Source organism: Budorcas taxicolor, chromosome 7 (genome assembly GCF_023091745.1).
Source record: "Budorcas taxicolor isolate Tak-1 chromosome 7, Takin1.1, whole genome shotgun sequence".
NCBI lineage: Eukaryota > Metazoa > Chordata > Mammalia > Artiodactyla > Bovidae > Budorcas > Budorcas taxicolor.
Window position 1 is genome coordinate 6,769,561 of NC_068916.1, and position 266,615 is coordinate 7,036,175.

Sequence of the window (266,615 nt, forward strand, 5' to 3'; positions counted from 1 at the left end):
AGGAGTTTCGTCTGGTTTATTCACTTTGTGTTTCCCAGAGCAGGCCCACAGTAGGTGCTCAATAAATATTGCACATCTGAATATATCAAGCAGACACTGTTCTGTGTGCTTTCCCATGGCTTACCTCATTTCCTCCTCACTGCAACCTTCTACAGCACTCATGCCCATTTTAAAGGGAGGTGAACTAAGGCTCCGAGGGACAAAGCCAGGATTCCAACCTACCAAAAAGATGGTGACTGTAGTCATGAAATTAAAAGGCACTTGCTCCTTGGAAGAAAAGCTATGACGAACCCAGAGAGCGTATTAAAAAACAGAGACTTCACTTTGCCGACATAAGCCCGTATAATCTAAGCTATGGTTTTTCCAGTAGTTATGTACAGATATGAGGATTAAACCATAAAGAAGGCTGAGCGCCAGAAGAATTGATGCTTTTGAACTGTGGTGCTGGAGAAGACTATTTAGAGCCCCTTGGACAGCAAAACGGAGAAGGCAATGGCACCCCACTCCAGTACTCTTGCCTGGAAAATTCCATGGATGGAGGAGCCTGGTGGGCTGTAGTCCATGGGATCGCTGAGGGTCGGACACGACTGAGCGACTTCACTTTCACGCATTGGAGAAGGAAATGGCAACCCACTCCAGTGTTCTTGCCTGGAGAATCCCAGAGACGGGGGAGCCTGGTGGGCTGCCGTCTATGGGGTCGCACAGAGTCGGACACGACTGAAGTGACTTAGCAGCAGCAGGACAGCAAAGAGATCAAAGCAGTCAATCCTCAACCCTGAGTATTCGTTTGAAGCACTGATACTGAAGCTTCAACTTCAATACATTGGGCACCTGATGCGAGGAGCCGACTCAGTGGAAAAAACCCTGATGCTGGGAAAGACTGAAGGCAGGAGAAGAGGACGACAGAGGATGAGATCGTTGAATGGCATCACCGACTCGATGGCCAGGAGTCTGATCAAACTCCAAGAGACAATGAAGGGCAGGGACGCCTGGTGTGCTGCAGTCCATGGGGGTCACAAAGCGTCCGACTCACTGAGCGACTGAACAACAATAATGAGAACCAGAAAAGGGGCGGGAAGGTAGACATTAAGCACATTCCAATAATAACCGATAATAACCGAAGAGCCTCCATGTCTCAAGGAAATTGGAAGTAATAACCGACTTTCCCCACAGCGTGGAGCCGATGAGATCCTCGAGCGTTTGACCTGCGCAAGCGCCTTTACCCACAAAGCCTCCTGCTCGGGCAATATTGTTCCGCCCCCTTTTGCAGCACTCAACTACGGCACTTTACGACTCTGGTCCTTATTTCACTGGTGAGAACACGGCCCGGCCCGCCCCTCGAGCTTAGTAGGCCCCGCCTTGCTCTGAGTGGATTGGTTATCCTTCCCACGAGCCCCGCTCTGACTGGCTCGCGTCGCTGCCACTCTATTTCAGCCTAGTGGCGCGCAGCGGCGGCTCCCGGCGGGAACGTGAGCGGCGGCGGCGGTGGCGGAAGTGGCCGGGGAGGCCGGTCCCTACCGACACCATGGTGAGGCGACGGGGGAGCCGGCCGCCAAGGGCCCTCGGGGCGGGTGCTGGGGCAGGGGCGATGCAGAGCGAGTGTGTCATCCGGGCCTCGAGTCCTGCCACCCGGTCGGAGCTGGGGAAACAGACCGGAGAATGCAGGGGGTTCTCTCAAGACACCTGGCACGTCGGTCTCAGGGGAATAGAGGATTGGACGAACGTGTAATAGTGTAGCAATCTAGCCGCAGTCTTCTCATTTTTTGTATGGAAGAAATGAGGTCGGAGAGGAAGGGAAACCCCACCCCCACCCCTCCCAGAATCCCAGTGAATGAAATAGAATGACTTCTCAGTTAGACAAGTGACTCCGAGTGATCAGACCCAGTCTGACCTCGTAGAATGTAAAGTTAGAGCGCCAGGAAGTAGAGACCCGTTGTGCGTTCTCAGATTAAGCCAACTTGGGGAGTTTCAGAGCTTGTAAGGTCCTTAGAGGGCTTCCCTCGTGGCTCCGTGGTAGAGAACCCGCGTGTCAGTGTAGGAGACGCGAGTTCCATCCCGGGGTCAGGAAGATCCCCTGGAGAAGGAAATGGCAATATCTTGCCAGAGAAATCTCGTGAGCAGGTGGGTCTGGCGGGATACAGTCCATGGGATCGCAAGAGTCGGACCGACTTAGTTACTGAACAACAACAAGGCCCTTAGGATGCTAGCTGCACAATCTCCTGTGCCTCTGTTTTTCAGGCTGAAAAACACCCAGAGATGGGTTTGCTTTTCTCAGGGTCACACAGGATGCGGTTCAGAGGGAGAGGGGTCATTTTGAGCCAAAATGGGCTAACTGTCCTCCCAGTTCACAGAAGGAAAAACTGAGACCCTGACAGGAAACCTCTCCAAAGGCATGCTATTCACAAGTTGTGGACAAGTTATAGATCTAAACCAGAGAGTGCATGTCCCCCCGCCCCGCCCAGTGTATGACAGAGAAAACTGTGGCCCCACAATGGAATTGAGAGCCGAGGGCTTCCTGAGAGAGTACTTGGCCTATCAGCACCCAGGTTGCTCTGAGGTGGTCGCTGCCCGTTTCTCTGAGCCAACCGTGAGGGCTCATTAAATTTCTCCTGGTCAGTGTAAAGCTGGAGAGAAGGGAGCAGGTTCCTCTCTGCTCAAGGGTACAGTTGGTCTCAGGGAATGAGCAAAACTGGAAAAATCCATGTGTTAAGCTCTGTGGAGACAGGATTTTTGCTTTTTATTCTCATAGGAGTCCCAGAGCCTAGAGTAGTGCCTGCGTGAAGGACAGGCTCGTTCAGCCTGTTCCTTCCTTCTGGGGAGTGTTGAGGCCGTTGACAAGGCTTTTTCCCTGTGGTCCCTGCAGGGCCGGAAGCAGAGGTCTGGGTGAAGGAGTGGGTGGTCTGCAACAAATTCCTGAATTAGGAGCCTCAGGATACTGTTAGATCTAGGCCTGAGGACCAGGGCCCAGGCATTCTGAGAAAGGCCTTTCCTCAACCTTTTTTCCCTGACTCCAGAGGACCTTATCTCCCCCAGAACTGAGTGTTCAGCCCTCTCCTGTCTCCCTGGCACCTTCAAGCATCTTCCATCCCCCACCTGTGCTGCTATCCCTTCCCCTTGGCTTTCAGGTTCCTCAGGATCCTCCCCTTCCCCTCACCCCTGTCTTCAGCACAGTTTGGGGTTGTAGAAGATGGTGAGATGTGACCGTGGCTCCAGGCCCTGGGCTGTCCCAGCTCCACCTCTCCCTACCTAAGCTCTCCTTTCTTTGTAGGGTGGAGCAGGAATCCCCCCGCCCCACGTGCCTCCAGGGGGTGGTGTGTGCTGTATTTGTTCAGCAAATATTTACTGAGACCTTCTTGTGTGCCTGACCGGGTGTTCAGTGCTGGACAAAGTCCACACCCTCCGAATTTTCCAGTCTAGCAGGAGGTTTGGCGTTTCCAGTCTAGCCAGGGAGACATCATAAATAAACAAGTTAATTAGAGACTGGCTGTGTCCTGTAATAGCAGCAGCAGAGGGTGACCCAGGTGGAAACCTCCTTTCTTCCCTCGACAGGGTTATAACGAGGACCTGGCTGAGGGCACAGTCACCAGCTGGGGGCAGGGCACCCCAGGCAGAGGGAGCCTCAGAACAAAGGCTGCCAGCAGCACCAGGCGCGGTGTGTGAGGCGCAGAGTGGGCCAGTTTGCTGGAGCTGGATCAGGTCTGGCTCTGTGGGCTGCCTAAGGAGCGGGTGCTGGTCCCATCTGTGTCGCAGCCATCCTCCGAGGGCACACTGCCAGCAACAGCTGTGGAGGCTGTGGGTCCTGCAGGTCTGTGCTACTGGTAGCTGGTACTGGTGCCAGCCTGAGAGGGACCAGCTTAGAGGCTGTGTGCCATAAAGGGACATCTGTGGGTTCCCTGCTGACAGGCATCAGCCCCCTCTCCCCAGCTTTACCAGGACCTTGCTCTGTGGCCCTGGGCAGGTTCTTTCTGCTCTGGCCGCTGGTGTCTCATGTAGAGGCTCCTTGATTGGACTGTTCCGACCCCCTCCAACCTCTCAGAGTCCATCTTCATTCTCACCTTCCAGGGCTAACCTGGTGATCTGGGAGGAGGATCTCGGTGTGCCCTGGTCCAGATTGCCATTGTGGACACAAGAGAACAGGCTTGCCCAGGAAGAGTGTGAGGCTTTGCCGCTGTAAATACCCTGGGTGTGTGGCTGCTGCATGCGTGTCTGAGCCTCCAGCTCACCGCACTCGGGCAGCCTCGCACAGATTCATTCCAGAGCAGAGGGCAGGTTGGCCACCTACGCGCCCTTCTGGGAACAACCACCCTTTCCACGTGGCCCCTTCTTCCTCCTTATCTTGCCCTTCCAGGAAGCCTGTGCAGGAAGTGGGCCTGGGCCTAGCTTCCTGCTGCCACTGGACCTCCCCTGGGTGGCTTGTAGGGAAGGCCCGTGGGATGTGGAATTCCCCTCCCTCCAAGCCCTTCCACAGGGAGCCTTCCTCTGGAGATTGAGGGCCATTTGTGGCCTCCTGACAGAGAGGCTCACAGTTCCCACCACCTGGAGAAATAGCTACCCCCTATTAGATAGAGCCTGAGGGTAGGCTGGGACTCCCCAGCAAAGAGCTCCTGGGGATCAGGCCAACTTAGAGTTCCCCAGTTACTGGGGCATGCTACGGTTTTCCCTGAGGTAATTTCCTGTCTGGTGGGGCCCTTGCTCTAGAACTTTCACCTACCTATACTGGATAGGTTGCCATTGGACCCTGAACCCAAGCACTGCCCCTTGAGTCACCCTTCTGGAGGCCCAGAGACAGGCCCCAGGGTAAGGCTCAAGATTTGTGTTACAAAAATGAAAACTGATTCCCACCCCCACCCCAGTTAACACTATATGGGTTTTTTTTTTTATGAAAAAGAAATTCAGTAATGAAGGAAACAGAACTATCTTGAAAGTTTACCTTACCTGGGTGAGTTTTTAAATCCCATCGTTTATCTGCTGTCCCTTCCAGTAACCACAGACTTGTTCTGAAATGTTTCTTCCTCTCACCTGGTAAATTCCTCTTGAATACCCAGCTCAGATGTCACCTCTTTAGATCAAGAGGCTAGTTGAGCCTGATGGATCACTCTGCCAGGGGACAGTCAGGGCTGCCCCCCAAGGTGTGGGCCCAGCATGAGCTGGCTTCTGACAGGGTCGAGCCACGCTCCATCTCTCACTAGGTCTCTGGTGCTGGGCAGGTTCCTCAGTCTCTAAGCTCATCCTCACCTGTAAAGTGGGTGTGAGGATAACCATCTACCATACTGAAAATGAAAGGCTTAGCTAGAACTGCATGTGTTAACCTGGACGTATCTCTGAAACATCATCAGAGCAAAACACGTAAGCAGGAGCAGGACTCATGTGCCATGATGCTGTTGATAAACCTGGAGGGCTATGCCTGGTCCTGTCAGGCATGAGCTACAGAGAAATACCCAGAATGATCAGCCCCAACACCAGAGGGCAGCTGCTGCTGAGATTATCAGGGGAGAGATCAAACCATTTTATTGAAGGACTTCAGGGGAGGGTCAAAAGGCTGGGAGGACAAAGATCTAACGTCCTTCTCCAGGCTGGGGTCTCCCCAGCTGCAGAATTGCTGAAATGAGATTTTTTCTAGACTTCAGTGCTAACCTGGGAGGCGGATATGTGGCCTGGGGTTGGGCAGAGTTCAGAGGCTGTGTTTCTGTTGAGGGATATGCTAGCCCTGCCTAGAGGCCAAGTCCACGGTGCTGATGAGCCAGACAAGTCATGCGCTTTTGTTTGCCTTTCAGCTTCCCTTGTCGCTGCTGAAAACGGCTCAGAATCACCCAATGGTGAGTATGTGCCGCTCTGGAGTGGTGCCTTTCAGCAGGGCCCAGCCTCAGCACAGGAATGGACACTGGGCAAAGGGCAAGGTGCTTCCAGACAAGCCCGCCTCCTGCCTGTCCGCGAAGCAGCAGCTTGTCCTCTCCTCCCTCCCGCACACCAGGGCCTGTGTCATTTCCGCTCCTGCTCCAAGTCATACGTACTTATTAAAAGTGTCAAATACTAGAGATTCGGAGGAAGTGGAATGCCCTCTTTGTTAATCTTCCCAACAATTTATTCTTCGGTATTTACACGTTTTGACTTTTAACGTGTGTGTAAGCATGAATGAATTTTTAAAATGTGGGTGGGTTCATGCAATACACATTTCCTAATCTGCTTTTGTTCCTTTGTGATAGAGTGTGATATCTGTCAATATGTTCTGTTGTCTTTCCTTTTTTAAATTGGGATGTTATTCACACGACCATGCAGTTCAGCCTTTTCAAAGCGGACAGTTTAGGGACGCGCAGCACGTTTGCAGTGTTGTGCAGCCGCCACCTCTGTGTCATTGCAGAGTAATCCTGTCACCCTAAAAGGTGGCCCAGTCCCCTTTAGCAGCCACCCCACAGCCCCCTCCCCCAGCACCTGGCAGCCACTGCTCTGCCTTCTGTCTCTGTGGATTTGCCTGTTGTGGACATTTCCCATACATGGGATCACGCAACATGTGGACTTTCATGTCTGGCTTCTCTCCCTCAGCATGACGTTCTCAGGGTTTGTCCACCTTATAGTGTGTGTCAGCCCTCTGTTCCTTACGGCCAGGTGCTATTCCATTGTGTAGGTATATCACACTTAATCCATTTGTCCTGGTGGCTTCCCTGATAGTTCAGATGGTAAAGAATCTGCCTGCAGTGTAGGAGACCAGAGTTTGATCCCTGGGTCAGGAAGATCCTCTGGAGAAGGGAATGGCAGCCCACTCCAGTATTCTTGCCTGGAGACTTCGGTGGACAGAGGAGCCTTGCAGGCTACAGTTCATGGGGTCACAGAGTCAGACACGACTGAGCAACTAGCACACATCCATTTGTTCCTGATAACGGACATTTGGGTTGTTTCTGCTTTTTGGCTACTGAAAATTTGAGCTGCCGGGAACATTCGTGTCCACATTTTTCCATGGATGTATGCCTTCATTTCTCTTGGGCAGATAGCTGAGTTGATTCCTTTTCTTTTTTTTTTTTTTTCAATTTTTTCAAACTGGAAAGTGATGACTTTCTAAATCATGTTTAAACCTTAAAGTGGTTGCTAAGGGAAACAGGGAGAGTAGCTGTAAAATGTCGACAGCACCATGGAAGGCAGGGGAGAGCACGTGATGACTGCCGGTGGCCATCCGGGGACTCAGCTGAGCTGTCCTACAGGCCTACCAGGGTCTCACCCTTGCCCCTGTCACTGGTCACCCACCAGCAGGAACTTGAGCAGGAAGTCACGGGCATGGGCTGGGCTGCCACTGGCGCTCATCATGCCAGCACCCGGCATCGTGCCAGTGCTCAGGCTCAGCCCACAGAATGGTGCAGAGGTGGTGTCTGGGCAGCCCAGTGCCTCTCCAGCCCCAAGAGTTGATTGTTTTTAAAAATTTTTATTTTATATTGAAATATGATTGATCCACAGCACTTTGTTAGTTTCAGGTGTCCAGCAAAGTGATTCAGTTATGTATACACAGGTATCTGTTATTTTTAAAATTCTTTTCCCATTTAGGTGGTTATATAATATCGAGCAAAGAATTCCCTGTACTCTAGAGTAGATCCTTGCTCAGTTTTTGTTTGCTTTTGGAGTAGAATTGGTTTACAGTGCTCTGTTAGTTTCTGCTGTGCAATGGAGTGAATCAGCAGTATGTGTATATATCCCCTCCCTCTTGGACCTCATCCCACCCCACCCCCTTCCCATCCGTCTCGGTCATCACACAGCATTGAGCTGAGCTCCCAGCGCTACCCTGCAGGTTCCTGGTTATTCATTTTAAATATAGTTGTGTCTACATGTCAATTCCAAACTCCTTAACTATCCCTCCTCGCCCCCATCGCCTCTGGTAACCATAAGTGTGTTCTCTCAGTTGATATTTTTTTTAAGACAGGCTTTTCCTAGCAAAAGCATGTCTTCTGAATGAGGTGCTTTTCCCGAAACACATCAAGACAGGCAAGTAATTCCTGCAGTGAAAGACTATCTCCAGACCACCATAGATCACGCATGTGGCATCACTGGGCACCTGGCCGCCCTCTCACCCTAACTTTACTCGTTCTTTTAAAGATGTGTGGGTGTTGTTCATTTCTTCCACACACAGGAAAACGGTTTCATCATAGAAAGTGTACAATGCCCAGCAAAGTGTACTGAAAAAGCAGAGCACATCTCCTGCAAGATGGGCCCCTGGGGGCCTGGGCACCGTGCACTGTGCCCACTGGGTCCCAAGAGGAGCCAAGGCCGTGTCTGACCAGGCCCAATGGTGGCAACCTGCTCCTCGGGGTAGGTCTGCCCTTCTCAGGGCCTGTGCCTGATGTGGGGCCTGTTTCTCTCCAGCTGGTGGAGCTCAAAAATGGGGAGACATACAACGGGCACCTGGTGAGCTGTGACAACTGGATGAACATCAACCTGCGTGAGGTGATCTGCACGTCCAGGGTGAGTACCCTGTGCCCTCAGCCTGTACCCCCATCTGGGGGCCTTCAGGTGGTACTGGTCTGGTGGGTGTCTTGAGTGGAGGCTCTGTGGCCAGGGTCATGCACTGGGACCTGGGATGACCTTCCAGAGCCTCAGCCTTCCCACTTCCAAGTCCGGTACAAGCCCTCTGCCTGGACTTTTGGGAAGAGTGGGACAGCCCACACCTCAGCCTCTACTGCAGGTCATCCTGCCAGGGGCAGGGCTTTGTGGAGGGCCGGGGCCCGAGGCACCGGGCTGGATGTGGAGCTGGGCAGAGGCACAAGGCTCCAAGTCTCTGGTGCCCTGGACTTTGCACCTGTGGTTGCTGCCCGGCAGGTACTGAGCTGCTCCTCCACCCCCCGACCCCAGCCCCACTCCTGACCAGGAAGGACTTGTGCCGTTCTCTACAGGAAGGGGGCAAACTCCCTCCCCCTGCCTGCACTGGGTTCTGCTAGTTAGCGCTTTCCTTTCCCCTTGATTGCCGTCTCCATCACCTGCCCAGGGTAGCCCCCCATGTTACGGGGAAGAACCTGCTGGGAGGCCTGGGCTGTCTTGAGCCAAGGACAGGGTACCCTCAGGGCTCGCCCTGCCAGCATTCAGCAGAGCACGAAGCAGCCACTCTTGTCCTCAAAGACACACAGGGGCGGGGGGACCACCCCCCCCCCCCCCCCCCCGCCCCTCAGCTGCTCAGCTCTGTGGCTTATTTCCTGGGACCAAACTCCAGGTGGCAGGTGGCTGGGGATTTCCATTGTGGCTGTAGCACATGGCGCCATGGTGCACAGCTGGGCACGTGTCCTTCTGCACATGGCCAACAGGCTTCTGTCCACTTTGAGGACATCGAGCCAATCACTGGGTCTTGGGGCCAAGGTCAGTCCTGCCTCCATGGCCAAGCCTGGACACGTGGCTCCCCCTGGAGGGTTCCCCTCAGGACCCAGCAGTTGGGAGGAGAAGCTGAGTGTGAGGAACCAATCTGTGCAGCCATCAGGCCTCCTCACCTGTAAACAGGTGACAGCAGCCCCTTCTCCCCTCGGGCAGCTGGACCCAGAGGCTGAGAGTGCGCAGGAGAGCAAGCGCCTGGAGGCCTGAGCTGCCCCCATGGGGAGCGTGTAAGCCTGGCTCCCCCAGGGAGCGCGCTGGGCTGGGCTGCCCTTGGCTGGGGAAATGCCTCCTGCTGAATGGCCGCCCTGGTCCCAGCCCTGAGCTTCCACAGAATCATCGTCCTGCCTGGCTGTACTCTGCATCCCCATGGACTTGGCTGCTCGCCTACCCTTTCTGGGAAAAGAATGCTCTGAGGCCTCTTGGGGCTCCTGTATGGGTCGGGGGCTCTTATGTATGTTCCTGGGAAGAGCTGGCCCTCAGACATTCCACTTGTCCCCGCCGAGCGCCTGCACTGGGCTGGGCCAAGTGGTCCAGGCACTGCTGATGTCATGCAGGAGGACTGGGGGCTTCAAGGAGGCTGCAAGCGAGGGCTGCAGTTAGCCAGACATGAAAAGGAGGAAACAGCGTGTGCAAAATGCTGGAGGCCAGAAGCCCACTGCGTGTGTTCCAGAATGTTCCATCTGGAAGGCACATCGAATGCTGAGAGAGGGCAGCCAGAGTGGGGTGGATCTCAGGCCCTCTGGAGCCACACTGAGAGAGTTGGACCTCGTCCTCGGCCAACGGGGCCCTGATTGGGATCTAAGCAGGGAGATGTCTTGGTCTGATTTCTAGGGGTGTGGGGGAGGGGTTGGCTTGGGGCAGCAGGGGTGGGGCAGGAGAAGCAATCTGATGGATGAGGTCCCGGGCTCCTGCCCAAGGGCAGCAGGAGGGTGGGGTGAGGCCTTGTGCTGGTCACAGGGTGTTTGAGAGTCGGGGGGAGACAGCATCCTGAAAACTTCAAGGTCAGCGTTGCTCAAGAGTCTACAGCTGTACGAGCCCCCTTGTCTCTCTAGCTTCCATTAGCGCCCCTGTAAACTGGCATCACTGGATGCTGCCCCGGCTGGCCCCAAACCTGCCTCCCCGCCCTCTTCACCCACCACCCAGGGTCTGTGTCCTGCTCACCTGTGTCCCATGGCCAGCTCAGACCCTGCCACGAGACACTTGTGTGAATGACTGAGTCACGGTGCGTGGAGTGGACTCCAGGAGAGTTTGGGAAGACTGGGAGCAGAAGGGGGAGGAGCTGAGTTGTGGCAGCACCTGGCCTGTGAGGCAGCCTCACCCCTCTCCAGGCTTTGGATGGCATCCCCCACCAGAGGACAGGCTGAGGGCACAGGCTGCTCACGAGGCCCTGCCCCGCCCGCCCTCGTGCGTGAAGGGCTGCCAAGGGTCTGGAGAGAGCCTGCTGGAGGGCTGCCCTCCCGTGTCCTGTGCAGAAGGAGGAGCCTCATACCCTGCCGGGGTGACGCCGGGCGCAGGGAGCCTGAGCGGGTGGATGCTGCCCGGCTGCCTACACGTTCCTCCCCACGGCTCTGACACGTACCCCCTGTTGCAGGACGGGGACAAATTCTGGCGGATGCCTGAGTGCTACATCCGCGGCAGCACCATCAAGTACCTGCGCATCCCCGACGAGATCATCGACATGGTCAAGGAGGAGGTGGTGGCCAAGGGCCGTGGCCGCGGTGGCCTGCAGCAGCAGAAGCAGCAGAAGGGCCGCGGGATGGGGGGCGCCGGGCGAGGTAGGCCCTTCTCTCCGCCTTCTCCCCTGGCAGGCAGCCGGGGCCTCTCCGCTGGAGGGTGACTGCCGCACGCGGCATCTGGCCTGGCCCAGTGCTGACATTCTCCACTAGTGGCGTCATGTTGCCGAGGGCCTGGCTCTGCGCCCCTCCTCCATGGCACTGGGGGGCTGTGACTCACGGGGCTCTTCTGTAGAACAGCTGATGCTGCTGGTTGCCACCTGCATGCCCCGTGTCCCCCACCCCAGGAGCCCAGCTAAGCCCTAGTGGTCAGTGCTAGCTGCGCCCATCCTCACAACATGGGCCCTCCTCCCTGCAGTGGCTCTTGGTGCTCCCTCAGCTCCAGATGCCGCCCGGCAGACTAACCCAGTACCCACACAGACCTGGGACTTGAGCCCCACCTGTGTTTCCTGGCAGGTGCTCTGGGCACCTCGGGGAGGCTCAGATTCCCCCCTGCGGAGAAGATCCCTGTGGTGCCCAGCCTAGGACCCTTCCCTGCTGCGACTCCTTTAGACAAAACCAAGGTCACGCCTTTTGGGTAGATCACCCCACACCACCCTGAAATCATAAATCTTGCATAAAACTAAACGTGCAGTCAGCTAGAGCCGCAGCCCAGAGGCCAGCTGTGGGCCCCACCCTTCCCCACCTCCCCCACCCGACTTCTGTCTCACCCACCTGGAGGGCCTTGTATGCCAGGTTCCAGGAACCCACCTTGGGGGCTTATATGCAGAGCCAGGAAAGACATAGGAGCCCCCCCTGAGCTGAGGCTTGAGTGACAGAAAGGAGCCAGAGAGAAGAGGGCACCGCAGGTGGAGAAGAACCTAGGATGGGGGTGAGCAGGGCCCCAGAGGTCCCAGGACCTGCCCCCAGGGCTAGGCTGTCCACCCAGGGTGTCATTGCTGTCGAGTAAACTGCCTGAAGGAGCAGGGAGGACAGGGAGAGCCGCTTGCTTGCATAGGGGACCCTGCATGACCAGGCTCCCCTTGGCCAAGCTGGGTCTTGCTCCATTAGAGATGAGGCTGGGCAGACCCTGTCAGCACTGGCTCTGTCCCCTGTATGCGTGTGGAGGAAGGGGGCCCTGGAAGGCCAGGCTGCTGCTTCTGCGACTTCCTGGGCAGGGGCTGCACCCACCCTTGGGCCATTCACCTTCCCCAGCAGCAGTGCTGCGTGCTCCACGTAAAATGCCTTTCGGAAACAGCCCCACCTCTGGCTGCAGAGGTCAGAGCTCAGGAGGCTCCCCCTCCCCTTCTGTGGGCTGGACACACAGAGACCCCACCCCACCCCATTGTTTCTCTCGGGGCCAGCAAGGCAGGGTGGGGTCCCCCGGTGCAGCCCCAATCACAGAGCTGAGCATCGTTGCTCCACCCCTGGGCTGAGTCCAGGCCTCATCCTAGCTTGTACTCCCAGCTCCTCCTGGAAACCCTTCTGATTTTGTCCTGCTGATGACTACCCACCCCCTCACCTTGGCCCTCAGCCCTCTCTTCCAGGAAGCATCCCCCCCCCCCCCGACCCCCGCAAGCCCCAGTGTGACTTGATGCCAACCTCTGTCCTTCTTGGCATCCTTCGCACCCCTGGGGCGCCTGGTCTGATATCCCTTGTCACACTGAGAATGTTGTGGAGCAATACCCCTGCCCAGCCCTGGTCAGACACTCCATCTCAGGTTTTCAGCCTGCTCTTCCCACTGATGGTACGGTCACTGCCCCCACTTTACAGAGGTGAAAGCTGAGGCTCAGAGGGGTTCAACGACTTGGCTATAGTCTAAGGGTTCCAGTTCCTGGTCCCTGCCCACAGTGACCCTCCCAGCGTGGCTCTACTGAAGCCCCCGTCCTGTCTCACAGGTGTGTTCGGTGGCCGAGGCCGAGGTGGGATCCCTGGGACTGGCAGAGGTCAACCAGAAAAGAAGCCAGGCAGACAGGCGGGCAAGCAGTGAGCCGCCCCTCCATTCCCGAGACTGAGCTGCCGCGCCGAGCACCTGCTCCCACCCTGAGGCTGCATTCCTGGTCTCCAGTTTATGACTGTTCAGAACAAAAAGAAGAGGCAGGGGTCGGGGAGGACCCCCTGCCTGTGATCTTGTGGTCCTCCTCTTTTTTTGTTAGCCAGCAGTTCTATGGTTGGAAATGTTAATTCTGTGCTTCTGGTTTTGTGAAGCCGCAGCCAACTGGATTCCTGGAAGATTCTGTGTTTAATGCATCGTTAAAGCCCTCACTCTTGTTTTAAGGGCAGGCATTTTCCAAACAGGTTTGTTTTGCATTCTGTGTGGTAAACAGACGGGAGGTTTTTATTTTCAGCTGTTTGCACTGAGATTGACAGCCTGGAGGGTCTCCTGAAACATGGACCCTGAAACTGCCTTTTCGAAATGGATCCAGGCAAACGTATGCCTCAGAAGCTGTTCTGGGGGATGATGCTGGGCCCTATTCCGTCCCTTCTTCTCTCCCTCTTTGTCTTAGAAAAATAAAGACAAATACAACTACAAACTGCGAAATCTGTAATTCCTTTGAACCACTGGGTGAATCTAGTTGTAGTGTCCTCAGGAAATCACAGACCCCACGCAAGAAGTTTCCTTTTGCCCCCTGTGGCCTCTAACCAAGGGGAAGCATTTCAATGGGACACGGGTTCCCATGACCCTCAGCAGCCTCTTACAAAAGGTGGAAGGCAAAATGGGGGTCTGGGCAGTAGGGGAGCCCCTTCCCCTCTCTGTGGGGTGGTGGGGGAGGGAAGTTGTGGGTGGGAGCCAGTGGGACACCCACACTGCCTGTCCTCAGCCTCCGTCTCTGTTGTGCAAGCACTGTTCACAGCAGAGCTCCCTGAGAAGCTGTGACAGGGAGCTGCCTCCAGGAACACATGAAGAAGGCTTTTCACGAACCGTTTACCTCCTCTTAGAGTCGGGGCACTTGCCTGTCTGCGACTCAGCGATTTGCCTGAGACGCTGAGCCGGCACTTGTGCGGAACACTTCCGGCGATGTGGTCCTTTGACCGATATTCCTGGACAGCCTGGTGTTAAGAGGCTGGTTCCTATGGATGTGAGGTCTACCTGGCCTGAGGTCTACTTGTCACTGATACCATGTTGAGACCGGTTCTGAAGGGTGATTGGAAGAAAAGATGGTGGTGCCTGTAGAGCTCCACTTAGGTCTGCCAAGTACTGGCCTAGCTATCGCAAAGCCTCTCTAAGATTTCTCAGTCTCATCCTATCTGGAGAGTGCTGTTCCCTGCCACTTCCTCATCATTGCTTCTCTCCATTTGCACCCCGCCCAGGACCTGCTGCTGCCTGAGTCCTTGTTTTGGCATAGGTTGGGGACAGGGGTGCGGGGTCTGAGTGTGACCTGGGCCCTGGGAACCCACCTCCCTCAGAGACGTGGGTGGTGCCAGGCCAGGCTGGTAGGAAGACAAAAAAAGAATGGCGGGGAGGGAGGGCCTGTGTTCACAACTCCCCTCCCCATAGCCCTGGACACAGAATCCCATAATGGCCTTTGGGGGCCTTGGTCTGAAGTCTGGGTTTCCCACTTGCCAACGGCGTGATGTCTGGTGAGGCTTTGATGAAAGCCGGGGGCTCTGCCTCCGGTGTCCTGCATGGCTGTGAACCAGAAACCCTTTAGAAGCCCCTCCCCTTCCTGCTGTTCGCGGTTTGGTTTTTCTTCCTTAGCTCTGGACCAAGAACATGTTCAGACGTTCCCAAGGGCCTCTCAAGGTCTTGGGTCTCCGACGCGCCCCGTCTCCACACAGGGGCGCATCCCCGGCGGCGTGCGTAATCGCGGCTTCCTGCCCGCGCCGCCAGCCGCCCCTGACCTTTCCAGCCGGGCAGCCCCGGCTCCCGGCCCAGTTCTCTCCGAGCCCGCTGGTGACGTGAGCCGCCTCCCCAGCACTGGCCGCTTAGGTGCCAAGGGGCTTCCGGAAGCCTCCGTCCTCCTGAGCTGGGTGTCAGGACAGCCCGGTTTTCCAGTTCTTCTTCCTGGTTGGTTTCAAGAAACCAGCCTCAACGCCCTGAACAAGAAGAGAAACCCAAAGTGCCGGGCTGGCTCCCACAAGTCGGCCTCCTGCTTTCTGCCCTCCTGATGGTCTGTCTCTGGGGGCTAGCGCCCCCGCCATCTGACTGCTGCATGACCCGCAGCCTGCGGGCTACCGTAAGTGTAGGTGGTGAAGTGTAGGTGTTTCCGCCGGCCGTCCTCCCTTTGGAGTTTGTTCCAGCTGTCAAGCCAGGGAGGCCCACACACCCAGGTGTGACTCAGCCTGGGGCCTGCCTGGATTGCCCTGTTGCTTCAACCTGGGGCCATGAGTCCATTTCAGGGAGCTGGACCCAGTGGGAAGCCGTAAGCAGCAGCCCCCAGGTAGTGGTGGGCAGGAGGGCGACTCTTGCCGTCCTGTCCTGCACACCCCTCAGCACTGACTCCTCCACTGGCCTCACCCGCTGCTCCACCAGCACCTCCCCTGGAAGCCCTGCCCCAGCCTGCTGCCTCCCACTTCCTCAGGCAGGCTTGATGGCAGGTGCCCGCCCCAGCCATCCAGCTGGGCCCTGGGGTCTGCGTGTCCCGGCCTGTGTGTCCCTACCTGCCATCACTGTCTCAGTGTTCTCTGAGAGCCCTCCGTGGACAAGGCTGCTTGGTCTGTGGGAGGTACGGGAGGTGGTCTGATGTCCACTCAGACAGTCTCAATGGGGGCAGCTGTTCGCCATAACGGGAACAGAGGCCTGGCTGGGGGTGGAGGAACTGGGGCCACAACCGCATCCCAGGCACTGGAGACTAAGCTGTGAATTAAACAGAGTCCCCCAGCCCAGTGACCCTTAACCTCCCAGGAGGGTGAGCTGGCAACGAACAGGCCAAATGCACAAATGCCAGGAAGAAAATGAGGGTGGGGAGAGGCGGTCAGGGCAGGCCACCCACGGGTGACATTTGAGAACAGGGCTGGAGGGAGGCAGAGGAGCCATGCCCCCGGCGGAAGAGTGTTCCTGACAGGGAGACAGCCTGTGCAAAGGTCCTGTGCCAGGTGGTGGCAGGAGCAACGTGAGAGGACAGGAAATGGGGCAGGTGCAGGCCCTGAGTGAGACAGGAAGCCACAGAAGGTTCTAGAACAGACGGAGGCAAGCCTGGAAGCCAAGAGACCAGAGGAAGCAGTGCTGGGGTGGGGGGTGGGGTCAGCCCAAGGGAGAGGCCGCAGAGGCGGCGGGGGAAGGGGACAGGGTTGTTCTGCAAGCTCAGGACGCTGGGCTGGGAGCTTTCTGAAGAAGGGGCACATGGTCAAATCAGTTTCTGAAGGACATGAAGCCTCTGGGCAGGACTTTCCTGGAAGCCTAGTGGTTAAGACTGCCTTCCAATGCATGGGGTGCAGGTTTGATCCCTGGTCAGGGAGCTAAGATTCCACATGCCTCTGGGCCACAAAACCAAAACAGAAAACAGTAATAAGACTGTCCAAATTCAATAAAGACTTAAAAAATGGTCCACATCAAAAAAGTCTTAAAAAAAAAGCCTCTGGTCTCGGGAAGAGAGCAGGGAATAACAGGTAAACAAACCCCCTGAGGCTCTGGGGCCTGCTTGGGGAGGGAAGTGAGGATGAGCAGGCCCAGGGGCTCGATCCCAGTAACAGCCGAGTGGGGCACAGGCAGTGCCCGTGTGCAAGCACAGAGAGGGCGAGCCGTCTGCCCCAGGACACACGCTGGGGCGTGTACCCACTGTGCCTCAGACACACAGCCAGTGCGCCATACTTGCTTTTCTAAAAAATAAAATTTTTTTCATGCTAGGGATTGAACTCGTGCCCCTTGCAGTGGAAGCGCGGAGTTTGAACCGCTGGACCTCTGGGGAAGTCCCTCATTCCTGCTTGGAAACAGGAGAAGTGCCTCACTGGGCACCTGGGGAGTGTCTGAAACCTCACCTGGGACCCTCTTTCTCTCCATTAGCTGTGGGGGCAGCGTGACTGACTGGCCGGGGGGACCTGGGCTGTGGTGCCACGCCACAGGGAGGGGCCAGGCCACCGTCCTCTGTGCCCCGGAGGCCAACACCAGATGCCTGGCCCCAGGTCCGTAAGCTGTCACCTTACAGGCCCTGGGTCCTGCCCTGAGACCCCCCCCCCCCCCTGGTCTGGGCCCAGCCACCCAGGGATGACTCACCCCCACTCCACCCCCGCTGGAACCAGGCACCAAAATAGTCACCCAGCTCACTCTTGGGAGTGGCCGTGGAATATTTCAGGGCCACGTTCAGTGCCTAAAAATACTTGGGGAATACAGGCATGCATCTCCCCTCCCTCATTCCCTTCTCTGTTCCTTGGAAAACCATCCCTATAAGCACCCCGGGCCCGTCCCTCCACGCTACACCCCTCCAGCAGGTTATGCCTCCCCGGCCAGCAGGGCTGTGGGAGGTCCGCAAGTGCCCACATCCCTGTCAAGTGTGGTGAGGTGGCCTTGCTTCCTCCCTGTTGCCATGGAGAGACTCCACAGGTTCCCCAGAACTCTCTGGAAGGACGAAGCCTTTTCCATGACCCTTAGAAGTCTTGATTCCTGGAGAGGGAGGCCAGGACGCAGCAACATGGATCAGGGAGATCTTCATTACTCAGCACTTTTCCTTCAAAATTAGAAAATGGATCTTGCTGTTTGTGTTCACGAGGCTGCTGGAAGCAGGCTCCTAGGACAGGCCCCCCAGCTGGATCCAATCCTGTTGCCTCCCCCGGCCACCTGTTTTGGGACCCCACGTAGGTTACTGGTCCGTCTCCCTCCCCCAGGGAGCAGGCTGTCCCCCTCCAACGCACCCAAATATCTTTGACATCATCCTAACCACTCAGTGTCCTGGGCACACTCCATCCTAACCACCAAGCTCCTTGACCTTTCTTGTGGCCCCAGGAAGGAGAGGGGAATGATTCGAGTTGGAGAGTGGCTTGGCCCACTGGGGTCTGATTCATTTCTCTACCCCCTGAAGCCTCCAGCTGGAGGGAATAGCAGGTGCAAAGGCCCTGGGGAAGGCACATGCTGGGTGTCTTGAAGACACAGCAAAGTGAGCATTATTGCTTAAAGTCCACAGCTGATGACTCAGAAGGTGAAGAATCTGCCTGCAATGCAGGAGACCCGGGTTCCATCCCTGGAATTGGGAAGATCCCCTGGAGAGGGAAATGGCAACCCACTCCAGTATTCTCGCCTGAGACATCCCATGGAGAGAGGAGCCTGGCGGGCTACAGTCCACGAGGCTGCAAAGAGTCGGACACAACCAAGCAACTAACACAGACAGTTTTTACCTAAAGTGCTTTAAAAACAATTGAAGTAACATTCAGTAACATAAAGTCAACCTTTTTAAAGTGAGCAATTCAGGGACCTCAGTGACTAAGACTTTGCTTCCAGTGCAGGGGGCCAGGCTTCCATCCCTGGTCAGGAGGGACTAGATCCCACTTGCCTCAACCAAAGATCCTGCATGCCACATCTAAGACCTGGCACAGGCAAATTAGAAACCACCGAAAGAGAGCAGTTCAGCAGTATTTAGTGCATTCACGATGTTGTGTAACCACCACCTGTACCTAGTTCCAGAACATTGTCATCACCCCAGGAAGAAGCCTCACGCCCACTCCCTCCTCCTCAGCCCCTGACTATCACTAATCTGCCTGCTGTGTTTACGAACTGACCTGTTCTGGACATTTCACATAAACGGAATCACATCCTATGCGGCCCTTGGCATCTGGCTTCTTTCACTCAGCATGGGATTTTTAAGGTTCATACGTGTTGCAGTGTGTATCGGTGCTTCATTCCTCTTTGGCTGAATATGCCATATGACTGGATACATTGTGTTTATCCTTCATCAGCTCCTGGACTGTCCGTTGAGTGTTTACTCTGTGTTTACACCTAAGGAACAACAGGCCATCTCTTAGGGCTATATACTCTGAAGATGGGGGGTAGAGAGATAACCAGGAAACCAAGAATTAAACAAGACAGATACCGGGTGAAGACCCTAAGGGTCTTCCAGGCAGAGAGAGCAGCATGTGCAAAGGCCCCAAGGTAGGAATGAGCTCGTGTACTGGAGGAAAGGCACAAGGGCTGATGTGGCTAGCGCAGGATAAGTGAAGAGTGAGGTGGTCACAGCTGTGAGGCCTGAGGGGTGTGGGGAAGTGTCTGGGCTGTACTTTGAGATGGAGAGACAGAGAGACTGAAAGAGACACAGGAAGAGGGGGAGAGACTGACAGCAGAAGGGAGAAAAGAGGGCCTCAGCATCTTGAGGCCTGGGCCCAAGTGGCCAAGGGTCTTTGCCAGCATCCTCTCAGCCCAAACCCTTCTCAGATACTCTGATTGCATGGGCAAGTTAACTACCCTGTGCTGGGAACAGTGTGGCCACACAGGAAGTGGTCCATAAACGTTAAGTGGATTAATGAACAGAGGGGTGGATGGATAGGTGGGTGGATGGATGGGTGGACAGACAGATGGGCAGGATGACAGGTGGATGGAGGGAGGAAGAGCTGGTACCCAGTCACTGCAGTGAGAACAGGATCTCCCACCTGCTAGTAGGTGATTGGATGAGGGTTGTGGAGGAACTTAACCAGCTGCCACAGGGCCTCACCCACCCCTCTCTGGTCTCAGAAGATGAGTGGAGTGGAGGCTGCTGGGTGGGGGCTGGGCAGGGTGCCTTGCGTGCAGAGGCGGCCGCCGGGTACCAGATGCTGCTACCTGCCTCTGCCTCTGAGTCAACATCACCATGGCAACGCGGGCCCTGCCGGATGCTCCTCCGGGCACATCCCCCATCACTGTAGCCACCGTCACCGCCACCTCCTCACAGGGGGCTGGGGCAGAGGGGCAGCTATTTTTAACCAGGTTGCGGGCAGAGCTCAAGGACCCCGATGCCCACCTTCTCCCATCTGTCAGCCTCTCTGTCTCTTAAGCCACCCCCTCTCTGCAGAGCTTGCAGCCAAACACGGGGTGAGGGGGCTGAGTGAGGGGCCCAGTGGGGTTGGGGAGCCAGCCGAGGGAAAGTCTTCAGGCTCAGCTAGATAGGAGGGCTGCAGAGTGTTTTCTAGGCACTAGTGAGGGAATATCATGGGCAAAGGTTAGGTAGCTTGATGGCAGCAGTGGGCAGAGAGCTAGGGGGTGACAGGGAGATGGGCTGAGCAGGGAGCCACAGGGCATGTAAAGAGGCCAGGGGGGCACTCTCAGAGAGCCAAAGATGGACCCCTGTGACCCTGGGCAGCCTCTATGCCCCGTGTCTCCCCTGCATTCTCTGGAACATGGGCACTGGTGGGGAAACAGAGGCAGGGAGGGTAGTCACAGGCTCTACCTGAGCTGGCAAGGACTCCACCTAGCCCCACCCCAGCTACTGACAACATGGATGCCCCTGTGATTCGCCCCTGCCCTTACCTTCCCCCATGTCCCCTTTCCTCACTCCACTCCAGCCTCTTCCTTGATTGTCTTCCAACACACCCCATCTCTACCTCAGGGCCTTTGCACTTGCTAATCCAGCGTTTAGGAACATCCTTCCCTGGTGCCTTCTTGCAGATATCATGGACCCTCTGTATTCCCCACTCCTCTCTTCCTGGTGAGATTTCTTCACAGCTCTTGCCAGATATTATATTACTTATGTTTTCAGACATTCCCACCCCAAGAATGCGGGCCCCTCTCAGAGTGTCGGTCTATCCAACGATGGCAGTAGCCAGTGTGCCGAGGGAAGGGGAAGCCAGACCATGAAATGCCAGTGTCTGGGTCCTCTCCACCTGACCCAGAGCTGCAGGGCCAGGCTGGAGACTTGGGAGCGAGAGCCTCAGCTCCCTGGGTGGTTCAGGCCACAAAGCACTGTCAGAGGTCACTGAGCAGTGGGTGAGCCAGGCCACGGCCAGAAGCCAGCGTCAGGGGTCTTGCCCTGTGAGCCTCCAGGGTAGCAAGGTGGCCTCCTGAATCCCTTTATCACCACACATACTGAGCATCGCTGGGGCCACCATGTCCTCACTAGCTCCAACTAAGCTGCCCTCAGCCAGCCACTTCAGATAGTACCTTCCTTGTACAGATTTATAATGGCACCTTCTCACCATCCCAACAAGACTGAAGACTGGTTCCAATCCCCAGCCAAGAACCATGCATCCCAGTGAAAACTGGCTTGATTTTATAACAATCAAGTGTCTCTTGCTGTTCTTCTGCCTTCTGTAACTGGTCTCTCTTCCCACCTCCTTTCTCTCTGGTCTCCCTTCCCACCTCCTTTCTCTCTGGTCTCCCTCTGTCTCCCCCAGACTTTGCCTCCCTCCCTTTCCTGCTCTCTTCCTCCATCTCTGCCTTTCTCCCTTTGTTTATGTCACTGCTAACTGCTAAGTCACTTCAGTTGTGCCCGACTCTGTGCGACCCCATAGACGGCAGCCCACCAGGCTCCCCCGTCCCTGGGATTCTCCAGGCAAGAACACTGGAGTGGGTTGCCATTTCCTTCTCCAATGCATGAAAAGTGAAAAGTCAAAGTGAAGTCGCTCAGTCGTGTCTGACCCTCAGCGACCCCATGGACTGCAGCCTACCAGGCTCCTCCATCCATGGGATTTTCCAGGCAAGAGTACTGGAGTGGGGTGTCATTGCCTTCTTTCACTATATTTCACAGTCACTATAATTCCTTTCCCCCTCCCAACTATTTGTAGGCTCCAGCCCTCCTGTTAGGAGGCCATGAAGAGTCTGCCTCGTCCACAATCTTGGGGCCAGCTCCTAAGCCTTGATCGATCTATTCATCAGTTTATCCTGGTGGCTCAGTGGTAAAGAACCCGTCTGCCAATGCAAGAGACTCGGGTTCCATCCCAGGGTGGGAAAGATCCCCTAGAGAAGGAAACGGCAACTCACTCTAGCATTCTTGCCTGGGAAATCCCATGGACAGAGGAGCCTGGTGGGCTCCTTGTCCATGGGGTCGCGAAAGAGTCAGACGTGATTTGGCGACCAAACACAACAACAACCCATTGATCAGATGGGCTTTTCCTGGGGCCTGAAGTTCTGGGCGGAGGGGAGCTTGGCAGCTGACACTCTCCCTCCTTCCCGGGCAGTAACAGCGCTCCAGGGCCCGGCATGGAAGGGGTTAAGGCGTGCGGTCCTCCCTTCCCCAGCCCTGCATTTAATTAGCGGCCCCGCGGGGAGGCCAGCCAGCCCGGGGGTGGCGGGGCGACGGGAAGGAGGAGGGGTGGAGGGGGGGAGAAGTGGAAGGGAGGAAAAGAACGGAGGGAGAGGGACCAGAGAGGGCTGGAGGTAAGGAGGGGGGGCCGGGAGCCAGTGGGGATTCGAATCTTGCCTGGCTAGTGTCCCCAAATCGTACCTCTGGGCTCTCGCTTCCCTTCCCCGCCCCTAGGGGTGGGACTCCCCTCCCTAAGGCCGAGCGGGCACTCGCAGTAAACGCCAGCTCTCTCCCCATTGTCGGGTGGAGAAAACTGAGGCCCACGTTGAAGTGGCGACCAAGTGCGGCAGCGCCTGGGGCCGCCCAGCGAGTATTTAGGCGGCTTTGTCCGCGTGCTGGAGAACAAAACTAACACATCAGTCCGTGCCAGCCAGGCGACCCCGGGTGGGGGGACGAAGGTGGGGAGTCCCGGCTTGGATGAGGGTGACCAGGTGGGACAGGGGCGGGCGGGGGCCTGTAGCCCGGAGACCCGCGGCGATTCCAGGTAGGCCACGCCCCTTCCCGTGCCTCAGTTGCCCCGTCTTTTTGCACCGCGTGGGGGAAACTGCGGGGGTAGGCCTCCCCCCACCAACCACACCCACCGCCTCCCGAGCGGCGGGGGCGCGGGCCGGGAGGCCCGAGCATCCTCGTCTACGCCGCTCCTCCTTGCCGTGACGTCGGTTCTGACGCCACCCACCCCCACGCCAGAGTCCGGCCGCCGCAGGGGTTAACTCTTGCGCTGCCGCCCGCTGCGCCGAACCTCGCCACCCCCGCCACCACCTTTCCCGGATCCCCGCCAGAGGCGGGGCCAGGCTGCGGGGACCGACGTGAGACAGGTTTTGGGTAGCGCAGCCGCGAGGCAAGCCGAGAGGCCCCCTCGGGATCCGGCCTTGGCCTGCGCCGCGGAATGCGCCTCCCTCCTCCCTCCAAGTCCACGTTTACCGCGACGTCGCTCCCTCCGGCCCGGCCCTGACCCTTCCAAGGCTGGGCATGTCCTTGTCCGGCTGGGTTTTCCCGCCCCGGGCCGGGAGTTGGGGTGGGGAATGGATAGGGTCGAGGGGCTCGTCAGGTCCGGGGCGGGGACCTCTCACCCAGCAATTCACTGTTTCAAGGTCGAGCTGCTTACCCTCACATTTAAGATGAGAACCGTCAAAGCCTAGAGAGCTTGTGTTACCGGGGTGGGGTGGGGGTGGCGGGCGTGCAACCCTGGCCCAGCCCCAGCTCGGGCAGCCCCCCCTTGGCCCCAACCCGTGTGTGTGTGCTGGGGTGAGGGCCCTGGATTCCTGCTGCGGGGGAGGGAACCCTGCAGGCCCCGCCCTGCCCCGGGGAAGTGAGAATGGGGGGCCCTCCCCCGCATCCTCACCACTTCCTCCCTGGGAGAGGCGGTGGCGGCGGAGCCTGGGGGGTGGGGGAGGAGGCGACGGGCTAGGGGGTTCGGAAGAATGTCCTCAGGTTCAGAGGAAGGGTCGTCCTGCCCCTTCGCCCATTAAGGGCAGGACTGGCGTTAATACATACCCCACATGTAGGCCCTCGCCCCCAGGCTGCTCCTTCCCTGGGGCCTCTTCCTAAGCGACGCGGACTCCGCCTGCTCCTCCCCACCCTGGGGGCCCCCGCCGCCTCCTCCTGGCTGCCTCACCCCCTCGTTCGATCTACTCCCCTACAGGGCCCAGGATCCTGTAGAGCTGCCGACGTGGTGCCTTCCCCCAAGGGCCCCCGCAGCCCCAGGTCCAGTCTCATCTCCCCGAGATGCCCAGCTCCCTCCCTGAGCCTTGTCTGCCCGTAGAGATTCACCTGGATTCCAGTCTTCCTTCAAAGTCTGGATCTATGCTTTGCTCAGAACCTCAGTTTATTTATGTGAAAAATGGGGACAGGTGTACCTCTTCGTGGTGCTTCTGTGGGGCTTTTAAAGAACAATGTCAAGAGTGAGTTTCCCATCTTGGCCTCCTGGAAGCATCTGCTCATTACTTCACTAAATTATACACTTATTCATTTAATTATTTGTTACTGTATCCATTGATTCCCAACTTCCCTGGTGGCTCAGATGGTAAAGAATCTGCCTGCCATGCAGGAGACCTGGGTTTGATCCCTGGGTCAGGAAGATCCCCAGGAGCAGGGAATGGCTACCCACTCCAGTATTCTTGCCTGGAGAATTCCAAGGACAGGAGCCTGGCGGGCTACAGTCCATGGGGTCACAGAGTCAGACACGACTGACATCCCCCCTCCCCAACCCCAGGTAGTATGGGAAGGATGTCAGGGTCCCACAGTATTGTGGGTGGGGCAGCCCCAAGGTCTTTAGGCAGAAATGAGAGCTTCCACTTAACCAACCTGAAGCCTCCTCAGAGAGACCCCTGGCGATGCACAACCAAGAGGCCTCTGCCTGCCACTGCCATCTGTCCCCCCTGCCCCCCAAACAGCTCAGTACCTCGAAGGACCTTGGGAGGATTCTGGCTGATGCAGGCAAACCCCACACATATTATAGTAGGTGCTTATCACCCAGGCTGGGCACATTATTGAGCTCCTACTGTAGGTGACCCCCCTCTTGGAATGATGTGTGGGTGCCTGCGGCCCTTCCTGCCCTGTGAACACACATGCCTGTCTTCTTGGTTTGGGGCTTCCCAGCCTTTACTGTTTTTTGGATACTGGAACATTTGGGGTCCGGAATCGACCCGGAGTGTCCCCGAGGAGGGAATGCCTGAGTTTTGCTCTCATTTCTTTGTTTTTCAGTTTCCTTCTATTTATGGCAAGAGAAACTGGTTTTCCATTCCTGGTGGTGACTCGAAGCTTCCCTTTTGAAATGCATTTACTGAAGTAAAAGCTGAAAAGGGGTCGACTTAAAGGGGAAAAAAAAATGGTGATACTGACCTAAAGTGGGCATCTGTTACAGTGGTGGTTTCCCATCCCCCGTGAGATTCTAGCCAGCTTAGAGGTGTTAAGGGACGGCCCTAAACCCTCCCCCAGCGCATAGGCCTTGGCATACCACAGTTGTTCAGTAGAGGGTGGTAGATGATGATGCTTCAACTTGGCCAAAAGCAAAAATCAACTTCTGAAGTTGGTCTTGTGACATCTGACTCTTAAATCTGTTTCTCCAATGTCCACCTGTGAATACATTGGGCCTGGCTTGTGTATACAGTAAGTGTACTCACCTAGGCCTGTACTATGTGCTTAGTTGTGTCCGACTCTTTGTGACCGCATGGACTGTAGCCCGCCCGACTCCTCTGTCCATGAAATTTTCCAGGCAAGAATACTGGAGCGGGTTGCCATTTCCTACTCCAGGGGATCTTCCCCACCCAGGGATCTAACTGGAATCTCTGTCTCCTTCATTGGCAGGTGGATTCTTTACAACTGAGCCACCTGGGAACCTGGGCATGGGTATTCAGCAAATGTATCCTGGTGGGGGGGAGCGGTGTCCGAGTGGGCTAAGTTATTTTCTTCTTGTCCCATAGTCCTTCTGGGCTTACTTGGTACAGTCAATCAATCAACATATATTGGACTTAGCGTCTCTTCTGGGAGCCTAGGGACATCACAGTCTCGGGGAACAGTCAACAGGGTCGCCGGTCGTAAAGCAGGCTCTGCCCGCTCTTCTGGTGCTGAAGGGGTCTGGCGGCGCATCAGTTTCCTCGCCTGTAAAATGGTCTTGTGAGACTGGAAGGAGCCAGAGGGCTGGGGCTGGGTGCTCACCCAGCGACCGGACAAACACCTGCACTGGACGAGGAAGATGACTGCCGTTCCCGCTCCAGGCCAGGGCGGAAGCGGGGCAGGAGGGGAGGGGCCGCCGCCTGCGCCAGTAACCCGATCCTCTGGAATGCGCCGGGGCCAGACGCGCCCCCAGCCCGGGCCCGGCGCCCTTCCCCCGGCCGATCCACGGGTCCTGTCACTGGGGACGGTCTCCGCAAGCTCCACCCCCACCAGCCCTTGGGTCCTAAGCGCCGGGGACTCTGTAGGCAGGAGCCCCACCCGCCCCGTGGGGTCCCGAGCCCCCGGGGACCGTCTTTGGCAAGACCCTCTGCCCCAGGACCCCTCCCATTCCTTTCGGCTTCCTCCTTAACTTTCTTTCTTTGGGGCTTTGTGTTTTATTAAGTAGATTTTAGGTCTCGATCTTCAAATAAAGACTAAACATTAAATCGAATTGTAGGTTCCTTTAAACAAGAGAGCAATCTCTTCGCGCTGGGGAGAGGCCAGAGCCTGGAGATTTGAAAGCGGGCGAGGGGGCCGTTAAGATCAGCCAGCCTCCCTTTGGAAAGCTAGGGTGGGGATGGGGCTTCAGCTTCGGCTTTGTGACCCAGGGCAGGTCACACATCCTCTATGGACCCTGCTCTGGGTGGGGGGTGGGGTGGGATAATTCCCAGGACTTGAGACGCTGCAGGGAGAATAAACGGGAAAATGAAGAGTCCCAACCTAGCCCTTTTACCATCTAGTCCCTCAATTCCATCTGCCACTTCTGCCCTTGAGACAGGCGCTCAGCCATGTCTGAATCTTAGCGATCCCATGGACTTCCTATCTTTTACCACTTCCCAAAGTTCAAATAGCACCTGGGTTTCAGTGGAAGCACTTTCACCTTTCACCGCCACCCTTACCTTCTCTCCCTCTGGCTTTCCCTGGCTCAGTGAGTCCAGCCTCACTTCCCTCTCTACCCTGCACAGATGCGGCCAGCAGGTTTCTGCCCCTGGACCTTTGCACTTGCTGCTTTCCCTGGGACACTACCCTCAAATGAATTATCTCATGATTTGCTCCAGCTCCTCCTGAATTCAGCATCATCTCCTGGGGTAACCCGCCCAGAGTACTCAACTCTAAAACCACTTCCCCCTGCATCCTGCAGGAAGGAGGTACCATTTACTCTCCTTGAAGCTGTGCTTGTCAGGTTCCTCCCTCAGACTGTGTGCCTGAGCGGGTGCTCGTGTGTTTGTGTCATTCATGTGCTCCCCCATCACTAGGCTCACAGTAAGTGCTCAGTCAGTGTGTGTGGAATGAATGAATGAATGAATGGGAGAAGCCCATCTTCACTGACTGGGACTGGTTGATGGATTTCAGGCCCCCTTTGACTTGCCAGAGGAGCCCCCAGTCTTGGAAGACTAAGCTGGAAACAGCTGCACCCAGCTCTGGGGGGGGGGTCAACCTCTGGCCCAATTGAGGATCAGGACTGGGGTGTCCCAGAGGGAAAAAGGAGAGGATGAGGAAGGACACTGGGTCACAAGGAATGGCAAGTCACAGCACAGGAGCCTAATGGGGTAGGTATTGGAGAGTAGGGATGGCAGAGGCTGCCAAGGGCAGCCAAGAGAGGTCTTCCCCATCTAGCCCCAAGGACCCTCCTGGGGCAGAGTAAATCAGACATAGACAGTAGGAAGGGCTCACTCAGATGGAAGGGTCTAGGGAAATCCCTGTAGGCATGGTGATGGAAGACTTCTTGGAGGAGGGGAAACTGGAGGTGGGTTTTGAAGGATGAGTAGGAGTTTGCCAGGAGGCTAAGGAAGGGCAGTCCAGGCTGAGGGTACTCCAAAGAACTGCAGTTAAGTTTGGCCAAATGATAATAAAACAATTACAGAAAACATTTATTGAGCTCTTACTATTTGTTCAAATACTTCCAATAGAAGTCACAATACTCTATGAAGTAGGTGGGATTATTTGCTCCATTTTCATAAGCAATAAATATAAACAGAGAGGTAATACTCCTTGGGCTTCCTTTGCCTCCATTTTCCAAAGCCTGTCTGCTGGTCACCCTCTCAGCTCAGGCTAGCCCTGGCCGCAGCTCACCAGACCATTCTTACCTATCAAAGTCAAGGCCCAAGTTCAGGGGGGAGCCTCCTCAGGCTACCCACTCACCCTCCTGCCTTGGGGAGAAGCATGGTCCCATCTCCTTCAGTCTAGCCCCACCGCATAGGCCCAGAGAAGGGTCCTAGGCTGCGGCTGGTTATAGGCTACGGGCTGCATCCCCTTCATTTAGGCATCCCTTTGGCCAGACTGGGGCCCGAGAGGACACAACTGGAGGCTACAGAAACCCACAAGCCTGGAAACACACACACATACACACATACATACATACACATATGCATGGATTCACACAAGCACAGACACCCACTCCTGTGTGTGAACACACCTAGGTTCATACATGAACACATACAGGCACATGTGGGCACAAACAGACATTTGTGGGTCCACAGACACACATACCCCCAACTCTCCACCAGCCAGGCCAGGCCTCTTGCTCATGGTGCAGCCTCCCTCAAGGCCTTCTTGCTCCACAGCCCAGTTAGGGGCAAGGCCACGTGAGGAAGGGAAACAGAAACCAGGTGTTCATGTCCATAGGCCAGTCGGACAAACAGGCCAGAAAGTGCCACAGCAACCCCACCAGCCCTCTCCGTTAACACTGGCTATTGGATGCTAGGCCTCATGCAGGGAGCCGAAGACCCAGCAGCCCCAAGATAGTCTGCCCTGCTGGGACTTATGGTCCGCCCTAGCATTGTGGATGGCTTCAGGTATAATGGAAACAAGGTGAGTGGGAGGGGCCTCTCTGAGAACCAGCTGTTGGCATTGGGGGAAGGGAGCCAGCACCTGTTAAGGCCCTGAGGGCAGCAAGGAGTTGGGAAGACGCCCCTCAGAGAGGGTTAGAGTGAAAGGTTAGAGGGTGTCACCGGAAAGAACAAAGGAATGTATGGGCCCTCCACCAACTGGTGATGGACTGACTGGGGGCCATCCAGTGTGTGATGAGAGCCATGGGGGGGCGGGGGGGTTTGTGCAGGGGTCGTAGGTCAGACCCAGATGTCCCAAGGATCTGGCAGTGTGGTGAAGGGCCCCTCCCACCTCCCTCATATTCCCATTCCCAGCCAGTCTTTATGGAGGCCCATTAAGCCTGACCTGACAATCATAGTAGTAATTAACAGGTAATAATTACCATCTGGGATTCCTGACTTAACAGCCCAGTCCGGGAGCCACCGAGGTACCCACAGGAGGCTCTGGCAGACGCAGAGGTAAAAACGTAAGCCGCTGCCCGGGGCATGGACGCCCGGGTTCTACTGGATGGATAAGAGCTCAGGCTTGGTCACGCTCTGGCCTCGAGGGCAGGTCACTCCACCTCGCAGAGCCTCGATTTCCCGTCTGTAAAGTCAGGAAGTCGGACTCCCGCGATTTAGACCCCACCCTATGAAAAGCAGCAGGATCAAAGCGATTCCAACAACTTCTGGTTGGGACCTCCTCTCCCCTCCTCAGTCTTTCTGGGGCAAATACACTGCGGGGGGGGTGAGCTGGAAACAGACCTGGCCCACACCCCCGGCGAGCCGCCGGACACAGCTCCCTTAGGCCCGCACAATGCCCAGTGTGAGGCGCGACAAGGGAGACAGCATAGTGAAGCGAGAGGCGCCAGGGAGTTATTTATCTATCCGCAGCCCCATCCCCCTCCGGTCCCCGGAGGCCAGCACCGCCCCCGTCCCGCCCGGGGCCCCACGCGCGGACGCGGGGCGGGGCCTCTGGGAGGGCGGGCGCCGGGTGGCCGGGCCCATCACGCCACCCGGGACGTGCCTTGGCGGGAGGCGGCGCTGAGGGCATTGGTCGTACACAGCACTCCTGGGGCGGAGTGACCAGGCCTGGTGCTCGGCCCGCCCCCATGACGTCAACCCACAAGGCAGCGCGCTGTTGTGCCGTTTACCGCGCGTCACCCGGACAACGGCAGGCGGTGGAGGATAAGGGGGGCGTCATTGGCTTGGCCCCACCCCATCATGCAAATGAGAGACGTCACTCGTGCCCAATGGCGAGCGGGGACAGTGAGCTCATCGCGCCGGGCCGAGGCTATAAGGGGGCGCACGGGTTGCGCGGCGCAGGAGCCGCCGCCAGCGGAGGGCCGGGCGCAGCGGCCGCGGCCGGGGAGGGTGCAGGGCCGAGCGGACGGGGGGGGGCGCGGGCCCCCGGGCGGCCGCGGCCACTCCCCCCCCGGGCCGGCGCGGCGGGGGAGGCGGAGGATGGAAACACCCTTCTACGGCGATGAGGCGCTGAGCGGCCTGGGCGGCGGCGGCAGTAGCAGTGGCGGCGGTGGCAGCTTCGCGTCCCCGGGTCGTCTGTTCCCCGGGGCGCCCCCGACGGCGGCGGCCGGCAGCATGATGAAGAAGGACGCGCTGACGCTAAGCTTGAGCGAACAGGTGGCGGCAGCGCTCAAGCCCGCGGCCGCGCCGCCCCCGGGCCCCTTGCGCACCGACGGCGCCCCGGGCACGGCGCCCCCCGACGGTCTGCTTGCCTCGCCCGACCTGGGGCTGCTCAAGCTCGCCTCGCCCGAGCTCGAGCGCCTCATCATCCAGTCCAACGGGCTGGTTACCACCACGCCGACGAGCACGCAGTTCCTCTTTCCCAAAGTGGCGGCCAGCGAGGAGCAGGAGTTCGCCGAGGGCTTCGTCAAGGCCCTAGAGGACTTACACAAGCAAAACCAGCTGGGCGCGGGCGCGGCCTCCGCTGCAGCCGCCGCCGGGGGACCTTCGGGCACGGCTGCGGGCGCCGCGCCTCCCAGTGAGCTGGCCCCAGCGGCGGCCACGCCCGAGGCACCCGTCTACGCGAACCTGAGCAGCTACGCGGGCGGCACCGGGAGTGCTGGGGGTTCTGCGACGGTCGCCTTCGCCGCGGAGCCTGTGCCCTTCCCACCGCCGCCACCCCCAGGCACGTTGGGGCCGCCGCGCCTGGCCGCGCTCAAGGATGAACCGCAGACGGTGCCCGACGTGCCGAGCTTCGGCGAGAGCCCGCCGCTGTCGCCCATCGACATGGACACGCAAGAGCGCATTAAGGCAGAGCGCAAGCGGCTGCGCAACCGCATCGCTGCCTCCAAGTGCCGCAAGCGCAAGCTGGAGCGCATCTCGCGCCTCGAGGAGAAAGTGAAGACGCTCAAGAGCCAGAACACGGAGCTGGCGTCCACGGCGAGCCTGCTGCGCGAGCAGGTGGCGCAGCTCAAGCAGAAGGTCCTCAGCCACGTCAACAGCGGCTGCCAGCTGCTGCCCCAGCACCAGGTGCCCGCGTACTGAGCCCGCGCACGGGGCGCATGCGCGGCCCCCTCCCAGAGAGGCGGGCTCGCGTGGGGGGGGGGCGTGGGCGCCCCGGACTCGGAGAGGGCGCGGCCCCGGGGACCCCCCCCCCATGGTGCCAGGACTCGGAGAGGGCGCCTCAGACTCGACAAGCTGGACCCCCTGCTCCCGGGGGGGTGAGCGCATGACCTCCCCTGCCCCGCTCTTGCGCTGCCTTTATCCCGGGCCGCGGTCACCCCGTGTTGCACAAACCCGCGCGTCCTGGCCGCCCCTTTGTACACACCACCGCCGAAGGAGGCTCCGAGGGGGCGCAGCCTCAAGCCCTGCGCTTCCTTTTTCTTTTACCCTTTTTTTTTTTTTGACTTTGGAAGAGAGAAGAACAGAGTGTTCGATTCTGCCCTATTTATGTTTCTACTCGGGAACAAACGTTGGTTGTGTGTGTGTGTGTTCTCCTGTGTTGGTTTTTTAAGGAAATGGGAAGAAGAAAAAGAAAAAAAAAAATCCTCTCTCCCCCCCTTTCCTCGCTCTCGCTTCCCCCTCCCCTTCCATCCCTCCGACCCCCCCTCCTCCCACCCTTTTTCCTCTGTTTGTTTTTTTGTTTTGTTTTGCTACGAGTCCACATTCCTGTTTGTAATCCTTGGTTCGCCCGGTGTTCTGTTTTCAGTAAAGTCTCGTTAACGCCAGCTCGGCTCTTCGCCTCCTTCTTCTCTCGCAGGGGCCTGACAGGGTGGGCGGGGCCTGGCCGAGTCCCCTCCGCTCCTGCCTCCTTCACCTCCTCCCTCCGCCTCTGCTCGGAGGAGGCCGGACTCGGCGTCCGGGAAGAGCCTGCACATCTGGCGCTCAGCGAGCGCCATCTAGGCGCCCCTGGGCGCCGGGCCGACTCCAGTCGGCTTGGGTGGGGGACATTGGGGTTTGCAACCTGCCTTTTAAATAGCCAGCCCGCGGGTGTCCCCTTTGCGTAGGAGGGACTGCGAGAGGGGAGCGGGGGGCAACTCCAGCCCGAGACGGAGTGAAAGGCAGAAACGTGAATTTTCCGGGCTGTTGTCTGCTTGTCTCTAAGATGGGCAGAGCAATCGTAAACTTGTTCCATAAAGTGAGGATTAAGAGAGTTAGTTTACAGAACAGGTCTTGGCTTACAGGTGGTGCTCCATCTAAGCTTGTGTTATCATTTGTTGGATGGGAAACCTGAATCGCAGGACCAGAAGAAAGGCTGTCTTCCTCCAGGCCTGGGGTGTAGGTAGGTTCTGTGGGACCTCCCTGTTAGAGCACTAACTTGAAATCCAGGATTTTTCAAGTACTTTCTGAAACACCCCTCCCCCAACATCCTATTCTCCCGTTTTGAAGAAACTAAGGTTCAGAGAGTTGAGTGACTGGCTTGAGGTCACATACCCTTTTTAGGAGCCTGTGTGGGGATGTATGGACCTTGGACCTCTCATCTCCAGAGCCTTGACTGCCAGGTTCCCCTCTTCCCCTGTCTGCTCTGGCCTTTCCTATTGGGGCAAAAGACCCCAGACCTTGCGCTTCTGCCTAACTTGGGGTCCCTAGGGCCTTGAGCTTTGGTGGCCAACAACACAGGGCAAGTGAGTTTTGAACTCCAGTTGTGTACCCAACCCTGCTAGGGAAGGTGGGCAAGTATGCCTGTTTTACAGATGAGGAAACATGCAGAGAAGGAAGGTCTCGTGCCCACAGTCCCCCTTGGCCATCAAAAGAGAGGGGCCTCTACCTACAAGTTCATTTTTCCTCCAGGTCACCCTGGCTGCCCACTTTTCAAGGCTTTGAGAGCTGCTCTTTTAACCATGTGACCTCTCCTTGGTACCACCTTCAGGCAGACGTTTCAGGAGAGGGGCCTGGAGTGAGAAGAGGGCTGGTAACTGAGCTTGGGGTGTCCACACAGAGGGGACCAAGAAGAACCATGCCTGGCGGCAGAGCCTCACTCTTCGGAAGACTTGGGTCCCAGCTTGAATGCCAGTGTGCCGCGGTGACCCTCAGCCAAGTTCCCTTCCTGCTCTGGCCTTGGATCTCCTGTGCTATGAAAAAGGATGTTTCCTGTGTCCAGGTAACATGTCTCAGGTCAGAAGCTGGAAGTGCTCAGGAGACAAACAGTAGAGAAAGAGTAGTCAGGCGAGGTGTACCCTGTGCAGCCCCGAATCTATAGAGAAGGGGGGACACCAGGGAGGTTAAAAGATCTGATGCCCCCTGAAATGTTTTTACTCACAGCACTTCTGACATCAAATGCATGTTTGTTTTATTTTTCCCCACACCAACCAGTTCTCCAACTCCAGACACCAACTGGGTATCCTACAATTCTCTACTGGAATTAGAAGAGGCTGCACAGGTGAAGAGTTCAAGACTGCCCCACTTCAGATACCAATCAGTCCTAGATTACTACCTATACTCCTTTATGTTTTAATTAAAAAAAATTTACCTATTTATTTTTGGCCTCGCCAAGCATGCTAACCAGAATTTGAACCTGTGCCCTGTGCAGTGGACAGGCAGCATCCTAACCACTGGAGCGCTAAGAAGTTCTCTGCCCCTTATAGTTCTTAACAACTGATAATAAACCCGAGAGTTTCCATTACCCATTCCTCAGGTTCAGTAATTTGCTAAAACAGCTCACAGACCCCAGCTCACAGACTATTTCCAGTTGATTATAAAGAAAACAACTCAGGGACAAGCGCATGGAAGAGACGCGCAGGGCAAGGTATGGGGGAAGGGCAAGGAGCTTCCCTGCCCTCTCTAGGTACCTCATTTTCTGAGCATCCCATGTGTTCACCAATGGGATGATATCACTGGCATTTGGGGATTAACTCAAAATCCAGCCATCTCCCCTCCCAGGAGTTCTGGGAATTAGGGCTGAAATTGACAACCATCTAATCATGCCTTCCCTGGAGTAGGAAGTGGCAACCCATTCCAGTATTCTTGCCTGAAGAATCCCGTGGACAGAGGAGCCAGTGGGCTAAGGTCCATGAGGTTGCAAAGAGTAGGACAGTAAGTGACTTCACACAGCACAGTCATACCTTGGGTCTTTTTGCAGACCAGGCCCCATTCTGAAGCTATTTAAGTGCCTTGGGCCACTGCTTTTCTTAATAGCATACAAAAGACACATTAGATACCAAAAAAAAACTCCAGAGTTCACCAAAGTTTTAGAAGCTGTGTGCTAAAAACCAAGGACAAACACCAGATATATCTTGGGACTACCTGGTGGTCCAGTGGATAAAGACCCCACGCTCAGAGGGCAGGGAACCCAGGTTGGATTCCTGGTCAGGCAGCTAGATCCCACATGTGAGAACTAAAAGTTTGCATGCTGCAACTAAGACCCTGCACAGCCAAAAAAGGATCAAGTGTGTCTTACACCTTCCTGCTAAATGGCAGCACGGGGGCCTTTCACCTCCCTCGAAGGAGCCTTGGGGCTCGGTGGAAGCCCAGTCTTTTTACTAGCATGTGCCATGAACGGCTTTCTGGAAACCACAGATCTGATGCCTACTTGACACTTTCCTAGATAAAAAGGCTTTGACTGCACTTGGTCCTGGGCAGGTGTCTCTCTCCAGGCTCCACCTCCCCACCCAAACTATTGCCTTTCCTTCTGGCCTTGGTACCTTTGCACAGCTGCATGGCCTGAGATACCTCTTCCCTCGGCCACACAGCTCATCTCCACCTTTCAGCCTCTGCTGCAGGTGCCCTTATGGGGCTCCATCGGTGCTTTGTGCTTCTGCTATTATTGCCCTGATCACCCTGGATTTGTGTTTGGCTTTCTTAGGGCCGGGATAGGACCTATCCTGGTGGCTGCCGAAACAAAAGACCGAAGTTTTGTCCAACTGCCATGTCCCTGGTTTTGCCCAGAACCTCACCCACAGTGTGGAAAAGACAGGGTCTTTGGAGAGGAAGGCTGAGCATCCCTGATGGCCTCTTGCTTGGATGTCCCCCCCATCCACCCTGCAGACTCCCCAGGGAGGCCAGCCAGAGGCCTGTGGGCCAGGCTGTGTGGCTTTGGCAGGACTTTGCTGAGCTGAGGCCAAAGTGTGTGTCAGCCGGGACCCAGCCAGCAGTGATTCACACCAGGCCTTGGCCCAGCCCCAGGAGGTGACTGGGGACGGTGGCCTCAGTTCCCCTTCCAGGACTGTGGCTCAGGGTCAGTGCCCACTTTTGCCAAGCAGTGGTAAGTTCCCAAGGGGCCCTGGATCTGGCACTACCCTAAGGAGCCCCCATCCTCAACAGCGGGAGCCCAGAGCCTGTGCTCCTTTGCTTTAAACCCTCTCATGGCTTCCCTGCACCTTCTCAACAAAACCAAAGCTGCTATCCTCCTCTCTGAAGCCCCACCTATACAGTCACCCTCCCTACCCTCCTTTCCCTCCCTCAACGGCTTTAGCCGCCTCCATGATGTCTATGGTTTTCCCTGGTGACTCAGACAGTAAGGAATTCTTCCTGCAGTGCGGGACACCTGGGTTTGATCCTTGGGTCAGAAAGATCCCCCGGAGTAGGAAATGGCAACCCACTCCAGTATTCTTGCCTGGAGAATTTCATGGACAGAGGAGCCTGGTGGGCTACAGTCCAGGGGTGTGGCAGAGTCTAACAAAACTGAGCAACTAACGCTTTCACCATGTTCCCTAAACGTGACCAGCTTGTTCTCACCTCAGGGCCTTTGCGTGTGCCCTGCCATCCATCTGGGTTGTCCTTCTCACAGCAGGCCCCCCAGTAAACTCTTTTTCTCTCTCTGTGGGGTTCAGCCCATCCCACCCCCTCTTTATTTTGTGAAATGAAATATTTCCTTCTGAATCCAGTGGGCAAGAAATGTCACAGCCATCAGCAATTTCTGGCTTCTAAATGTAAATGAGGGCTCCCAAAAGGGCACAAGATCCCTGCGATCCAGCAGCTTTCCCACATGGTGATTGCTGAGGAGCTGGGTGGTGCAGGGTTAGGGAGGATGCAAGAAGCAGCCGTTCGCCACACCTGCCACCCCTTACAGTGAACAAGGAAACAGGATTTGGCCCCACATGGCTCAGGTGCATGGGAAAGAAATCATTTCAGCGAGCCCAGAGGCTTACATCTTTTACATAGTGCGTTAAATTCCTTAACTTAATACCTGATTTTTCTTACCTCACAGTAATCTTTGATGTTCTGACTACTTGCTTCCTTTGTTGCAAACTTGGATATAGCCTGACTCCCCCTCCCGCATCCTTGGAGCAGTTTTCTCAGCGCAACTGAGAAGCTGGCTCCTGGGCTTGGTGTCCTTAACATTCCTACCAAATAGAACAATTCTCTATTTACAGGTTGTGACTATTTTTCAGTCGACAGGTTCCTTCCTAACAGTTTCACACCCCTAAATTATTTGAGTTGTTTGTGTCCCCAGCACAAAGGTCCCAGCACAGAGTAGGTGTTCAGCAAATGCCCAAGGGATGGGAGAGACTGAAGTAATCTCCAGACACATGAAGGGGGATTATTTGGGGTCCCCTCTGTGCTCAGAGCCCTAAATTTTCTATTTGGGATGGGCAGGCAAGATGTAGCAACCCTTCAGCCCTGACCTGGGTCCTGGCCCCTCCCCTATCCCACTGAGTCAGCCTTCTAGAACCCCCTCCCATCAGGAACTGGTGGGGATTGGCTGGAACCTGGCTGTGAGTCACAAAGCCGCCGTGGTACCAGTGCCCCAAGGCTGGCCATTCGGGCTGGTGGGTTCAGCTTCAAGGGCAGGTGAGTGAGGCTGGTGGTGGGTTTAGTAAGGGTGGGTACGTGGAGACCTGGTCATTCTCCCAGGGCCCCCAGGGCCTTCAGGGTCCTCCTGGGCCTTCCAGGCTGCTCTGAGAGGTGGGACAGCCCCACAGCCCCTCACAGCAAAGGTGCAAGGGGCCCCCAAAGGCCTGATGGTGAGTTTGTCTGCCTCGGGGACCCAGCCTGGAGAGCCTATCACATTTTCTTGGGAACCTGGGGAGGTGGTCTTTGCTCATGTGACATTAAATGGAGACTCAGAGGGGTTTACTCAAAATTGCCCAACTGGCTACTCAGCTCACATGTCTGCGGCTCTTACCCCTTCCTCTCGTTTCTCGACATCCTGTTTCTGTCACCCTGTCCTTCCTCTGTCTCATTCTGATTGAGTTTATGGGACAGGCTGAACCATGTGGTTGAGGAAACCTCAGAACCTGAGATGGACTGATTCAGATCCTGAAGTTGCCATCTCCAAGTTCTGAAGGCTGGGCCACGCTCATCCATCCATCTGTCGGTCCATCCATGTATCCATCCTTCCATTCATTCTTCCACTTATCCATACATTTCTCTGTTTAAAAAAAATATTTATTTGGCTGTGCTGGGTCTCAATTGTGGCACTCGAGATCTTCCATCTTCCTTGTGGCATGCAGGATCTTTAGCTGAGGCATGCACACTCATAGCTGTGGCATGTGGGATCTAGGGTCCCAAACAGGGGTCAATTCCTGGGCCCTCTGCATTGGGAGCACAGAGTCTCAGTCACTTGACCACCAGGGAAGTGTCCCCATCAATATATCTAGAACACCTACTATCTGTACTGTTCTAGACACTGGGACTCAAAAGCAGACGAAGGGTCCTACCTGGTGGTCAGCTCACAGTCTAATGGGGGAGGCAAATAAGAAACGAAATAAAGAAGTAAGACATGGTATGTTGGCTCCTGTGGACCTTAGTTTCCTCCTCTGTGACATGGAGACAGTGACTGTGCAGACCCCCAGGGGAACCAGCCTCAGGCCAGTTTGCTGTTATGAGTCAGTTCCCATTGATGCCCATTGTGCCTGGGCCTGGCCCATCTTGGGGCCAGATATTCAGACCATCACACAAGTGAAGTCAAATGTCTAATGTGAAAGGAGGTGGTGCTTGGGTCTTTGAAAACAAATTGATTGTGATCATCTCTGTCTTAAGGTATTTAGCCCATTACCATATCAGTGATTAATATGATTGAACTTAAATATACCGTCTTTCTGTAGCCTCCGAATTTTATTCCTCCATCCCGCCTTCTGCCTTTATTTTTTTGAATCATTTTTAGAATTCTATTTTAAACTCTACTGCCTTTTTTTTTTTTTTTCCCCTTTTTAGGGGCTGCTCAAGGAATTGTAATCCTTAACAAACATCCTTAAATGATAACTGAATTAGAGTTACTGTTGTTCTACTTCATTTAAAATGTAAAAATCTTCCAACCATATAGGTCCTTTTACCCTCAACATTGTTGTTTATTCTCTATTTTTCATGTGAAATACATCTACATAGATTATAGATGCGATAAGACCATGTGTAACTCTCTGCTTATACTGCCATATGTGTTTTTTTTTAAGATGAAAATAATAGTCTTTCCTTTTTATGTGGGTAGCTATCATCCCTTATGTATTCTTCATTTCTCCCCAGATAAGTCTCCCTCAAGTATAATTCTCCTTCAACTTGAAGAAGTTTCTTAGCATTTCTTATAATGCAGATGTACAGGTGACAAATTCTTTTAGTTTTATTTTGCCTGAAAATGTCTTTACCTTTATTCCCAAAGGACGTTTTTACTAGGTATAGAATTACCAGTTGGCAGTGTTTTGTGGCTGTTCTTTCAGCTCTTTAATTATGTGCATGCCAGTCCTCAATCTATTACCTCTTGCCTCCAAATGTACCTTTCACTATGTACCTTATCTGTAATAAATAAAGGAGTTCCTTTCATTGTCTTAAGTGAGCCTAATATTAATCTTTCTTAGTAGAGGGTGCTGGTGAGACATTGCAGGATGGGTCAGTAGTAGAAGTGTGAAGATTCCTGGTGAATCTGCCTCACTTCTGAGATTTTGCTGGCTTGGCCTGGTGAAAACCTTTCTGTAGCCTTCTTGACGTCAAAGCCCCCATGGTAGCCCACACACTCTGCAGACCTTCTGCCTTCACCAGCAACTGGATTCCTGATATGTGCTCACATCACCAGTTACTGATCACCTGTTCCCTCATTTGCACTTCAGGGGGAGTGTGCCTTTGCTTGCTTGGAAACTCCAGACCTGCTTCAGTCTGGCCAAACCAGCTGGTATCTCTATTGTCTGATGAGTCTTTACCACATCTTCTCCAGGGAAGTCTGAATTTCTTCCCAGTTTGCCCTTCTTTGGAGATATAGCTCAACCCTAGGAAACCACCTCAGAGTTTCTTTTTACCTTATAGTTACCGTTTTATTGTCAGAAACAGTACATTAAACATCCCTCATTTAATCTATGGTTGGTTTTGATCTCCTGATTGGGCCCAGACTTGCTTCAATATTTTTCCACTGTCTCTGGCTTCCATAGTTTTGGATGAGAAGTTGGCTGAATCATGGCTCCACTGTATGTTATCTGTTATTTTTCTGTGACTGATTTCAAGATTTGATCTTGGCTCTTCAGGATGTTGACTGTGTTGAGCCCAGGTGTGTTTCTTTGTGCTTACTTGTTTAGGGTTTCTGAGCTTTTTAAACTTATACATTTTTTATCAATAAATTTTTGGCCACTATTTCTTTACATATTTTTATACCCTCCTCCTTTTTTCTGGGACCCAATTATTTATTTGCTATTGCCCCATAGGTCCCTAAGGCTTGCTCTATGGCCCATTCTTTATCCCTTCTGTGTTCTTCAAATTGCATAATTTCTACTTATTTATATTCAAACTCACTGACTCTTCTATCATCTGCACTCTGCTTTTCAGCCCATCCAGATACTTTTTGAATTCCAGATATTTTATATTTTTAATTTTAGGATTCCCACCTGGTTCTTTTCTAATATCTTCATTTTTCTGTTTACTGAGATCCCCTGCCTCCGTTCCTTATGAGCATGTTTTCCTATTAAGTATAATTATAATAGCTACTCTAAAATCCTTGTCTGATAATTACAAGAACTGGGCCTCTTGGGGTCACACTCCATTGATAAGCTTTTCTCATGAGAATGTTTTGTTTTTTTGAGTTTATTCAAATTTGTCATCATTTTGGATTATATCCTAGACATTGCAAATGTTAAGTTGCAGACACTCTGGATACTGTCATAGTCTTCCAAAAGTATGGGTATTTTTGTTTTAGCAGGAGAGTAACTTGGACTCTTTACCACATGCATTGCAAACTTTTTTCCTAGTCTGTGATACTTTGGCCTTTTTATGGCACCATTAATCATACACTTTTTTGTTTTTGTCTTTATGATGTCAAACATGTTTATCTTTTTCAAAGCTTTTGGGTTTCCTGTTTAGTATCATAAGAGCTCACTGACTTATACACACACATAATAATAAATGTTCTTATAATTTTTCAATCCATCTGAATTTTTTAGTATATGGTATGAGGTAGAGATCCAAGCATATGTTCTTACAGATAGATTGCCTTGTACCCTTTATTTAAACACAGAATTTCCCTCTCCTGAATTGAAATACATTATATCATTGGTATTTTGGTACATTGGCATTAATTTCTGGTTCCACTTTTCTGTCCCGCTGGTCTATTTTTCTAGTCATGGATGTGAATCATACTGTGATTAGGATGGCTTCTAAGTCTATACATCTGGCGAGTCAAAGTTTCCTTGTTACTGTTATTTTTTATGATCTTTTTGGCTACTCTCACTCTTTCATCTGAATACTGAAATTACTTCGGTATTTCCAAAACACTCCACATTGAGATTCTAATCGAACATGAATTATAGTCTGTGAATTGTGACATTGTGTAATAATTGTTATAGGAATTCTTTCTTTCTCCTAAATTGGTGGTACATCAGGTGCTAGGGTGCCTGTAGTTTGTAACTTGCATTTTTCATTTAATGTATGCTCTGATTATTTGCTTACCTCATTACATATTGCTCAAAATCACTTCAGAGTATTTTGGCCTCTATATGAAGGTGATACAGAGAGAAAAGCCTCCAAGAGATCTTTTGTCTCTTTTCCTAGCCTTCACGTAAGTCCTTTGGCTTTTGTGTAATATTTGTTCCTGTGAATTGTATAGTTTTGGACATCACTATGAATTTTTTTTCTCATTTCCATTTGCAGCTCGTTTTTTTGTATGCGGCCATGTGCCTTAAGAACGATGGGATATATATACATACATGTGTTCTGCATGTGTGTACATATATGCTTTTAAAAATTAGAATTTCTTGGATCTTTTAAGTTGACAATTCCTGCTAAGCTCTCTTTTCAAACATTTACACTGATTGTTCAAGTCCCTGTTATCTTGCTTTTGCTGTAATTACCAAAAATAATGAGACCCACAGCAAGGGTGGGCAGCATCTTTCTCCTTCCTTTACCAAAAGTGACTTCAGAATTTTAGTTTTAAAATGGCATTTGTTATGGTTTTGTGGTTAGACTTACCATTTTTAGGTACTATTTTATCTATTTTAAAAAATATTTATTATAAATAGCTATGGATTTGGGAAAATACTTTGGAGTGCTATTTGGAAAACCATATGGCTATCTTTTAAAGTCCTAGATGTAATGAATTACCTTGGGAATTTAAAGATACATCTTTAGAATAAATCCTACTTGGGTATAGTATTATTCTTCTGATAACTGGTCATTTTTTTAGAGTATTTGCATCATATCTGTTAGTGAGAGCTAGATTTTGGTAATGTTTTTCTTTTGTCTTCTTTTTTACAAAGGAAATTACAAAGTTTTTCTTTTCCTTTTTTTATGGTAACTGGTGGCTCAGACCATAAAGCGTCTACCTGCAATGTGGAAGACCCCGGTTCGATCCCTGAGTCAGGAAGATCCCCTGGAGAAGGAAATGGCAACCCACTCCAGTACTCTTGCCTAGAAAATTCCATGGATGGAGGAGCCTGGTGGACTAGAGTCCATGGGGTCACAAAGAGTTGGACACGACTGAGCCACTTCACTTTCTTTCTTTCTTTCCTTTTTTATGAGTTGGTTTATTTTTGAGGTGTAGTTTTCTTTTTAAAGAAAAGTTTCCCCCCAGTTTTATTGGAAAATAATTGACATACAGCACTGTGTAAATGTAAGGTGTATGGCTTAATGCCTTACATACATCATGAAATAATGATCACAAGAAGTTTAGTGAACATTGGGACTTCCCTGGTGGTCCAGCAGTTAAGTCTCTGAGCTCCCAATGCAGCGCATGCTGATTTGATCTCTGGTTATAGCTCAGTTGGTAAAGCATATGCCTGCAATGCAGGAGACCCCGGTTCGATTCATGGGTTGGCAAGATCCGCTGGAGAAGGGAAAGGCTACCCACTCCAGTATCCTGGCCTGGAGAATTCCATGGACTGTATAGAAGATGGGGTTGCAAAGATTTGGACATGACTGAGCGACTCACTTTCACTTGGAGAATTAATCCCACATAATGCAAGTGATGGCCTTAAATAAATAAATAAATATATAAAAGAAAAAAATGTTCAGTGACCATCCATCATCTCATATAGATACAAAATAAAAGAAAAAAAAATTATTTTCCCTTGTGATGATAACTCAGAATTCACTCTCTTAAATCTTTCGTATATGACATACAACAGTATTTTTAAATCATGTTGTACATTACATCCCTAATATGTATTTATCTTATAGCTGGAAGTATGTACCTTTTGACTGTCTTCATCCACTTCCCCCTCTCCCTACCCAAGTCCCTCTGGTAACCACAAATCTGATCTCTCTTCCTATGAGTTTATTTGTTTGTTTGTTTGTTTTTTGGCTGCACCACAAGGCATGTGGAATTTTAGTTTCCTGACCAGGGATTGAACCCGAGATCCCTGCAGTGGAAATGTGAAGTCTTAACCACTGGATCACCAGAGAAATCCCTGTTTGTTTGTTTTTGAAGTGTAATTGACACACAGTGTTAAGTTAGTTACAACTGGTTTACAATTTAGTAATCTGATGTTTCTATGCATTAAACAATGATCACCACGTAACATTGTTTTAAAATATTCCATCATTCTTTCTATGTTTGAGTGAAGGAGTGAAGGAGGCTAGGTTCCCACATCATATCCTTCTGCCACCTTGACTAAAAGGCCAAATTCTAATTTTTTAAGTGAAATTTTGTCTATTAAAGTACCCCTTGAGTCTACTCCTTACACACACACATAAGCACTTGTCAATTTAATGTTTATCTTTCCAGACTTTTTAATGCCCATTCCAGTGTGTGTGTGTTGTGCATGTTTGTATGGGCTATTTTTTTAAAAAGTCAAGTCCTGGGACCTCCCTGGTGGTCCAGTGGTTAAGAATCCACCTTCCAGTGCAGGGGATGTGGGTTTGATCCTGATCGGGGAACTGAGATCCCATATGCCACGGGGGAAGCTAAGGCGGCACACCGCAGCTACTTAGCCCACACGCCGTAGGTCGAGAAGAGCCTGCCCACCACTACTAAGCCCTGATGCAGCCAAACACATGAACAGAAGAAAAAAGGTCAAGGCCTGTGGTGCTTGCTGTTTGTAACTTGCATTTTTCATTTAAGGTATGCTCGGATTATTTGCTTATCTCCTTACATACTCCTCATCATCACTTATGAGTATTTTGGCCTCTATATGAAGGTGATGCAGAGAGAAAAGCCAGGCCATATTTTCACAATCCAAAGAAACCTATGTGACTGGCCTCCCAAGCCCACTCATGTCCCCTGTCAATCACCTCATTTCTGCATTTTATTTTTTGGCTGTGATGGGTCTCCCTTGCTACACACTGGCTTTCTCTGGTTGCCGTGAGCAGGGGCTACTCTTTGTTGTGATGTGAGGGCTTCTCATTGCGGTGGCTCCTCTCGTGGAGCACAGGCTCCAGGTGTGTGGGGCTTGGCAGTTGCGGCACACGGGCTCAGCGGTTGCGGCACACGGGCTCAGCAGTTGCGGCACACGGGCTTAGCTGCTCCTTGGCATGTAGGAGCTTCCTGGACCAGGGATCAAACCCGTGTCCCTTACCTTTCAAGGTGGATTTTTAACCAGGGAAGCCCTTGTCCAGCCTTTTAATAGCAGAGCTTAATTTCTTCTCTTCTCTTTCGTATGTCCTGTAACTGGAGTAGCCAATTTGTCGTCTTTTATGTTCAGTTTCTTTCTCTCAAAACAATGTATGTGAGGTTCCTCTGTACTGGTGACCGCTTTCTCACTGACATCTCAAATAGGATCCATTGATTTATAAATAGGTCAATATTTTAAATTCTATTCATTTATATTAATATATTGATGGATATACAGCTGACTTACTCATTATTCTGTTGATGGACATTTGTATGGTTTCTGGTTTGGGGAGAGTATAAACACTTGAACGTCCTGAGTATATTCATCTGTGTGGAACTGATGAGTTGTCTTCAAGATATGGATCCAAGTGGTTGTAACTTGTTTACCTTTTAAATTTTACCTATTCTTGGATCTGGACACCATTCCTTATTTTAAACCCTTTCTTTTCTTTTTTAAAAATATTATTTGGCTGTGCCATATTTTAGTTGCCGAACGCAGGATCTTCAGTCTTCACTGAGTCGTGAGAAATTTTAGTTGTGGCTTGTGGGATCTAGTTCTCTGACCAGGGATTGAACCTGGGCCTCCTGCATTTAAGCCACCCCTCTGCTGATAAGCATTGTTGTTTTCAGTTTTGACTCTCATAAACAATACAGTGATGAACATCCTGAGTACCCTTCTTTATGCGCTTATTAACTGACCCCCCTAGCAATCACCTTTTTGGTTATTTCCAGTTTTTTGTTTTTGTTTTTAGGTACAAAATAACACTGGATACATATCAAATCTATAACCAAACAGACCTACAAGATAACACAGGGAACTATGCTCAATATCTTGTAATAACCTATAATGAAAGAGAATGTAAAAAAGGAATATATATGTGCCTTTCCTCATGGTCCAGTGGCTCAGACTCCAAGCTCCCAGTGCAAGGGGTCTGGGTTCAATCCCTAGTCAGGGAACTAAATCCCATATGCTGCAGCTAAAGTTCCCACATGCCACAGATAAGACCTGGTGCAGCTAAATAAATAAAATAGCACAAATAAATATTTTAAGAAGGAATATAGATATGTATATATAACCAAATCACTTTGCTATATACCTGAAACTAATACAACATTGTAAATCAACTATATTTCAATAAAAATTTTTTTAAAAAAGGAATAAACTTCCTTGCACATTCATTTTTTGGACTTAAAATGCTTTGTTTTTGATGTTTCATTTTTAATCCAAAGACATGAACATGGAGGATATTCACTGACAGTTATAGCCAAAAATGCCAATTAAAAAAAAAAAGATTTATTTATTTACCTGGATGCACCAAGACTTAGTTGCGGCATTTGGGATCTAGTCCCTGGCCAGGGATTGAACCCAGGTCCCCTCCACTGGACACGAGAATTAGCCACTACATTAGCTACTAAACCGCCAGGGAAGTCACCCAAAATGCCAATTTTCCCCCACGCCTCCCAGGTTCCAAAATAGCAATTTTTGATGGTGGCTTTACCCTACTCTTTGACCTGACTGTTATTTCTCTAGTTTTACCTCTGAATAAGTGAACTTTGCAATTAAAAAAAAAAAGGTTTTGTTTTGTTTTGTTTTTTAAATAGAATTTAGTTTTGTGTGTGTGTGTGTGTGTGTGTGTGTGTGTGTTTTGGTTTTAACATCTCTTCATTTTGGTCTTGGGGACAGAGTCAGCCCAGGGCAGTGTTGCTGCACATTGCGTGGGATGAAGGGCTGAAGGCTGCTGCTTCTTGCAAGCTGGCTTCTGAGATTGCACCTTCTTCTCCTGCTCCTCCTCCAACTCTATGATCTTCCAAGGTATGCAGTCTGTGGTCTCAGCCAGAAGGGGGGACTCCTGTAAAGTAAGTGTCTTATGTTCCAGGGCTGCCTGAGTGTCTGAATACTCTGCACCGGGGTACTTCTGAAATCCAGTCACCTCTTCATTTTTCCCTGTCCCCATCCTCCCATCTGTCATTGATCTATCCATCATCTATGTTATCCCCCATCTGTTCTCTGATCCATCCAGGCATTCATCAACCCACCTCCTTTTCATTGATCTCTTTACCAACGCCTTTACCTTCCTTCACTCACTCACTCATTTATCTACTCATGTTCCATCTATTTGGTCACCCACTCATCTATCCTCCATCCCTCCATCTATCCAATTATCCTGCTACCCAGACCCCCATCCATTTATCTGCTTACCCTCTCATCCATCCATCCATCCATCCATGTATCCATTTCCTTATTTACTGATCTGTTTGCCAATTCATTCATCAACTTCATTTACTCACCCATTTTCAACCCAAACTCTTTTATCTGTTCCTCCAACCCATCCAATATTCATTCGTCCACTAATTTATCCATTCAGGATCTAGTCATCCATCTATCCATCCAACCTTCAATCTGCTCCCCTACTCATTTACAGCCAGGCTAGCCACTCAGAATGTCTACCTTTTCACAACTGGGAGCCCAGGCCCTGTGACTGAGTTGGGGCCACAGAAATGAGCCAGGCTCGGTTCCTACCATCTAAGAATTCAGAATACCATCAGTCAGTGGGAAGAGGCAAATGGTACCATGCACACAGACACAGGCAGGACATTTCCAAGCCAGTATGGTCAGTGCTGTCCTTATAGTATGTCCCAGATACAGAGGGAGGTTGAAGAGCAGGCGGGAGGTCAGGCATTCAGGTGAGAAGGTGCCCTGTGTGCTGATGTCGAAGTAACCCCAGGATGATGTGGCCGCGTGGTAGGAAAGGCCGCCCGGGCATGTGACTGGGAAGGAGTTCCTGCCAAGGAGAGGAGGAAGATTGCAAGATACCAGGGACAAGAACATGTAGGTTCTGGGGGGTGAGTACCTGCCCCAGCCAGGAGGCCTCGTGTCTCGCATGACGCTGCTCCCTGACCACTTCCCTACTGGCCCCCACAGGCAGAGCTGACCCGCCTAGGAGCCAAGACAATGCAGCAAGCAACACAGCTGCAGGCGTCACCTGGTCGGCAGAGCTCCTGTCAGTCCGTCCCCAATTTCCAAGACAGAATGGGGACACTGTGTTCACAGCCACAGGCGTTGCCCAGTGGGCAGAGCTCCTATCAGCCCGATCCCAATCTCCAAGACAATCCGGAACCACTGCATCCACAGCCCCAGAGTGAACCACCTGCCTCCAAGGAGACCCTTCTGGAACAGCGTGACAAGGACAAGACGGTGGCTCGTCGTGTCCCTCGCCTCCGGGCTGTGTTGGAGAGCCAGGCCTTCAGGAATGTCCTGGTGGATGAAATGGACATGATGCTGTCCCGTGCAGCCACCCTCATTCAAGCCAACTGGAGGGGGTACCGCCTCCGGCAGAAGCTCATCTCCCAGATGATGGCGGCCAAGGCCATCCAGGAGGCCTGGCGACGCTTCAGCACCAGGCGCCTCCTCCGGTCTGGCAAGACAATGGAGAAAAAAGCAAAGGTGGAGGAGGGGGACATCCCTTACCACCCGCCCCAGCAGGTGCGGTTCCAGCATCCGGAAGAGGGCAAGTCCCTTCTAGCCCAGCCCACCATGGTGAGCAAGGAGACCCAGTTCCCTTCCTCCGACAGCCTGGCCGCTTATACCCACCAACTGGCCCTGCTCCAGTCCCAGGGCATGTCACCACCTGGGACGTGCTCTGCCGGAGGCCCCAGCATCACCTTCCTGCCACACCAGACAGTCGCCATCAAACTTCCCTGTCCTGTGAGTCTCGATGCAAAGTGCCGCCCATGCCTGATGACAAGAACCGTCAGGAGTACCTGCCTTGTCCAAGTAGAAGGGGACACAACGAAGACCAAGCAAATAGCTGCCAGAGCCGACAAGGCAGGAGCCACGGGGCCACCACCATCTGGAACGTGCGCCCAGGCAGTTCAAGGACAATTCAAGACCCAAACCCAGGCCCCCATGGAAGCAGAGGTCCTCAAAATGCTACCTCGGACAGGCCCAGCACCTGTGATAAACAAGACCCTCTCCCAGCCAGGGCCCACTATGACCACGATCAAGACTCCCTTCCAGATGTACCCAGCAGCTGCAATAGCCAAGACCTCGCCCCAGCCTTGCCCGGTGCCCATGGTAACGATAGCCAAGACCCCACCCCAGATGTACCTGGCAGCTGCGATGACCAAGATTCCACCGCAGACGTACCCAGCAGCCCCCATGACCAAGACTGCGGCCCAGACGTGCCCAGCGGCCACCACGATCAAGACTCCACTCCAGTCGTGCTTGGCAGCCATGATGAACAAGACCCTACCCCAGCCATGCCCAATGCCAACTGTCACAGTAACCAGGGCCCCACCCCAGGTGTACCCCCCAGCCCCAGTGGCCAAGATCCCACCGCAGACGTGTCCACCAGCCACAGCGACCAAGACCCCACTCCAGTCATGCCTGGCAGCCATGATGAGTAAGATCCAACCCCAGCCATGCCCAGGGCCCATGATAACCATCACCAAAGCCTCACCCCAGCCCTGCCCGGCGACCCAAGGGACCAAGACCCCAGCCCCAATGCGACCAACAGCCTCCATGACCAACACTACACCCCAGACACGACCGGCGAAGGCCGCGATGACGAAGGCCCCACCCCAGCTATGCCTGCTGGCCTCGATGATCAGGTCTCCAACTCAGACACGGCCTGCGGCCACAGCGACCAAAGTCCCGCCCCAGCCGTGTGCAGTGCCCTTGCCGACCAAGATCCCACCCCAGACGCGCCCAGCACCCATGGGGACCAAGACCCCACTGCAGACGTGTCAGGTGGCTACAGTGAGCAAGACCGCATCTCATCAGATGCTCCAAGGAGCCACGGCGGCGAAAACTGCTCCTCCCCAGACGCGCCTGGCTGCCATGATCACCAAGACTCCAGCTCAGTTACGCTCAGTGGCCACCATCCTCAGAACCCTGTGCCTGCCCCCTTCAGCAGCTGGAAACCTCAAGCCTCCATTCTCAGCAGCGGCGACAGCTGGAATTTCCGACACCTCATCCCACACGTGTCTAAGTGGACCAAAGGCCAGGGGCGCAGTGAACGCGAGACAGGCGACAGGGGCTGTCAAGGTCTCGTCCCGCTCATACTTGACAGAGAGAAAAGTGGAATGCTTTCCCCCATCGCATCTGGGGGCTGGGGCTCCCAAGCCTCCAGCCGGGCCTCCTTTGGAAGGCGAGAAAATCAAGGCCTTCTCCCAGAAACAAGGCAAAACAGAAACTGCGTCTCACACCAGTATGGCCGTGGAAATGCCCGGGGATCTGACCTGGGCAAAAGTGGCCAACGACAGGACCAAGCGGGCACATCCAAGGACGGATGCCTTGAAGGTTCAATCCCAGATGTACGGGCCTGCGAGAACCGCTGGGGCGCCTCTGAGCACATGTCTGCCTCAAGCGCAACTGGCCTCTTGTTCAACCACAGGCTTGCCTCAGGCCCATCTGCTGGCTGAGCTGACTAAGGCCCTGCCCCAGGAGCACGTGTCTGCCAAGCTGACCAAGGCCCAGGGCCAAGGACATCCACCGGCCCAACCGCCAGCAGCCGTGGCCCAACCACACCTGAGTGTGTGTCTGTCTAAGACGCTGTCCCAGGCACACCTGCCCACCAAGCTCATGAAGGCGCAGTCCCAGGCCCAGCTGACCACGGCAGTGATCAAGGTGCAGTCCCAAGGGCATCTCCCCACCGGACTGACAAAGGCGCAGTCCCAGGCCCAGCTGGTCACAGATACAGCTAAGAGCCTCTATGCGGCCCACCAGGCTGCTGAACTCAGCAGCAAGACGCAGTCGCAGCCACTCCTGGTGGGCTTCAAGGCTTCCACCCAGCCCTGCCAGCACATTGGCGCTCTGCCCCGAGCCAAGCCAGAAGACAGACTACTGAGCCAGCTCCCATCCCACAGCTACGTGCAGGGCAAGGCCACCCTGGGCCTGCGCCAGGGGGCCACTGAGACCCAGAACATGCTGGTGCCTCTGCTGGCCTCTGCTGGCCACACCACATGCAACGCTGAATCCTGGGGGGACAGCAGGGCTGCCCGGGCCCAGCCATCAACCACCAGCGCACCCCCGCCCAGCCAGGAGGAGCTAGCGGCCTCCCAACTCGCCTCCCTGTGTGCTGAGCTGGCCGCTGTGCTGGGATCCCAGGAGGACCTCCGCGCCTTGCTGGCCAAAGCCCTCTCCCAGGGGGAAGTGAGGGCGGCCCTGAACCAGGCCCTGTCCAAAGAAGTCTTGGGAGCCACGATGGCCAAGGCCTTGCCCCAGGGCATCCTGGGCACGGTGCTGGTGAAGGCACTCTCCTGGGGCGAGCTGGGAACCAGCCTGTCCCGCGCACTGTCCCGGGGCGAGCTCACTAAGGCCATTCAGAGCAGACTGGCGGACGTGCTTAGCAAGGCCCTGACGGAGGAGGAGCGCGCCACCTTGAGCCAAGCCCTGTGTCAGGGTGAGCTGGGTGCAGTCCTCAGCCAATCTCTCTCTCAGGCAGCCCTGAGGTCTGGAGTCGGCCTCCCCAAGGCTACCTCAAAAACGGTGGGAAGTGGGATGACTGTGATGCCGGCCCCCGTGGAGGTGGACTGCAGGGGGAGCCTGTCGGCCGCGTGGGGGCCCACCCTGGGCCCCATGAGACTACAGCCCAGCAAGGTTAGGGTTCCCTGGGGTGGGGCCTGGGAGGGTTTTGTCACAGGCTGGCCCTCCGGGCTCTTGGAAGAGAGGGAGGATGGGGCTATGCTCGGGCGGCCACCCTGCTCATCCGTGGTCTCGGTAGGTGCCTCCTTGATTGCTGGGGTGATCACCATTCACCAGTATCCCCCTATTTCTGCCCTGGGTCCCACTCTGTCATGGGAGATGGGACCCAGCAGGAGCCCCTTGAATCTGTACCTGACCCCCAGGGTCTGTGAGGAAAGAGTGTGCCTGCACCCCAGGGCGAGTGAATTGGCATCAGCTCTCGGCCCCATGGTGAGTGACGTGGACCCCAACTTGCCCAACATGCCCCACCAGCAGCCGTCCTCCAGCTTGTGGCAGCCACTCCTTGCTAATGGCGTGGGCCCGAGCACCAGCCGGCCGTCACTGGCCACTGACAGCTCAACCACAAGCGCCCACAATCCACACGAGGTCAGCAGGGTGGCCCCACACACAAGGGCATCCCCAGGGGAGTGCAGGCTAGCACCGGGCAAGCTTCCCAGCACTGCAGCTCGTGGGAGGGGCACCCACTCCCACAGCTGTGCCGCCAACTATGGGGGGTCTGTTTGCTGGTGTCAGCCCTCAGGGATCAGCAGGGTACCCCCCAGTGGGGGACAGCCCCAAGGGGCCAAAGTTCCGCAACAGCTACCTGTGGTCCCCAAGGAGACCATGCAGAGAACTCGGTCCCCGAATCATAAACGAGCCTGCAAGGGCCCTAGGCAGATGACCAAAGAGGCGAGTTCAGCTCCGCCACAGGCTGCCACAGTGAGCAAGGCACAACTGCAGGCCCCCAAGGCCTGCACCATAACCGCAGGTCCGTGGCCCGACTCCGTGGCTCCTGGTCGTTGCTCGGCGCCCAAGCGACGGGATCAGGTGGATCCCGGTCTGTTCCAAGCCTCCCCAGGCAATAAGCTGACACCCACCTTTTCCCGAACAGCCATCCCTGGGAAGGAGAAGAATCAAACACGGGGTAGCCTTTCCAGGGCACATGGCCTACAGGAGCGGATAACTGGCCATATACTTAGCGAACTGGTGGCCAATATGCCACAAGGTCCAGACAATGACCTGTCCAGAAGCGTCTCCCAGGGCTCCACAGACTACGGCCTAAATATGAGCAATTCCCAGAGCTCGCTGCGCAGCTGCAGCTCACTCAGCCTTTCCACCACGTCTATGGCCAGTATGGCCGTTGTCGACGTGGTGGAGGAGGAGCCCTGGGAAGCCAGCTTGGACAGGGACTTTGATCTAAATCCTCTCCTCTCTGCAGAGGCCATAGAGAGGTCCCAGGGACCCAGGAGTGTGGGAGAGACTGAGGGCGCAGGTCACAGGCACCTGGCCCCAAGCCTCCATGACCAGTCTTCTACAGACCCAGAGCTGATCCCCATTCTGCATCATAGCTCACTGGCCAATCGTATGACTCTGAGTGTCCACTGGGACTCAGAGGATGAGGAAGACGTGTTCTCAGATCAGAGCTCCATGAATCTGAAGGAGAGTTTGTCCCAGGCACCCTATGGGAATCTGTTGGCCAGAAGTTTGTCATTGAGTAATGTGGCCTCTACTGTCTATGAGCAGCCGTCTGTGGCTGGTAGGTTGGCCTCATGCCTATCTCAGCCTATAGTAGCCAGTAAGGTGGCCTCAAATCCAGGCCAGCTCTCCATGGCCAGTAGAATGACCAGCAGCCTATCTGAGCCATCGGTGGTCAATAAGCGGACTTCCAGCTTAGGCCAGATGTCCAGGACCAAGAAGGTGTCCCTCAGCCTAGGCCAGCCATTGATGGTTGAGGGGGTGGTTCCCAGCTTTTCACAGCCACTGATGGCCTGCAGACTGGCCCTGACCCTACCCCAGCCATCTATGACCAGTGGGGTGGCCCCCAAGCTCAGCCAGCCACCTGTGACTAGTGGGGCCACCCCCATACTTGCCCAGCCACCTGTGACCACTGGGATGATCCCCAGCCTTGCCCAGCCAGCTATGACTACTAGGGTGGCCCCTAGCCTAGCCCAGCCACCCATGATTAGTGGAGTGGCCCGCAGCTTAACCCAGACATCTGTGACTGGTGGGGTTGTCCCCAGCCTAGGCCAGGCATCTAAGGTTTCTGGGATAGAGCCCAGTCTAGCCCAGTCACCTATGACCACCGGGGTGGCCCCTAGCCTAAGCCAGCCATCTTTGAGCTTTGGAGTATCCCCCTGCCACACCCAGCCATCTTTTACCAGTGGGATGGCCCCTAGCTTAGGCCAGCCTTCTGTGACTTGTGTGGTGGGCCCCCGCCTAGCCCAGCCATTTGTGGCCACTAGGGGCGCCCCCAGCCTGGCCCAGCTACCTGTGATCAGTGGTGCAGGTTGTGCTATGAGTGAGCCGAGTTGGGCCCCCAGGATGAGTCTAAATTTACCATCATCGAGGGTGAATGCAGTGGCTCCCAGTCAGCACTATTCATCATTAGCCATTGAGGTCACCTCGGGTGCACCATACGCATCAGTGGCTAATGGCGCGGGCCAGGGTCTGAGCCAGCCAGCCGTGTCTGCTAGGGTGGACCCACGTCAAGATCCTCTGACGGTTAGAGGGGTGGCCCCGCATCCCCAGACCCCTGAGTTCAGCGAGGTGGCCCTGGGCTTTCATCAGCTGCCTGGTATTGGTGGGAGGCACCCAAGAGTAACTGAACAACCTGCTGTCATCGTCTCAACTCCAAACCTCTACCAGGCACCTGTGGCCAAGGGGGAGGATTCTTGTCTAGGCCAGGAAGCCAGTGTGTCTCTGTTCAGGGGCATGTCTGTGGGCAGATCCCAGGATGCCATAGCCTCCGACATGCTCCCAGATGTGTCTCGGGGGACGCTGGCTACTGGCATGTTCCTAGGTATGTCTCAGGTAGCTGTGTCCCCCGGCAGATCAAGGAGTGTGGCCCCTACTATGGGCCCCAGACAATCTCGGATGAGCAGGGGCGTGGCTCCCAGGACATCCCGAGCCTCCGTGCCTGCTGCCCCTTTGACTCATGAATCGGCCAGGGTGATTCCTGGCTTCTCTCAGGCTTCAGTGTCCGGTAGACTGGGTGCGAGTTCGTCTAGGTTTTCCATGACCACTGTGGGCCCCAGCATATCTCAGGTCAGCGTGGATCTTCCAGTATCTCTGGACCACCGGTGTCCTTCTGTGTCCACAATCTCCAGCAGTTCCCAACAAGCTGCTGTTATCAGCCAGGAGCCTGCAGTGGGCATGCCCAGTGCCATGGCCCCAGGCTCTAGAGCCGGTGGCGTGGCCTCTAGTCTACCCCCAGGGTTCATGATCAGAGGCTTGGGCCAGAGCCTTCCTCCAGGGCCCATATTGAGTTGCGTGGCCCCCAGCCTTCCACCAGGTTATGTGGTCAATGGTGTAGTCCATACTCTTCCCCCAGGGTCCATGATCAGTGGCGTGGGCCTGGGCCTTCCCCCAGGGTCTGTGATCAGTGGCTTGGGCCTGGGCCTCCCCGCAGGGTCTGTGATCGGTGGCGTGGGCCTGGGCCTTCCCCCAGGGTCTGTGATCGGTGGCGTGGGCCTGGGCCTTCCCCCAGGGTCTGTGATCGGTGGCGTGGGCCAGGGCCTTCCTCCAGGGCCTGTGATCGGTGGCGTGGGCCAGGGCCTTCCTCCAGGGCCTGTGATCGGTGGCGTGGGCCAGGGCCTTCCCCCAGGGCCTGTGATCGGTGGCGTGGGCCAGGGCCTTCCCCCAGGGCCTGTGATCGGTGGCGTGGGCCAGGGCCTTCCCCCAGGGCCTGTGATTGGTGGTGTGGGCCAGGGCCTTCCCCCAGGGCCTGTGATTGGTGGTGTGGGCCAGGGCCTTCCTCCAGGGCCTGTGATTGGTGGCGTGGGCCAGGGCCTTCCCGCAGGGTCTGTGACTGGTGGCGTGGGCCAGGGCCTTGCTCTAGATCCCATGACCAGCACTGTAGCCCAGGGCCTTCCTCCAGGGTCTGGGGCAACTGGCATGGCCAGAACCGTGCCTATGAGCTCTGTGGCGACTTCAGTGTCCCCCAGTCTGATTGCAGCATCTGACACTGATGGGAAGAAGCAAGGTCTCTTGGTGAAATCGTCAGCTAGTCTAATTGCTCCGGACCTGCTCTTAGATTCAGTGGCAGGTGCAGTGGACTCCAGAATCCCTCCTTGTCCTGTGAACTCTACTGTGGACACAGCATCTGTGCCTGGGGGACTGAGTCAGAACCTAGTTCTGGAGTCCATGGCTAGTACAGCCAGTCCACCCTCCACAATCGGAGGCGTGGCCCCGAGCCTTCCCCAGGGGTCCCTGCTGATTGGAATCTCTCCTCGTCCATACCATGGGGGCCTGGCAGGTGAAGGGTCCACAACCACCTTGCAGGCATCCCATCCCCCTGGCCTGGCTCAAGCTCCCCTCCAGGAAGCTCCTGGCATGGCCGGTGGAGTATACCAACTACCTTCAGTTCTGCAAAGAGCCTCACAGTTGAACCAGGCTCTTGGGGTGATGACAGAATTTGAGACCACAGATCCCAAGACTGTGATGAGACCAGAGGACTCGGGCAGGGCTCCTCCCCAGGGGTCCATATCCAGGCAGGGGTCCGAAGTCCTTGAGGCAACCCCATGGATATACCATAGTCCCCTGGCAATAGACACTGACCACAGCCAAGAATTCCCTGTAGAGAATGAGGCTCTTCCCAAAGACCAGAGGCCGCTATTGGAGGAGGTAGCTCCCGGCCAAGGTAAGTCAATGCCCAGCAGTGTGGCCTCTGTCCTTCCCCAGTCCCCAAGTCTTGCTAAGCCCTCCACGGTCAGTAGTGGCACCCCAACCCTGCAGCACAGGTCAGAGACCAATTTGGTGGCCCCTGGTTCTCACACTGTGGCTGCTAGCCCCAGTGTGCAGACGGTGCCCAGCAAGGGCACTGAGGCCCCACTGGCTCACCCGCAGACGCCAAGCTTTCACACTACACTCCGGAGCCCCTCGGCTTATCAAAAGGCTTTGATGGCTCATATAATGCCCCAGAGCCCCTCAATGACTCATGAGTCCCATGGGGTCATGGCTTCTACTGGAGTCTCAGGGTCACCCAAGCCGACCCATGACAATACTGCAGCCAGCGGTTTGCACCCAGGGTCTGTGGCTTGGACGAGGACCCAAAGCACTTCCCGGAGGTCACGGCCTCGTGTTTCACCTCATCCATCCCTGATTAAAAAGATGATGTACAGTGGTTTCCAGAAGGAAGCCATTCCCAGCGCACCCCAGAAGACAGCTGGCGGTCTGATTCAGAATGGCCACGGGCCCCTTCGCCCTAGAACATCCTTCAGGTCCATGCATGCTATTTCTGTACCAGAAAAGCCAGATAGTTCTGCAGCCGGGACTGTGCCCTCCGGTCAGGAGCAGCAGGATGCCCCCAAGTCCTTGCAGAAATTTCCTAAACATTCCCTGGGTGCACCGCCAGCCTTAACGCCAATAATCCACACTAATGAGCTGGCACATGGCATGGCCCCCTCTAAGCTGAACCCAGGGATTCGGAGGGTGTCTCTGGGTTATGAGTCTTCACCGAGGGGTTCTCGGCGGCCCCTTTTTAGGCAGGAGTTGCCGCAGGCGTCTCCAGTTTCCCTTAGCTTCATGGCTCCTGCAGAGAGTCTCAGGGCATCCGCGACTCCCGCTGACATTCTTGGAACTTCTGTGACTCCTGCTGAGAGTCTCGGGGCACCCCTGACTCCAGCAGACACTCTTGGGGTGTCTCTGACTCCAGCAGACAGTCTCGGGGCGTCCCTGACTCCGGCTGACAGTCTCGGGGCGTCCCTGACTCCGGCTGACCATCTTGGGGTGCCCCTGACCCTGGCTGACAGCCTCAGGGCGTCCCTGACTCCGGCTGACCGTCTTGGGGAGTCCCTGACCCCGGCTGACCATCTCGGGGTGCCCCTGACCTTGGCTGACCGTCTCGGGGTGTCCCTGACCCCGGCTGACCATCTCGGGGTGCCCCTGACCCCGACTGACAGTCTCGGGGTGCCCCTGACCCCGGCTGACCGTCTCGGGGAGTCCCTGACCCCGGCTGACCGTCTCGGGGCGTCCCTGACCCCGGCTGACCGTCTCGGGGCGCCCCTGACCCCGGTTGACCGCCTCGGGGCGTCCCTGACTCCGGCTGACAGCCTCGGGGCGTCCCTGACCCCGGCTGACCGTCTCGGGGAGTCCCTGACCCCGGCTGACCGTCTCGGGGCGTCCCTGACCCCGGCTGACCGTCTCGGGGCGTCCCTGACCCCGGCTGACCGTCTCGGGGCGTCCCTGACCCCGGCTGACCGTCTCGGGGAGTCCCTGACCCCGGCTGACCGCCTCGGGGCGCCCCTGACCCCGGCTGACCGCCTCGGGACGTCCCTGACCCCGGCTGACCGCCTCGGGGCGCCCCTGACCCCGGCTGACAGTCTCAGGGCGCCCCTGACCCCGGCTGACCGCCTCGGGGCGCCCCTGACCCCGGCTGACCGCCTCGGGGCGCCCCTGACCCCGGCTGACCGTCTCGGGGCCTCCCTGACTCCCGCTGTACTCCAGGGCCCGGAGGACACTGCCATGTCTGGTGGCCAAGCGTGGAATTCTACCATCCCCAGCGTAGCAGTTGGGCCCAGGGGCAGCACCGTGGCCCCTGGCGGCGCTTGGGAGCCAGCCAGGGGCACTGTGCCGTGGGACGTCGTGGGCAGCAAGGCAGCGGTGGACCCCAGACAGCCGAGGGAGCTGGTGGCATCCGTGCAGGCTGTAGAGAAGATAATCATCCATGCGGTGGTTATTATCCAGGCGTGTGCACGTGGGTTCCTGGTACGCCGCACCATCAGGGTGTGGCACCAGTGGGCCATCATCATCCAAGCTGCCTGGCGTGGCTACCGTGTGCGGCGGGACCTGGCCTGCCTCTGCCGAGCTGCTACCATCATCCAGGCTGCGTGGAGAGGCTTCGTCATTCGCCAGAGCCGCACCCAGCAAATGCTGCTGCAGAATGTGTGGGCGAAGACCGGCAGTGGGGCTAGGACGACGTCTGACCACCGCTGCTTCCAGTCCTGCCAGCCACATGTCTGTGCTCTCTGCCAGTCACTGACCTCCGGACTAGGAAGCCCACCCAGCGTGGTGATGCTTGTGGGTTCCAGCCCCCGCACATGCCACACGTGCGGCCACACCCTGCCCACCCGGGTGGTGCATGGCACGGGCCGGGGTGCTGCCAGCCAGGCTGGTGTGCCGCGGGGCTGCCTGAGCCAGTCAACTGCCCAGAGCCTTCGGCAACCCCTTCCTCAGGCCAAGGCGGCCACAGCCATCCAGTCTGCCTGGAGGGGTTTTGTTGTGCGCCGTCGGCTGAAGCAGCAACAGGAAGCAGCCAAGATGCTTCAAGCCACCTGGCGCGGCCACAGCACCCGGGCCTCCCTCACCACGGACGCGCTCCTGGGGCCAGCGGTGTGGGACAACTCACGACACACGCAGTGGCCGGGCGTCTAGGACCTTGGCTTACTGGTGGGGGGATGCTGGGGAGGGGCCACATGGCTCTCTGGGTTTCATGAATAAAGCCCTCCACAGCCTGGGTCTTGGCCTCCTGTGTGTGTGGGCGTCTCGGGCATGGTGTAAGGTGGAAATCTGGGGGACCTAGAACATCCTGGACCAGAGGGGTCCCAAACTTTCAGCCACGCCGCAGGCACCTGGGGTCTGTGCCTGGAATCAGGACCCTAAGCCTTCCGCGGAGGTCAGGGTGGCCAGCCTGGACTTACATGTGCCACCGTATTCATCCAGGGCGAGCAGGGCAGTGTCCAGTCAGTTGTGGACGGAAGCACCCCAGAAGCCATTGTCTGGGGGGCCTGACTTGGAATGGCCACCATGAGGCCCTTGTTCCTAGAAAATCCTAGAGGCTTCCAGCCACATCCTGACTTTGGGGGATGCTGGGCCACCCTCAAGGGGCCCCACTCTAGGTGAGAGAGACCTGGATGCAGGTGGGATCAGAGACACAGCAGAGGGAGGGGCCTGGGGGCACCCAGAGGGGCAGCCTGGCCAAGCGGAGGGGCATGGGGGTGACAGCATGGACTTGGGAAAGGCATAGAGGGGCAGCAGAGTGGCAGGGGCTTCAGTGGAAGCTAGGAGGGGCAAGGATGTCCTGGAGAGACATGTGTGCGTGCTAAGTCACTTGAGTCGTGTCCGACACAGACCACCAGGCTCCTCTGTCCGTGGGATTCTCCAGGCAAGAATACTGGAGTGGGTTGCCATGCCCTCCTCCAGGGGATCTTCCCGACCCAGGGATCGAAGCTGCAGTCTCTTGCGTCTCCTGCGTTGGCAGGCGGATTCTTTACCGCTAGCGCCACTTGGGAAGTCCCCTGAGGGGACAGGCAGAGTGTAAGCCTTTGGGGTCATGAACCAAGAGGGTTTGTTAGGAGAGGTGGAGGAGGAAGTCAGGAATATCAGCCCTGGTGAACAGTAGGGCCCTCAAACGCCCTGCGTCCGGAGGCCCCACCTCCGCCTCGGCCCTGAACAGTGCCGCGCGCCGACAGCAGGGGGCGCGCAGGTGTAAAGAGCGGGCACCTGGCCACACACCTGTGCGGAGCCCATCTTTCCCCCTCTCCTCATGCAAGAATGGCGAGCTCCCAGCCGCCGCCGCCCCTTCTATTGCTGGCTCTACTGCTGGCCCTACTGCCGCTGCTGCTAAAAGCTTCTGATGCGAGTCCCCCTGTTCTCATGGACAGCTCCACAGGTAAGAACAGGTAAGATCCGGCTTCCAGGAAGCTGGAGGGGGGAGCGGCCTAGTCGCACACCTGGTGTCTGGGCACCTCCCTCAGGCCACACTAGTCTGCCACCGCCACCCCCGCGCCCCCAGCCCGGAGCTGTTGCTCCTCCTGGAAGCAAGAACAGCGGGAGCACCAGCTCCTCCACCCCCCACCCCTCACCCCAGTCCTGAGGGTGCCAGGCCTGCCACCCCAGCATTACATGAACAGCAACAGGCTGGTGAATGCCTCCTACCCAATTTGCGGTTCCGTTCCCAATCTCAGTTTCTCATAGGCGCCCCCAAAGGGAGAAGGGTGAGAACCCAGGGGCCACGGGGATGCGGGCGGGAGAAGGGCTTACTTCCTGGTCACTGAACCTCCGGCTCCCAGGGTAGGCTCTTGGCCCCCGACTTAATTTCTTTGTTTCCCTATAAGACAGCTCCTGGGGTGGAGAAGAGTTGGATTTCTCGCATCCATGGCCCCCATCCTTTCCATCCCATCCAGCCGCTGACCAGCGTCCCAGCCCCAAACCTGGACTATCAGAGTGGAGGCCACCACAAAATGAGACTCTCATAGCAGACAAAAGCTTTACTCAGAAGGACCACATAGCTCAGGAAACTGAGGCTCAGACAAGCCAAATTTCCCAGCCTGTGCCAGACCCAGATTAAACCAGCTGACTTGACTCATGCCAGCCTCCTGGTCTAGGAGTCTCTGGGCAAAGCAAAGTCCTGGCACGGCGCATAGACTCAGCCCCATTTCACCTTCTGGTCGGCTCTCCAGCAGTTCATGAGCGCCCTATCTGTGCCAGGCACTCAGCAGAGCTTATGTCCTCCACAACCTCCTCTTTCCAGTTTTCCTTAGTTTGCTTTAGAAGTACAACTCCTCAGAGGTCTCGCTTGGCATGGGGTCCACTGTGGCCCCTGAGTCATCTTCATTTCAGCTGAAACCTCTGTCATCTGGATTCCTTCTCAAAGAATGGTAGGAGACAGTTTGAGGAGGCTGGACTCTTAGTCCTTGACTCCTTGGAGGTTTTGTTTTGTGTTTTACTCTATTTTTAATTGAAGGATAATTGCTTTACAGTAGTGGTCTCATTTCTGCCATACACCAACATGAATCAGCCACAGGTGTACATATGTCCCCTCCTTCTTGAACCTTCCTCCCACCTCCCATCCCTTCCCACCCCTCTAGGTTGTTAGAGCCCCAGTCTGAGTTCCCTGAGTCATACAGGAAATTTCCATGGGCTGTCTATTTTACATGTGGTAGTGCAAATGGTTCCATGCTACTCTCCCCTGGGGATCATTGAAAAGCCTTCTTACTTCCCAGTCACTGTGGGCCAGACACTACCATTGTGAGCCTCAGTTCCCCACCTGTAAAATGACGATAAAGTCAGGCCAGTATACCATGCCTCCTTCTAGACTCATCTGTCATCCCCTCAGGAACTGGGAAACTGGTTAGAGAAACAGGGTTTGCATGTGGACCCAGCCCCCTCCTGGGGCCAGGGCCAGATGTTATTTCCTCATTTGTGCTGCTTAGGGTGAGGCAAGCACAAAGATCCACCCAGGGCAGAGCTGATTGGGTGCGGCAAGATATGGTTGATGAATGGATTTGCAATCAGTTAAGTTTACCAGCAGCCTGGAGCTGGGAAGGAAGTAATTGTGGGAGGTGGCCCATGAAATCTTTACCAACCCTCAGCCTGGCCCCTGGGCCCTAAGCTAGGGAGCAGCTAGAAGAAGGTAGCAGAGGTTCCAGAGTCTTTTTGCTCAGTTGTGTCTGACTCTTTGTGACCCCATGAACGGCAGCACGCCAGCCTTTCCCGTCCTTCACTTTCTCCCAGAGCTTGCTCAAACTCATGTCCATTGAGTCAGTGATGCCATCCAACCATCTCAACTTCTGTCATCCCCTTCTCTTCCCGCCTTCAATCTTTCCCAATATCAGGGTCTTTTCCAATGAGTTGGGTCTTGGCATCAGGCGGCCAAAGTATTGGAGCTTCAGCTACAGCATCAGTCCTTCCAATGAATATCTGCTGACTGTTCTTAGAGCTCAGGCCTCAGTGCCCCCATTAAAACCTTGAGTTTAGCCATGGGGACCTTCCAGGTACCTGGGAAAGCAGATTAGGGTCGATACTCTCTGGGAGCTCAGAGATGGATCTCTGCTGCCCAGAGTCACTGAGTATCAGACCTGCGTGAGCTCTCAGAGACTCTGACTTTCTGTGATGTCCATTTTACAGATAAGGAAACTGAGTCCCAGAAGGGTTCAAAGAGTTGCCCAGCATGCTGCCTGGGTTGGCAGCCATTCCCTATATCCAGAAGAGTTCCAGAGCCCTAAAGAAGAGTAGGGGGCAGGGAGGGTCCACCCCAGACTGAAATGCTGGCTGTGGGAACTCAGATGAGGAGCTTCAGACACCAACACCTCAGTTTCCCAATGAGCACTCCCACTGTGCACTAATCCCTCCAAGTCTCCCTAAGTGGTGGGTGCTGTCTACTGGCATAATAGGGAAAGAGGCATCTGGCTGGTTGGGGCCAGGGTTGCATATCCTTGTTCCTAATTATCTCCTTCCTACACCCCAATGGTGTTTTCTTTCCACATGTTACAGCCTCAGAGATGGACAACTCGACTTCCAAACCTCTGACTTCTCCCTTCAGCTACAGCTCCCCTTCTGTCTGGGCCAGCCAAGAGAGCCCAGAGACAGGCTCCACATTCCATCCCAACAGCCCTAGTTCAGAGGCCACAACCTACCACAGCCCCTCAAATTCAGAGACAACCTCCACCACCCAGCCCACCTCCTCACAACCAGAGCCAGACACCCACCCCAGCTCTGGCTCCCCCAGGTCGGAGCACACCGTCACCTCCCCCTCCAGCGCCCTGAGTTCTGTCTCCTTGGCCACCCTGCCTTGGAGTCCCACTCACCCCAAGCCCAGCACGCTGCCTCCCTCTGTGTCCTTGGCCACCACTGACTGGACATTCGAGACATCTGGTTATGGTGAGTATTGGGGCCTGTAGGGGGATGGAAGGATTGAAGGCAGGAGGAGAAGGGGATGACAGAGGACGAGATGGTTGGATGGCATCACTGCTCCAATGGACATGAGTTTGAGCAAGCGCTGGGAGATGGCGAGGGACAGGGAAGCCTGGAGTGCTGCAGTCTATAGGGTCGCAAAGAGTGGGACGAGGCTGAGCGACTGAACGGCAAGTGGGTACGGTTGGGGGTACCAAGTTGCAGTTCTGGGATTGGCCACCAGGGGGAAACACAGTCCTAAGAATGTGCTGGGACGGGCCTCTTCCCCACCCCACCCCTCACCTCCCATCACCTAAGCCTCTTCAGACCTTCATCCCAAGCACATTTTATTAAGCACCTATTGTGGGTCAAGTCCTGTGGGGAACGGTTATGTTGAAAGATAGGTTATAAGTAAATTTGTTTATAAAAGAACAAAGTAGAGCAGGATAAAGGGTCGAAATGTGAGTGCAAAGGATTTGAAATTTTAAAAGACTACTCGGCAGAGGTCTTAGTTTGAAGGAGGTGAAGGAGGGAACCATGCCGGTACCTAGAGGGAAACAGGACAGGCAGTGAGCACAGCCGGGGCAAAGGCCCTGAGGTAGGACTGTTCCTGGTGCATCTGAGGTGCCACCAAGAAGTGAGGTGGCTGAAATGGGGTGAGTGAGATACTAGTTGGGGTGGTGAGGGTGGGGAATTTGCAGAGTGTGGTTATGCGGAGCCCCTGGGGTCCACAGAGGCCAAGCATTTTTTAGAGGGTCTAGAAAAATCTATCATTCAAAATAATGTTATCTCCAAAACATGCACAGAAGAGTGTAAACATGAAGTATAATAACATTTTGCTATAAATTCAATAACACTTTGCTATAAATAAAAACATTTTGCTTAAAGTCACAGGATATAAAACCATCTTTACAAAGTGTCAAATTTTGTACATATCCTCAGAAAGTCACTGCATTTGGGAACTGAGTTTTAGGTTGAATTTTTTTTTTTTTTCTCACTTTGCAAGAACTCCCAGAAATGGCCAACAATGGAGTGGGAACACAGCAAACAAAACGAATGCCTTGTAGACAAATATATTCAAAAGAAAAGAAAGAGAAAAATGAAAGTGAAAGTAAAAGGGTAAAAAAATGTGCTTGAAAAGATAGTTAGAGCAGCCACTAGAAAGGAAAGTAAGCATCGCGTCCTGAGAAGGGACTTAAAGGCCGTGGACTCTATCCTTCCAGTGCAGGAGATGTGGGTTCCATTCAGGGAACTAAGATCCCACATGCCTCGCGGCACAGTAAAAAAAAAAAAAAAAAGGGCCCTGGGGCCCTGGTGTGTCTCAGTCTCAGAAGAGTTCCGGTGCCGTGGCTGACTCAGGGCTCCTCCCTTCAGCTCCAGGTGACTCTGAGGCTCCCAGGTTGCACAGGAACCCTGGTGTGGTGGTGGCTGTGTGTCTGCTAGTGTCTGCTTTGCTCATCGGAGGTGTGATCATGGCAGTGAGGCGCTATCACAACGGGGTTTCTGAGTTCCAGAAGCTGGATGAGGTATCCATGGTGGGGGGAGGCTGGACTGGGGTGGGGGTGCCCTCTCAAGCAGGGCAGGCCCCTGCTGCAGAGACTGCTGGTCCCTGAACACCCCCTCGTGTGTGTTCCTCCTTCAGGGGCTTGTGAGTCAAAGGTCATCTTCTGCCCATCACAGACTGCCGTGATCTTCCATCTTTGAAGCTGAGGGAGAGGGACTTGGATGAGGCTGGGGCATCTGGCGAGGGGCAATAAAGCCCCTATCACTCCTCCGAGGCATCTTGAGTCATAAATTCATTTGACAAACATTTTAGAGTGTCTACTCTGTGCTGGGGTCACCGTGGGGACCATTTCTCCACCCTTATGGAGCCCACAGTCTCAAGAGGGAAGACCGACAGCAGCCAGGTAATCAAGTGATGTAATTTCAAATGGCTGAGGGCCACACAGTGGGGTTGCAGCTGGAGCCCAGGGTCCTGTGTGCCCAGGTTTGCCGAGAGGGCAGGGAGGTCTCTCTGGAAGGTGATACTGTTTTCCCTGGCCATACCGTGCAGCCTGTGGGATCTTAGTTCCCCAACCAGGGATTGAACCCAGGCACTCAGTAGTGAGAACATGGAGTTCCTACCCATTGGACCACCAGGGAGTTCCCTGGAAGGTGATATTTGTGCTGAGACCTGAAAGAGATAAAGGGGCCGCTGTGGGGACACCAGGGAAGGCGTGCCTGGGGGCAGGCATAGCAAGTGCGAAGGCCCTGTGGTGGGTAGGAAACACTCGGGGTGTTTGGGAAACAAGGAGATGAGTAAGGTCAGAGCGTGAGGGAGGAGCATGTGGAGCACCAGGTGGGTTTGGAAAGAGCCTGAGTTCTAGCCAGAACACCGTGGGGGCATTTTCATGCAGCAAGTGCCAGCATCCAACTTCAGGTCTTTAGGAGGGCAGATCAGCAGGGAGAGAGGCTCTGCGGGAGGCAGGAGCAGCCTGCGCAAAGGCCTGGAGGCAGGACAGGGCCAGAAGCAGGCAGAGAGCAGGGAGTCACAACAATCCCCATCCCGCTACCCCAGTCTTGTGGTCCAGTGGTTAAGAAACTGCCTCCCAATACAGGGGACGTGGGTTCGATTCCTGGCTGGGGAACTAAGATCCCACATTCCAGGGGGCAGCTAAGCCCTCACGTGGCAACTACTGAGCCTGCACATCACAGCTAAGAGCTGACGCAGCAAATATAAATAAACAGCTTAGAAAACAGCCACCACTACCCCCAACCCCTCCATTATCTCAGTCCCGTTTCCCAAGGTCTGAGCCAGGCATCCATTCTCTTCCCTCCCATTGTACAGGAGGGAAAACTGAGTTCAGGGAAACAGCCACCACTACCCCTAACCCCTCCATTATCTCAGTCCCGTTTCCCAAGGTCTGAGCCAGGCATCCATTCTCTTCCCTCCCATTGTACAGGAGGGAAAACTGAGTTCAGGGCAGGGCAGGCCTGGGGCTCAGGCTCCTGGTGGTTATGGGCTTTCCCTTCTAATGGGGACCTTCCAGGATTCTCTTGGGACATGGAGGCTTCAGGCTGGGTCTTACCCTTGTCCCTTGGCCACGATTCAGGTCTGGGTTTACCGTGCAGTGAAAATGGGTGGTCAGAGGGGCTGGGGGTCAAGGTCACCCAGAACATGGAGGTGAAGCCTGCCCCCAGAAGGGTCACGCTCTGGTGATTCTTAGAGGCGGAGGGGACAGCAGGGCCTCCTGGGCAGGCGGCAGGTCTGGTGAAACATTAACTTGTGGCAGCTTGGGAGGTGGCCTTTCCCCTGGCCACAGCACCCCCTCACCCCACAGCCCCTCCTGGAGACCCCCAGTTCCTGCTGCAACTCCAGCCCCCACTGTTCGTGAAGTGAGTGTCAACCAGAGGACCAGAAAAGGTCATCAATCTGCCTGGGGCAGCAGGGCATGACAAGTAACTTTCCCAGAGCCTCCAGGGACCCCCTGGAAGCCATCTGCATGTTCCTGAAGCCATTCCTCATGGACTCTGCTGTGAAGCCTGGGTCCCAGACCCCAGGGACTGGGGTAAATAAAGTCCTCCCATCCTTTTTCTTTTGGAACAGTTGCTTTACAATGTTGTGTTGGTTTCTGCTGTGCAATGAAGCGAGTCAGTTTCATGTATACAGATATTCACTCAGGGCTTCCCTGGTGGCTCGGAAGGGAAAGCGTCTGCCTGCAGTGCGGGAGACCTGGGCTCAGTCCCTGGGTCGGGAAGATCCCCTGAAATGGTATCTGCTTAAGAGGGTGGCAAAGCGGGAATCGGCTGGATAACATCACTGACTCTATGGACTTGAATCTGAGCAACTTCCAGGAGATGGTGAAGGACAGGGCAGCCTGGCATGCTGCGGTCACTGGGCTCGCCAAGAGTCAGACACGAGTTAGGGACTGCACAGCAAATATATATATCCCCTCCCGCGTGGCCCTCCCTCCCACTCTGCCACGCCACCCCTCACAGGGCAGCGAGTTGAGCTTCCTGCGCTATACAGCTCTTCCCACTGATTATCCGTTTAACACACGGTAGTGTATGCATGTCAACCCTAATCTCCTAATTCGTCCCACCTTCCCCAAATCCCCCAATTCTGGCCTCAGAACTGCGCTTCCCTCTGCCTCCCTGCCTGCCTTCTCCCTGTTTCTCTGTCTCCATCTCTTGCCGACTCTCCCTCTGGGTCTGTCCTCTTCTCTCTCTGTGTCTGTCCTCTTCTCTCTCTGTCTCCCTCCCTCTCTCAGCAAACACAGGAACAATTAAACTTAACGCCTGCCCACTCCGGGCTCACCCCACCCCCGTCTCTCCCCGCACAAACACAGATGGTCAACGCTCCTGTCCACTCTGTCTCACACCATCTCAGTGACACTTTCACACCTTCCCAGTCTCTCTGCCTGCCACTTCCAGCTGGGTCCTGAGGGTAGCACATGGGTGTGGGTGTGTCCTGCTCAGGGCTGGCGCTCAGACAGTTAAGGGGCTCCACCAGGGTGGGGATCCTGGGCTGCCTCTTGGGCAGGCTTAGTCCTCCCTGCCCCCCCTTCCTGCTGGGTCACAGGACTCAGTCGTGGCAGTGAGCTCAGACCTACCCAGGCCTCTCAGAACTTGTGTGAGTTTGAGGGGTTCCCAAGTGGTGGGCTGGGGTCCCTGAACTGTCCAGAGCTGGGCTGGGAGCTAAATGGACAGCCAATGGAGCCAGGGGACTTCTTCCTGAGGGTCCTGATGCTCCAAGGCTGCTGACTCTGGGAGGGAGTTGGGAGGGGCTTGGGGAGTACGTGTGGGTGCCAGACCCGCTGCCCCTGGACAGAGGCCCCTGAGGAAGGCTGGACAGTTGTCCTACACTGGCACCAGTGGCCTGGCCCAGGTTACCATGATTGAGTGTCTTCCAGGAGAGGGTGCAGGCTGTGGGAGTAGGCTCTCTGTCTAGGGGAGTCTCGCAGGGGAATAGCTGGGCTCCCAGAGCCCAGAGATCTCATGTTCATCTCCCCAGGTACAAAGACACCTCAGGCTTCCCTGAGGCATAGCAGAACGGTGCTCTCCTTCTTGCTAAGCAAGGTGAGCAGGAGGGGTGGGGCTGTGACTGAAGCCGGATGGTCTTGTGTGTGCTGTGGGGGCAGGGGTCCCAGTACTTAGGAACACCCAGGGCAGCCTGAAGACCCACTTGCAGGTGAGGAGAGTGAAGCCTTGAGAGGCCACGAGGAGGCTGCTTGCTCCAAGGACCCAGCCCCTGGCTGCAGCTTTCGCTGTAAGGGCAGGAGACCAGTGGAGGCGGTTGAGGGGAGGGAAGGCAGTAGGGTCCCCTTGGGTCTGGGTGCAAGGTTTTGCCCAAGGAAAGGGGGTCTGGGTGTCCTCAGTCCAGGGTGAGGAGAGTGTGAAGCCTCTCACACTTCCTTTCTTTACAGGGCAGGGAAACTGAGGCAGGAGTAAAAGATAGTAGTGAGTGAGGAACTGGGAAGGGGCTGGATTTGAATCCCAGGTTACTGCCCCAGCGGCTGGGACACTCTCACTCTGTGAGCATGCGTGCTAAATCGCTTCAGTTGTGTCCAACTCTGTGCGACCCCATGGACAGTAGCTTGCCAGGCCCCTCAGTCCATGCGGTTCTCCGGGCCAGAGTCCTGGAGGGGGCTGCCAGGCCCTCCTCCAGGGGGTCTTCACATTCCAGGGGAATCTTCCTGAGCCAGGAATTGAACCTGCGTCTTTACATCTCCTGCAATGGCAGGTGGGTTCTTTACCACCACCTGGGAAGGCCCTGGGACTCTATATATGCTAGTGTTTAAAAAAAAAAAAAAGCTAAAATTGTGTGGCTGGAGAGAAGTCAGTATGAGGTGGTCCCAGCAGCAGGCAAGGTCCCACACACCTTACCTTGCTCAGCCATGCCCCAGCTGCTAGCAGGTGGAGGAGAAAGATGAAGGTGACTCCAGTTTACAGGAGAAAACTGACAGAGAGGTTCTCTCTCCCGTAAGCTGAGTGGCTGAGTGAGTGTGAACCTGAGTCTTCCGGACCCTTTCCTGAGCTCTGAACCCCTGTCAGCTGAGACGAATCCCCAGCTGCTCCAAGGGCCCAGGACACTCCCTGGCTGCCCTCTTTACTGTGGTGTGTGATCACGCAGCCCTGGCGAACCCCAGCAGCTGTCTCCCTCTCCAGATTGCACCTGCCTTCTCTTTAAAGTGGGCATCTTTGACATTCCCTGAAACACTCTTTCACGGTATCAGGCATTCCACGTGCACGTGGGGTGCCTCCTGCCCTGGGCCTGGGGACATAGGGACTCACAGGCTGGGCAGACAGACCTTAAACCAAGAAAAAGGATATCCTCTGAAGGTGAGCGAATGTGATTGAGGCTTCCCAGATTGGGCAGGGAGGGCTTCTCTGAGGAGGTGACATTTGAGCTGAGGAATGGATGTAAAGAAGGAGCCAGCCACGGGGAGAGCTGGGGGCAGGGCACTTCCTACAGAGGGCACAGCCTGTGCAAAGGCCCTGAGGCAGGTTTAAGGGAGCAGCTATGACAAGGCTGATGGTGCTGGGGCAGGTAGAGCGAGGGGAGATGGAGGAAGGTGAGAGGCAGTGGCGGGCAGGGCACGTGGGGCCTCTGGGGCTGTGGTGAGGGGTGTGGGTTGTGATCTAGGGGTGCTGGGAGCCACAGGAGGGTCAGGAGTAGGCAGGGAACAGATTGGAGGCTAGTCTGAGAGGCAAGACTAGCAGCTAGAGCTAGGGGATATCAGGATTTCCGAGACAAGAGAGAGCACAAATCAAGCCAGCTTCTCAGCCTCTCTGCAATCCGCACCCCCCACCAGGCCTTCTGTCCCCACTCCAGCCTCTCAGTGAGGAAAGCAATTAGTCTGGAATGGCCAGTTGATTAATCTGCAGCTGAGAGGCCCAGAGGACCCTCCCCTCCCCCACCTGCAGCTCTGAGAGTTCCACCCTCCCGCCACCCTTCCCCTACCCTCACTCTGGATGAGGGAGAGGCAGCCGGGCTGGATCCCGGGAGTCGGAGCTTGCTGAAGAACCACCCGCCCCAACCCACTGCAGGGCTACTGACAGCTCCCTATATGCCCTGGCTTGTCTATTTCACCCCCAAACCAGCCATCTCCCCACCCCAAAGAGCCCAGATCCAAGCTTCAAGCTGCCTTCTCTGCTTTCCCCTGGGAGACATGTGATGCTCAAATGGAACCTGGATTCACCAGCTCTTTGGGGCTTCCTCCCAGATCTTCCCCATCTGCGTGGTGGTTGCCCCATCCACCCAGAGAACTTTGTGACTAGTCACCCATCGAAATCACAAGTTACCTCTGAATCCCCTTGAACATCCTATAGCTGTGGCCTGTCTCTCAACCACCAAAACATGTCCCAAATCCACTCATGGGCCTCAGGCTGGCCCATGTCCCCCCCAGATGCTGCCCCAGCCTCTATTCTCCCACAATGGTCCCTGCTCCCTGGCAGGCACAGGAGGCTCCTTAAAAACGTCCCTGGTAGGTCAGTGGATAAGACTCAGTTCTTGATTTGGGGGCCCAGGTTTGATCCAGGGAACTAGATCCCAAATGTCATAGCTGAGACCTGGCTCAGCCTAAATAAATAAATAAAATATGTGTTTTTTAAAAAATCATAAAGCAAGTGGTGTATCTTGAGAGCTCTGAATCCGCACCCAGAAGCAACACCCAGCTCATCACCCCACCCCTGAGGCCCCACATCAATTTCCCCCCAACTCATCTCCCTGCACTCCATTCCCGCCTCCCCTCACTGTCCACCTAACCGGCCAGCTTGGTCCCACCTCAGGGCCTGTGCATGTTCTGTTCCCTCTGCCAGGCACGCTACTTCCCTAGCTCTCCCCTGGCCAGCTCCTTTTTCCTCTTTCCAGTCTCAGCTCAAAGTCCTCTCCTCCAAAGACCCTCAATTACGCCTGAGCAACATTAACGGCCCTCCCCCAGTCACACTCCCAGTCCCTGGCACGGTTTCCTTTTCTTCCTAGCACCATACAAGCTATCTTATTGTATTCAATGAACAAATGAATGAATATAAATGTGGGCAAGTGATTTTCCCATCTGGAAAACAGTTTCCTGAAGAAGAGGCAGCTGACATCTCCATGGGCCTCCCGTTCTGGGAGGAGCCCATTGTTTCCATGTCCCCACCCTCAGCTTTCCCTGCACATCCTCCAGCTGCCAGGGATCCTCCCTGGGGAACCTAGGACGGAACACTTTGATTTCTGCATTAGAATTCAGATGCCCCTGGGAGAGAGGGATGACGTGTGTGGGGGGAACAGTCAGGTGTCCTGCATCCTAGGAGGATAAGATTCACGCAAAGAGCTGAAGGGAGAGTGGGGAGTTGAGCTGCCCCCAGCTGCATGACCCTCAGCAGCTCATTTCCTCTCTGAGTTTTAACATCCTCCTCTGGGACATGGGAATAAGAGGGACCACCTCACAAGGAAGGAAGTGAACCTAGAAGAGGTTCAACTGATGTCCCTTTCTCCTACCTTCTTCCCCATCCCCCCTTGCCCTGGCTCTGGCCCAGATTAGCCTTCTAGTCTTGGCCTTCAAGGCTTCCCCAGTGGCTCAGTGGTAAGTAAAGAACCTTTTAGCAATGCAAAAGTCACAGGAATTGCTGGTTCAGTCCCTGGGTTGGGAAGATCCCCTGGAGAAGGAAATGACTACCCATTCCAGTATTCTTGCCTGGAGAATCCCATGGACAGAGGAGCCTGGCAGGATACAGTCTATAGGGTTGCAAAGAGTTGGACACAAGACTCAAGTGACTTAGTATGCACGCACACTTGGATCTCAGTTTTCCCGTCTGAATATTGAGTCTGGCGGTGGGGACACACTCACTTGCGTGGTGCAGGGTCAGAGGCGCAGAAGGCTGGTTCTGAGCTCTGCCTCTCCCAAGTCCTCATTTTGCCTTTGGCTCTTACCCCATCCCCATGGCCGTGGGTTCCAGTTTTGACGCTATTTCCTGGGGTCAGCACTGCGGATAGTTCCCAGACTATGGCTGGCATATGCCTGCTGGACGATTCTGTAATTAGCAACTCCAAGGAACCCGTGTGGATTTCATTACTGGTTGACAGATGAGGAAACTGAACCATGCTTGGCCTAGACCATATCACATGGATTGAACTCAGATCTGATGACCTGGAGAGTGCATCAGTTCATCCCGATTCTGTTTGATTTATATATACATATATTCTGGCTATGCACAAAGTATGTGGGATCTTAGTTCTCTGACCAAGGATCAAACCCATGCCCCTTGCATTGGAAGCTTGGTGTCTTAGCCACTGGACCACCAGGGAAGTTCCCTGTTTGATTTTTAAATGTCTCAAGTGTTTACCCAGAGCACGTTTGCAAACACTATCTCATTTAATTTTTCCTGTTCAGTCCTTCCAACAAGAAACCTCAGAATCCAGAATCTCATCTCCACCATTTCCTTACCACCTGCAACCTTGGGCAAGTTACTTAACCTCTGAGCCTGTTTTCTTGCTTGTACAGTGAGGAGAATTGTACAAAATGGTCTCATTGTGTTCTTGTGAGCTGATCCACGAGGGATCCTTAGAACACAACCTATGTGGAATGAGTGTGTTAGGAAGAGTAGCTATTGGTCCTGTCACTATTCACTTGTTTATTTACTGCATGTCTTATCCTTATACTTTAATAATAATAAGACATGCTAGAATACCACTACAGTGCATATTATTGTAATAAATGGTGATATATATAATGTTATAAACAATAAACATACTATATATAAATTGATTGATAAAAAATATTTTTTCAGTGCCTACTGTGGGCCAGGCACTATTCATATCCTGCAAGGTTTGAGATCCACATCCCCATTTCATCGGTGAGGTAACTGAGGCTGAGAGAAGGAAATTCACTGAGGGAAAAAGAAGGACGGAGATACAACTTTCTGCATCAGTCCAGGAATCTGGACTGACAGAATGTCAGTTCCTGGAAGTATATTTTCTGGAAGAAACAGAATGTGCAAAGTCTTGGAGTCAAGGGGATCAGGTGCATGAGCTGAGCATAGATCAGTGTGGCTGGAAGGTGGGAGGGGAGCCTGGAGAGATGGGCAGGGGCTTGACCGCACACGACCTGGTGAAGATATCTCAGAGGCTCCTTGTCCCCAGGGGTCCAGAGAGCTCCCACGCCTGCGAACTTGATCATGTTTTGCTGCTGTCTCCCCAGCCAGTCCGGGAGCTGGCTGATTCTGGCTTGGCCCCCATGAGCCCCTTTGGCAATGGTGTCATCCGGACATGCTTCTCAGGGACCCCATTGCTGCCACGACTGTCACACTGCCTCAGGACCACTGCAGACATGGAGCCCAGGGCCTGTGTGCTGTTCAATATCGGGGCTGGAGGGAACTAACAGAGCCACGGCCTCGCCCCAGGCAGGTCAGGAGGCTGGGGATTGAGGGGGCCTGTCCCAGGAGAAAGAAAGTGCCACGTCTAGCTGGACCTTTCTTTAACTTGTTCAACAAGCATTTGTTAAGCACCTACTGTGTGCCAGACCTCCTACTGGGAATATAGCCATGGGCATGTAGGTGTTCACAGGGTGATGGTGGAGATAAACTCATACTAACTGGAGAGATCAGGGTGATAAGGGAGCCCAGAGGAGGCTTCCAACCCAGCACTGTGGAGGGAGGGGGAGGGGAATGGGACGAGGAAGGGCTGCTAGGAAGAAGCGGTATCTAAGCTTAGCCTAAAGGATGAAGAGAGGTCAGCCAGGAGGAAGGCAGGGAGTGGTGGTCTATTTGCTAAATCATATCCCACTCATGCAACCCCATGGACTGTACCCTGCCAGGCTCCTCTGTACATGGGATTTTCCAGGTAAAAATACTGGAGTGGGTTGCCATTTCCTACTTCAGGGGATCTTCCCAACCCAGGTATTAAACCCAGGTCTCCTTCATTGCAGGCAGATTCTTTACCAACTGAGCCAGAAGTGTGTGCCAATTAGAAGAAACAGAATGTCTGGAGTCTTGGACTCGAGAGGATCAGCTGCGTGAGTTGAACATAGACCAGTGTGGCTGGAAGATGGGAGGGGAGCCTGGAGAGGTGGGCAGGGGCTTGACCACCCAAGATCTCATGGGATATAAGGGGAGGCATGGGTGGGTTTTCAAGGGAGTGAGTTGATCAGATTGGCATTAAAAAAAAAATTCCCTGTGGCTATTGTAGGGAGCACTGTCAAGAGCAGAAGTGAAAACAACAGGAGTCCAATTAAGACACCTTGACAGTTCTAGGCAGTAGATAGTGGTGCCTGGGTCGGGGTGGGAGCCATTGGCTGGAGAGAAATAGGCAGATTCAGAAGTTATTTATAAAATAGACACACCAGGCTTTGGTGGGCACCAGCAGTGGGTAAGAGGAGGGGATCTGGTGTGGACAGCTCCTGGCCTTTGATCCTTCACATATGACATTCCTTTTCATCCTTGTAACAAAGCCAAGAGAAGGGAACACCATCATTATCCCCATTTTCTGGAACAGAAACAGGTTTGGGGAGGGAAAGCAAGAGTCAGCCAGTGGCAGAACCCACATCCCCCACCACTGGACCAAGCTGTCTCCACTATCAGCTTTGGAGGGCAGGGGACTGAGCCAGATGTAATGGACAGAGGGAGCAACTTGTTTGGCACCACCCAGCAAGACATGGCAGTATTGTAGCTGGAGCTCAGTCTGTCTGATTCCCTGGTACAAGCATTTTCCATTCTTTCCACTCAGGGACACAACTAGGGTAGAGGATAGACAGTCTTCATGGGAAATATCCTTGAGATGCCCTTGTGAGCTCTCTGAAAAGATCGGAGCTCTTCCTACCCCCAAATCTGTTGCACCAAATGGTCCCAGATACCTCCCTGCCTCGGCCCACACCCACCCTCTTACACCTGCTCTTGCCCCTGTCTACGTCTGCCAACCACGATAGAAAATATGCTCACCCTCCCTTTGCTACTTCCCAGAAAATTACCCCTGAGATTAGAATGCCTGGTGAGCAGGGCCTTGAGTTTCTAGAACTAGGGAAGGGAGGGGCAGGTCTGAGATTTGAGAGCAGGAATTGTGGCTGTAAGGAGGGGCCCAGGGCGTCACGGGGCAAATGAGATCCTGCCGTTTCCGCTGAGGGTCTGGGCGTCAGTGTGGTTATAAAAGAGTGCCCCTCTCTACCCACCCCAACCAGAGGCAGCTTCTTGTGTGCACACCCCAGGCTTTGGAGCACCCTTCCATAGCCCTTCCCCATTTCTCTTTACTTCTCTGATTCCTGCCCAGCATGTATGGGGCTTTTAAGATCCCAAAGAGACCCGATCTGGGGCTGAACTGCTAAGCCTACCTTCCTCAGCAGAGAGACCGCCATCTGTGCCTACCTCTGAAGACTAGAGCCCTTAATTCTGCTTCCAGACACCTCTTTGCTACAGTCACAGGGGAAGGCTGAAGACTCACTACTGCTTTGGGCATTTCCTGGGCCATCGATGCTCTGGTCTGGAGGTCTTCTTGAACCCCTGTCTGTCTTCCTGCCCTGCCTTCAGAACCGACAGGTCGCGGACAGCTCCTCTCTGTCTCTGCCTCTCCTGAATCTACTACACTTTCAGCGTCAGGAGTAGGGTCAGTGCTTTGGTGCTGGGAGTTTCCAGAGACCCTGTTTCCTTCCTCTCTGTTTGGCAGAAAACGGGAGGACAATTTCTGTCTTCACCCCAAGTCCATGTCTTGAACCTATTTCGTTCACCTCTAGAGGGGACAGCAGACCATCCTTGGCGCAGGGGTCCTCCTTTCCCCAACCCCACCCTCAAGTTCTTTTTGCCCTGCTATCTATCCTTCAGCACCACCTCAGTGAGGACAGCTCCTCGGGATCAACCCCACCTTGAGCCCCTGTTGCTACCTTTTCCTGCCTCAGCACCTTCAGCGCGGACAGCTCCTCGCTGTCGTCTCCACTCCCGGCTCTGGCCGGGACTTCGGCTCGGACGCTCTTCCCTCCCGGGGACGGCTCTCGTGCCCTGCTCTCCGCTTGCTCCCCAGTTCTGGCGCATGGAGACCCCGAAGGTCCAAGAAGGGCTAGAGGCATCCCGCGAGCTGAATTCCGCTCGCAGCCGCCAAGGCGTAGCCAGGGCCCCGAAGCACCTGTGGCGGCAGCCCCGGCGCCCCATCCGCATCCAGCAGCGCTTCCACTCAGACCCGGACAAGTCTGTGGGCCTCAGGGAGCGGGACTTGAGCCTGCGGCCGGCTCTCGAGAAGTCGCGGCGCTCCTGGCCCACCTCCTTCCACAGGCGGTAGGTGGGCGGGGGCAGGGCGGCGCGCAGGGCCTGGCGGGAGTAGGGGAGGGTCTTTTCTTTTCCAGGGGCGGGGGTCTCTGCCTTGTGGCTGCGGCCGGCGCTTTAGAGGAAAAGGCTGTCTTACGCGGGGGTGGAGCTGGGGGGGCGGTGGTGTCATGATTGCTTATGGTGTGTGTGACACCGAGAGGCTGCATCCGAGTGTGTGTGGGTCTGAGCAGTTACGACTCAGTGTGTGCTCCGCTGGCTGGGTCTCTGTGCGTGATGGGATGTGTTCGGGTGTGTGTATATCAGTTATGTATGCGCTTGTATACCGGTTATGTGCCTGCTTGAGTGTTTCCCCTTGTGGTGCCCGTGTGTGTTTGTGGCTGGGTGTGTCCTCGCTGTGATCCAGTTGGGTGTCCAAGGGTCCTCCAGATCCTGGATTGTACTCGGGTGTTTGTGGGGTTTGTGGTCACAGAAACCATTTGAGGGGAGCTTGGGCTAGATATACTAGAGGGCCAGGCTCAGCTGTCTGCTGTGCTGGGGGGAGGAGCCTCCTCTGCTGCATATCCTGCCACACACACACACACACACACACACACACACACACACGTCCCCTGCCATCGGAGGGAAGCCTCTTGGGGAGCCTGAGCACAGGATGTTTCTTCCAATGTGAGAATGAGGTGGAGAAGAGGGGAGTAGAGGTGTGCAGGGGGCTGCTCCTGATTCATATAACTTGAGAGAGGGGGGCAGAATAAGACAAAGACAGAAGAGAAACACAGAGAAACAGGGGCCTTGGAGGGGCCAGAGAGGTCTCAGCAGCACCAAGGAGCAGGGTCCTCCTTGGATGGGTGTGTGTGTGTGTGTGTGTGTGTGAGTGTGTGCTCACTCCTGTCAGACTCTGCAACCCCCTGGACTACATGTAGCCACCAGGCTCCTCTGTCCATGGGATTTCACAGGCAAGAATACGGGAGCGAGTTGCCATTTCCTCCTCCAGCGGATCTTCCCCACCCAGGGATTGAACCTGCGTCTCCTGTATCTCATACACTGGCAGGCTGATTCTTTCCCACTGTGCCACTTGGGAAGCCCTTGGATGGGAGAGGGAGCTAAATCAGGCCAGACCTAGAGTTCTGGGTTTGAGGCCAGGCTAGGTGACCGTGAATGAGTAATTTTCTTCTCCAGCATGCGTGTTTAGTCATTCAGTCATATCTGATTCTTTGTGTCCCTGTGGACTGTAGCCTGCCAGGCTCCTCTGTCCATGGAATTTTTCAGGCAAGAATACTGGAATGGGTTACCATTTCCTTCTCCAGGGGATCTTCCCAAACCAGTGATCAAACCCATGTCTCCTGTCTCCTGCATTGCAGGCGGGTTCCTTACCTGCTGAGCTACTGGGGAAGCGTATCCTCTCTGGACTTTTCTCCTATTAATACTCTGGTTCATGGACCTCCCAGGGCTACTGATTTCTTGGTCAACAAGCCTGGCCTAACACACCAGGCTGGCTCTCCAGCAGCCTTGATTGGTGTTTGGGGCAGCGGGGCCCCACGACCCATAGCGTTGGCACTTCCCCAGGTGGCCCAGCAGGCTCCTTGCCCCCCCCCCAACCCTCAGTTCCCCTCCCCACCCTCCCAGTGACTCATGATTTTCCATCTTCCAGAAAGAACAAATGGAAACTAGGTTTGGGCCCATTTCGGGGGAGAACCACGTGGCCCTGGAAGGCAGGAGTGGTGGGTTGTGTTCCTGTGAGTGTGCGTGTGTGTCCTGCCTATATGTGCACATATGGTGGGAGAGGCTCTGCCCTCAGGGAAGCTAGGTTCAAGGCCCATATTCTGTGCACTTCCAAGCAAGTGGTGGTGCTTCCCTGAGTTTCAGTATCATCAGTGAAACGCAAACACAAAAACTCACAGGTTTTGAATTTTGTCAAGAACATTCTGTGCCAGAGCATAGGCCTCAGGGTGGCTTGCCTCCCCACCACCCCAGGTGGATCACAGAAGTCTGGGAGGGTCTGAGTATCTTGTTCAGCAAACATTTATTTAGCAGCTATTGTGTGCCACACCCGGGACTGCGGCCCAGCCCAAGGGCAAGCAGGAGCTCATAGGCTAATTGTAGAGACAGACATACCAGCTGGAGACCATACAGAGTGATCTATATTGTGAAGGAATGAGATCAGGGTGCTGTAGGGCCCAGAGGAGGGTTCTGACCCAGCAGCTGGGGCCAGGAGGTGAGGAAGGACCACTTGGAAGAAGTGACCTCTAAGCTTAGCCTGAAGGATAAAGTGAAATCCGCTGAGGAGTGTAGAGAAGGGTATGCCAAGGAGAAGGAATAGAAAGTGCAAAGCCTCAGACTCAAGAAGATCAGATGTGTGAGGAGCTGAACACAGACCAATGTGGCTGGAGGGCAGGAGGGGAGGTTCTCTAATAATTTCTCAAGCATTTACTGAGTACCTACTCAGTGCTGGCCGCGGAGGTCACAATTGGGAACAAGGCAGACCTGGTCCTTCCCTCAAGGGCATGGTGGGTGAAAGTGAAAGTCACTCAATCGTGTCTGACTCTTTGTGACCCCATGGACTGTGGCCCGCCAGGCTCCTCTGTCCATGGGATTCTCTAGGCAAGAATACTGGAGTGGGTAGCCGTTCCCTTCCCCAGGGGATCTTCCCAACCCAGGGATTGAACCCAGATCTCCTGCATTGCAGGCAGATTCTTTACTGTCTGAACCACCAGGGAAGCCCAAGAAAACTGGAGTGGGTAGCCTATCCCTTCTCAGGGGATCTTCCCGACCCAGGGATTGAACCAGGGTCTTCTGCATTGCAGGTGGATTCTTTACCAGCTGAGCGACCTGGGAAGCTTTGGTAGGTGAGGCAGACACAGATCAAATAATCAGGACATTACATAGGAAATTGTACCGATAAGAGGGTGCTCTGAGGATATTCACTTATTTAGCTGGTCAGGGAGGGCTTCCTGCAGAGGGCACTGCTTCAACTGTGACCTAAAAACCAAAAAAGTCAGCAGGGGAGGAGGCTTCCGGCGAGCGCATGGGATAGGAATGAGCCTGGATGCTTCCCAAAAAACAGCAAGGAGTGGGAGATGATGAGCCTGGAGCAGAGTGAGCCAAGAGGAGGAGGCTGGGGAAACAGGCAGGGGTTAGGCTACACAAGGCCTCCAGGGAGGTGCCGATTCAGAAGTGAGGACAATGGGGAGCCACGAGAGGATCTGGAGCAGAGGAGAGTGAGATCTTACCCTTGTGAGCTCCTGCACGTGGGACTCAGCCTCCACTCTCCTCTCTCTCTAGACTCTTCAGGGAGACTTGGGCAAGTCATCTCTCCTCTCCAGATCCAGGTGTATTTGTTCAGAAAACAGGGTAACAGCATCCACCTCCTGTCTCACTAGGGCCACCTAGCGGCAGAGGAGATAAGTGCTTGCCCAAGGAAGAAAGAAAGAAAGTTAAGTCACTCAGTCCTATCCGACTCTTTGTGACCCCATGGACTGTAGCCCACCAGGCTCCTCTGTCCATGGGATTCTCCAGGCAAGAATACTGGAGTGGGTTGCCACTTCCTTCTTCAGGGGATCTTCCCTACCCAGGGATCAAACCCAGGTCTCCTGCATTGCAGGCAGGCGCTTTAACCTCTGAGCCACCAGGGAAGCCCCTGCCCAGGGAAGAGGCTCACTCAAATAGGGGAAATGGAGACATTGATGTGTTAAGGGCGCTAGAGACTGATGGTCACCTCTCCAGGTCACATAGCATGCAGAGACAAAGTTAGGGTCAGCCAAAGTCATGTCAGCACCTCCTTTGGCCTCTGCCCTCCTGGGCGAAGCTTGGAGTCTCCCAAGGTCAGGCAGGCCAGGCTTTGAATGCCGAGTCTTGGCTTTGCAGCTATTTCTTCATCCAAAAAGCAATTGATAACCGTAAAGGCATTACTGTTAAAACTGGTCATAAAAAAAAAAAACAACTGGTCATAAAATATTTAAAGTTGAATCTATTAATGAAACATTAACATTAAAATTATCGATAAAGCATTAATGTCAGAGTAGCATCTGGGACTGGAGAAGGTGATGGCACCCCACTCCAGTACTCTTGCCTGGAAAATCCCATGGACCGAGGATCCTGGTGGGCTACAGTCCATGGGGTTGCGAAGAGCCGGACACAACTGAGCGACTTCACTTTCACTTTTCACTTTCATGCATTGGAGAAGGAAATGGCAACCCACTCCAGTGTTCTTGCCTGGAGAATCCCAGGGTCGGGGGAGCCTGACGGGCTGCTGTCTATGCGGTCGCACAGAGTCAGACACGACTGAAGCGACTTAGCAGCAGCAGCAGGATCTGGGACTACACAGGCAATGGAGCTCAGTTCAGTTCAGTTGCTCAGTCCAACTCTTTGCGACCCCATGGACTTGCAGCACGTGAGGGTTCCCTGTCCATCACCAACTCCTGGAGCTTACTCAAACTCAGGGGATGGAGCTAGTTAAGCATTAAGTTGGGAGAGGCTGGGGAGCCTGCCAACCCAGCCTTGAGTGACTTCAGGCAATGAGCACCCTTCTCCGTGCCTCAATTTCCCCATCCACAAAATGAGAATACTAGTCCCCACTGTATAGAGCTGCTCTGAAAAGCAAATGACTTTTACATGTACAGCCCTTGGCTCGGCGCCAGAAGAGCAAGAAATGCTCAGTTTGTACCCGTGTGTTTAGTCTTAACCTTCTATTTTGTGTCTGTGAACTCAGGAAAGGGACTGATCTCCCTCTGCCTCGGTGTCTCCTCGGGGCCGCAAGAGCATCCTGAGCCCCTCCCACAGGGCTGGGGGTGGTGTCAAGCCTCCTTGGCCCCAACCCCAGTCTCTCCACTAGACTGAGCCCGGCGGCCTTTATCCCCTGGGGACCAGCTATAATTAGGTCCAGTCACAGCAGCTACAGATGGTATTTTTGTCTTGGGGACAGAGAGTCTGATTCCCACCAGGTGTCCGGTTGCAGGGCCCTGGGGACAGAAGGGGGTTCCTAGCCAGACCCTTGAGACTCTTCTCCTGGGCCCCAGCATGACTCCTCTGTGAGCCTCCAGTTTCTCATCTCAACAGGGACCATAGTATGATTGAGATGTCAGGGGAGGGTCAGGGTCTCCCCACTGAAGCCTGATCTCCTGAAATAATATCTCATATCCCCCCAGGACTGCCAGAAACCTGGGTGGCATTTGTCTTGGCACCCCCAAACTGGTGAAGTCCCCTGGAGCAAGGCTCAGGCAAGGGGGCTGTTATCACACGCAGGATACAGTCAAGCCCAGAGCTCCTGTGGGGCCTCAGCTGGGAGGCCCAGGCTCCTTGCTCCTTGGTGACTTGTCACCAGCAGGGGGGCATTCTGGGTCTCACCTCCAGGCACGACACTCTCTGAGACTTGGTTTCGTTTTCTGAAGAATGAGGCAGGATCACCTGACCCAGCAATCCGGGGTAAGCCAGCTGGTACAGACTCTTGAATGTCCCCCATCCCCGACACTAGGGGCAAAGCTTCCCTTTTGGGGGGTCCTTCTAGGGGTGGGCTGTCAAGCTGAAGCTTCACAGGGCGGAAGGCTTGGCAGGAGTAGAGTGCGGATGTTTGTCCAGGGGAGACAGCAGGAGAGGGGGAAGGATCCAGAGACAGGGACCGGAGAACGTCAGAGCAGGTGGGGGCTTGTGGAGGGGGACAGAAAGAGGGGGAGGAGACTTGCAGTGAAGACTTCAGTCTGTTTCCACCTTTCTCCAAGCCTCAGTTTCTCCACCCGACAAAAGACTCAAGGACTGTAGTTTCTGAGGAGGCTCTTGGCGGCTCTGGCCTCCGTTTCTCCATCTGGAAAATGGGCAGAGGGGGATTGAAAGTACTGTGTGGGATCTGGGCAGCCCCTCCGCATACTCGGAGACTCCCTGATCGTGGAGGGAACTTCCTTTTCTGACTTCCGTATCTCTCTTTTCAGCCCAGCAAGCTACACCTCTGGGGGACATGCTGAGAGGGAAGTGGTGTAAGGTGCAGTTTCTGGGCTGCCCCAAAGCAGGGAAGCAGAGAGCCCCGTCTAGCTCAGTGCCTCAGTTTCCCCCATGTGTCCCCGTGGGGGCGTCCCTGAGCGGGTCCCGCGGCGAAGGCGGGGCGGTTGCGCCTTGGGTTCGCTCCCCACAGGGCCCCGCCCCCGTGGCTGTCCAGAAAAGGTCCCGAGCAGCCAGTGCTGCGTCCAGCCTCCACGCGGTCTTGGCGATGCAGGGTGCCCCTGCTCCCGCCCCGGCCCCTGGGCCGAGCTCCCCTCGGGGCTCCCCGCGCGGCTCCCCCGGGCTCTTCAGGAAGCTCCTGGTGAACCAGAGCATTCGCCTGCAGCGGCGCTTCACCGTGGCCCATCCGCTGTGGTGAGGCGAGACAGGGCCTTGCAGGGGTCATCGGAACCGCCGGGCTGGAGGTGGGAGGGGCAGAATCAAGGACAGTGGGAGCTAGGTTGGAGGGTCAGGGCATAAAAGCTCTGCTCCTCTGCTCTTTTTTCAGGGTTATCTCTCTGCCCCTGCTCTGTCTCTGTCTCTTTTAGTTGATGACTGCCTCTCTCTCCATCTGTTTCTCTCCACCCACCGCCTGGACACATGCCCAGGGGACCAGCCGTCTGTCCCTTTCCAGCTGCGTGCCCCGGAGCAGGACGGGCCGAGGCTCACGTCTCCTTCTGACCCTTGCCAACCCGGGGCGGGCGGGCTGAGCGTCCAGGCCGTGAAGGGATGAGGGTCACTCCCCGCCTTGGTCTGCCCGGGCCATCCACCCCGGTGCCAACAATGGGGTGGCCTGGTGGCCTCACACTAAGCCCTCGGTATCCTCGGAGGAAGACGTGATCTGATGGAGGCCTTTGAGGCAGGGTGTTCGCGATGTAACAGGGCATGTTGCTGTCCCAGGCTGAGAGCTGACAGGCGCGGAGCGCCTCTTCTGCGCAGCCCCACTTAGTTGCCTCCTTCAAAGACTCGTCCCACCGCTTTGGGTTTAAATTCCGGCCCTTCAAGAAGCCACTGTAACATCGTGGGTTGCGGGGCAGAGGCTGGGGTTGGAGGTGGGGCTGGTGGGCGCCGACTGGGTCTGGTACCTTGGGCTTGGTTCGCGCGGCTTTAGCACTCAACTTGGTAACTTGGCACTTGGAGGCTCAGAGACTAAGGTCCCTTCTCCAAGGTCACACGGCCAGTGACAGCTGGTGTGTGTGGGGAGGCAGTCGTGACGGTGGTCCCTGATGGCACCATTTCAGGCCAGAAGGGGGTTCCGGGTTCGGGAGAAACCCCACCCCGACCCCGGTGCACCAGCCGCCTGAGAAGAGGGGTCCCAGCCGAGGGCTTGGGAGTGAGCACAAAGGCGTCGAGGACGTCAAGGGTGTGAGGCTGGAAGAGGGCGGATCTTTCTGAAGCCCCTGTGCCTCAGTTTACCCGTTTAACCGATGGACGGACGCGCCGTTCCCACAGTCCGTGCGACTTTCTCCCCGCCGCCCGCGTCATGGAACCACCGCTTGACCCCGCCGCTCTCGGCTAAGTTTAGAGCAGAAAGAAAAACAGCGTCGTCTGCAGCGAGAAAACCCCGGCTCAGCCCTAACTCTCCGCACTCGCTTTTGGATTTGAACCCAGCACCCTGTGACCTCTCCTGGCCTCAGTTTCCCTATTTATCCACAGTTGCGCCTTTTCCAGAACCTTTGGGGAGAGGGGAGGGAGGGGTAGGTGGTAGCCATTCCCGGGCCTCCCCCTCGGATCGCAGGTTTAGGGTATCCACCGAAAGTACCCCGCCCCAAGAGTCTCCGCCAGTCACTCCGCCAGCTCCAAGGCCGGGAAAGCGCAAGGAAGCCCCGCCCCTCCGGCTGACGTCACGAGGCGGGAATTCAGAAGCTCTGAAGTAGAGACTTCTGCGAGAGCCCAACCTGAACGGACCGAGAGCGATCGGACACAGCCGAACACCCGAATGGGGCCGGACTAAACCGAATGTGCCTGACGTGCCTTGAGCGCCACCTCGACCTGCTCGAAAACTTCGTGCGGCCGGACACAGCCGAACATGCCCGAAAGCTTCCGAACATACCCGAGTGCAGTCGGAGGTAGCCAAATTCGGCCGAACTCACCCGACCAAACTCAGCGGGAAGAGGCCCAATCGAGAGCCCAGATCCTTGGGTTTCCCGGGTGGCTCAGACGGTAAAGAACCCGCCCGCAATGCGGGAGACGTGGGTTCGATCCCTGGGTTGGGAAGACCCGCTAGAGGGTATAGCAACCCATTCCAGTATTCTTGCCTGGAGAATCCCCATGGGCAGAGGAGGCTGGCAGGCCCCAGTCCATGGGGTCGCAAAGAGTCGGACATGACTGACCGGCTAAACAGAGCACCCTGACCGAACGCAGAGCGAAGAGGCCCGATTCTGTATGACCAGGCCCAGCTTAGTTAGTCAAACTCGGCTGTTCATGACTGAGTCCTGCGGAATTCCCGACCCCCAACTCGGTCTGAACCGAATTCCCTGCTCAGAGTCTTCCTTCTGGCAGGCGCCGATCCCAGCCTGTGGACTTGGATGGGATGACCTGGCAGGGGACCAGGTGGACACTGGACCTTGGCTAGAAGTCCTTTGCCTAGGGGCGTCGCCCAGGGTCTTCCTGTCTCTGCCTTTCCTGCCTACTCGCTTCTCTGTGACCCACTTGCAGCCCCTCTCCTCTCACGCTTCTGTTCTAGCCCCACGCCCCCTGCCATTCTTTCTCTGACCTCTGACTCCAAGTGGGAGAGGCCTAGATCCCCCTTACTTCGTCAGAGCGTCAGAGCGTGGCTGGAGGGAGAGATGGGGCTGAGAGATAGGGGGGTGGGGGTGGGGATTGCCTTGAACAGGGGAGGACCGTGCCCTGGGTAAAGGGCACAGCCTGTGCAAAAGCCTGAAGGGAGAGGAGAACAGACAAAGCAATTCAGGCCAAAAATAAAGCTGAGGAACTGGGGAGCTGAGGATGGGACTGAGTGAGCTGGAGGCGAGGTTGATGAGGTGGGGGCAGGGCTATATTATGGTTTAGGGTGAGGCCTGGAGCTGGGGTAAGGGACAGGTGGTCCAGGGCATAGCCAAGGACAGCTGAGGGTGGGGCCTCTCCTGGCTGTGGGGGACCTTCCAGTGTGCCCCATCTAGGCCAAACCCAGGTGCCCTCCTGAGAGGAAAGCCCAGGAAGTCATTTCCAGTCCCCATGCACTTACCCTTAGTAATCTGGGTAAGTTACAGGCGCCCTCAGGCGCTGGGTTGTAACCCCCTAAAAGTGCGCTGGGGATGAAGCCTGCATGCGTGCTAAGTTGCTTGAATTGTGTTCTACTCTTTGCGACCCTATGGACTGTAGCCCGCCAGGCTCTTCTGTCCATGGGATTCTCCATACTGGAGTGGGTTGCCATGTCCTACCCAAAGAGATCTTCTCAACCCAGGGACCAAACCCATGTATATTAAGTCTCCTGCATTGGCAGGCGGGTTCTTTACCACTAGCGCCACTTGGGAAGCCTGGATGTGGTCTACGATACCCATACTAGAAACAGTGGTTGATGTCCACAGAAAAGCTGTGACCCATGGTCACACAGCCACTTAGAGACAAATCCAAAACTCACATGCTGGAGTCCAGATTAGTGCCAGTGGAAGACTCGGGTTCAGAGGCAGAGATGGAGGCGTGAGGGGCACTGTGTCCCTTAGTGTGGGTATGACTGTGACAGATGGACAAGCTGCAGGCTACTCCTACCCTGCCCTGGGGAGGACATGAGAAAATGGATTTAGACTATGATGTGGCATCCGTACGCCAGGACCCTCAGCTCTGACTATGTCTCCTTTGCCTTCAGCTTGGACCTGGAAAATGGGCTTTCGTGTGGGAGAAGCCTCCTGGACCCTCAGGCCGGATCTGGCTTTGGCCGGATCGTCCAAGCGCCTGCCCAGCACAGTCAGAGGCGGGAGTCCTTCCTGTACCGCTCAGACAGTGACTATGAACTCTCATCCAAAACCATGTCTCGGAACTCCTCCGTGGCCAGCGACCTGTGAGTTTGAGGCTGGTGGGATAACATCTCCTCTTACTTTCTTCTTTCTGTTATTCCTCCGTTTCACACACCTCCTTCAGGTGACCATTTGAGCTGGGCTTTGAAGTATAGATAGCAGTTTGCCAGACAACTCACTTACTCAGTTGAGCAGGATGACAATGCTATCCCGTGATCCTTTGTGCCTGACTCCAGGTTGGGGTTGGGTGGTAATCCAGAAACATTGAAGTCAGTTAACAGCAACCCAACAAAGTCCTTGATTTGAGCTTCCTAGTAGCCATCATTTCCTGCCTCTACTAAGACCCCTGTTGTCCCTGGTACTCAGATTCTCCATTTGTGAGATGGGGATAAAGTGAGTGATTGGTCAGAAGGGCTATGGTGGCCTTCAGAGAAGCGTCGGGTGAGGGGAGACCAGGGACTTCCAGGAAGACACTCCAAGGACGCACTCAGCTGAGGGCACAGTGTGGGTAAAAGCTGGAAGATGGGAAGCTTTGGGAGGGCTCCTCCTGACCGCCCTTCCATGTCCCGTCTCCCCGCAGACACGGAGAAGACCTGATTGTGACGCCCTTTGCCCAGGTGAGTGCCCACCTCTTCCTTCCGTCGTGTGCCAAGCAGGCAGAGCCGACCCCTCCTTTCCAATGCTCACCACCCCTCTCCCGGCAGGTCCTGGCCAGTCTGCGGACAGTTCGAAGCAACGTTGCGGCCCTTGCCCACTTGCAAGATCGCGGGGCCGCCAAGTACGCAGGGGGCGGGGCGAGGCCTGGCAAAGAGGGGCGGGTTCAAAAGACGAGGTGGGCCAAGGAGAGTTGGGCGTGGGCGGAAGGGCTGGAGATGGCAACTCGCCGGGCGGGCAGGGGGAGTAGCGTAGGAGGTGGCGGGGCCCGGAGGCCTTGGGGGCGGGCCCTATGGGTGGGGCAGGCCACTCCTGAGCCTACTATACTGCAGGCAGGCGTGCGTCTGTAACACCCCATCTGGCAGCCAGCCCCCTCCACCAACAGGTAATGTGCCTACTCCTATCCCCTCCATCCTCTGTGGAACAGGTGTGAACTCCCTCTCTGTGGTGACCTCTCCAGTCCATGAATCTTTAAGCTGTGCTAATTCTAAGCCCTCTTCCCCCAAACACCTTTGGGGATGGAGAGAGCCGGGAGTCCTGAGTCTCCTCATTGGGAAGAGCTGCAGGGTCCAGATGCAGAGACGGGGGCAGGAGGGGTGCGGGGTTCGCGAGTGGGGGGTGGGGCAGACCCCTGATCAACTTGGCCCCCAGAAGACACTGGGCAGAAGCTGGCTTTGGAGACACTGGATGAGCTGGACTGGTGTCTGGATCAGCTGGAGACATTACAGACGCGGCACTCAGTGGGGGAGATGGCCTCCAACAAGGTGAGGAGGCCGGATAACTGCGACCCCTTGCCTCTGTCCACAGGGCCCCATCCTCACTGTCCTCTTCCTCTGCAGTTCAAGCGGATGCTGAACCGGGAGCTGACTCACCTGTCTGAAACCAGCCGCTCAGGGAACCAAGTGTCCGAGTACATATCCCAAACCTTCCTGGGTGAGCTATGGTGGGTCACTGCCTAGGCCAGATTGCAGAGATAGGAAGAGGAAAGAGAAAGAAAGCCTTCTACTGCAGAGTTCAGCTGAGGAAGATAGAACCAGACACAGACACCTCCAGCCGTATGTGGTAAGGCTGGACCAGATGGAGGAACAGGAGGATCTTCCAGGAGGAGGGGAACATTAAAGTTAGGGTTTTGAAGCACGAGTAGAAGTTTGCCAAGGAGGAGCTAGCAGGAACCACGCAGCTGGGTCTCCAGTTTGGGAGATGGAAAGGACATTTGGCTTTCCAGAAAAAATACTAAGCTCCAGATGCCCAGAGCCATGTCCAGCAGAAGGGGTTACTGAGATCAACCTTGAACAGAGGGGAAGGGTAGCTACAGGCCAGACAGGACTTTACTCTGAGATTACTTAGATTCAGGTAAAAAGGCATTAAACTGATCTCAAGGCTTGGCAAGGTCCAGTACCTGAGGCCAAGCAGACCAGCGCTTAGCAGGCAAACTGACTTCTCCGAGTCCTACCCTGCCCCACCTGCAGAGAAGCAGACTGAGGTGGAGTTACCCAGGGCGACCCCCGCGGAGCCCCCAAGGCCCGTGTCCCAGATCAGCAGCCTGCGTGCACTTCCCCACAGTTCCAGTCTTTCCACAGCCACCGTCCCACGCTTTGGGGTCCAGACGGATCAGGAGGGGCAGCTGGCCAAGGTGGGTTTCCAGCGGGAATGCTGAAACCCAGGTTTGGATGCATGCTCTGTGTGGATACCCTGTTCTGGCCCTCAGTTTGCCCACCTGTATACTGACCAGGTGAGGCTCATGGTAGGACCTGAGGCCGGGGATGGGGGTCGAGGCTCCAGAGTCTATGGAAGTTGGGCTGAGTTAAGCTCCGGTCCTTCACATTTTAGGAACTGGAAGACACCAGCAAGTGGGGGCTTGATGTGTTCAAGGTGGCAGAGCTAAGTGGGAACCGGCCTCTCACAGCTATCATGTTCAGCATCTTTCAGGTACCTCCCCTGCCTGTGGCTTCTGATACCCCGTGTCTCCTTCACTTCTTCCTACCTCAGGACCTCAGGGGATGCATAATCCTCAAATCCTCCCTAACATGTCTGAATAGGGTCATTTGAGTAGGGGCATTGAAGGATGGATAGGAGTTCATTAGGTTTAACAGTTCATTGGTGACTATCAACAAAACTCAGCCTTGGGCCAGGCCTGAAGAGACCCAGTCTGGAGGGAACAACTGTGTGATCAGAGATGAGAAAGAGGGGAAGAACAGAGACTAAGGGAATTCAGAGGGAAAGCAGGGGAAGCATCCTGGAAGAGAGGGCGCTTGAGAGACGGCTAGGGATTCAGGAGAGACGGCACAGGAATAGTGTGTGCTGCCACCCAGAGGCCGAGGCCCTGACTAGGGGCCTGTGGTGGACCAGGAACGGGACCTGCTCAAGACATTTCAGATCCCAGCAGACACGCTTGCCACCTACCTACTGATGCTGGAGAGCCACTACCACAATGATGTGGCCTACCACAACAGCCTACACGCTGCTGACGTGGCCCAGTCCACGCACGTGCTGCTCGCCACACCTGCGCTCGAGGTAGGGCCCAGGGGCTGCGGGCGGCTCTGTGGGTGCCAGGCACAGAGGCCCTGTCCCTCACCTCTTATGCTCCATGCCCACTCAGGCCGTGTTCACAGACCTGGAAGTCCTGGCTGCCATCTTTGCAAGTGCCATCCATGACGTGGACCATCCGGGGGTGTCCAATCAGTTTCTGATTAACACCAGTGAGTTAGGGAGCTGGGCCCTGCCACCGCCTGTCAATCAAGTGATGTTAGGTGGTCCCATCCCTGCTCTGAAACAGCTGCCACAATCTTCTCTCCCTTAGGTGCTCAGAGCAGGCCTAGATATACAGCAGATACCCAATAAATGAGAGAATAATAAACGTGGCAGAGCTGATGTGAGCCCACTGAGATTTTAAAGTTTAGGATCCTTTAGGAGCTGTATGCAATGGTTAGGTACCTCTTATATATTGATACATCCCTGGAGAGGTGGAAATAAAGAGTGGAGCCCTGACTCAGTAGTTCATTCAAGCAGCACTCAGCACTCTCTCCTGCCATGCCGAGTCTCCAAGGAGTCACCAGTCTCAAGGGGGCAGAGCTGAACGCAGATGCCCCCGGCCCTGAAGAACCAGGTCAGGGCCATGGGGAGAGACAGGGTCCTAGAAGGCTTCCTAGAGGAAGGGGGCATTAAAGTTGGGGCTGCAATGCATGAGTAGGAGTTTGCCAAGACTTTACAGAACCAGCCTTTGGGTGGAGTGGGTTAGGTGTGCGGGTCTTGAGACTCTCCACTTCCCCCACAGACTCAGAGCTTGCACTTATGTACAATGATGCCTCCGTGCTGGAGAACCACCACCTGGCTGTGGGCTTCAAGCTGCTGCAAGCAGAGAACTGTGACATCTTTCAGAACCTCAGCACCAAGCAGCGGCTGAGTCTGCGCAGGATGGTCATTGACATAGTGAGATCACAGTGATGGATGGGAGGGTGATTTTGGCATGGCTGGGGGTCCAGTAGGATGAGAGCATCTCCCCATTCTGAGCCTGAGCTTCCTGGTTTTGTAAAATGAGACGATGACTGTCCAAGCCTTAGGTGGGACTGACTGGCCCTTGGTTGGGCTACTCAAGTCTTCGATCCAATTCACGTGCAACCTATGTGGAAACTCTTTCTTTCTGGGAAACTCTTTCTTTCCCAGGAACTTTTCTTTCTGGGATGTCAGATGCAACTTTATCTGCATTTGATATTTTTCGAGTTGGGAGACACCAGTACGTTTTGTGATCTTATGTCTCAAGTCATTTATTTAACTAGCATTTATTGAGCATCTACTCCTGTGCTTGCCCTTTGCCAGTGACCATTAGAATTCTTAGCTTCATGAGACTTACACTCTGTGGGGGAGATGGACACATAGGCAGAGCCATGATGGGGGACCTGTAGACAGACCCTGTGGTAGAGAGGTGCTCAGGGTGGGAGGACTTCCCCAAGAGGGAACGCTGAAGCCAGGGCCTGCAGGGTGCGAAAGATCATGGGATGGGGAGGAGTGTTTCCGGCAGAGGGAACGGCATGTGAGGAGGGCTCAGAGGAAACCAAGGCTCCAAGTGAAGAAGAACTGAAAGCTTGGTAAGGGAGAGTGGGAGCTTTGGGCAGTAGGCACCCCCAGCAGAAGCATCATTTGGGCCAGATGGGAGGTTTGGGGAGAAGATTTGAGACTTCTGTCTGATTCTCAGAGAAACCCGTGGGTCATTCCTGGGCTGGGCCCGTAGGGGTACAGCTAAGTAATTTTTAAACAGTCGTGTTCAAGGCTGAACTTCCTTTCTAATGGCTGAAAACAGCCCTCCCAGCCACGCAGCAGCCACAGAGAAGTTTGGGGAGCACGAAGTACACTTGTGACCCCCATAGCCCTCTGGATAAATCCCCCACTCCCCGCTGAGGCCCTCCCCACTATTATCACCCTCACTTGCTCCTCTGTTGCTCCTGCACTCATTTGTCCAGGCACAACTGTCTCCTCTGTGTAGCCGCAGGGCCTTTGCACTGGCCATGTTATCAGCGGGGTCTCTCTACTGCCCTCCGGCACACTCATCTCAGCCCTCAGGCTTAATCGCCCTCCTCCATGCCCTGTCCCACATGTGGGATGCACCCCACAAGTCCAGCAACCTTGGAGAAGGGACTATTGACTCAGCCTCTTTGTGAGCTGGTTTTTGCAATGAATCTCATTACATGAGCCCATTTCTCAGGTGAGGACACTGAGGCTCAGAGGGTTGAAGAACCAAGTGGGTCCAACATCTGCAAGGTGGGGAACGGGGATGGGGCAAGCATTATCTTCCTACCTGTCATCTTCCCTCGCCCGCCTCCAGGTGTTGGCCACGGACATGTCCAAACACATGAACCTCCTGGCTGACCTCAAGACCATGGTGGAGACCAAGAAGGTGACAAGTCTTGGGGTCTTGCTGCTAGACAACTACTCTGACCGCATCCAGGTGTGTGGCTGGGCAGCCCTGGGCTGATTTCCACAGCTCTCCTTTAGCTCCATGGATGAAGTGCTGACTGAATGCCCAACTTGAAGAAACAGAGGCACCTATGGTCATATGCCTTTGTCTTAGCCCCCTCTTCCCCTCCCTGGCCTCAGCTTCCCCACCTGTAAGATGGATGTGTCCATGGCACCAGCCTCTTTAGGGCAGATACCAGCCTGGGGGTGGCCTGGCCTGAGCCCTCCCGACCCTCGATCTCACTAGGTCTTGCAAAGCCTGGTGCACTGTGCTGACCTCAGCAACCCCACCAAGCCGCTACCACTCTACCGCCAGTGGACAGACCGTATCATGGCCGAGTTCTTCCAGCAGGGCGACTCTGAACGGGAATCAGGCCTGGACATCAGCCCCATGTGCGATAAGCACACAGCTTCAGTGGAGAAGTCCCAGGTCTGAGAGTGACTGATTTGAGCTGCTGGGCACTGGGGAGAGGGGAAAGAAAGGAGTGGCCGAGCTGACCCTATGATTCCTGGCTTGACCTCAGGCTGGCAAATGAGGCAGTGTGGCCTAAGGGTCTGCACCGGGCTGGGTCTGATGTGTCCTGGGATATATTCCCTCTGGGATGCTTTAAGAGAGATCTGCACTTACTCGTGGAGTTTGGAAATGCTTGTTCTGGGTGACATGGAGTATTTTAGAAGGGGTCCCAGTCTGGGGGCACATTCATCAGCCCTGAGGAGTCAGGAGTCAGGGCTAAGGTGGATGGAAAGACTTAGGTGTTGGAGAAGCCTAGAAGGGGAAGGAGAGACGTCCTAGAGGAGAGGTTTTTTGAAGAGGGTTTTGAAGGATGAATAGGAGTTGGGAAATGGCATTCCAGGCAGAGGGGAACAACCTGGGCAAAGGCCTGCCTGGACTGGGCTCAAGTTCCACAGCGACTCACCATTCAGCAACCTCTATCCCCTCAACTTTGTATTACCCACAGGTGGGTTTCATTGACTATATTGCCCATCCACTGTGGGAGACGTGGGCTGACCTGGTACACCCAGATGCACAGGACCTGCTGGACACCCTGGAGGACAACCGCGAGTGGTACCAGAGCAAGATCCCACGCAGCCCTGAGGACCCCACCAGCCCCAAGCAGGGTAGCCCTGACAGATTTCAGTTTCAGCTTACTCTGGAGGAGGCAGAGGAAGAAGAGGAGGAAGCATTGGATGGAGAGGCCTCAAAGTCACCTGACACTGAGCTCCGATCCTCTGAGGCCAGCCCAGACCCTGGGGCCAGCCCAGACCCTGGGGCCCCACACCTGGATTACCAGAGGACTGTGGGCAAGCCCTGCATGGACCATGAGAGCAATGCAATGGCTGAGCCTTTGGGCACCTAATGGCCCCGGATGGGTGGGTGGACTTTCCAGGAAGAGATCCCAGGTGGCCCCTGCTTTGCCTCCCCAGGGAGACAACTGGGCTTTTTGCTACAGGCAGGTCTCAGGGCTGAATCGGAGGCACCTGGCTGGGGTCCACTCTGACCCTGGGATCGGCTGAGAGAGCTCTCCAAGGAGCTGGGCTGGTGGGGGCGGGGGGCAGCCTTCTCCAGGGCCCTTGAGTTCTCCCTCCTGGACTTCCACCCCTGGTGTAGAAAGGGAGTGTCTGCCAGGCACCTTTGTCCATCTTGTCCAGTGGCCACTCTTGAGCCACTCCGTCACTTTATTCTTTCATGCTTTATCAGATATTTACTGGGCACGTACTGTGTGCCTGGCCTGTGCCTGTTATGTGCCTCTGGGGTACCTCTGCACAAGGAGATGGGGAATCAGTCTCGAGATGACGCCTCCCTTAGACACCTCCCCTAAGTCTACCAGGCAGCTCAGTGAAAGAGAACAAGAATTTGAATGGGGGAGTTCTCCGCACCAAACTGCATCTGGACCCAGTTCTGGCTCTGGAGTTCTGGTGGTGATAGGGGGGTGATGGTAGGGGCCAAGGAAGAGCGGGCTCTGTGTCAGGAACTGTCTCTGAACGTTGATTTAGCCTTTACTGCTTGTGCCCTGGATGTTGCTTTAAGTTGGTGTGGTTTCTGTCTTCAGGTCTAAGGATCCTGGTTCTCCCTGGCCCTAGGGCCTCCTGCCGGCTCCCTCATATTCTCTCCCTTTTCGAGAACAGTAACAAAAGCACAGAATTCTCCTTCAAGGAAGGTTCTCTCCATCTTCTGATTTTGAGGCTGTCTAGACTCCCCATTGGGAAAAGGAGGCTTCTGACGCTTTCTTATGAGTCATCACCCCTTCTGGGCCTCAGTTTCCCCTCTATGGCCTGATCCTGGTACATGGGTAAATTTTGGTTGGAGGGTGATGTGTGTGACCTCCCTGAAATCTCTTAGAAATATGGGGCATTTGCTTGGATTAAAATAAACTTTATCACACAGAATTAGTACCGTGCCCGTTTCACGAATGGGGAAACAGGAGCGGAGAGTCTGTCCTGTGGTCTCAGGGCTCAAGGCCATGCTGCTGGGCTCCAGACGTTAGCCAGCGGCGCCCCCTGGTGGCAGGAGGCGCAGAGGGGAGGCGGGGGAGAATTCGGGGGTCCTCGCCTTGCAGGAAGTCTCTCCGGCCCGGCTAAGTGGGGTTCATCCTGAGGGTTGTGGGCGGGGCGCCGAGCAGGTGAGATGGCTCTGTGCTCAAGTCTCAGATTCAATTTTCACTTCCGGAGTCCTCAGTATCCCCCATCCCCCGTCCCCCCACCTCGCTACCCTCCCTCCCTGCGTGTCTGAGGATTTATACACGACAGAAGTCATTATAGGGCAGCCTCTGGCTTCAAGAACGGCTGGTTTCATTCCTAAATAATTTCATTAATAATTCCATTCCACTGATAATTCATCGTCATCACAATTAGTCATCTAACTTCACCAAAGGAAAATTAAAGGGCATCTGGATCATGAACTTGGTACATTTCCTTCCAGCCTTTTAAAAGGCAGAGATTTATGGGATTTTTATTTATAATTTTTTTATCCCTTCCCCTTTACTTGCAAGTAATACATGGTCACTGTAGAGAATTTGCAAATAATGGAAACATGTAAGGATGAAAATAAAATTCTGCTATAATCTCACCCCTAGATCATCTGCCTTCAGCATTTCACCTTATTTCTGTTTTTTTCTCCCCCTCATTCATAAGAACAGTCATATGTTCTCCTTCGATTTGGGCCGCAGCTATTCCTCCCTCTCCTCACTGTGAACACTGTGCATGCTGGCTTTTCATACCCCAAGCACAGTGCCACCTCAGGCCCTTTGCACATGCTGTGCCTGCCACCTGGAATACTTCTGCACCTCATCCTCACCCTTTGGGTCTCAGTTGAGCATCCCCTCCTCCAGGAAGTCCTTCCTGACTCTCCCACTCCCACTCCAGGCTGGCAATAGTAGAAGCTCTCTGGGATTCTTTGCTTTGTTTCTACCACCCTCTCCAGACTGAGATCTTCAGACTCCCCCAGAGACTGACTTTGACAACTTCAACAAATCTCTTAACCTTCCTGAGCCTGTGTCATTTCACAGGTAGAACAGGCTTGCTTTGTGCACGTGTGTGTGCTAAGTCGCTTCAGTCATATCCGACTCTTTGTGACTCTGTGGACTGTAGCCTGCCAGACTCCTCTGTCCATGGGATTCTCCAGGCAAGAAAACGGGAGAGGGTTGCCCTGCCCTCCTCCAGGGGGTCTTCTCGACCCAGGGATGGAACCGCGTCTGCTATGTCTCCTGCACTGGCGGGTGGGCTCTTTACCACTAGTGCCCTCTTCTTTCCGTTTCACAGAAGTAGGACCTGAAGCTCGCAGAGAGAGAGAGGAAGAAGCCATTCGCGTGCTCCAGGTCCCCCATTTTCTCCGTTTAGGGTCTTTCCTGAGGGACATACTCTTTGCCTTTGTGGCCCACCCTAGATCCAAAGGGAAAGAGAAGTTCTTTAGGGCCCCTGGGAACTTTCAGGCCTTGACTCTAGGACCCGTTTGCCCTCTGTTTAGGGAGAAAATATTGCCCGGCCCCCCCTTGCAGAGCTGAAGAGGGGCTGTCCCTTGAGCTTATTTAGTGAGTTCCAGCCTCAAGGCCTTTGCACTTGCTGTTTGCTCTGTCAGAGCACTGTCCCCCCACTTCTCCCCGTGGCCAGCTCCTTTTCCTCCTTCAGATTCCTGCTCAAATGTCCCTTCCTCCGAGAGGCCTTCCCTAACCTCAGTGGCCAAAGTCATCCTGCCTTCAATCCTTCATTGATTCATAGATCCACTCATATCTTACCATCACAGAGTGCCTATTGTGTCTACAGGTACAAGTGCTCAGGACACCAACCCCTGACTCTCAGAGCTCACAGCTGGCTATTGAATAAATGAGTTAGCATGACATTTCTGATGGGGATGTGTCAGGAAGGAGAAATACGTGACATGACTGGAAGTGACAGCGCGAAAGCAGAGCTTCCAGAGGGAGGTGGGTGTGGATTGGAGACCTGAAGATGATGAGAAAGCCCGGCGCAGGGAGAGCTAGGGAAACAGCTCAGGCAGAGGAAACAGCGGGTGCAAAGGCCCTGAGGCAAGATTGTATCTGGAAGCTAAAATATGGAGCTAGTGGGGAGGTAGTGGGGTGGGATCTGAGAGGGTTTGGAGCCCTTCTCCCTCCCCCCACCACCCCGCCCCGGCTATGTCTCCCTGGCCACATAGGACACCTCCCCTGAAGTCTGTAGCTCACACCTCCAATTCTACCATCCCTAACTCCAGATCCTTCTGCTGATTCTTAGCAATAAAGTCCTTCCATTATTTTTACTTTAAAATACCAAATACCTTTTGGGCAGAAGCTGGTACACATTGTTGTGAGCTTTTTACGCTTTAGGGAAAAAATAAGTGGGTATCGCCGACTTTCGCCTGGGAGGTCAGGGAGCCTAGTAAACTCGCATGCCTTCACCGCCACCAGGGCAATGCCTGGAGCCCCCCACTCCCCACTCTAAAGCGGAAACTCGACTGCTGGTCTTCCAGTGGGGAGTTGGAGGTGGATTTATATTTATATTTTAAAAAATTTCCCAATTCGCCGCAGTGGGTTTGTGATACTTTTATAGTCCGAGTGAGGAGGAGGGACAAAGATGTTATCCTTTGGAAAAAATAGATTTCCCAACTGCAGGGAGAGCAGGGGGTGCGGAACTTCTCCGCACTTCCGGGGCGCTGGGGGTGGGGGGCGGCCTCCAGGCGCTAAGTTATTCTGGTCTCTAGGCGCCTCTGCAGCTGGTGAGCTTTTTATAAACAGGACCAGCTCCGCCCCTCGTCTCCAGAGGAGGAATCAGGGAGATCAGAATTTTCCTGGGGCCACACGCCCCCTGCCGGGTGTGGAGACCGGAGCTGGGCGGACGGTAGCGCCCTGGAATGGAGGCCGAGGTCTCGTTCTTCCGCGCCAGCCCCCATTCTGACTTTTTCACATCAAGATCGTTGGGGGATGACGGGTCATCTTGGACCCCAGAGCCTCCATCTCTGAGTCTAGTTTTGCCAGGATGGTGGAGGGAGGACTCTCCATCCCCGTCTCTTAGCTCAGGAGTCCAGCAGGAGCACAGAATCTCCTTCCCCACCCCACTCCTTTATTGCAGGGTCTTTAAACCTCACTGTTTCCTACTTTTGGGGGGTTGTTGTTGTTGTTTGTTTTAACCGCAGACTTTGCGAGATTAGGGGACAGGCTGTTTTCCTGCCCTACTTCCGCCATTTGAATTTTTCTCTGGAAAATGGGGCGCAGGAAGGAGAGGGGTTCCCGGAGCGTCCGTCAGCCCCCTCTTTTCCGGAAATTGGTGGCGGAGGGTGGCTCTCTTGATCCCGATTTCTCCTTTCTCCATCTCAGAAACAGGGTGGAGCATCTACTAGCCCCACCCCCTTCAGGGGTCTTGAGTGTGTTAGTCGCTCAATCGTGTCCAGTTCTTTGCGACCCCATGGACTGTTATACAGCCCACCAGGCTCCTCTGTCCATGGAATTATCCAGGCAAGAATATGGAATGGGTAGCCATTCTCTTCGCCAGAGGATCTTCCCAACCCAGGGATCGAACCCAGGTCTTCCGCATTGCAGTCGGATTCTTTACCGTCTGAGCCACCAGGGCACATATCAGCAATGAGACAGGGTCTATCTTGATCCCTATTTCAGCTATTTCTTCTTTTATACTTACTTTGAACCCTGTAAATAAGAGATATGGAGCATTTTCTCGAACCTCGCTTCCTCTTTTCTGAAATTGGGAATAGGGGGAGTTTAATGAGCGGTCACAGCACCTTGGACTGAACGGGTACCTCCCGAGTCTAAGACCTGGGGTGCGTGGGGGCGGGAAAGGGGAACGCCCCCAGAAGACTCAGGCTCAGTTGAGGCCTCAACCTCTGGGCCCTTCAATCGCCCGGAAACCACCATTGGACAGGAGGAGGGGGGTGGCAATCTTTGACTGGTTACTTACCCTGTCGCTCGAGCACTTAAGCCAGTGAGAAGGCGCTGCGAAGCCCCGCTTCCCTTATACTGTAGAGAGGCGGAGCCAGCAAGCGATTCCTCCCCTCCTGCACCGCTTCTGCTAGCTACTGGATGCGCTCTCTGGGCCCCGCCCCGTTCCCGCGTCAATCTGTGCAAGAGCCCCGCCCCTCCCGGCTCTGCCTGCGACAGTAGACCGTATCTCCATCAGTGGCTCCGCCCTAGAATGGCATCACGGCCGTATCTGCATGTGAGGCCCCGCCCCGCCCTTTGCAGGACGTCACCGAGGACTGCAGGGGCCTCAGCCGCTGCCGCCGCCTCCGCTGCAGCGCAGCCCCACATCAGCACACCGGGGGCCCCGTCACCGCCACTGCCAAAAAAGTCGCCGCCGCTAGGGTCGCCACAGCATCAGTGCAGAACAAGGTGAGCTCCCAGGCCTTCAGGTGCGCTTCCGCGCCGAGCACCTATATAACCTTCATTTGACTGGTGGTCTGCTTGGGATAGGGGACGAAGTTGGCCGGCCTTAAATGAGGCAGAAGGATGCGGCGGTCGCGAGTCTGGGGAGGGGGAGGGCCTCGGCTCCCTCTACCTGCCCTGTCCTCACCCCCACCCCCATCCCTCCATCCCCGGCCCTGCGGTGGAGGGGGAGGGGAGATGAGGCGAGTGCCTTGCGGGAAGCTGTGCGCGCGGGAGGCTCTGCGTGCGCGTGCGCGTGGAGTGCACACTCGTGTGCGCGCCCGCCTGTGCAGGAGGGTCTGTGTGTACCCTTGCTTGTTTATCAGGGTATGCTCGTGCATACCTTGGGGATCCCGACCCAAGACTGTGAGTGTTACAGGCATGTGGAGGCAGACGCGTGGACTGCTCGTGTGCGTGCACAACAGGGTGCCTATGTGCACAGAGATGTGTGCCCGTGTAGGTGACGTGTACTGGGCTGCATGGGTGGAGGACGCATTGCGCACGGTGGGTTTGCACATTGTATATACATGTTGGCGTGCAGACAGGTGTCTGGCTCTTTCTCGTGCATCGAGCTTGTCCCAGTGTGTGCCCTGCTGTGTGCACGTGAGCGTGTGCACGGCCCGTGCCTATCACGTGATATAGCTGTCACAGCTCGAGCTCTCCCAGCCTGGGAGTCTGGGAGAAGGACGGCAGACACGCGTCCCCGCGGTACCGTACACGCGTGTGCACGTGCGCCCGCGAGGCTCAGTTCTGAGGAAAATGAATGATTGATGGGGGGCGGGGCCGGCCGCAGTTAGTCACCTCTTCTGGCGCAGCTGTAGGGCTTAGGTTACAACCGGGTCCGGGGTGGAGGCCTGCTGGAGGGGGCTGCAAGGTGTCTCCATCCCCTTCGCTCTGAGGTCCTCCCCTGGAACCTCAGGCCTTTCAAGGTCACGGCCCGCCCTCTGCGGTGGGGCCCGCCGTTAGCACTGGGGCTCCTGATGGGATAAGAGTAATCTCTGTCTCTCGCTGGGAGCTCTCTAGCCTGAGCCTGGGCGTTTGGGGACGGAGGGGATCCCTCACCTTCGCCTACGCCCCACACCCCCAGATGGCATCCGCCACAGACGCTCGCTATGGGCAGAAGGAATCTTCGGACCAGAACTTCGACTACATGTTCAAAATCCTCATCATCGGAAACAGCAGCGTGGGCAAGACATCTTTCCTCTTCCGCTATGCAGACGACTCCTTCACGCCTGCCTTTGTCAGCACTGTAGGCATCGACTTCAAGGTCAAGACCATCTACCGAAACGATAAGAGGATCAAGCTGCAGATCTGGGTGGGTCCAGCTGGGGGGCCTTCTGGCTCCATCACTCTCCCCGCCCCAGCTCTGCCTATTTCTTTCCTGTCTAGATTCACTCATTACATACTGGGCATTTATGAGGTGCTTACTGTGTACCAGGGGCTAGAGGCACAGAAGAGAGTGTCCCGTTTCTGCCATCAGTGCTCTCCAGGGGTGGGGAAGGGGTAAATGCTGGGTCCTGTCCTACCCCTGACATCATCAGATGCATCGCTTGCTGAGTGCCTCAGTTTCCCCATGTTCAAGTTCCTCCACGAGTGTCTGGATGAGGTTTCAGAGGGATCCTGACCCCCCAGCCTCATTCCCTGGGCCAAGAGCAGGCTCCTCCACCAGGGTCTTCTGGCCACCTCCCTCAACACCTCTGGGTCCTAAAGGGATCTGATAAATCCCAAGCCAGAGCTGGTTGTTCCCTGCTCTCAGTCCTTCCATGGCCCCCACCTCACTCTTGGTAACACCTGCAACCTTCCCTTGGCTGAGGAGACCCTGCCTGGTCATCCCCTGTTGATACCTCATCTCATCTGTCTCCCTCCATCTCCACCTCAGCCTCTTCATTGTTCCTCAAATGTAACAGACCCAGTTCCACTTTAGGGCATTTGCCTAGACTTTCCTTCTCCTGACCCCTGTATGACTCCCTCCCTCATCCTTCAAGTTTTTAAATTGTCCCCCTACCGACCCCATCCTTGCCTGGTTTTTCTTTTCTACTCCTGTCTCATTACTTTCTGACAATACATTTCCGTGAGCTGAGGATGCATTTTCTTTGTCATGGGTTGATTCTCTGTTTCCTGCACAGAGCTGTCAATTCCAAAAGGGCAGTGATTTTGGCCCATTTTGTTAACGACTGTGTCCTCAGTGCCCAGCACAGGATGTGGCACAGGTCCTGTGTGTCGAATGAATGAAGGAATGATGCTGTAGGTACCTTGGGATCACTGGTACTACATTCCCTGGGATAGGCAGCCAACTCACTCTTCTGACCCACTGTGCCTCTGGGCAAGCCCCTGCTCCTCTAAGCCTCAAGGGGGCTGGCCTCCACCATCTCAGAATTCATTCCCATGCTGAGGAACTTCCATGTATCTCCTCTCTGACACCCCACCTCTTCTTCCCAGGACACAGCGGGGCAAGAGCGGTACCGGACCATCACGACAGCCTACTACCGGGGCGCCATGGGCTTCATCCTCATGTACGACATCACCAATGAGGAGTCCTTCAACGCTGTGCAGGACTGGTATGTGAGCCCCCACCCGCCCTCTTCTGAGCCAGGCTTCGTGTAAAGCCTGGGGTTCAGGCCAAGACGAGAGAGTCCCAGCCCCTTGGCAGAAATGTAAATAACGATATCGGGGTCCCAGCTATGCTATCAATCTATAATCATTAAAACAATGTGGCATCAGCTCAAAATAATGGGAAAGAAAGATTTTAGGTAGGAAAATGAAACTATAAACGTATAAGGGGGAAAAAAGTCTGGGAGGGACAGAAAATATAAAGATAGTTTGCAAGTTTTGAAGGTATAAACATGTACATTTTCTGCTGAGAGTAATGATAAATTTTGAGAAAATGTTTGAATTTGTTCAAGAGGGAGAATTCTTCTCTGGGGGTGGGGGATCTGGGAAGGGTGGGAAAGACTTCTTGAAAGAGGGACTCTCAAGTTCAGGAACTGTGGGAGCAGGCCCCTGAAGAGAGAAGAGTGTTCCTGGCAGGACAAAGGCAGGAGGAGAGACTGAGCCTTGCCCTCCTCAAGAATTAATGGGACAGGATTTCCCTGGTGGTTCAGTGGGCTTCCCTGGTGGCTCAGATGGTAAAGAATCTACCTGCAACACAGGTGACTCCGGTCAGGAAGATCCCCTGGAGAAGGGAATGGCTACCTACTCCAGTATTTTCGCCTGGAGAATTCCATGGACAGAGTAGCCTGGTAGGCTGCAGTCCATGGGGTCACTGAGTCAGACATGACTAAGCAACTAACAGTTTCACTTTCCAGTGGCTAAGACTGCTCTCCCAGTGTAGGGGGCCCAGGTTCCATCCCTGGTCAGGGAACTAGATCCCACATCCTGCAAGGAAGATCAAAGATCCTGTGTGCTGCAACTAAGACCTGGCATAACCAAATAAATAAATATTAAAAATAGAGAATTAATGGGAGGTGGGGGCTTGAATAGGATGAGTGACAAGGAAATGGGGGAGGGGGTTGGTGCTCAGATTCTCCAAGCCCTAACCTTCCTCTGTCACCACCTCCTCCAGGTCAACCCAGATCAAGACCTATTCATGGGACAATGCCCAGGTGCTGCTGGTAGGGAACAAGTGCGACATGGAGGACGAGCGGGTGGTGTCATCGGAACGTGGTCGACAACTGGCAGACCACCTGGGTGAGTACCCAGTGATGCTGGACATCACAGGCTAGGAAAGGGACACTGAGGCCCTGAAAGGGGAAGACACACACCCAAGATCTCACAGCTAAGCCAAGACGCGGCCTGGATTTGAATCCCAATAATTTATACTCTCTGCAAGCTGGCCTTTGATCCAGGGGCCATTTCAGGTGGGTCTTAAGGGATGTTTAGGAGTTCACTCTGCAAGAAGTTAATGATTCATTCTGATACTGTCACTGCCCAGACTAGTGCTGGGTGTTGCTGGGTCCAGGAGGCCTACAGATTTGTGAGAGGGAGGGATCTGGGCTGGCGGAACTAGCAGGGAGCCAGGCTCTGCCTGGCATAGGTAAGGCTTCCTGTAAGTGGGGGATTGGAACTGGTATTTGAAGAAAAACGGTGATCTTTCAGACAGAAGAAAGTGATTGGATGTGGGAAAGATCTTTTTGGCAAATAGTTTTACATGACTGGAACATGGGGATCACTTGGAGGAAATATGGTTGATCATGCAGGACCTGAACTACAAGCTGGGGAATCAGACTCTTCAGAGGGCAGTAGGAAACCATGGAGTTTGTGTGAGCAGGAAAGGCCTGGATCTGTGTCAGATGCTGCCAGGACCAGGGCTGGGCCGGATGGTGGGAGCAGAGAATTAGCCCATCACCCTACTTATTATCGTAGTTATTTATTTATTGGAGATGTCCCCCAAGGGCTTGGGCACCCCCTTTTTCCATGCAGCAGCTCTGGGGACAATGAGGAGAACTTTAGGGTGAAGAAAGGAGTCCAGGAAATAAAGGCTGACTGAGTCCACTGTTGCTTCGCCATGGGACTTGTCCGTGCCTTTAACATGCATCTGGCACTGGGAAACTCCAGGTGTTACCTGTCCTCAGCAAAGTGTGTCTGGGCGTGGGGGGTCCAGCGTCCTCACCCCTCCCTTCCCCGACCACAGGGTTTGAGTTCTTTGAGGCAAGCGCCAAGGACAACATTAATGTCAAGCAGACCTTTGAGCGCCTTGTGGATGTCATCTGCGAGAAGATGTCTGAGTCATTGGACACGGCCGATCCTGCAGTCACCGGCGCCAAGCAGGGCCCACAGCTCACGGACCAGCAGGCGCCTCCGCATCAGGACTGCGCCTGCTGAGAGCTGCCCTGCCCCGCCCTGCCCCATCCTGGCCCCGCCCCTGCCCGTCCCCTGGGCCTGAACCAGGGCCCCTACTGGCCATGGGCGTGAGTCCCCTGCCCCAATTTAGCCCATCACCCTATTTATTATCGTAGCTATTTATTTATTTATTGGAGATGTCCCCCGGGGGCTCGGGCACCACCCCCCTCCTCCGCGCCCCACCCTGTACATACAGCCCTGTTCTCGCTCTGCAGTGGCGTGTCGTGGCCCCGTGAACTCACCGCTCACTCTTCCCTCCAGACCCCACCTTTTTATAAATTCACCCCCATCAACAATTATCAGTTTTGAAGAGGGGGCCAGATGACACCCCAAGGCAGGCTGGTCAGGTGATGGGAGGTAGCCAGCCTCTTGGCTGTGGCATGGTGGGTCCAGGTGGCTGCAGGCATCTCAACGTGGACCACTGGGTGGGTCAGAGCCAGGAAATGGCCCACCTGGCTCCTCACCCCCAAGGTTTTTTTGGGAGCGGGGTGGGGGGGTTGCTGTAGATATGCACCACCCTGGGATACCACTCCCAACCAGACCTGTTCTGACGTCATGAGTGTCAAACATGCCCCCCAGCCCCCCAGGAGACGTCATGACAACACTACACACACCCAATAAAGTGAATGGATGACACAATGTCCCTATGAGCACCGGCCTGATAATGCTGGCTCTATTCATCCACAAGATTTTCAATTACGAGAATTTAATGGTACTTCCACAGTCCGTGACTAGAGGATGAGACTGGAGGCTCCAAATTCTGGGGCCTGGCTCCAAGGGGATGGGCGATATCCCCCACCTTGGCCCCAGCACCCAGCCTACAGTAGTGTTGAGGGCTTGGTGCCAGCTGGCTGGCTGAGACCCCAGAGCTGAGGATGGCCCATCACGAGTCACTTGAAGCTGCCCCAGAAGGCTGAGGTACAACTGTCCATCTTCATGGTTGTGTTCCAGAGGCAGAAACTGAGGCCTGGCAGTGGGCTTGGCAGGGGCAGCCCAAGCAGATGCCCAGGAGTCAGGGTGTGGCTAGGACTTGGGCTAGGAGTCGGTTCCCCTTCCTGCCCAGGTGGCTGGTCCACGGCAGCTCAGTCAGTCTTGCCTTGCTGTCTGGCATCTGGGGGTTCAATCTGCATGGTGCCCAGGGCCACACAGCCTGGGGGTGTCAGGGGGCCTGGGATCTGACCGCACAAGAGCATCTGGTTACATGTGCTGTTCACCCCACTAGGCACCCCACTGAACCCTCCTCCAACCGCTTGGCACTGGGGTCAGCCTTGCTGGACAGATGCGGGCGTGGTCCTCACCTCGTTGGTGATCAGCAACCTGCCCACCCACCATGGGGTGCAGGCAGGCTGTCACTGGCAGAGGCAGCCCTCACCCTGAAGGGTAGCTGTACTGCCATTTGGGGCTCACACATGTGTCCCCCTCCCCCAGGAGTCCTCTGGGTGCTTGGTCTGCCCACTGCGCTCACCCGGTATTTCAGGTAGGAGAGGTAGGTGTCCCACCCTAGCGTCAGGCCGTTGATGTAGGTGACTCGGAACTGGGGGGGCACGAAGAGGAAATTCACCAGCTGCGCAGCAGGCCACACGCACCAGTCAGCCTATGGGGAGGGGCGGAATGTAGTGAGGGGCGGAGCCAGGAAGGACCTGGGTGAGGCCTGAAAGGAGGGTCGGAAGCAAGATGAAAGCGGAAGCAAGATGAAAGCGGGTGGAGGCGAAGGGATAGGCGGGGCCTGGGCAGGCATGCTCACCTTGTAGAATTCCCAGAACTTGTCCCGCAGCTCCTGACAGCTCTCGTCCAGGGTCTGGCCCTCCAGGCAGCCAAGGCCTAGGAAGGAAACCAAGAAATGAGAGTGTCAGGGGCTGGTGAGTATGGAGCACGGTGGTAAAGCGGGTAGGGTAGGACCCCTGAGGAACAGAGCTTCCCCGATGGCTCAGCAGGTGAAGAATCCACCTGCAGTGTAGGAGACACAGGAGACTCGGGTTTGATCCCTGGGTCAGGAAGATCCCCTGGAGGAGGAAATGGAAACCCACTCCAGTATTCTTGCTTGAAAAATCCCATGGGGAGGAGCCTGGCAGGCTACAGTCCACAGGGTCGCAAAGAGTCGGACACAACTGAGCGACTAATCACCACCCCAGGCAGCGGAACAGTGTCCCACCCAGAGGAACTGGGGTATTTAAAGGCCTTGTGGTGGGAAGTGGAGCACACCAGGGTGGCTGAAATGGGTAAACAAGAAGTTAGAGGTCTGTCCTGTATAAACTCGTACCCTGTGGGGTGGTGACACACCCTTGCTGAGGCAGTTTTATTACCAGTCCTGTCCCTTCCTTTACCTCTACAGATAATGAAATGAAACTGACCCTGGGCAGCAAGGAATGAACAGCTCTCCAGAGCCAAGGGTTAGGATGATCGTGCCCTGTCAACCTCAGTCTCACCTCCCTTTCCTCCAGCCTCAGGGCCTTTGCACCAGTTGTCCTCCCCTCCGCCCCCACCCCCTACCTCCCTCCCGGCCCTCTGGCTCCTTCTTGTCTCATCTCAGCGTCTTCTCCTTGGAGAGGTTCTCCCAACCATCATCTCAGACACTGTCTTCATCCTTCCTTGCGTAGCACCACTGTCTGTGATTCTGCCATTCACACCTGACGCCACTGGGTCTGTCCCGTCACCACTGTACCCCAGCCTCCAGTCCTGGGCCACCCACACAGGAGAAGCATTGATAACACATCTCCACATTGTGGACACAAAACTGGCTCTACCCCCCCACCCCTGACCCCTCGATCCACGAGGGACCAAGCCCAAGTTCACAGGACTCCTTACCCAAGAAGTACCAGACGCCAAGCATAGGAGAGGCCACCAGTTGGTCAATGAGGACCTTCTTGAGGACGTTTGGGAGGCCAGGGAAGCCGGATGCAGGGAACAGGCGGTCCAGCCAGAGATACCAATAGTGCAGGAAGGGGCCCATGCTGCAGCCGACTGCAAACATGCTCACTGTGGACAGTCCAAGAGTTAAGGGGGACACCTTAGGCCAGCAACCTTCCCCCCTAATCCACTCCCTCCCTGGCTAAGACCTGGGTAAGCCTGACACCCTCCAGGGCTGAACCGAATATTCTTCCATTATTAGCCCCACCGCCAGGTACCATTCCAAGAGGTGCTTTTGCATCTTCCCTCATTCCCTCACTACCCTATCAAAGGGTACCACCATCGCCCCGCTTTCAGAAGGAGGAAACAGAGGCACAGCTGATAGGGAAGCGTGGGACCAGGGTGCGACCCAAGCTGGCTGGCAGCCAGACGCTGTGCCTTTGACTACCCCGGGTGCAGCATATCGTGCTCAAAGGTGAGTCTGTCAGTGCAAGAGAGAGGGTAGCAGATCAGGGGGTGGGCGAGGACCTGACCGTCAGGATGGCAGCGGACAGAAACCGTACGTATTGGAGATGAGATGAAGACTCGAGGGGGAAGGGACGCGGAGAACGGGGAGGGGGTGTCTAGGGTGCACGCTGAGGTCAAGGGTCTTGCCAGGAACTGAGGTCACGGGACATAGTCACGGAGCTCAGGTCCGGTTCACAGGTCTCCGGATCGGAAGTTGGGGGCAAAGATCTGGGGTGAAAAGCCAGCAGCACTGGTCCCCTTACCTGAGCGCCGCGGGTCGAACTTCTGGCCGGGCCGGGCGCGAATCTCCCAGGTCTGGCGCGCCCCATCCCCAGCCGCCATGAGAACGCCGCATCCCAGGGTATTGGTGACGAGCAACGCACGGCCTTGGAACAGGGGCTGACCGGCAGCCCAAAGGCCGCGCAGCCAGCGCCAGCCGCCGGACGGCATCGTCCGCCGGACACAGGAACCGGCTCACTGGGCCGCCCCGCCCATGCCGGCCAATCCCAAGTCGCCGCCGAGTCCCGGTTACCCGCCCCGCGCGGTGGCACCCAATCGAACGCTGCCTTCGTGATTTGTATGCCCGCCCCAAATCGCTCCAGTCAATCGCAGACTGCTTCGAACCCTCACACCTCCTTCCACGCCTTACGGACCAATCACACAAGGCTTCGCGTCACATCGCGCAGGCCAATTACTGACGTTCCACCCTTGTTTTCCCGCCCCTTTCTGCTCTGGCCTATGGGTAACCGTCGTCACGCTCTTATTTGACCGCCCAGCACTTCACTGACCAATCACTGACTTTAGGCTGGAAACATCACAGACTGTTGTCCTGCCTCCCTCATTGAGATGGCCAATCTACGGCAGTTACCGAATTCTCCCGTGTAAATTGCCCTCCAGATTTCCAGATTCTCCTTCAATTCCTGAAAAGTGAGGGCCACAGGGCGGAAATCCAATCCCGCAGAGATTCGGGCACGTGGAGGCGGGGCTCCAGTTCTGCTGCGCGCGCAGGCTGCCGGGATTCCTGTCTGGACGTTGACCTTGGTCCTGACTACTGCTGGGCGTCTGACCTAAGTTCCACAATAATGACAATACTTAAGACGCTACGCACTGTTCTGGGCACATGACGTGCTTTTAAGAAATTTGACAGCAACTTTGTGTTGCTGCAGTGATAATTATATCACCATATTATCTCCTATGTTCCTCTAGGGGAAAATCTGAGTTTCAGTGGAAATCTATGCATTTCTTACCAGAGCAGGGTGTCTGGGCCGAATTCTGTCGCCACCTGTTTTGGTGAGGTTCAGGAGCTAAGACTTTTCTTAACTTTTTTTGATTGGTCGATGAAAAAAATCCAGGTACTGTTCTGAGACGTGTGAAAATTGTATGAAATTACGATTTTCGAATCCATAAATAAAGATATATTGGAACACAGCCATGCCCATTTGTTTATTGTCTACTCTCAACTACAATGAGGAGTTGCAACAAAGATTGTATGGTCTACAAAAACGAAACTGTTTTACTCTTTACCAAAAAAAATCGTTTTTTTTCTCTTTGTTAGAGGACACTCTTCAGTTTTCTGATTTTGATTCTATGGGAGATATTTGATCAACCCCGTGGTTATAACTGAGAACACCAAAAAGTAATTCTTATTTGTAAACATGCAAATGAATTCTGCCAAGTAAAGAGACACGCACCTCATTTTTTTTTTTTTGCCTTTATTTGCACATTCATTTTACACTTCCTCTTCTGCCTCTTGTTTGGAACTTGGTTGAAATGGTTTCAATGCCTGACAAGTTCCCTTTATTAATAATGAGTTAACAGTAGTTTTTAACACATGCTCATTTTTATATCTGTATGAGAAGTGTGATTTTAATTTTTTGGGAAAAATGATCCTTCAAATACTTCCTATTGCAGTCAAGTACCTCATTCTGGTATTCCAGGCTCCAGATTTTACTGCATTTTGGTGGAAAAGCTTCAAAATGGCTTAAAGAGGGGTAAGAGTCAAGTTATGATTCACAAAACAGAGTCAGATAAACTTTTTCCATGGGAAAGTACAGTTCATGGTAGCTGAAGCCCTGGCAACTCCAAATGAGTAAAAGAATTTTGCTATTTCTCTATTTTTCTCATTTCTGTTTTCCTTTCTCTAAATATGATTTTGATGCCTTTGAAACAGGAGGGAAGGAGGCATAGCACAATCTTTGAAAGAAAGACCTAGCCCAAGGATACAACATAAACTGATTAGAACCAAATGGGTTCAAGATGGTGGACAAGACAGCTTCTACTAGACCTTGAGCCTCAGTATATGCTCGCTATAACACATCACCAGGCTAAGTGATACAGCCACAGGCACCATGACATTCCAAGGCAAACCAAAGATCAAAACGTGGGCAGTGGCCCATTTCCTAGAAATTTCTGCCCGCTTCCCCAAAATAGTTGGAATAACCCTCCTGTGTATTAGTCCATGAAATTACCCAACCCATAAAAGCTGACCACAGTGCATCTGAGGCTGCACTCACTGTCTGCCACAGCCCACACTCTTTTTCTGTGGACTGTGTTTCTCACTCTTGCCTTCTGAGACGACCTACAGTCTGTCTGTGGAGTGTTTCTCTCTGGATAAATCCACTTCTTACTTATCACTTTGTCTCTTACTGACTTCTTTCTGCAATGAGACATCAAGAACCTGAGCTTCATTAGGTCCTGAAACCAGGCACCGCGGGTTTTGGCTGGGTCTGTGTCCCAGCCCCTTGGGTTTAAGTCTCAAGCAGGATTTTGGCTGAGTTCAAGTCCTGGCACATGGGTTCAAGTCCCAGTCTGAGGTGAATGGTTGTAGCTGGCAACCACAAAGGGACAGTGAAAAGGAAAGAAGAGGTTTAGAGTTAGGCCTTGGTCCTATAGAGGCCCTTGCGAAACCATGAGCCAAGTATACAGGAGAGGACCTTTTACTGTTGTCTGCTAATTTCCCCACCCTGCCCTCAACTCTAATCCTAGGTTTATTCAACACAATTACTTTACCCTACACAACAAAAATACAAACATAACGTTATCTCAAATGCTAGTGACTAGTGAAACTCGCTCAGTGGTGTCTGACTCTTTGTGACTCTAGGCCAGAATACCGAAGTGGGTAGCCTTTCCCTTCTCCAGGGGATCTTCCCAACCCAGGGATCAAACCCAGGTCTCCCGCATTGCAGGCAGATTCTTTCTCAGCTGAGCCACAAGGGAAGCCCATCTCAAATACTACAAAGTTACAAAACTCAAAACAGAGAATTTATAGTACAATAAAGCCACCAGGGCTTTCCTGCTGGCTCAGACAGTAAAGAATCTACCTGCAATGTAGGTGACCTGGATTCAATTCCTGGGTCAGGAATTTCCTCTGAAGAAGGGAATGACTTCCCAACTCCTGTATTCTTGCCTGGAGAATGCCATGGACAGAAGAGCCTGGTGGGCTACAGTCCATGAGATTGCAAAGAGTCAGACGCAACTGAGCGACTAAACATGTACACATGTATAATAAACATCAAAAAAGCAATGGACACGTTGCCGAGGTAACCTTCACCACTGCCATGAATACCAACACAATGAGGGTTTCAATGATGATCTAGATTTAAACTCACCATTTCAGAGAGGGTGGAAACGTGTGTGTGTGTGCGCGCACACACGCGCACATCCACGTATGCACATGCTGCTGCTGCTGAGTCGCTTCAGACATGTCCGACTCTGTGCGACCCCATAGACGGCAGCCCACCAGGCTCCCCCGTCCCTGGGATTCTCCAGGCAAGAACACTGGAGTGGGTTGCCATTTCCTTCTCCAATGCATGAAAGTGAAAAGTGAAAATGAAGTTGCTCAGTCATGTCCAGCTCTTAGCGACCCCATGGACTGTAGCCCACCAGGCTCCTCTGTCCATGGGATTTTCCAGGCAAAAGTACTGGAGTGGGGTGCCATCGCCTTCTCCGACGTATGCACATGAGTACATGGGAAAAGAACTCTTGGGGCAAATAGCATTTGCTCACTTTTGACCTGGTGGATAAAATCCATATGCTTTTGCACATCTGTGAAATATTTCCTGCTGTAGGGCAAGAAATGTCACAGCTATCCGATATTCTGAATTTCTGAGCCATGCGGACAAGGGCAAGTGGTGCCATTTCCTACACAAAGAACTTAAGGATGTCACAGTCATCATGACTACAGCCCTTCAGTGTGACCTAAGGGAATTCAAGAAGAGAAGAATAGGTTCAGTTCAGTCGCTCAGTCGTGTCCGACTCTCTGGGACCCCATGAACACCAGCATGCCAGGCCTCCCTGTCCATCACCAACTCCTGGAGTCCACCCAAACCCACGTCCATCGAGTCGGTGATGCCATCCAGCCATCTCATCCTCTGTTGTCCCCTTTTCCTCCTGCCCCCAATCTCTCCCAGCATCAGAGTCTTTTCCAATGAGTCAACTCCTCACATGAGGTGGCCAAAGTACTGGAGTTTTAGCTTTAGCATCATTCCTTCCAAAGAACACCCAGGACTGATCTCATTTAGAATGAACTGGTTGGATCTCCTCGAAGTCCATGGGACTCTCAAGAGTCTTCTCCAACACCACAGTTCAAAAGCATCATTCTTCAGCGCTCAGCTTTCTTCACAGTCCAACTCTCACATCTATACATGACTACTGGAAAAACCATAACCTTGACTAGATGGACCTTAGTCAGCAAAGTAATGTCTCTTTTTTTGAATATGCTGTCTAGGTTGGTCATAATTTTCCTTCCAAGGAGTAAGTGTCTTTTAATTTCATGGCTACAGTCACCATCTGCAGTGATTTTGGAGCCCAGAAAAATAAAGTCTGACACTGCTTCCACTGTTTCCCCATCTATTTCCCATGAAGTGAGGGGACCAGATGCCATGATCTTCATTTTCTGAATGTTGAGCTTTAAGCCAACTTTTTCACTCTCCTCTTTCACTTTCATCAAGAGGCTTTTTAGTTCCTTTTCACTTTCTGCCATAAGGGTGGTGTCATCTGCATATCTGAGGTTATTGATATTTCTCCCGGCAATCTTGATTTCCTTTAGGACTGACTGATTTGATCACCTCGCAGTCCAAGGGATTCTCAAGAGTTTTCTCCAACACCATAGTTCAATAGCATCAATTCTTCAGTGCTCAACTTTCTTTATAGTCCAGCTTTCATATCCATACGTGACTAATGGAAAAACCATAGCTCTGACTAGATGGACCTTTGTCAGCAAAGTAATGTCTCTGCTTTTTAATATGCTGTCTAGGTTGGTCATAGCTTTTCTTCCAAGGAGCAGGCATTTTTTAATTTCATGGATGCAGTCACATTCCAAGATGTCTGGCTCTAGGTGAGTGATCACACCATTGTGATTATCTTGGTCGTGAAGATCTTTTTTGTACAGTTCTTCTGCGTATTCTTGCCACCTCTTCTTAATATCTTCTGCTTCTGTTAGGTCCATACCATTTCTGTCCTTTATCGAGCCCATCTTTGCATGAAATGTTCCCTTGGTACCTCTAATTTCTTGAAGAGATTTCTAGTCTTTCCCAGTCTATTGTTTTCCTCTATTTCTTTGCATTGGTCACTGAGGAAGGCTTTCTTATCTCTCCTTGCTCTTTTTTGGAACTATGCATTCAGATGGGTATATCTTTCTTTTTCTCCTTTGCCTTTTGCTTCTCTTCTTTTTTCAGCTATTTGTAAGGCCTTCTCAGACAACCATTTTGCCTTTTTGCATTCCTTTTTCTTGGGGATGGTCTTGATAGCTGCCTCCTATACAATGTCACGAACCTGTGTCCATAGTTCTTCAGGCAGTTTGTCTATCAGATCTAATCCTGTGAATCTATTTGTCACTTCCACTGTATAATTGTAAGGGATTTGATTTAGGTCATACCTGAATGGTCTAGTGGTTTTCCCTACTTTCTTCAGTTTAAGTCTGAATTTTTAGATAAGGAGTTCATGATCTGAGCCACAGTCAGCTCCCGGTCTTGTTTTGCTGACTATATAGAGCTTCTCCATCTTTGGCTGCAAAGAATATAGTCAATCTGATTTCAATATTGACCATCTGGTTATGCCCATGTGTAGAGTCTTCTCTTGTGTGGTTGGAAGAGGGTGTTTGCTATGACCAGTGCATTCTCTTGGCAAAACTCTGTTAGCCTTTGCCCTGCTTCATTTTGTACTCCGAGGCCAAATTTGCCTGTTACTCCTGGTATCTCTTGACTTCCTACTTTTGTATTTCAGTCCCCTATGATGAAAAGGACATCTTTTTTTCATGTTAGTTCTAAAAGGTCTTGTAGGTCTTCATAGAACCGTTCAATGTAGCTTCTTCAGCATAACTGGTTGGGGCATAGACTTGGATTACCATGATGCTAAATTGTTTTCCTTGGAAATGAACCGAGCTCATTCTGGCATTTTTGAGATTGCATCCAAGTACTGCATTTCAGACTCTTTTGTTGACTATGATGGCTACTCCATTTCTTCTAAAGGATTCTTGCCCACAGTAGTAGATATAATGGTCATCTGAGTTAAATTCACCCATTCCAGTCCATTTTAGTTTGCTGATTCCTAGAATGTCGATGTTCACTCTTGCCATCTCCTGCTTGACCGCTTCTAATTTACCTTGATTCATGGATCTAACATTCCAGGTTCCTATGCAATATTGCTGTTTACAGGATCGGACTTTACTTCCGTCACCAGTCACATCCACAGCTGGGTGTTGTTTTCGCTTTGGCTCTGTCTCTTCATTCTTTCTGGAGTTATTTCTCCACTCTTCTCCAGGAGCATATTGGCACCTACCAAACTGGGGAGTTCCCCTTTCCGTGTCATTTCTTTTTGCCTTTTCATACTGTTCATATTCTTCATTAAGGTGGTGTAATCTGCGTATCTGAGGTTGTTGATATTTCTCCCGGCAATCTTGATTCCAGTTTGTGTGATTCATCCAATGCAGCATTTCTCATGATGTACTCTGTGTATAAGTTAAAGAAGCAGGGTGACGATGTACAGCCTTGATGTAGCACTTTCCTAATTTGGAACAAGTCCTTTGTCCCATGTCTGCCTCCGTTGCTCCTTGACCTGCATACAGGTTTCTCAGGAGGCAGGTAAAGTGGTCTGGGATTCCCATAACTCTCTACTTTCCGGTTGTGACTAGTTTTTTAGTCAACACAGAAAATTAAAAAAGCAACTGCTGGTCTTCAGACTCCAATGAGCTATCATTTCTCCAATTGTCTTATTCAGTTTTCAATAATTGGGATATGGCCACAAAGGCTGAATGATACCAGAGAAATATGCATAAGGCCCAAATGATTGCAGCGGCTTTGTCTGCTCAGAGTTGACAACCCGGGAGACTGCTTCTTCTGGCCAATCTGGCCCTGGCAGGCCACTAGGTCCATGGGTACCCGAACAAGGAAGGTATATCCTACGTGGACAAAAGGGACACCGGAGGGAAGATCGTGATCAATGTGCTCTTTGCACATAGCCAGGGCACGGGCAGATGGATGCCCCAGGGGCCGGAGAGTGAGGTGCGGAGGCCCTCCACCCTTATTGGTTTCACAGTCAGAAGACCTACCAGCCCAAAGCTAAAAGGGGCTCTGCCGGAAGATACTATGTACATAACTAGCCTCAGGTAGTTATTGATGTGCCAGGCTACTTGACTGAATTTCTTGTAGACAACCTTCTCGATCGTAACCCAAAGGATTGGAGAACTTAGCAATCATAAGGAATACGTAATGAGGTTGTCAGGGAAGAAACAGGGGCACCTTCTGTGCAATGTCAATGGCCAGCTGTTTTTACATTCCTTTCAATTTGTGCCTTATTGTCCCATTCCTTTGATGGGAAGAGATTTGTTAACTAAGTTAGGGTCATTCTGTTTCTCAAGGGGCAAGGGAACCACCCTTCTTGCCAAACGGCTCTAACAGAAAGCAGAAAGCAACAGATTGAATCTGAAGTTGAGATAGAAGCCTTAGTAGACCCTGGAGTGTGGAGTATCGAGGATCCAGGCCTGGCCGAAGATATCCAGCCAGTGGTTATTAAACAAGATCCTCAAGAAATGGCTGCTGTTCACTGTAGGGGACATCAGTCTCAGACTCCCAGGTCTGAAATTGGAAAGGGAAATCACCATGTTGACCAAGAAGCAAAGAAAGCACCGTGCACACCAACAGATAAAATAAAGGCAGTTTTACACGTCCCAGGCTTGACAGGGAAATGCCACAACCCTGTTACATGAAGGAGGAAGATTGGGCTAAAAATAGGGGGCTAGTAAGTCAAAAGATACCGTATATGTTAGGTGAAAAGAGTATGATCCCACAGACTCTGTGATGGAAAGTAATCAAGGCTCTACCTGAAACCATCCACGATGGACGTGAAGCTCTTTGGAATTTACTGCAAAGACAGAATACTGTGCTTTTGTTCCAGATAACTCTGCTAATGTATCTCAATCACTGAGTCACATTGCACAAAAAATAGAGGCTGTAAATGACCCTCTCCCAGATTTAGGAACTGTTTTGCGAAAATGGTTCAAGTCCCTAAGATCACGGCTAAAATTTTGAAACAGGAACTATGATGCCTCTGTGTTTGCTTGTGTGTTCATATGGGTCTATGTGTGTGTTATAGACATATAGTATTGCCAAAAATTAACTCATAAATGGCTGCATTTGATTGAGTTAAAGGAAATTAAGCTCATATAAATATTCAGAAATACAAAATAATCTGGCCAGAATAGGTTTCAGGTTCATGTTATCTGTAAAGTATTCAGGGTAAAACTGATATCTGGTATTGAAGGTGGCTTAAACTTGTTGGTTGATTAATACAGACATGTCTTTAGAGTCATCAGTGTTAAGTATAATACTTCTCTTGTACCTAGGGTCTCTAGATCTAATTATATCTATCAAAAATTTGTCAGCAAGAATAGTAACTCAACATGGGGAAAAAAAACTTTTAAGGAAAATCAGATATGTGTTTTTAGTAAAAAAAAAAAAAAAGGTGTGAAGAATGAAAAAATACTGAAAAGAATTATACATGATCAGGATTTTCTAAGATTGGATTAAATTTAGTTGGGTAAATGGATTTTGTTGGGGATGGGCTGGGACAAGACTGGATTTGGATTCTCCCTCCAAAGTATTCTTGAAATGCTGCTTGTCACAACAGATTGTGTGAGTTTCTTGGCCTTTAATTGATTTGTATTTGCTTGTGAGATCTTTTGTAACTTTGGTTAAGGAATAAGTGTTGTCTCACAGTGACCTATAGTCTTATTTGACAAGTTTTAAAACTTTTTGACAAACGTCTGGAATACCAAATTGTAATTAATTTTAATTAAAGTTCCAATTTCCAGCTTTAGAGGGTCTCTGAAAGAGAAATATTTAACACACACATATTTGGTATGTTATGTTAAATATTATTGTAATGTAATATAATGTAATGTAATGTAAATGGTTATTGTATCCAAGATTTTTTTTTAAATCAGTTACACTGTGTGTTGTGTGCTTAATTGCTCAGTCATGTCTGACTCCTTGCAACCCCATGGACTGTAGCCCACCAGGCTCCTCTGTCCATAGGGATTCTCCAGGCAAGAATACTAGAGTGGGTTGCCATGCCCTTCTCCAGGGTATCTTCCCAACCCAGGGATCAAACCCAGGTTTCTCACATTGCAGGTGGATTCTTTACAATTACACTGTAATCCTCAGATATTTAACTATGCCTTTTAAGTCTTTTGTCATTTATAGACATTTTTGTACTCTGGTGCTGTTACAAAAAGTGCTTCATCACCCAGAAGATTCTTAAGAAGGCTAAGGAAGTGTTCGCTGTAGCAAATACTGATTGCGGGACCCTGTTATGTTAGTGCTCATCCAGTCCTTGTCCTCTCCACCCATTTAACCTACAGATGTCTGTTCTCCCTCTTTCTTGCTTAACTGCACTCTGAAAATGATTGCCATCTAGCTACACTTGATGTGTTTCCTTCCAAGACAGCACTCCCTAACAATCCTTTCCTCTGGGAGCATTCTTCATTCCAGAAAGAACGTTTCAGGAGGATGACCTCTAAGACTGCCAGAACCTGTCTTGGAATCACATGATGCCTCATGATCTCAGTGGCCCCAGGAGGAGGAGAAGAATGTAAGACCACAGCAACTCCGATACTTATCTTCAGCCTTATTTTCCATCCTAAGACTCTAAGGCCTCTTCTGACGTCCCAGGAGGTGTGGCATGGTCTTAAAAGCATTAGCTTGCTGCGGTCCCCCTTTGCCTTGCAAAGTGATAACCCTACTCCTTTCTACTCCTCCAAAACTCATCTCCATATTCATATGTGGCATCGATGAACAGAGCCCGTTTTTTTTTTTTTTTTCGCGACACAGTGGTATCAGTTCCACACGAAGATGCTGGCTATGTAGGGGTTCTAGTCCACACAGATTAAAACAAGGAGCTGTCCTGAACTGGGGCGGTATCTGGAGATTTTTACTCACTCACAGGAGGGTCCATACCCCTATTCAGCCTTGAAGCAGTTACAGAAGATACCACCCTTGTCCTTCTGCTTCTCATAAGAACATGGCAGTAAAATCTCTGAGGGGAGAACGAAACAGGATGGGAGGAGATAGGGCACAATTTTTGAAAGAATGACATAGCCCAAGGACACAAAATAAACTGATGAGAACCAAACGGGTTCAAGGTGGTGGACAAGCCAACCTCCCTAGACCTTGAGCTTCAGTATATGCTCACTGTAACACATCCACAAGCTAAGTGACACACTCATACACGCCCTGACAGTTCCAAGGCTGACCATCAAAGATCAAAACATGGTGGCCCAATTCCTGGAAATCTCTGCCCCTTCCCAAATAGTTGGGATAATCCTGCTCATTAACTTATGTAATTACCCAGCCCATAAGAGCTAACCACACCACATTTTGAGGCCTCACTCGCCCTCTGCGACAGCCCACACACTTGTCCGTGGAATGTGTTTTTTCTAAATAAATCTGCTTCTCACCTATCACTTTGTCTCTCACTGAATTCTTTCTGCAATGAGACAACAAGAACCTGAGCTTCATTAGGTCCTGAAACTGGGTGTTGTGATCTCAGCTAGAAGACTGGGTTTCGGCTGTGTTCCAGTCCCAGCCCCATGGGTTCAAGTCCTAGTCTGAGCTGAAAGTGAAGTGAAAGTGAACGTTGCTCAGTCGTGTCCGACCCCATGGACTATATAGCCCGCCAGGCTCCTCTGTCCATGGAATTCTCCAGGCCAGAATACTGGAGTGGGTAAGCTGTTCCCTTTTCCAGGGGATCGTCCCAACCCAGAGATCAAACCCTGGTCTTCCACATTGCAGGCAGATTCTTTACCAGCTGAGCGACCAGGGAAGCCCACAGTCTGGGCTGATGGATGATGTCATTGGGAGGGCTTCCCAGGTGATGCTAGTGGTAGAGAACCCACCTGCCAATGCAGGAGACATCAGAGACATGGGTTCAGTCCCCGGGTGGGGAAGATCCCCTGGAGGAGGGCATGGCAACCCCATCCAGCATTCTTGCCTGGAGAATCCCATAAACAGAGGAGCTTAGTGGGCTATAGTCCATAGTGTCTCAAAGAGTCGGACACGACCAAAACGGCTTAGCACGTGCACGCACACAATGTCATCAGGGACTGGAATTTGGCTTCATCTGACCATTTGGCATTCCCTATCAATGGATCACTGATTTCTGGTTGGAAAGAAATGGAAGACCCATTAAGGATTTAGTGCCCAGGGACTAGTTAGGGATTTCTTCGGCCATCCAGTGGTTAAGTTTCCATACTTCCACTCCAGGGGGGTTGGGTTTGATCCCTGGTCAGGGAACTAAGAACCCACATTGTGTGGACAAAGTTTTTTTTTTTTTTTTTTTAAGGTTTAAATGTCAAAAGAATTTAGAGCCCATCAGGAGGAACAGCTTTTGATGTCTGGACCAGTGATTTTGGGTGTTTCTGTTGAAAGAATTCAGAACATGTCACCGCCCCCCCCCACCCCACCAATATGCTACTCTAGCAGATTGATTATTTTGAGTTCAGGCATTAGTATAACAGCAAGATGCAAGAAGGGCTCTGGGAACTTCCTTTTTCTTTCTGAAAGCAAGAAATAAACTTCCCATGGGAAAGTTTTCTTCCCTGTACTGGGAGGAAGAAACCTTTTATCCTCAGAGACAGAGTCAGATTTTTCTGAAAAGATTTTTTTCTGTGAGGAAAATCCATACCAGCAGGTCTTTTGAAATAACTTATCTTCCTTGTCTCCCCCAGGTATTTCAATAGCTTTTCTGTAGTGGCTCCTCTGTTCAGCCTAGTAAATAACAGGTCTTTTGGTCTTCATTTTTTTTGTCAAAGATTCCCACATACACATGAATAAATTTTGTGTGCTTTCCCGCTGTTAATCTGTCTTGTATGTCAGTTTCAGTTGGAGACCCTAGAAGGTGGAGGAAAATTCTACATCCACTATGGTTCTGGAAACAAGAATGGGTTAGCACTGGCAGGGATGCAACTGACTTCTGGGTCTGCAACTTAGAGATCCAAGGACCAGGCTGGAGCAGAAGCTAGAATCCTTACCATATCTGTCTCCCTGATTGCTGTCTGTGGTACCTCGCAGAGAGAAGATGGTAAACAATTTCTCCTTATCTTTTTCTTTCCGTGTGGATTGGCCAGACAAAAGCATTTGTAAGGATTGGTTCTTTGGGTAGTTAACTTTTGTGAGCTTTTTTCCTTTTTTTTGGCCATGCTGTAAGGAAAGCAGGATCTTAGTTCCTTGACCATGGATGGAACCTGTGCCCCCAGTAGTGGGAAGCTCTGAGTCCTAACCACTGTATCACAAGGAAATTCCCAGAACCCTTGTAAATTTTGTGTGGGATACCCACTTGTTAACCCTTTCCCTCCCAGGGACAGCTATTTCCTCTTTGTTTCCTATTGTGAGCTGAGAGCTTGGCTTGGCTTTCTGTCTGCTGGGACATGCCGGCATGTTTGGTCCTGAGTGTCAGACCCTCAGGTGAGAACCTTAAGAGTATGCTGATGGCCACATACAAATGTATATTGCACCCCATTTGTGGCTAGGGTCCTACCGACCACTGGGTCCCGTTGCCAGCCTCTGAGGGAAATTGTCCAAGTCTTTCTCTCTTTCGGTCGTCTTTGAGAGAGGGTCTGGATCTTGAAAGGGCTTCCCAGGTGGCACTAGTAGTAAAGAACCCACCTGCCAATGCAGGAAGCATCAGAGATGCGGGTTCGATCCCTGGGTCGGGAAGATCCCCTGGAGAAGGACATGGCAATGCACTCCAGTATTCTTGCCTAGAGAATCCCCTGGACAGAGGAGCCTAGTGGGCTATAGTCCATGGGTCCCAAAGAGCTGGACACGACTGAAGTGATTTAGCATACTTGCTGGATTTGAGAGGGTGCCATTTTTTGCACTCTTCGGGAAAATCTCATGCATCCGTGAGAGGGCTTCTCTGGTGGCTCAGATGGGAAAGAATCTGCCTGAAATGTGGGAGACTTGGGTCAGGAAGATTCCCTGGAGAAAGGAATAGCTACCTATTCCAGTATTCTGTCCTGGAGAATTCCATGGATTAAGAATCCTGGTGGGGTTATAGCTCATGGGGTCATAGTCAGACACGACTGCGGAACTAACAGTTTCACTTCACTTCATGCACCCATGGTTTAGTCACAGGAGACTGATTTTGAATCACATGAAATAAGTATGCTTTTGGTTTAAAAATAGTAGGAAAAAAAATGAGTTCAGTACTGTTGGGAAATTTTACTGTTTGTCTGAGCTGAAACCAGATATTGAAAGGATTTTTTTTTTTTTTGTTAAAGGAAGCCTATGGCTTATTTGGTGGAGAAGGCAATGGCAACCCACTCAGGTACTCTTGCCTGGAAAATCCCATGGACGGAGGAGCCTGGCAGGCTGCAGTCCATGGAGTCGCTAGGAGTCGGACACAACTGAAAGACTTCACTTTCACTTTTCACTTTCATGCATTGGAGAAGGAAATGGCAACCCACTCCAGTGTTCTTGCCTGAAGAATCCCAGGGACGGGGGAGCCTGGTGGGCTGCCTGCCGTCTCTGGGGTCTCACAGAGTCGGCCATGACTGAAGCAACTTAGCAGCAGCAGCAGCAGCAGCAGCAACAGCATGGCTTATTTGGAGAAACTGGCTTAGTTGGAGATATATTCAGAGTCTGATTGGAAGGATAATCAAGGCCTTCTCTCCTAAGCTAAAATGGAATTATATATCAGAGGGCTATTTGGAAACACACTGGCAAGCAAAAAAGTTTTAAAAGCCTTTTCTCAAGGGCTTCCCTTGTGGCTCAATGGTAAAGAATCCCTCTGACAATGCAGGAGACGGGAGTTGAATCCATGATCGAGGAAGATCCCAAGTGCCTTGGAGCAACTAAGCCCATGTCCAGAACTTCTCCACAATGAGAAGCCTGCGAGTCTGCTAGAGAATCACCTGGAGAGTAGCCACCACTCTCCGCAACTAGAGGAAAGCCCCTGCAGCCACGAAGGTTCAGCATGGCCACAAATAAATAAATAAAATTATTTTCAAAAAGCCTTCTTCACAAATGTTAGTAAACTTGGTCCATCTGCCAGAAACACAATTTGCATCCAACTATTTTTTCTTAAATAATGAGTTTAAAATTCTTGTACCTGCTTCGTGGCTAAACTTTAAGAATAAAAGCTACAAACTCTCTGTTTGCTTCTGTCTCTATGATTGTTTGTCTATATATCTATGTTGTTGCGGTCCTTTAATGGACCGGAACCTGGTGGTCCAGAGTCGACGATAAGAAAGTGAGAGAGAGAGAAAGAAGCTAGTATTTCCTGGTTTATGCAGAGGACCAATAAAACCCTAGAACAGGGCTCGCACTGCTCATGAAGGCACAGGACGTCCTCTCGAGGAGGTCTTGAAAGCCCGGGCAAGTTTCCATGCTCCAGAGAATTAGACGGAGGAGAGAGAGAGAGAGAGAGAGAAAGAAAGACACGGGGACCCAAGTCTCTGGTGGAGCAAGGGTGTTTTAATGATCTTTTTGTGAGTATGTATAGGCTGTTATACAAGGAATTTCTTTCGACAATGATAAAGATCAGAAAACCAAATGTACAGCAACCGGTATCAAGGAAACAAGGGATCAGCAATGGTCATAAGGTCAGAGGACAATCTATACCTCAAGAAAGAGAGTCGTGACTAAGCAGTTTTGTCGTAAGAAGAATGTTTACTGAAGGAAATCCACAAATGTGTTTTATCTCATGACCTCATTCCTGGGAGCAGCATGACTCTCCTCTTGTTCCCGTTATCAGGAGCTGTTAAGGAACAGAGGATTTATGAGAGACAGGAAACAACACACAGGAATCCTGTTAAACGTTTCCTGGCAATTCCCCCTTATTTATTACATTTGTGAAAAGGGTCTTGACCATTTGAGTTTGTTCAGTTTTAACAATTTTTGTATGAAGGCAATGGTAAACAACAAATATAATTGTCAAGACAATCACCAAAGTCATAATTCCAGACCCAATGCTATGAGTAATGTTTTGAAACCATCTGCGTGAGTCTAGCCCAGATAATTGATCAGCTAGTTGTTCAGCTAAAGTTTTCAAAGTAGTGGAAGAGGGCAAACTTTTAGAAAAGGTTTCAAAGATTTTCTTTTTGTAGTAATTGTACATTCAGAGAAGCATTATCATGTATGTTTTGTAAATGAAATTTGATTTGTTCCCAGTTGTAGGCACTATGATTGAATTGAACAGGACTGGAAGAAACACAAGCTGGAATCAAGATTGTTAGGAGAAATATCAATAACCTCAGATATGCAGATGACACCACCCTTATGGCAGAAAGTGAAGAGGCTTTTTAGCCTCTTGATGAAAGTGAAAGAGGAGAGTGAAAAAGTTGGCTTAAAGCTCAACATTCAGAAAACGAAGATCATGGCATCTGGTCCCATCATTTCATGGGAAATAGATGGGGAAACAGTGGAAGCAGTGTCAGACTTTATTTTTTGGGGCTCCAAAATCACTGCAGATGGTGACTGCAGCCATGAAATTAAAAGACACTTACTCCTTGGAAGAAAAGTGATGACCAACCTAGATAACATATTCAAAAGCAGAGACATTACTTTGCCGACTAAGGTCCGTCTAGTCAAGGCTATGGTTTTTCCCGTGGTCATGTATGGATGTGAGAGTTGGACTGTGAAGAAGGCTGAGCGCCAAAGAATTGATGCTTTGGAACTGTGGTGTTGGAGAAGACTCTTGATTGTCCCTTGGACTGCAAGGAGATCCAACTAGTCCATTCTGAAGGAGATCAACCCTGGGATTTCTTTGAAAGGAATGATGCTAAAGCTGAAACTCCAGTACTTTGGCCACCTCGTGCAAAGAGTTGACTCATTGGAAAAGACTCTGATGCTGGGAGGGATTGGGGGCAGGAGGAGAGGGGACGACAGAGGATGAGATGGTTGGATGGCATCACTGACTCGATGGACGTGAATCTGAGTGAAATCTGGGAGTTGGTGATGGACAGGGAGGCCTGGTGTGCTGCGATTCATGGGGTCACAAAGAGTCGGACACAACTGAGTGACTGAACTGAACTGAACGCAAAACTGAGTAGAATTTCAATCACATTTTAGCATCACCTTTTTTTGTTCATCTATTAATGGATCTCCAACCCATTTGATGGCTGTTTTTAGTTCCTGTATTTCATCTTGAATATCTTCATCTATCTGAGCCTGAATGGCCCACATAGTATGAGCATCTTTAGTCCAGTTTTGGATAAAATTATGTGTTTGAAGTGAGGTTTGTAAAGCAACGTCAGTGATGGCAGCAGTGGTGTAAATAGCTATTAATCCAAAAATGCCAAGAATCAGCCATCTGATGAATCATTTAGATCACCAGAGCAGTTTAGTAAGTAACTAGGAAGCAAGTCCAGCCATGGGACCTTCTTCCCAGGGCCGCTGGAGATTTATTGGTAACCATAGACTATGTTGAGATCAAAGCATCAAAAGGGGGTTTATTTTTTAAGAAAACAGAAGAGTTAAGATAAGTATATAATTTACAATTTATATAAGTTACAGAACATAAAGTCTTATTGAATTGTAGGTTTTCTATGCTATAACAAAAGGAAGGGGAACACAAGCTTGTATGAAATATGATTGATTATAACGAAAGAAATCATTACTATGACTACAACTGGTCTCTGTGAAATGTCCAGTCCAAGTTCCAAGTTCTTCAGTGCTTGCAGCAAGTTTTCAGACGTCCCGTTGTTTAGGCCCAGTTAGTTTATTGAGGACGATGAGGGCGAGAAGGTGTCATTTCGCCATCAAGCCAGCCAAGGAGTCCTTTCATGGAAGTGTTTCATTGAACTGTTGGTAATCTTTTATGTTACTCGAGTAACATAATCACATATAGTACTGCTAATATCATATGAGCAGTTAGATAGCCATACACCATGGCGTCTCTAATCAACATTGGTGCAATTGGCCACAAACATTAATTTTTCTGATTTAGCTTGACATCTATCTCAATAAACAGGAGTATATTTAAAGTCTTTATAAGTAAACCTCTTATATTCTAACTTTTGTCTTTTTTCTAGAGTTTTGATAGTATTGACATGGTTTTCATATAAGGACGGGGCAGTAAACAGTTTAAGCAATGTGTGGAAGTTCTTTTTTGGAGGCAGGATGAAAGCCCGTGTTTGTTGACTAACATTAATACATAATTTTGTTGGGCCCATGTATAAAGGAAGGATTTCATAGCCTAGAGAAATGTTCATTAGTTTTCTTTCTTTTCCAGGATGAGAGGGACCCTCCAAGCTCCAAGGAGGGGGGATATGTGTTGAGTCATTAGTGGATATGATTGGTCTTATATCTGTCCATTCTACAACCTACAATAAAAGGGGGGTTAGGTATATAAGCCCAGTAAGTGTGATCAATCAAGTCAGCCTGAGCGGGGGAAGCAAAAGCAAGCAAAGCAAGCATAGTGACAAAAATATTTTCAGGATTCTGAGGCATTCTCTGTTGAGAAACCAGATTTTTTGTTTGATTAGTAAGGGTTTTTAATCAGTCTCCAAGTAGGCAGATCATAAGGTTGATGTCGAGTGTGGTGTTTCTTGGAAATTTTTAAAGCCGCCATGGCTTGTACTGGAAATATTTCTTCCTGGGGATTTTGCTGTTTCTTCTCTATCTTAAATGTTGGTGACTCCCCTGGGGTGGATCTTCTGAAGAGGGAGCCAACTGATTTTGTTGGATCTATCTGGAGAAATACAAACAAATGCAAAAAAGCAAAATGGCTGTCTCGGGAGGCCTTACAAATAGCTGTGAAAAGAAGAGAGGTGAAAAGCAAAGGAGAAAAGCAAAGATATAAGCATCTGAATGCAGAGTTCCAAAGAATAGCAAGAAGACATAAGAAAGCCTTCTTCAGCAATCAATGCAAAGAAATCGAGGAAAACAACAGAATGGGAAAGACTAGAGATCTCTTCAAGAAAATTAGAGATACCAAGGAAACATTTCATGCAAAGATGGGCTTGATAAAGGACAGAAACGGTATGGACCTAACAGAAGCAGAAGATACTAAGAAGAGGTGGCAAGAATACACGGAAGAACTGTACAAAAAAGATCTTCACGACCCAGATAATCATGATGATGTGATCACTAACCTAGAGCCAGACATCCTGGAATGTGAAGTCAAGTGGGTCTTAGAAAGCATCACTAAGAACAAATCTAGTGGAGGTGATGGAATTCCAGTTGAGCTGTTTCAAATCCTGAAAGATGATGCTGTGAAAGTGCTGCACTCAATATGCCAACAAATTTGGAAAACTCAGCAGTGGCCACAGGACTGGAAAAGGTCAGTTTTCATTCCAATCCCAAAGAAAGGCAATGCCAAAGAATGCTCAAACTACCGCACACTTGCACTCAACTCACATGCTAGTAAAGTAATGCTCAAAATCCTCCAAGCCAGACTTCAGCAATACGTGAACTGTGAACTCCCTGATGTTCAAGCTGGTTTTAGAAAAGGCAGGGGAACCAGACATCAAATTGCCAACATCCGCTGGATCATGGAAAAAGCAAGAGAGTTCCAGAAAAGCATCTATTTCTGCTTTATTGACTATGCCAAAGCCTTTGACTGTGTGGATCACAATAAACTGTGGAAAATTCTGAAAGAGATGGGAATCCTAGACCACCTAACCTGCCTCTTGAGAAATCTGTATGCAGGTCAGGAAGCAACAGTTAGAACTGGACATGGAACAACAGACTGGTTCCAAATAGGAAAAGGAGTACATCAAGGCTGTATATTGTCACCCTGCTTATTTAACTTATATGCAGAGTACATCATGAGAAACGCTGTACTGGAAGAAACATAAGCTGGAATCAAGATTGCTGGTAGAAATATCAATAACCTCAGATATGCAGATGACACCACCCTTATGGCAGAAAGTGAAGAGGAGCTAAAAAGCCTCTTGAAGAAAGTGAACGAGGAGAGTGAAAAAGTTGGCTTAAAACTCAACATTCAGAAAACGAAGATCATGGCATCTGGTCCCCTCACTTCATGGGAAATAGATGGGGAAACAGTAGAAACAGTGTCAGACTTTATTTTTTTGGGCTCCAAAATCACTGCAGATGGTGACTGCAGCCATGAAATTAAAAGACGCTTACTCCTTGGAAGAAAAGTGATGACCAATCTAGATAGTATATTCAAAAGCAGAGACGTTACTTTGCCGACTAAGGTCCGTCTAGTCAAGGCTATGGTTTTTCCTGTGGTCATGTATGGATGTGAGAGCTGGACTGTGAAGAAGGCTGAGAGCCAAAGAATTGATGCTTTTGAACTGTGGTGTTGGAGAAGACTCTTGAGAGTCCCTTGGACTGCAAGGAGATCCAACCAGTCCATTCTGAAGGAGATCAACCCTGGGATTTCTTTGGAAGGACTGGTGCTAAAGCTGAAGCTCCAGTACTTTGGCCACTTCATGCGAACAGTTGACTCATTGGAAAAGACTCTGATGCTGGGAGGGATTGGGGACAGGAGGAGAAGCAGACGACCCAGGATGAGATGGCTGGATGGCATCACGGACTTGATGGCCATGAATCTGAGTGAACTCCGGGAGTTGGTGATGGACAGGGAGGCCTGGCATGCTGCGATTCATGGGGTCGCAAAGAGTCGGACACGACTGAGCGACTGAACTGAACTGAACCGTTTTCCCTGTAATACTAATTTTCCAGATTTTTATTGTTGTCAACCCGTCTTGATACCAAATGGGCAGAGGAAGGAAGGTGTCCTTCAATGTCTCGAGACGTTTTTCTGTTTTTGTCAAAATATCTCCTTGTGGTAAGTTAAAAAAATTTAAAGCAAATAAAGCTGTATTAACAATAGTTATAGGGTTAAAGAACATACTGCATTGGAATCTAGTAGAGTCTGTTCTGGATAAGGAAGATAGAAGTGTTTCTGTGTATTCCCCCCCTTTTAGTTTTTTTTTTTATTTGTAGTTTTAGTGTGTGATGTGTTTGTTTAATTATGTCTTGTGTTTGTGGATTATAAGGAAAGTCTGTAATCTGTTTAATAGAGAATGAATGTAAAAATTGTTTGAACTGTCTAGAAATATAGGCAGGGTCATAGTCTGTTTTTACAGAAATAGGTGTTTTCATTACTGTAAAGCAAGCTAACAGATGGGTTATAACATGTCATGTAGCCTCACCTCGGAGAGGTGTGGCCCATATAAAAGAAGAATTTGTATCGATTGAGACATGTAGGAAGGAATAGGAAAAAAGTTTAGGGCAATGAGTTACATCCATTTGTCATAGGTTATAGGGGTGTTGTAATCTTTGAGCATTGATATCTTGTGTAATGGGTCGAAGATGTAGGGGCCTATAAGTAGAGCAATTACTAATGAATGTCTTAAGAAACTTGTATCACGTATAAAACTCTTTTTTATTTGTCACAAACTTTTTTTTTACATTTTCTGTATTCATCACTTTATTTGTCTATTCATAGAACAGCCATCGGTAAGCTATACTTCTTTTTGTCTTAATAAAATGTACCACACATAGAACTTTCTTTCTGGGTTTCACTTTCCACACAAAGGCAGTTTAAGACAAAGGCAGTTTAATGTCTTAAGCATGCATAAAACTCTCTTCTACTTACCACAAACCTTTTTTACACTCTCTGTATTCAGCACTTTATTTGTCCATTTATAGAACAGCCATCTATAAACCATATCTCTTTTTCTCTTAATAAAATGTACCACACATAGAACTTTTTTTCCCTTGGGTTTCACTTTTACAAACCTTTTTACACTTTTCGTATTTATCACTTAATTTGTCCATTTATAGAATAGCCATCTGTAAGCCATAATTTTTTTCTCTTAATAAAATGTATCACACATAGAACTTTTTTGGGGGGTTTCACTTCCACAAATCTTTTTACACTTCCTGTATTTATTGCTTTATTTGTCTATTCATAGATATTCTCTTGGTTTAAGGAGAGCTTTTACTAAAATTTGTCAATCATAGCGAATAAAGTTTCCGATAGATGCCGCAGCATTTTAGAAGTTCTTTAGTAAAAGGTGAATGTGGGTCATGCATAGTTACAGCCTTTTTTCATTTGCTGTATGTGAAAGAAGTTAATATCTTTATACTGAGGTATTATGTGCCCTTGAGCATCAGGATTTTTTAAAACTGGAAAGGTAGAAAAACTATTGGCTTTAGAGACTTGTGATTGTAAAGCCAGCAATTTAGAGAGGCTCTGTCGAAAAGGAGAGTGAGTAAATGTCGATTTTTTGTAAATATGAGTCTGCGTTAAGGACTTATCATTATTATCCAGAAAAGTTTTGTCAGTTTTGGTGTCAAAAAGTGTCTCAGGGGAGTTGTTGTCAGAATCATTAGGTTCTAGCAAAGGAGAGATTTTTGGATCCATGCCTGCTGGCAGAGGAGGAGCATTTGGAGCAGCTGGGACAGGGCTTGTATGAAAAATTCTGAAATATTTTATGTTGTTCTAATTGGGCCTTTTGTAAAGTTTTATCATCTAATTTATATTCATGTAATGTGTTCTGTCTGTTGTCAAATATTGGGAGGGCTAGAATTACCCTGAAATGGCAGAATTACAACTTTAATGAGAGCCACAGGGCCAGAAATCAACTGGAATATTTTTTCTCTGTCTGGTGGCTCGTTCAACATTTTCTTTGACCCAGTGCCAAATTTCTAAATCAAAACTGTCTTTATCAGGGAACTAAGGACTACATTTAACCTACTGCTTGAAGGCAAGCCTCTGTTTGTTGGCGTGTAACCAAAAGTCCCTGAACTTTAAACAAGTGGTGAAGTAAAGTAGAGAAATGATGGGGCTTTCCAGCTGTTTGACCCATGTCGTAGTGCTTACCGACCTCAATAGGTCCCGAGTCACTCCGTCCGAAATGCCATGTATACCAGGTCCCTGTTCGGGCGCCGCTTGTTGCAGTCTTTTAATGGACCAGAACCTGGTGGTCCGGAGTCGTCGATAAGAAACTGAAAGAGAGAAAGAAGCCAAAATTCCCTGGTTTATGCAGAGAACCAATAAAACCCTAAAACTGGGCTTGCACCGCTCACAAAGGCACAGGGCGTCCTCTCGAGGAGGTCTTGAAAGCCTGGGCAGGAGAGTGAGCTCGGCGGGTTTCCACGCTCCAGAGAATTAGCCACGGAGACAGAGGGAGAGGGAAAGGAAGAAAGACGTGGGGACCCAAGTCTCTGGTGGAGCAAGAGTGCTTGAATGATCTTTCTGTGAGCATATATAGGCTGATATACAAGGAATTTCTTTCGACAATGATAAAGATCAGAAAACCAAATGTACAGCAACTGTTATCAAGGAAACAAGGGATCAGCAATGGTCATAAGGTCAGAAGACAATCCGTATCTCAAGAAAGAGAGTCATGACTAAGCAGTTTTGTTGTAAGGAGACCGTTTACTGAAGGAAATCCATGCATGTATTTGTCTCTTGACCTCATTCCTGGGAGCAGCATGTCTCTCCACTTGTTCCCGTTATCAGGAACTGATAAGGAACAGAGGATTTATGAGAGACAGGAAACAGCACGCAGGAATCTTCCTGTTAAACATTTCCTGACACTATGTTACATGTATGTAATATTTTTCTACCTCTAGGAAGTATTGCTTGGAGAAGGAAATGGCAACCCACTCCAGTGTTCTTGCCTGGAGAATCCCAGGGATGGAGGAGCCTGGTGGGCTGCCGTCTATGGGGTCGCACAGAGTCGGACACGACTGAAGTGACTTAGCAGCAGCAGCAGCAAGAAGTATTGCTAAAAATTAACTTGTAAAAGACCTCTATTTAGTTGGCTTTAAAAAAAGGTACTTACATAAATTGATTAGTCAAACAAACAAATTTAGTTGTCTCGGCTAAATGTTTAAGATTTTAAAACCATGAGCCCAACTTGAGGACAAAACAAATGATAAAAGTGAGTTGCTTGACATATATCAACAGTAAATTTTAAAATAACAGAAGTCTGGGCTTCCCTGGTGGCACAGTGAATAAGAATCCACCTGCCAGTGCAGGGAACACGGGTTCAATCCCTGGTCCAGGAAGATCCCTCTTGCCGGGGAGCAACTCAGCCTGTGTGCCACAGCTACTGAGCCAGCTCTAGGGCCCGTGCTCTGCAACAAGAGGAGCCACCACAATAAGAAACCTGGGCACGGCAGCAAAGAGCCGCCCCCACTCACCACAGCTAGAGAGAGCCTGCGCACAGCAACGGAGATCCTGCAGGTCCAAAAATAATCGATCAATTAAAAAATAATATGGGAGAATGGCATTGAAACATGTATACTATCATGTAAGAAACGAGTCGCCAGTCTATGTCCAATGCAGGATACAGCATGCTTGGGGCTGGTGCACAGGGATGATCCAGAGAGATGATATGGGGAAGGAGGTGGGAGGGGGGGTTCATGTTTGGGAACGCATGTACACCCGTGGTGGATTCATGTCAATGTATGGCAAAACCAATACAGTATTGTAAAGTAAAATAAAGTAAAAATAAAAATTTAAAATAAATAAATAAATGAAAATAAAAAATAATATAAAGGAAGTCATATATTTAACTTTTTATAGTCTTTGCTTCTGTGATTTTTGACAGTTGCCTGATTTATCAACAAGAAAAACAGTGTAAGGTCATGGCTAGCTATTTAACGACTCAGGAAAATTGCACGAGTAATCTAAGTATAATTGTTAGAAAACAAGTAATACATATAAATGAGATACATGTTTATAAGTGAGCTTTTCAACAATAATTATGTGTTATAATATGTGTACTTAAAAATAGCTTCCAGAATCATTATGGAAACTTGAAACTTTGGAGTTATACTAAGTTAAGAATTGATGGATATTCATTGAATATGTAGATCATTTTCAAATAAGGGAAAATACTACAATATTAATTAATAAACATAAGCTTATCTCCTTGGCTTCTTAATTTTTACAGAGGCACTAATGATGTTTAGATTACTAATGTGTCCTTTGCCACATCAAGAAATTGTATTATAAGGAAGCATATGCCTCTACAGATTATTAAATGATATATTCATAATTTTGTGAGTCTACTGCAGAATATTGGGATAGACATTAGTATAAATGTTGGTATGGCTACAGACAGTTTACAATTGCTTGCTTCCTAGTTTTCATTGGAAATTAGAGTTACTAATTACTATACAGTCCGTGGAATGCTCCAGGCCATAATACTGGAGTGGGTAGCCTTTCCCTTCTCCAGGGGATCTTCCCAACCCAGGGATTGAACCCAGGTCTCCCGCATTGCAGGCAGATTTTTTACCACCTGAGCCACCAGGGAAGCCCAAGAATACTGGAGTGGGTGGCCTATCCCTTCTCCAGCTGATCTTCCCGACCTAGGAAACAAACCAGGGTCTCCTGCATTGCAGGAGGATTCTCTACCAGCTGGGCCACCACAGAAGCCCATAATCAAGGTAAGTAAATTAAAAAAAAGAGAAGAAGAAGACATGAGTTTGAGCAAATTCCAGTTGATAGTGAAGGGCAGGGAAGTCTGGTGTGCCAAAGTCCATTGGGTCTCAAAGAGTCAGACATGACGTAGCAACTAAATAACAACAAAAGTAAATGAAACCACTGGGAATAATAAAGGTGCAGAAATAACCTTGTATGTGAAGTATGTAAGGAAAGTAAGATGTGTTTTTGTTATGAGGTAGGAAGGATCATTCTTTTTTTAAAATATTTTTTAGATTTATTTTATTTTTTTCTGCTCTGGGTCTTTGTTGCTGCGCACATGGGCTTTCTCTCGTTGTGCACTGCGGGGGCTACTCCTCATTGTGGTGCACAGGCTTCTCACTGCGGTGGCTTCTCTTATTGTGCACCTTGGGCTCTAGGGCATGCGGGCTTAAGTAGTTGCGGCTCCCAGGCTCCAGAGTGCAGGCTCAGCAATTGTGGTGCAGGGGTTTAGTTGCTCTGTGGCATGTGGAATCTTCCCTGACCAGGGATCGAACCCTCGTCCTCTGCACTGGCAGGCTGATTCTGAAGTCTGAAGGATCAGGGAAGTGTGAAGGCTCATTCTTAAGAAGGAAAAAGAACAGTGATTTGATCCTTGTTTAAAAGTATTTAATGATTGTTTCAAAATACAAAAGAGGAAAATAAAAAAGATGAAAACCTAAATGGATTTAGAAAGTGGAAGAGGAAGAAAGAAGAAATCTTATCTAGTGTGGTCAAACTGGTGAAAAATTAATGGATTACTATAAGAATTTTAACAATGACCTTTATTTTCTAAAATTTTTATTGAAATGTAGTTGATTTACAGTGTTGCATTAGCTTCAGATATATAGCAAAGTGATTCCGTTATACATATATATCCTCTATGCTTTTTTAGAGTCTTATCCACTGTGAGTTATTCCAAGATATTGATTATAGTTCCCTGTGCTACACAGCAGGGCCTTGTTAGTTATCTACAATGAGCTTTAATATCAACAATGTGATATGCAAAACACAAATTTGATTTTCTTTCTTTGCTAAAAGGACAACATTTTCTTGGATTACTGTAAAAGATTTTTCTTTACCTGTTCAGTAATTCATATTGAAAACAAAGATTCTGTTTTTATCAAAATGTTGTCTTTATTGGATCTCTAACTAGGAAAACTGAGTCGTCTCAAAGTTATAAGACCTGGAACTTTTTCTTTCATTATGTAACTTGTTGTATTTGCCTATAAGATCTTTTACAGTCACTTTGGTTGAACAGGTAACTAAGAATGGTTGCATAGTAATCTATGAACTTATTTAACCAAGTGTTCAAATCTTTGATGTTTTGGACAGTTCAGTTCAGTTCAGTCGCTCAGTCGTGTCCGACTCTTTGCGACCCCATGAATCGCAGCATGCCAGGCCTCCCTGTCCATCACCATCTCCCGGAGTTCACCCAGACTCATGTCCATCGAGTCCGTGATGCCATCCAGCCATCCCATCCTTGGTCGTCCCCTTCTCCTCCTGCCCCCAATCCCTCCCAGCATCAGAGTCTTTTCCAATGAGTCAACTCTTTGCACGAGGTGGCCAAAGTACTGGAGTTTCAGCTTTAGCATCATTCCCTCCAAAGAAATCCCAGGGTTGATCTCCTTCAGAATGGACTAGTTGGATCTTCTTGCAGTCCAAGGGACTCTCAAGAGTCTTCTCCAACACCACAGTTCAAAAGCATCAATTCTTTGGCGCTCAGTCTTCTTCACAGTCCAACTCTCACATCCATACATGACCACAGGAAAAACCATAGCCTTGACTAGACGGACCTTAGTGGGCAAAGTAATGTCTCTGCTTTTGAATACGCTATCTAGGTTGGTCATAACTTTTCTTCCAAGGAGTAAGTGTCTTTTAATTTCATGGCTGCAGTCACCATCTGCAGTGATTTTGGAGCCCAAAAAAATAGTCTGACACTGTTTCCACTGTTTCCCCATCTATTTCCCATGAAGGGGACCAGATGCCATGATCTTCGTTTTCTGAATGTTGAGCTTTAAGCCAACTTTTTCACTCTCCTCTTTCACTTTCATCAAGAGGCTTTTTAGCTCCTCTTCACTTTCTGCCATAAGGGTGGTGTCATCTGCATATCTGAGGTTATTGATATTTCTGCCGGCAATCTTGATTCCAGCTTGTGTTTCTTCCAGTCCAGAGTTTCTCATGATGTACTCTGTATATAAGTTAAATAAGCAGGGTGACAATATACAGCCTTGATGTACTCCTTTTCCTATTTGGAACCAGTCTGTTGTTCCATGTCCAGTTCTAACTGTTGCTTCCTGACCTGCATACAGATTTCTCAAGAGGCAGGTTAGGTGGTCTAGGATTCCCATCTCTTTCAGAATTTTCCACAGTTTATTGTGATCCACACAGTCAAAGGCTTTGGCATAGTCAATAAAGCAGAAATAGATGCTTTTCTGGAACTCTCTTGCTTTTTCCATGATCCAGCGGATGTTGGCAACTTGATCTCTGGTTCCTCTGCCTTTTCTAAAACCAGCTTGAACATCTGGAAGTTCATGGTTCACATATTGCTGAAGCCTGGCTTGGAGAATTTTGAGCATCACTTTACTAGCGTGTGAGATGAGTGCAATTGTGCAGTAGTTTGAGCATTGTTTGGCATTGCCTTTTTTGGGGATTGGAATGAAAACTGACCTTTTCCAGTCCTGTGGCCACTGCTGAGTTTTCCAAATTTGCTGGCATATTGAGTGCAGCACTTTCACAGCATCATCTTTCAGGATTTGAAATAGCTCAACTGGAATTCCATCACCTCCACTAGCTTTGTTCGTAGTGATGCTTTCTAAGGCCCACCTGCCTTCACATTCCAGGATGTCTGGCTCTAGATTAGTGATCACATCATCATGATTATCTGGGTCGTGAAGATCTTTTTTGTACAGTTCTTCCGTGTATTCTTGCCACCTCTTCTTAATATCTTCTGCTTCTGTTAGGTCCATGCCATTTCTGTCCTTTATCGAGCCCATCTTTGCGTGAAATGTTCCCTTGGTATCTCTAACTTTCTTGAAGAGATCTCTAGTCTTTCCCATTCTGTTGTTTTCCTCTATTTCTTTGCCTTGATTGCTGAAGAAGGCTTTCTTATCTCTTCTTGCTATTCTTTGGAACTCTGCATTCAGATGCTTATATCTTTCCTTTTCTCCTTTGCTTTTCACCTCTCTCCTTTTCACAGCTATTTGTAAGGCCTCCCCAGACAGCCATTTTGCTTTTTTGCATTTCTTTTCCATAAGGATGGTCTTGATCCCTGTCTCCTGTACAATGTCACAAACCTCATTCCATAGTTCATCAGGCACTCTATGTATCAAATCTAGGCCCTTAAATCTATTTCTCACTTCCACTGTATAATCATAAGGGATTTGATTTAGGTCATACCTGAATGGTCTAGTGGTTTTCCCTACTTTCTTCAATTTGAATCTGAATTTGGTAATAAGGAGTTCATGATCTGAGCCACAGTCAGCTCCTGGTCTTGTTTTTGTTGACTGTATAGAGCTCCTTCATCTTTGGATGCATAGAATATAATCAGTCTGATTTTGGTGTTGACCATCTGGTGATGTCCATGTGTAGAGTCTTCTCTTGTGTTGTTGGAAGAGGGTGTTTGCTATGACCAGTGCGTTTTCTTGGCAAAACTCTATTAGCCTTTGCCCTGCTTCATTCCACATTCCAAGGCCAAATTTGCCTGTTACTCCAGATGTTTCTTGACTTCCTACTTTTGCATTCCAGTCCCCTATAATGAAAAGGACATCTTTTTTGGGTGTTAGTTCTAAAAGGTCTTGTAGGTCTTCATAAAACCGTTCAACTGCAGCTTCTTCAGCATTACTGGTTGGGGCATAGACTTGGATAACTGTGATATTGAATGGTTTGCCTTGGAGACGAACAGAGATCATTCTGTCGTTTTTGAGATTGCATCCAAGTACTGCATTTCGGACTCTTTTGTTGACCATGATGGCTACTCCATTTCTTCTGAGAGATTCCTGCCCACAGTAGTAGATATAATGGTCATCTGAGTTAAATTTACCCATTCCAGTCCATTTTAGTTCGCTGACTCCTAGGTCAGGGGCAGCGGCCTAGAGTGCCAGGCTGCTACTGCGCAGGAACGGCCAAGAGGAGCTACCCTGCGATCGAGCTCAGTGGCGGCCGGGAGGAGACACCCCACGTCTGAGGTCAGGGGCGGCTGGGAGAAGCCACCTCTCTCCCGAGGCCAGGGGCGGCAGCTGGGAGGAGCCACCCACGCACGAGGCCAGGGCCGGAGGCCAGGGTAAGCAACCCAGGAGCGGTGGCGGCGCAGGCACAGGAGGGCCTAGAGGAGCTATCCCACGTTGAAGGTCAGGAACGGCGGCAGTAAGGAGATACCCCTCGTCCAAGGTAAGGAGCAGCAGCTGTGCTTTGCTGGAGCAGCAAAGGTAAGAGAAACCCAAGTAAGATGGTAGGTGCTGCAAGAGGGCATCAGAGGGCAGACATACTGAAACCATACTCACAGAAAACTAGTCAATCTAATCACACTAGGACCACAGCCTTGTCTAACTCAATGAAACCAAGCCATGCCTGCGGGGCAACCCAAGATGGGCGGGTCATGGTAGAGAGGTCTGACAGAACGCCGTCCACTGGAGAGAAGGGAATGGCAAGCCACTTCAGTATTCTTGCCTTGAGAACCCCATGAACAGCATGAAAAGGCAAAATGATAGGATACCAAAAGAGGAACTCCCCAGGTCATTAGGTGCCCAATATGCTACTGGAGATCAGTGGAGAAGTAACTCCAGAAAGAATGAAGGGATGGAGCCAAAACAAAAACAGTACCCAGTTGTGCATGTGACTGGTGATAGAAGCAAGATCCGATGCTGTAAAGAGCAATATTGCATAGGGACCTGGAATGTCAGGTCCATGAATCAAGGCAAATTGGAAATGGTCAAACAAGAGATGGCAAGGATGTTTTGGACAAGCTTCCCAAAATCAGATTCTAAATTTTACTTCCCCTGTGCTGTTTCTCTTGACCCACAGCTGTACTTTATGAAGCTATAAACTCTGTCTGCATGCCTGGTGATGGTTTATTTGCTCAGTCGTGTCTTAACTCTTTGAGACCCCATGGACTGTTGCCCACCAGGCTTCTCTGTCCATGGGATTTTCCAGGCAAGAATACTGGAGTGGTTTGCCATTTCCTTCTCCAGGGGATCTTCCTGACCCAGGGATCAAACCCAGGTCTCCTGCATTGCAGGTGATTCTTTACTGAATGAGCCACCACCTGCATGCCTGCTGCTGCTAAGTCACTTCAGTCGTGTCCGACTCTGTGCAACCCCATAGACGGCAGCCCACCAGGCTCCCCTGTCCCTGGGATTCTCCAGGGAAGAACACTGGAGCGGATTGCCATTTCCTTCTCCAATGCATGAAAGTGAAAAGTGAAAGTGAAGTCGCTCAATCGTGTCTGTAATTCAGAGAGGTCTTTATGTCTCACTGTGAGTATATTTTTCTATATCAGGAAGTATGAGAGGCAACATTCTAAGATATGGCCCCAAGATTTCTGCCTCAGATGTACATCTGTACGTCCTCCTTGAGTGTAGGTAGAACTTGTGAATATGATAAAATGCAAATATGATGTGATGTTGTATTTTAGAAGGAATTTGTAAAAACTTTTATTTTACTCTAGTATGGTTGCTTTACAATGCTGTGTTAATCTTTAGAAGGGATTTTGTAGTCACAATTACTCTAGTCAGTTAATTTAAAAGGAGCTTGGTTAGTGCCCTCCCTGTGACATATTTCTTTTTTTTTATTGATGTCTAGTTGATATATCATAGTATATAAATTAGTTGTACAATATAAAGATTCAAAAATTTTAAAGGTTACACTCCATTTGTAGCTATTATAAAACATCGGCTATAGTTTCCGTGTTATACACTATATCCTTGTAGCATATGTGTGTTGGTCGCTCAGTCACGTCTGACGGCAACATAGAATTCTCCAGGCAAGAATACTGGAGTGAGAAACTGTTCCCTTCTCCAGGGAATCTTTCTGACTGGGGGAATCAAATCCTGATCTCCCACACTGTAATCAGGTTCTTTACCGTCTGAGCCACCGGGGAAGCTCATCCTTGGAGCATATGTGTGTGTGTGTGTGTGTGTGTGTGTGTGTGTTCAGTCACTTCAGTCCTGTCCGACTCTTTGAGACCCTAGGACTATAACCCACCAGGCTCCTCTGTCCATGGGATTCTCCAGGCAAGAATACTGGTGGGTTGCCAGGCCCGCCTCCAGGGATTCCTCTCCACCCAGGGATTGAACCTTTATCTGCTTCCATCTCCTGCACTGCAGGCAGATTCTTTACCCACTGAGCCACCAGGGAAGCATATTTTATGCTTTATACCCTTTGTAGCATATTTTATGCTGATGGTCTGTACCTCTTAATCCCTTACCTCTATATTGCCCCTCCACCCCTCTCCACTGGTAATCACTGTTTTGTTCTCTATATCTGGGAGTCTGCCTCTTTTTTGTTAATATTCACTAGCAGATTGTAGTCTTTAGCTCTGTGAAACATTTCTATGTGGCAGATTCCTGAAGGGGCATTTACTGATATCAGGGAGCCACAGGACAGACTTATCAGTCCTAATTCCAGTTATTTGTCCAAATGTAAACTTGGCCATGATCCCACCATATTGGGGGATGTTATCCCTCTCCTTAGGCGCCTCCGGTCTCTAATCTTTCTGGTTTTTTTCCTTGTCTTTCAGTGTTTTTTCTTGTTTTTTATAACCATGACACCTTTGAAGAGGACCGGTGGGGCATTTGGTAGAATGTCCCTCCATCTGGGTTCAGGTGCTGTTTTCTCGTGGTTAGATTGGGGTTCACAAAGGTGGTGTCCGCGTGAAAGCGCATGATACTGCACGACTTACTGTTAGTGACGCTAGCCCGAAGCCTGCAACCCTCACCTGGACCACGTGGTTCAGGGGCTGTCTGCCAGCTGTTTCTGCTCCACTATCGAGTTACCATGTCTCACTTTTCCTCCTTTGGAATTGAGTCCCCAAATCCAGCCCACTCTCAGGGTTGGGGTGAGGGGGTGGAATTAAGCTCCACTTTCTGGAAGAGAGACCATGCCCAGATAGGATTTCACCAACCAGTGTCAAGAGACTAAGTCGGACTTCTGGGAGCAAGTGCTACAAAACCCTCTCAGGCAAGTTGGCTTGTATCTAGCTTGCACGGTAAGCCGTAGAGATCCAGCCGGGCCAACCAAGATCCTTTGCATATTTCGGGGACATCAAAGAAGAGCCAAATTCACCAAAAGGCGTAGATACAGCAGGGGAAGCTCGGGCTCTTATCTTCTGTTAGCAAAGGAAGTCCACTTTGAGATTCCTTATGGAAACTTCCAGTAAAGCAAGCTGAACTCCTGCTGTACCTATGTAAAACGATCAGGGCAAATTCAATGAGACCTGGCCAGGAAGGTCTTTCTTTGAGATTATTTTTAACAAAAGGGACAGCTCAAATATTATTTAGTCATAAAAAAAAAAAAAAACAGAAGGAAATCCTGCTATTTGTGGCACCGTGGATGAAGCCAGAGAACAGAGAGAAATTAGCCAGACAGAGAACACTTAAAATCTGAATGATTTCTCTTATACGTGGAAGTTAAATTAGCCCAACTCACAGAAACAGAAGAACGCTGGTTTTCAGGAGGTAGGAGATGGGGTGAGGAATGGGGCGATGCTGGTCAAAGGGTACAAACTTTTACCATAAGCCCTGAGGAGCTAAGGTACAGCATGGTGACTATAGTTAGAGTGCTGTATTGCTACATGCGAAAGTTGCGAAGCAAGTAAATTTTAAGCATTCTAACCACATACACCAACTCCAGATCACGTAGGACTGTATTTATTGGGGGAAAAAAATCTGCGTAGGGTGTTTCCCTGGTGGTCCACTGATTAAGAGTCCGCCTTGCAATCGCCTTGCACTGATTCCACCTCTGGTCTATTAAGATCCCACATGCTGAACAGCAGCTAAGCCTGTGAGCCACAACAAGCCTGCACTCTAGAGTCTGTGAGGCGCAATGAAGCCTGAACACCTTCAAGCCTGTGCACGGCAACAGGAGAACACTGCAATGAGAGGCCCATGTACTGCCGTGAAGAGCAGATCCCAGCTCGCCGCAACTAGAGAAAGCCTGCATGCAGCAACGAAGACCCAGCTCGGCCAAAAATAAAATTATTTTACAAAATCCGTGTAGAAGCGGATCCATGCAGTTCAAGCCTGTGTTGTTCAAGGGTCAACTGTATTAAAATTATAAAAACATCATAAAACTGGGTGCAGAAAAAAGGGAAAGCTGATCATTTCTCTGCCCCTGTGAGTCAGTTTTGCCCAATCAATATTCCTGATCTATAAACCTGTTTGTTCTTTGAATATCTGACCAGTTGCCCCTCATAAATCATGAAATAAAGACAATCTGTAACATGTATTCATTTCACACCAGCATGAGAACCGTGACTTTTTCCCGTTCTTTGAAAGTTATCCTTTCACGTGCCCTGTTGTTCTTAGATGCCTCAGCCTGGCAGTCTAACTGCAGATCTTGTTGCTGTCTGGGTCTTTTCACACTTGTTTCCCTTCCCTGGAACTCCATGACTTCTCCCCAGTGAACATATTCTTTCAAACTCCCCAGACAAGGTCACTGCCCCACCTGTGGCCTTCCATGACTCCAGCTGCCACCTTCTGGCTTAACCCATAACACCTAGTGTGGGGCAGCGAAAAAGAGTAGCTAGGGATGTGTGTTGATGTAACAGATATATGTTTTGCCTAATGAACTCCTAGTCACCCTTCAAATCCCCAGCTCCAGTGTCTCTCCTTCCTATGAAGAACCTTCATTTCTCCTCTGGCCTCCTCTAGTACTGGTGTCTCCCCGTCTGGCCCATCCCCGCCCCCATGGGACTAGGGACTCTGGCTCTTCACCCCCAGGACAGGGAGGTTCTCAGGGGTCCCAGCACTGTGCATATCTGGAAAAAGGAGATTTGCTGAATCACAAAATCCAAAAGTGTTTATTAAGTGAGTTTTGATGTAGCACCATTCACAGTAAGGCAAGATTCTTGATCCTGGGGCAGAATTTTGAGTCTGGGCTTCGTAGAATCAGTAGAAGTAGTGGCTTTGCTGAGTCAGGGATCAAAAACAAGGACAGGTATGATTTCGTTCTTCTTGTACCAGCTCCCTCCCAGGACACTGGTTGTCAGTCACTTCAAGTGGACTTCCTTGGACAGGTCAGCTGTGAGTTGGCAGACATCTGGCTTCTGGCCCTGGAGAAGGTGGCCATGAGTTGGGGTCCTGAAAGGAGATCCTACCCTACCTCCACCAACCAGATCCCTCCATTCCCTGCCTGGCTTACCTGGTACAACCGGCAGACAAGGTGTAGGAGATGTTCCTCGTCTTCCATGTGTTCCTGAACAAGCAAGACAGAGGGTTAAAAGTTCCACTGGCCCCCAGTGTGGCCCTTGCCTCCTGCCTCCCAGATCAATGTACATGCGCATCAGCCTGGTCCCTGCCGGGGGGGCCCCAAGAGTTCTTACCCCATTGACGACGACCCAGGGCACGTATTTGTGGGGTGGCCGCAGAGCGTCCGTGAGCTGAGCGTTGAAGTGCAAGAGCTGCATGCCGCGGTTCCCCCTAGCACACTCCATGATGGAATCCGGGGACACCTTTGGAGCATAGATCTGCAGGCACTGAGGGCAGGTGGCGAGCTGGTCAGCAGGGGCATTGCTTCAGCTTCCTCCCTGTTATCTCCCCAACGGTCCTCCTTCTAGCAACCCCCAGTCCCCCAAGCCCAGTTTCTGCTTCCTTACTGCCAACAGGAGACAGTCAGGTTTCCAGGGATGCAGCAAGGCTCCTAAACAGCAAGTGCTTAACACATATCTGAGTGGAGGCCCCCAGGGCAGGGGCTCAGGCTGCCTCCCAGAAGACCAGACCTGCAGCCCCACCCCTGCAGTGTTTTATTTTCCCCAGAGCATCCGTACTTGCTGTTCCCTCTGCTGGGAACACTTTTCCTCCTCCTTCCTCTGAGTCTCCTGAGTGTTCCCTCCTCCTTGGCACACCCCCAGCAACACTATGACTCTGCAGGGCTTGGAGGTGTCTCAGGGAGGCTTCAGGTCTCTTGGGTGGCCCAGATGCTTGATGAATAAATAAACAATCAGGGCAGATGAGTCACCTTTTCGGGAGTTCTTTTTCATAATCCTCCAGGGAGGGTGGTGGGCCAGGTGTGTCATCTCCATACCCCAGAGAAGGATCACTGTCTGTGTCCTTGTATATTCCTGTTCAACGAAGCCCAGCTCAGAGGCACCTTGTCCAGGAAGCCCTCCCTGATCTATCAGGCAGCCCCGCAGAAGATCTTGGTTCCTTCCATTCAGAGACTGAATCTTTGAGAAAGGTGGCTGTATTCCTGGGACTGCACAGAGAGTGGCAGTCGGGGCCAGGACTTGAGCCTGGGTCTGTCTGGATGCAGGGAGGCCAGGACCCCCCAACCCAGGCTGAATGAGGGGTGTTACTCACCGGCTTCAGATTTTGCTCCATGTCATTCATTTCCTCTAGGCAGACAATGGTCAGGAAGGCCATTTTCTGCTCCAGCTGGTCCAGCAGGCAGGCCTGGGGGTAGAAGCAGGCAGGCAAGGATGTGAGTGGCTCAGAGCACCCTCCACCCCAAGGACCACCCCAGGAATAATCACGAGGTATCCACCAATCAAGCAGAGAACAAAGACACGATTAAATGGAGGCTCACAGGCAAGGGACAGAGCTGTCTGCAATCCCTTCTGAGTCACGATTTCACCTTCCTTAGCAGGGCAGTCGCCACAGCCTCCGTGCCCCTCCCTTGGGAACTGAAGGAGAAGAGAGCTGCTTACCTCCACTTTGTTAAGCATGCACTCCCGCTCACCATGCTGGCACGTGAACTCCCACTTGCCGCTGACATTTCTTTCCTGAAAAGCAACGAGGTGAGTGCTGGCTGCCCCCTTCCCCAGGCCTCCTTCCTGTGGCCACGTGCCTCCATTTCCAGGTCCCCAGGCACCTGAGCATTCCCATAGGGCACCAAGGTGACGTTGAGGATTTCCCACACCATCAGCCACGTCGGGAAGAGCTCTCGGATCAGGAATTCCCGGCAGCCGGGGCACAGCGCCTCATAGTAGAGGCTCACGTTGACCAGGGGAACATCAGGCTTCTGGGGCGATGCCTGCAGGCACAGCTCACCGACCTGCCCGGGAGGAAGGGGTGTGAGTCAAGTTAAACTCTCTGGCAGGAAGGAAGCTGCAGACCGTAGGTGTTCTATCTCACACTCCTTCCCCACCTTGCCAGGTGGGAGTCTGATGCTGAGGCTTCACCGAAAGCCTAAATCTTCCTAAATATCAGCCAGACTGCAAGATGGATGTGACACAGATTTGCAAACAGTAGGCAGTTAATGGAGGCACAAGGCTTGCTTTCCTCCAGGAGATGAAACTTCTTACCCAGGGGGAGACAGGGTGGAAGAATTCACGGCCTTCACCCGCCTCGGTAGACGTCCGGTGGTGTGTATCACCACCGCCTGCTCCTTTGCGGCCACTTCATCCCCTCGAGCCATGGCCCTGGGCTGAGCAAGGACCTACCCTTCTCTGACTCCTTATTTACTCTTCCTCTCCACCAGCCCGCTGAACTCCTCCCAAGGCCACTGCAGAGGCGGCGCCTAATAGGTGCTGACTTCCGGCTCCAGCTGAGGGGTGGCCGGCGGCCTTGTCTGTGAGCAAGTGGTTTAGCCTCCCGGGCATCTGTTTACTCCGGACCACAAAAACGCGTGCTCTCTCCGGAACGAAACGCACCCTCGATGAATGCCCGTGGCCAGGGGCCGGCAGCTCAGCTAGTCTGGGATTCCTTCCCCTGGCCTAAAAGAGGGGACTCTGATTCTCGCTCCAGATGTACACAGCTGGTGCTCGGTGCACCTTGGGGGGTGGAGGGAGTTGCGGGAGGATGGGGTGGGGGGCAGCGGAGGGACTCGGACTCCAGATGGGAAAGCGAAAGGGAAAAGAAAGTATGGCCAAAGTGCCGGATTGAAGGGTGGGGTTGGGGAGGGGGTCGCCACCCCCCTCCCCCCGGGTAGCATCCTCTCCGGCCCCCGGTGGTCCCCGTCGAAGTCGGGGCGTGGTGGGAGGAGAGGAGCGACCGGCCCCCCACCTGGGCGCGGGCCCCGGCTGGCCCGCCCGCCGCGTCGCCGACGCTACCTGGCAGGGGGCCGCCCCCTCGGGGAGCGCTTCCAGCGAGGGCCACCGCGTTGCGGCGGGGACCTCCGGCGGCAGCAGCAGCAGCAGCAGCAGGAGCAGGAGAGGCGACGAGGCCATCACAGCGGCGGCGAACGCGCGGCGGCGGGGAGCCGTGGCCCCGGGAAGAAGCGCCTTTAACTCGGCGGTGGCCCGGCCCCCAGGCGGAACCCGCCTCCCGGTGCCCACGCCCCTCGGGGGCCCGGGCGGGTGCCTCTGGGTGTCTCTACTTTTCTCTCTGGGTCTTTCTTCCCATCCCAACCCCACCCCAGCCCCATCCTCCCCCACCCCCCGCCAGGTGCTGGGACCCCAGTCACCTGAACAACGCGCTGCCCTTCCATCTCCCCCAACCCTTCCCCGCAATCAGCCCGGCCCAGCCCTGTGAAGCTGAGGCTGAGCACCTTGAGCAGAGGTGAGGTGGGGGCTTAGAGACAGAGAAACAGAGGAGAGGAAGGAGGTCTCTATCGGCCCGCCGCAGCCCCCCACCCCCACCCCAGTCCTAGCCCATGGACCCGACTCTCCGACCTCCCTACCCTGTGTTCCCATGGGAGGTGATCCCTTGAGCTGGCGTGGGCAGCCAGGCCCCCTCTCCTAGCTTGGCCCATACCCCTCCTCATTCCCAAGCTTCACCCCTCCCCCTCTCAGGCTCCCCAAGCCAGACAGCGTGGTCTCCTGGGGCTGACTCAGGCTTGACCACAGCCAGGGCCAGAAAGCAGAAGCCAGTGCTGGGAGCGGCACCTCAATTCTCTTGGCACCCCCATCCCTGGCTGGGGGGTGGGAAGAGAAAGCTGGTCTTCCTTCTTGCTACTCTCCTGGGCTTGAGGAGGGGTGCACCCCTGCCCTCTGCCAGCTCCTTTGGTAGAAGAGAAGCCTGGGTTGGAGCAGTCATTACCTGAAGCCTGTATGCTGTATTAATACATGGGATGCGGGACTGGCCCTGGAGGACCCAAATCCAGGGGAATCAGGCAGACTCAGGTTTTCTCCAGGGCTGTGCTGGACACCTCAGGTGATGAAGCCCCGACTTCTCCTCTTATTAAGGAGGAGAAGTGAGGTTTAGGGACTAAAGCTATCATGAAGGGCTCAGAACAGAGGGAGCATTGCCCCAGGCTGGGGGTAGGGTGGAAGGTGTTCGCAGGACGGCAGACTGGGCAGAGAGAATAACCCAGATAAAGGCTTGGAGGCTGGGAGTGTTGGGGATGGAACCAACACACTCAGACTTTGCAAGGCAAAGATTTGGGCCCCACCGGAGGAAACGCTCCCCACCCTTGCCTGGAAATCAGTCCAGCCCCCAGCTCCACAGCCCATGTCCCCCGCCAGTTCTGGGGAAACCCCAGCCCACATGGCCACACTCATAGCAGCAGGTTCAGGAGCTGGGGTTCCCCTGAAGTTCCCACAGCTGGACTATCCCACCTCATTCTTTTGAACCCTTCGCAGAACCCCTTTCCTTTGTGAAGCTTCTCCAAGGCTAAGTGTTGGGGAACTTGGTCTGTATTCTGTCCTGTACTGGGCTGAAGAAATAGCAACAAATATAATTGCTACAATTTTTCCAGTGGGTATTAAGCACCAGCTGTATTTGGAGGAATTCCTAAAGATAACCTCACCCATTTGAGCATGAAATCCTCAGAGATGCCCAGTAAAGACTGTTGGCCCTACTTGGTAAGAGGAAATGGGACTGGAGATGGGAGGTGACGTTCCCAAGGAGATACAGTTGGTTGAGTGTGAGACCAGCTAGAGGTTATGTGGGACGTTCTCTTTTGTGCTCAGGCTCCACCCGGCTGGGCTCACAGGACTGAGGTGAGCTTTACCCTGCTTCCACTCACGCCGTGGGTGAAGCCCTCAGTGGGGGCAGAGTCAGCTGGAGTTATTTAGAGGGGGCCTCCTGACTGGTCAGTCACTCAAGTGGGGACAGTGCTTGGGGAGTACCGGAGCTTTGAGGCCCAGGAAGGTAACTCCTGTCCCTCTGAGAGCCCAGGGGAGAGATGGATCAGACAGCGACTCCTTCATCCCTGGGGGCTGTCTCAGCCACACTGAGTCCAGACAGGTGCGGTGGGCTGGGGAGGAGAGGAGGTTTGCAGCCTTGGGCGTGTGTGAGGGGAGGGTTGAGACAGGGACCCTGGGGAGGGGAGGGAATGGTGACTGAGTCTGGGTCAGTGCCACCGTGAGGACCCAGCTCAGTGTCTCTAAGCCACAGCAGGCCGCACCGGACAGGTGTGGAGAGAGGGGCTGACACTGCGGGGATCCAGGACACAGGAGGCCCCTCTGGGTGGCATGGGAGGGAGTGTGACAGTCTTTTCTGCCTGGCCATGAGGAAGCTGCACATTAGAGGGGTGGCGATTTTCTGGAGGTAGGGATGGTGGCTGAGTGTCGGAACTCAAACTCAAACCTGGGAGCTATGGTCTGGGGTCCCTGCAGCAGAGGTTGGGGTCTGAGCCTCTCTGCCGTGTGACCTCAGGCAGGTCTCAATTTCTCTGCACGTGAGCAATCTAAACTGCAATGGGGAGGGAGGTCAGGGAGGAGGCAGGGGTTGGCAGCCTTCATTTGGCAGCCCAGAGCTAAAGTGTGTCACTGAAAACAGAAGCATCCATCGATTTCAATGTTTTATATCCATATCAGTATCAACGTACCATACAAAACCCGCCTGCCAGCCTAGCCAGACAGGCAGGAAAAGGGGGTTGGGGTCCGTGGGTGGCATAGAAAATCAGGGCTCTCGTCCCAAAAGAGGAGAGAAAAGAGGGCTTTAGGTACACTTAAGGAAAAATAAAATCAGAGCCCAACATGATGGAGAAGATCTAAGTCTGTGTTGACCACGGTGCTGCGGGCAGCATTATGTGCCGGCTGCCCAGAGGTGCTGGTGGCCTCAGTTCCTGGGAGGCCTGGGGTCAGCCTGTGAGTTTATTTTTAATTATTTTCTTTTTCAGGGGTACTTCTTGGCAGCAGCCCCACGGTGGGGACAACCCGGGGCCGGGTTTCACTTCAGGGTTTGAAGGGGAAGTTGGGGTCTATGGGGCAGGTCCCGCCTGGCCCCAGACGTCACGGCTGAGGTTCTTGGAAGTGGCCAAGCGAAGTTCCTTCCTGCCCTGACCCCAGGTCTATGGCTTAAAAATCGGGGCACCCAGGCGGGGGCCACGCAACCCAGGGGCCTCTGTAAACACGGCAGGTGCAGCCAGGTGAGGCTCTGGGGACCCCTGGAGGCCCGTGGGGGACAGGGCACGAGGTTGTGGGTGGCCAGAGCCGTTGAAGGGCAGTGATTATGGGGGCAGGGGCTGTGGAGTTGGGGAGGCGGGACCCCCAACACGGATACACAGAGACGGGGAAGGGGAGAGAGAGAGAGCGGACGGACAGATGGAGCTAGAAAGAGACAGAGTGACAGCGGGGGACAGAAAGAGACCCAGATAAAGATGGAGAGAGAGGCAGACACAGAGGAGAGACTGAGACAGAACTGCAGAGAGAGAAAGAAAAACAGACACACCTGGAGAGATTCACAAAGAAGAGACAGGCGGAGGAAACCCAAGGAAGAGACAGATTAGAAAGACAGAGTCCAGATGCGGCGGCCACCGCAGCCTCCGGCCGGGGCGCGGCTCCGCTCTGGGCCTGCGCGCCTGCTCAGCGTGCAGCGGGCGGGGGCCCAGGCCCGGGGGCGCGCACGGGGTGAGCGAGCGTGACGGTCAGCGCGTCATTGTGCTGCACCAGGGAGGCGTGCTGGTAGTGGAGGACGAGCTCCTTCAGGGACCCGTACAGGTTGTAGGGCTCCGCGAAGCCGAAGCCCGTGGCCGTGCGGTAGATGACGCAGTGCTTGGTATCGCCGTCCACCCTGCGGGGGGCCCGACTGGGTCAGAAGGGCGCCCACCCTCGCAGGCTTTCCCAACTCCGCCCCACGGCTCCTCTCAGGTGACCCCGTCCGGGACCCCTACTTCCCCACCTCCTGGGTGCTGGCTGCCGACCTGGCCCCGACCCTGCCATCTCCTGCTTTGATCCTGCCCCAGCTTCCTGCCCTGTTCCCAAGAACCCAGGGGTTCTTCCCGACTGTCTCCCAAGGCCGAACATACAGCTGGTGCTCAATGAGAGCCTTAAGAAGGAATGGGTGGATCCCCCTCCCAACACTCAGCCATTCTCAGTTCCCAGGCCAGGCACTCACACCACAGAACAGGCGTAGCAACCCCGCTGGCTGCTCTCACGGATGAGGAAGGTACCGTCCCGCTTGCCACTCAGCATTTCCTCAGCTTGGGTGCGGTTGATCTTGCCTACATACCATGTGCGTTCCTCGTGGTGGGGGAGGTCATCCTCATCCTCCATCAGTGAGTACTGGCTGTGGGGGAGGCAGGGAGGAGCCCTGGTCACTTACTCACCAGCCTCCAAGGTCCCTCTGTCCCCTGGACAACGCTCCTTCCCTGGTGAACTCCTATTCACCCTGCAAAACCCACAAAAACGGCCCCTCCTCTAACACCCCTCCACCCTCCGCCTGAAGTGGTCACTCACTCCTCAGTCTCGTTCTTGATCCCCAACCATTCGTTGATTTTCTTCTGCCGGGCACCTTTCTGAGTGAGCCACCTGGAGGGAAGAGGAAAGGTGGGCTCCTGCTGCTTGGCTGGGAGGGAACAGAGGCTGCAGCATAGGAAAGGCAAGCCCTCCGTGGTCCTGACCAGCCAGGCTGGAGGCAAGGGCTGACCAGAGTAGGTTTTGGGTGCAGCACCCCCGGTTGCCACAAGGGGTCAGCCTCGGCCAGGACAAGGACAGCTTCAACCCAGGTGGATGCCCCAGGCATGCCAGGGAACCCCGCTCCGCTGCCCCCCCTCCCGCACCCCCCCCCCATTTATTGTTTCTGTTAACACTTTTTTGAGACCCCAGACTGTGCCATCACAAGGTGCTATCAGCATCAGAGGCTCAGTCCAGGGGGCTGCACGTAGTGTGCCTTTGCACATGGCAGCTGTCTGTTCTGAACCTTAGTTTCCCCCACCTGCGAAAGGGAAACTTCACAATATTTCAGAGGACCAAGTGAGCTAATGTATGCACGGTGCTCAGCGCACACTAGGTGCACACAAGTGTCAAAGGCCCAGGTGGGAGGGGGAAGCCTCAGAAACAGGATCTTGGGCTCAGGTTGGGCACTGTATGCCGGGTCACCGAGTAGGCATTCATGGAGCGGATCCTGTCGGGGGCTCCCAGTGACTCAGCCGTGTAGCAGCAGTGCTCCCATTTCACAGCTGAGGCTGAATGGAGCTGCTGTACAGGGACCCCTTTTTTGGCAGCACCATGCTTAGTTCCTCGGCCAGGGATCAAACCCGTGCCCCCTGCCATGGAAGCAGTCTTATCCGCTGGATCACGAGGGAAGTCCAAGAACCCTTCTGAGCGGGCCAGGAGGGGCCTGATCAAAGGGGAAGGGGGCTGGTGGACAGATGAGGGAGTAGGGAGGTAGATGGGACTACCTGGTGGAGGTGAGTGAGACACATGCAGAGGTCACCCCTCCAGGTGCCCCTGCATTAACGGGGGGGCCCCCCCAGGCGAGCGCAGAGCCAGGCACTCACACAAGGTACTGGTCTCGGATCTTGCGCAACTGCATGAGGTCTGGCTTGAGGCTGTTCATGCGCTTGTCGATCTCTCGGTTGTCAGAGGCCTGTGCCCGCAGCTCCTGCTCCAGCTTTGTGCGGCTCTCATGGATCTCAGCAATGCGAGACTTGAGCCGCTCCGAGTTGAGCAGGATCCTGTGGGAGGAGTGGCTCAGAGGCCTCAGACTGGCTCCCAGTCTCTAAGCCTCTGCTTCCCTGAGTTCTCTTTCTGGTAAACTCCTATTCATCCTTCAAAGTCCACTTAAACTGACCCTCTCTCCCCCCTGGAACCCAGGCTGCCCAGCCTGTTTCCTCTCTTTCCCCACTTGAGCTGTGTTGGAGCAGGGTGCGGCAGGGCAGAGAAGAGGAACTGCACTCACCTCTGCATTTCTTTCTCATTGCCCTCACGTCGGAACCGCTCCAGATATTCCTTGCTGCACTTCTCCTGCGTCTGGCCCTGCTCTTCAAAGATCTTGATGGTCTCATTGAAGGCTTCGATGGCTGTGCGCTTCATCTGCAGTTCCTGGAAGAGGGGGTAAGTCTGAGCACCTCCTGGGACTCCCAGCAAGGCCCTCATGAGAGGTAAAGGCAGATCCCAACTCTGATATGGAGACATTGCTCAAGCTGGTCCCTCCACCAGGCGCACTGTTCCTCCAGCTGCACCAAAAGAACTCCTATTCAGCCTTCAAAGCCCACATACCCCAACCCACTCTTCTTTTAGATTCTCCTTTGGGCATCTTACAAAACAACTGGGTGCATGAGCACTGCTGAGAATTAATGATAAATCTAGTTGCTACAGTTCATGGAGCTCCTTCTCAGGGTAGATGCTGCACCAAGCCCCTTTCATGCATCCTCTCATCAAACCTCCCAACAGCCTATACAAAGTCAGAATTGTTAATGGGGAAACTGAGGCTCAGGAGGCCTAAGCCATTTCCAAGGTCATGATGCTCCTAACTGATCCCAGACAGTTGTCCTGTCCACTCAGAACCTCAGGTAACCTGTCTCTAGAAAGGAGACAAGAAGGAGACTGCTCAGAGATTACAGGGGAGACAGAAACTCCCTGATGGAGATGGGATGTTCAATCTGAATAAGTTGCATCTCAACTTACAAAAGAAGTTTATTAACACAGTCCTGGAGTGATAAAACCTTTCCCCACTTGCCTGTTTTTAAAAGATACTGCTCTTTCCCATGACCTCCTGACCCTTTGTCTTAGGCAACTCTTGGTGAGGTGGTTACCATCATTTTGATAACATCCAGGTTGAAGGCGATGGAGAAGAAAAGGAACCGAAACTCATGGTCCCAGTTTCCAGACGGGGAGACTGAGACCCAGGGGCTCAACCAAGACACCTCCCATGGCTCAGTCGCTCGTGAGGCTGCTTGGTACCTCCTCATCTGTGTTTTTGTTTGTTTTTAGAATCATATATATTGATTTCTGGGCTTCCCTCATAGCTCAGTTGGTAAAGAATCTGCCTGCAATGCAGGAGTCATGGATTCAATCCCTAGGTCGGGAAGATCCTCTGGAGAAGGAAATGGCAACCCACTCCAGTATTCTTGCCTGGAGAATCCCATGGACAGAGGAGCCTGGCAGGCTACAGTCCACGGGATCGCAAGAGTCAGACACAACTTAGCAACTAAACCACCACTGCACTGATTTCTGCTTCCAGGGCAGTCCCTGGTGCTAAGAGCCTGCTCTGTGACCTAGAAGTGGACGTCTGGCACTGCGACCTTGGCACTGCCCTCCATGCCTAGGCCTCCTTGGGGTGTGCTTGCCAGTGGTACCTGGGAGGTGCGCGTGTACTCCTCGTAGAGTTGGTCGTACTCGCGGCTCTTGTCCTGGTACTGCTGGTGGTAGACCTTGAGCTGGGCACCCACCGCCTCCACGCTGTCCTCCTTGACGATCTGGTCCTGGGAATACCCGGTGCCATCAGGCAAGCTACCTGGGAAACTGAGGCCCAGTGCCAGCCGGGCACTGCCAACCCCCACCCCCAGCACCCACCACAGCCCCCAACCTGTTGGTACTTGGACACCGGGTAGAGGAGCCGCGTGTCCAGCTTGGCGTTGTACTGGGCCAGTGACTCATGGCGGTAGTGGGTGATGAGGTCCACGACAGAGCAGAAGGTGAGCGGCTCCGAGAAGCCGTAGTGCCCGTCTCGGTGGAAGACCTTGATCAGCTTGTTGTTTCCGCCCTTCCTGGGGTGGGTGAGGGGGTGTCAGTGCCCAGCAGCAGGTCCATCCGTATGCCACGGACCGTGCGGCCCTCAGTCCTCTGACCTGAGTGACCCCCTCCCACCCCTCACCCCTGGACTCCTTGAAGGGATGGGCCCCCACCTGAGGGTCAGCGTGTACTCTCCCTGGATCTTGCTGGAGGCATCTCGGACCAGGAAGGTGCCGTCAGGCGTGTCCCGCAGTTTCTCGTTTACCTCCTCCCTGTGGAGACAGCCGGGATGGGGGCTGCCCGCCGGGAGACCCTGCCCCTTGGCTTCTGCGGCCCCGCCCAGCAGTCCTACCTGGAGATGTCACCCCAGTACCACTCGGCGTCCTGCAGGGAGGGTGGGCTGCCCCCATTGGCCAGGCCTGTGGGGGCTGGCTTTGTCTTGGGGGGTTTTGGTGGCAGTGCTGGGGGACAGGAAAACAAATACGCGTTGAGCACCAACTGTATACCAGGGTGAGCTCCCCTGGCAACTGAGCCTGCTGATACTGGCAGGGCCCTGAGTCAGCATTCTCATCCCCAACAATAAGAGCTAATCCAAGGGGGTGGGGGTCACCTGGGGGGGCAACCTCCTGCTCCTCCAGGTGTTCCTGAAGCAGCTTCTCCACCAGCAGCGCAGGAAAGTCGGGGGTGGGCTCGGTCCTAGGGGGAAGGGGAGCGTGGTGAGTGCCGGTGTGCACATGGCCTTGTGTGTACTTGCACACCTGGCAGGGGGTATGTGTGAAAGCACGCGAGTGGAAGGAGTAGATGCTGCGGGCAGGTGTGGGAGACCCACTACTGTTTCTGCACATGCAGCAAGCGATGGGTAAGTGCTCATACAACAAACAGGAGTCCAGCGCCCGGGGTGGGGAAGCAGAAAGCAAGTACAGACACAATCCACTTGCCTGCTCTCTGGTCCAAGCCCCTTCGCCTTGTCCCCAGCCCTGATGGAGTCTTCTTGGAGCTCAAGTCTCACCCACAGTTATCTTTCCTAGCCCGCCCATCACGACAGCTCTGGCCTCTTCCCCATGGGGCCCTGATCCACACTCCTCTCCCCCTCCTAGACCCCTCTCTGGCTACGTCTCCAGCCACACCTTCCTCTAGAGCCCCACCCCTTTCTGCTACGACTCAGCCCCGCCCCCCAGCATCGGCCTCTCACCCGTCGGGCGCGCCCCCTGGCGGCGGAGAGGGCGGCGGTGGCGCGCGCAGCAGCAGCGGCCCGAAGGTGGCGCCCAGGGCACGGACCGCGGGGCCCGGGGCTGGGGCGCGCCCGGCCACCCGGCCCAGGTGCTGGAGCAGGAAGCGCAGCGTGAGCGCATGGTGCAGTGGCAGCGTCGGGGGTTCCAGCGCCGGCCCCACGGGCCCCGCAGCCTCTGCGGACAGATGGCCAGGGTTGGGTGAGACAGAGCCTGAGCCCACCTGCCCCGATGCCTTCCCCAGCCCGGGCTTCCCGCCAGATTTACCCCGCAGGGCTCGGTGTGCCTCGGCCGCGGCCTCGGGTGTCACGAGGGGCGCCGGCAGCGCCAGCAGGAAGCTTTTCACACCATCTGACAGGGCTGCCGCATCCCACTGCTCCACATCACTCAGGGACCAGTCTGTGGGTGCAAGGGGGATACCTCGGTCCAAGGCGGGCGCAGGGACGGGACACATCCGTCCAGGGCAGGTTCCTTTCCCACTCACCCAGTGAAGCTTGCCCTCACCTGTGCGCATGGTGGGTGGCTCAGGCCTGTAGCTGTCCAGCCCTGGGGGGAAGGGATGGGGTAGGTCAGGGTCACCCTAGGTGCCAAGGCCAGCTCTCAAATGCTGCCTCTACCCCATGTGTGGTCTGGGGTGGCTACTCAACCTCCCAGAGGTGAGAGCAGAGGGAGGGGAGGGAGATGGTAGCAGAGGGCAGGCCACATGCTATGAAGGGGTCCACTTCCTTAGGGAGTTATTCCTTCCCCAACTCAACATGGAGACCCGGGGCATCCAGACTCAGCCTCTCCATGCAACTTGAGCCCAGGGAAGAGGATGAGCTGCCCATCCCCAGAGGCAAGCAAGCAGAATCCAGGGGCTGCAGCCAGGCCAAGGCTCACCTGTCCGTTCAATGGCCTCCACCAGCTTCACCAGGATAGGGGGAGCCACATCAGGGGGGGAGAACTGCTCGGGTAGGTCAGGGAGTGTCAGGCCTGGCAGGAGGGGACACAGTGTTGGCAGGGTCCCTAGAAGGACCCCACCCCAGTCTTTGCCTGCTGCATCTCAGCCCAAGGGCCTGGCATCTGGCCCACCACCCTGGGGGAGACGGAAGGCCCAGCTGGGACGGCTGAGCTGGTGGGACACAACCTTGTGGGTTTAAAAGGTCAGTTCACACAACTAGATGTGAGGTGGAGTGGGTTGAGCAGTGTCAACCAAATGAGATGTCCACTCCCGAATCTCTCAGGTGTAATTAAGGATTTCACGATGAGACCATCTTGGATTAGGGGTCCTAAACCCAAGGACTGGTGTCTTTATAAGAGAAGGCCATCTGAAGAGAGAGGCAGAGATTGGGGTGATGTAGCAATAAACCGAGGTATGCCTGGAACCCCTAAAAGCTGGAAGAAGCAAGGAAATCTCCTCCCTTAAGGTCTCTGGAGAGAGCACAGCCCTGCCCACACCTTGGTCTAGACTTCTGGTCTCTAGAACCATGAGAGAACATGCTCCCGTTGTTTGAACAGCCACTGGCTGTGGCAGTTCATTACAGCAGCCACAGGACACTCATCAGCAGGTTTAGGACTCTGCTGTTGCTTGCTGGGCAACCTCGGGCACAGGACCTACCCTCTCTGTGCCTCAGATCCTGCAACTGAGAAACTGGTCAATGGCCTCATCTTTCCTTTCTTAGCGGGAACAACAAAGCAGTTGAAAAGAATAAAAGGAAAATATCTCACCGCGGTCCGGACATCTCATCCCAAGAAAATTTCTCCATTTTCTAAGTCATTTTTTTAAAATGTCCCCCCTTTTAAAAAATGCTGACCCCCTTCCCTGTCCCAGCCCCCTGCTGGCCCCACATTTCGCCCCACCCAACCTTTTGTGTTCAGGCGCTCTCTGTCGGCACAGCCACCATTTGATGCAGCTTTGGCCCTTGGCGGGGACGCCCTGGCACACAGCAGGGGCAAGCCAGGGCCTGTGGGGCCTCCCTGAGTGATGGGCCAGGTGGTGCTTGAGCTGCAGAAAGGCCCAGCTGTGTCAAAAATGCAAAAAAAAAAAAAGAGCAAACAAGGGGAGGTGGGAGACATCCGGCTGGTAAGGGGGCCACAGTTCTGAAACTCCACTCTGAAATTTGCCTGTCTGCAACGCAGGGAGGGAGATCCCATTAGAATAGGCGTCACCCCCCATTTTAAGGATGAGAAACTGAGTTTCAGGAAAAGAGCAAGCTCCCCTAGATGCACAGGCCGGTGGGGCCCCAGGTGACATCAGGGCTAGGCACGCAGCTCTCTGTGCAGAGCTGCATGGAGGGAAGGCAGGCAGCTACAGCGTGTTGCCTAGTGGTCCTCGGAGGGTCAGGGCTTGAACAAAAGGACCAATACTGCCCCCCCATTTCCAGATGAGGAGACCGAGGCCTGGAGAGGGCTGGCCCTAGCCCATGTCACGTGGCCCCGGGAGACTGGGAGGGCGGAGCTGGGTGGCCGCCTGGGAGTGGGGATGTGTGTGGTGGCTGGACCCAGGCCAGGCAGAGGAGGGAGGCGGCTGTTACCAGGGGGAGAGGCAGACTCTGGCGGGGAGCCCGGATGGGGCCGCCTCCTGCTCCTCCAGGCTGAGGCGGGACGCAGGCACAGGCTCTGGAGACACCAGATGCTGCAAAGCCCAAGCCTGCAGCATGCCGCCTCGGCACCCCACCATGCCACTCCATGTTGTGGGGACTCTGGGCTGACCCTCTTTGGGCATCAGAGTCCCTTGGGCACAAACCCAGGCGGGCCCTTGGGAGGGGCCATGGTGCCTCTCAAGGCTTTGGTCTTCACTGGGTGACTCCCTGAGCGAGTGGTTCGACTTCCTGGCACCTTGGTCTCCCCATGTGTACACGGGGCCACGCTGGGCCATCATGAGTGATGAGGCAGACCATGCTGGGTGCTCAGCACTCATCGGCCTCCTTCCTACAACTTGTGCCTCAGTTTCCCTGCCCAGCATACAGCCTGGCATGCAGTCACAATGTATGTTCAGTGCCCTGGTTCTCCACTCCCAGCATGCTCTTTGGAGGGAGGGTCTCTTTGAAAGGGATGGAGCATCCTCACACGCCACTGTGCTGCGTGGCCTCGACTGAGTAGCCCACCTTTGGGCTTTTTGGCTCCCATCATTCTGGAAATCAGAAAACCAGGGTTACAACAAAGGGGGGCGGGTTTCTCAAGGGATTCCGTCTGCAAACCACAAGATGAAGTTAAATTGAGCCTCTGAATCTTACTGGACACTCCCTATTGTCTTCAAAACCAACCCCATGAAATCCAAGGGGAGGACCCGGCCCCTTCTTCACTCTGCTTCGCTTGTCAGGGCTGGCTCCCTGAACCTGCTGCGACATCCCCTCAGGGCCTTTGTCTTTGCTATGTCTGCTGCCTTCTCCCCCTACTCTCTGAGAGGCGTCTTTCTCTCGGCAGCTGTCATCACTTGATCACCTTTCTCTCACTTCTTGAACCAGAAGCCCCGTGAGAGCAGGGCGAGGCTGGTGTGTCCGCCTCTGGGTGCCCAGCCACAAACTGCACCCAGCCCTCCATAGCAGTGTAACTGACACCTGCCAACCAATCAGATATCCTCATTCCTCCTCTCCAGGGAGAAGCACCATCGCCTCATGGGAAAAAGGAAACTGAGGGTCTGTGGGCACTCTCGGTTTCCCTCATCCCTGCCAGGGGTCCAATCTGCTGCTCACCTGGCTCAGGGGGCCCGTCTCGGGGCCTGGCGGGCAGTGGGCGGGGGCCACGTGGGCGAGGGCCAGGCCGGGCCAGGGCCACGGGCCCCAGGAACTCCACATAGGTGCCAGGGAAGTCACCGCGTTGCCGGGTACGCTCATTGAGGCCAGGCATCCAGCCGACGCTCTGCGGGCAGCGCTCGTTGCCCTCGGCCACGCCCAGCGCCTGCAGGGCGGCCCTGCTCACCACCAGCACATCACCCGGAAGTAGCTCCAGGTCCTCCGGCCGCTCCCGGCGGAATGGGTACAATGCACGGTATTGGAAGCCCTCAGGGCCAGCCATGGCTGGCAGGGTGGGGTCTGGATGGTCAGGTGGCTGCTTGGGGCCCCAGTGGCCCCATCAGCCCGGGGTGGGGGGCCGGGAGGGTCCGATGGATGGGCTTGGGGACTCAGGCTTCGATTTCCACCAAGAAGTTACAGGCGACCACCTGGGATGCTCACACTTTGCTTCCCACCATTATTTCACGACCCTAACAAGGGTCACTCGTTGCTTGTTCCACCATTCGTCAACTGGTGGGAGGGGGTCGGCAGCCTGATCTCAGGTCACTCAGCTGCTGCGTCCCCCCTCAATCCGTAGGGCGGGGCCAGGTTGCTCACTCCCTCACGTGGGGGGCCATCGGCTCCCGAGGCTGGCGGCTCTTCCAGCTGCGCCAGGCGAGGGGGCCGAGGGCACAGGCTGTCACCATGCTCAGCTCGGGACTCCGACCTAGGGGGAGAGGGGTGGGGCAGCATGAGTCGGTTTGAACTCCTGCCACCCTCAATTCAGAGCCAAACCCAAATCCCAGGTTAGAATCCCCTAACTGGGTACCCTTGGGTCAGTCCCTGCACCTCTCTGGGCCTCCGTTTCCCCAGCTGTAAGATGGGTGAATAGCCCTCCCTTGGGGTTGTTGGGCGCAGAGCTCCCAAGAATCTGCCCTGGGCACACTGCAAGTTCAGTAAACAAGTTTTTCTTCGCCCCTGTTAGAGATGGGGAAACTAAGGCTCAGAGTAGGCAGGTCTCTGTTGGACCATTCAGTGGGCTAGGAAGCCAGGACTGAAAAGCTCAGAGCTGCCCATTTTCACAAGGCCCAGGATGCATCCATCCCAAATGGCCAGTTAAACCCTGAATGCTCAGGGCGTAATGTGCAGGGTGTAATGGGAGATGATGTTCAGTGTGCTGTGGAGCTCTGAGGAGGGGCTGGGATGGCTGAGCGCAGTAAGAGGCGGCAGGGGCCAAAAGGGATAGGGAATGAAGTCCAAGCAGATGTCATAGCACAAGCAAAGGTGAGTCCAAGCAAATGGATCTCTGCAGGGGGAGGAGAGAACGGGGCGCTGTGGGGGCGGGGGGGGGGGGGGTCCCTGACATGTCTCAGCTTCAGGCCCACAGTAGGTACTTAAAACAGAAGAGGGTTGGTGGGAATCCAAGAGGGCCTTAGCCCCAGAATAGACATGGAGCTGGGAAAGGGTAGAAGGAAGGAGGGCACTGCAGTTGCCAAGCGGGTGGCTGCTGTATGCAGGGGCAATGATCACCCCCAAGGAGTCACCAATCTCGGGAGATACAGCCCAGCACAGACAGACACATTCTCAATCACAGCCCTGCAGGTTGGGTCTTCCTGAGAGATTGGGCGTGGGGTGGGGCGGGGGGGCGGTGCTTTTCTGAAAGGCGGTTCCTCACAGAGGACAGGAGGAGCGCTGGTCAGAAAGACTAGTACAGGCAAAGGCTCGACAGCAAGAAATACTTGTCAAGAGTTCAGAGTGGCCTTAAGAAAGCCACAGGCCAGGCAGGGCCTTGGGGGCCAGGTAGAGGGTCAGGCTTTATCCGTCGACCACGGGGAAACGCTAGAGGTGTCCAAGTACTGGGCACAAGCTCCACATTCCGGGACGCCCCAACATATCCACTCCCTGGCCCCTGGCCTCCCATTCTACAGATGGGGAAACTGAGGCCCAGCGACAGGGACGTCCAGAAAACCGCCTGAATCCGCTTGCCTGCCCGCCTCCGCGCCCTGCCGTGCACACGTTTGCACACGCCCCGGTGTGCGCGCCTGGGAACCAGCGCTCCCCGAATCCAAGAGGCGGGGTGGAGGGGCCAGGCTGGGGGCTTGGCGGAGGATGCGGGGCCTGCGCGCTCACGCGTGTGCAAACGCGCACTCGGGCCTGCGTGGACCCCGAAGCCCAGCTCGGGGGCCAGAGCGCAGTCGACCCTCTACCGTCTTGCACCCCACCACCCCACTATGCCCCACACAATGCCTGGGCGCCCCCTCTTTACTGCTCGACGCCCCACTCCCGGCAGGGCCTCCCTCAATTCAGGGCCGCGGCTCCAACCCCTTATCTCTGCCTACAGTTCGCCGTTCCACCCTCATCTTCCAGGGCAGGCTGCACCAGGGCCAGGTCGAGCCCGAGGCCTCCCGCTCCCTGCGGCCCCCAGTTCCCGCGGGGCCCGATGCAGCCCTGCTCGCGTTCCGGCTTCCACCGCGGCCCCATACTCTGCCTGGGCGCCCCGCATCTGAGCGCACCCTCAACCCCGCCTGCCACGCGGACAGCTCACACTTACCTGGTCGTAGCCGCCACCGCAGCCGCCGCGGCCACCGTCACACCGAACCGAGCCAGACCCGTGGCTTCACCGCGGCCGCCGTCGCCGCAGCCGCGGGATCCCCGCCTCCGCCGCTGCCGCCGCGGTTCCGAACGGTCGGGCCCGCCCCTCGGCGGAAATGGCCGAGTGCATTCGGGCCGGGCGGGTGATCTGGGGCCGAGGCGGGGCCACAGGACGCCCGACTGCTTCCGGAAAGAGCCGAACGTACTCCCGCGGGACTGGAGGGGAACGTGGGGGGAACGTGGCCAGAGACAGCCGATCATTTCCGGAAACGGTCGAACACAATCGGATCAGATGAGTCATTCGCAGGCTGGACTCGGCTAGACTCGGCTGTACTGAGATGCCTGAGACTCCGGAAACGGCCGAGCGCTCTCCAGCCGGACTCGCAAAACAGGCTGGGCCCCGAAACTTCGGAAACTTACTGGAACGAACCAAGTGTGCTTGGCCCCAAACGAGGCCCTGAGGACTTAGATCCAGAGGCGATTACCCACTTCCGGAAACTGCCGAGGCAGGGACGGCTCCCGAGAGCAAGTGAGGTGGCCCTGAGCTCAAGGAACTGAAGGTGGCATTTAGGTGGAACGGGCTCGCCACAGAAAGCTGAACGTTTCAGGAAACAAGCTGAGGGCCGAGAAGGGATCAGGCTTCAAAGCCGGGGTTTCCATGGTAGCCCAGAGCGTCTAGAAACAACTCGCGGGCGGAGAGAACTACCCCAATGCCGGCCCGCAGGCGTATGACTGTTTCCGGAAAGAGCCGAAGACACTCGGAAATAAGGGGCGTGGCTAAGGTTTCCGACCCTTCCTAACACTTCAAAAGTAATCTGAACGCACTCAGGCTGGGTTCCGACGTGGTGAAGGGAGTTTTAGGGCACAGCCCAAGCGAAGACCGGTATAAAAAGGTCACAAAGATGGTTTATTTGTTTATTATCACAGTTTCAAGGCCCAGACGGTGTCTGTAGGAAGCTTTTAGGGACAGAGCCCATGATAGGTACTCAACCGGGAGAGGGTAGCCGGAGACCTGGATCAGAGAAGGCATCAAGAAGGATCTCAATGGTGAGCTCCCAGCAGCCTTCAAAACCCACTTCAGGCGACTTTGAGCCAAGGGTCTATTTTCATCCGACCCCACCCCACTCTTCCATTACCCTTTTCTCGGCCCCTCAGAAATCCAGACATCGGACCTCCTCTTTGTAAATGTGAGCTTTTATTCACTGTCAGCTCCAGGATGGAAGGCGGGAGCAAAAGTCATGCACAGCCTTGATCTAGCTCCAACACCAGGCAGTGCTGTGTGGGTGGCTCCGGAAGAAACGCAGAGTGGGCTGCAGAGCCTGGAAAGTGCCCTTATCCTGTGGGACACAGCCATTACGTTAGCCATCTCCCAATGGAAAACGGAGGCTCTGAGATGCCCAGTGGGTCACACAGCATTTCAGGGGAGAGGGTTGGAGTCGGAGTCTGCTGTGTCTGACAACAGATTCTCCACAGCTCCCTTGACAATGCCCAGGACAGGGGCTGGCTGCATGACTCTTACCAGGAAAGCGTGGGGCATGTCTTTGCCCCTTGCCAGGCCTTAGTTATGGGGAGGACAACACTACCTCCAGCCTTCTCAAGGCTGACTGAGGAAGAAGCCACAAGTAAAAGCGCTTGGCATACAGTAGGTGCTTAATAAATAGTCATTAGTATTAGTTTTGTAAACACAAGGAAACTGAGGCACAGAGTGGGGAAGCCATTTTCCCAGAGCCAGTGAAGCCAAGATTGCAACTTGGGCCTCACTGCCCCCCAGTTGGATTTTCTTATCCGGATTTCATCCCAGCAAGGGTGTGACATTATCGAAGGCACCTCCCAGGGGGTGTTTCAGACACATCATGGTCAAGTTCTCACCCTGGTAGGCATCAAATACAGAAGATTCTTATCCAGGGTGGACATTCTTCCCCTACCCTGGCAGTGCCCTTTGAGGCCTTTGCCTCCTGGGGCATCAGTGTCTGCCTGTGAAGTGGATGACTCCTCTGTCCATATTTGGTGAACTTCTACTTATACATCAAAGCCCCAGTTCCCACAACCCCTAAGCCTATAGAACTGGAGGCAGACTCTAGCAAGGCTGGCCTAGAGATGGAAGCCATGATAGTGGCAAGTGGCCTGCAGAATCCAGTCCATCATCAGAATTACTTTGTTTCGTGGTGGAGGGGAATTGTCTACAGACTCTCCACGTCGTCCAAACTGGGCCTGGACTGATAAGCTAGGCTGCATCCCTTCAAATGTATGGGTCTTGAGTCAGGGATGGGGTCAAGTAACACACACACAGACAAACTTTAAAAGAACAGGAAAACCATAAAACATGAACACGCACTGACTTGTCCAAAGTGCTTCCTTCTCAGCCCGGGGGGGCAGGGTTTACAGATGGGTCCCAGGTGCCTGGGGCAAGACCTGGGCAGCCGCCTTAAGGTGGCGACTCAGTCTGACTGTCGCTTATAAAAGGTAATAAATTAGTTGCAGGGATTTGCTGCTATTTACAATGCCACCCTAGTCTCCCATTCCTGCCCCTATGGGCCCCTGATCGACCAGCTCCAGAACATGAAGGAGGCACTGTCTACACCTTCCGGCAAGAACTGCGATGCCTCTCTTCTTTCAGATGCCAGAGGCTGGTGGCTCAGTCTCCATCCAGGTGTCAGTTTATGGAAAACACATTCCACAGAAAATGCATCGACTGCCAGGCCAGGGGGAGGCCAGGTAGATTAGTCTTTCCCAGGGGGTCCAAGGGCTCCTGACACAGCCTCAGCGCCCTCCACGGCAATTTGCGGCACCAAGGTGGGTGGCCCAGTGGCTTCTTCCAGTGGCTCATCAAAGCTCACCTCCTGCACGGCCTCTTGCTTCTTGAAGGAGTCTCGGCGCTCAGATAGATGCAGCCGTCGCATGATCACCAGCTCAGACTCCGGCCCGCGGCTGCGGCGCCCCAGATCCCCATCCAGTCGTTCACCTGTACCCAGCTTGTCAGCTGACTGGCCTCGGCGCAGCCTTGGGGATCGGGCAGGCACAGGCGGGTGCCCTGGCAGGGGTGAGGGTGAGCGGGGTGGGGGCGCGGGCACAAGTGGGCAGGCCAGTGGGGAGGGTGGGATGCTGCTGGTGGACTTGCGGCGGCCAGCTTTGGGGCGAGGTGGCCCGAGCTTGGCGGCCAGGCCATGCAGGGAGCTGGGGCGGGTGTGGCCGGCGGCAGCTGGAGATGCAGGGCTGCTGGAGCTTGGGGATACACTGGGTGGAGACGCCGTGTCTGCGGGTGACAGGGGAGGGTCAGGCCACCAGTCTCAATGTCCCAGCCTCGAGGTGGGGTCCTGGGACTGACTGCAAAGCCCATATCATTTCCAGGCATGTGGTCACCTATCAGGCCTGGTTTTCCCTTTGTTTGCGCAGGTTCTTCCTTTGGCTTAGATCCGGTAAACTCCTATTCAACCATCAGAGCTCTAGCACCTTTTCACCCACTTCTTATCTAAATGTCCCAGCAAATCATTCGGCCAAAGGTACCTGTCCACTGTCCATCTGTCCATCCCATGAGCCATCCACCCACTGGTCCAGGAATTTATCCAATAAGGGCCCTGCCTCTGCCTGTACCCACTCTCCACCCCTGCGCCTCAGCCTCAGAGGATGTCTGGTCTAAGGAGGGCAACGATGGCACAGATACCCCCAGCCCCCTGAGGTCAGGGTAGGCTAGAGGGAGAGACAGCAGTGGGGTCCTCAGAAGGCAGGGAGGGCTTCCGGAGAGCAGCTCTGTGGCTCTCCTCTAGGATGCCTTCCTTCCTCTGTGGACTGCCCCAGCCTGTCTCTCTCCCCCTCTAGACTGATGCTAACCCAGTGGAAACAGGGCTGTCTCTCACAGACTGGGGAACCTCAGGGGGACCATCCTTTCCTGCTCTAGAACTATCCTTCCATATCTTCTCTGGCTCACTCACTCTCTGTGGCTCCCTATTGCCCCCCCCCCCCCAATTTAAGCCCAGCTCTTTGGCTTAATCCATCCCCCAATCCCCTCTCCCTAGCCTCCCTCTAGCTTTCGCATCCCTCTTGTCTAGACCCGCATTGCTTATGATGCTCCCTTCTGCTGGACACACCCTTCCCTGCCCTCACACCTGCCCTGCCCACCCCAGGCTGCCTTTGAGGCTGTCATTCATCATGTCACTTCATCCTTCCAACTCTGTTCGTCCCCCCTCCCTGGGCCAAACACTGCAGCCCTGTGTGGCCCTTTTTCCCAGGGTGGTTCTGGGGTGTGCACCCACCTGCTGGGGCATCGGGAGCCGGGCTGCGGCAGGGTGTGGTGGGGCTAGGGGACAGGCTGTGGGTGGGGGAGCCTGGGAGGCTTTCGCTGGATGACAGGGACTGGTGGAGGCCGGAGGAGAAGCTGCGGCTTGTGTGCAGCACAGACGACTGTTTTGAGATCTTCTTGAAGAGCGATTTCCGCCTAGGGGTTAGAAACCCAGATTCTCCACAAGTCCCGCCCCCCAGTGGCCAGGGCTGCCCAAGCTCACCATGCATCCTACATCAACCCTCCACGGGGCCGGCCCACTGCTCACCGGTCCTGTGTCTCCCGCCTTCGGCTCCGCTTGCTCCTGCGCGCCATGCGGCCCTTGGTCACATTCTTCCGCGCGGGGCCCACCTTGATGGACGTGTTCTCCAGTGCTGTGGTCCGAAGGGCAATCTTGTTGCCACTCTGCAGGAAGGATGGCGAGGGGTCGCCAGTGTGCCTCCTAGCCAGTGAGCCCTCTACCCACCTACTCGTCCATCAAAAGCCCTGGATCCTAACCACCCAGTTCACAACTAGTGACCTCCCCACTCACTGGGCCAAAGGTGGATATGTGCCATCTGTCCATCCATCCAATGAGCCATCGACTCACCCACTGGTCCCAGGAGCTATCCAACCAGCGGCCTGCCTCCTCACTTGTGCCCATCTTTCCTCCCCCAGGCCTCAGCCCTCAAGGAGGCAGGAGGCAAAGATGGCCTCCTGATACCACCCCCACAGGGTCAAGATGGGCCAGAGGGAAGGTCAGGAGTGGGGCCCCCAGGGGGCTTCCTGGAGGAGTGGCTATGAGGGGTGATATAAAGGGGCTAAAGAAAGAAGCTGGGACGTTCCTGGCTGTCCACTGATTAGGACTGGCAATTCCACTGCACGGGGTACGGGTTTGATCCCTGTTCAGGGAACTAAGGTCCCGCATGCCACTTGGCCAAAAAAACGAAAAAGAAGGAAGAAAAAGAGAAGAAAGAAGCAGAGGGGAGGAGGAATGCAGGGCCCAAGTGGAATGCTGTGGTTGGAGGGGGAGAACCACACAGAAGAGGCAGCTGAGACAAAGGGGAGGGGACGGGGGTTACCGCAGCAGGGCGGGGAGATCAGGGTACTCCGAGGATGGACCAACGGTGGGGGCTCAGAGCCCTGTGGATAGGCTGGGGTGGGTGAGGCGGGTAGAGGGGGAGAGGGCTGCACCTTCAGCAACAGCTCCACGACGTCCCTGTGCACCAATCCCAGGACGGACTCCCCATTGATGTGCGTGATCAGGTCCCCAGCTCGCAGCCCCGCCTCCTGAGCAGGGCTTCCTTCCTCCACACTCTGGGGTGGGGGTAGCGGGGGGCAGGCGGTCAGTGGTCTGGGCCCCACAGACAGAGATCCCAGCCCAGCTGAGTCAGCGTCGGGCCCCCAGCAAGCTGATGCTTCCACTCTGCCTGGTTTCCCAGCTTTCCCAGACTAACAAACGCAGCTCTGCAGGGAAAGCCCTGCACCAGGGCAGGGCCGGACTCCAACCAGGTCCGGCTGTTCCTGCCCATCCTGGGGCCAACTTACCCATACCACGTGGTGCACAGTGTAGACGTCACTGTCGCCCATGTAGACGCGGATTGCCCGCAGATTGAAGCCGTACTTCTTGCCCGAGCTGTGGATGACGATGGGGGGCCGCAGGTTGCCACACACAGGGGAAGGGTCTCGGCTTGGAGAGGAGTCGCGGGACGATGGGTTAGAGGACAGCGAGCGTGGGGACAGGGGGCTCATGAGGGGGCCACCGCTGCCATCATCTGCAGGGACAAGGTTCAGGGAGGGGGTCACTGCCTTGCAGGGCCCCTCACAAGGCACCTTCCCCTTCCCCTGCACACTGATGGCTGTTTAATGTTTTTGTTTTTTGACCACACCACGTGGCCTGTAGGATCTTAGCTCCCTGACCAGGGATCGAACCATGCCCCCTCTAGTGGGAGCACAGAGTCTTAATCACTGGACCACCAGGGAAGTTCCCATACTGATCACTCTGGCTGCTTTGCTGCTGCTTCAATGCCCCCAGACACCTCTCCCTCCCCTTCGAGTCTTGGCACATGCAGCGCCCACTGCCAAGAATGCCAGTGCCCTCCCCATGCTGCTTCCCCTCTCCTGGGCTCAGCCGTAAACAGCAGCCCCCACATCACCTGGAAGGACCCCTGCCAGCTACCACTGGCCAAAACTGCCTCCACCCTGTGGTTAAAAATGGATGTGGGCAGGCACGCCAAGACAAGGCTGGGCCATGGGCGTTACCTGCTGTGATGATGAGTGACAGGGCGGACACCGAGGCTGACTTGGGCACGCGGCCTCCGCTGGGGGAGGTCCTGGATTTCTCCGGGGCAGAGTCTCTCTGGCTCCCAAGGCGGCGGCCCCGGCCAGCATCCAGGGCCCGTGGCGTGGAGTGTCGTGCACCGGTGCTGTTGCTTCGTAGGCGCGCGTGGCTGAGGGCGGCGGTGTCAGCTGTGAGGGACAACACGGTCGGGGGTTAATCTGCCCCACCCTCCAGCTTACCATGTGGCCCTTCTGCCCTCAGAAGGCAAAGCCCCTTCCTTCCTGGTGGGCATGCACATAGTCCAGTCTCCTGGCTGTTACACAGGCCGTTCGCTTTTCTTGCACACCCTTCCTGCACTGCTCTCCCTGGGAAGCTCCATTCTTCAGGTCCCCTCCTTCACGAAGCTTTCCCCCCATTCCAGTTAGATCCCTACTCCCACTCTCAGAGCTCCCCAGTTCAATTCCTCTCTCCTGTCCTGATCCACTGAAGCTGAAGGTATCATCCCTAGACTGAGGCCTTTCAAGTGAACGTTCTCTCTAGAGAACTCCTACTTATCCTTCAAAACCCATCGTAAATAGTCCCTCCTGTGGGAAATTGGCCATAAGACTACCGCTCCCATCCTGGATTCTACCTACCAGAGAGGCTGGAGGGCTTGGGTATCACTGGGGTGGCTTCTGGGGGAGCATCAGGCTCCCCCAGAATGAAGATGGGCCTTTTGGGGCCCACAGGACCGGGGCCAGCTCCCTCATCCTCTGATGAGAAGGCAAACTTGGGCATCGTGTCCAGGCTGATGGTGTTCAGGAGAGATGGGCTAGGGCCCCGCTCAGGCTGGGAGGAGGAGGAGTGGCAAGATGAACCAGAAGATGTGCAGGATCTCAGCCTGTAGTGGGGAACAGCCTGTGTCACACTTGCCCAGTGCCCTCACCCCAGAGCACCCAGTCTCCTCTAGTGGCTGCATCTTAACCCTCAGCCTAGAGTCAGAGATAATCTGTAAAGACAAAGTGAGCTCCCGTGCCTGCTCCATCCTCTGTGACTGCCCAGAGAACTCCTATTCATCTTTTAAAACTCAGCCTCCAATGCCCCTCCTCAAGCAGACATTGATTATTTGTGTTGAGCCTGGACTTTGACAGATGAACAAGACTTTGTGAGCATGACCAAAGGGCATTCTGGGCAGAGGAAACAAGCAGAAGCCTAGAAGCATGATGGTGTATGGCTGCTTTTACCTGTATGGTTAGGAATGCAACTCCAAAGGGAGTGATAATAGAGGCCAGGTTGGCAGGGGTCTGACAGACCGGCCAATATGTTTGACCCTTTTCTACTGGGCCACTGGGCAGCTCTTTCCAATGTTAGGCTTGGTGGCTCCACCTCCCAGCAGGCTCCACTCTCCAGCCCACCTACCGGACCTCAGTGGTGCTCAGCCGGCGCCCATAGTCCCCCTCGTTGCTGCGCTCCCACCCTTCCTCCCGGTCCTCACTGAAGCTCCGTTCAGCGAAGGCTGGGGTGGGCTGGGCGGCCAGGAACTCAGAACTGCTATAGACCTGGGAAGCAATTAAAAATAACAGTCACAACAACCGCATCCCTGGGGGATGGCTTAGTTGAGTGCTTCCTACGTGCCCGACGCTTCTGAGTCATTTCCTCAAATCCTTTCTCACCACTTCTTTAAAGACACAGTGTCTTTAGCCTACTGTTCAGATGGAGAGACTGAGGCTCTGACAGGCTTGGTTACCAAGGGGCCACAGCTGAAGGTCCCCGCCCGTGGGGCCCAGGCCCATAAGCAGTGCAGGTTTTGGTGGAGGGGGGGGGTTGGTCATGCTGCGCGGCATGCAGCCTCTTAGTTCCCCCACCAGGAACTGAACCCATGCCCCCTGCCGTGGAAGCTTGGAGTCTTGACCACTGGGCCGCCAGGGAAGTCCCTGCACAGGTTTTTTGATCCAATTATAAACAAAGGAAGGAACTTAAGTGAAGCTCATAACACCCAGCAGAGCAGGTCTATCCACAATTGCCCCAAAGTGGAAAAAACCAAAATGGTTCATCAACTGATGAGTGGATAAACAAAACGGTGGTCTAGTCACACAGTGGAATATTGCTCAGCCACAGCAAGGAGTGAAGCACGGACAGGCTATCGCGTAGATCCGTCTTAAGGAGCCAGAAACGGAATTCCCTAGTGATTCAGTAGTTAGGACTCTGAGTTCTCATTGCTGCTGGGTTCAGTCCCTGGTCAGAGATCTAAGACCCTACAAGCCATGCAGGGAAGCAAAAAAAACAAAAAAAAAAGCCAGGGACTTGGCGGGTGGTCCAGTGGCTAAGACTCTGAGCTCCCAATGCAGGGGGCCGGGCTTTGATCCCTGGTCAGGGAACTAGATCCCACGCACTGCAACTAAGAGCCCACACAGCCAAATAAATACATATTTTAAAAAAGCAGCAGCAGCCAGACACAAAAGTCCACAGAGTGTATGGAGTAGACACATGGAAAGGGGCCCCGGAAGAAATCTCTCCTGAGGTCCTGGGGTTTCTCCCAGTGTTGGGATCTCAGAATCCAGAAGAGGGGAGATCAGGGCCCAGGTTCTAGCCCTAGCTTCGTTCCCCTCTGGGCTGGTTTTCCCCTCCCATCTCTGTGGTTCTGCGCTGGCCAAGTTTGGGCTCATAACTGGCCCAGGGGGTCGTGGGGGGTGGGGATCAGCAGGGCTCAGCCGGCCTTGTCTGCAGGAGGCTCCCACAAGGTGAAGCAGCACCCCTTCTTCCGGACGCTGGACTGGGCGATATATGATACGTATCACATCCATTTATCATGTATGTGATATGTCCAGAACAGGTAAATGCATAGAAACAGAAAGCAGATTGCTGGTTGTTGGGGGTGAGGGAGGGGGAGACAGGAGGGGGAGATAAGAGTGACTGCAGACAGGTACAAAGTTGCTCTTTGGGCATGATGGAAATGTTCTGGAACCAGATAAATGTTGTGATGGTTGCACAACACTGTGACTGTACTAAATGTCACTGGACTGTACAGTTTAAAAAAGTTAAAATAGTATATTTAATGTTATATATATTTCCCTACAATGAAAACAAAAATTTAAGAAAAACCCATCAGGGACGCCCCTGATGGTCCAGTGGTTAAGAATCCGACTTGCAATGCAGGGGGCACAGGTTTGATTCCCAAGATGGGGAACTAAGCCCGTGAGCTGCTGAGCCCGTGTGCCTCAACTAGGGATGAAGCCCACAGGTTGCAGTGAATATTCCACGTGCCGCAGCTAAGGCCTGACACAGCCAAAAGAAACAAGACAACCCCAAACAAACATCCTGCCCTGCTTCCAGAGTGCCAGCTACACCCAGGGTCGCAGGCTCACCTTGCTGAAGCGGTGGGAGCAGGACGAGAACTGGGGGATCTCCGTGGACGACTCCTCGTCATTGGTCTCGTCATCTTCAGAGCCCAGGTGGCGGTAACGTTCCGAGCGGGCTGCAGGAGGGAGAGGCGTCGCCCACCTGATGCCCGGAGGCAGACACAGGGGTGATGTGGGGAGGGCTCCCAGGTGGGGAGACACTGTCAGAGCACAGGCGCTGAGGTGGGACTATGCCTGGTACGTTCAGGACAGAGGAGGCTTGGGTGGCAGATTTAGCTGCTGTTTAGTTGCTCATTCATGTCCGACTCTTTGCGACCCCATGGACTGTAGCCTGCCAGGCTGCTCTGTCCATGGGATTTCCCAGGCAAGAATACTGGAGTGGGTTTGTGTGCCCTCCTCCAGGGAATCTTCCCGACCCAGGGATCAAAGCCACGTCTCCTGAATTGGCAGGTGGATTTTCTACCTGTGAGCCACAGGGAAGCCCTGGCAAATTAGTGTCTGGGAATAAATCCCAGGTGTGTCCCTAAAAGTTGTGGGGCCCTGGATGGGAATTCCTGTGTCTCAGTTTCCTCATTCTTGAGATGAGTCCCCTAGAGCTGGGTAACACTGCACAGCTCAAACATAAAGGATGTTCCTCATTTTACAGAAAAGGAAACAGAGGACCTCTGCCATGCTCAAGGTGACACACCCAGTTCTGGAGGAGACGCTGGAAGCCAAGGGCATTTACTCTGGGATTGGCCAGAGCCCCACGTAGGGAGAGGGAGATTTGTCTGAGTCCATCTGAAGTGCTTGAGGGGAGCACCTCCACCCAAGCTGAGTGAGGTAGCCCACCCTCCTGTGTGACAGGCAAGGTTCCATGCCTGGTCAGGGCTGAGATTCAGGAGGCTGAACCTGACGGCGGATCCCAGAAAAGGGTCTGCCACCCTAAGTAGCTTGGTGTCCCCTCCCACAACCCGAGGGGTTGCTGCAGTACCTGAGCTCAGATGCAAAGGAAATCCTAGCAGGGGGGTGTGTGGGGGTGTGAGAGGTGGGGCAGAAAGCACACACATGCCCAGAGTCCTGGAAAGCTCAGGAAGTCAGAAGCTCTAGGCCCAGGGTGAGGCACCGAGCTGGGATAGGGACCCTGGCAAAGACCCCTTGCCGCCCTAGGAGAGTGCGGGACAGCACAGCCCGTCTCCTGGGCCCCCGCTTACTGTCGAAGTAGCTGGTGTCGTCCTCCGCTTCCAGCTGTGGCACAAACTCGGCCTTGTGTCGCAGAAGCCCGGCCCAGTCCAGCGTCCAGAAGAAGGGGTGCTGCTTCACCTCATGGGTGCCTCCTGCAGACAAGGCCGGCTGAGCCCTGCTGGGCCCCACCCCCCACAAGCCCCCGAGCCAGTTATGAACCCCAACTTGGCTAGCGCAGAACCACAAAGGTGGGAAGGGAAAATAGCCGTCATTTATGAGCCCAGAGAGGAACCAAGGTAGGGCTAGAACCTAGGCCCTGATCTTTCCTAGGCTGGATTCTGAGATCCCAACACCTGGAGAAACCCCAGGACCTCAGAAGAGATTCCTTCCGGGGCCCCTTTCCACATGTTTCTACCCCAACGAGCAAAGCTGACTGCACAAATGTATCCTGTTCCCCAACCCCAGCCCTCGTGGTCCTCTCCAGTGGCCAAGTTTTATCCTGAAAGTGATCCGTAGTGGCCACATACTGGGTGGCTGCATCAGTATTAAACAATCCTTTTATCACCATTTTGGTGGCTGGGGAAACTTGGACAGTGGGATCCACTGCGCTGGTCCTTAGGGACCTTAGGACATAGCCCACGGTGACCTGGTGGGCTCCCATACACAGCCTCAGTGCCCTGTGTCTGCACTAGACCCAGCTACTTTCAAAGTCTTATGCAAGTTCCTAGTGAGCTCATACGCATCCTTCAAAACCCCAGCTTTAAGTCCCCTTCGTCTGTGCAGCCTCTCAAATAGAGCTCATGCTTACTCCAGCCTCCAGTCCACCCACACCAACATACCAGTGCCCAGGCGGTCCAGTGGGCTCTGTCGGAGCAGCCTGGTGATGAGGTCCTGGGCATCGGCTGGGAGGGCCTCCTCTCCCTCTGGCCACATGATCTCGTCTGAAGTGAGAGGAGGGAGTGAAGAAGCCCGGCTAGAGCTTCCTAGCATCTCCTAGCCCTTCTGCTTTCTGCACTCCAAGCCATCAGCCTGCTCTGCTCCTTCAGCATTCCAGCTTTGGTCCCTCACAGCCTTTGCTCTGGCCATGCTCTCTGCCTTGAGTACCTTCCTTTCCTCCATCTCTTGCGCCTTTAAAACTCTGCTCACATGTCACCCCAGTGTCATTCTCTGTGACTCTTTTAATATAGCTCCTCTACCCCACACCTGGGGCTTCCCTGCACTGCCATGCAGGAGACCCAGGAGACTGAGGTTCAATCCCTGGGCTGGGAAGAGCCCCTGGAGGAGGAAACGGCAACCTACTCCGGTATTCTTGCCTGGGAAAATCCCACGGACAGAGGAGCCCATCTGGGTCCTACAATCCATAGGGCTGCAAAAGAGTCAGGCGTGACTGAGCGACTAACCACCCCACACCTGCCACCCCACACCCTCCCTTCTTCCTGCTGCTTTTCTTCCTCTGCATTTTTGCCTCTGATTGTTCTACAGTTTTTTGTTTTTTTTTTGGACACACCAGGGGAGGCATTTGGGATCTTGGTTCCCCGAGAGGCACTGAACCTCCCACCCCTAGCCCCGCACAGGAAGGTGGAGTCTTAATCACTGGACCACAAGAAAAGTCCCTCCATAGCTTGCTTATTTATCTCCCTTCCTGTCCATCTTGCCCTCGGCTGTATCTCCAGTGCTCAGCCAGGGCCTGGCATGCCAAAGGTGCCCAATCCATCCACACATGGGGATCCATCCCCTCCCTGACACAGGGATGAAACCTGGGCCACGGGGGTGGGGAACGCACCACTGACCACCTGGCCAAAGAGTTCCTCGGGGGTATCGCCGAAGAAGGGCACACAGCCCACCAGGAATTCATAGAGGACGACGCCCATGGCCCACCAGTCCACCGGCTTCCCGTAGCCCTGGCGGAAGATCACCTCGGGGGCGATGTACTCAGGCGTCCCGCATACCTGGGCCAGGTGGGACAGGGAAACTGAGGACGGCTCCCAGCCGGGGAAGGAAGGGTGGGGAGATCACGGGAAGGGGCCCTTCTGCTGCAGTCTCCCCATGGCCCGGGGCTGGGCTTTGGGCAGGGGGAGGCTGCCCACCTGCTTGTCCACGAACTCCCGGGTGTCCTTCTCGATGTGGCCTTCGTAGAGGTTGGTGGCCATACTCATGAGCCCAATCTTAGACAGGCCGAAGTCAGTGAGCTTGATGTGGCCAAGCGAGGTGATGAGCAGGCTGTGGGCAGGTGGGTGGGGTGCTCAGGGCTGGGGGGTACTTGGCTGCTCCTGCCGCCCCCCATCATGAACTTCATCCCATATAAGGTGGCCCAACCCCACTACGGATCGGAACGCACATCCTATGCCTGATTACATTACTGAAAGAAACAGAGGTTCTTGGGGAACATTACAAATTTGGCAAACATCTCTGTGACTCTTCTGGGTGCATCGGGTATTACTGTTGAGCACCTACTGTATACTTTGCTGTGCAAAAATTAAGTTCCTGAGAATCATGGCATTTCCCCACTGGGCACTGAAATGTTTCCTGAACACCTCCTAGCAGGAGAACTACAGTGTATTTTTGCACCTACAGCCATTATTTTTAACAAACTAAATATTGTGCAAGCACCTACTATGAAGTGAACATGTCTTTAGCACCTGCTATATACAGAAATATTTGTGCCCCTCATGGGTGCATCAGTTGTTTAAAACTCACACACCTATACGCTGCTGTTCCTGTTCTCTTGCAAGTTTAAATATATAAATATTTCAAGTGATAAAAGTCCCATGCATCAGATTTATAAAGTCATATTTTCATGCACCTCCTGGGTACACCTGCCCATTTAAAAATAAATATCTGCAGGACTTCCCCAGTGGCCCAGTGGTTAAAACTCTGCTCCCGGCGCAGAGGGCATGGGTTCAGTCCTTGGTCTGGGCACTGAGATTGCACATACCACATGGTACAACCAAAAATAAATACATAAAATGAGAATTAAATAAATAGGGGCTTCCCTGGTGGCTCAGTGGTAGACTCTGCCTGCGAGTGCGGGAGACACAGGTTTGATCCCTGGTCCAGGAAGATTCGACATGACACGGAGCAACTAACCCCAGACGCCACAACTATTGAGCCTGTGGTCTAGAGCCCAGGAACCGCAGCTACTGAAACCCGTCGGCCCTGGAACCTGTGCTCCACAAAAGGAGCCCCCACAAGAAGCAGCTTGAGCACCACAGCTAGAGGGGAGCCTCCGCGCGCCGCAACCAGAGCAAAGCCCACGCGGCAACCAAGATCCAGCACAGCCAAAACAAAGTAAATAAAATCATTTTCAAATAAATAAATACATACATTTCTGGAGAATTCACTGTCTGTATCCAAGTTGTCTCAGGAGTCATTTATTTGACACCTAGGCATACCTCAACTCTAGAAAGAAACAATTCTGTGCGCCCACTTCGTGCCTCTGCTGGTTTTTGTTTGTTTTTTTAAATGATGCTTCTTAAGCAACTACTGTGTATACCAGCTGTGGAAGAAACACTTTGGTGTAGCTACCAGCTAAGCCAACTCCCTCCAAAAACCAAGGCCTCAGAGCAGGCCTTTGGCCATCCTCTGCTAAAACAAACCAATGTTTCCTGAACGCCTATGGGCATGTCTCTGCCTCAAAAACGTTCATTTCCTGGGACTGCCCTGGTGGTCGGGTGGCTAAGACTCCATGCTCCCAATGCAAGGTGCCCGGGTTCGATCCCTGCTAAACGAACTAGATCCCAGAAACTGCAACTAAGACCCGGTGCAGCCAAATAAATAAAGAAAATAACAAATAAATAAATCTTTTTAAAAAGTTCATTTCTTGAATGTTGACTATATGTGGTATTTAAAAATTTGTTTCCTTTTCACAGAGAAAATGAGAAATGCCTGGAATTTGCTTCAACTCAGTGGGGAGGACTGAGTGGCCTGGGAGGAAACGGGACTGGATGAACGTTGGGAGCTGTGGGGGTGGGACGCTGTCCCCCTCTTCCGTTATGGACTGAACTGTGTATCCCCAAACTTCACACACTGAGCTCCTAACCCCCAGAAACTATGATGTGATCTTATCTGGGGATGGGGTCACTGCAAATGTCATTAGTTAAGGTGAGGTCATTCTGGAGTACATAGCTAGCAGCTGTGCTATGCTGGGCTTAGTCGCTCAGCTGTGTCCAACTCTTTGCAACCCATGGACTGGAGCCCGCCAAGCTCCTCTGTCCACAGGGATTCTCCAGGCAAGAATACTGGAGTGGGTTGCCATGCCCTCCTCCATGGGATCTTCCTGACCCAGGGATCGAACCTGCGTCTCCTGGGGCTCTTGCATTGCAGGCAGATTCTTTGCCCTCTGCGCCACCAGGTGACCACTAATCCAGCAGGACTGGAGTCCTTATAAAAGGCGGGGATTGAGACACAGACTTGCACACAGTGGGGGACACCACACGAAGGTTAGAATTATGCCACCACAGCCTAGGAACTACCAGAAGCCAGGAGAGAAGCCTGGAATACATCCTTCCCTGGCACCTTTGAAGGGAGCCGACCCTTTGATCTTGAACTTCTAGCCTCCAGAACTGAGAGAATAAATTTCTTTAAAAAAAAAAAAAATTAAGTTAGTTAATTTATTTTTGGCCACACTGTGCGGCATGTGGGATCTCAGTTCACTAACGGGGGATCGAACCCGCGCCCACTGTAGTGGAAGTGCAGAGTCTTAACCACTGGACAGCCAGGGAAATCCCGAGAGTAAATTTCTTGTTGTTTAAGCCCTTAGTTAGGGCTGCCCTAGCAAATGAATGCACCTTCTCTTGACTTGGGGTGTACCTGAAATTTTCTGAACTGCAAAGGAAAAATTATTTTTCTCCAGAACCAATTGTGGGGGCCTGGAGGGATTGAGGGCAGGAGGAGAAGGGGACGACAGAGGATGAGATGCTGGATGGCATCACTGACTCGACGGACATGAATCTGAGTGAACTCTGGGAGTTGGTGACGGACAGGGAGGCCTGGCGTGCTACGATTCGTGGGGTCGCAAAGAGTCGGACACGACTGAGCGACTGAACTGAACTGAACTGAATCCCTCCCTGAACCCTCTGGGGCTGGACCCCTTCCCATCCCGTGTTGCAGATGAGGGCCATGAGCATGGGAGGGGCCAGTCCTGCCTCGGGAACACTGGGAAGACCCCAGTCCAGGATGATCACAAAGAGGTCTGATGGGCACAAAGCAAGCAGCCAGAGAACATGGAGCATGGAGGCCCAGGTATACAACAGGTGCCAACTACACTGTTTGCTTGTTTCGTAAGCCAGGGGTCCCCAACCTCCGGTACCTAATGCCTGATGATCTGAGGTGGAACTGATGTAATAATAGAAATAAGATGCACAATATATATAATGCACTGGAGTCATCCCGGAACCATTCCGTGCCACCCCGGTCCGTGGGAAAATTATTTTCCATGAAATGGGTCCCTGGTGCCACAAAGGCTGGGGGACCACTGTTCTAAGCCTCTGGCAAACTACAAGATGCCCTGAAAACACGCAGGGCTCTTAAGACTCAGATTCACAACTCCACATGGCAAGTACCTTCATTGGAGAAAAGCATCCCTGTCCCCAGTAAACAGCAGGTGTTCATCCCATGCTGACTTCAACATAAAAACTTCATATAAAAAGACAGTTGCAGTGTTCAGGGCCTGACACACAGTCCTTGCTTGCTGCTGCCAGTGCTAAGTCACTTCAGTCATGTCCGACTCTGTGCGACCCCACAGATGGCAGCCTACCAGGCTCACCCGTCCCTGGGATTCTCTAGAACACTGGAGTGGGTTGCCATTTCCTTCTCCAATGCATGAAAGTGAAAAGGGAAAGTGAAGTCGCTCAGTCGTGTCCGACTCTTCGCGACCCCATGGACTGCAGCCCACCAGGCTTCTCTGTCCATGGGATTTTCCAGGCAAGAGTACTGGAGTGGGGTGCCACTGCCTTCTCCACAGTCCTTGCTTAATAACACATTTACTAAGCAGAGGTGCTCTGATCACCTCTACGCAGCTGGTGACCAGTAAATACACACCAGCAAAAAAAGGTGCTTTATAAACTCAAAAGTGATCAGCGTGTGAGGAGTCAGTTATACCGCCATCTGGGCTCCTTAAAATGAGAGCACAGGCCCAAGGTAGACAGCAAGTGCCAAACACATGTGCTTTGTTTTCTAAGCCATTTGCAAAACATAAGATGGCCTGAAAACATGCAGACTCTCTTAATTAACTAATTATAGACCACACCACGCAGCACGGCACGTGGGATCTTAGTTCCCCGGCCAGGGAATGAACCTGTATAACCCGCACTGGAAGTGCCGTGTCTTAACCCCTGGGCCACCAGGAAAGTTAAGTCCTAAAACATGCAGACTCTTGATGCTCGTGTTCACACCTCCGCACAGCAAGTAGCTGAGAGCTCACACATCCTGCCTGATGTCCAGAGGGTACTTGATCTAAGAGCAGCCCCTTTCTCTGTACACAGCAGGTTCTCAATTAATGCAGGAGGAGAGTGCTTTGAAAACTATGGAGGGGTTACAAAGCCTGAGGGGTTATTCACACTCACATGCGTGTTTTCCAGTCACTCACAGAGGACCTGGCACTCAATAGATGCTTACAAGATGCTAGAAAAAAATAAACAGCCTGAGACTCTCTTCCCTACACTAGTACACAGCAGGTGCTCAAGACAAGCACAGTCCTTCTTCACACATGAGGTTTTGCAACGTGCATGGCCCTGCTCTTTGTATACAGCTGGTGCCTCATACAGTCAAGTTCACTTCTGCTACGTTGTAGCAGTGCTCGAGTGCATGGGCCTTTCCCGTCTGGTCTGGGCACCCTCTTTGCCAGAGCACCTCCATAAGTGCACTGTCCTTCCCGTGCACACAGCAGGCGTCTATTATCTGCTCACTGCTGGGGCCCCATGATGCCAGTGGGATCCAGATAACGCTGCTTCCGAGCAGCCCCAGACCCACTCAAGCGAGCCCGCTCCCAGAGGTCCCCGTCGCTCACTTGTCAGGCTTGAGGTCACGGTGGACGATGCCGTAGTTGTGCAGGTACTCCAGTGCCAGTACCGTCTCGGCGAAGTACATGCGGGCCATGTCCACAGGCAGCGGGCCCATGTTCTTCAGGAGCGTGGCACAGTCGCCACCTGCGGAAGCGTGGACACGCCCACAGAGATCCTCGGTTCTGCAGCTGTGCCTAGACTTGTACCCCCCTGCCCTCCCCACCTCCGGCACAGTGCCCCCAGTCTGTCCTGAATTGGGGTGGGAGCTGGTAGGGGCGGAAGGGTATGCAGACCCTACTTTCTGGTTTGCCCTGGGCAGGGCAGCAGCTTTGTTAAGTGCACAGTCCCTTCCCTTGTACAGAGCTAGGGCCTCCTAAGTGCATACTCCCTCTCCTTGCCTGGCAGCTACCTTGGCACTTGCTTGTTCCTGCCATTACCTGAAGACACTATTCTTTCCTGAGCTGGAAACCTGATCCTACAACTCCTCAGCTGGCCTCCAACTATCCCAGTCCTTCCAACCCACGCCTCCTGCCCTCCCTTGCTTTTATTCTAGCCTCCAAGCTTCTGCCCAGCAGTCCCTTCCGCCTAGGCTGTCCATCCTACCCCTACCCTATACCCTAGGGTTCTGCCTTCACACTTGTCCTTGGGCTTCCCCATCTCCAACCCCACTGCTGGGTCCCCCACTGCAGAGTGAGCCCTTCCTCTCACCAAGGCAGGCTGGGACCCCACGGAGGACAGAGCAGACTCTAGCTGGGTCAAAGAAGAGACTGTCTCCTGGATAAGGGGTGACCTCCCCACTGCTGGAGGCAGGCAAGCCCTCGTGACCACACCTTCCACATACTCCATGACCATGCACAAGTGGCGCCGGGTCTCGAATGAGCAGAACATGCTGACCACGAACGGGTTCTCGGCGAAGGTGAGGATGTCGCGCTCCACGAAGACCTGCTGGATCTGGTTGCGCAGCATCAGGTTCTGCTTGTTGATCTTCTTGATGGCAAAACGCTGCCTCGTTTCCCGGTGCCGCACCAGGTAGACGGCCCTGGGGTGGGGTTGCAGCGGGGGTGGGGGGCCTGCTGAAGCCCCGGCAGGCACCGGGACCTGGCCTGGGTCCAGAACCCCACATGCCTTGCCTTGGCCTGTGCCCTCCACCCAGGCAGCCACTCCTAGGGTTTAAGCCACACTCCCTGGCGTCATATAAAGAGTCAAAGATGGCTCCTAGGTTGTTTATTTCTTCACAGCTGACTGAGACCCGTTAGTTCAGAAGCCTCGCTGGCACAAACTCAAATTGTGTTCATTATAACTCAAATAAGCAGATTTTTAGCCATTTAGAGCCTGTTGGTTTTGCGTACCCTCAGATAAGGTAAATGCTGGGGCTATGAAACCCCCAAGCTGCTTCCGCCTGATGGAGCTCTCTGATTCAGAGACTCCCCACCGCGTTGCTGACACTTAAGCCTGGACACATAAGCCCCCTCTGTAATTTCCCCCCTCCGCCCTCCCCCACATGACAGTCATGCTAAGAGGGATTCCCCGCTACCACCTCCACCAAAGCAAATCTGTCAAAGTGGTATTTAAATAATGCTCGCTGCACACTACTGCCATCGCTTGCTCAGCCCCCAAACTCCTAGAACCCTATGCTCGGGGCGAGTAAGGACCAAGATCACGGATGAACCCTTCCAAGCCATGTCCCTGCTGGGTTGTGCCTTTACTTCCCTCTGCAGATCTACTTCTCTGTCTACACACTCAGGGGCTGTGTGGGCATCAGTCATCCCCAAGGGCATCTGAGAAATGGGTCTACGGGGGACCCAAGGACTCACCCGTAGGCCCCATTGCTAATGAGTTTGATAGTCTCGAAGTCGCTCTCACATGGCTTCCTCCGTGAAGGGCCGACCAGGGCACGACTCTGGCGGGGCAACAGGGGTCAGGGTCCTGCCCCAGCTCAGAGCAGGCTGTGTTCTTCCTGCTCCCAAGTCCCAGCTGGCACCTAATGCTACTTCTCCTGTACATACTTCTCAAACTCAGCCTCCAAGCTTGAGATTTTAGCTGAAGCCATGCATGCCCTCCTACCAGGAAACTCCTACACAGCCTGCAAAACCCCACTTTCCAGTGCCCCTCCAACCCTGCCCTGCTCAACCTTCCCAGCAGGGCAATCTCACCTGCCCTTACCTTCCCTCAAAGTCACAGACATTCATTAAGCACCTACTGTATGCAAAATCTCAGCAAATGGCAAACCTAGCCCCTCTCAGGGTCACCTGGTCTACCATCAAAAGAACAAGCCAGGTGGGGGCGCCAAAGCTCTGTGCTGTCTCACCTCAGGGGACTCCTCTGGTGCTGGTGGCTGTCCTCCACTGTCATCGAGGTGACTCAGAGGCACCATCTCTGTAAAATGTGGGAGAAGCCTCAAATGGGGTTTCTGAGCCCGGCCCCTCCACCAGTCAGAGACTTCCTGAGGCCTCCAGGGCTCATCTTGGAATGGGGAGACAGTGCTTCCCCTGACCAGCTCCCATGATCCTGTCGTTGAGTCCCTACTGCGTCCAGATTTCGGTCAAATCCAGGAGGCTGGACTGAGCAATGACTGAGGAACCTTCTAGACAGGCCAGTGGGAAGCCCAGGTTCTGCTTGCTCCGGCTATCTTGAAGCCTGGCTCCAAGTCTCGGGGCCGTGAATACCCCACTGTGACGCAGGCCCTCTAGGTGGTGGCTGACATGCTCCTCAGCTCAGGGCAGGGCCCGGGGGAGCCCCCTTAGTTTCCAGCCTCAGCTGGAGTTTAGCAGGGGCAGTCCTGAGTGAGAGTGAGCGGCTGGTGAACATCAATGGTGATGGAGACCATGAAGACAGTGTCTCGTGGTCACAGAGCAAGGCTGAGACGGGGCAGCACAGCCTCGGGTGAGTGAGGCCCGGGGCTGGATGCAGCCCCTCATGCTCTTAGAGGGCCCCCGGCGGCGCTGGGCTGGTGATCTGCACTCAGCCTCAGCTGCCACCTGTCTGCCTGACCACTTCCCATTTCTCCTGTCATCAGGGCCCTGCCCCGGCCACAGCCCCGCCTGTGGAGCACAGTCTCGGCCAGACAGCTAGTCTGAGCATGATCTGGCCTTGGGCACGCCTGGGCCTGAATCCAGCTCAACAGCATAGAGCCTCAGTCTCTGCAACTTCAAATGGGACAATGGCAGCCTGGTCCCCATGGGTGCCGGCCACTGCGGCTGGGTCCTGCTGACCCCGTTGCCCCTTCCTCAGCCACACCCCTTCCTTACTGCTCTTCCAAAAGGCCAGACACACACCCATCTCACGACCTCTGCCTTCACGGTTCCCCTGCCTGGCTCACTTTCTCTCTCCCCCAGATCTGCACCCGGTCGCTTCTCCATCCTCCAGGCCCCAGTTTGAATATAATCTTTCCCCAGAGCTCCCCTGACGACCCTGAGACCAGGCCAGGTTCAAGTTCAATGCCTCCCCCAGCACCATGTCTTTTTCCCTGTCCTGACTGTTTGGGGGAGGTTCCTGGCCGTTTCAGTTGTGCCCATGGATTGCCCTGTCTGCCTCCATGTCCCACTTCCCAGGCCACAGTCAGAAGAAATTGGGAAAGTGCTTTGGAATTCAAGTGAGTGCCACTGCTCATGGTGGTTCCCTGGCATCCTGGCCCAACTCGATTTAGCATTTGAGGACGCTGAGGCTCCAAGGCAGGGCAGGTCACGGGGTCCAACTTGTGGCCACCTTACCCTGGAATCCTAGGCACCTTACCCAAAATGTACCCTGCAGGTAACTGAGGACAGGGCCAAACAGAGGGGAAGGACAGTGTGGTGCACTCTGGAACCCTGGCTCCTCCCCACTCTCACCCGTTTCCTCTTTTGGCCCCGCCCCCACTCCAGCTCACCCTGGAGCGGATCCTTAGCCAGGCCCAGCTGCCCAATGATGTACTGTGGCAGGTCAGTCTTGATGCCCTGGCCCTCTCGGGCCTGGCCCTCGGCAGCCTCCAGCAGGTGGTAAAACTCCTCGGGGTCAAACTCCTGGGGATGCAGAGGGATTGGTCAATCGAGGCCTGGTCCCACCTTCAGGCCTTTGCACACCCCCCTCCCTCCGTCTGAAGCATTCTACCAGTGGCTCCGACTTGTCCCCGGGATCCTAGCTCCTGGTCCCTCTTCTGGGAAACCCACCCGAGTCTGGAGGCCCCCGGTGTTTCTCACAAAGCCCTACATGATGGGGACTGTCACTTTTTAATCTCAGGACTGCTGAGGGCCTGGTCTGAGCCTTGCATCCGGCCATGTGCCAAGACACTCACCAGACACTCGAGGAGCCTCGCTGGCCGCGAAATGATGATCAGCAGCTTCCGGACGAGCTGGACAATGAAGCCAACTTCCTCACTGTCTGAGCGCTCGTGGGCCTGGGAGCAGATGGGTGGTAGCATCATACACCAGACCCTGGTCCCGCCCTGCCCTGCCTGGGGACCCCAAAACCCTGTACCCACTCCCCCCACCATCCCACCCCCACGCACATCCTGCAGCAGCCGCTCCAGCTTCTCCTGCATCTCCAGGAAGTAGCGGGAGGTGACAAGCGCCTCTCCAGACTTGGCCAGGCAGTCACGGGCCAGCTCGATGATTTGGTGGTGGATGAAACCCAGGACGCCGTCAGCCAGCGCCAGCCGGGCGCCGGGTGAGAAGGCGGCCAGGAACTCCTGCAGACGGCCCTCCATCTGTGCTGTGGCCTGGGCAGAAGTGGGGGGTGGCGGGGAGATGGGGTGACCTGGTCATTTGGACGGGGCCTGGGAGCAATGTGTGCAAGATGGGGGCGGGAGAGAGAGATGTGACGATGGGGGTCCAAGGATTGCAGGGGAAGAAGCGATGTGCACAGATGTGAGAGGGGGCAGGGGGTGCAGCGTGAGACAGAGTGACAGGGAAAAACAGAAACGGAGAGATGGGGGGAGGGACACAACCAAGAGGACAGCGCGCGCCTTGGAGGGACAGCAACAGGGAGTGGAGCTGGGGCTGGTCCAGCCACCAGGTGCTGCCCACCTTGGGGAATCTCTCCCGGTACACATGATTCATCATTACGATCTCATTGTCGAAGGTCCCTGTGGTGCGTCCAGGGCTGAAGGAGGGGACAACTGGCTTAAGACATGGGACCCAAAACACAGCCCAGGGAAGGGTGGCTGAGCCAGGACTGAGCTCTACCCAGGGCTAGAGGCCAGGCTTGGGCGGGGTGAGGACCGGAGGTGGAGGAGGAGCTGCGCATAGGGAAGGGCTGGGGCTGGGGTCAGAGGTGGAGGCCCACCTGAGGCTGCGCGAGCGGGGGCGGAGGCGAGGTGAGCTGTGGCCGCCCTCCTCATCAGCCACACTGTCTGAGCTGCGGAAATGCTTGGACAGGAAGCAGAGTTCGTCCGGCGTCGGCTGGAAAGGAAGCTGGTGGAGGCGCTCCCGAGAGGATGAGCTCGACTGGCAGGAGGGGGTATCAGGGCCACGCGTTCACGGTCAGCTCCACAGCCAGGACCCCAGCATTATCCTAACTCTCAAGGCCCAGCTATCCATCGGTCATCATGGTAACTCTCCTGCCTCTCTCCTGTGCATCCTTCAAAACTCCAGCTTTGATGTCCCTTCCTCCAGGAAGCCCTCGCTGCTTGCTTGGCAACTCCAAGACCCCCTCTGGCCAGACCTTCCCTGACCACACAAGGATGCAGATATCTGTGTATACCCGAACAGGAGCCCTTTGGGCCAAGGCTGGGTCCTTTCAGGGACCCCCACATCGCTCAAAATGGAGCACAGAGGGGGGAAGCCAGGATGTTTTACTGACTAGACAACTATTCAACACCTTAAAAAAACCAAAACAAAACAAAGATGTGTCTCCCCCACCCCCAACCTGGCACTCCCTGCTCTGCCTGCTGAGGTGGGACTGTGGGTACCGAGACAGTGGAGCTGGGCGTGTTGGTTCCATAGCCAGAAGACGGGAGCGATGCGAGGGACCATCTTCTGCCATCAGCCCTGGGGAGGAGAAGGAGAAGTTGGAAGGGAGGCATGGCCCCTGCGGTTTCTGGGGACCAAGGGCAGGCACTATGGCTGGCAGATCCTGGCCCCGCCGGAGGAAGGACCTTCTGCAAAAGCCAAGAACAGGAATACAGGGTGAGCAAGTCCACTGTGTTTTTCTCCTTGTTCTCCAGACACGTCCTCTGGGAAGTCCTCCCTGATGCCAGCTGCCATCAAAGCTGCTCTCTTGAGTTGCAGCTGCTAGGGTACATGCTGGCCACTCCCACCAGCCTGAGGATGCCCTGAGGGCCAAAGTCCAGCCTCCCATTCCTCAGCCCCCCAGGGGAGGGCATAGCACCCAGCAGGAACGCAATAAACGTTGCTGACTGAGTAAGCGGCATTTAAATAAATGCCTGGCACACAACAGCTCCTCTGCCAGCTCTTGTTAGGTGAATTAATAACTTTCAGTGAGTGAGAGATTCCTGGACCAGGCCATGCCACCCCCGCCCCCGCCCCCTCCCCAAGGGCTCCTAGAAATTACCTGTCTGTGCGTGCGATGTGGCTATAGGAGGTCGTGCATGCATGCATTTGCCAGGGGAGGAAGCCAGAGGGGGGACCACCGCAGGGCAGAGGCCAGGGGAGGGGGAAAAGGTTGATGAGGAGGCAGGTCCAGCCACCAAGAGCAGGCCCCTGCCTGGCCCCTTGCCCGTGGTATCAGCCACCATCCCCCAAAACTGGCAACCACTCACCTCCGTGCAAAAGGGAAGTTGATGGCAGAGGCAGCTGAGAAATTCCGAGGACTATCTAGGGGGCTGCTGCCTGCTGAGGAGGAGGTGGGGAAACTGAGTCAGCGGGAGTGGAGACAGGACACCTCCACTCCCCGCTTGCCCCCCCCCACTCACCTGTTGGGATGGACAGCGGAGACAGGGGCCGGGAAAGGGTGGGTGAGGGCGTTCCTACCACCAGGCTCTTGCGGTTCCCGCTGCGGCAGCTATTGGGGGAGGTGGGGATAAAGTCAGACCTGGGCCTCCTGGCTCAGAGAACCATATGCCCAACTGGGAGCCCATGGGCAGCAGCTTCGGGGGCATGACCGTGCCCTCTCTGCTCCCCAGATGGACTCCATGGCCCTGAGTTCAGCCCAGGAGCCCCTGGCCCTGCTTCTCCAGCTTCTGCATTCACAACCCCACTCCCAGAGCCTTGCCAGGAACACTGGCAAACAAGACAGAGGGTGAAGAGGACCCTGGAACCCCCAGAGTGGTTGAGGCAGATCCCCTACTCCGTATTAAGCATCTCTTCCCAGGACCACTGTTCCAACCTCCTGGCTAATCCCCTCCCCTGACACCCCCCTAAAACGCCAATGTGACCCTTGGAAACCCTAAAGCCGGCAACATGCACAGTTGCATCTTGTTCTGCCAAACTTTGGCCCACGTGTTTTCCTCCCTTCATCCCAGCTCCTTCCTGGCCACCAGATCCCTTACCCAGTTTCTCCCACCTGGGCCCTGGCCCCAGCCCCCGCCCTGGCATAGGGAAGTTGCGAGCAACATGGTTCCCCCCTCCAACTCTGGCAGTCGCCTGGCAACGGCTCTGCTCGCCCGACAAGTGCATCAGCCCACGCAGCCAGAGCTGCCAACGCAGCCTGGCCTCGGCAGAACTGCGTAGAGAGGGAGAGATGAAATGCTGGGGCCTCGCGGGGCCAGGAACAGTGTTCCAGGCAGAGGCACAATGCAGGCCAAGGAAGGCGAGGTCAGCAACCCACTCAGGAGACTAAATGCACAGGGCGGAGGGGTTCAGCCTACCCACTGCTCTACTTGCCACTGCCCCCTCTGAGCCTCAATTTCCCCATCTGTACACCTTGCAAGGTACACACACAGTACTCAGCTTTGGGCGGGGCATAGGGTGAACTGTGGTGAGTACATATACATTGCTCACAGGGCTCGGTGCATGGTGGGAGAGAAGGCAATGACTCGCCAGGGAAATCACCAGCATTCACCAATACCAATAAGCCTAGAGGAGGGAGAGACCGGCTACACCCATTTCCCAGCCCAGAAAACTGAGGCCACGGATGTCACCAGCCACAGAGATTGTCCTCTAGTTTGAGGCGCAGAAGCAAAAGTGAAACCCACAGGTTCCTGCAAAACTTCCTGTCAACCCCCCACCCCAACACACACACACGCACACACACACTCCACAGCCCACATCCTCTTCCAACTCCTCACCGGCCTCTTCATTCCGACGCATCATTTTTCACTTCCAAAAGCATTTGGGAAAAACACTTGGCCTCTTCCCTCTTGCTCTCAGGCAGGGCCTTCTCAAAAACAGCTACATCTGAGCTCTCAAAGGGGAACCGGGCATCCTCTGTTCAATTCCTGAGCATCTATTGAGCACCAACTATTTGCTCAGCCCTTCCTGGAGAAGGCGCAGGACCCCAAGAAGCTGCCTAGTTTTTCAATAATCACCTTTGCGGTTCAACAGAGAGTGAGAAGTATGTCAGAAAAGAGGGGCCTGAGGTCAGTTTCTGGCACCTGATCCCAGAGGTGCCCATGAGCTTTCTGCAGCTGCCCGGGTTCTGGAAGAAGGGCCTGAACCATGAACTAGGCATTCAAGGTCCTTCAGCTGCTGGTCCCATTCCTTAGCTTTTGCCTGTGTTCCCCCTGGGAATGCCTAGACCAAGCACTGGTGAGGCACTTAAGCACAGCGAGGTTAAGGAACTGCCTGAGGTCTCATATCCTGACATTGGCTGAGCTGGAACTTCCACACAGGTCCAGCAGGGCTCACAGCCCTCACTTAGCTTCTCTGCTTTTCAGAAGGAGAAACTGAGACTCCACTTTGCTCTGTATAGAACAACGTGATTTTTCACCCCCCTGATAACCGACATGCACACCAGCCTCCTGCAGCAAACATTTACTTCTGAACCAACATTTCCGCTGTCTGGGCCCCAAGGACCAAACAGCCTCAGTTTTTCCAAGAAGCTCCTCCCCAGGTCTGGCCAGAGGACTGACCCAGGTTCGAATCCTGATTCAGTCCCAAATCCCTACAGCCTCTGTCACCACCTGAGCTGACCGTGGCGGACGGACACTCCAGTCTGGGTAAGGAGCGGTGAGAGGAGGGTACCTGGGACCCCAGGGGATACCTAGATCCCAAAGCATCCTCCCACGTCCCCCTACCGCCGCACACAGCGGCCCTCGCCACGCTGCCGAGACGCACTTTCGGCAACTCGTGTCTGCTCGGTCGGCCGCCGCGCCACTCAGTAGGTCCGCGCGAAGCCCCCTACCTCTTGGAGCGCTGCAGCAACGCTCCCTTAGCCAGGCGGCTCCGGTGGCCGGGCGCCGCCACTGCCGTCCAGTAGCTGGGGTCGGACATGCTTCTTCCCTTTGTGCCGCCGCCGCCGCTAGAGGCCCGAGAGGCACGGGGGCGCAACCAGCGGCGGCGGGGCGCGAACCTTCACCGTGGAATCTGCTCCGGGAGCCCCACGGTGAGGGGCGGGGGGCGCGCCGCGGGGCTGGGGGTATGGAGAGAGGAGGAAGCGCGCGCCCGGGAGCGAGGCCGGGAACCCCGCCCAGGACCGCGCGGGGGCGGGGCCTGGCCTGGCTGGGAGGGGTGAGCGACGCGGAAGCAAGGCCGACGGACTCGCGTGCTGGCGAGTGGGCGTGGTGTTGCCATGGCCGCGGGCGGAGGGGCGGGACGTTGCCAGGGCCGCGGGCGGAGGGGCGGGACATTGCCAGGCGGCGGGGGCGGGGCGTTGGCGGTACCTGGATGCAGGGCCTTGGAACTTGGCTCTCTTCCAGCAAAATGTAAATACGACCTCTTCTCCCTCTACCCATTCCCTAGGCATTAAGCCCTTCGGGAGTGTGGCACTCAGACCCATCCAGTGGCCAGGTTCAGCTCATGCTACCACGCCCACGCTGGCTTTACTCCTTGGAATGCCTTTCCTGTCTGGCAAAATCCAGTGTCCCCCTCGTTCAGGAAGACTTCTCTTGTGTCTGTCCAGCTCTGTCTTCCCCTGGCTTGAGATTCTTTGTCCCAGCATCTTCCAATAGTGGAGGTGTTTAGCAAACTGAGTCAGAGCACCTGATACGCTCTTCTTGTCTGTATGACAGGAAAGGCCATCAGCCTGGCTACTATCAGGAATCAGACACCTGATTTAACTTGTCAAGCCTCAGTATTCTCAACTGTAAAATGGGAGGAATATGGGGCTGACATGAAGATTACTCTGTGTCTCCAAGAGTGCTTGGTAAGCATTTGATAAATGTTAGCATTAGGTAAACTTCCAGGCCTCTGTTTCCCCATCTACACAGGTCTGTTTGTGAAAATGCAATAAAAGAGCTGACTCATTGGAAAAGACCCTGATGCTGGGATAGACTGAAGGCCAAAGGAGAAGGGGGCAGCAGAGGATGAGATGGTTAGAGACCATCACCAACTCAACTGGACATGGATTTGAGGAAACTCTGGGAGACAATGGAGGACAGAGGAGCCTGGTGGACTACAGTCCATGAGGTCCCAAAGAGTCGGGCAGGATTTAGCGACTGAATAACAATGAAATCAGAGGCACGGAAAGTGCCTGGTACAGAGCTGGGGCACAGATCATCTTCATTATGTAACGTGTCACACAGTAGACTGTGAGTTAATGCTTCCTCCTTTCATGGCAGCCCCCCCAGGAAATCAGGGACAGTGTCACCCTGAAGGTAAACCCTCCACAGGCCATACAACACTTTGGGAACTAGCCCAGGCGGGACTGACCTGGAGCCTGACCCCACATCTGAGAAAACCGAGGCATATAGAGGGCGCTGCTGCCTGGTACGTAGCCCTAACCCTGCGCACCCATCGTGCCACTGATCTTGCTTCTCAAGTCTCTCTCAGACTCCCCACCTTGCTCCCTCCAAGCCCGGTGTCACCTTCGGGTGGCCCAGATTTTGCTGAGTGTCTCCCCAGGCCCTCCAGACTGAGGCTCAAACAACACATACCTAGCCACTCGTTCACTCAAAAAAACACCCTTTGTACTGGACACTGGGGATGCAGGACACAAATAATCCCTGCAGCCAGGGTCCCCAGTCTGGTAGGGGAGGCCGAGAAGAGACAGGAAACAATTACGTGAACCAGTTACTTCCTGAAGTCAAGGAAGGCAAAGAACAGGGGTAACACTGGCAAAGGACAACTTTAGCCTCTCTGAAGTGACGCTGAGAAGGCAGAGGCGCCAGCCATGGAGAAAAAGCATCTCAGGCAGAGAGCACAGCTCATGCAAAGGCTCTGAGGCAGACCTGAGAGGAAGACACCAGCAAGACTCTCCATACAGGCCTTGTGGGCTGCAGGGAGATGGCAGTTTTACTGCAGGGGCAACAGGGAGCCTTGGAGGATGTGTGAGTAGAGGAAGGGTGTGATCCGGACTATTGTAAATCAGCCTCCCTCGTGTCTGCCATGGGGAACAGGAGCTGTTGGGGCAGGAGTGGAAGGTGGCAGGAGGCTAGTGAGGGGCTGTAACAGGGTCTGGGAGGGGGATACTGAGGGTTGGACCAGGGTGGGGCTGTAGAGTGAAGTGGGTAAATTCTGGATGTATTCTGAGGCTAAAGAAGGGTGCTGTTAAGGGGTGAGATGAAGAGATGAGGATAAGAGAGGTCACCCAGGATCCTCAGGTATTTACCCAGAGCCACATACAGGAAACAGAGGCTCCTGCCTGGGAGGAATTCGAGGTCCCATAGGTCTAGGAACCCAAGTGGGGATGAAGTCATGATCTCAAGCACCATACGCTAACACACTGTATCCACAAGCTCCCCCCTCCCCACCACACGTGCCAGGGACACTTCTGCACACAGCTAGGAAAGGAGCTGCCCATCGTTCCCAGCCTGCACTGCCTGCCTGCCTCCCATTACGCCCACGACGCTGGCATCCCCAGCAGCTGCTTCTCCCACGCCCATCTGGCCTCCGTTTCCTCCTCTGCAGACCAGGCTACAGCTAGCAATCCAGGGGACCCATGGCCATGGCAAAGACCTCCCGTGAATGGCTGGCTGAGCCAGTAATCTTCAGCACCAGCCCACTGCCCACCAGATCAAGGTCCTCCCCTGCTCACACACCCTCCATGGCTCCTCATTTTACAGCAAACCCACACTCCTGGATTAATCCCTTTCCTAGAGCTCGGATCCTAGCTTTGTGCCTAGGGCTTTGCCTCTCTCTGCCTGTGCCAGTAACTGTGTAAACAGGAAAGCCGTCAGTGGACATACAGACCCCCATTCCTGACCCCACATCAGTCGGACCATTGTAGCCCCTTCCACCTGCCCAAGAGCTGTCCACACCCCTCCAAGCCCCATACCTTGCGGGGTTCCCAGTACTCTCAGTAGAAAATCCAAAATCTTCCTGTCCTTGGTGTTCAAGGCCAGAGTGAACCCTCCTCCTGTTCCTTCCAAGCAGAAACAGCCTCTTTGTTGTCCCCCTGGCCATATGGACCCAACTCAAGACCCCTTCTCTTCAATCTGCTCCCTGCATCCCAACACGGGTGGGGCCCTCCCAGCCACTTCCTATTTGTGCCCCAAGCATTAACTGAGCACCTGCTGTCTACCAGGCTGTGCCTGAGGCTATAGGATGACCAGGACAGATGAAGTCAGGTCCTCAAGGGGCTCCCATACCTTTGGGTGAAAAAAAACAACCCAATAATCACACAGGAAAACATAGAGGGACTTCCCTGGTGGTCCAATGGTTGAGAATCTGCCATCTAATGTAGGGGACACGGGTTCGATCCCTGGTTGGGGAACTGGGATCCCACATGTTGCGGGGCAACTGACCCCACCCCAACTACTGAGCTTACATCCTGAGCCCAAGTACCACAGCTAGAGAGAAACCTGTGCACTGCAATGAAAGATCCCGCATGCATCAACCAGGAGCCTGAGGGCTGTAACTAATGCCCACCGTGTCACACTCACGGTGGGGTCAGGATGCACAACATGAATGTAAGTGGGGCTTGGGGCCCTTATGGTGGGGCAGGGGCGTGGAGGGTTGGTCAGGAAAGGCTTCCTATCTGAGAGCTTGACAGAGACTTGACAGATGAATAAAGGAGAAACTAGAGAAAATGGAGTTCTAAGCAGAGTTGGGGACAGCAAATGCAAAGGCCCTGAGGCTGGACCAGCTTATACTCTGGCAGTCCAGGAAGCCACATGAGTAGTCAGGTGAGCTCCAGAATGAGACGGATGGGCGGGGGTGGAGGGGTGCATCACTGTGTTCACCTAACACTTTCCTATTTACACAGTTACTGGCACACCGTGGGCTGGACCCATAGGGCTTTGGAGGCTGAGGGGATAAGTGTGGGCTTATTCCTAAAGTGCTCAGAACAGAGGAGACCGGGACCCAGTTCTTTGTCTGGCCCAAGGCAATGTGGCTCTGCTGCCCCCTGGTGGTGAGAAAGGGGACCAGTGGACTCAGCTTGGGCCCCAAGCTCTCTGCCTCCATTTCCTCCTGGTAAAACTGGCTCATCTGCTTTCAACAGGTCCCTCCCCTCATCCGGTCCTCACCTGGGGTTGAGGCCAAAGACTCAAGAGTCAGATCTGGCCTGATACTCTCTCCCAAGGTGCCCCTGGACAACACACTCAGAGGTCCTAAGCTGCAATCGCCTCCTCTGCTAAACAGGAGGCGACACCATCTCTGCCTTCCATTGAGGCACCCCAGCCTGGTCCAGACCACACCGTCTCCTACCTGGATGTTGCCCTAGCCACTTCCCTGCCTCCGTCACCTCCATTCCTATCTCCTGTCCCCAGCCAACCTTTCTCTCCCCAAGGTGGCCACAGAGGCTTTAAAATCTTGGTCCTGAGGCTTCCCTAGTGGTCTAGTTGTTAAGACTGTGTGCTTCTACTGCAGGGGTGTGGGTTAGATCCCTGGTTGGGGAACTAAGACCCCACATAGTGCGGGGAGCGTGGCCATAAATAAAAAAATTATAAAAAGTCTTGGTCCAGCCTCAGGACCTCTGCATGTGCAAGTCTCTCTGTTTGGCGCCTTCCTTCCCCTAGCTCTGCTCAGGCCTTGGCTCAGACACCATATTCAGAGGTCTCCCTCTGAATGCGTCTTGTTTTCCCATCCCCTTGTTCATTGCCTACTGCCTGAGAACTGACTGAGAGCCCCACGAGGAAGAAACTATGCTCCTCTGGTTCACAGATATGCCCTTAGCACCTGGCACACAGTAGATGCCCAGCACCTTGTGTGGGCTCCAAGGTGTTCTCTCTTCTCTCCATTAAAGGCCCAGGGAAAGAGTCTGAGCAGCTCATTTATACTAAGGTGTAAATGGTTAATAGGCCATCAAATTCTAGACATCACTGACCTGTACCTCTGTCACCTCCCTAAATTTTGCCCAAGCTGTGCAAGGAGCCCATTATAACCTTGATGTTCTTTCCTGTACAGGGGCAAGAGCCTGAGACGCCCACTTCTCCAGTTACAAAGGGTAGTTCAAACTCTTAACAGACTCTGATGGCAAAGCTTGTCCGGACACTTAGCCCCCAGACATACTGGACCAGGAGAACTGATGTCTCCTCTCCGAACCTCAGTTTCTTCAGTTTCCTCTGCTCGGAAATGGGATCAGAAAGGGCGCTTCTCTCCCAAGGTTGTGGAGGGGAAAGAAGGCATTTGGTAGAGAGCTGGTGCTCAGTCAAGCTGGTTCTTTTCCCCCTATGCCACTCTGCCTGGTTAAGTTCAGTGCCGGGGCTCCAGTGGTGGATTCTCAGCCTTAGGGGTGAGTGAGTGAGTGTGTGTGTGTACATTCAGAGGGAGGAGTTTTCAGGCCAGCTTCAGCTGGGTCACAGCCCAGGAGGCCAGGCCAATTCGTCAAAGCCCTGAACAGGCTGGGAACCCAGCACCTGTCTCGAGGAAGTCCTTGGGCAACAGCTCAAGTTCTGGCCTTGCCCTGGCCATCTGCCAGATGGGAGACCTGCTGGCTCTGACTGAATATGGAATTTTCCCATCATGGTCCACGTGTGGATCACAGTGTCAGTTTATGGAGGGGTAAACTGAGGCCCAGAGAGTCCATGTCACCAGCCCACAGTACCTTGGGGGAGGGAGCTGGATCTGGGTGGCTTCCAAGTCTCTGGGATGCCAGGGCAATGTCCATGCCCTGCCCGCGTGCACGGTCACTTACCTCCAGGGGTGCAGGCCCAGCGAGGGGCTGCAGGGGCTGCAGGGGCTGCTGGGACTCAGCAAGGACGGGCTCTGGCTGCTTGGAGACAGACTGCAAAGAAAGAGGCTGGGGACGGTGAACCTGGCAACGGCTCCTGCGTGTGGCTGGAGACAGGACCAGGGCGTGGTTCCCTTAGGGAGAAGGGGCCTGAGGCTGGGCATACTGGGTCTACCGTAGGCCACGAGGGCGGGGCCAGATCGATGACCCGGGAGGGCTCCCCGGAGGCGGTGGTGCGATTCGGGGCGACTTGAACAGAGACGCGGAGGAAGGGTGGTTGTCACCCTGCCCCTCTTCCCCTCCCTCTCCCCTTCCAGGGTCAAGCACTCACTCGAGGGTCAGCGCCGGGATGTGCAGCTTGTCCCTGCGGGACTTCATGCCGAGGCCGCGTCTATGCGACTGCGACCGAGTACTGACGCCCCCTTCGTGGCCGCCCTGATCGTGTCGCAATCGGACGGACAGACACAGGACGCCAGGACAGCACGCCTAGCAGGCGAGGCGGACGCGGAGTGGGGGCTGGGCTGCGGGGGGCGGGGAGGGCGGGCTCTCTCCGCCCAGGGGCGGGGCTCCGAGCCCTGCACCTACGCGCAGGCCCAGCCTAGCAGGAAAGATCGGATTGCGGGAGGCAGGAGGCATCGGTGCCACCTTCTCCCAGGAAGGGCCGGCGAGGGTGCCGGGCTTCGAGTCACTGAGCTGCAGAGTCGGAAAGGAAGGGCGGTCACTGCCTTCTCAACCGGTTTCATTGCTCCATCAACTGGCCCCGCCCCTTTCCGGCTGAGACCGGGTTCTCGCCCAGCCCCGCCCTCGAAGGGGGGGGGGGTCTCTTGACCCGGGATTAAGCGTGCCCCGCCCCTATTTTCCCACTGGCCACTGCCGCAGGGGCTCAGCCCCACGTCCCTAGCCACCCGCCGCCGGTGTCAGCATCTCCCGGCACACCGGAGGCCCCAACCACGCCTCCGGGACTTCGCTTCCCTGGGTTCCCTTTGCCAGGACCGTCATCGCCCTCATTCATATCCGAATTCAGCCCCATCAGCCTCCCTAGTACAAGTGGACCTCCGGCGTTCCGAGCCCCAGCCTCCCTCCTGCCCAGCCCAGACTCCCGAAAGTCTGGGGTTGTCTGTGTCTGGCCGCAGCGCCCTAGAAATCCTGGTTAGAACGAGTCAGGCACACCGCAGGTGGCTAAGAGTAGACAGCCTTCAGGGAGTGTTTGTCCCGGTCCTAAGCCGTGGTCCCGGACTTTGCCCTCTGCAGTTTGGACTGACTCACCGCCCACCACCCCGCCCCCAGCCTGGGCAAAGGCTGGGGTCAGTGCCGGCCTTCGGGATGGAGTCCAAGCCCCGCCTCTAATGGAGCCCGCTGGTCCCTCCCCACCTGCTGCACTACCCTCCGTCCAACAAGAGGGTCTGGACTTGGGGGCTACTCTGACACCCGCCCCACCACCAGACTTCAAACTCTCATCCAGCCCCCAGGATCTACCCCTTTTCCTCTCTCTCCACTCCGGTCTCCATGCTGTTTCTCCAATACTAAGCAGGTTTGCACTCAGGACCTTCGACCATGCGGTTCTCTCTACCTGGAACGCTGTTCCCCTACCCTTTCCCCAGGCCTCTCTACCTCCTCTTCTAGATCTAATCTCAAATGTCACTTCCTCTAAAGCCACCCTCCAGCCCTCTCTGTCTGCCTCTAATCTCTCCCCTGTATAACATCACTTCCCAGGTGGCACAGTGGTAAAGTATCCGCCTGCCAATGCAAGAGACCAAGAGACAAGGGGTTCAATCGCTGGGTCAGGAAGATCCCCTGGAGTAGGAAATGGCAACCCGCTCCAGGATGCTTGCCTGAAAAATCCCACGGACAGAGGAAGCTGGGAGGCTACAGTCCACGGGGTCGCAAAGAATCAGATGACTGAGCGGCGCGCGCGCGCACACGCACAAGCACACGCACACACACACACACTCATGCTATAGAACATCACTTCATCATTTTGTCCAAGAGAGTGCAAGCTGCATGACAGGGTCCAGCATTAACTTCTCACCCTATCACCTGTGCCTGGAACAGAACCTAGTAAACAGCAGATACTCAAAAGAAGTTTGCTGAGGGAGTGATTTCACTGAGGCGCAAGGAAATTCCCACCCTCAACGCAGCCAAACACAGCTTCCAAGCCTCTAAAGAGGCAGTGTTTGCCATCATACTTCCCCAGACCACAAGCACAAGGCAAACCCCTCCCCTTCCTGGACTTCGGTTTTCCCACTGATGCTGCTAAGTGTGCTAAGTGGCTTTACTCGTGTCCAACTCTTTGTGACCCCATGGACTGTAGCCCACCAGGCTCTCTGACCATGGGATTTCCCAGGCAAGAACACTGGAGTGGGTAGCCATTCTCTTCTCAGCCATCTTCCTGACCCAGGGATCAATCCTGCGTCTCCTATATTGCGGGCGGTCTCCTGCATTGCATGCGAATTCTTTACCAGCTGAGCTACCAGGGAAGCCCAGATAAGCCTGTGTAAGCCTGGGCGCTTCCCAGGTGGCTCAGTGATAAAGAATCTGCCTGCCAATGCAAGACACACAAGAGATGCAGATTCGATCCCTGGGTCAGGAAGATCCGCTGGAGAAGGGCATGGCAACCCACTCTAGTATTCTTGGCCTGAGAAACCCTATGGACAGGAGCCTGGTGGGCTACTGTCCAGGTGGTCACAGAGTGGCACGTGACTTGGCGACTAAGCAACATCAACAAGCCAGTGAGGACATTTAACAAATCTTCTCTGAGTCTGAGGGATCTCACAATGCCAACCGCCAGGAACATTAACGTGACCCTGAATTGTATGATTTTCCACCGATGTTCCCTGAAATAGGATGAGCTTTCTGTCATGGGAGGCATGCAAGCCGATTCCAGGACACCAGATTGGAATTTTACAGTCTGAACCCTGGATACCACCCTTTCAAGTTGGGTGCTTTTGAGCCAGTGATGCAACCCTTATGCACTTCAGGTTCCCGTTTGCAAACGGGAGGCGTGATGTGTACCTCACCTCCCAGCCTGTGGTGAGGTGCTTGTGAAGTAGTTTGCAAACACCAGGGGAAAAGGGGGCAGGGCAGGATCAAGGTGAGAAGCTTTGTAGTAATTATCAAATAAATTCACAATTCAGATGCTGCCGCTGAAATATCTGTGCCCAGGACCACAGGGCTCCACCCAGCCAACTGGCCCCAGGTGAACTCACCCACGTCCCCGGCGTGGTAGGCTCAGCTCCTTCTGAAAAGAAAACAGGAGTCATTCCCAAGGAGACAAACCCCTCACTTCCCTAGCCTTCCACTCACCTCATCTCCCACTTGGCCCCTTGTTCACCCTGTTCCAACCAATGCCTCTTTTCTGCTCACCCCATACACTGAACTCAGCCCTGCCTCAGGGCCTTTGGGCCATCTGTATCCTCTGTTGGGACCACTTTCCCTCCCTTCCTGTGCTAGTTAATTGATGTTCATCCTTTACTTCTCAGCTCAAACATCCCTTCCTCCAGGAAGCCCTCTCAGACTCCTTACATTAAAAATAACTTCATTATTTAAAATAAATTAGTTGATTTAACAAATAACTATATCAGTAGTGGCTAAATATTAATGCTAATATTCTACTGAGGAAATAAGACTGAGAGCTGAAGAACTGATGCTTTCAAACTGTGGTGCTGGAAAAGACTCGTTAGAGTCTCTTGGACTTCAAGGAGATCAAATCAGTCAGTCCTACAAGAAATCAACCTGTGAATTTTCACTGGTAGGACTAATGCTGAAGCTGAAGCTCCAGTACTTTGGCTACCTGATGCAAAGAGCTGGCTCATTGGAAAAGACACTGATGCTGGGAAAGACTGAGGACAAGAGGAGAAGAGTGGGAGAGGATGAGATGATTAGATAGCTTCACTAACTCAATGGACATGAATTTAAGCAAACTCTGGGGGATAGTGAAGGACAGGGAAGCCTGAGGTGCTGCAGCCCATGGGGTCGCAAAGAGTCAGACACAACTTAGCGACTGGACAACGACAATTGAGGAAACGGAGATTCCTGCATCACCCTTACCCTGTGCCCTCCCAGATCTGAAGGCCATTTCTGCTCACCCTCTGCAAAATCCAGGCAGGTTCGGGTCCTGGTCATCAATGGGGGCTGGGGGCACAAACCCTACTGAAGATGCAGAGCTCAGCAAGCTGATCTGCACCAATCCTGGGTGTCCTTACCATATACAAGAAATCCCTATGCTCGGGGTCCACTGGGATCCCAGAGTTCACCCTCAAATGTGGTTTGCCCAAGAGGACTTTTTAATTCTCAAAAGGCTGTGTAGCACAAGTTTAGAATCCGAGGGTACTCAGACCTGGGTCCAGGTCTATTATCTCCTCTTTCCTGTCAGTGGGACCCTGAGCCAAGTGGTTGGTAGCCCCTGTGCTTTGGTTTCCCCATGTGTAATGTGGAGATACTGTAAAGCGGGGTCTGGGGTAAAAATGATCAGAAATTATTACCGTCGTGGGTTGTTGTGTTATTTTTGAACTTAGCAAGGGCCTTCGCAGACTATCGCAATACGTACCAGGAACAGAGGCCTTTTTACAGGCAGGGTAACTGAGGCGCGGAGGGCAGCAGCTGCCCACATCTCTTGACTGAGGCACGGTCGGGAATCCAGGTCTCTGGACCCCACACACAAACACACACGCTGGGGCGGTAGCGTTGAGGATACACAACTATTTTTATCTCGGTGGGTTCAGGGCTGCCCACATCTAGAGTTGGGCGTTCGTCATGGCAACAATGACGTCATCAGCCCCCGCTGCCAATTGGAGGGGGCCGGAAGCTGCTGGGCGCGGAGATGACAGGGCTGGGAAGGGTTGGCGGGGTCTCCAGGCAGAGGAAGAGATGGATCTGCAGGGATAGGGCGAAGCCCCGAGGCTGGACCCCAACTACCTTGAGATCAGAAAATCAAGTCAGAGCCCTTCAAGATGGGAGGAGGCTCACCTGCCAACCTGAAGTCTTGTTTGCTTGAATACCTCCGGGGTTGGAGAGCTCAGTATCGTGTGGGGCAAACGGTCCCAGACCCACCACCATTAGGGGCTCCATTGGCCCCCTCCAATTGTTGTGAGTTCTTATGCCGGCTTCCTCCTTCCCCTACTAACCCACAAAACAGGGAGGAGCTGGGATCTGAGCTCAGGGGTTTTTGCTGTGGCCACACGTGTACACATACACACATACCGCCCCTCCCCCCCCATCCCAGCCAATTCCTTCTAAAACCCTCACAGTCCTTGGTTCCCAGTCTGGCTCCCCAATCTGGGTTGTATGATCTCCGCCAAACAACTTCATCCCTCTGAGCCTCAGTTTCCTTGTTTGGAAATGGTCCAGTTACATGGGGCCCTGAAGGAGTCAAGCAGCAGGTTCAGGGCTGGGGGAGGCTTTGATAAAAAGAAGCCAAGACAATTGTTTTGTGAGGTTGATAACTCACAATTAATCCACAAATTTTAATTTACTTCCAAAATACAAAAAGATGTGAAGTGGCAAAGAGAGATGAGGGAAGGTCAGTAGCCCCCTGCATAGGCTCAGTGGAATGCTGGGCCCACATGGAACTCTCCCGGAACCACCCCCGGACCCTCTGCTCCCTGCACCATCTGCTTCTGCCTTCAGCCTCCTCTTTGCCAGCTGTTCTCGCCTAGAAAGAGGGAGTGGTTCTCGCCTAGAAAGGGGGTGGAGGTGGGGGGGAGGGGTCCAACCGCCTGGAACCGCCCTTTAAAGATAATATTTATGGTATCCGCTTCTGGGCTGGGTGATGCTGCCTCTTCACCAGAAGCCTCAGCTCCACCTGGAGGAATCCCCAGTCTGAAGGAGACAGGGGAAGGCATGGACACCCCCATACTGGAGGCACTAGCAAGGACCCAGAGGAAGAGAAGGGGCTAGAGGGAGTGGGGAGCCAAAAGACTTCCTGGAGGGGTCTTCAAGTTGGACCAGCAGACTAATGGGAGATAGTAGGGTGGAGGTGGGACTCAGCCCAGTAGGACCAAGTCTCACGGGAAGGTGGCAGCTGGAGCAGAGAGAGAGAGATCAGTAAGGACCACATGGCACAGCCAGAGGACTTCCTGGAGGAGGAGAATAGTTGGAACTGGGCCATGAGAATGCCAGATGGTCCTTCCAGGGAGCTTCTCCAGCAGCAGCAGAGACAAAGTCCAGACACAGACTGGCCAATTTCTCTGTCCCCGCATGCTCTGTTTGGGGATCTGGTGTTATAAAATTCTGTCATTGGTGAAGCAAAGAGCCAAACGGGAAAAGAAAATAATGATAGAATGATAGTGGCAGTAATCCTAGTAATAACAGCTTATGTTAACTGGCGCCGACAATCGCTGCACCGAAGGCTGAGCTTAACCCAAACCAGGAAGAGCCAGCCTCCTCTTCCCTTTACCCACAGCCAAGGCAAACTGGTGGCCCAGGGGCCAAGCCAGGTCCTATTTATGACCTCCTAGTATTCAGTCAGGCTTCCCTGGTGGCTTAGCGATGAAGAATCTGCCCACCAATGAAGGAGACAAAGGCTTGATCCCTTGGTGGGGAAGATCCCCTGGAGAAGGAAAAAGCAACCCACTCCAGTATTCTTGCCTGGGAAAACTCATGGACAGAGGAGCCTGTTGGGCTACAGTCCGAGGAGTTGCAAAGACCTGGACACACTTATCAACTAAACAACAACAAAACCACTCAGCCAACAGCATACCCTGCATTGCCACAGTCAGACTGGCCAAGACACCTCCATGTATTGTCTGGACTGCTCAATCAGCTCATGACTTTCCCGAACTTTTATGAATTGACTCTTTGATCTGTGGCAAAGATTAGCCTCCAGGATAAATGATTGACTTGATTGACTCTGATCAGCAGGCTGCCCCCTGATGGGGGGGGGAGGTGGGGTGGGGTGGTGCTCAGGGCTCCAATTGAAGGAGTGTGTGACTGATCCCCCAAATCGAAGCCCTCAACATCTTTGCACTCTCAAGTGCCAGACCAGTTAGAATTTCAATTCTGACTTCCTGGCTGTTACTTTCCCTCTCTGAGCCTCAGTTTCCCCCTCTGATAAATAAAGCTAATAATCCCCTGGGCTGTTGGAGACTTAAATACATGCTTAGCATTTAGCATTTGTAGGTGCCCCATAATGTGAGCAGTTATTTACACTCCTACTGTTATTTTAAAAAATATTTTCATTGTGTCTCCTACTTGGTCCTTTACAAGATGCTTTCTTTGTTTCTGGCTCTTTTTTAGACCCCTACCTGCTCCAGAGGAGTCTTTCAAAGCTCTCAGATCTGAAATGACCTCCCCTGCTCCAGCACCTTCCACAGCTCCTAATCACCCTAGGGAGAAAGTCTAACCTCTTCAAAATCAGTGCTAGAAGCCCTAGAAGTAGATGAATCCATTTCACGTGCCCAGTTCCGGTGCTAAGAAATGGTCTCTGCTTGCCCCATAAACACATATGTTTGCATACCTCTGAGCATTTCCACGTCCTGTTCCCTCTGCTCAGGTTGCCCTCACTCACCTGGGCAATCCCTACTCATCCCTTCACCTCCTTGGATGGAGTCCTGCCAATGTGGGGTTGGTCTGGAGGGAGAGCTAGGTCGGTGTGGGTTCAGATCCTGATTCTGTTAACCACTGGGACACCTGGACAGAGCTTATGATTCTATGAGCCTTAGTTTCCCCATTTGTAATATGGGATTCGTCCTCAGGGAATGGGTACCTCCTCCCCATGGAACAGGCCCCCACTTTCTGACGTCAGTTGCACCCCCATTCGCCCACCCGAAGGCAGTTTCTCTATTTTAAGAGGCTGCGGGTGGGGCTCAAATCTATCTGGGGCTCTGGGCGGGGCCTGGTTCCCCAGTGCTCACTAGTCCAGCTGAATCCCTTCGTCTATGCTCAGGGTCCCCCTGCTCTTGCCTTGGGCAATGACCCCTTCCCTTCTCCTGCCCCTCTTTCCCCATGTCATCAGGGTCTCTGCCTTTCAGCTCTACCCACACCCTCCCTATTCCCCAACCCAAATCCAGGTGACCGCACCCCCCTTCACCTTTAGACAAGTTCACAGTCTGGCAGCCAGGTTCAAGGCCTGCCTTTCCCCATTCTCCTCAGCTTCAGTACCCATTTCCCCTGTCCTTTCTGGCTTCTCTCAGCCTCATTCATTCCCCAAACACCAACCCCTGCCCTGCCACCAGGGGCTGCCTTCTCTGTCCCAAAGCCACTGGCAACCATCAATTCAGGTACCTTCTCCAGGGGTGCCTGAGGGTGCCCCATGGCACCTGAGCCCTCGGCAGGGTCACTGCTGCTCAGGCATTCATCTCCCCCAACAGGCTGGGAGATCCAGGAGGGCAGTTCCAGGGGTGAACACCCCTCACCACCACTGCTGCCTCTTGGAGCCAGGAGACTACAGTAGGCACTCAATAAGTGTTTTTTTGGGTAAATGATGAATCCCGGTTTCCCCACTTGCAACCGGTGGCTTCTACATGTGTGGTCTAAGCTCCATCCAGGGAAAGGGCTAGATTGTCTAAATTCCCATTGAACAGACGGAGAAACTGAGGTCCAGAGAGATCAAAGGAGTTGCTGCCCAGGGTCACCCACATTGGAATGTCAGCCTCTGCTAGCTGTGATGCCTTTTTTCTTATCTCCTCGCGGCGCGGCCTCCCCAACACAAACCCGAGGCAAGGGGTCAGAAAAGGAGGGCCCTTATAGCGAATGGGGAAACTGAAGTCCGGAGACGCAAGAGTGCCTCCCACCGCCCCTGCCCCCACACCCCAGGCCACACAGCCAGTTGGCAGTGGCTGGTGCACCAGAGAGCTGGTTAAGGGTGGGCAAATTACATGCCGCTGGGCGACCTCGGGATTGTGACTTTCTTAGACTGGAGGCTCAGTTTCCTTGTCTGATGAAAGGGCTGCCTGACAGCCCCAGCCTCCCCATCTTGCCTTATGGGTGAGCTGAGACAGGGGTGCGATGGCGCTGCGAAGGCACGAAGCACGTATTAATACACATTAATTAATATTACTATATCCCTAGTAAAAAGATTAATACAACATATCACTAGTAAAAGGATTAACACCAACGACATGAACATACGATGAGCGCTCAAAGGCTGTCGTTGCTCGTATTAGAGCTCCTGCTGGAGAGAGCGAAACCCTCAGCGCCTTTCCCCCAAGGAGCCTCAGTTTCTCCATATGGCAAATGGGCATACCCTCTTCTCACCTAGGGAAAAGCACTTTGAGATGCGAGTGCATAAGCGGGAGCCCCCGGAGCGCGCCCCTCCCTCTGCCTCGGCTTCCCCCTGGTCCGTCCAAGCCCGGATCCCGCACCCAGGCAGGTTCACTCCACCAGCGATCTCTGCCCGCTCGCACGGGGCCTCACCTGGAGCCCACGGCGCCGCAGGAGGCTCGGCTCGTCCATTGCCCGTTAGTCCGCACTGCCGGCCGGCTCCCGGCCCCGCCTCAGCCATCCAGGCCCCGCCACCCCGCGCCATTGGCCAAACAGGTCAGCTGACGAGGCCTGACCCCGCCCCCCTCCGGGAGCTGGCTACGAAAGGCCCGCCCCTTTCGGGAGAGCCTGCCCCGCCCTTCCAGGCCCCGCCCCGCCCCTAGAGCCTAGAAGTAAACACTTTTCAATACATCTTCCTAGAAGAGAGAATTATCCCCATTTTGCAAACGAGGAAACTGAGGCTCAGGATCCATGTGCCTGGGGCACACAACAAGGGTGAGGTGGGTAGGGTATTCGCTGCTGTGCAAAATTTAACAAGGACTCACACACACACACACAATCCTTAAGATACACAACATTTAAAAAACAATAAAGAATCAAAGCTAACGCAAAAATGCATGATGAACCAGATATCAACATTTTAAATACAGGATCAGACTCTGCCTTTGCACGACCCTGACTGCTTGCCTCACTCCAATTCTGGCCCTTGTCCCAATAAAACTTTATTTAGAAGAATAAGAAACCACTGTAGTTGTCAGTTTCTTTTTTGATGATGACTGCCTTTGCTGAGTGTCAACTGAGCACCCAACTAAATGCTTCATGAGGACCTCCCCTCATAGGTATCTGATGGTAATTGTTCACCATGACTTTGTAGAAGGGAAAGGGAGGCTGGAAAAAGCCTGAAGTCCTAAAGTGGCATCTACATTCTCTCTTTCCCTGGAACTCCCACTGTCTCTGCAGCTGCAGGTTCCTTCTTTTACCCTAATGTTCCACCTGACATGACTGTACATTCTCAGGTTGGAGGTGACCTGGCTAGTCGTCTGTGAGGTACTGTAAGATCACACCAAGTTATGGTAGCCAGACTGAGCACATAAAAATATAGGTTGTTGTTGTTTAGTCGCTAAGTTGTGTCCGACAATCTGCAACCCTATGGACTATAGTCCGCCAGGCTCCTCTGTCCATGGAATTTCCCAGACAAGAATACTGGAGTGGGTTCCCATTTCCTTCTCCAGGGGGTCTTCCTGACACAGAGATCAAACCCATGTCTCCTGCATTGCCAGGTGGATGCTTTACCACTGAGCCACCAGGGGAGCCTGTTTAAAAAAAAAAATACAGGACTCCAAGACAAAATTTGTTTTTCTCATACGTGTGTTGAAATTGGCATGTAACTTGCCTACCCTAAAGTTTACCCTTTTAAAGCGTACAATTCTGTGGTTTTTAGACATATTCACAGAGTTGTGCAATCAGTACCACTATCTAACTCCACAACACTTTCATCAACCCCAAAAGACCTCCTACACTAGTGAGCTGTCACCTCCTACTCTCCCTCCCCTCAGCCCCTGGTGAACACCAATCTACTGTGAATTTGCCTTTCTGGATATTTCATGTAAATAGAATCATACAATGTGTGGTCTCTTGTGTCTGACTTCTTTCGCTCAGCACAATGTTGTCAAGGTTCATTCACATTGCAGCAAATGCCACTCCTTTCCGTTTTAGGGATGAATAATGTTCTATTGCATGGATAGTGTTTTGTTTATTCATTTATCCATTAATGGATATTTGAGTTATTCTACTTTTTGCTTCTTGTGAAGAGTGCTGCTGTGAACATTCATGTATTACCTGTATTGCAAGTTTTTGTGTGGACATGAATATGCTTTCAGTTCTCTTGGGTATATACCTCGGAGTGGAATTCCTGGGTCCTATAGTCACTTGCGCTGCCAAGGTGATGCTAGTGGTAAAGAACCTGCCTACCAATGCAGGAGATGTAAGAGACGCAGGTTTGATCCCCGAGTCAGGAAGATCCCCTGGAGGAGGGCATGGCAACCCACTCCAGTATTCTTGCCTGGAGAATCCCACAGAGAAGCCTTATGGGCTACGGTCCATAGAGTCGCAAAGAGTAAGGCACACACACACACACACACACACACACACAAAAGAGTAAGGCACAACTAAAGGGACTTAGCACGCATGCGTGGTAACCCTGCTTTTAAATATTTAAAAAAAACTACCAAACTGTTTTCCAAAGCAGTCACTGTTAGGGGTTGATTTGTGTTCTCCCCAAATTCGTAAGTTGAAATCCTCATCCCCCAGTACCTCTGAATGTATTTGGAGAAAAGGCCTTTGAAGAAGTAAAGTAAAATGAGGTCATATGGGAAGATTCTAATCCAATGTGGCTGATATTTTTATAAGAAGAGGAGGTTAGGGGCTTCCCTGGGGGCTCAGATAGTCAAGAAGAGGAGATTAGAATACAAATATGTATGAGGGAAGGCAATGTGAAGACAGGAGGAAAAGAGGCCATTTTCAAGCTGTGGAGAGAGACCCTGGAAGAAATCAAACCTACCAACACCTTGATCTTAGACTTCTAGCCTCTAGAACTATAAGGAAGAAAATTTCTGTTGTTGAAATCATTCAGACTATGATACTTTGTTATGGCAATTCTACCAAACTCTTACAGACACCTAGTTACATTTCATTTCAGATAAACCATGAATACTTTTTCAGTATATTACTCTGCACAATAATTGGGATGTAAGTATGCAAAAAGCCCTCTATTATGTATCTGATTCCCTGATAACTCAGTTAATAAAGAGTCTGCCTGCAATGCAGGAGACCCCAGTTTGATTCCTGGGTCAGGAAGATCCGCTAGAGAAGAGATAGTTTACACACTCCAGGATTCTTGGGCTTCGCTTGTGGCTCAGTTGGTAAAGAATCCATCTGCAATGCAGGAGACCTGGGTTCGATCCCTGGGTTGGGAAGATACCCTAGAGAAGAGAAAGGCTACCCACTCCAGTATTCTGGCTTAGAGAATTCTATGGACTGTATAGTCCATTGGGGTCCCAAAGAGTTGGACGTGACTTTCACTTTTCACTGTCATTTATCTGAGATTCCAATTTAACTGGGGGGGGGGGGTGACATATTTTATCTGACAACCCTACACCAAATGGGCTTCAGTTGGAGCTTGCATACACCTAGGTAATAGTAAACTCATGCCCTAAAATAGCCAACTTTCTGTCTCTGGCTGCTGCTGCTGTTGCTGCTGCTGCTAAGTCGCTTCAGTCGTGTCCAACTCTGTGCGACCCCAGAGACGGCAGCCCACCAGGCTCCCCCATCCCTGGGATTCTCTAGGCAAGAACACTGGAGTGGGCTGCCATTTCCTTCTCCAATGCATGAAAGTGAAAAGTGAAAGTGAAGTCACCCAGTCATGTCCAATTCTTAGTGACCCCGTGGACTGCAGCCTACCAGGCTCCTCCGTCCATGGGATTTGCCAGGCAAGAGTACTGGAGTGGGCTGTCTCTGGCTAGTTCTGCCTAAAAGTTCTATTGGAGGCCAGGCTGGGGTGGACATGTGACCTAGAGTCTTGCATCCAGCCACTGTGATTGGTTCAAGATGGAGATGGGACTCAATTTCAGCCAATCAGTATCTTCCCTGGGACTTTGGCCGGAACCTGGAGGTGAAGAGGTTCCCTGTATGAAAGGTTGCTGCGAGCTGTGCGTTACACCAGGTTTTGTGACCTCCAGAGGAGAGGATTTCGATCCAGGGTCAGAGATGAGGCTTGACTACTTGAAGCCTTTCGTGTAGCCAAGTTTTATTAAAGTATAATAGAGATAGGGAAAACTTCTGACATAGATATCAGAAGTGGACAGAAAGAGTGCCCCCTTGATAGTTTTTAGCAAGGTGTTTTATATCTGTTAGAAAACTATTAATCAGATAAGAGAGACACCTCAAAGCTGAGGGGGTTTCACCAGGCCCCTCTCCAACAATATGTATTTTCGAGATAGGATGACATGAGGTGTGCCATCCCCCGGCCATAAAACAACTGGCAGGAAAACTGGCTTGTTGAGCTATTATCAGCCCAAGATTTGAGGAGAGTAAAATAAGTTAGTCTTAGGTGGATAAAGAAAGGCAGATTCCAAAACAATTACATAGTTTCATTAACATAGCTTAAGAAAAACATCTCTGTAAGAAAAAGGCATTGGTTAGGTCAAGGCAGAACCAGGTGCCGTCAACACATAGTTAGAAGAAGCCTCTTTTAATTTTGCGTAGAGAAGGAAGACAATGCCTGCCACTTGAAGTTTATTTCCCCCTGCTGCTTGGGGACCGCTGGCCTTCCTGCCTGCGACTCTCATGTACCAGAGGTGGTTGGGTGGACAGATGAGGAGCTAGCAGAGGGGAAGCCACCAGAGAGGTCTCAATGCCCTTGATCCCTCTGAAGAACTCCCTCACAAAACTCCTTCCCGAAAGACCACTTCAGTGGGCAACAGGGAGCATTTGTTGACCGACAAACTGACGGACTGACTGAATGCAGTTTTCCCAGAGTGAACACCTATTCTTCAAAATCCACTTCAAATTCTCTTTGAGAAACATCAGAGATCATTTATTGAATGGACATAGATGGTTTTTTTTTTTCTTGCAATCTTCTACACATTCATCAAAACCCTCCTCAAATGTCTCCATGAGGGGCATCAGGGAGTGAATAATGGGTATGTAAATGGGCACCCCTGGTAGCTCAGATGCTAAAGAGTCTGCCTGCAATCCCTGGGTTAGGAAGATCCCCTGGAGAAGAGAATGGCTATCCACTCCAGTATTCTTGTCTGGAAAATCCCGTGGACAGAGGAGCCTGGGGGGCTACAGCCCACGGGGTTGCAAAGAGTCAGACATGACTGAGCAACGAACACACACACTTTATATGTATTCTTTAAAAAAAAAAAAATGAATGAATAAAGGACTTCCCTGGGGGTTCCAGTGGCTAAGACTCCATGCTCCCAATGCAGGGTGGCCGGATCCGATCCTTTCAGGGAGCTAGATCTCATTATCTCACGTGCGGCTAAGAGTTCGCACGCTACAGCTGAAAAAAGACCCCACATGCTGCTCCTTCGCCAGGTGGCACTAGTGGTGAAGAACCTGCCTGCCAACGAAGGAGACGCAAGAGATGCGGCTTTGATCCCTGGATTGGGAAGATTCCCTGGAGGAGGAAATGGCACCCCACTCCAGGATTCTTGCCTGGAGAATCCCACAGACAGAGGAGCCTGGTGGGCTACAGTCCATAGCGTCGTAAAGAGTCAGACACGACTGAAGCGACTTAGCACACACATACATGCCTCTGCTAAGACCCATCACGTGCTGTGCTTAGTCACCCAGTTGCGTCCGGCTCTGCAACCGCAGGGATTGTAGCCCGCCAGGCTCCTCTGTCCATGGGATTCTCGAGGCCAGAATCCTGGAGTGGGTTGCCATTTCCTCCTCCAGGGGATCTTCCGGACCCAGGGATCGAATTCACGTGTGTTATGTCTCCTGCATCGGCAGGCAGGTTCTTTACCACTAGTGACACCTGTGTCTGCTAAGTAGCTCTTTGTGACACCATAGACTGTAGTCTGCTAGGGGGAAGCCCACTAAGACCCAGCACAGCCAAATAAATTAAATAAATGTTTTTTTTAATTGAATAAATATTGACCTACAGCATTATATCAGTATATAATATACATATATAATGTAATATATATTAGTTCAATATTTCTATACCTTACAAAATGGTCACCACTATGTATCCTTTAAAACATCCTCAAATGATCCTCTGGAGGCATCAGAAAGTCCTGGCTGAGTGAATGAAAAATGCTCTTATTGGTGAAAACATGTTCTTATTAATAAATGTGTTTGTTACAAGAGCTAATGGATCGTTCCCTTGCCAACTCCTACTCATCCCTCAAGATCCTCCTTAGATACCCCTCAAGGGCATCAGATCTCTTGACCACGTGGAGGGCAGCTCAGCTCTTCTCAGGCTAAAGGTCACTACCCACCCTCCCCACAGAAGACGGAAGCTGAGGGGGTGGGGAAGTTCTGTGGTTCCTCCTGTTACCATTTCCTGGGCAGGGGGGGCCTATGACCCTATCCTTCCTGCCCCTCCTCAGTTTGTGGGGCATCTGAAAGTGGGACGGCCCTGGGGACGTATCTCAGCTGTGCTTCTGGGGCAGCTGGGAGGGCGTCCTGAAGTAGGTGGCAGGCAGGCCAAGAGAGGTGGGTGTACAAAGATTTGGCATGGGGAAGGTGGGCTGCGGTGAACCTCAGGGTGGGCCTCCAACTGCGACCTCAAGAAGGGCAGAAACAACACCTCACACGAGGCTGGAATCCCGCTCATGCTGCTACCATAGTTCCTTGGGAAGAAGCCCAGCCCTTCAGCCCAGCAGTCAAGCGTCTGGTCCACTCTACCATCCTCATCTCTCACATGGAGCCCCACACCTGCCAGTTCATCTTGGTGTTCCCCAAAGCGTGTCCCTGACTTTTGCTTCTCCTTTGACCTCTGTTGGGAATGCCCTTTAGCTCTACAAAGCCAGTTTAAGACTTCCCTTCTCGGGGCAGCCCTCTCTGGTCCCCCTCAGAGCCCCCCACCTCTGCCCCTTCCTGCAGCCAGCCCCTAACCCCCAAGGAGCTGGGAGCATCTGCGTCCAGCTCTGCTCCAGCCCCTTGAGGTTTTCTCAGTGGCTGCTCTACCTTTGGGGGGATGGGAAAGAGGTGTGAGAAGAGCAGAGATCACTGAGAGCCCCCAAAGAATGACAAACCGTCCTGGCTGTCTGGTGGGTAGCAACCCTTGTTTATCCCTGTGCTCAGTTGCGCAGTTGTGTCTGACTCTTTGTGACCCCATGGACTGCAGCCCATCAGGCTCCTCCATCCACGAGATTTTCCAGGCAAGAATATTGGAGTGGGTAGCCACTTTCTTCTCCAGGGCATCTTCCTGACCCAGGGATGGAACCCGCATCCCTTGTGTCTCCTGTATAGTAGGTGGATTCTTTACCACTGAGCCCCTGGGGAAGCTCCATTTATCCTCACTCTAGCCCATATGCAGATGAGGAAGCTGAAGCTTGGGAAGCCTGACTTTCCTGGGGATAGGAGGTAGCCCTAGGGCATGAGCCTTGCTCCTGGAAGCTCAGCCCCACTGTGTGGGGGGCTCTGCCTCAGGGTTTGCACCTATGTCTTTATCTCTAGCCAGGGCCCTGAGTGGGTTGAGTGTCTCTGGACTCAGTTTTTCCATCTGTGAAACGGGGCACCTGGGGTAAGAGTCTCAGGACCATTGAGAGGGGGCCCATTGATTTACCCCATCTCCAGTGGTCTCTTCCATCTTCACATTTCTCTCTCTTTGTGTCTCTCATTTCTCTCTCTGTCTCTGCCCCTCCCCCAGACATCACAGCTACTCCGCCCCTGGCCTGGCCTGGGCCCTGCTGCCAGTGAAGGCTGTTCTGTACAGGATCACAGGGTCTCCGTCCCCACTGTGCCAGGCCTGGAACACTGCCTCTTTGTTCCAGTGGCTCTGACTTCATGGCCTGCTGGGCGCCTGACCCTGGCTGGCCCAGCTGCCTCTCGGAACCGGCTCTCAGAAAAAGTGCTTCCTCCCACCCACCCTGGGCCTCAGTTTCCCCAGATGCTTTTCCCCAGGAGAGACCTTTATCCTGTTTTTTGTCCACCTGGGTTCTGAGAACAGCTTTTTTTTTAAGGTGAAAATCACACAACATATAATGAACTGTGTTAATGTATACAATTCAGTGGCACTGAGAACATTCACTGTATTGTACAATGATCACCTCTATTTAGTTCCAAAACATTTCCAGCATCCCCAAAGGCAACCCCATCCCCATGAATGGTCGCTCCTCATCCCCTCCCCCAGCCCCTGGCAATCATCCTACCTTCTGTCTCTGGATTTACCTGTTCTGGACGTTTCATATACACAGACTCGTACAACATGTGGGCTGCTGGGTCTGACTTTTCCCACTCAGGATGCTGCTTGGGAGTGCTATCCACTTTTTGTAGCATGAAACAGCTCTTTCCCGTGGACATTTTGGACCTTTGTTGACAGTGGGGGGAGAAGATCAGAAACTGAGCCAAACCCCCCGACCCCCGTCCCCAGCCTCCCTGTCTCTGGCCCAGAGACAGACATAGAGAAAAGACTAAGTCGAATCTAAAGGAAACAAGGAAATTCTTCAGACACAGGGCCCAGGGTGCCCTGAGGTTTGAGTTTGGGAAATGATGAGGTGGACATTTGGTGGGGAGAGCAGTCCAGCCTACAGAACGCACTTCATAACAATTTTTCGGGAGAGTGAACTCTGACGTCCAAAGGCCTCAGGCCTCTCATTGAGCTCCTGGATCTCAGAAGTGGGCCAGAGAGGCCTGGCTGCCGCCACCAAGTCGCTTCAGTCGTGTCTGACTCTGTGCAACTCCAGAGACGGCAGCCAACCAGGCTCCCCCGTCCCTGGCATTCTCCAGGCAAGAACACTGGAGTGGGCTGCCACTGCCTTCTCTCAGAGAGGGCTGGAGACCTAGCCAAGTACACAGAGGCCCAGGCCACCGATGGGGCTCTCACCTGGTGTCCAGCTCCCGTCTGGAGCCAGCAGAGAAGACCCCAGACCCTCAGGGGGTCGAGCTCAAGGTCTAGGGCTCAGGTGGGTCTGTGGCCTAGATGAGGCCACCACCCCCAAGCTGACTTCCTGGGTTTCTCTTTCATTTTGACTTGCCCTGGGAGGGGCTGTGTTTCATAACTTTTTTTTTTTTAATCTCTTTAGTCTTTCTTTATCAGCTTCAGCGTGTTCCCGGGTGAGGAAGGACCTGGTGGCTAGGGCCTCACCGGCAGCACAGAAGTTCATCTGGGACTGCTGCTCTCTTCAAGGACCGGATGGGACAATGGGGGTTCAGGCTGGTTGCCCTCCTTCTCCTCTTGTGCCACAGACAGGGCGGTGAGTCCCCTACCCTGACAATTCACCTCTTCTTGTTGGGGGTGGTGGGGTTGTGTGTATGTGGAGGGCTAGTGGCCTCGGTTCCAGGGTTGGTTCCGTGTCTTTGTGCCTCAGTCTTTCCCTCTGTCAAATGGGACATTAGTAATTAGGACTTCTAATGTCAGACTTGGGCGTTTCCTCTCCGGTCTGGATTTTGTCTTTTGTACTTCGTGCTTGGTCACTCAGTCGTGTCCCACTCTTTGTGACCCCGTGGACTGTAGCCCGCCAGGCTCTGCTGCCACTGGGGCTTCTCCAGGCAAGAATACTGGAGTGGGTTGCCATGCCCTCCTCCAGGGGATCTTCCTGACCCAGAAATCGAAGCAGGGTTTCCTGAACTGCAGGCAGATTCTTTACCAGCTGAGCTACCAGGGTGGAGTGGGCTAAATCTCTGAATCTTTCCCACTTGCCAGAGTTTAGTGAGGAGTAGCTAAAGAAGGGATAAAAAGCAAGTATGTACATAATAGATATCTATCTGGTGTATGTAACACACATACTCTCTCTCCATCTTGTGGAATCCAACGGGAAAGGACCCAGCCCTTTCTAAGAGCCAAGTTTGGACTCTCATCCCGACTCTGCTGTCCCATAAACTTGGATAACTTCCTTGTGCCTCAGTTTGCCTCTCTGTAAGCTGGAGATCAGCAAGGTTTTGGGACTTTTGGAGGTCAGGCAGGCCTAGAGACCAGCAAAAGGGAGGGGGCAGAGGACACCGAGTTGCTTTAGAAGAGCAGCCTGAGAAGCAGATGGGTGAATGGATGGACGAATGGATGGGCAGATGAGTGGATGGGTGAGTAAATGGATAGATGAGTGGATGGATGGACGGATGGATGGATGGATAGGTGAGTGGGTGGGTGGATGGATGATGGACGTGCGGGTAGATGGAAAGATGGATAGATGACTGGATGGATAGATAAGTGGATGGGAGGATGGCTGGATGGATAGAAAGCTGGATGGATGGGTGGGGGGTGCATAGATGGGAAAGTGGACAGGTGTGAGGATGATCCCTGGGTGAGCGCCTCTCCGTCGGCAGTGAAAGGCTGAGACTGCCATTACCTCTTCATTGCCTTTGCAGCTGAAGCCTGCGGTACCATCGGATGCTGTTTTCAGAACCCACCATACCCAGATGCAGACTCAGGTCTGGGCAGTTCCCCATCGTGGGAGGGAGGGCTGCTGCTGGGCTCTGACTGACTCCTCCCTAGCAGCCCCTCCCTTAGCTCCTTCCTGCTCAGCCAAAGTCTGGGGTCTTGGGAGCCCTGACCTGACATCCTGACAGCCTGTCCTCATCAAACTCAGTGCAGTCATCCACCTCTGTAAGCTTTGTCTGCCCCCTAACAGAGTCACAGGACTGTGTCTGTGTCTGTCCCAACTGGTCAGCATGGGGGTTAAGCAGCTGCTAAACATTTTGCCTCCCCCGAAGCAAGCATCGCTGGAACACTCATGCTTATAACAAATTCACTAATCTGCCCCTGGGCAGGCATTTCATCTATTCTTTCGTTCAAGAAATATTTACTGAACAGTTACTATGTGCAGACATGGTCCTGGATGTGAAGGAATCAGCTGCGAACCCAGCTGTCCTCCTGGGGCCACAGCCTAGTGCAGGGGGCGGACGACAGTCACACTAATGTGTATCCTGTGTATAGTGATATGCTATGAAATAAACAGAGCAGAATGGGAGGTGGAGAGGGAAGGGACTGCTTCAAATAACCTAGTGTTTGAGGCGGTGACTCTGAAGGAGAAATTGGAATGCGACGATCTGGGGCAAGGGCATTTCAGGCAGAGGGCACAGCCCATGCGAAGGTCCCAAGGTAGGAGCGAGTCTGATATGTTTGAACACCAGGGAGGAGGCTGAAGTGGCTGGAGCAGGAAGTGCTGTGGAGATGGCAGGAGACAGGTGGGAAGGGCAGTGGAAGGTGCTGGAAGCCACAGCGCGTTTAAGCTGAGGTCCTACTGGGTTACATGTGTCACGAAGATACCTCCCTGAGTTGTGTCAGTTTGGGGACACCCCCTTCCTGACACTGTAGTCTGTTCTCAAACCTCCAGGCTCAGCTTCAGGCCCCCGGGCCCTGAGCTGCTACCGGTTGTTCAGCAGCGCTGGTTATGAATGTTCCTGGGAGTATGAGGGCCCTGCAGCTGGAGTCAGCCACTTCCTCAGATGCTGGTGAGGACCCTACCCTTTGCTCCGCAACCCCCGCCTCTGCTCTCAGGATCTGTGCCCCTTTCCTGGGCCTCAGCTGGGGCTCTGTGTTGTGGGAGCTCAGCAAGGTGGGTACCCAGTTTGGGCAGCAGTTAGGACCCCTCTGTCCTTCCTTCATCCTCTCCCTCTCACTGACTCATACTTCTATTCACTCATCCACCCATTCATTTCTTCCTTCCCTCTGTGACAGGCCTTGTTAGGAGATTCTGGGGTCCTCTAAAACCCTTAGTCCCAGGCTGATCCCCGAGAAGCCCCCAGGCTGGGGAGGGGAGGTGAAAGGGGCAGGAAAGGACAGTGGGATGTGATGTACGTCATCCACTGCGGCCGCCGAGACTCAGCGCCAACACCTTCCTTCCTGCAGCCTCCAGTCTGGCCGCTGCTGCTACTTTGCCACAGGCTCGGCCACCAAGCTGCAGTTCTCCGACCAGGATGGCATATCCGTGCTCCACAATGTCACTCTCTGGGTGGAATCCCGGGCCGCCAACCGGACAGAGAAGTCCCCCAATGTTACCCTGAACCTCTACAGCTCGGGTCAGCACCCTGCTCTCCTCCCCATGACCCTCTCCTCACCCAGAGAAGCTTCTGGTCCCCAAGCCAAGACCTGAGTCAGGGTGCGGGGGATTCTGGGTCTCTGGCAAGGGGTTGGATAGTGCCAGCTGTTTTCCCATCCAACACTGCCCTATGACTCGGCAGTCTTTCATGGGCCCCTTACCGATCCCCTCCTGCTGGACATTTAGGTAGCTTCTGGTTTCTCCTTGATACCGTAATGCTCCCAAGATCCTGTTGGGTCTTTAAAATCTGTTTTTGTTAATCAACAACACACCCTTGGTTTAGATGTATTGAGCTGCCACTGTGTGCCACGCTCAGTCACAAAGGACACGGACAAGGCCAAAGGAGGTCAGAGCCCAGGGCTGGGATGAGGGAGGGGTGAATGAGGCACCCTCCTTGGCCACAAAATTTAAGGAGGGGCAGTGGCGAAAAATCTCAGTAGTCAAGATAAATGGTATCATGATTCAATGTTTAGAAAAATCGATATTGATGCAAAAAAAAAAAAAAACGAAGCCAGGACAAACAAAATATCAAGATTTTAAATAAAGAGAGGATCTGACCCTGTATTTGTACAACCCTGCCTCACTCTCCTCACCGTAATCCCAACCCTATCCCTGCTTCATGGAGCCCAGATTCAAGTAGGGTGATGGACAGGGCATGACCATTACACATGATGAGATATTGCTGGCAGATCAGGAAGGCCCCTGGTTCAAGCTGAGTCTTTGAAGGATAAAAAAGGTCCAGCAGGAATAAAGATAGGGAAGTGTGGTCCAGGCAGCAAGCGCCAAAGCCGTGAGGTAGAATCAAACACCATATGACCAAAAGACAGGAAGGGTGACAGATGTCTCTCCTTAGGTCAGGCTCCCTGAAGTGAGTTTAAAAACTTAGCAAGAGTTCCCCAGTAGTCCTCCAGGAACACTGAATCAGTTGATTACCCTCTCATCAGCAATTTACAGAAGTATGTCTCACCAGAGCTTTGCCAGCAATGAGTATTAATATTTTAAAGATATTTTTACTAACAGGATCCTGTGTATAAATCTTGACCCTGACTCATAGAACCCCAGGCGTAGAGGGGTCTTGCTAGGGTGGGCCTTGGGGCTTTCTCTGGACCAGGAGGCTCACGTGCAGGTTTTCTGGGATTTTCAGAACCAACAACTCACACACACCTGCTTCCCTTCCCCAAACCCCACCTCTGCTTCCAGTTAAATACGACCCTCCCCCAGGAAACATCAAGGTGTCCAAGTCAGCAGGGAAGCTGCGTATGGAGTGGGAGACCCCAGCCCGCCAGGATGGTGCCGAGGTACAGTTCCGGCACCGCACACCTGGCAGCCCGTGGAAGCTGGTGAGTTTATTCCCCAGATCAACGGTTTGCACAGGGCACAGGGCCCCTTCACATTTCCCCCATCAGCTTTGCAGTCTCTGTATCTATCACCCCTTCCACCTGGCCTCCACTCTTGCCCCATAGTTAGCCTCTGGGGTTTGTCTCTGACTTGAAGATCTGATTATGACTGCCCTTGCTCACACAAACCAGAGATTGAACCTGCATCCCCTGAGTTAGAAGGCGGATTCCTAAGCACGGGGTCACCATGGAAATCCTTCATTTGCTTTTCCAAGGATGTCCTCTCACTGTTCCCAGATCCAATCCAGGGCTCTATGTGGCATTTAGCAAAATAATTGTTGAAGATTTCAAAAGAGCTCACTAATATTTTCAACACCAAATGTAAAATCATGTATAAATATGATCTCATTTTAGGGTGACTGTGGACGTCAGGATGATGCTGGCTTCGGTGAGAATAATAATGAATAATGACAGCAGCAGCAAGTTAGCATTAATTAGGCACCCACTGTGTGCTACTGCTAAGTCACTTCAGTTGTGTCTGACTCTTTGCGACCCTATGGACTGTATCCCACCAGGCTCCTCCATCCATGGGATTCTCCAGGCAAGAATACTGGGTGGATTGCCAAGCCCTCTGCCATGGGATCTTCCCAACTCAGGGATCAAAACTGCATCTCCTGCAATTCCTGCATTGCAGGCAGATTCTTTACTGCTGAGCCACTGGAGAAGCCCCCACTGTGTCGTAGGCCCAGTGCTAAATTCTTTGTAGACTTGTTTGTGCCCCCTTGTAGTTCAATATTGGATGATTCCCATTTCACAGGGGAGGAAACACAGGCTTGGGCTTGAGAAGCCCAATAATGCCAAGGTCACATCCCAAGGAATGGTATTGCTGAGACTCAGAGCCCAGACAGTGTAAGAAGTGGGTGATCCCTGAGGCACCAGAGCACAAGACCTGGCCTATTCTGACTGTCCCCAGGGTCTGGCACGCAGTTACCTCTCAATAAATGCATGAACACAGTTGGCACTCAGTAAGTGCACGGACACCGTTGATGCTCAATAAGTGCACATGCAGTTGGCGCTTGATATGTACATGGTGGCTAAGTGACCATCCCAAGCTCCGGGTACTCCTAGCTGTGGGACTGCCCCTTGGCCTGAAGTTTGTTCTGCTTTTCCTCAGAGTCATGCCTCTGCCCCTTGGAGATGGACATGGCCCAGGAATTCCAGCTGCGGCGGCGTCTGGGGCCAGGGGTCCCCGGAGGTCCCTGGAGCAGCTGGAGCAGCCCTGTGTGCATCCCCCCTGGTGAGAAAACCCTGGGCCACAGGAAGGGAGACAAGCATCCGAAAGATGGTAGTGGGATCAGAAGTAAGGTGGTGAGTGTTAGCAATAAGGTGATGGGCGTTAGAAACGAGGTGGCGGGAGAAATTAGGGAAAACTGGTGCCAGGTGACAGGGCAGTGAGCGAGTTTCACTTTATAAAATGCAGCCAGCCCGTAATCTAAAGAGAAAACATTTCTCAGTCCTTCTCTCCTTCCGGTTAGTTTGGTGGGGTTTGTTCTCTGAAAGCTGAACAGGGAGTTGATGGGTGCATGTAGCTGTGTTGTGAAGATGGATTTTCCCAAACAACACAGGAAGCTGGAGACTGGGCAGTTCCAGAGTGGAGATGTAGCCCAAGGTGAGGGTGCAAGGGAGAGATGGGGTGACTGTCAATATTTGGCCCCCACCGTTTGAACTGGAGCTTCCTCCTGCCAGCCCAAGAGTGTATCTGCTGGGAAACAGCTCCAGTCATTGTTTCCAGATTTGTCTAAAAAATCTGTAGTATTTTGGAAAAGGACATGATATGAAATTGACCATTTGAACCATTTTTAGCCAATTGCATCAAGTATATTCACCCTCATGAGGTGGATCTCCATGTTTGCAGATTCTGAAAACTATGTAACCCATGGAATCTCGTGTTTCATGGGAGGGAGGGAAAAGGCCCCATGTCTCCATCCAGGGTCTGCAGGAGGTTGTGAGCAAGGGCACCACCCTCAATGTCACCGTCTTGCTGTCTCATTGCAGAAACCCCTCCACAGGCTGAGGTGAGGTTCTCAGTAGAGCAGCTTCGCCCAGATGGGAGGAGGCAGGTGACCTTGCATGAGCAGGTAACAGGGTTGTCATTGGGCTGTGGGCTAGCCTGGGAAGAGGGAGAAGGAAACCAGAGGCTAGAGTGGAAATGTGTAAAGCTCAGGGAGATGAACCGAGAAGGTGACTGAGACAGGAAAGACTGTAGGTTGAAATCTGAAGGTAATCGGGAGCCATGGTAGGTGTGTGAGCTGAGGAATATGGCTGGACTCAGGTGTTTGCAGGCTCCCTGGGGTGGCCATCGGGAGAATAAATTGTGGGGGGCTCAGGTGGAAGCTGGGAGGCCAGGAAGTAGTTGACTGTAGTTGGTCTGGATGGGAGATAATTTCTTCGAAGTCCCTCAAACAACTCATTAAGTATGTAAGTCAAATATACCTATTTTACAGAGAAGGAAACCGAGGTACAGAGGGAAAGTCTCCTGCCTGAGTCAAGGGCAAAAACATATGTTTCAACCCCTGATTTCACCATAATTAATTCAGCCAGATCCCTAGTGACCTGTCACAGTAAAGTTATAGGGAAGCTCCTTCTCTTCCTAGGTTTCCTATAAGTTGAATCCTTTTTCTTAGAAAAAATTTCCAGACTTGAGGTAATTGGATTCAAAGATGGAAACTTTTTTTTTTTTCCTGGCTTTTAGTGGGTTTTGGCAAATTATTTCCCCCTTCGCCCAGACCAACAATCAGTGAACGTGACAGTTTCCCAACAGTCTTGCCAGCGTTGAGGTTTACTAGCTTGTAAGTTTTTGCTCAAGTCATCACCTGGGCCTACGGATGAGTCTGTGTTCATGGGCTGAATCCTGATGTCAACCCATGGGGACAAGGAGCATGTTCAGGTCCCCAGAAAACCATCTCTCACACTCATAACAGCTGCCCCAACTGGAGCTTCCGGAAGGCTGCCTTGGGCCTGACCCTGGCATGGAGGTGACCTACGAGATCCATCTCCACATGCTGTCCTGCCCATGTAAGACCAGGGCCAAGAAGACTCTGCGCCTGAAGAGAAAGCTCGTCCTCTCGGGTGCTGCCTACGATCTGACCATCGTTTCCCAGAATCGCTTTGGCCTCGGCCCCAATCAGACACGGCACATTCCTGCCTGCATCCACTCAGGTGCCTTTGGCTGGGCGGTGGGAGGGCCCCTTGGAGCTGAGCACATACTCTGAACCTCAGCTAGACTAGGTGAGGCAAGCGAAGCACAAAAATTTAAGGGGGTGTCTAATTTAGGAGCGTATCAAAACTTAGTAATCAAAAATGCATAGTGTTTTTAAAAAGGCATAGTGTTATAATGTAATAGTTCAAAAAATAATCTCATGGGCAAACTACAGCTCAGGTCAAATGTTTGTTTTTGTAAATAAAGTTTTATTGGGACCAGGGGCAGGATCAGAGTGTCAAATGAGGCAGGGTTGTACAAGAACAGGATTGATCCTGTCTTCATTTAAAATCTAGGCAATTTGTTCACTTTATATACAGGCATACATATATTAAGGGCTTTCCAGGTGGTGCTAGTGGTAAAGAACCTGCTTGCCAATGCAGGTTCGATCCCTGGGTCGGGAAGATCCCCTGGAAGAGAGCATGGCAACCCACTGCAGTACTCTTGCCAGGAGAATCCCATGGACAGAGGAGCCTGGGAGGCTATGGTCCATAGGGTCACAGAGTCGGCCACAACTGAAGCGACTTAGCATGCACGCAGGCACATACATATATTAATATATACATATATTTACATATAATGAAAAAATAAATGGCGATGATGTGGATAGAAAGGAATCCTTGCACACTATTGGTAGGAATGTAAGTTGGTGCAGCCACTAGGGAAAACAGTATGTAGATTCCTCAAAAAATTAAGACTAGAACTACCATGAAAAGTGAAAGTGTTAGTCGCTCAGTCGTGTCTTACTCTTTGCGACCCCATGGACCTGCCAGGCTCCTCTGTCCATGGAATTCTTCAGACAAAAATACTGGAGTGGTAGTTATTCCCTTCTCCAGGGGATCTTCTCAACCCAGGGATCAAACCCAGGTCTCCTACATTGCAGGCAGATTCTTCATCATCTGAGCTATATGACCCAGCAATTCTGTGTATTTATCCAGAGAAAAGAAAAACATAACTGGAAACAATATATGCACCCCTATGTTCATCGCAGCGTTATTCACAATAGCCAAGATATGGGAACATCCTAAATGATCATCAATGGAGCAAAACGACATAGTGCATGTATAGAATGGAAAACTGCTCAGCCGTAAAAACAGTGAAATGTTCGCATTTGTGACGGCAGGCATGGGCCTTGAGGGTATTATCCTTAGTGAAATAAGTCAGATGGAGAAAGACAGACATGCTGTAATTCCTCTCAGATGTGGAATATAAAAACCAACCAACAAACCAAACTAACTGACTAACCAAATAAATAAATGGACAAACCAAAACAAACACATAGGCAGAGAAAAAAGTAGCGGTTACCAGAGGGGAAGAGACGGGGGAGGGAGGGGTAAGAGGATCAACTCTATGGTGACAGACGGAAACTAAATTTTCTGTGTTGAGCACACAGTAGGGTATTCAGAAGTTGAAATATAATATTGTACTCATGAAACATATATTATAAACCAGCTGCTGCTGCTGCTGCTAAGTCACTTCAGTCGTGTCCAACTCTCTGCGACCCCATAGACAGCAGCCCACCAGGCTCCCCCGTCCCTGGGATTCTCCAGGCAAGAACACTGGAGTGGGTTGCCATTTCCTTCTCCAATGCATGAAAGTGAAAAGTGAAAGTGAAGTCGCTCAGTCGTGTCCAACTCTTAGCGACCCCATGGACTACAGCCCACCAGGCTCCTCCGTCCATGGGATTTTCCAGGCAAGAGTACTGGAGTGGGGTGCCATTGCCTTCTCCAGTATAAACCAGCATTACCCCAATAAAAAATAAATCTAAAATTTAAAAAATCAAGATTTATGTGTATATATATACACATATTTTATTGAGGAAAGGTTCACATGTCAAAATGAACCATGTTAACAAGCACACTTTGGTGCACTAGTCACATTCACAGCGTTTCACCTCATCTAGTTCCAGACATCTCATCACCCCCAAAAGGAGACCCTGTCCCCATTAGCAGTGCCTTCCCATGCCCTCCCCCAGCCTCTGATTATCACTGCTCTCCTTTCTCTGTGGATTTTCATGGGCTTTTTCATAGAAACTGATCACATGCTTTGTGATCTTTTGTGTCTGGTTTCTTTCACTCAGCCTGATGTCTCCAAGATTCAACCACATTGTATCGCGTGTCGTGCTTCATTCTTTTTTATGGCTGAGTGATATTTCGCTGTGTGGACAGGCCACATTTCCTTTATCTGTTTTTCCACTGATGAACATTTAAGCTGTTTCCATTGTTTGGCAACCCTGAATAGTACTCAGTACATATTTTTCCATTCATTTCTATCTTTAAAAAATATTGCATTAAAAGAGCATTGATACTGATAACCGAATTCTTTGACACCTCCTTAAATTTCATGCCTGAGATAAGTGCCCTGATTGTTTCACCTTACTCATGATCCTGCTGAGCACCCAGTAGGGTGGTTACGATGATGCCCATTTCAGAGATGGGATGACTGAGGCTCAGACAGATGCAGCCACTTGCCAGGGTGGCACATCAGAGAGTCTGTCAGTTCCTCGTCTGGTTTGGGCCATGGCCTTGCTATGTGACCTTGAGCTGGTGGCTCTCTGTCTTTGAGCCTCAGTTTTCATATCATTGATATAATTTGATATGATGTGGCATGATATTGATATGATTTATATCATTGATCATGGTGACTGTAAAACAGCCCTGGCCTGATGCATACAGTCAGAACTCAATCAGTGATAGCTGTTCTCTCTAGAACTGGAAGCAGTACCCACCTCTCAGCCTGGTGCTGCTACGCTTGTTGTAGGGAGTGGCAGAGATGAGCCCCAGAGGGCTGAGTGGGTGTGTCCTCTGAGCGCTGGTCCGAGGAGGAGGCCCCTCCCCCACCAAGCCACCCACTGCGGCAGCGCGAGGCGGGTGGTGGGCGGCCAGGCATCTGCTGGAGCGTCTGCTTACCAGCCTGGCAGGGTAGAAGTGGCAGCATAGGGAGCTCTGATGGTAGGCATCCTGGCAGAGAACCGTGGTCAGCCTGGGGGAGGACTCGGTTCATTCAAACGGCCGCTGCTGTCCCCTTGGTACTCAGCCGTCAACTCGGCAGCCCCCAGCGTGGGGAGAGAGTCAGAACCAAACACTCCGGGCCCCCTGGGGGTTAGAGTTTGTCAGGAGAGTGGGATCGGCTCTCAGAGCCTTGGGTGGGTGGTTGGGGGCGGGGCATAAGATCGCAGGTCTGATGTGCCTCCCTTGTTTTCTTCCAGAACCAGGGCTTCTGAATATCAGTGCCGGAGCCAACGGGACCACCATACATTGGCCAGCCCGGGCCCAGGGAATGAGGTACTGCATTGAGTGGCAGCTCCAGGGCCAGGAGGAGAACCTTGCCGCCTGCATCGTGACGGCACCCCAGGACCCAGACGCTGCTGGAATGGGTACGGTAGTATTGGTTACCCTGCATCCTCCATTAGAGCTCCCAGTCAGCTCACACTTACAGGCATCCTCCATGTGGGGTATCTGAGGCCCAGCGAGGTCTTGCTGCTTGCTCAAGGTCACACAGAAGTGGGGACAGGCCAAGACCTGTGAGGCCCTCCTACTCACGCAAGTCTGGAGTTTCCTGCTGCAGCCCTGGTTTGCCAGGGCTCAGCCCTGGGCAGGTTGCACCCTGGCAGGAAATGAGTCTCACGTCCCAGGGTGTTTGTTGAACACTCACTGGTGCCAGGAAAGGTGGCAACTAGCAAGATGCTAGTGGCAAATTAATGAGGCCTCTGGAGGGAAAGAGGGGGTGCTGAATGGCCTAGGCAGCCTCTTGCTCTCTGCCCTGTTCTTGCTGGGTCCCCCAAAATCCTCAGTCTTAGCCTGGCCCTCCAAGAGCTTCCAGCCAGAGGAGACAGGCTGGACACAGCCATCCCTGGCACCATGGAGTAAGAGCTGTGCTGGAGAAGGTGGGGATGCTTTGGGAGAGGGCAAAATGAAGGAATCCTGGAGGAAGGCACATTGGTGCAAGTGTTTTGAGGCATGAGTAGGAGTGCTCTGAAAGTTCCTGGTAGATGGCACAGGTGCAAAGGTGGGGACACAATCTATTTACTGGGCTGACCCTTGCTAATCCTTCCAGCAACTCACAGCTGGAGCCAAGAATCTGGGGCACTGGCACAGAAGGCATGTTACCGCATCACCATCTTTGCCTCTGCACACCCGGAGAAGCTAACCTCGTGGTCTACAGTCGTGTCCACCTACCATTTTGGAGGCAATGGTGAGTGGCCCAGTCCTGCAGGGTGGCCTCCTCTGGGGACTCAGCAGCGGTCCTTGGGTATAAGGAATGGGCAATACCATTTAGAGGCACCTACTCCTATCAGGTGCTGGCCAAGAGCCAGACACTTAGAAGTCAGCTCAGTCAGGACATCCTGGTGGTTCAGTGGTTAAGATTCTGCTTCTACTCCAGGGGGTGTGGGTTCAATCCCTGCTCAGGAACTCAGATCCCACATGCCTCATGGAAAGGCAAAAAAAACCCCCAAAAAAGTCAACTCAGTCGACTTCTAAGACACCCAAAGAGGCACTGCTCCATTTTATAAGTAAGAAAACTGAGGCTCAGAGAGGGGAAGTGATGGTACCAGAGTAGTGCGGCGAGGATTTGAACCCAGGCCCACTTGACTTGGTGGTCACGGCTCCCTGGGTCTCTGGACGGTACCAGCTGGGCAGGCAGAACATGCTGAGCCAGCACCCTAGGAAGTGACCATGGCTGTGGTGTGATTGCAGCCTCAGAGGCCGGAAGCCCACAGCACGTGTCGGTGAGGAAGCTCAGCCAGGATTCGGTGTCTGTGGACTGGACACCATCTCTGCTGAGCACCTGCCCTGGCGTCCTGAAGGAGTACGTTGTGTACTTCCAGGAGGAGGACAGCAACCAAGCGTCTGGTAGGTGAGGCTGCACGGGCCTGGCTGGGGGAGGAAGGGGTCTGGGCTGGAGTCTGCCTTGCTGTGTGACCCTGGGCACCTCACTGTCCCTCTCCGGGCCTTGGTTTCCTCACCCATAAAATGATAGAGTTGGACTCATCATTTGATTGGCCCTGATGGCAACTCCCATGGAGCAGGAATGACTGTCCCCATTCTACAGACGGGGAAACTGAGGCCTGCAGAGGGATTCAGCTGCCCAAAGGTTAAGCAAGTCTGGATTTGAACTCAGGTGCCCCTTCCTGCCCCATAAGTGGGAAAGAAATGAGGATGTACAGGGCAGGTCTCACCAAGGCTGGATCTTCCTGTCATTTCCTGCACTGGGAGCCTCATTCTCCCACTGGTTAGCACAGCCTTGCAGATACAGCCTCACCCATCCATCTCCTGCAGCAACAGGCCAGGCTAACAAGACCGTGGCTTTACTTCCTGCCTTCTCAGCACAAGCCCAGCACAGGGCAAGGCAGGATGCCAAAGGGAGGGGAGGGGGGATGGGGGGATGGGGGATAGGGGTGGGGGATAGGGGTGGGGGATGGGGATGGGGGAGGGGGGGGAGGGGGTGGGGGAGGGGGATGGGGGATGGGGTGGGGGATGGGGATGGGGGATGGGGGATAGGGGCTCTCCAGATTCAGACATAGACACCCTGCCTCCAGTCTGGCCACCCTGTGATGTTTGGAGGGAGTGTGCGCACTCCTGCAGGCTCTGTCAGTCACTCGGTTGTGTCCGACTCTTTGTACGTAGCCCGCCAGGCTCCTCTGTCCGTGGGATTCTCCAGGCAAGAGTACTGGAGTGGGTTGCCATTTCCCACTCCAGGGCATCTTCCCAACCCAGGGATGGAACACTCATCTCTTGCATCTCCAACAGGTGGATTTAGAGGGGATAAATGAAGCCTAATGGGAGTTGGTGATGCATTCCGGCACAGCCAGAAACAGCCCCATTTGCTGAAAACTGATTTGCCAAAAGCCAAATTGCTGAAGATTCATGCACCAACTGCCCATTTGGCCAAATGTACCGACTTCCCTGAAATTTCTTTTGGAGAATAGTCCTCTTGGATATTTACAAAGAATACGGATTTAGGGTTCTAGGAATTTTTTTCTTCTGGACAACCACCACCAACTGTATTCTCATTTTAAAGATTTTTATAAGGTGCTTTTTTTTTTTAAGTCAGCCCATTCCACAAACACTTGTTGAGGTCCTACTGTGTGCTGAGTTGCTGGGGACACTGGGCAGGGAACAACTTAGACAAAGGTAACCCTGGCCCTGACCTGAAAGATGGGAAAGAGGTGAGGGAGGAAATCATGTAGTCATCCGGGGAAAGGGTAAACGTGGCCAGGGTGTCAGTGCAAAGGCCCTGAGGTTGACGATGGGACCTGATGCCTTTAGGGAGCTCTGAGGAGAAGGCACATGTGGCTGGCAGAGATGGGCTAGGAGTGGGGGAAGGGCATATTGGTCAGAATTTGAGAAAAACAGCATCATTTGCTGAAGATTTTGATGAAGAATAGTTTTCCAAATAAACTTGAGGTGAACGGGTGCATTTAGGGAAGAGTTTTCCACAAAATTTCTGTGAGTGCCCACTGCCATCCTCACCTCCCAGGGCGGAGCCCAGAATAAAGGGGGTCTGCGGACTCACGGCTGCCTCCTGTTCACAGAGCTGCACGTGAAGCCCACAGAGACCCAGGTCACCCTCCAAGGCCTGCGGGCTGGCACAGCTTACAAGGTGCAGGTTCGCGCAGACACAGCCAAGTGGAGGGGCGCCTGGAGCCAGCCCCTACATTTCACCATTGGTGAGTGAGGGAGTGAGTGACAGTCACTCAGTCTTGTCCGACTCTTTGCAGCCCCGTGGACTGTAGCCTGCCGGGCTCCTCCGTCCATGGGATTCTCCAGGCAAGAGTACCGGAGTGGGTTGCCATTTCCTTCTCCAGGGGATCTTCCCCACCCAGGGATAGAACATGGGTCTCCTGCACTGCAGGCAGATTCTTTACCATCTGAGCCCCCAGGGAAGCCGGATTGGAGGAGGGTGGGAGGTGCACCCTGTATTCACCCAGCATGCACTGCCCCACATCCCACATCAAGAAGGATTTCTGCCCTGACCCTCCAAATTTCCGTTGCTCCCCATGAATCTCCCTCAGGAGCAAGTCACAGGCTGACCTGCTCCCACCTCCTTCACCAGCTTCCTCTGCTGTATCTTCTTCCCATAAATCTTTTCTCACACTCCCATGTTCTTGCCCTTGCAGGCCTCTGCCTAGAATGTTTGGCCTCCTTGTCAAACTCCTATTCATCCTTCATAATTCAGCTCAAACGCTCTCTCCTTCAGGAAGCCTTCCAGGCTTCCTCCTGGGGCATCCCCCTCCCCTCCAGCTGTGATTGCCCCACCTACCTGGCCTGACACCTTGGGAGCAGGTGGGGGTGTCTTTCTGGGCTCTGCCTCCCCCAACCTTGGAGCTACTGGGGAGAGGGAGAGCGCAGGGGTGGGTATTTATTGAGGGAATGAATGAATATGAATGAACATCTCTCATCGCAAGCATAAGGAAGTCGGTGGGCTCTGTTGTCTTGGGGCATGTGGAAGTGGAAGATTTGGGGACCGAATGACCCCTGTTCTTGCCATAGTCCCTACCTGTTGTCCTTGCAGTGGAATCTGGTTATAAAAGAAGCAGTGAGTCAGACTAGGTGTGTGGTGGGCAGGTCTGGGTCCAGGGGGGCCACCGCACGAGCCCCACCTGCGGGTGATTGGCCCTACGGTGTCCTGAGCACTTAGTGTGTGCAGGGTTTTATCCCGCAGTCACAGGGCAGGCCGGGCCCCACTTCCCAGAGGAGGAAACTGAGGCTCGGAGCGGCTCGCATTGCGCCAGGGTCAGCAGTGAGTGGATGGAGGGCCCGCCCCTGCCAGTGCCCGCCTCAACGAGAGGCAGAAGGTGTGTCTCCCTCAGCCCAAGCTCTTCTGCTCCTAGAAGTCCAGGTTTCTGAGTTGTCCGACTTGTCCATCTTCCTCGCATCTTTGGGGAGTTTCGTGAGCATCCTTCTCCTGGGAATCTTTGGGTACCTCAGCTTGAACAGGTAACTTGCACCCCCTCCCCTGAGATGATCTGTAATAGTGATAGTATGAATAATAATAATTGTTAACCCCAAAGAGGTTTTTATGTCCACTTTCAAAATGAGGAAACTGAGGCCCAGATAGTCAGGCCCAGGGCATCCAACAGTGCTGGAATTTCAACTGGGTCTGTCCGTTTCCCTCTGCTCTGACCCCTTAGCCACATCTTCACTCCCCTTATTGTAACCTAATGGAGATGACAAAAATAAATCAGAACAATTTAAAAGTAAGAACAGACAGAAGCACTGACCAGTTCCCCTCTCTCCCCAGGGCTGTAAGGCACCTGTGCCCACCCCTGCCCACACCTGGTGCCAGCACTGCCATCAAGTTCTCTGGCAGCCAGGGAAAGCAGGTAAGGGCCCCTCTTTCTAATTCCAAGTATTGTTTATTGGGTCCATATCTGGATTAGTGCTCTGAAGAGTCATGGCCATGAATTAACTCATTTTATTCTTTCCAAACCACTGGTGCAAGGACTCAAAAAAAAAAAAAACAAAAAAAAAAACCTACCCTATTTTATAGACAAGCAAATAGAAGCCCAAAGTGACCCTCATGTGGATCAGTTCCTAGTAGTAGAAACAGAACTCAAGTGACTTCACAACATAACCTGATGGAAAAAAAATTCTAAGGTTGTGGGCTTCAGGTATGGCTGGATCCAGGAACTGGGACTCCATCTCTCTGGGGTGCTAGCTTCCCTGCAGGCTTCTTTTCCAGGCAGGTTCAGCCTTCTTCTTGCGGACACAGGGTATCCCTTTTTCCCATTAACTGCCGCAAAATTCTGGGCCATCACTGATTGGCCCAGCTTGGGTCACATGCCCATCCATGAGCCTATCACTGGAACCAGGGGGCTGGAATGCTCTGATTGACTGGGCCAGGATCACACGCTGACAGCAAGAACCAGCCTGGGGCTACTGCCCTGCCCAACCACATCACTCATCAGAGGAAGAGAGACAGTTTTCCAAAGAGAAATGGGGAGCCCTTCCTATTGATCCTTGAATTGGCCTCAGGATTTTAGAGAATTTAGCCAGAAAGGACCTGGTCCAGTCCATCCTTGTGTGGATGAGCAGTAAGGCCCCGCCCACAGCCTTGACCCCGCCCTCCCCCTCCAGGTTTGGCAGTGGACCAGCCCAGCAGACTTCCCGGAGGAGGTGTCTCCACACGAGGCCCTGATGGTGAATATATCCTGGGAAAAAGGCGAGGGAGCTGACATGGGCACACTTGGGACTCTCAAGGAGAAGATGGAGCTGCCTCTGCGTGCCCCTAAGCCAGCCCCGGACACAGAGCTGCCCTTGAAGGACAGGAAGCAGATGCAAGGATGCCCTGAGGCTGGGGCTCTGAGGCCTGGCTGGCAAGACGGTCTGGTGGAGGACAGCCTTGCCCAGGTGGCTAGACCCCCACTGCTGCTCCTGGGGGGCCTGAGGCAGGCCCCCAGGTTCGGTTCGCAGGGAGAAACAGGAACAGCTGCCTCCTCTTACAGAGAAGACTGACCACTGCTGCCAGGATGGCTGGCTGTTGTTCACTGCACACTCAGCCTGTTTTTTCCAGACACTCACATGATGCCCTTGAGCGATATGGCTGTCCTATTGACCTATTTCCGTGAGCCTCAGTGAGATTCAGAGAGGGCTAGTGGCTGGCCTGGGGCCACACGACACACGCAAGACTCTAATCCAGGCCGAGTGGCTCAGACTCCATCCTCCCTCCCCAGGCTTTGGAGCCGCTGCCCTCCCTAGACGCCGACTCTGCCCAGCACCACCTGCCACAATCCTATGGTGGGAACCTTGCAAACCACCTTGAAACAGAAGTTGCTGCCCAGGGCCAGGACCTGGCATCCATGGAGCAGGGTGCTGTGGTTGGCCTGTTGAGTGGGTGTGGGATAGACTGAAGGGGCCCCAAAGAGGCTCAGGCTGATCCCAGATCCTGGGCTGGGCATCTTGTCTGAATGGGGAATATGGGTGCTAAATTCTCTGTTGCACTGCAGGGTCTCCGGGCTTGGATGACCCAGATGTGGGGGAAAGAAGGCTAAACATTCTGAGGGAGGTGATGGCCCCTCCCTGACCGCAGATGTCTCGCCTGTAAAGTGGGGGTGAAAATATAAAATAAAAAAATAATAAAATGAGGAGGTCACTGCTGCTGTCACTATATCTCATTACAAAACTGCTGAGCAGTTCCAGAGGTACTTGGAAAAGTTGGGGGTCCTGGACATATACGAAGAACCAGAGAAACCTAATAGGGCTTTGGATTTTTTTTTTTTTTTTAAGCATCACTCGGGAGCTGCTACCCCAGAAAATCCAGAAATAGAGCTGCTTTGCCTAGAACTGGAAAAATTGAAAGGGAAATATGGAGTTATTGTAGGAGAAAATGAAAAACTGAAAACTAAGGAGAAAATTCAGTAAACTTAGGGTGGAGAGGAGGAAACTACCTTGCTATAAGCCGCAACATCTTTAGGAAGATATAGATTATTGCATTAGCAAAGAGTGCAATGCAGTCATGAATGGGAATTAAGGTTTAGTTTTCCAGTCATTTTAAAGGTTTAGATAAAAAGAGCTTTCACTAGGTTTGATTGTATTAAATATTAAAAATCATTGAGTGGTTTTAAAACGATAGGATTAAAAAATAAAAGGATGGGATTTTAAACTTACTGAATCAGTAATTAAATTTAATAGTTAACTGCTTTTGTTACTATTCAGTTTTATTACCCCATTTAGAATAAAATTCACCTAAACTCCAAAAATTAAAAAATAAATAAAGCAAGAGTGATGATCATGTTGACCTCACAAGCTGCTGGGGCGGGGGGTGTCTAAGGCTTAATAAATAAATAACAGGAGGAGACTTGGTTGCCCCCAACCCCATTCCTCTGTCCAGGGCTCCAGCGGAGACCTGGGATTCTTCTCATCCTGACATCGAACACCCGCTGCAGAATTTTTACTCCCCAGACACACCCTGAAACCATAGCTTCCGGTACTTTCCCGACCAGACCTTCCCTCATTCTTAACCCAGTTGGTGCTGATTCCCTCCATGGCCACCAGGTGGCAGCAGCAGCGCGTGTTCCCCCATGCCCAGTCCGCCCAGCCCCCTCCCAACTCCCAGAGAGTTTGCAAAACACACTCTTCCGGTTTTAAACACGGACAGGATAGAGATTAAAACTCAGAACCACTGAATTTTGTGGCAAAAGATGAGACCTCTGGATGAAGAAGGTGTGGCAGCCGGTAGGGTCGAGCCCTTCTTCTTTGGGGTCTTCTGTTTCTCCATCTGGAAGGGGAAATAGAAGACTTGGTCCAAGTACTCAACCTGTGCCCTCCGCTAGATAAACCCTCCCCTGAAGATCAGCCCTCCTCATTCCTGAGGGCGGGGCTGCAGCCTGAGGAGGAGGCCTGGACAGTGGCAGGACCAAGTGGACAGGATAGAGAGGATGCTGGGTCAGCAGCCTCATGAGAAAGACCAGAGTGATCCGACCCCCAGAGGCTCAGAGCTACCCACCTCAAGTCCAGAGTTCCCCTCTCCCTCACCCAACATACACATGTACACAGTGGAACCTTCAGGGAGCTAAATGCCCCCATGCTGGCCGTCCCAGTATGGGACCCAGTATTGGACCCATCAATAGCACAGCACCCACTTAGGTGGCCCTTGGAGTTGGAAAATTAACCCCCTGGGTCCATGGAGTTAGGAGTTTGATATTTATGGAGCAGCACTGGAAATTCTTGCTGAGATGAATGGAGAAAATGAACACCTTGCTTGTGTTCAGGGAAGGTTGAACATGCCTGGAAGAGAAGCTTTGGAAAGGACAGCAACACAGAGAGACAGCGTCCTAGTTCCTGGATCCAGCCATGCCTGAAGCCCAAAATTCTGGTTTTCTTGTTGTTAAAGGCATTTTGAGCTCTGTTTCTGCTGCTAGAAAATGACCTACAAGAAGTTCCTCTCTGGACCTCTACTTGCCCATCTGTGTAATAGGAGAGGGCAAGTAGAGGTCCAGTAGAGGCACTGGCTTGAGGGCCCTACCTCCATGGGTTGGGCAATCCTACTTAGCAGAGCCCCGGCCCAGAGTTAACTGAGCACTTGCTGTGTCCTCATCATTCCAGGGTTTCTCTGAGTGTTGATTCCTCAGCTGCTCCCAGCAGTTCCAGGAATCAAGACTGTGGTAGACCCTGTTTCACAGTTTCCTTCCTTCCTTGATTCAGGAAATCAGTTTCAAGCTCCTACTGTATACCAGTTCCTGTTCTGCACAGGTCAGAACTGGTCTAGTCATGAGGGGCTCCTGGTTGGGTAGGGAGGACAGAAGCTAATCTAATCATCACAAAGAGAGTTACAATAAACCTGGGCGAGTGACAAGTGAAAGTGCGAGGAACAGAAGTGAGGGAGGGCTTCCTGGAAGAGGTGGTGCTGGGGCCAAATGGTGAAGAGAGGCCAGAACAGCAGGAGCAAAGGCCCTGTGGCAGATGTGGTCAGTGGGGAATAGGTGGGGGTGGGGATAGAGGTCACAGCCTCCAGCGGCCTGAGGACCTAAGAGTTTTTATTCTTAAGTTTGTGGGGGGTTGGAGGGGAGGTTCTGGAGCAGGAGAAGTGGAGGGTCTCAAGAGACAAAGAGACTTATCCCCCCATGAGTCAAGATGCACGTTTCCATCAGGGAGACAGGCCGCCTCAGTTTACCTCCCCAGGTAACCTGCTTCTTCTGTCACTCCAGCAGCCTCTGGGTAGTTTGGTCATAAAGAGATGTTGTCTCTGCCTCTTCCCTTGAGCCAGGATGGGGCTGGGATATCAGGGATCTCTAGGGTGCAGGAGGTGACACAGACCAGCTCTGGCCTGGCCTATTATGAGACCCTGCCCTCACCCTGCAGATGCCAGGCCCTTGGCCTGAAATGAAATGCCCTTCCCCTAACTGTGCATCTTTGCCCATTCATCTTTTATTTTTTTTAAGGCTGTATCCACATACCGCACTGTTCACCCTTTCATGGAGGGCTTTCTCTGTTGCAGTGCACAGGGCTGCTCTTCATTGCGGTGCCCAGGCTTCTCATTGTGGTGGCTTCTCTCGTTGCAGCATGGGCTCTAGGCACATGGGCTTCCATAGTTGCAGCTCATAGGATTCTGTTGCCCGCGGCATATGGAATCTTCCTGGACCAGGGATCGAACCCATGCCCTCTGCAGTGGAAGCACAGAGCCCCAACCCCGGGACCCAGGGGGATTTCCTCACCCTTTTATTGGCTGATTGCTTGATTTTTTAAGCGGCACTGGGTCTTTGTTGCTGTGCGAAGGCTTTCTCTAGTTGCGGCACGTGGGGCTACCCTCTGTTCCCCTACACGGGCTTCTCATTGCAGTGGCTTCTCTTGTTGCGGAGCATAGGCTCCAGACGCACAGGCTACAGTAGCTGCGCCATGAGGACATTTGAGGCTTGAGGGCTCTAGAGGGTGAGCTCGGCGGTGGTGGCTCCCAGACATGGCTGCTCTGAGGCATGTGGAATCTTCCCGGACCAGGGATCGAACCTGTGTCCCCTGCACTGGCACGAGGATTCCTATCCACTATACCACCAGGGAAGTCCTCTTATGCTTTTAAAGTGAAAAATTCAGTGGCATGCACAATGTTATGGAACCATTATTACTGTCTAGTTCCAGAGCATTCCCATCACCCGCAAAAGAAAACCCTAACCCCATGACTAGTCACCCTCGTTCCCACTCTCCCAGCCCCAGGCCACCGTTAATCTGCCTTCTGTCTCTATGGATTTGCCTGGACATTTCATATAAATGGGATCATATAATATGTGGCCTTTGTGTCTGTTCTTTTGATAAAGAAACTCAGCTTGGTGTTTTGGAGCTTCATCCACGCTATAGTGCATATCAGAACTTCATTTCTTTTTTTTTTTTGCCTGTACTGCAAGATTCGCGAGATCTTAGTTCCCAGACCTGGGATTGAATCCAGGCCAGCAGTGAGAGCTTGGAATCCTCACCAACTGCCGGGGAATTCCCCACTTCATTTCTTTTTATGGCTGAGTAATATTTCGTTGTATGGCTGGGCTGCATTTTGTTTATCCATTCATCTACTGATGGACACTTGGGTTATTTCCACCTTTTGGCAATTGTGACTAGTGGTGCTATGAACATGCATACAAGGGTTGGTGTGAAAACCTATTTTCAGTTCTCTCGGTAAATGCCTAGGAGCAGAATTATTTGATCACATTGTACTTCTATGTTTAAATGATTAAGAAACTGCCAGATTGTTTTCCAAAGTGCCTGAACATTTTTCATTGCCATCAGAAGTATGTGAGGGCCTCTTATTTCCCCACATTCTCATTAACATCTATTATTTCCAAGTTTTTTGTTTTTGTTTTTGTTTTTGTTTTTTTTGAGTCTGGTCATCCTAGTGAGTGTGAAGTGGTATCTCAGGGGGCTTGATTTGCATTTCCCTGAAGACTAATGATGATGAGCATCTTTTCATGTGCATATTGCCGTTTCTACATCTTCTCTGGAGAAATGGCCATTCAAGTCTTTTGCCCAGTTTTCACTGGGTTCTCTTTTTATTATCGAATTATGAGTGTTCTTCATACATTCTGCATATTAATCTCTTGTCAGATGTATGATTTGCAAATCTTTTCTCCTATTCTGTGGGTTGGCTTCTCCCTCCCCTAAGTGTCCTTTATCAAAGAAAACTCTTAAATTTCACGGAGTCCAATTTATGTGTTTTCCTTTGGTCCCTTGTCGTTTAGGTTCATATCTAAGAATTCTCCTTGTCTTTGACACCCTCTCTTGCAGGCACGGGCTTGCCAGGTAGCTCAGTGGTAAAGAATCCACCTGCCAATGAAGGAGAAGCTGGAGAAGCAGGTTGGGTCCCTAGGTGAGGAGGATCCCCTGGAGAAGGAAATAGCAACCCTCACCAGAATTCTTGCCTGGGGAATCCCCTGCACAGAGGCCCCTAGGGGTCTACGGTCCATGGGGTTGCAAAGTGTTGGACGTGACTGAACCACACACGCGCGCGCGCACACACACACACACACACACACACACAGATACACACTTGGAGGTGTCTCTCCCCATCCTCGCTGCTGCGCAGCCTCTCCCTCCGGCCAGCGTTGACCTCCCCACCACCCCCCCATCAATTCCTGTTGGGGCATCAGGCGTCCAACCCTGTCTCCGCACTGGGAGGCCTCCTGGCAGACACGGGGTAGCTCCCATCAGTGCTTAATAACGGAGCGCTCGGAACCTTGGCAGCCACGCGGGAAACCCCGCCCGCAGGCACCCACCCCTTGGCCACATCGAGCGCCGCTCCCCCATGGCCACGCGTGGGAGCTCGCAACTTTCCAGGTGGGGAAACCACGATACGGAGGGAGCAGGAGGGAACCTGCCTGGTCCCCGGGTTGGGGTGATGGCAGAGGTCGCCTCCCTCAAGCTGCTTCTGGCTCCGGTCCCTGCCCTGGGCTGACCCTGGCGGGCGGGAACCGCCTGTAGGCAAGGCGGTTCCGGATGAAACCGTAACATCCAGGAGCAGAGAAGAAAAATATTCTGCGCCGGCGAGCTGGGCTGGGAGGGTTGGGGAGAGGGGACAGGCGGGCCAGGGAGGAGGGGCGGGGCGGGTTTCTTTACCAGCCTGGGTGTGCTTTCGGGTGGGAGCCTGGAGGGGTGGAGTGTTACACAGCAGACAGAAAAATGTCTTACAGGTCTTGACCGAGTTCTGCTCTGCCTCCAGCTAGCTGTGCAGCCTGGGGCTCTCCAGCCAGTTTCTCCATCGGTGGGATGGGGGTCGTTAGTGGTTGAGACGGTAGAGAATCTGCCTGCAGTGCCAGAGACTCTGGTTCGATCCCTGGGTCAAAAAAATCCCCTGGAGAAAGGAATGGCTACCCTACTCTAGTACTCTTGCCTGGGAAATCCCAAGGACAGAGGAGCCTGTTGGGCTACAGCCCATGCGGTTGCAAAGAGTCGGACACAACTGAGTGACTAACACACACACACACACACACACACACACACACACACACACACACACACCCCTCCTTGGGTGTTGTGAGAGGTGAAGAGGGTGCCTGGCTCTGGAAGCACACACCTTAGGAAGCTGTCCGTAACCTCATCCTCAATAATATGAAAGCATGGTTTGTTCAAGAGCGCAGGGAGATTGGTTCCACCCAGGGGGCCAGGTGGGGGCACCTGTGTCTCCCTAACTGCCCACCTTCCTCTCTTTTTGTCCCTGTCTTCCCAGCTCTCCTGTTTCTCGCCCTCCTCCTCCTCCTTCTTTTTTCTTAGTTGCCACGTGGGATCTAGTTCCCTGACCAGGGATCCAACCCGGTCCCCCCACCCCGCATCAGGGTCCCAGAGTTTTGGCCACTAGGACCACAAGGGAAGCTCCTCCCTTTCTCTTGTCTCGTCTCTCCCTGTCTATTTCTCTCAACCTCACTTCTCTGGCTCTCGCTGTCTCTCTGTATCTCTCACGGCCTCTGTCTTTACCTAAAACCTCCTCCAGATCCCCTAGACCAGGCCTGCCTCAGCCGGCTCAGCCCGGGCCTGGCCAGTGTCGTAAGCCCACATTTCTGGGAGACAAGGTCCAATCTAATCTCCCTGAAGCTGCCCCCCTCCCCACCCCCGTGGCCTCAGGGTGAGGATCCAGGCAGCTTGGGGCCCTCACTTGCTGCCTGGAAAACTCAAACAGCTTAAGAGTCTCTCTCTAACCCCCAAAAGCCCAGCAGATCAAAACCCACAGTCTTGGACACACCGGTTCCCCCTCCCCCGTGATTCGTTTAGATGGGGAAACTGAGGCCTGTATAGGGCTTCCCAGGTGGCTCAGACAGTAAATGAGGGAGACCTGGATTAGATCCCTGGGTCAAGAAAACCCCCCTGGAGAAGGGAATGGCTACCCACTCCAGTATTCTTGCCTGGGGAATCCCATAACAGAGGAGCCTGGCGGGCTACAGCCTGTGAGGTCACAGAGAATCGGACACGACTGAGTGACTGACTTTAAGGCCTGCATCATGAAGACTCTGGTCCAAAGCCATCACTCATCATCCTTGGCCAGCCTCTAGGGTCCGTGGTTCTCAGGTGGCCCGTCCATCTCTTCACCCCTGCCCCTGGCCTGCCCCGTGAACGGTAATCGACCTGGTTCCACCCAGACAGGCCAGGCAGTGACACTCCCACCTCCCAGAGCTGCCCGATGGCCCAGGCTGTGTCCCAGTGGCATTGGCAGCTGCCTAGTGCCAGCCGGAAATGGGGACCGGAGGGTGGGGTCTGAGGTGGGTCCCACAGTGTTCCCACTCTCGCTGGCTTTCATCATGGTGTGTGCAGGGATGGGGCAGGGAGGGAGCCACTCTTCAGACTGAGAGTCCCTTCTTCTGGAAGCATCTCCCGCTGCCTCCCAAACTCCTGGGGACCCCCAGCTCTGAGTAGGTCCCTCTGGGCTGGCCTTGACCGTGTGGAACCATAGGCACCCCTGTGGGAGGTATCTGTGTTGGGCTGGGACTCTCTCAAGCTGGGGCCTTGAACACTGACCCGCATAAGGCAGGCAACTGACGGTGGCCTGGTGAGCAAATGAGTGAACAAATGTGTGATTTACAGGCATCCTGGAACCATGGAAACGTAGGCCTAAACACTGAAGCTGGAATTCTTAGCGTCCCTCTCCCCTCCCGCCACCCCCCCCCCCCCCACCCCGGGGCTCCCACTGTAGTCTGCATCTGAAGCCTGAAGTGAATAATGCATTCCAGGGAGGGAAGGACATTGACGGTGTGTGTCTGCGCCCCCGGGCCTCCCACGTGGCGCAGTGGTAAAGAATCTGCCTGCCAAGGCAGGAGATGCAGGGGACACGGGTTCCGTCTCTGGGTTGGGAAGATCCCCTGGAGGAGGAAATGGCAACACACTCCGATATTCTTGCCTGGAAAATTCCATGGACAGAGGAGCCTGGTGGGCTACAGTCCGTGGGGTCGCAAAGAGTTGGACAGACCTGAGCACGTAGCACACACGAGCCTGTCTGCAACCGACCCCGACTCCAGCTCAGGTGGAGTGCAGTCCCAGGCCCAGGCCCTGGAGCCCCAGGTTAGGGTTCACATCTAGCCTCTGTCACTCATTGACTTGGGTCCCATTTTGCTTCTCAGAACCTCAGTTTGCCCATCTGTAAAATGGGAATGGGGCCCTTGTTTCAGGGTTGCTGGGGGAGTAAGTGAATCTGTGTGAAGCTGAGTCAGGCCTGTCTTCAAGTGTGGATGGTAAACCTCCTCCTCTGACAAGGTTTGAAATTATAGAGATAAAATCAGAGACTGAAAGAGAGTCGTTGCATCAGAAGGAAGCTGGTGCACTTGGCTGGGAAAGGAGGGTGGGGTGCAAGGCTCCCTCCCAGACTTGGTTGCCTCTTGACTTCCTGGTGACGCTTTCAGCCTCTCCTTTACTCAGATCAAGAGCCTCCTCAGTTTCCCATCTGTGAAATGGGACCAAGCAGGCATCCTTGACTCTTCATCCCCCACCATGCACCAGCGAAGTTGCTCCGGAATGCCCCCTTCCCCACCTAGTCCAGCCCCATCATTGATGGGGCCAGCACGGACACCCCTGTCCTCCCCACTCCTGCCGTCTTCCCCTGTAGTCTCTTCCCTGTGTGGAGACCCGAGTCAGACACACCCTTCCCTTCTTCAGAACCTCCGTGACTCCCACATGCCTCAAGGTAAAAGCCAAAGTCTTCCTTGAGACCACAGGGCCCTGCTGGTCTTGCTGTTCCTGCTTCCTTTCTCCTCTTAACCTTGACTGAATCACAGTCGTGTCCCACTCTTTGCGACCCCATGGACTATAACCTACCAGGCTCTTCTGTCTGTGGGATTCTCCAGGCAAGAATACTGGAGTGGGTTGCCATGCCTTCCTCCAGGGGATCTTCCCAACCCAGGGATCCAACCTATGCAGGTCTTCTGCATAGGCAAGCAGATTCTTTATCGCTGAGCCACCAGAGAAGCTCTGGTCACGTTCAGCCTCCTCAAAACCCCTCCAATAAGTCTGGCATTTTCATGCCTCAGGGACTTTGCACATGCAATGCCTCCGCCTGGGACCATCTTCCCGGAGTCACCCAAGTGTTTTCTGAACCTCCTTCAGGTCTTGGCTCAACTCCTGCCCAACTGCCCTTTCTTCCTCTCCTGCCTTCAGGAGTCTCGATTTTCGTCACACAGTGTCAGGTTAATGAGCTCACAACTCAGATGCCTACTGTCAAGCCCTGGGCTGGCAGCTGGGGACCGTGGAGGCATTCATGCTGTTGTGGGACTCGAGGTCTGGAGGAAGGGAGAGAGATGGACAGTACAGATAAAATGGGACACAGGACCGGAGGGAGGGTCTTTCCAGAGTGAACAGTCATGGAGGGCCTCCTGGAAGAGGTGACATTGGGGTCCAGGTCTGAATGAGGGGAAGGAGAGAGCAGGAAGTGTGGTGAGAAGGTTCCAGGCAGAGGCAAAGACTCTGACCTGGGAATGAGCTTGTTGGCAAGGAGGCTGTGGAGTGAGATGAAGGGGGTAGGGCAGCAGGGCTGGACCTCATGGGACTCTGAGGGCCATGGGGAGTTTGTTGGGTTTTTTTTCTTTTTTTGGCCACACTGCACAGCATATGGGATCTTAGCTCCTCCACCAGGGATCAAACCCGCACCCCCTGCATTGGAAGCTCAGAATCTTAACCGCTGGACTGCCAGGGAAGTCCCAGGGTGATGGTCTTTACCTTAGAAACAATCGGTGGGGGCTTCACTGGCCCCAGTGGTTAAGACTCCATGCTTCCAAAGCAGGGGACACAGGTTCAATCCCTGGTCAGGGAACTAAGGTCCTGCATGCCACACAGTGCAGCCAAAAAAAAAAAAAGCAAGCAGACAGCCTGGGAGAGTCTCAGGGGGCAAGGGCAGAGGACTTGATTTGTGTCTCCAAGGTAAAGACGTGACCCCGTATGCACTCACTCTGGTGGCAGGATATCTCTCACTCATTCACAGCTGGAGAAATAGAGGTTCAGAGATGTGAAGAGAAGCCTCTCTAGGTCCAATCTCCTCTGCCTGGAGCCTTCAATCCCCTCCCTGCCCCCCACACACCCCCCATGCGGCCCAGTTGCAGATGGGGAAACTGAGGCACAGAGGTGCTGTCCCCTGGGAACAGAGCCTGCCCCCTCCAGGCTCCCTGCCCTTCCACCGAGGAGCTTCACCAAGGGACTTTCTCAAGGGGAGGAAGCAGCAGCAGCTGGTTGCACAAGTGGGTGGCCAAAGCCGCAGGCCTGGGTTTCAGTTTGCAAATAGTGTCCGGGCCCAACTGCCTGCTGCAGCCGGGGAGCTTTGCTGGACCGCTGCCTACAGGAGAGTATCTGAGCTAAGGGGACACCTAACCTACTGGCTCAGAGAGGCAGGGTGCTGCTGGGGCCTGGGGGTGGTCACGAGTCAGGAGCCTGGGGGTGCACTGACCCCTCATCCTCATTTAGCCTCAGTCACTCGTTCAATCAACAACTATCGCATACTTCTTGTTTGCTATAAGTCTTGTTCCCAGTAAGGTCACATTCGGAGGTTCTGGGTAGATATATTTTTTGGGGGGAGACCATGATTCAACCCTCTCCAAGCAGATATTATCAACTCTATACGTCAAAGAGCTGAGGCACAGAGGTATCATGTCGCTGATTTGAAGGACTAGGACTTAAACCCCAGCCCGTTGGAGCCTAGATCTGTTCACCTCACTGTTCTGGAATCACCTCCAGCCTGCTCTGCACCAAGTCTTCACCAGGAGCTGGGGACACAGAGGGGAACAAGACTTACAGTATCGGGGACACAGCTTTTGAACCTCAGGCTGATGGCTGTTTCACTTTAGGGTGTGATCTTAAGATTGAGAGTCTCCCCTGAGACTCGGAATGGTTAACCTCTGGAAGACATGTCTACCTGGTACCGATGAATGGGACCTTCCTTATTTGAAAATAAGGTCTTTTCAGGGCTTCCCAGGTGGCTCAGTGGTAGAGAATCTGCCTGCTAGCGCAGGAGATTCAGGAGACAAGGGTTCGATCCCTGGGTGGGGAAGATCCCCTGGAGTAGGAAATAACAACTCACTCCAGTATTCTTGCTAGGAAAAGCCCATGGACAGAGGAGCCTGGTGGGCTACAGTCCATAGGGTCTCAAAGAGTCAGAGGCAACTGAGCGACTGAGCACAGATATAATTAAGGTAAGGATCTTGAGATGAGCTCATCCTGGATTAGGATGGGTCCTAAATCTAATGACAAATGTCCCAATAAAATGAGAGAAAGGAGGGGGAAGAGACAGCCATATAGAAAGAGAGGCAGGGCCTGGAGCGGTGCTGCTATAAGCCAAGGGATGCTCAGCGTTGCTGCCAGCCAGTCAGAGGCCAGGAGAGAGGCCTCGGACAGATTCTCCCCAGGAAGCTCCCACCCTTCCTCTCATCCAAATAACTTGCTCCCTGTCTCCCCTCGGCTCTCCCAGCCCTGAGACAGGGTGCCTACCCCTGGGGCATCCTGGCCAGGAGTAGAGAGGCGTGTCTTCTGGGGATTTCAGGGTTGTAGAAACTCCAGATGGTTTCCTAAAGTGTTGGGCAGTCTGAGTTTCTGGTGACTCTGTGACTTGGGAAACACTGGTTTTGTTGGTTTTTTTAGCTTTTGTCAATCAAACAGCATCTCACTGGAGTTTCAGTTCTCATCGTCCTTGTCTCCTATTGATTCTGAACATCTCGCCACACAGGTTTCCTCCTTGGCCTCTTCCTACTGTTTTTGACGAGTCAGGCATGCATGCATGCTAAGTCACTTCAATTGAGTCCGACTCTTTGTAACCCTATAAACTGTAACCCACCAGACTCCTGTGTCCAAGGGATTCTTGAGGCAAGAATAATGGAGTGGGTTGCCGTTTCCTCCTCCAAGGGATCTTCCCAACTCAAGGATCGGGCTCAGGTCTCCTGTGTCCCCTGCATTGACAGGCAGGATCTTTACCGCTAGCGCCACCTGGGAGCCATTTCTGTGATTAGTCATAGGAGTTCCCTATATATGTTTGATACTATTCCTCTGTCAGTCCAGTGTGCTGCAGAAGTCTTCCCCTTGTTTACAATTTGTCTCTTTACTTTCTTCAAAGGACCTTTGATTAACAAAAAGTCTTAATATATACAAGCTGATCAATATTTTGTTGTATAGTATACAACGTCTTGGGCTTCCCTGGTGGCTCAGATGGTAAAGGTTCTGCCTGCAATGCAGGAGACCTGGGTTTGATCCCTGGAAAAGGGAATGGCAACCCACTCCAGTATTCTTGCCTGGGAAATTCCACGGACAGAGGAGCTTGATGGGCTATAGTCCATGGGGTTGCAAAAGACTCGGAAACAGCTGAGTGACTAACATACACATAGACTGCCTTGGTGCTCTTTACAGGAAATCTTTCTTTACTGAAGTTCACCTATATTTCCCACCAAGACATTCAAACTTTATTCAAGCTCTTTTTTTCTATATTGTCCCTTCACCCACAGGAAGCTGAGTTTTGTGTGATGTAAGGATCCAACTTAATTGGACTCCCACGTCCCAGATTCTCTTATGAGATACTCTCTCTTCCCCACTAATGGACAGACCTTCTCCACTTTGGAGCACAATCGCTGACCTGCGTTGGCTGTATGGAGGCATTTAATTCCAGTCCATTGGTCCATGTGTCTCTCCCTGGGCCTCTTACTCAATTATAGGTTCTGTGATGGCTCTCGGTATCCGGTAGGGCAGATAACACCACCCTGTTCTTCTACAGAAGCATCCTTGCAACTCTCTGCTCTTCCAGATAAAAATTTGACTCATCAAGTTCCAGAGGGGATTCACAATCCTGTTTGACTTTGACTGGGGCTGTTAAAACTTCAGATGGGGAGAATCAGCATCTTGAGCCTCAACCTCACTGTCCATGAATATGGTACACCCACCATCCCTGTCACCTCCTTAGAATCTCAGTAAGCTGTTTCTGTTTCCCTGAAGGGCTGAGAACATCAACTGTTTCATTTATTACTCTTCTCTGATGCAGGGGGCCCTCCATCTGATTTTCTGTTTTACGACAGCATACTTGTTTTCACTTTGAGGGTTGTTTTCATGCTTGGCATTTTTTAAAATTTCTGTTTCTTTTCTGAATTTTGTTTTGTTCTGTTCACATGGCTGGCATATTTTCCTGCCCAGTTTGCGATGCACATCAAGCTCATTTTAAGCTCCTGGCCTATCTGTCCTTCTGTTCTCGCTCTCAGTGGAAGCCATGGTTCAGAAATTTTTCCTGGTGAAATGATGGGTTTCTCCAAATCTGATTTTTCATTCCAGCCCATTTTCTCAGGAACATCAACAATAACGGTGGCTCAGATGGTAAAGAATCTGCAATGCAGATGACCTGGGTTTGATCTCTGGGTCGGGAAGATCATCTGGAGAAGGAAATGGCAACCCACTCCAGCATTCTTGCCTGGAGAATCCCATGGGCTACAGTCAACTGGGTTGCAAAGAGTCAGAACTGAGCGCCTAACACTCAATGATAAGGCCAGCTGAAGTACCCTGTCTCCGATAATGAGATGAGTCCCCAAGTCCCCTGAAACCTGAGGCCACCACTTCTCCCTTCCCCTCCTTCCCTAGTTCCAGCTCCCCTTCCAGCATCTCCCAGGGAGGCAGCTGATGGGAGGTGGGGGCCACGCTGTCTGTTGCAAGTGCCTCCCCAGGGGTAAGGGGCAGTCCCCTGCTCAGGTCGTTCTGCCAGCAGGTGTGGGAGTGTGTATCATGTTCTTGCAATGGCTGCAGCGGGGGTGGGGGGATGCCAGGAACAGAATTCCCAGCCACCCCCTCTAGGCTGTCTGGCGCCTCCATCTCAGGCCCGGGTCATTCTCAGAATTTTCTCGGCACCCCCCACTCTGATGCCTCTGGGCCAGTCTCCAGCAAGAGCTGAGATTTTCCTTGATCCTGGACATCAGGCCTGGGATCAGCCTCAGGAGCCCAGAGGTCGTTTAAAAATGCTCTGTGTCATGGAAACTTTCCAACATGCCCTGCAGTTAAGAATGCACAGTGACCCGAGGGCCATCCCCAGATTCACAGTGACACAGGTTACACTCTCCTCATGTCCATGATGCTACCCACACTTGCCGTGACCTTATAAGGTTCATGTTTACCCCAAAGTCATGCCCCTCATCCAAGATGTGACATTCTTCTTACAGAACAAGCCTGACCCCTGAAACTCACCAGAAACTAGGATCCCTTTCATTCCTTGCCTCCCAGCCTTTGGGGCCCTACCTGCACCTCTCTATCCTGAGGGTTCCAGCCTATGTCACAGCGGCAGGTCGGGAGCTGGGACCTCGGTTTCCCCGTCTGTATGTCAAAGGGGCACCACTCTGGCTGGGGGTGGGGAGGGGTCCACAGGCCAGATGCGGGAGGATGGGATTAATGCCCCCAGATCTCTCTCCCCACCCCCTGTCTTTCCTACTGTTTCTCCATCTCTCTTCTCTGTCTCTCCACCATCTTTTTCTCTCACTGTCTCTCTGTGTCCGTTTCTCTGTCTCCCCTCATTTCCCCCTTTCCCTCTCATCCCTATCTCCCTTCCTGTCTCTCTCACCTTCTCACTCCTTATCTCCGTGTGTCTGTCCGTCTGTCTCTCACTCTGTCTCACTCTTTGTGTGTCTCTCTCCCTATCTTTCTTTGTTATCATCTTTTATTGGTGGATAGCTGATTTAAAATGTCAGTTTCTTGCTGTCCAGCAAACTGAACCAGCGATTGTTGTTGCTGAATCACCAGTTGTGTCTGACTTTGCGACCCCATGGACGGCAACACACCGGGCCTCCCTGTCCCTCACCATCTCCTGGAGTTTGTCCAAATTCATGTCCATTGAATCAGTGAGGCCCTCCAACTATCTCATCCTCTGTCGCCCTCTCTTCCTTCTGCCTCCAGTCTTTCCCAGCATCAGGATCTTTTTCAATGAATCGGCTGTTTGCATCAGGTGGCCAAAGTGTTGATTGGAGTTTCAGCTTCAGCATCGGTCCGTCTGATGAGTATCAGCTATACGCATACATATGTCCACTCTTTTCCCACATAGGTCATTACAGAGTTCTTTTGTTTAATATTAATTTATCTGACTGCACTGGGCCCTAGTTGAGGCAGGCAGGCTCTTCACTGTGGTGTGAGGGTTTCTCTCTAGTTGTGGGGTGCACCACGGCATTTGGGAATCTTGACTCCCCCACCAGGGATCGAACCCATGACCCCTGTGTTGGAAGGCGCTCCCTCTTTGTCTGTGTCCCTGTCTCTCTCTTGTCTCTATGTCTCCCTCTGTCTTGCAGGTTTATTGAGTCCGCTGTCTGATCTCCCTGCAACCCTTACCTCTCCCCTGGGACCTCCAGTCTGAGCTGGAGAGAGACGGACGAGGTCTTGTTGAACCTCCACGAGAATGGTTGACAGGCTGGACTTTCTGATGAGGTCAGAATTACACACACTGGGCCCAACCTGGGCCTGGCCGCCTTGACCTGACCCTGTGAAACCCTCCCCCCTCCTGCTGGTCACACTGCTGAGTCCCCAAAGCAGCCTCCCCAGATCCCCTTGCCAGGCCAGGAGTTCCCCCACTGGTCACCCTGAGTCCAGCTCCTGGTGGTCCAGAGACTCCAGGATCCCAGGACACCAGCCTGGGGCCCCTCACCACCCCCACGATTGTTCTAGAATAGAAGCAGCCCCAGGACTAGACCGTGGTCAAGAGGCAGCTGTGCACTGGGGGCTGGGACAGTGCTCCTGCCTCATCAGGGTGGTCCTGGCCTCGCAGGGCCTGTACATTAACAGCCTGAGCATTCGGGCAATGGTGAGATATGTGAGCTAGACTTTAAGTTGGCTTTCATTAGTATAAAATAAATAAACGCGCCAGAAAGATACTCAATCCAGCCCAGGCTTTATTTATCCTATCCTGACGGCACCTAATGCATCACCCCCAACCCACCTGATCCCCACAAGAACCCCATGCAGCAGATGGGGGTCATAACCCCCATAGTACAGATGAGAAAACTGAGGCAGCGTCTCAGGCCAGCTGTGACAGCTATAATGTCTCTATTTCCAAATGGATTGCTTTTTAACCTTTTTTCTGTTTTTATATTATGGTGTGCTCACATATCTTTCACAAATGCTTCATATATAGCATGTTTTTATCGACGCAACTTAAAATACAGGTTTTAAAAAATTTATTTATTTATTTGGCTACACTAGGTCTCAGCTGTGGCATGTGGGATCTTTAGTTGTGGCATATGGGATCTAGTTCCCTGACCAGGAATTGGACCCAGACCCCTTGTACTGGGAACGTGTAGCCATTGGATCACCAGGGAAGTCCCAGATGTCTTTTATTTTGAAGGGAGAAAAAGAATATTTGCTGGCTCATCTGGACCGCCAGAGTATATAGTAAGAAATGGAGTACAAATGCAGGGTACTGGAAATGCGTTTGGAATAAAGAGATCAGAAATTTAAAGCAACCATGGAAACATAGAAACTGCTGTATCAAAACCTCATGGTGACCACAAATGAAAAACTCTAGACTAGATAAACACACAGGAAAGAAAAAGGAATCCAAGCACAACATGAAAGATAGTCATCAAATCACAAGAGAAAAGAGCAAAAGAGACACAGATGTATAGAACAGACTTTTGGACTCTGTGGGAGAGGGAGAGGGTGGGATGATTTGGGAGAATGGCATTGAACCGTGTATACTATCATGTAAGAAACGAATCGCCAGTCTAGGTTCGATACAGGATACAGGATGCTTGGGGCTGGTGCACCGGCATGACCCAGAGAGATGATATGGGGAGGGTGGTGGGAGGGGGGGTTCAGGATGGGGAACTCATGTACACCCGTGGCGGATTCATGTCAATGTATGGCAAAACCAATACAGTATTGTAAAGTAAAAGTAAATAAATAAATAATAATTTTTTTTTTAAAAGAGAAAAGAACAAAAGAGGAAAGGAAGAAAAGAGACCTACAAAAACAAATCCAAAATGATTTTAAAAATGACAATAAGAACATACGTATCGATAATTACCTTAAATGTACAGCAGATTAAATGTGCCGATCAAAAGACACAGACTGTCAGAATTGACACAAAAACGAGACCCGTATGTATGTTGTCTGCAAGAGCCTCTTCAGATCTAGAGACACATAGAGACTGAAAGTGAGAGGATGGAACAGGTGTTCCATGCAGACGGAAATCAAAAGAAAGCTGAAGCCGCAATACTCCCATCAGACAAAAGAGACTTTAAAATAAAGATTGCTAGGAAATTCCCTGGGGGTCCAGCACTTGGGACTCCAGTCTTTCACTGCTGAGGGTGCAGGTAACTAGGAACCTGCAAGCCACTCAGTGTGGCCCATAAATAAAATAAAAATACTGTTACAAGAGATAGAGTAAGATAGCACTTTTCTTCCTTACACAGACTTCCAATAATAGTGCATTTAGATTTTTGTTCTCATGTTGCCTCATCCCCCCCGACCCTGTCCCCCGTCCCCAAAGTCTCGAAATAAAATATATACCTGCTTTTAAAAATTTTACTTATTTTTGGCCGTGCTGGGTCTTCGTTGCCACATTGCTGTTTTCTAGTTGGGGCAAGCAGGGCTGTTCTTTGTTGTGGTGCACGGGCTTCTCACTGCCGGGGCCTCGCTTGCTGTGGCGCCCTGGCTCTGCGGCACAGGCTCAGTAGCTGCGGTGCATGGGCTTAGCTGCTCTGCGGCATGTGGGATCTTCTCAGATCAGGAATCAAACCTGTGTCTCTTGCCTTGGCAGGCAGATTCTTTATCACTGAGCTACCAGGGAAGCCCAGTATATACCTATTTTTAAGGTCTGCTTGGTTAGGTTATAATTCACATACCATAGAGTACAGTTAGATGAGTTTTGACAAACGCATAGTCTTGGAACTGTCAATCTGGATATATTTCCACAACCCCAAAAGTTCCATTGGGCCCCTTTTACAACCAACTCCTCCCCGACTGCAGGTATACAATAAGTGATGAGTCCTGAGTGAGCTCTTTCATCTTTTGCCACTGGATACAGAGAGTCAGAGTTAAAGATTCACCTGGAGGGAGATGGAGACTTGTTACGCCACAATCCCCCTTGGCTGAGCCCAGAGTGAGCCCAGGGCCTGGGGTGAGGGGTCTGCTTGCAGACAGCCACAGTTGGCCAAAGTCCCATTTTATAGCCAGTACTACTGAGGCTAGAGACAAATGCCTCAGTGGGTCCTGTGGCCTCAATTCTGGCCCTGGGTGTTGGGTTTTCATCTCCTCATCTCCAAAGTGAAAATTAAGAGACTTCCTTGGTGGTCCAGTGGCTAAGACTCCAGGCTCCCAATGCAGGGGGCCTGGGTTCCCTCCCTGGTCAGGGGACTAAGACCCTAACGCTGCAACGAAGACCTGGTGCAGCCAAATAAAGTCATTAAAATTAATTCTAAAAGAGCTGTTTAAAAAGGAAAAGTGGGTGTTGTTACACACTGAATGTTTATATCCCACATACATGTTAGTCGCTCAGTCGTGTCTGATTCTTTGCGACCCCATGAACTGTAGCCCCCCAGGTTCCTCTGTCCCTGGAATTCTCCGTGCAAGAATACTGGAGTGGGTTGCCATTCTCTTCCCCAGGGACTCTTTCTAACTCAGGAATCGAATGCAGGTCTCCCACATTGCAGGCAGATTCTTGACTGTCTGAGCCACCAGGGATAAATGCCCCCAAAATTCATGAACTGAAATCCCAATCACCAGGTAAGGAGATGAGCCTTTGAGAGGTAATCAGGCCATGAAGGTGCAACTCCCATTGATGGGACCAGTGCCCTTCTAAGGCTTGTGAGAGCCTGTTTTGCGCTTTCTGCCATGTGAGGATGTCATTAGAAGGCAGCTGTCTGCAAACCAGGAAATGGGCTTTCACCAGACTCCAAATGTGCTGGTACCTCGATCTTGGACTCTCCAGCCTCCCAGACTGAGAAATAAATGTCTATTGTTTAAGCTACCCAACCTTTGGTATTTTTGTCATAGCAACCCAAACTAAAATCTGCCGCATTCTGGAGTCAACTACAAGTCCTCAGCCAGCTGTTTCTTCCTCTGGATCCTGTTTCCAGCTAATGGGGCTTTTGAAAAAAGTATAGTTGATTTACGATATTGAGTTAGTTTCAGGTGTACCACAAAGTGATACAGTTATATATGTATATTTCAGACTGTTTTCCAGTATATGTTATTAGAAGACATTGAATATCATTTTCAGACTCTTTGTGGCCCCATGGACTGTAGCCTGCAAGGCCCTTCTGTCCATGGAATTTTCCTGGCAAGAATACTGGATCAGGTTGCCATTTCCTCCTCCAGGGGATCTTCCCAACCCAGGGATAGAACCCATATCTCCTGCATTGGCAGGTGGATTTTTTCCACTAGCTCCACCTGGGAAGCCCTATAGTTTCTTATGCTGTACAGTAAATCCTTATTGCTTACCTATTATAGCTTATCTATTTATATCACAAAGTCCTATACTTCTCATATATCACTCCCACCCTCCCTTTCCCCTTTGGTAACCATAAATTTGCTTTCTATGTCTGTGAGTCTGTTTCTGATTTGTATATAGATTCATTTGTATTATTTTTTAGATTCTGCATATAAGTGATATCATATAATATATGCCTTTCTTTGTCTGACTTACTTCACTGAGTAAGTCCTATTGTCCAGGTCCAACCTTGTTGCTGCAAATGGGAATATTTCATTCTTTTTTATGGTTGAGTAATAGTCCACTGTGTATATATCTTCTTAAACCAGTCATCTGTGGACAATCACTTGGGGTGTTTCCGTGTCTTGGCTGTTGTAAACAGTGCTGCTGTGAACATTAGGGAGCATGTGTCTTTTCAAGTTCGCTTTCATCTTTTCCAGATATATACTCAGGAGTGGGACTGCTGGGTCATATGGTGCGTGAGCACACTTGCTAAGTCACTTCAGTCATGTCTGACTCAGACTCCATGGACTGTACCCCACCAGCCAAGAACACTGGAGTGGGTTGCCATGCCCTCCTACAGGAGATCTTCTCAACCCAGGGATGGAACCCTCATCTCTGACATCTCCAGCATTGGCAGACGGGTACTTTACCACTAGCGCCACCTGGGAAGCCCGGGCCATATGGTAGCTCTGTGGGTTTTGTTTTTTTGTTTGTTTTTAAGGAAGCTTCATACTGCTTTCTATAGTGGCTACACCAATTTATATTCCTATTCCTGATGGTTTTGGCGGGGAGGGGGGGGGTGGCTATTGGCACTCATAGGTGTCAACAGCTATTATTATAGGGGTTGCTATCATTGCCCCCCAGCCCTGGTTCTTGCCTCTGAGACCTCCCAGCTGGACACCCTGAAGCCCTTCTTTCTTCCTCCTGACCCCACCTAGCAGCCTGCGTGCCCATCCCATTCCTCCTGCGTCTTCTGAGGTGGCCAGGACATCATGGGAGAGCGGGGTATGCCCGGGAGGCAGACAACTCCAGAAATTCCAGGGCAGAGGCAGGGCTGGGTGCTGTTTGTCTTGCCCTTGCCAGGGCAAGGTCTCTGAGTTTGTTCTGGGGCTTTCATCCTTTTCCATGTGGGTGATTCAGGACACAATGTCCTGCCCAACTTGCCACTCAACCTTGGTGATCCTAAACCTAGCCTTACTGACTATCTGTGGGAGTCTGCAAATTGTCGAAGCAGCTGCGGGTGGTATGAAAAGAGCTCTTGAAATCATGTTCCCTCCCGCTCTAGGACCTTTGCACATGCTGTGCACTCTGCTTCCAACTATTTTCCCTCTGTTTATACCCATGTATCTCCCTTTCCTGGTCTCTGTCAGCTCCCTTCAGGAAGCCCTTCTGGAGTCCACGCTGGTGGTCCTAGCCCTTGGCGGGGGGGGGGGGGGGGGGGGAGTCTTCCCTTGGCAGGTCCTGTCCAAGTTATAATTTTGCATTTATCCATCTCCTTTGTTTATGAAGAGTCCTGGGCAGGCAAGGATTGGGGTACTTGGCAAATAGTAAGTATTCAATAAAGAGTGATGGGATCCATCATTGAATTTGATAACTACTTCTTGAATCCCATCTTCCATTCATTCAGTAACTCTTTCCTGAGCCCTGCAGGGCACCAGGCGAGACTCTGACTTCCGGGAGACACGGTGAATGAAGAAATTTGGACTCTGGGAGATGGTGAGGGACAGGGAGGTTTGACGTGCTGCAGTTCATGCGGTCACAAAGATTCAGACACAACTTGGACCCCCAACCCTCCTGTGGACCCCTGTGGTCCAGAGGCTCTTGCAGACAATTCTAATGAAACTCTTGAGTAGTGGAGCTGTTCCTGTCACCCAGGCTCTGGTCCTCAGAGACAGATGATGTATTTATGAGTCAATCATCAAAACAGATCCATTCCCCTAAGCTCCTAGAGGGGAGACAAGGATGGTGAACCATCAGCGGTACCACTTTCTGTTTCTGGCCTGGGATCCCCTTAGGATGCTCACAAACTCCATTGGTTGAGGTTTCATCAAAGGGAGGTCAGGGAGTTCCCTGATGGTCCAGTGGTTAGGACTCGGCATTTTCACAGCTGGGTCCCTGGTTCAATCCCTGGTTGGGGAACTAAGATCCCGCAAGTCACATGGCATGGCTAAAAAAGGGGAGTGAGGGGTCAGGTTTAGCAAATAAACATCTAGGCACTCAGTTAACTTCAAATTTCAGATAAAAAACTGACTTTTTTTTTTTTTGGTATAACCCCAAATATTGCATTGTCTATATTTATATCCAAATTGATGTTTTTGAGCTCTGGTGCCAGAGAAGATACTTGAGAGCCCCTTGGACACCAAGGATATCAAACCAGTCAATCTGAAAGGAAATCAACCCTGAATACTCATTGGAAGGACTGATGCTGAAGCTGAAGCTCCAATACTTTGGCCACCTGATGCAAACAGATGACTCATTGGAAAAGACCCTGATGCTGGGAAAGATTGAAGGCAGGAGGAGAAGGGGACGACAGAGGATGAGATGGTTGGATGGTGTCACTGGTTCAATGGCATGAACTTGGGCAAACTCTAGGATATGGTGAGGGACAGGAAGGCCAGGTGTGCTGCAGTCCATGGGGGTCACAAAGATTCAGATGCAACTTGAGGACTGAACAACAACAATACTAAAATTAAAAAAAATTTATCTGAAATTTAAAGTTAATTGGGTATCTTGTACCTTGATGGAACCCTGATCCATCATTGTACCCATTTTACAGATAAGGAAATGGAGGTCCAGAGAAGTTAATTCATGGCACAGCCAGGGATGGGCAGAAGAATTCAAGTGGGACAATGAGACCCAGTGTCTTAGTACTCAATTACTCAATTCTCCCCTCCAAAGAGCCCTGCCTGAGGACAGGGGTGGGGGTGGGGGAGGAGGTGGGGAGAGGGTGTTTGAATGAGCCAAAGCCCCACCTTGCCTGGGTTGGAGGCACTTTTCTCACTCAGGCTCCTGGCACAGAAGAGGTGTCCCTAGACCAGGACTCTCTGCAAACAGGAGGAGCCTGTCCCACCATCTGGATTCCTGCATCCGGAAGCAGGGCGGCTGGTCTCCTGTAAACAGCCGGTCTCATGTCACTGTAAACAGCTGGTGTCTAGCGTTGTTGTCACAGTGCCTGAGTCTCAGTGTGATTGCCCTGTGACTCGATACCCTGCGGCCAGCCCCTGTCACTGGATATTTGGTAAACAGTATTCTGAGAATGGGCAGCAGCGCGCCGCCCGGCCAGCACTCCATCAGTACCAGGGCTGGTGGCTGGGTCCAACTTAAAGGCAGATCCCCACGCCTCATGAGCTCATTTTGTACTGATACTTTGTAAACATGAAGTCCTGATACCTGTTACTTGTCAATGATCAGACACTGTGAGTCATCAACTGGCCCTAATGTTTCTTAGCTGGAGACCTGGAAGCACTTTAAACAGAGCTCTGATACTCTGTAAACAATGAATCTTGATACTTCGTTACCCATCGTGAGCCTTATCCAGGGGCTGGCAAACTGCCGCACTGGCCAGACCTAGAAAGGGCTTCATCACTTTTCCATGATTGAAAACACACCAAAAGAAGATATGTGACCCGTGAAAACTACACGAGGGGACTTCTCTGGTGGTCCAGGGGCTAAGACTCTGAGCTCCCAATGCAGGAGGCCTGGGTTCAATCCCTGGTCAGGGGACTGGATCCCACATGGGCCACAACTAAGACCCAGTGCAGCCAAATAAATAAAAACCAACTAAACAAACAAACAAAAAAACTACATGGAATTCCAATTTTAATTTGCATAAATAAAGTTTTACAGGCACATTCACTCATTTGAGTGTTGTTTGTAGCTGATTTCAAGAGAGCCGAATTGACTAGTTGCAAGGGATGCTGTATGGCTGGCAGAAACGAGAAAATTTATAATGTGGCCATTAATAGAAAAAGCTTGTCGACTTTTGATCTAAGCTCCCAAGCAGTGGCTGTTCACTATACTATCCTGTTAGTGGTCAGCAGTATATGACATTCATATACTGGGCCAACAATGAGTTCAATAGTTTCCGATGTTCATATACCGTGCAAAAAACAAGTGCAGTGGTCCATGATGTTCATATACCATCGCAAGCATGAGTAACATTCAGCCTGATGTGCTGACACGCTGGGTGCAGGGAGTATTTGGTTTCTGACAGCAGTCAATGTATCCCAAGACTGTGTGAACAGTCAGTATTGACAGCGTGGGACTTCTCTGGCGGTTCAGTGGTTGAGAATCTGCCTACCAACCATCCCTGATCTGGGAAGATTGCACATGCCTCTTGGCAACGAAGTCCGTGCACCACAACACTACTGAAGCCCCCACGTTCTAGAGACTGTGCGCCCTGCAGCAAGAGAAGCCCCTGAAGCGAGAAACCGACACGCCGCAGCTAGAGAGCAGCCTCCTCTCACGGCAACTAGAGAAATCTTGTGCAGAGCAATGAAGACCCATTGTTACCGCATGTTCACTGAACACTTGCTGGGTAAATCAGCCCTGCCCTCTCAGAGGTCCCAGTACAGAGGGGAGGTGGAGGACAACCACCTCACACGTTGTAACTGTGAATTGTTGGGAGCGCAAAAGAAGGGCTAGCAGAGAGAATGAGGGAGGGCAGGTTTGATCAGGGAAGCCAGGGCTTCTGAGGAAGGGATGTTTGAACTTAGACCTCAAGGAGAAGGGGAAGATCTTGTGAGGAGTGAGGGAAGGGCTATCCAGGCAGGGGGAACAGCAAGTGCAAAGGCCCTGAGATGGGACTAAGTCTGTTGTGATGGAGGCTGTGGGGGCGGGGCCACACTGGACCTCAGGGGCTTTGGGGAAGGTGTATAGGGGATGGTATCTGAGCCATGTTTCTTCGCTCCCAAGGCTGCCCTGGGGACACCAGCGAGAAACTCCTACCGCATTGCCTGTGTCTTGAACTGTCTTGGGTTCTTTTCTCAAATGAATCAGCCTGGCATGGAGCTGATGTGAGCCAAGGCCAGAGGGGCTGGAGGCCTCTTCCAGGCCTCCTCTGGAAGGGGAATTTCCAGAACACAGAGACCTCTCGGCGGAACGGAAAAGTTTTGCCTGCTCTTTTAACTATTGAGTTTGGCAAGTCCTGAGGGTGATAAGCCAGCAGGAGTTACCGCCTGAAAATCAGGCATGGCTGGGAGACCTGAGCCAGCTCCAGGAAGTCAGCATATGAGAAACACAGTCCTGCGTACCTGTCTGAGTGATGCTCGGCTCCTGAGAGGCCTCAGCCCTGACCTGTCTGGGGGGGATAGACATGGTCAGATACAAATGCCCTCAGTCCATGAGGTCAGAACTGGGACAGAGCAAAGGGGTATTGGAGATGGGGTTTTAAAGGATGAGTAGAAGTTTGTGAGCAAGAAAAAGATATCCCAGGAACATGACCCACGGAAGTCCCCAGTTTGGCCCCACTTAGCTCCTGTGAGTGAATGACCTAGACTGTCCCCAGCCTTCAGGTGTTTTTCTCACTTAATATGGGCAAGGACAAAGCCTCTGAGATCTGTCCAAATTTGAGTCCAGGCTTCTTCACTTTCTCAATGACTATGAGTGAGTGAGGCCACACCAAGACTGGCCCCAGGTTACAGGAGAATAAACTGAGGTTTATAGAGGGATGCCACTTATCCTAGGATGCAAAGGGAAGTGGTCAAAGTGAGGGCTTGGGGGAGGAGAGGGAGATAGTTGAGAATCAGGAGAGGGGGTGTCTTGCCCAAGGCCAGTGTCCTGAAATTGGAAAGAAGGGGAGGAGGGGAAGGAAGTAGCTGGCATAGCGTGTGCAAAGGCCCTGAGGCAGGAACATATTTGGTAGCCTACAGGAACAGCAAGAAGGCAGGTAGGCCAGGAGCTGATGTGTGAGTGGGAGACAGAAGGAAAGGAGAATGGAGGCATCACACGGGCTATGCAGGGCCTTGGGTTTGGAGCAGGGAAGAGGTGGTATCCAGAGAGACCACTGACAGCTGAATCAGGACTTACCTGGGGATTCAGAGGCCTGGGAGGGAGGTCACTAAATAGGCTCCTATCTGCCTGCCTATATTGACACAAGCCTGCACAAGCCAGTACCCTCCAGTACAAACTAGTGCTTGCTAGGGCACACCAGTACCCACTGCTGACAGACACCCACACCTAACACCTGGACCCAGACTCACAAATGCACCAATCAGCCCATATCTGCTTTCCACATTGACTGAGATGCAGATCACATTCGAGTACCCACAACTTGTGTGCACACACCTCTAAGCGATGCCACAGACAAGACAGACACACAAGCACACGCAAATGCTGCGCACGCTGGTGGCTCCACCTATCTCCCCGCCGCCTGTAAACACACGTGTACATGTGCACACCCCCCAGCCTGCGTCACTAGGAGGCTCAGGAAACGCTGCTGGGGGCTCCCTTGAGGGCTGGCTTCCTGTTTTCAAAGTGGCTGGGAACTGCTGATGGAATGTTCTGGACAGGCCCAGCCCCTCCCCCACTGCTTCAACAACCCTCCCTCATCCAGCCCTGCAGATCCCGCACCCGCTCTGTACCCCAGTACTGACCCTGACCTCTAGTGAGATCCGACGCCAGATGAGGAAACTGAGGTTCAGAGAGGTGCTGTCACTAGCCCAAGGTCACCCAGGAAGGAAGAGATAGTGCCTGGAGCCCAGACCCTGAGCTCTAACCTGCCTCCCACTAGATCACCATCCCTGGAGGTCCAGGATTCACAGACGGGGAATTGCCCCTTCCTGCCTGGACCGTGGCCCAGTGCCTCCTGGCTTTAGGGCCACCCCCGTGCAACCCTAGGCTCTCCTGCCCCATGAATCCAACCCTCCCATTCACCACTCACTCTCCCCATCCCATCCCTCTGTGTCCCCCAAGGAGTGCCCTCCCTGTCACAAACATTAATGAAGCTTCAGTAGCTGATAAGGCAGACCTGGTCTCACCTTCTGGGGGTCAGTAAAAGACCCAGCACGGGAACAAATAAACAAACACAACCACAGCTGTCCCTGAGCCACCAGGATGGCTAAGGACATGCTTGGCTCTCTCTTGTCTAGCAGAGTTGCACAGGCTGTGCCCTCTGCCTGGGATGTTCTCCTCAAGCTCCCTGGCAAACTCTTCTTCATCCATCAAAGTCCCAACTCCAATGTCCTCTCCTGCTCCTAGCCCTCCTAAGACCCTCCAGCCCTCATCCTTCCCATCTGGCCCCACCCTGACTTCACAGGGTGTTTGTGGTCCTCCAGACTCTGTTCTGCTGTCCTTGTCATGGTTGGTAAAGAGGACCCTTGTCGTCACCTCCAGGGAGTCTCCAAAGTCCCACAGTGATTGGCCCAGCCAGATTCAAACACCCATCCCTGAATCAATCCCTGAGCTTGTGGTGACAGAAACCTCTAATTGGCCAGACCCAGTCACCTCTCTGCATCTGGAAGCAGGAAGTAGACCTGGCTCCTTCTGCCCACCAAAACGTGAGCAGGGAGAGTAGACGCCCTCAGGACCGTTTTGCCGCAGGCTCAGGGGTCCCCTGCCTGCTGCTTCCTGGCTGGGGAGCCTTGGGCCAAGTCGCCTGTTCTCTTTTCCTCAGTTTTTCTACCTGTGAATTGGACTCAGCATGGTTGAGATGTAGGAGTGCCGAGGGGCCATCCAGGCGCTCCCCTCCCCACCGCACACACTGTTTAGGGGCCCTGTTTACCGTGTGCCCCCTTCCCCATCCTTTCTTGTTGCTCTCTGTGTTCCCTTGAGATGGGGCAGCACAGCGTGGCAGGCGCTGCTGGCTGCTGGCTGAGTCACCACTTCCTCCTGGGCCCCTTGCCCAGCTCGATGCTTTCTGGGGACTTTCCTGGCCTTCCCCAAACATCAAAACAAGGTTGGGGGTGGGGGGTGACTCCTGGACCAGGGAAGCAAGGGCAGAGGTGCGTGTGGACAAGATGGAGTATACCCTGGCGTGGATTCAAATCCCACGTCCTGTCCCCACCTGCAAAGAAGCCATAGCCTCCTCAGAGTTGAGGGACTCCACACGTGCACACCCCACACACCCTCAACCAGGACTGGGAGCGCCCAGCGCTGGGGTGAGTGTGGTCATTGCTGGCAAACCTGTCTGCACAGGTGCTAGCGGGCGCGTGTTAGAGGGTCTGTGTCAGTGGTTTCTCAGCTGCGTGTGGTCGAGTCTGCGGGCCCGTTTGTGTGTCTCTGCTTGTGTGTGTGTGTGTGCCTCGTGGCTGCCCCTGTGTGTAGAGCCCAGTGGGCTTAAAGGACAGACAGACCCAACCCCTCGTTGGAAAAAGGTGTCTCTGGCGGTACAGGGAATTCCCTGGGCAACAGTCAGAGAACTGGGAGACTCCTGGTGTGGGGGGTGCTGGGGTGGGTCAGGCAGGCTCAGGAGATGAGGAGTCTTGTGTATGAGCCAGAATTCAGGCTGACGACATCAACTCTAAAATAGTCACCAAGCCCTAATGGCACTGCGGATATAGTGGGGTCCTGGGGCAATAGCGAGCAAATCAACAGGTATGGGACTTCCCGGTGGTCCAGGGATTAAGACTCCGTGCTTTCAATGAAGAGGGTGCGGGTTTGATCCCCGATCAGGGAATTAAGATCCCACATGCCACGTGGCAAGGCCAAAAAACAAAAAAACAAAACCCCTAAACATATAAATATATAACTCTGGGAAGGGCAAAGGTCAGAAAGCAAATGCATCAGAGCGGGGGCAGGGGAACTAAGGAGGTGCTCTGGCCAAGGGACGGGAAAGTCTACAAGGGAGAAGGTCCTGGGACCATCTGGGGAGAGGGAGCTCCCGATGGAAGCCTTGGCAGGTGCAGAGTTCCTGAGGTAGGGACCAGCTGGAGGAGGGGCCCCATTCAAGAAGATCTAAGCCCAGAGCAAGGAGGGGAGGCGTTAGGGGCCAGCGCTGGTGGGGAGCAGGGCCACCAGGACGGGCTGTCCTGTAACTGGAGCCGGGCAGGAACATGTCCCCCTGCCCGCCCGCCCCCAGTACTCCCTGCTCGGGACAGAATGTGCCGGGGGGGAGAGGCTGGTGGTGGCTGGGCCCGGTGGCTGGAGCAGGGCGGCTGGAAGATTCCTGAACAGCAGCCCGGCTGGGCCGGCTGCCAGTAAGGGCAGAAAACAAGCAGCGGGCGCCCTGCCTGCCTGTCACCCATGCCCTGGGCTTGGCGCAGCCAGGGCCGGAGAGAGATGGTAAAAGAGCCAGGGACGGAGAAAGGCAGAGATGGTAAGTCAGACAGAGACGGTAAGAGCCAGTGAGAGCGCGACATGAAGAGGCGGAGATGGCGGAGGCGAAGAGCAGAGAGAGACACAGCAGTGAGAGACACAGAGAGGCCTGGCCTTGACTCTAAGCCGGTGACAGTTCTGATTCTCGGGGGTCCTGGGAATAAACGTGAAGCAGTGACCCTCCTACCCCCTTCAGAGTCTTTCTTCACACCAGAGTAGATGGGGAGTCCCCTCCAGTCACTCATACCTGCTGTGTGCTGGGACCCCAGATACGCCCCTGACTTAGCCCCGCTCTCACGGTCTCAGCCAGACAAGTGAATATCTAAATACAAATTTCAGAGACTGACAAAGGCAAAGAAAACATGGGACAGGGGGATGGGGGAGGGAATGATGAGGGGTGGTGACTTTAGGCTGGGCTATCCCTGAAATTTAAGGCTAGTGTGTAAAGAGGGGCCAGCTATAGGGAACAGCCTTTTAGCAGAAGGAAAAGCATGTGCAAAGCTTGGGGTCAGCTTGGGGTGTTTGAGTAGCAGCCAGGGATGGAGGGGGAAACTGGAGGGAGAGGTGGGTGGTGGTCTTAGAGGACCAAGGAGGGGAGGGATTTTATTTCAGAAGAACATTTGGCCACACTCCTCTATACTCTGTGGGCCCCACACAACATCCAGGGAGTTCCCTGCATCCTGGGCTGCCTGGCCTAGCTCCATGCTTGTTGTCATTTATCTGAACCAGAAAATCTGCCTCCTTTAGGGATCAGGTTCCAGAGAGTTGCAGACGCAGGAGTCCTGGGGACACGAGGTAGCTTGTCCTCCCAAGCCCCTTGGGGGAACCTTTCATAGACATGTACCCACGTCCACTGTTGCAATAAACACCTCAGTCTCTTCTTCGTTTGGGAACATGAATCAGGAAACTGCAATCTTGCATCTTCCACAATCCAGCTGATGGGGAACTCAGCCCCACCTGAGGCTGCCATTTGGGGATCTGGGTAATCGTACTATAGGAACATCTCATGCCTGCCACTGGGCCCCCAGGAACCCCAAGTCTGACAAGTTCCAAGCTTGATGGCCAATTAGCTACCCAGGGCAGATACTGCTGGACTGGGAGGACTAGGTTGACCCCAAGACCAGGAGATGTTGGGAATCAGGGCCTAAATTTAGACCAGGGAGGAGAGTGATTGATGTGAGAGGAAGTGTCCAGAGTCTCAGATGGGGAAACTGAGGTTCAGAAGCAAGTGACTTCCGAACCCATCATCACAGAGAGCAAAGCCTGAACACTGCGTTCCCAGGTCCTGCTCCAGGCTCCCCCCAGTCCTCAATCCTGCCCCTCAGCCCCACAAGTGGCCACCTGGGCCGCTAGGTAATTTTCACTGCTTTGGGAAGACCGGTGGGCAGAAAGTCAAGGTGGTCTAATTGGGCCCCGCCCAATGGGGCGGGGCTTCTGGCCTGGGGAGGAGCCTGAGTTGCACGGGATTCCAGCGTTCCAGGGCCGTTTTCGAGTGGCAGCTGCGGCACTAACTGACCCTGGGCAAGCTACCTCATTCTGTTGGACTCACTTTCCACACCTGCAGCTCCAGAAAAGCGACAACCTCCAGGCCACTAGAGCTGCCCTAGAGTTCTGTGGGTACTCAAACAAACCCTGTACAAGCACAACCACAGCCACCTGAGTCCCAATTATCAGGGGGTGGAAATGACCCAAATGTCCATCAACAGAGGCTGAGTGGATAGTAAAACGTGGTGCATCTACACAATGGAATATCACTTGGCCATCAAAAGGATCAAAGCGTGGATTCCTGCTACAACAAAAGTGCCTGAACTTCCTGCTGAGTCAAAGAAGCCAGACACAAAAGGCCACATATTCGATGAGCTCATCTACATGAAATGTCCAGAACGGGCCAAGTCAGAGACCAAAGCAAGCAGATGAGTGGTTGCCTGGGGCTAAGGGAGGAGGAACGGGGAGTGACGGCTCATGGGGACAAGGTCTCCTTTGGGGCTGATGAGCATCATTGGGAATTATAGGTGATGGTGGCACAACATTGGAAAGGTCCTAAATGCTAGGCCCACTTACAAATGCCAAATGAATTGAATCTCAATAAAAGTCGGTTCAATCCCTGGGTCAGGAAAATCCCCTGGAGAAGGAAACGGCAACCCACTCCAGTATGCTTGCCTGGGAAATCCCATGGACAGAGAGAAGAGCCTGGCGGGCTACAGTCCATGGGGTTGCAAAGAGTCAGACAAGACCGAGGGACTAAACAAGGACAACAAAAGCAACAACCGCGCAGACTCCACAGACAGGCAGGATCCTCCTGCCTCTGGCCTCCCTCCCACCTGCTCGGCTCCACTCTGTGGACACAGATGAGGCCTCCGCCAGCTCTGCCCCGAGCCTTGCAACTACACTGAGGGGAGAGATGTGGTGTCAGCCTCCCTCGGTGTCCTCGAGCCTCAGCTTCACCTTCTGGTCAATGGGCCCCTCAACCCTCCTTAGCCTGGAGTTCCATCTGAGATCCAGACCCAAGATGGTGGTCAAGGCCACCCAACTTTCTCAGCACCTGGGGGCAATAAACCACCAAGTCCAAGCTCTTCCTCTGTGATTTTTATTTAAAAAAAAAATGTACAAAAGAGAACAATTTAAGGCTTATCAGAAATGTGGAGTCCCAGGCGGGGGCCCTGCCTCGGCCGGGTCTCTGCACTTGGAGGCTTATCCAGCTGCCCCATCATATTGTGTGCCTCTGGGACACAGCGGGTGTTCAGAAGCATACTGTGGCCCTACTCTGTCACCCCAGGCTGACCTCTGTCCCCACAGCCTGGGTTAATGCTCTGCTGTCCCTGTCTTGAAATTCTTAATTCTTGAACAAGCGGCCCCACATTTTCATTCTGCAAGCTATGTAGCCAGTCTTGTCTGTCTTCCTTTGAACCTGTGTTTTTCAGGCCATGCAGTACCCAGGCAGTACTCATGTGCTGGATCATGTGGAGGCGCCCAGGCGCTCCAGCCTGGGATAGGAGTCTCCGGTTTTCAAAGGTTTTAAGGCTAGAGTCACTGCACCTGCCACCCTTCAGCCCCCACATGGCCCTGATGACCTGCTTTCCTGAATGCCTCGTTCCTGGGCCCTCTCGCCTCCCGGACCTTGCAGGACGGCCTCGACTGAGTCCCACTCCAAAGATGAAGGGGACGGTCTCCAAACATTAGTCAGCTCTGACCTTCTTCGACTTTTCCTCTTGTTTGCCTGCCTACCAAGCTCTTGTTCATACACCAAAGCCTTAGCTAAAATGCCCTTTCCCCAGGAAGCCTTCTCTACTCCCTCTTTGGACTCTCCCAGCTCGGGGGCCTTTCCTCTGGTCCTGTGGGTCTGGAAGTATTTATGTCTGGTTCTGTCGCTCTCAGACTGGAGGCTTCTGAGGGAACATAGGCCGATGTAGACAGGTTGAATGGTTTCTCAGATCCCACTGTGGGTATCTGGTACCTTATGAGGACCAGTCCAGATATGTCCAGACTCCAGACTGGCTCTTCCTCTGTGTGATGTTGGAATGGCCCTGTTACGTTCTGAGACTCAGTTTCCCCAACTTCAATGTAGTCAGCGCAGTCTGTTCTTCATCTAGCCCCTCCTTGCTCATGTCCATGGTGGCTGGAAGCATGTGTAAACACCTTATCCTTTGAGGTTTCCACCTGACATTCAGCAGGTCATGCAGCGGGGCCTCCTGGCCTCGGAGGGTGGGTTTGGATCCTCCTGCCAGAAATGATCCCATCAAGTCTTAGGAGGCCCTGGAGGCTCAGAAACGCCCCTACCCTATCTTCCTGGATCTCCACTCCCACACTAGGTTAGGGAGCAACGCTTAGGAACAGACTGAGATGCAAAGTGGGTTCAGGCCCTGGACAGGAGGTAGAAGATGCTCTATCACTTTAAAATAGAAGAACTTTCATTTTGACTGCATTGGGTCTTAATTGCTGCACACAGGCTTCTCTCTAGTTGTGATGGTGCAGGCTTCAGAGCATTTGGGCTCTGCAGTTTACAGCACCCGGGCTCTCAAGTTGAGGCTCGAGGACTTAGTAGTTAGGGCGCATGGGCTTGACTGCCTCACAGTATGTGGGGTCCTACTGGCCTCACCAGCGATCAAACCCTCTTCCCCTGTCTTGGAAGGTGGATTCTTCCCTGGACCACCAGGAAAGTCCCTAGGAGTTCTATCATTACTGAAGATTCACCTGTGGTTCCTTCCCTTCCTCTTGGCTCCCAGGGCCTTGGAGAGGCACAGGGGCTTCTTGAACCCCCAAGCTCACCTCGGAGTACAGGGGCGGTGGGCGGAAGCGGAACTCCTCGATGTAGGCAAAGAAGGGGCCTTCCATGCTCACGTCAGGGTCCTGCAGTAGCGGCAAGAGGCTCTGCTCCATGGCTGCCACCTCCTCATCAGGCACCACCTCGGAGTACTCAGGAGGGGCTGGAATTGAAAGCCAGGGTGGGTGAGGCTGGTGGAGGAGGAGGGCAGCCCCAGAATCAGGGGCAATGGCCAGGTGGAGCTGGTGTGGCCAGTTCTGGGGCTCCTGGGCCGTGTGCCCCTGGACTGGGATTCTTGGGGGAGACTCGGGTTGCCAACATGATTGTTCCGGAGCACTTCTACAGATGGGGGCAGTGAGCGAGGCTGGAGGGGAAGAGAGCCAGCCAGGCCTTGCCTGTCTCCCACCCATGCCCACCCACGGCAGGAGGGAGAGTTCACCTTCAGGCCGCTCTGGCAGGACCCCCAGCCCCCAGTCCATCAGGAAGCTGGCATGGCTGCCCACGCTAGACGAGCGGCTGCCGAAAGGGTGCAGGGGGATGGTGCCGATGACCAGTGGGAGCTCCAAGAGCAGCTTGGATGAGCCCGGGATGTCCACACAGACCTGGAGGGAAGTGCCATAATACAGAAGACCAGCCACCCGGGCAGCCCTGGCCACACACACCTTCTTACAGGAGGAGGCCCAGAGGTCCCAGCTCTAGCCTCAGGGAGGGAGGGGGACCCCAGGCTGGTTGTTGTTGCTGTTCGGTAACTAAGCTGTGTCCAACCCCGTGACCCCATGGGCTGTAGCATGCCAGGCTTCCCAGTCCTTCACCATCTCCCTGAGTTTGCTCAAGCTCATGTCCATTGAGTCAGTGACGTCATCCAACCATCTCATTCTCTGTCTCCCTCTTTTCCTCCTGCCCTCCATCTCTCCCAGCAAATGCAACCACCCCGGCCTCTGAGGATACTCTACCTTGAGGGCATAGTCCACGTGTAGCACACGACAGTGCAAGATAGAAGGACCCACGGGAGGGATCCGCAGAGCCCGGCCCTGCCACAGTGCCCGCCGCCCGGGGCCCACAGGCTCCCCCGAGAGGCTAGCCACCACGGCTCGCTTCTGTTTGCGGGCACCTCGCGCCATGAAGGTCTGGGTCTGGATCACAGCTGCCCGAGGCAGCACGGGGCGCGTGGAGCCGTTGTCGATCTCAGCGAAGACAGGGATCACTTCACCTGTTAGATGGAACCGCAGGGCCTCAGGTTCCCCATCTGCAACCCTGACACTGGCCCTTTTCCCAATCCAGGCCCTCCCACCTGTTACCTGGTGTGTAGCCCTTGCGGTCAATCTTGGCTGAGAGGGAGACAAGGCCACGGTTACTGTACCAGGATCGGGCAATCTTTTCCCGAGCTCCGGCTTGAGGGGCCTGGTCGGGGGTGGAGCGGAGGAAAAGGATGTGAAACTGGTCCCATTGTACCAACCCCAGACCCTGTGGAGCTTCTAAACCACCCTCAGCTGAAGGAAGATTTGAGGCAGGGCCTAGCATTCTGGTTTCTAAGAGTCTGTTTGTAAAATGGGTCCAGGAACGTGACCCATCTCATTAAGCTAAAAACAAGTGAACAAGCCAGGCACTTAGTGTTAATGAGTGCTCAGTAAGCCATTATTATTGTAAGCTCTGATTGTGCCCCCTTTCACAGACAAGGGATGCGTGGGAGGCTCAGAGAGGGTGAGACACTCACACAGAGCCACGAAGCAAACTGGTGCAGCTGGTTCTTGCACCTAGCTCCACCAGCATTCCCATGCCTCCCTCCCTCCCTGCCAGGGCTCCGCTGTGACCCCCACTTTGTGAGGGGAGGAGTGAGGAGCCAATCACCATGTAGCCAGGACCCTGCCTGGGACGCCCCCAACCCATCAAGGGCAGCCACTCACCAGCAGAGCCGGTGTGTTGATATCCACAGGCTCAATAACAGTAAACACCTTCCTTGTCCGACGGGTAGGAACCCAGGGCCGGTGGAGGGTGGCTTTGATGCAGTATCTTACACTGCCGTGTTTGCCTTCAAAGGAAGTCACTAGCGTCCTGGGGGTGGACGGAAGGTCAGACCCAGAGACACCCAGGTTGGAGATCCATCCCCAAAGGCTTTGGGGTATGAGAGACAAGAGACACTCTGGGGGGCCTCCCAGGGAGACAATCTGGGGTCTCAGTGGCCCCCGGATACTGAGCAGTGGAGTCCCAAACCTGGAAGGGGCTGCAGACCTAGGGACACTTACAGGCTCCCCCACAATCCTGCACCCCACTCGACTTACGGTGGCAGCTGGAAGCTGAATGGGAATTCATGACGCCCAGGAGGCAGCGTTGTGGTCTCTCCAGTGCCTGCAGATAGGAGTAAGAGGGGGCGGCTCAGTGGCTGCGAAGGGGCTCCCGGAGCACACAGCAAGCGCAGTGCAAGGGTCCCTCGGCTGGTACCTGGCGCGAGTAGCGTGGCACGGTGGCTCACAACCTCCACGCGCTCGCTGTAGCTCTGCGTGTACGCCGTGCTCGAGCCCGCGCTGCGAGACTCGGTCCAGTGCACATGGGCGCGACCCCGCGCGCGCAGCTTCAGGGAGCTCACTCGCGCCGGGCTCGCTAGCTCCAGAAGCACTCGGCCGGCCACCGCCTGGCCGCCGCTGAACACGGGCTCAGAGCCTGAGCTAGCACCATCCAGTAGCACCACGAATGCCTTCACCTTGTCGAACAGCATCGCCGCAGGGATACGAACTCGCGGCGAGCGGCCCCTGGCTTCGAACCCGCGGCGCGGCGGCTCTACGGCTGCAGCCTCAGGACGCGAGCCTACCAGGCGCGCGCAGGCGCACTCGAACGTCGGGCCAGAGACTCCTCACAGCCTGCGCCGGCGCCGCATTTATACGGCGGGAGGGGCGGGGCGAGATGTAGGTCCCGCCCCCGGAAGGGAATACGCCAATGGCGCGGTAAGAGGCGCGGTCTTGCCCAGGCTTGGAGCAAAACAACAAAAGCCCCGGCTTGCGGCTGGCGGCCTTCTACCCCTTGCTACCCTCTTGGACCCTGGGATGAGACAAGCATCACGGCACAGAACAAGTATCTCTCAGACTGCAGAGGTGAACAGGAAAAACCGAGGCCAGGTCACCTAGCAAGAGCGTTCTGCCGTCGGCTTAATCATCTACCGGCCGCCGCTTGCAGACGTGACTCGATGCATGTCCAGCCGGGGCTGGAGGGAACGGCCAGGTCCCTGAGAGTCTAGGACTAGCTACCTCGGGCCTCAGCTCGGCCCGCCCACCGCCTACCCCGTGCAATGGGGGAGGGAGGAAGAAGTGGCTGGGGCCTCCCGACACTGGGCGCCTGCTGCCCCCACCTATGATTTCAAACCCGCTCAGCTGGGTGACCTGGTTCAATGACATCTCGGAGCCTGAGTTTCCACAGTTTGTAGAGCCAGAACAAAATCAGCCCCGACCTCAGAGAGTTGTGCATGAATCGCGGTGTAGCCCTACTCGACCCCTCCCAGAGCCTCTCTCCGGACTCATCCACCCGCCCCTGACACACTGCCACTCAGCGGCGCCTCAGCGCTTTTGCTCCACGTTCCTTTCCAAACTTTCAGCACCTGCCCTCTCCACCCCCTTTCCCCACCCTTCCCGTCTCCGCGAACTTGTTTGCTCTTTTGACCCAGCTCTTCCCCTCACAGACAGAACCAAGTACCGGGGAAACTCATGGAGTCCCCGGGTTCAGGGCTGCGGTGTGCCTTTGGGATCTAACCACCAAGTCGGAAGCTGCCAGTACGCGATCTGCGAAGCGCCTGCGCCCTCTGGTGGCAGCGTCATACATTGCTGCTTGAACCCACTCCCTACCTTGTTCAGTCCCTAAGTCGTATCCAACTTTTTGCCACCCCATGAACTGCAGGACACCAGGCTTCCCTGTCCTTCACTATTTCCCAGAGTTTGCTCAAACTCATGTCATGAAACCATCTCATCCTCTGTTGCCCCCTTTTCCTCCTGCCCTCAACCTTTCCCAGCATCAGGGTCTTTTCCAGTGAGTTGGCTTTTCCCATCAAGTGGCCAGAGTATCGGAGCTTCAGCATCAGTCCAGGGCTAATTTCCTTTAGGAAGTCCTAACACCCCCTACCTTGGCCATCCCTTCTGAGTCTGGCTCAGCCCGGCTGGAACCCCAGCTGAGGCCAAGACACCCCCAGTGGGAGGCGGCCATAACCAACACAACCAGTCAGTGATAGAGGTCAGGGCAAACTGGTAGAGAGCGGTAGAGGCTGTCCACTCAGTGATCAGCCTGGTGGAGGGCTCTGGGGCTGAAATAAGGCACTAGGACCTTCTCCCAGGGCCAAGTGAAGTCTAGAAAGAAGACAGGAGGCCACAGGCCCAGGAGGAGGCAGGGAATAGAGTGACCTTGGGGGGATGGGATGGCTCATACTTTCTTTTTGGTCACACAAGACTTGTGGGATCTTAGTTTTGTGACCAGGTACCAGGTATTGAACCCACGTCCCCTGTGATGGAAGCTCAAGAGTTTTAACCACTGGACCACCAGGGTAATCCTGGGAAGGTTCATTCTGAGCCACTGTCCTCAGTCCATTTCACAGATGGGTTCCCCCAGAGACCCAGAGAGGAGCAGGGACTCACCAGAAGTCATGCAGCAACTCTGCTTCACTCCTCCAATACCTTAAGGAAGCTACCAGTGAATGGGAGCAGGAGCGCTGGAGGGCGAGACCAGCTCTGATTTCCCTGAGTCTCAAGGAAAGGGAAGTGCCTACAGGGCCCCTTCTTGCCTCATTCCATGCCAGCTATGCTTTGGTTTCCACAGCGCATCAGGCCAGAGCCTCCCACACCTGGCGGCTGTTTGGACAAAGTAGTAAGTCTGTAGGCAAAGCATCTAGTCTGTGCAGGGCCGGAAGTAAGGGTGCTGTGGGCAGGGAGCCAGATTTGAGCTGCATCCTGTTTCTACCCATCTTGCAGATGGGTATAGTGAGGTCTGCCTTCCCTGAAGAAGTGGCCAGGGCAGCCCAGAAAGGCCAACATCCTCTTCAGCCACACAGCAGGTGCTAGAGCACAGACTTACTCTTTCTGTCCCTGCCCTCCCCTACTTCTGCTCTCAACTGGCTGTATGGCCTAAGGGAGGAGCACCGAGGCTCAGCAAGCAGGGACATGTCCAAGACTCCTAATCTGATCTGACCCTACCCCAAGTCTTCGCCCTGCCTGGGATGCATTCCCACCGCCTTACCTGCAAACACCACCAAAATCCCCAATCCAGCAAACAGCCCTTCATGTAAACACTGGTAAAGGGCACTGGCCAGGGGTGAGACACGGGCCTTCTTTGGGAATCAGAGCCCCCAGGCCTGGGGCTAATGAGACACCCTGGAGTTTAGAGAGGGGGATCTCCTAGCTCCACCAAGGGGTCCCCTGAAACCAAGGGGGTCCTGTGGGGTTCCCAGGCACAGAGGCCTTTCTGACCCCATTTCTTGACTCCAGCCCCCATAACCTTTCCTGAGTTTCATAGGGTGGGTTTGAACAGTTGCTAATCAAGGGAGGAGCCAAGAAACCCCCTGAGACAAGATTACAGGGAGCAGAGACGCTCACAAAGATTAGAAGACCGACCACCTGAGATGAGATTAAGGGCATGCAAGCCCTGCTCACACCTTAATGTTATCAAAGACCCCCAGTGTTGAGCCACTATTATAAAACCCCTCATCTAGTCTTCTGGGGTAGAGACATCGTTTTTTCAAGGCAGAGCCAGGCAAAGCAGTAAAACTATACTTTTCCACTTCACCCAAAACTTCGTCCTGACTCCTTTGATTCCTCACTGCTGTATCCGGAGTGCAAGCGATTGCTAACACCTCCAGACTCCACATGGGGCGGGGCGGGGCGGGGTGGGTGGCTGAGGGGATGTCTCCACCGCACATCCCCTAGGTCAAGGGAGTCCTAGTGGGTAAGAGAGTCCCCCTCTTGAGAAGGGTTGCCAGCCCACACGGCCTCTAAAGAGCTTGGAAAGGGGCGCCCAGACCTGAGAAGAGGGGTCGGTGGCGGGGATTCTGGCTCGGGGGTGGGGGGAGATGAGCGGCTCACCTCGGAGCAGCAGCTGCCGCCATCGCAGGTACGTCTCGGCGGCCACGTAGTCGCTGGAGATGGCATTGACACCCACGCTTCGGGCCTCGAGCCAGTGCGTGACCGCCCCGCCGCGCGCCGCCACCTCGAGCGCCAGCACCCGCAGCGGCGCCGCCACCTCCAGCAGCACCCGGCCGCACAGGCGCTCCCCGCCGCGGTACGCGTCGTCCGGGCCCCGCGCCAGCTCCAGCGCGAAGCTGCGCACGCCCCCCGGGCGCATGGCTGGGCCCAGGGCGCACGGCGGGGATGGTGTACCGGCGCGGCTCCGCCCGGCGCGCTGCTGGGCAGCGTCTGCCGACCTCTCCGGTCTCAGGGCTGGTCTTCGCCGCGCCAGACGCCCCTCCCGAGCTTTCTCCTGCTTCTGCGAACTTGTGTGGATGCCGCCGGCCCCGGGCCGGCACGCAGTTGGCTGACTTCCTGGTCCTCCGTGTCCGCCCTCGTGACTCGCTCGGGCCTCCGGAACGTGCCCCCCGCGTGTCCGCGCGTTTGACTTTGCTACCCCCCAGGGCGGGGCGGGTCCTGTTTTTGCAGGGTAGGCGCTGTTGAGTCAGAGGCGGGCGGGGGCGGATGTGGCTGGCGCGGAGCGGAGGCCACCACCCGGGATCTGTCTAGTGGGCTCACTCGTCCCCTACCCGGC

General features: G+C 53.2%; 11 protein-coding genes and 1 long non-coding RNA gene across 15 annotated transcripts; 7 read left to right on the forward strand and 5 right to left on the reverse strand.

The window, feature by feature from the left end:
- The first annotated feature begins 1,422 nt into the window (after positions 1-1,422).
- LSM4 (LSM4 homolog, U6 small nuclear RNA and mRNA degradation associated) lies at positions 1,423-13,584 on the forward strand. Its single transcript, XM_052643205.1, has 5 exons — positions 1,423-1,528; positions 5,775-5,816; positions 8,344-8,442; positions 10,931-11,114; positions 12,950-13,584. Exons 1-5 carry the CDS (start codon positions 1,526-1,528, stop codon positions 13,039-13,041), a joined length of 420 nt encoding a protein of 139 aa, XP_052499165.1. The 5' UTR covers positions 1,423-1,525; the 3' UTR covers positions 13,042-13,584.
- A 16,465-nt stretch (positions 13,585-30,049) lies between these two features.
- Positions 30,050-31,841, forward strand: JUND (JunD proto-oncogene, AP-1 transcription factor subunit). The gene has a single exon (XM_052643585.1). It carries the CDS (start codon positions 30,115-30,117, stop codon positions 31,156-31,158), a length of 1,044 nt encoding a protein of 347 aa, XP_052499545.1. The 5' UTR covers positions 30,050-30,114; the 3' UTR covers positions 31,159-31,841.
- A 27,345-nt stretch (positions 31,842-59,186) lies between these two features.
- LOC128050261 (putative protein TPRXL) lies at positions 59,187-63,996 on the forward strand. The gene is made up of 4 exons (XM_052642428.1): positions 59,187-59,304; positions 61,908-62,294; positions 63,681-63,832; positions 63,949-63,996. The coding sequence occupies exons 1-4, from the start codon at positions 59,187-59,189 to the stop codon at positions 63,994-63,996; spliced, it is 705 nt and encodes a 234-aa protein (XP_052498388.1).
- Positions 63,997-81,690: 17,694 nt separating this feature from the next.
- Positions 81,691-93,418, forward strand: PDE4C (phosphodiesterase 4C). 3 transcript variants are annotated; one of them, XM_052642592.1, is made up of 15 exons: positions 81,691-81,851; positions 85,285-85,476; positions 86,013-86,049; positions 86,137-86,210; positions 86,419-86,471; positions 86,738-86,850; positions 86,926-87,019; positions 87,556-87,719; positions 87,917-88,015; positions 88,436-88,600; positions 88,686-88,785; positions 89,361-89,515; positions 90,906-91,028; positions 91,284-91,466; positions 91,996-93,418. In XM_052642592.1, exons 1-15 carry the CDS (start codon positions 81,706-81,708, stop codon positions 92,392-92,394), a joined length of 2,097 nt encoding a protein of 698 aa, XP_052498552.1. In that variant the 5' UTR covers positions 81,691-81,705; the 3' UTR covers positions 92,395-93,418. The 3 variants fall into 3 exon arrangements, with proteins under 3 accessions (XP_052498552.1, XP_052498550.1, XP_052498551.1); XM_052642590.1 differs by having other exon boundaries at positions 81,705-81,851; positions 86,741-86,850; XM_052642591.1 differs by lacking the exon at positions 81,691-81,851 and adding an exon at positions 82,214-83,545.
- Positions 93,419-97,747: 4,329 nt separating this feature from the next.
- Positions 97,748-103,365, forward strand: RAB3A (RAB3A, member RAS oncogene family). Its single transcript, XM_052643578.1, has 5 exons — positions 97,748-97,866; positions 98,987-99,214; positions 100,339-100,457; positions 101,462-101,586; positions 102,530-103,365. Exons 2-5 carry the CDS (start codon positions 98,987-98,989, stop codon positions 102,718-102,720), a joined length of 663 nt encoding a protein of 220 aa, XP_052499538.1. The 5' UTR covers positions 97,748-97,866; the 3' UTR covers positions 102,721-103,365.
- Positions 103,366-103,433: 68 nt separating this feature from the next.
- On the reverse strand, positions 103,434-106,587 carry MPV17L2 (MPV17 mitochondrial inner membrane protein like 2). Its single transcript, XM_052643943.1, is given in 5 exon segments — positions 103,434-103,913; positions 104,204-104,332; positions 104,483-104,559; positions 105,544-105,714; positions 106,356-106,587. Coding segments are annotated over 5 exon segments (702 nt in total). The 3' UTR covers positions 103,434-103,820.
- Positions 106,588-139,977: 33,390 nt separating this feature from the next.
- On the reverse strand, positions 139,978-143,302 carry IFI30 (IFI30 lysosomal thiol reductase). Its single transcript, XM_052642798.1, has 7 exons — positions 143,186-143,302; positions 142,006-142,188; positions 141,842-141,916; positions 141,495-141,587; positions 140,519-140,671; positions 140,338-140,391; positions 139,978-140,248 (listed from the first exon to the last, which is right to left on the reverse strand). The coding sequence occupies exons 1-7, from the start codon at positions 143,300-143,302 to the stop codon at positions 140,186-140,188; spliced, it is 738 nt and encodes a 245-aa protein (XP_052498758.1). The 3' UTR covers positions 139,978-140,185.
- A 3,522-nt stretch (positions 143,303-146,824) lies between these two features.
- PIK3R2 (phosphoinositide-3-kinase regulatory subunit 2) lies at positions 146,825-158,521 on the reverse strand. Its single transcript, XM_052642796.1, has 17 exons — positions 158,389-158,521; positions 155,820-156,564; positions 153,990-154,145; positions 153,025-153,117; positions 152,650-152,691; positions 152,413-152,544; positions 152,109-152,322; positions 151,527-151,612; positions 151,269-151,377; positions 151,090-151,188; positions 150,771-150,951; positions 150,541-150,666; positions 149,142-149,284; positions 148,741-148,917; positions 147,698-147,769; positions 147,357-147,527; positions 146,825-147,032 (listed from the first exon to the last, which is right to left on the reverse strand). The coding sequence occupies exons 2-17, from the start codon at positions 156,139-156,141 to the stop codon at positions 146,825-146,827; spliced, it is 2,331 nt and encodes a 776-aa protein (XP_052498756.1). The 5' UTR covers positions 156,142-156,564; positions 158,389-158,521.
- Positions 158,522-160,951: 2,430 nt separating this feature from the next.
- Positions 160,952-208,790, reverse strand: MAST3 (microtubule associated serine/threonine kinase 3). Its single transcript, XM_052644122.1, has 29 exons — positions 208,659-208,790; positions 194,759-194,790; positions 191,517-191,606; positions 183,316-183,404; positions 183,163-183,235; positions 182,955-182,975; positions 182,353-182,431; positions 181,728-181,888; positions 181,469-181,544; positions 180,952-181,161; positions 180,739-180,840; positions 180,334-180,466; positions 178,777-178,844; positions 178,283-178,368; positions 177,299-177,507; positions 176,474-176,612; positions 171,555-171,687; positions 171,251-171,416; positions 170,307-170,408; positions 169,497-169,619; positions 168,310-168,419; positions 166,364-166,503; positions 165,601-165,845; positions 164,947-165,153; positions 164,233-164,459; positions 163,879-164,001; positions 162,974-163,110; positions 162,680-162,861; positions 160,952-161,682 (listed from the first exon to the last, which is right to left on the reverse strand). Exons 1-29 carry the CDS (start codon positions 208,788-208,790, stop codon positions 161,150-161,152), a joined length of 4,128 nt encoding a protein of 1,375 aa, XP_052500082.1. The 3' UTR covers positions 160,952-161,149.
- Positions 208,791-209,622: 832 nt separating this feature from the next.
- IL12RB1 (interleukin 12 receptor subunit beta 1) lies at positions 209,623-226,518 on the forward strand. Its single transcript, XM_052643668.1, has 16 exons — positions 209,623-209,683; positions 210,792-210,854; positions 211,760-211,877; positions 212,275-212,444; positions 213,665-213,804; positions 214,216-214,249; positions 214,976-215,098; positions 215,857-215,939; positions 216,783-217,020; positions 220,269-220,436; positions 221,117-221,254; positions 221,758-221,913; positions 223,596-223,730; positions 224,895-225,000; positions 225,305-225,386; positions 226,141-226,518. Exons 1-16 carry the CDS (start codon positions 209,623-209,625, stop codon positions 226,516-226,518), a joined length of 2,193 nt encoding a protein of 730 aa, XP_052499628.1.
- Positions 226,519-232,189: 5,671 nt separating this feature from the next.
- Positions 232,190-247,785, forward strand: LOC128050813 (uncharacterized). The gene is made up of 3 exons (XR_008199697.1): positions 232,190-232,317; positions 242,238-242,373; positions 246,814-247,785. It is a non-coding gene; the product is annotated as an uncharacterized LOC128050813 (long non-coding RNA).
- A 10,414-nt stretch (positions 247,786-258,199) lies between these two features.
- On the reverse strand, positions 258,200-266,198 carry ARRDC2 (arrestin domain containing 2). 2 transcript variants are annotated; one of them, XM_052642835.1, is made up of 8 exons: positions 265,940-266,198; positions 262,169-262,235; positions 261,794-261,941; positions 261,188-261,290; positions 260,843-261,099; positions 260,329-260,491; positions 259,895-260,052; positions 258,200-259,346 (listed from the first exon to the last, which is right to left on the reverse strand). In XM_052642835.1, the coding sequence occupies exons 1-8, from the start codon at positions 266,196-266,198 to the stop codon at positions 259,293-259,295; spliced, it is 1,209 nt and encodes a 402-aa protein (XP_052498795.1). In that variant the 3' UTR covers positions 258,200-259,292. The 2 variants fall into 2 exon arrangements, with proteins under 2 accessions (XP_052498795.1, XP_052498794.1); XM_052642834.1 differs by lacking the exon at positions 265,940-266,198 and adding an exon at positions 262,329-262,717.
- Positions 266,199-266,615: the final 417 nt, after the last annotated feature.

Excerpts from the sequence above, each read along its gene's own strand:
- IFI30 (XM_052642798.1), bottom strand. The coding sequence starts at position 143,302 with ATGGCCTCGTCGCCTCTCCTGCTCCTGCTGCTGCTGCTGCTGCTGCCG. Across the intron at positions 142,189-143,185 it reads AGGGGGCGGCCCCCTGCCAG|GTCGGTGAGCTGTGCCTGCA; the intron begins GTAGCGTCGGCG and ends CCTCCCGGGCAG. Across the intron at positions 140,249-140,337 it reads TTGTCTGCCGGTTGTACCAG|GGCCAGAAGCCAGATGTCTG; the intron begins GTAAGCCAGGCA and ends CACCTTCTCCAG.
- JUND (XM_052643585.1), top strand. The coding sequence starts at position 30,115 with ATGGAAACACCCTTCTACGGCGATGAGGCGCTGAGCGGCCTGGGCGGC.
- LOC128050261 (XM_052642428.1), top strand. The coding sequence starts at position 59,187 with ATGGCGAGCTCCCAGCCGCCGCCGCCCCTTCTATTGCTGGCTCTACTG. Across the intron at positions 59,305-61,907 it reads TCTCATGGACAGCTCCACAG|CCTCAGAGATGGACAACTCG; the intron begins GTAAGAACAGGT and ends CACATGTTACAG. Across the intron at positions 62,295-63,680 it reads ATTCGAGACATCTGGTTATG|CTCCAGGTGACTCTGAGGCT; the intron begins GTGAGTATTGGG and ends TCCTCCCTTCAG.
- ARRDC2 (XM_052642834.1), bottom strand. The coding sequence starts at position 262,602 with ATGCTGTTCGACAAGGTGAAGGCATTCGTGGTGCTACTGGATGGTGCT. Across the intron at positions 262,236-262,328 it reads TGCCACGCTACTCGCGCCAG|GCACTGGAGAGACCACAACG; the intron begins GTACCAGCCGAG and ends TCCTATCTGCAG. Across the intron at positions 260,492-260,842 it reads ACGTGGACTATGCCCTCAAG|GTCTGTGTGGACATCCCGGG; the intron begins GTAGAGTATCCT and ends ACTTCCCTCCAG.
- PDE4C (XM_052642592.1), top strand. The coding sequence starts at position 81,706 with ATGCAGGGTGCCCCTGCTCCCGCCCCGGCCCCTGGGCCGAGCTCCCCT. Across the intron at positions 86,211-86,418 it reads CAAGATCGCGGGGCCGCCAA|GCAGGCGTGCGTCTGTAACA; the intron begins GTACGCAGGGGG and ends ACTATACTGCAG. Across the intron at positions 89,516-90,905 it reads GCAGGATGGTCATTGACATA|GTGTTGGCCACGGACATGTC; the intron begins GTGAGATCACAG and ends GCCCGCCTCCAG.
- IL12RB1 (XM_052643668.1), top strand. The coding sequence starts at position 209,623 with ATGGGACAATGGGGGTTCAGGCTGGTTGCCCTCCTTCTCCTCTTGTGC. Across the intron at positions 220,437-221,116 it reads CCCAGACGCTGCTGGAATGG|CAACTCACAGCTGGAGCCAA; the intron begins GTACGGTAGTAT and ends TAATCCTTCCAG. Across the intron at positions 223,731-224,894 it reads GCCCCTACATTTCACCATTG|AAGTCCAGGTTTCTGAGTTG; the intron begins GTGAGTGAGGGA and ends TTCTGCTCCTAG.
- RAB3A (XM_052643578.1), top strand. The coding sequence starts at position 98,987 with ATGGCATCCGCCACAGACGCTCGCTATGGGCAGAAGGAATCTTCGGAC. Across the intron at positions 99,215-100,338 it reads GGATCAAGCTGCAGATCTGG|GACACAGCGGGGCAAGAGCG; the intron begins GTGGGTCCAGCT and ends TCTTCTTCCCAG. Across the intron at positions 100,458-101,461 it reads TTCAACGCTGTGCAGGACTG|GTCAACCCAGATCAAGACCT; the intron begins GTATGTGAGCCC and ends CACCTCCTCCAG.
- LSM4 (XM_052643205.1), top strand. Across the intron at positions 5,817-8,343 it reads CGGCTCAGAATCACCCAATG|CTGGTGGAGCTCAAAAATGG; the intron begins GTGAGTATGTGC and ends GTTTCTCTCCAG. Across the intron at positions 11,115-12,949 it reads GATGGGGGGCGCCGGGCGAG|GTGTGTTCGGTGGCCGAGGC; the intron begins GTAGGCCCTTCT and ends CCTGTCTCACAG.
- MAST3 (XM_052644122.1), bottom strand. The coding sequence starts at position 208,790 with ATGTCCACGGGAAAGAGCTGTTTCATGCTACAAAAAGTGGATAGCACT. Across the intron at positions 181,545-181,727 it reads CCCCGCTCGCGCAGCCTCAG|CCCTGGACGCACCACAGGGA; the intron begins GTGGGCCTCCAC and ends CCCCTCCTTCAG. Across the intron at positions 177,508-178,282 it reads ATTAGCAATGGGGCCTACGG|GGCCGTCTACCTGGTGCGGC; the intron begins GTGAGTCCTTGG and ends ACCCCACCCCAG.
- PIK3R2 (XM_052642796.1), bottom strand. The coding sequence starts at position 156,141 with ATGGCTGGCCCTGAGGGCTTCCAATACCGTGCATTGTACCCATTCCGC. Across the intron at positions 152,692-153,024 it reads GGAGGCCATTGAACGGACAG|GGCTGGACAGCTACAGGCCT; the intron begins GTGAGCCTTGGC and ends CCTTCCCCCCAG. Across the intron at positions 150,952-151,089 it reads GAGTACACGCTGACCCTCAG|GAAGGGCGGAAACAACAAGC; the intron begins GTGGGGGCCCAT and ends CACCCACCCCAG.